This window comes from Ursus arctos, unplaced genomic scaffold, assembly GCF_023065955.2.
Source record: "Ursus arctos isolate Adak ecotype North America unplaced genomic scaffold, UrsArc2.0 scaffold_26, whole genome shotgun sequence".
Lineage (NCBI taxonomy): Eukaryota > Metazoa > Chordata > Mammalia > Carnivora > Ursidae > Ursus > Ursus arctos.
The window spans coordinates 8,288,266-8,576,623 of record NW_026622941.1 but is presented as its reverse complement, the minus strand read 5'-3'; the positions used below and the strand labels follow the sequence as shown (position 1 = coordinate 8,576,623).

General features: G+C 41.8%; 6 protein-coding genes and 2 pseudogenes across 18 annotated transcripts; 5 read left to right on the top strand and 3 right to left on the bottom strand.

Moving 5' to 3' along the window:
• Nucleotides 1–27,157: 27,157 nt before the first annotated feature.
• Nucleotides 27,158–27,869, top strand: LOC113258090 (60S ribosomal protein L10-like; annotated as a pseudogene).
• A 10,740-nt stretch (nucleotides 27,870–38,609) lies between these two features.
• Nucleotides 38,610–45,815, bottom strand: LOC113258091 (UMP-CMP kinase-like; annotated as a pseudogene).
• A 10,075-nt stretch (nucleotides 45,816–55,890) lies between these two features.
• On the top strand, nucleotides 55,891–60,143 carry NANOG (Nanog homeobox). Of its 2 annotated transcripts, none has more exons than XM_026501594.2 (4): nucleotides 55,891–56,041; nucleotides 58,110–58,375; nucleotides 59,476–59,562; nucleotides 59,748–60,143. In XM_026501594.2, the coding sequence occupies exons 1-4, from the start codon at nucleotides 55,891–55,893 to the stop codon at nucleotides 60,141–60,143; spliced, it is 900 nt and encodes a 299-aa protein (XP_026357379.2). The 2 variants fall into 2 exon arrangements, with proteins under 2 accessions (XP_026357379.2, XP_026357378.2); XM_026501593.2 differs by having other exon boundaries at nucleotides 59,700–60,143.
• A 21,939-nt stretch (nucleotides 60,144–82,082) lies between these two features.
• SLC2A3 (solute carrier family 2 member 3) lies at nucleotides 82,083–170,621 on the bottom strand. Of its 2 annotated transcripts, XM_044385247.3 has the most exons (11): nucleotides 170,430–170,621; nucleotides 168,169–168,246; nucleotides 93,918–94,010; nucleotides 93,217–93,377; nucleotides 91,270–91,510; nucleotides 90,574–90,736; nucleotides 90,076–90,263; nucleotides 87,267–87,371; nucleotides 86,770–86,871; nucleotides 86,101–86,304; nucleotides 82,083–84,595 (listed from the first exon to the last, which is right to left on the bottom strand). In XM_044385247.3, exons 2-11 carry the CDS (start codon nucleotides 168,187–168,189, stop codon nucleotides 84,362–84,364), a joined length of 1,512 nt encoding a protein of 503 aa, XP_044241182.1. In that variant the 5' UTR covers nucleotides 168,190–168,246; nucleotides 170,430–170,621; the 3' UTR covers nucleotides 82,083–84,361. The 2 variants fall into 2 exon arrangements, with proteins under 2 accessions (XP_044241182.1, XP_026358298.1); XM_026502513.4 differs by lacking the exons at nucleotides 168,169–168,246; nucleotides 170,430–170,621 and adding an exon at nucleotides 95,620–95,933.
• A 14,085-nt stretch (nucleotides 170,622–184,706) lies between these two features.
• FOXJ2 (forkhead box J2) lies at nucleotides 184,707–204,503 on the top strand. The gene is made up of 11 exons (XM_026502514.4): nucleotides 184,707–185,842; nucleotides 191,620–191,966; nucleotides 193,272–193,346; nucleotides 194,103–194,171; nucleotides 194,345–194,485; nucleotides 194,926–195,124; nucleotides 197,489–197,893; nucleotides 198,299–198,400; nucleotides 198,958–199,167; nucleotides 199,769–199,867; nucleotides 201,002–204,503. The coding sequence occupies exons 2-11, from the start codon at nucleotides 191,634–191,636 to the stop codon at nucleotides 201,088–201,090; spliced, it is 1,722 nt and encodes a 573-aa protein (XP_026358299.1). The 5' UTR covers nucleotides 184,707–185,842; nucleotides 191,620–191,633; the 3' UTR covers nucleotides 201,091–204,503.
• On the bottom strand, nucleotides 204,500–212,870 carry C3AR1 (complement C3a receptor 1). The gene is made up of 2 exons (XM_026502515.4): nucleotides 212,563–212,870; nucleotides 204,500–208,301 (listed from the first exon to the last, which is right to left on the bottom strand). Exon 2 carries the CDS (start codon nucleotides 208,289–208,291, stop codon nucleotides 206,837–206,839), a length of 1,455 nt encoding a protein of 484 aa, XP_026358300.1. The 5' UTR covers nucleotides 208,292–208,301; nucleotides 212,563–212,870; the 3' UTR covers nucleotides 204,500–206,836.
• A 15,337-nt stretch (nucleotides 212,871–228,207) lies between these two features.
• NECAP1 (NECAP endocytosis associated 1) lies at nucleotides 228,208–263,302 on the top strand. Of its 10 annotated transcripts, none has more exons than XR_008955945.1 (10): nucleotides 228,333–228,469; nucleotides 234,229–234,329; nucleotides 234,486–234,590; nucleotides 235,274–235,355; nucleotides 236,168–236,276; nucleotides 236,363–236,531; nucleotides 238,500–238,602; nucleotides 239,960–240,043; nucleotides 242,065–242,203; nucleotides 263,215–263,302. XR_008955945.1 is itself a non-coding variant. In XM_057303324.1 (9 exons), the coding sequence occupies exons 1-8, from the start codon at nucleotides 228,375–228,377 to the stop codon at nucleotides 240,009–240,011; spliced, it is 828 nt and encodes a 275-aa protein (XP_057159307.1). In that variant the 5' UTR covers nucleotides 228,335–228,374; the 3' UTR covers nucleotides 240,012–240,043; nucleotides 242,065–242,204. The 10 variants fall into 10 exon arrangements, 6 of the variants coding, with proteins under 6 accessions (XP_026358301.1, XP_026358302.1, XP_057159309.1 ...); XR_008955943.1 differs by having other exon boundaries at nucleotides 228,335–228,469; nucleotides 236,363–236,543; XR_008955944.1 differs by lacking the exon at nucleotides 263,215–263,302 and adding an exon at nucleotides 242,794–243,520 and having other exon boundaries at nucleotides 228,335–228,469; nucleotides 236,363–236,543.
• On the top strand, nucleotides 243,658–287,736 carry LOC113257933 (C-type lectin domain family 4 member A-like). Of its 2 annotated transcripts, none has more exons than XM_044385250.3 (6): nucleotides 243,658–244,009; nucleotides 263,215–263,331; nucleotides 264,734–264,835; nucleotides 283,517–283,668; nucleotides 284,754–284,869; nucleotides 285,879–287,736. In XM_044385250.3, the coding sequence occupies exons 1-6, from the start codon at nucleotides 243,964–243,966 to the stop codon at nucleotides 286,024–286,026; spliced, it is 681 nt and encodes a 226-aa protein (XP_044241185.1). In that variant the 5' UTR covers nucleotides 243,658–243,963; the 3' UTR covers nucleotides 286,027–287,736. The 2 variants fall into 2 exon arrangements, with proteins under 2 accessions (XP_044241185.1, XP_026358305.1); XM_026502520.4 differs by lacking the exon at nucleotides 243,658–244,009 and adding an exon at nucleotides 245,939–260,851.
• The last annotated feature ends 622 nt before the right edge of the window (nucleotides 287,737–288,358 follow it).

Genomic DNA, 288,358 nt, shown 5'->3' with positions numbered 1-288,358 from the left:
AAAGAAAGAAAGAAAGAAAGAAAGATCTATTCTTGGGGTGCGCCTGGCTGGCTCAGTCAGTAGGCAGATCATGTGACTCTTAATCTCAGGGTTGTGAGTTCAACCCCACATTGGGCATGGAACCTAGTTTTTAAAAAAAATGTTTTTAAAGTCTATTGTTGCAGAAGATCTAGTTATTTTATTTTTTTTAAAAAGCTTAATAATTTCTCATTGGAGACTGCCTATTTTCATACATAGAGTAGAAGAAAATGTCTCAGAGTAATAAAATCAGTAAATCGTAGGGTAAAATAATTTTTGCACTATTGTTTTTATACTCGGTGTAAAGACACATTTGAGAAAAACAAAAGGATTTTAAAGAACACAATAGTTAAAATTTCTTTTTTTTTTTTTTAAGATTTTATTTATTTATACGACAGAGATAGAGACAGACAGCGAGAGAGGGAACACAAGCAGGGGGAGTGGGAGAGGAAGAAGCAGGCTCATAGTGGAAGAGCCTGATGTGGGGCTCGATCCCATAACGCCGGGATCACGCCCTGAGCCGAAGGCAGACGCTTAGCCGCTGTGCCACCCAGGCGCCCCTAAAATTTCTTAATAAACACTAATGTTATTAAGGCCCTAAGGCTTAACTTTCTTTTTTTAATTTTATTTATTTATTCGACAGAGATAGAGACAGCCAGCGAGAGAGGGAACACAAGCAAGGGGAGTGGGAGAGGAAGAAGCAGGCTCATAGCAGAGGAGCCTAATGTGGGGTTCGATCCCATAACGCTGGGATCACGCCCCGAGCTGAAGGCAGATGCTCAACAGCTGTGCCACCCAGGCGCCCCCTAAGGCTTAACTTTTGTACTTGATTTTGAGAGCCACACCAAATTTGAAGCCTGGATTAAGATTTACTTAAAAATTATAGACATGAAAACACTTGCTCCTGCCCCATCATTTTCATCAAATTACAGTATGAGTAACCAGTGATAGTATCTCATGCTCTCAATTCTTTTTTTTTTTTTAAAGATTTTATTTATTTATGTGACAGAGAGACAGCCAGCGAGAGAGGGAACACAGCAGGGGGAGTGGGAGAGGAAGAAGCAGGCTCCCAGCAGAGGAGCCTGATGTGGGGCTCGATCCCATAACGCCGGGATCACGCCCTGAGCCGAAGGCAGACGCCTTAACGACTGCACCACCCAGGCGCCCCTCATGCTCTCAATTCTTATCTGCCATTTTTAACTTTCACAGAACAAGTCCTCCTTTCTGTGGAGACCACACAACTGTGTCCCCAGAGTCAACGTACCAGGAGCAGTCAAGGCCTTCCTATAAATCAGCTGCAGGATCCTCACTGCTTGGGCAAGTATATCATTATAATCCACACTGCCCAAATTACCAGCAATGAGAATCTAGACAACAAAAACACTGCAAAAATGTTCTAGTACCAGGGCACCTGGGTGGCTAAGTCATTTAAGTGTCTGCCTTTGGCTCAGGTCATGATCCCAGGGTCCTGGGATCGAGTCCCACGTTGGGCTCCCTGCTCAGCGAGGAGTCTGCTTCTTCCTCTCCCTTTGCCCTTCCCCCTGCTCATGCTCTCTCTCTCAAATAAATTATAAAATCTTTTGTTTTATTTTATTTATTTGACAGAGATAGAGACAGCCAGCGAGAGAGGGAACACAAGCAGGGGGAGTGGGAGAGGAAGAAGCAGGCTCCCAGTGGAGGAGCCCGATGTGGGGCTCGATCCCAGAATGCCAGGATCACGCCCTGAGTCAAAGGCAGACGCTTAAGGACTGAGCCACCCAGGCGCCCCACAAATAAATTATGAAATCTTAAAAAAAAAAATAAAAAGTTTCTAGTACCGAGGATAACCCAGTGGACCATACCTTCTTGAAGCCTAAAGCAGTCATAACCGTGCAGCCAACATATGCAGCACACCTAGAGGCCTGTGCACACTGGCTCCCCTGGTTGACACGCAGGTGTGTTACTTACACTTGGGCTTCTCTGGTGTTTTAACTTCAGCCCAGGAAACAAGGGTGTGCAATGATGTGAGCTGTGTATGGGTGCTCCTGCTACTGTGTCAGTTTGGACCATGTCTATGAGAACGTGATGGTTAAGCCCAGGAATACTGTTTAAACCATAGGCTACACATCTCACTTGAATTAGTAATTCATAGAGGGGCACCTGACTGACTCAGATGGTGGAGCGTGCCACTCGTGATCTTGAGGTTATGAATTTGAGCCCCACATTGGGTTACAGAGATTACTTAAAAAAAATAAAATCTTTGGAGCACTTGGATTGAGCACATCTGGATTGTTTAGAAAAATTACTAAAAGAGGGGTGTCTGGGTGGCTCAGATGTTTAAGTGTCTGCCTTTGGCTCACGTCATGATCTCCAAGTCCTGGGACCTAGCCCCATGTTGGGCTCCTGGCTCAGCCAGGAGTCGGCTTCTCTCTCTGCCTCGCCGCCCTGCTCATGCTCTCTCTCTCCCTCTGTCTCTCTCTCTCTCTAATGAATAAATAAAGTCTTAAAAAAAAAAAAGAAAAAAGAAAAATTACTAAAAGAAATAACTGCCTGAGAGTTGATACGATCAGGTAGGTTGTAGTTGCAGAGGGGGGTATGTTCAGTTATGGAATTATTTTGGGTAGAGACGAGGTCTAGCTCAGACAAGAGCTCAAAAGAAAAAAAAAAGGAGCAACATATTTCTGGCTAATAAAATAATGAGTGAGTATTAAAGGAAATGGGGTTTGGAAATGGGGAGAACAAAAGGAAAAGACAATTATATAACTACCTTACCCTACCAGTCAGATATAAAAGTGGTAATTTAGAAGTTCCTTTCTTTGACAGCATGAGATACTATCACTGGTTACTTATAGCAAGCAGTTACTATAATCTGATGAAAATCCTGAGGCTGGAGCAAGCGATTTCATGTCTACAATGTTCATTATTTTTACTTATTTATTAAAGTTTTTATGTATGTATGTATGTATGTATGTATTTGACAGAGAGATGCCCAAAATAAAAAAATAAATAAAAATTTTTTATAATGTGCAGCGTGGGGCGCCTGGCTGGCTCAGTCGGTAGAGCATGCAACTCTTGATCTCAGGATTATGAATTCAAGCCCCACATCGGGCATGGAGCCTACTTAAAAAATAAAAATAAATAAAAACAAAAAACCTCCCCCAGCCTCCATTCTTTCTTTTTTTTTTTTTTAAGATTTTATTTGTTTATTTGAGAGAGAGAGGGAGGGAGAGAGTGAGTGCACAAGCCAGGGAGAGAGGCAGAGGGAGAGGAGAGGGAGAAGCAGACTCCCCGATGAGCAGGGAGCCTGACTCAGGGCAATCCCAGGACCCTGGGATCATGACCTGAGCCAAAGGCAGATGCTTAACCGACTGGGCCACCCAAGCACCCCATCCTGTCCTCCATTGTTGACTAAATTGTCAAACTCTTCTATTTCTTGGCCACGGTAAAACCTCAGTATTACCCTTTAACTAATCTTATTCAAATCAGGAGTTTCTTGACTTTATTATTATTATTACTATTATTATCTTATTAATTTTTTTAAAGTAGGCTCTACACCCAACATGGGGCTTGAACTCAAGATCAAGAGTCTCGTGTTCTACTGACTGAGCCAGACAGGCGCCCCGGGAGTTTCTTGACTTTTAACCCAAATCCCTAACTCACCTTTCTAACTTGAATGGTATCTCCTGATTCTAATAATATCTGTACCTGTTTCTCAACCTGGCCTTGATACTCTAACTGAACTGACATGTGTCTTTCTAGAGATGTTTTAACCATTGTTTCTACCTTTATATTTTACTCTTTGCTTATATTTATTGAACAAGTATTGACTGAGAACATGAGATGGAGGATGAAATGTAACCCACTCTTTGAGGAACTTTGCAGGTTACAAGGAGAAGATGGTAGGTGCTTAGAGTGAGATGTATGATTAAGAGAGAATTGTTCTTTTAAGACAAGAGAATTTTGAGCATGTTTAAATACAGCAATAACACAACATTGTTGCAAGTTGCCTAAATTCGGTGTACAGTGAAACAAATTTGATATGTTGCATTTCCTTATTAGTTCCATAGACTAGCACAACCCCAAACCAAACCTACCAGCTACATTAGAACAAACGAGGGGCGCCTGGCTGGCTCAGTTGGTAGAGCATGCAACTCTTGATCTCTGGACGTGAGTTCAAGCCCCACGTTGCACACAGAGTTTATAGGGAAGGGAAGGGAAGGGAAGGGAAGGGAAGGGAAGGGAAGGGAAGGGAAGGGAAGGGAAGGGAAGGGAAGGGAAGGAAAGGAGGAAGGAAGGAAGGAAGGAAGGAAGGAAGGAAGGAAGGAAGGAAAGAGAAAAAGAAAGAAAGAAAGAAAGAAAGAAAGAAAGAAAGAAAGGAAGGAAGGAAGGAAGGAAGGAAGGAAGGAAGGAAGGAAGAAGAAAGAAAGAAAGAAAGAAAGAAAGAAAGAAAGAAAGAAAGAAAGAAAGAAAGAAGGAAAGAAGGAAAGAAAAAGAAAGAAGGAAAGATGGAAGAAGGAAAATTCTCAGAAGTACTTGAGCACTGGAGCAGCTAAAATCAAAACACCAATTTCTTGAAAATAGCACCTCCCAACAAAATTCTTCCCCAGGATCAAGTCTTAAAACAAATCCATCCCTCTGTATTCACACACGATCACAGTGAAGACTTGTGATGCCTATACACAAGAAATAGGAAAAACAGAGAAGAGAGAGAAATGTTTTCATGGCTTCACATTCAAAATGCTGACACTTTTCTAGGGAAAAAAAATCCCACCTATTAGTTTAAGAATTACTTAGAAATTTCTCACCAATATCTAAAGGTTAACTGTGCCCCTATGCTTCTCATTTCCCGGAGAAAATCTTCTAGTCTTGTAAACACCTCCCTTTTCTCGCTACGATGTAAGCTCTCCCAGTTCTATTTCTGGTCTGCTTTGTTCATTCACATAACCCAAAGACCTAGAAGACCACTGAGCACATAACAGGCCTTCCGTAAGGAATCAATGAATGAATTCGTCAATAATGACCTCTGATGCACTCTTGTCTTCTTGCTAAACTTAGAAATTTACAAAAGTGGCACTATCAACCACTAGGTTTTTCCTGGGACTTTCCTTCACTTTTTATTGTCAACATCATGGACATAAAAGCTCTCTTTTTCCTTTTACTTCTCCTTTTCACCCCGGGTTCCCCAAGGCTGAACTGCACTTGGACTAGCAGGTAGACTGCATTGAAAAATCAGCGAGCTTCCCAGAAAGGCCTCCATGTGTGTTGCTCAGAGGCCCAATGCCCCCTCCACACACATGTTCACTCCTCTGCTCAGCTTCCGCTGTCTCTCTCTCCTACTCTGTGATTTCTTAGGATAGTGAACCCTCCCACTCAGAGAGACTCCCCTGCTCCCCATTACCAAATGTACTCAAATAGAAAATCCCCCCACCCCAATTTCAGACTGGTAGCTTGAATTCTTGGTGCTTTCCTGGCCTGCACCTCCAGGGGGGACGGTGAGGACTGATATAGAGTCCTTCAACAGAGGCCCTTTCTCAGCTTTCAAATCCCCAGAACTTCACTCCCCTAATGGCAGCCAATTACTTGCTGATCCCCTACACTTTGTCCTCTCTGATAGCCTGTTTCCCTCAGGAGTTCCCCTACCCCTTTCATTTGTTTCCGTTGAGTTTTTCACACTACAACTTGCTTCCTGCCCATCCCCTCTAGTTAAGATACTGGAAAATACTGTTGTCACCTTGCAAAGACTCCATTACAATAAAAAGGTGAACTAGCAGCAGTAACAACACATGGGAGCTCGTGGGAAATGCAGATTCTTGGGTCCCACCCAACACCTACTGAACTGGCATCTGAATCTTAACAAGATCCCTAGGAGCTACGTGAAAGTTCGAAAAGCACCAAACTAGACCAGTGGCTCTTGATGCCGGAATCACGGAGACACTCTAAGAAATCCAATGTCTAAGAAGTACCACAAACCAATTAAACCAAAATCTCTGAGGAGGGAGTCCAGGGCTCAGTATTTTTAAAGCTTCTTCCAGTGACACCAGTATGTAGTCAAGTTTGAGCCACTGGAGTAAAATTTTTTCTTTCCCTAGGTGGTTGGCTATTGGTGAAATCTCTTTATACAAGAGATGACTGAAGTCATGATAGACCTTCTGCTGGAACGCTGAGATCCTACCAGGCACATGCTTTGGCTAGAAAAGACATAGTCCTTACTTCCAAAGAAGATTTCTGAAGATTGGACCAGGAGGTAGCGGTACAGTGTAACGGTTAGATCAAGGTTCAGCTCTTCCACCAGCTGTGACCCCAGCAAACATAGTTTCCACATCCGTACAACAGTGATCGTAATATGACCCATCACAAGCTTTTTATCTTGAGTGATCATCTGATTCCTTTTTCTCCAGATTAGAACTCAATATCACAAGCCCATCAGATTTTCTTAAATAAAAAGGCTATGAAAATCACAAAGACCAGAGCAGAAATAAACGAAATAGCAGAAAAACAAAAATGATTAACAAAATAAGAGCTTTTTTTTTTTTAAAGATAAATAAAATTGACAGACCTTTAGCTAGACTAAGAAAAAAAGGGAGGGACGCCTGGCTGGTTCAGTCTGTGGAGCGTGTGACTCTTGATCTCTGATCTCGGGGTTGTGGGTTTGAGCCCCACACTGGGTGTAGCGATTACTTAAAAATAAAATCTTAAAAAAAAGTTTGCACTTTTTTGGTGAGTGGATAAAAAGCAGCTTGCAGTCACAGGGTTTATTTTATTTTATTTTTTTATTTTTTTTTTTAAAGATTTTATTTATTTATTCATTCGACAGAGATAGAGATAGCCAGCGAGAGAGGGAACACAAGCAGGGGGAGTGGGAGAGGAAGAAGCAGGCTCATAGCGGAGAAGCCTGATGTGGGGCTCGATCCCATAACGCCAGGATCACACCCTGAGCCGAAGGCAGACGCCTAACCGCTGTGCCACCCAGGCGCCCCTGCAGTCACAGGGTTTAGGATGCAGTAGGCTTCCTTGCGTCCTTCCTTTCTGGGCCCTACTTTTTTTTTTTTTTTTTTAAGATTTTATTTTTAAGTAATCTCTACAACCAATGCTGGGACTTGAACTTACAACCCCAAGATCAAGAGTCTCATGCTCCCATGACAGAGCTGGCCTCGCGCCCCTGGGCCCCATTTGCCCCATTTTCTGATAGACTTCTAGTTCACGTGTACAGAGGAAGTATGCAAGAGTGAGAAGTCCCATCAGGTCAGATTTCTCCATAGTTTTAATCTGTCCTGGAAAATCCCTAACTGGCCTGGGTGGAGGCAGCTCTGCTTTCTCTCCTGGCCAGCTCTTCCTGTCTCAGTTGCCCCATCTGCTACTGGGAATGGGGATTAGCTTGACTACAACTCGCTCTGGATGCAGAAAAACTCAGCAATTACTCAAAAGCACCTGCCCCATTTGGCTGCTGTTTAACCAGAAGCCCCTAGAATTGTATAAATGTTACTTGTGGCCAATAGCCTGCTGTTTGTTTGCCTGTTTGCTGTTGTTCTAATATTTTTCAGGCTATTTTTAGCACTGAAATCTGGATGGTTATGGGTTCAGAGCAATCATGGCAGTAGGGCTCACTGAGACATCAGATGCGGTACACGAACACATTCGTGTATGTGTGTGTGTGTGTGTGTATGGGATGGGACGACTTAACAATCAAGTGAAAGTGATACGGGCTTTTTTACCGCACTGAGATGTGCCAAGGATGTGCCAATGTTTATATTTTGTCCAAATAGCCCTTCCAAATTGCAATAAATATTTTTCAGAATTGGTAGCACTGGGGTGCCTGGGTGGCTCAGTCGTTAAGGGTCTGCCTTTGGCTCAGGGCGTGATCCCGGCGTTCTGGGATCGAGCCCCACATCAGGCTCCTCTGCTGGGAGCCTGCTTCTTCCTCTCCCACTCCCCCTGCTGTGTTCCCTTTCTCACTGGCTGTCTCTCTGTCAAATAAATAAATAAAATCTTAAAAAAAAAAAAAAAGAATTGGTAGCACTAATATCAATCAATAAGTCGTAGCCTTAAAAAAAACAACAACAGGGGCGCCTGGGTGGCGCAGCGGTTAAGCGTCGGCCTTCAGCTCAGGGCGTGATCCTGGCGTTATGGGATCGAGCCCCACATCAGGCTTCTCCTCTATGAGCCTGCTTCTTCTTCTCCCACTCCCCCTGCTTGTGTTCCCTCTCTCGCTGGCTGTTTCTATCTCTGTAAAATAAATAAATAAAATCTTTAAAAAACAACAATAACAACAACAACAGTATTTTCTCTTAACCTTGAAAATATTACATTTTCATCATGGAGAATTTAAATAATACAGAAAGTGAGAAGAAAAAAGAAAATCACCTGCAATTGAATTACTCAGAAAGAACCAGCCTGAACATTTTTGTTGTGTCTCTCCCCAGTCTTATTATCCATACATATACAATGTAATGTTTATATCATCACTTACTTCCTAGAGCTTTCAAGGGAGGCATGCGGTTAGAAATGAGCCTGCCCCAGGCGCATCTGTAGCACTGGAGTCCAGACTGCACAATCCATTTGTACCTGAGACAGAAACAGAAAGTTAGAAGCTTCTCCGCCAGGCGGGTTCCAAGGTGGAAAAGAACATTATGTTTGTCCCTGGAGATTTGAAAAAAACAGTGTATTTGGCATCAGATGATAGTCCAGTGCCTTTCACCTAACAAGAGAGGAGTTTTTCAAGGAACAAGCTGACAACATTCTATCTACCCCAACCCCCTCCCCTCTTTTTTTTTTTTTATCTCAAATATTAAATTATCCTCTATGGCAAAGTTTACATCTGCATTAAAAAACAATATTATAGATCCTTCCCTCACGGCCCTCAGAAAAAAAAACTTTTCCAACTCCCTGATTTTATTCTCCTAGAGTCCAGAACTATGAGTCATTAGTCGTCTACACCGCCCAGTTTGTGACACTTTGTGACAGTGTCCCCAGCAAACTCATACACAAACTAAGTTTGTCTTTATTGAAAACAGGTGAAAAATATGTCTCAGGTCTTAACCTATTGTTTTAATCATACTTTGAAAACAAATAATACTATGGTCCCTCTTGAAAAATAAAAGTCTTTGATACAAAGATATTGTGAGTGCCTCTCTCCAAATGGATCTCAGAATTTATACTTCCTATTTTAAAACTGCCAGCATCTAAAACACCAGGACCGTTTTCAAGCCCAGATAAAAATACATTGTCACTGGTATTTGAAAAACAAAAACAAAAAAACCACAATACTTTGACCAGAATTGGAGTTGCTGACAGAATACTTGAAAAAAATGTCCATCAGAAGCATCAGGCAGACCGCTGAAGTGTTTTGCTCTGATTGCCTTATGGCACAAAGCACCGAGTTTTCCTGGAACTTGTACAGAGTACCGACACAGCAGCTCTTTATGATGCCCTGAGGCAAGCGAATACTGTAGTAAAAACCTGATGCTTTCAGCTGGTTAAAATGTAAATGAGCTCCATTCTCATTCTCTGTGTATTCCCTGTTATGTTTTAGCTGCTATTACTCCAAAAGTTATACTTCTTTGACCCTTATCCTCTGAAGCAAACTCTAGGGAGTTCCTTGTGGTGAGCCGGCCGGTCCGCTCTCCTGCAGGCATTAGCTAGCCAGCACTTGCGATCTAACCCAAGGGTCTGCCCTCGGAATACTCCAGATCAGCATGTGAATGGAGCAAGCCAGAGCGTGATGCCCAAAGTGCGCTCCCCGGTGAGCAGCTCGGCATCACCAGGAGCTTGTCAAACAGACACATTTCTGAGCCTCACCTTTGAGCTACAGAATCAGAAAGTCTGGGGGTGAATCCCAGCAGCCTGTTTTAACAAGGCCTCCTGGGGATTTTTTTTTTTTTAAGATTTTATTTATTTATTTGACAGAGACAGCCAGCGAGAGAGGGAACACAAGCAGAGGGAGTGGGAGAGGAAGAAGCAGGCTCCCAGCGGAGGAGCCTGATGTGGGGTTCGATTCCAGAACGCTGGGATCACGCCCTGAGCTGAAGGCAGACGCTTAACGACTGAGCCACCCAGGCGCCCCCTCCTGGGGATTATTATGCCTGCGAAAGTTTGAGAACCACTGGCTGGGTAGAGGGGGTGGGTGGGGTGAGGGGACTAGGGAATGTTGCCAAAGGGGTTTTGCTAATCTCATGTCCTACATCTGTTCTTTTCCAGTAGAATGGCTATAAGGAGCATTTGTAAGAAGGAAAATATACTAGAAGTCTGGGGGTGAATCCCAGCAGCCTGTTTTAACAAGGCCTCCTGGGGATTTTTTTTTTTTTAAGATTTTATTTATTTATTTATTTGACAGAGACAGCCAGCGAGAGAGGGAACACAAGCAGGGGGAGTGGGAGAGGAAGAAGCAGGCTCCCAGCGGAGGAGCCTGATGTGGGGTTCGATTCCAGAACGCTGGGATCACGCCCTGAGCTGAAGGCAGACGCTTAACGACTGAGCCACCCAGGCGCCCCCTCCTGGGGATTATTATGCCTGCGAAAGTTTGAGAACCACTGGCTGGGTAGAGGGGGTGGGTGGGGTGAGGGGACTAGGGAATGTTGCCAAAGGGGTTTTGCTAATCTCATGTCCTACATCTGTTCTTTTCCAGTAGAATGGCTATAAGGAGCATTTGTAAGAAGGAAAATATACTAGAACTTCTACATAAAACCCCTGCACCGCCCCACCCTTTCACCAGGTTGTTGTTAAGCAGATGCGTCCTTTGGATAAATGTGCCCTACGGAGATTTCAGATTGGCTGCTCTGCACTTTGGCTGGAAAGGTTCGGACACATCTCTTTTTATGACTTACCTGCACTGTTGTTCTTCTCCTGTTTTAAGTACAGATGGTTATTATTTTAAGCAGCTAGGTAGATCAGAACAGAAATACCTCACATCATGAGTCTCAGATCCTCTAGGGAGCATCCCTTTAACTTTCCTGGATAGTAGGCTGACGTTTGTGATTTGGAGTTAGACCTTCTTCCTCTCCAGGCTCCGCCAGTTACTAAACTGTGGTCTAAGACCAGCTACTGACCTGCTCTAAGCCGCAGCTTCCTCATTCATAAAATGAGGATTATAGTAGTTTCCATCTCATAGGGTTAAGTGTTAAATAAAATTATTTAATATTCTTATCTTAATAGCATATTATTAAATAGAAAGCATTCACTAAACAGTTCATATCGTTGTTATTCATGAATCTTCATATCACCCATGGAACCCGCCCCCTTTCTATAAGCAGATACCCTCTCTCCTAACTCACTAACAAAAACTAAGGCCATTAAGAGTGACATTCTTCAATCTCCTCCCTGCCCCCCTAAAACCCTGCCAGCATCTCACAAAGTTACTTGGTATCTGTCACTGTCACTTCTGGGGTCTAAGAATAAAGGCTGAGGGACTCCTCTTTTTATTCCTTCTGTTGAAGGCCAACCACTCACCTGAGCCCTTAACTCTTACCCTTCTGCTTGGTCCAGAGACATTTTCTGCCTTTTCCTCTGTCCTTTAAACTTGGTCTAATAATAGCTTCACCAATCTTTCTCCTCTTTCCATTCAAACTTCTGACAAGGGTTATCCATATTTCCTTGTCCGTTTTCCCCAATGCCACGGAAAACGTTTACACTAAGACTGTCAGTGGGGTACCTGGCTCTCTCAGTCGGAAGAGCATGCGACTCTTGATCTCAGGGTTGTGAGTTCGAGCCCCACTTTGGGCGTAGAGGTGACTTAAATAAAAAAAATAAAGATCATCATACAGCTGATTGATTTTTCCCGTTTAATTTTGTTGTTCCCAAAATATTCATCTTCTGAACAATCAGGTTTTCATAGGGGGTTGGAGGGACAAATTTTGGCCTTAAAAATATAATTCGAAGAAAACAACTGCTTACATAGGGGGAAAAAAAGGAAGTCATTGGCTAGATGACATGGAGATGATGGTGATTCATCACTTTTTTCCACCCTGAAGTAACTTCTGAAAAACCATTTGCCGTTTTAAGCAATCTCTGGATGCGTCTCACCCAAATCAATCATTTCAGTACTGTGCTGATGGCTCCCAAGTTCACTGTCTAACTCTGACTTTCCTGAGGTCTTTAAAGTCATATCTTCAACTGGCAGGGATATGTCTTCGTTTGTGTCTGCAAACTAATAATATCTGAAACTAATTCACACACCCACCTATTTCTCTCCAAAATGTTCTGTTTCCACTGTTGGAACCATCATTCATCAAGCTAGAAAGCAAAGAATTCCATCCTTAACTCCACTGAAGTAGGATAATCCTGCAAAGAATTAACAGATGTGTCCCTCCTGCGCATTCCTTCAGCACCCATTCATTTGCTTGTACTCAGGCACAAAACGAGACAATAAAAGTTGTCTCACAATGTGCAGTCTGGTTTCAGATACAAAAGATTTTACAGAAAAAAAATTAAATGGAACTAGCTTTGCTCCCCTCTCCTTCTTTACTACGTGTAGATCAAAGACCCTTTCACATAGTGGAAGGAGTTTGCAATCTAAGTTATAGAGTATAAGGGAGGAAACAGTTTTCCTTAACTCATTTAGGGTCCCTGGCTGGGTCTGAAAATCAAAGTAACAAAGACAGATTAACAGGAAAAAAAAGGGTACAAATTTATTTAATATAAGTTTGACATAACCCTGGAGACTTCGTAAGAAAATGGAGACCCAAAGAAATGGTTGAAGCGGAGTATTTTTATGCTAGGTACGGTGAAGAGCAGAGGTGGAGAAGAAATACGATATGTCAGAGAGTATGAGGTAATTGTAGGAAACCAGGAGAAACCCAGCCAGGCCTGTTTGTTAGGGTTCTTCTTGGCGTCTCTTTGTCTTCAGAGGTAAGAATGTTTTCTTTTCCTCTGGGTGTAGGGAGGGCACCTTTCACATGAGGGTTTTATGGCCTATTTCTGGGAACAAGGGGAGTGGAGGGAGGTCAGAGGAACATTCCTGCTCCTGCAGTTTTCTCAAACTCCTTCAGCTTCGCATACTCAATGTACCAAAGTGCCCTATGTTGGAGTAGCATCTCCTGAACCCCATCAAGAGTACAATGTGAGTGAAGGAGACCTTGCATCTAGACTCTGCCTTAAACAAAGTCCAAGACTTGGTAATATGAGAGAATACCCCTTTTTAAGAGATCTGAGAGAGGAGACAACCCCATGTCCCACTTTCTAAGTAAGTTCTCCCATACGCCAAACCATGGAGTAGAACCGGGTTTATCCAGTGTCTGTACCTGAAAGGGCTAAGATAGTCCCCAAAACTTCCCTAGAAGATAGTAATAGATATTTTAAATTAAATGCATAATAAAGAGGGACGCATGGGTGACTCGGTCAATTAAGCATCTGCCTTCGGCTCAGGTCATGGTCCCAGGATCCTGTGATCGAGTTCAGCATCAGGCTCCTTGCTCAGCGGGGAGCCTGCTTCTCCCTCTGCCTGCTGCTCCCCCTGCTTGTTTCTCTCTTTCTCTCTGACAAATAAATAAATAAAATCTTTTTTTTTAAAGAATTTGTTTTAAAAAAAAAAAGAAAATATAATTTGAAAAAATAACTGCCTAGGTAGGGGAAAAAAAGAAGCTGCTGCCACCATTGGCTAGTTGAGGTAGAGATGAGGATGATTCATTACTCCCCCCCCCCCCCCGAAGTAACTTGTGAAAATCCAGAATTTCTATTGGCTTTTATAGGTTTGTCAGTACACAATTAAGTTTCAGCTTAATTAACAAAGGGTAAAATATGTGAAGTTAGTTGATTTGTTATCTTACCATGCATCATAGATCATAGATCTTCCAACATCGCAAGCATATGGATAGGATTAGAGACAGAAACAGTGCTGAACATGTTATCCAGTTGTGTCCCCAAGGATTTTGGACCTCAAAGTTTGGACTTTTAAGGAACTGCCATTTAAATCAGTGGCTTAAGATTGTCAAAAGAGTTATCTGTCTAGGATTTAACATGTTCTTTAAATAATAGACTGGTCAGCCATGGTGTGAAACTCCTTTTCTAATCAAAAATAATTTCTTTTTTTTTTTTTTAGATTTTATTTCTTTATTTGAGAGAGAGAACATGAGCAGGGAGAAGGGGCAGAGGGAGAGGGAGAAGCAGACACCCCGTTGAGCAAGGAGCCAGACACAGGGCTCGATCCCAGGACCCCAAGATCATGACCTGAGCAGAAGGCAGACACTTAACTGACTGAGCTGCCCAGGCACCCCCAAAAACAACTTCAAATATATCACTGGAAAGGCTTAAAAAATTATGAGAGAGCTTGCACCTCCCCAGCCTAACAGGGTCTGACTCAGCTAAATGACAGATTAAAGAAAAAGGACAAAGTCCTTTTCACCACATTACACCAGTAATGTGATTGTAACTCTGCAAAGTGTGCCCTCCAGGCAAGGCGGAGATCATGCTTCTGGATTGTATACCCAAGGCTGTACTTCTTACACCTGTCCTGTGGGACTTCCTCCTCAGCCCCAGTCTCCTGGTAGTCAGTGTCCCTTTCAAGAGGACTGCTAGGATAGTTGACCCGGGGAGCCACAGAAAGCAACCCTGTCATGACAGGCTAAATCCAAACCCTGCCAAATGGTTATATGTATGGCTTACCCACTCCTGATCAGCTTGTTAGTGAAGCCAGTACCAGCAAGACCTTCTCACCACCATGGACAGCTCCCAGTTGTGCCTCTCATACCTACACATTCTCAAGCTTAGGTCAGCAGCCAGTCCCTGTGTGTTTCCAAACACAAAAGTCAAGCTCTATGAATGACTCTGTGAGATAATCTCTTTGCTTGACTGGGATCGACAAAGTGGCAACCCTTTCTTCCAGCAGAGTGTGAGACTGGTGTGTGGGATGGGGAAGGCTTGCACAGCCGACCACCCACTCTCTTTAGAGGAATTTGATCACCTTGCTTGATCATTCTCTTTGACCCAGATACACTTCAGTGGGTGATAAACTACTAATAGCAAAATCTGTTTCATAATCTCTTAGCATGCTTTACACAGGGCATCCTGTTCATAGTTTCGGGGGCCTCTAATAAAACTCCAAGGAAAAAGAAAAAGAAAAATCAGATTTGCGTCTGATTACAATGTATTTAGTGTTATACCTTTAAACTTGCCACCTGAAAATGTTCTCACAAAATCTGTCACACATTCCAGACAAGTTTAAATTCCTTTTGATTTCATGTATGCAAATGAGTACATAGAATTAACATTAAACACTAAAAATGCATACATAGAACAATTCTGACACCAGGTCTGATGGGTGGGGTTTTTCCTCACACCAAGCAATTCTCTGAACACCACCTGGTTGTCCTATAATTCAACTCAATTCTGACACCATCTACCCAGATGTAGCATGTGATTCCACAAGTTAAGGACTCAGTCCCATAAGTCTGCCCCTCTTGCTAATGTCAATCACAAATCCAGGTTGTTACTTATGCTTCTGACCAACTGGCTACAAATAAGATAATAATAAATATCTATGTGACGTTGAGCAAGTTTCTCAATTTTTCTTTTTTTAAAATTTAAATTCAATTAATTAACATATAATGTATTATTTGTTTCAGGGGTACAGGTCTGTGATAAGTTACTAAATTTTTCTAAGCCCTAGTTTACTCATGTGTATAATGGGTGTAATGTCAGCCCACTGGGGATAATGTCAGCACAATGGGGTTAATGTCACCAAGGAGTGTATTAAATCCAAACTCTATTAACTATGATGCTGGTGGCTACTAATGACTAAATATGATAATATTATTAATATGATAATTATTTCAAACGTACCTTTGAATTATTTCCCAGAGATCAGAGAGAAAGTTTAGAGTTTCCAAATTTGTCTGAGAGAATTCACAGACAATAAAAGTCATTTAATTCCTACAGTCGTTACAGTGTGAGATTGGGTGGACTTCTGGAGCATTGTTTCTTCAAGCCAATGACCTGTGTGAACTCAGTTCTATCACTATAACCAATTCCTTCTGGATAGTTCCAATTCTTGATGCCTTTTCTTCATAGAATAAACATTTTTTTTCTTTTATCGTATCTTGAGTTTCAGATTTTCTCAGAAATATAGACCTAAAGGTATCTTCCTAATTATTTAAACACAGCGTCTTGTGTCAGATACTTTCTCTTAATGTTTTATGATATGCTCTGTTGTAGGGAGGTTTAAAAATACAGAATTCCAATCCTTACTCCAGATTTACTGAATAAGAATCTCTAAATTCAGACACTCAACACCAGTGTCTTCATCTTTTGACATCAATTCATGTTGTGGAGAAGTCCAGAATTATCATGAATTTAATGACTTTTAAAAATTAATTTAAATTTAATTTATATCTTTTTTCCCATCAAAGATGTATAACTAATTCTGCCCATTTTCTTGAATTTTAAGAATTCACCAGAATAGGGCTGCCTGGCTGGTGCAGTCAGTAGAGCATATGACTCTTGCTCTCAGGGTCATGAGTTTGAGCCCCAGGTTGAGTGTAGAGATTACCTAAAAATTAATTAATTAATTAATCAATCAATTTTAAAAAATAATTCACCAGAATATATATCGGTATAGATTATATACCATTTTTTTAAAAAATGCACTGTAGTAGCAAATAACATAAACAAGAGCAAAAAAGTCTCATGATTTCACATGAATTTTATCATCTCATTGTCCCAAGTATAAAACTTTTGGGGTGCCTGGGTGGCTCAGTTGGTTAAGTGACTGCCTTTGGTTTTGGTTTTTTTTTTTTAATAGATTTTATTTATTAATTTGACAGAAAGAGACAGCGAGAGAGGGAACACAAGCAAGGGGAGTGTGAGAGGGAGAAGCAGGCCTCCCACTGAGTAGGGAGCCCAATGTGGGACTTGATCCCAGAACGCTGGGATCACGACCTGAACTGAAGGCAGACTCCTAACGGCTGAGCCACCCAGGCGCCCCAAGTGACTGCCTTTCGCTCAGGTCATGATCTCGGGGTCCTGAGATTGAGCCCCACATCTGTCTCCCTGCTCTGTGGGAAGTGTGCTTCTCTCTCCCCCTCTGTTATTCTCCGTTTGTGCTCTCTCTCTCTCAAATAAATAAATAAAATCTTTAAAAGAAAAAGTGTAAAACTTTCAAATGTCTTTCCACTGTCAATAATCTACACATCAGACACTCACTATCCTTCCTTGTCTGAAACTTCTTCCATAAGTACTGTAATCCCAACACTATTTTTTTCTTTTCATTTGCTCAAGAAAAGAGAGGATGACATCAATTTCCAACGTTTACTTAACCTGGGCAGAGCATACCAAACAGTTCACACTTACTATTTTTTAAATATATCAAACAGGTATAGATCCTTTACGAGAGCAAGATTTATACCTACCAAGAACTGTGCGATGATATAATCATCATTCTCAACACCTGTCTGTGATTTAATCAAAAGCGGATGGATGAGTGGAAGGCTGTGGTCTCACTCTTGATTGCATATTGGGATCACCTGAGGTACTTTACAATCTACTAACGCCTGAGCCCTGCCCTACCCTGCAGAGGTTCTGATTAAATTGCTCTAAGGTGTAGCCCAGGCTCTCCCAGGTGATTCTCATGTACATCAAGGGTTGAGAACCACTGGTGTAAAGATGGTTTGTTGCTATAGGTAGGGTGTCTAGGGTGGATTTGAAGGAGTGTCTGTTACTTGTGGTTACCTAGAAAGTCACTAGATAATTTGCACTAATGTTCACTGGATAATTTATACAATGGCTGCATCTCCAATCAATACACTTTAATAAGCATCTGAGATAGAGATCAAATCATAAAGACAATTTCCATACCACACAAAACAACTTAATTATATCCTTTGTTTGCTGGGAAACTACTTAGCTAAAGAAAAATCAAATCTTAGATATTATTTTCATTCCTTCCCTTAAAAATTCTCCAAGAATTGGATAAGTGGGTATGCTGGATGGCCTAAATGTGTAGTCTATCTTTTTATTTATTTTTATTATACTAGTGGTCCTGCACATTACAGAAATTTTAATAACTAGAAACAAGGAAAACAATAAAAATTAAAAGAATCACTTCCAGGGGTGCCTGGGTGGCTCAGTCGTTAAGCGTCTGCCTTCGACTCAGGGCGTGATCCCAGCGTTCTGGGATCGAGCCCCACATCGGGCTCCCTGCTCAGGGGGAAGCCTGCTTCTCCCTCTCCCACTCCCCCTGCTTGTGTTCCCTCTCTCGCTGGCTGTCTCTTGCTCTGTCAAATTAATTAATTAATTAATTAGTTAATTAATTATTAAAAATGACTTCCATTCACATCTACCAGGAAAAAAAACCATTTTAACATTTTGGCACATATTCTAGATTGCTCGTACACATATTTGCCATCTACGTAGTTGGTGGTCAATAAACATTTATATTAATATAAATTTTTTATAAAAATTGCATCATACTGCAAATAATATTTTTCATACCTATATACATACATCCCATTATTTAAGATTTAGTTTCTTTGCATCTTGATTACACTGAACATTTTTCATATACCTACTGGAAATGCATTCATTTTTTAACTTGTATATATACTTTACCCACTCTATCACTAGCTGTTCGTTTTGTGGCCCATTGACATCCAAGATACAGATGATGCCTACTTTAATTCTGGTCACCATTATCACTCTAATCTCTACTACCAGGGAATAGTTAGTCTCTAATTGTCCTTAATCCAATCTATTCTTTACTCCGTAATTTATCTCATCACTTACAACCCTTCAATGGTGTTCAGTAGTCTTAAACATTTAGCACAAAATCCTTAGCCTGAGTTGGAAAAGCCTTCAGCCTCCTGACTGGCATGCAGATTAGAACACCTCTAATCAATTTTCCAATTCAAATTTTACCTGATCACAACCCAGATTAAAACTCCCCATAGTTTTCATTTACCCTCAGACCCTAATCCGAAAACCCTAATGTCATCAAATACTGACTCAGATCTCACTTCTGGTCACTGCCTCACCAATAAATGTGCTTGGACACTTGGAGAGTAAACTGAAGGTAAAAGAACAAGTTGTGCTTTTATCCGGAGAAATAACTTTCTAGACAGAGGAAATAGCATAGGCAAAGTCCCTAAACTGGGACTGTGCTTGGCTTTTTTACTGAAAAGCCTGGCAACCAGAGGGAATGGAGTAAAGAGAGTGAAGGGAAGTGTTAGCAAAAATCCAAAAGATAGCAAGAGATCAAATCCTACAGGATTTTGGGGGCACCCAGGTGGCTCAGTTGGTTAAGGGTCTGCCTTCGGATCAGGGTGTGATCCCAGGGTCCTGGGATGGAGTCCCACATCGGGCTCCCTGCTCTGCTGGGAGCCTGCTTCTTCCTCCCCCTGCCTGTGTTCCCTCTCTCACTGGCTGTCTCTCTCTCTGTCAAATAAATAAATAAAATCTTTAAAAAAAAAATCCTACAGGATTTTGAAAGCCATTGTAAAGTCTTTGGCTTTTACTCTGAAAAAAAATAGATATTGTCAACTTTTGAGTAATGGAATTGTATTATCTAATTTAAAAGGGCTACTCTGCTATGTTGGAAGCAGACTATGGGGTGGGAAGGGCAAAGACAAAAGGAGAGAGTTATGAAATATATCTAATTTAGAGATAATGGTGGTTAAGAAGTGGTAGTATTCTGAGAATTTTGAAGGAAGAAAAGCAAGATTTTTCTGACAGATTGAGTTTGGACTATAAGAAAAGGAGAAGAGTCAAAGTTGCTACCAAGGTTTTTAACTCAATCAGCTGGATAAATGAAGTTGGCATTGCTCAGGTGCGGAGCACTGAGAGTGGATCAGGGTTCAGTGAAGGGATTGGGACTGAGTCTGGGAATTTTTTTTTAAGACTTAATTATTTGAGAGAGAGAGAACATGCAGGGGAGAGGGGCAGAGGGAGAGAGAGACCCAAGCAGACTCCACGCTCAGCACAGAACCCGAGCAGGGCTCATCTCATGAGTCTGAGATTACAACCTGAGCCGAAACCAAGAGTCAGATGCTTAACTGATTGCACCACCCAGGTACTCCTGAGTCTGGGAATTTTAAGCTTGACTTAAGTTACCTAGAGGACATCTAGGCAGAGATATTGAATTAGGAATTGGATATATGAGCCTAGAGATAAAAATCTGCAAGTAGTCACCATTTGAGTAGTATTAAATCCTTCAGATTGGATTACTGAGGCTAGGACCATGTATATATAGGAGAGAAGAGATCTAGGGATTTAGCCTTGAGAAACTGGACAGGACCAAGTCTGGGGAAAGGTGGGAGGAAAGAGAAGGAACAAAGAAAACCTTGTTCCTTTTATTTTAAAGTTTATTTATTTATAACCTCTAAACCCAATGCAGAGCTCTAACTCACCATCCTGAGACCAAGAGTCGCATGCTCTACTGAGTGAGCCAGTCAGTCGACCCAAAGAAAACTCCGAAGGAGCAGCCATTGATATAGAAGGAAACTCAGGAAAGGATGGTATCCTGAAACCAGGAGAAGAAAGCTTTTCAAGGTGGAGAAGATTCCTGACATTTCAAAAGCTTCTGATACTTCAAGTAAGATGGGGATTGGTGGGGTGGGGGCGCCAGGGTGACACAGTTGGTTAGGCATCTGACTCTTGGTTTAGGCTCAGGTCGTGGTCTCAGGGTTGTGAGATCAGACCCTGCTTCCAGCTCTGAGCTCAGCAGGAAGTCTGCTTGGCATTCTCTCCCTCTCCCTCTGCGCCTCCCACCTGTGTGCACGCTCTCTCTCCCTCTCTCTCTCTCTCTCTCTCAAATAAATAAATAAATCTTTAAAAAAAAGATGGAGATAGGGAATTGATCATTAACTTGTGACTTTGACAAGAGGAGTATCTGTGGAGGCTGGATGTGAAAGTCTGATTGGATTATTCAAGAGAGAAAGAGGAGGGGAAAATCACCAGCATGCAAACAGTAAATACAGAGAAATCTTTAAAAGAGTTTTGCTATGAAAGAAAATACAGACTTGGGGTAGAAGCAATAGAGGGATGTGTGATTCAAGAGAGATGTGTTTTTGTTTTTCTAACCTGATAATAATTACAGTATGTTTGAGATATAAATTATAAACCATAGAATTCACTCTTTTAAAATGTAAAAATTTTTAAAAATGTAAAATCCAATTTTTTAAAAATACATTCACAATGTGGTACAACCATCGCCACTATTTCATTCCGAACATTTTCCGCGCCTTTAAAAAGAACCCTATTAGGGGACGCGTGAGTGGCTCAGTTGGTTGAGCCTCTGTCCCTCAGTCTCTCTCTCTCTCTCAAATAAATAAATAGATCTTTAAAAAAATAGTTTTCTTTTCTCGAAATATCTGTCTGGTGTTGACATCAGGGTGTGATAGTCAGTCTTATGTGCAACTTGCCTAGGCTAGAGACTCAGTTCCTCAAACACTAATATGGGTATTGAAGATATTTTTAAGGTATCTTTTAGTTGCAAGTAAAATCGTATCAGTTGACTTGAAGTAGGGGGATTATCCTAGAATGCCTCAGTAAGCTTAATTCAATCAATGAAGGCTCCAAGAGTAGAGCTGGGCTTCTCTGAAGAGAACAAATTCTGCCTGTGGAGAGCAGCTTCACCGGGTGCCCAAGAGTACCAGCCTTCCTTTTCTAAGGCTACCCTAAGGATTCGGACTTGCCTGGACAGTTCCCACAACCGCGTAAGCCAATTTCTTGCAATAAATTTCTTAATATATATCTCCTACTGGTTCTATATCTCCAGTTGAACCCTCACTGATAACATGGGGTAATTAATACTGGCCTCAGAGAATCAGTTGGGGCGTATTCCTTTCTCTTCTATTTTTTGGGAATAGTTTGTGAAGTGTGTAGTTATTTAAATGTTGGTAGATTTCCCCCAGCGAAGCCATCTAACTATGTGAACATTTATAAGATATTTTTTTCTGGGGCACCTGGGTGGCACAATCGTTAAGCGTCTGCCTTCGGCTCAGGGCGTGATCCTGGTGCTTGGGATCGAGCCCCACATCAGGCTCCTCCGCTGGGAGCCTGCTTCTTCCTCTCCTACTCTCCCTGCTTGTGTTCCCTCTCTCACTGGCTGTCTCTCTCTGTCAAATAAATAAATAAAATCTTTAAAAAAAAAAAGATTTGTTTTTCTGTCCAAGAAATTTGTTCTACTGTATGTGCTAATTTAAAGTGGTTCTTTTATTTCAAACATATCTGGGACATCCATCTTTCCATGTTAGTATTCATTGATGAACTTAGTATCTTTTATTGCTGTCTTGTATTCCATAGTATAATACATGAAGTGTTGTTTTGTTGCTTTTTTGTTTATTGTTTTTTTAGCTTGGCAGATCTGAGGCTATTTTTTTAAGGATTTTATTTATTTATTTGAGAGAGAGAGAGCAAGCATAAGCGGGGCGGGGGGGGGGGGGGCAGCGGGCAGAGGGAGAGGGAGAAGCAGACTCCCCGCTGAGCAGGGAGCCCAACTCAGGGCTCAATCTTAGGACCCTGGAATCAGGACCTGAACCAAAGGCAGACGCTTAACCGGCTGAGCCATCCAAGCACCCCTGAGTTTAGTTCCTAACTACAAATCCTACTAGCAGTGCAAGTTCAGTCTGCTCCTATCTATCATCTATCTATCTATCTATCTATCTATCTATCTATCTATCTACCTATCTCTCTCTCTCTATGTCTCTATCTACCTACCTGTCCACCTATCCGAGGGCCTAGGATAGAACTGTGGAAAACAGCTGGAATTCCTGTGCTTGTGTTCTTTCAGTGATGCTCCCTGTTCTCCGACATCTGTCTAATCCACATCCCCCTGCATGTTTCACGTCTTCTGTTTTTGTTTTGTTTTCTCTGTTCTGTCTTCTCGTAGATAAACCTTGATTTTAGAATTTTATTGAGGAAAGTAAGTGGGAACAAAACAAAACACAAATCTCCATGATTTTATTCACCTAAACATAGTATTCCCTATTGCAGTCATTTGTAGTCAGGGATCCACAGTGAAAAGTAAGTTTTTTCTAATAGTTATGGACTTTATTTTTTTTTTAACATTTTATTTATTTATTTATTTGACACAGAGAAAGAGAGCACAAGCAGGGAGAGCTGCAGGCAGAGGGAGAGGGAGAAGCAGTCTCCCCACTAAGCAGGGGCTCAATCCCAGGACCCCGGGGTCATGACCTGAGCTGAAGGCAGCCGCTTCACCGACTGAGCCACCCGGGTAATCTCTAACCCCGATATGAGGCTGGAATTCACATCCCTGAGCTCAAGAGCTGCACACTCTATCAAGTGAGCCAGCCAGGTGCCCCAAATCTCTCAGTTTTTTAAAATATTGGCCATACATTCAAAATTGTGTTTAAAAAAGAAACACTTCCCAGGGCACCTGGCTGGTTCAGTCAGTACAGCATGTGACTGTTGATCTTGGGGTTGTAAGTTTGAGCCCCACATTGGATATACAGATTACTTTTTTTAAAAATTATATGTAATATTTGAGATAAGCAAAAACATGTTTGATATATATTTAATTTATAAGCAAATCAGTCACATGAATATGCAAGGACAAATCAACTCAAAAAACAATGTATTTATTTTATAACATATAAAATTATATTAATATATACTATGTATTAAATAACATAGTAATATAACATTACCAATATAAGTATAGGATTACCCATCCATTGCATCTACTTATCTGTATGCCTCCTCTATCCTGTCCTGTTTTTCCAACCATCTTCCTGAATTTTATCATTGACTTAGTTTTATAGTTTTTATCACATATTTATTCACCCTTCAATAATATTATTTGGTTTTTGAGCTTCTAAAGATTTTATTTGGGACATCTGGGTGGCTCAGTTGGTTAGGCATCTGCCTTCGGCTCAGGTCATGATCTCAGGGTCCTGGGATCAAGTCTGGCATTGGGCTTCCTGCTCAGCGGGGAGCCTGCTTCCCCCTCTCCCTCTGCCCCCCCAGCTTGTGCTGTCTCTCTCTCTCTCTGTCACTCTTTATATCTCAAATAAATAAATAAAATCTTTTTAAAAAATAAAGATTTTATTTATTTAGAGAGAAAGTACATAGGGGAAGGGGCAGAGAGGGAGGAAGAAAGAGAGAGACTCTTGAGCATACTCTGTGCTGAGTGAGGAGCCTTACGTGGGGCTCAGTGTCACAACCCTGAGATCATGACCTGAGCCAAAACCAAGAATCAGATGCCTAACTGACTGAGTCACCCGGCTGCGGTATCTTGGTTATTTTTAAATTACCAATTTGATTTCTTTAGTAGTGTAAGTAGAGGGATCATTTGTAGTTTAAACAAGAGTACTTTTTTTTTTTTTAAGATTTTATTTATTTATTTGACAGAGACAGACAGACAGCGAGAGAGGGAACACAAGCAGGGGGAGTGGGAGAGGAAGAAGCAGGCTCCCATCAGAGAAACCTGATGTGGGGCTCGACCCCAGAACGCTGGGATCACGCCCTGAGCCAAAGGCAGACACTTAACGACTGCGCCACCCAGGCACCCCTAAACCAGAGTACTTTAGAGTAAAAAGTAGTTTATTAATAATAATTATGGGGATGCCTGGCTGGCTCAGTCAATAGAACACGCAACTCTTGATCTCGAGGTCATAAGTTCAAGCACCACACTGAGTGTAAAGCTTATTTAAAATAATAATAATGATGATGATGATGATGATGATGATGTCAGTTTATGGGCATATGCCAGGACAATCCTGGGAAAACTGAAACATATGAACAAATTTCTAAAAAGTATGTACCTTACATACAAAACTCTCTCTCGAGGAAATAAAAAGCCTCAATAGTCCTTTAAGTAAGGTCACTTATAACTTAATTTTTCAAGGTAACTTATTTTTTTTTAAGATTTTATTTATTTATTTATTTATTTATTTATTTATTTATTTATAGTACAAGCAGGGGGAGGGGCAAAGAGAGATGGAGGGGGAGAGCCTCAAGCGGACTCTGTGCTGAGCATGGAGCCAAATGTGGTCTCAATATGGGACTTGATCTCACAACCCTGTAATCATGACCTGAGCCAAAATGAAGAGGCGGACACTTAACTGACTGAGCCACCCAGGCACCCCAAGGTAACTTATTTTTGACTGACATCACAAGGAGACATATTAATTTCAATACACAACCCCTTTCCTTACTTAGTCTATATTTAAATCCAAATGTAAATTATTTTTAAACTGACCTTTTGGGGCATCTGGGTGGCTCAGTGTGTTGGGAGTCTGCCTTCAGCTCAGGTCATGATCTTGGGGTCCTGGGATCGAGCCCCATGTTGGACTCCCTGCTCCATGGGGATCCTGCTTCTCCCTCTCACTCTCATTCTTTCTTTCTCTCTCTCTCACTCACCCTCTCAAATAAATAAAATCTTTGATCTTTTTATAAAAATCTTCATTGATTTTGATAACCTTACTTTTTCTTTCCTCTCTCTTTTCCAACAATGTACAACATTGCTCCTTTATGAAAATCAAATATATTCTCACACTGAAGAATGTTGACTATGACCTAAAAGTCAAATGTAGCTGCACTTTTATTTTATTCCGCCAATTTTGCTATACAGAAGGAACCAACTGTGCTTTGTGATCAAAATCCAGAGCGATCAAAGAGGAATCACAGTGAAGACGAAAGAAGGGGAAATAAAAAATGGAAAGAAAGAGGAGGAGAAGGAAAAGAAGTGGAAGGAGAAGAGACACTGGAAGAGGAACAGGAAAAGGAAGAGAAACTTGAAGAACAATGTCCCCAGAATAGTCAGCAAACCCCTCATGGACACTCTCTGGGCAACCTTTAAGTTAAACAAATGCCCCACAAGAGGAGAGAGCCAATTGCTTGCATTTGAATTTAACATGACAGCAAAACAGGTATGAAACATATTTCTTTACCAACAGAGTCACCTGTGTAGTACTATTACCCATATAAACCAATATCCTTATCCCTTGAGTCATCATCTGCCCCACCTCGTTTTTTTTTTTTACAGATAAAGCAATGGTTTCGTAACAGGAGAAAGAAATACAATAAAGATATGTGCAAGCAGAAACATAAGAAAAGACTCAAGAGGTAAGAATGTTTTATATGTAGAACACTAAGTTGTAAGGAATTTAAAAAGGAACGTATAGACTTTTAGAGACAGATTGTGTACCATAGTTCTTGGATATCCCATAAACTTTTCACATTCCACCGTTTCCATTTGGCTCTGGCTGGAGGGTTGAACACAGAGCATCGTGAGAGGTCAGATTGCTGTCAGACATGGCCCGTGGACATGGACATGAACGTGGTTACATTGAACCAGAACTTCCAGATTATAAACACTGCAAGAGAGAAGGAAAACCATTAGAATCTGCCCAGGAGAAGCTGGCTGCACAAGGCCTAAGGGATCCATGGGGCCGCCATGAAGCCTGGAGACACATGGGTGGTTTTGCAAATAGTGTTTCTTTGGTGCATTATTAAAAACAATTCAAATAGGGATTTGCTGCATTTGTGGTAGCTGTAGGGGCTGATAGTAGGATTTTATGAAGTGAGAATACATGTTACAAAAAACAAACAAAAAAAACAAAACAAACACACAACTTTTCCTGTTCTAGCCAGTGACACAAATAACCGGAGACTGCCCTGTTTGATATTCTGCTCAACACACAAACTACATGTGCATACACAGGCATGACGCCATTCCCCATGTGGTCATACTACCAAATACACTACTACAGCCCTTGGATGTCTATTGATTGCAGTATGGAATTAACAATTAGGTCTTCTTTTGTTCCTAAGATGCTGAATATTTATGACGCTTGTCTTTTCTATGTTATCTATTGGCAGAACCTCATGTGACTGGAAAAAATGAAGAACATCAACATTTTTAAATGTAGACTATATATAGAATTTTATATATTATTTATGTATATTTATATATAATTTTTTGTGTATTATCTCACTCGATCAGCACTCCATACCATAAGTGAGGAAACTGAACTGCTGGGAAATAATATGATTTGGGGGTGCCTGGGTGGTTCAGTTGGTTAAGCGGCTGCCTTCAGCTCAGGTCATGATCCCAGGGTCCTGGGATCAGGCCCCAGGTCGGGCTCCCTGCTCAACGGGGAGTCTGCTTCTCCCTCTGCCCCTCACCCTGCTCTCTTGTGCTCTCTCTCACTCTCTCTGTCAAATAAATAAATAAATAAATAAATAAATAAATAAATAAATAAATAAAATCTTTAGAAATATGTTGATTTTATCAGTTGGTATCAGTTCTTCTCTTTTCCTTCCTGCCACTGAAGATCCTGGTGTCTCCCTGGGCCGCTGCCCCACCAGGTATTGTAAGAACACGTCGTATCCAAAGCCTCCCTTCTGCACAGGTGCCCTTGATGCCAAGATCCGCACTTTTGACCCGGGACAGAAGGCGGCGAAAGTGGATGAGTTCCCATCATGCGGCTACACAGTGTCAGATGAGGATGAGGATGAGCAGCCTTCCTCTGAAGCCACAGAAGCGGCCCGAGTTTCTTCACCAGCAAGTACACGGTGAAAAGCTGTGGCAAAGATGCTTTTCATATCCAAGTGTGGCTCCACCCCTTCCCAGCATCCATACCAACAAGATGTTGTCTTGCGCTGGGGCTGACAGGTTCCAGATAGGTATGCAGAGTGCCTTTGGGAAGCCCCAGGGCACAGTGGCCAGGGTCCACATTGGCCAAGTCATCACGCCCATCCGTAGGAAGCTGCAGAACAAGGAGCATGTGATTGAGGCCCTGCACAGGTCCAAGTTCAAGTTCCCTGGCCGCCAGAAGATCCACATTTCCAAGAAGTGGCCCTTTACTAAGTTTAATGAAAATGAATTTGAAGACATCGTGGCTGAAAAACGGCTCATCCTAGATGTCTGTGAGGTCAAATACATCCCTAATCATGGCTCCCTGGACAAATGGCAGGCTCCGTTTTCATGAGAACCTCAGCACCGACCCCTCCTTATTCACGCCAGCCAATAAATCCTACTTCTTGTAAAAAAAATAAAATTAAAATAACAATAATAAGTACCAGTTCCTAAATGTCTAAGCCTCAATTTTTTTAAAGATTTTATTTATTTAAGAGAGAGAGAGAGAGCATGTGTGGAGAAGGGGAAGAGGGAGAGGGAGAGGGAGAAGCAGACTCCCCACTGAGCAAGGAACCTGAGGTGGGGCTCAGTCCCAGGACCCCGAGATCATGATCTGAGCTGCAGGGAGACGCTTAACGGACTAAGCCACTCAGGCCCCCACTAAGCCTCAATTTGTGCTTCCATCTTCAGCTGCAAATGTTGTCTTTTCAGTTATAACCTGGGAAATATTCTAGGTTATATCAATTTGTGTTTTATATATAGTGTTTATATACTCCTAATGCTCTCTATTAAAATTCCAATGTGAGAGTATTTCAAATTTCTTGTACCTTCTCCATCTCCATAACTTTGCCTCTTCACCTCTTTGAAATTTTTAGTGTTTTAGGAAGATCCCCTTGTTCTTCAGTGCAAATTGTTTTCCAGCTTTAACATATTTTGATGTATGTTAAAAACATAGACTGTCTTGTGAAATATTTTGTATGACACCGTTCTTATGTATAAATGGAGTGCTGGAAGGATAAATAAGAAAATACGAACAATTGTTAATTCGGTGGAAAAGAACTGGATAAGGGGAGTGTAAAAGAGTTTCTAAATATTCTATTTTTGCCCTACCATGGATTTGAAGTTTTTATATATAAGGTACATTCATTGATTTTATTTAAGAAAAAACAATGAAGGCGGGCTCCTGAGGGCCTCAGTCAGCTGGGCATCTGCCTTCGGCTCAGGTCATGATCCCGGGGTCCTGGATCGAGTCCTACATTGGGCTCCTTGCTCACCAGGGAGCCTGCTTCTCCTTTTGCGTGCCTCTCCCCCTGCTGTGGTGTCTCTCACTGACAAATAATTTAGTACATCCGCTCTGTTGTACAACCACTACCTCTATTTCGTTCCAGAATCTTTCCATCCCCTCTAAAAGACACCAGGTTCCCATTAGGCAACATTCCCCATTTCCCCTTTCCAGCCCCTGGCAACCCAGTCTTTCTGTCTCCTTGGATTTACTGATTCTGGACATTTTACATAAATATATGACTCTTCGTGTCTGGCTTCTTTAACTTTACATAAAAAAGACATATCGAGGTTATAAATATATTATGCTTCTATCCCTTGTTTTTTTAATCTCATCTTCCCTCCTTTCATGACCTCACCCCCTTCAACTCAGATTTCATCAATCAAAATCCACCAAACCCTTTCCACTCATTCTTTCCTCTTGGGCTATGAACATGTTCAAGTCTCTCTGATCCTGAAAGCAATGGTGACCACATCCTAAGTTGAAGGCGATTGCAAAAGCCCAACGCGATACTATTCCTGAAAGTATCTTGCACTCTGCTGTGCACTCTATTAAATAAGGCATTATTCTTTTTCAGCAGCAGTAAATAAGAGCTCCCGAAAAATACCCCAAGTATGAACTAGGACCTTCTAAATAAATACTTGAAATTCATGAGGGAAAAAAAAAAAAGCAAAAACTCCCTTGCCTTCCACCCTAACTGTTGGTTGTAACCTCATGACTTCCCCCAGTGAAATCTGAAATCGGCCCCCACCCTGAGGGCAATGAAAGAAGAAAGAGGCCAACCACTCCAGATTAGTAGGTGGCAGATTTAATAAGCAAGGGAACTGATTTATGAGCCTTGCTTTGGGCAGCACAAGATGAATGGATCTCGGAATCTGCCTGCCAGGATCTTCAAAGTTATATAGAGGCCTGAAGTGCATTCAGTCACGTATGCCGTCCAGATGGTTTCGACGAAACCTCGCTCTCTCCAGGCTGTGTCCTTGAAAATCGCTCCTGCTGTGCGAGCAGTGGACAGAATATACATTCCAAGGACACGGGAGGGGGTGAGGAGCCTCCAGTTGCCCAGGGCTGGGTCACAGGTCAACCAGAGATCACAGCCTCTTGCATGATTCCCTCCAATACTTTACGTCTTGTGTGACAGGCTCTTAAAACTTTTTTTTTTTTTTAAGATTTTATTTATTTATTTGACAGAGAGAGAGAGAGCACACAAGCAGGGGGAGCTGCAGGCAGAGGGAGAAGCAGACTTCCCCCTGAGCAGGGAGCCTTATGTGGGACTCAGTCCCAGAACCCTGGGATCATGAGCTGAGCTGAAGGCAGACGCTTAACCGACTGAGCCACCCAGGTGCCCCGTCATGTGATTTAACAAAAATAACACATTAGCAGACTTATCGGGTAGACCACACAACATTCTCTTTAGATAATGGCACAGGTGCCACCTTGCAAGGCATAATAATGTCCAAAGTCATCCTGTTTTGGGGGACAGTTCTTCTCATTAGAGACATTTCAGTGTTTAGTGAATACAGGCTTTGTCAGCTGTCATTTAAGAGCTGCTGGGTAAATCTATAAGGACTTCTATGTATGCCACATTTTTCTGCAGGCCCACACAGAGAGACAGAGACGACAGTCTAATACCAGTGAAAACAGAATATGCCCCCGTGACCTTAAGGAGAAGGAGGCCGGCAGCTCTAGGAACCCAACCTGGTCGTTCATACCATACATGCTGGCTGGGCGGAGACAGCACTGTCAAGTGTGAGGAAATGGACTAGGGGTGAGATATGCCAGATGAAGATCCCCCTCCCCCTCCCCTCTTCATCCCCTGCATGTTCCATTCCAGGGAGAGTGCGTCTCCACAGGTGCAGCTTGTAGCAAGACACCAGGATCCCAGTGAGATCGAGAAGTTCCGCCTCGCCCGGGGGTGAAAAGTGACTCACCCACCCTGGTGGGACATCCCATTGCAAATTCTGGTAGATAATTCCTTTTTCAGGCACGATGGGGCTTGGTGTGCTCAGCAGCGTGCACATGGATCCATAGTAAGAGTTGGGGCATCGGCTGTTTCCCATAATTTTTATACTTTTATGACATTGAGTGTCTCAGCAGGAGTCCCCAGTCTGGCACACAGCAATAGGCCCTACTGGTTCATCATTCAAAAGTAGTAAAGGCAGGGGCGCCTGGGTGGCACAGCGGTTAAGCGTCTGCCTTCGGCTCAGGGCGTGATCCCGGCGTTGTGGGATCGAGCCCCACATCAGGCTCCTCCGCTATGAGCCTGCTTCTTCCTCTCCCACTCCCCCCCCCTGTGTTCCCTCTCTCGCTGGTTGTCTCTCTCTGTCAAATAAATAAATAGGATCTTTAAAAAATAATAATAATAATGTAACCTGCTGCTTCACTATTCTGTGTTTCCTTTCTACCAACCCTGCTGCTTGCAGGGTATAGGGGAGAAGAAGCCTCCACCCAATGCCATGTTCTTTTGCCCAGTCTTGCACACCACGACCTTTGAAACGTGACCTCCCAAACACCGTCTATTGAGTGGGAGTACTCAGTACCAGCTTCTCTAATTCCCTAACGGTGGCAGCCTGATTTGCATAGTGACAGGGAAAAGCTTGGGTTCAACCAGAAGCAGCGTCTACACAAACCAGGGAAGATTTAGAACCTTCATTCAAAGGGAGGGGGGCCACTATAATCAATTTGCCAACCACTCACTGGTTGGGAACAGTGGTGGATGGACCCACACTCCTTTGGCAATTGTGTTGGGTGTTGTTCAGAACACACAGAGCATGCTGTCACTGCATTAACCAAGTCAGTGTACTGCAAGAGCAAGCCAGCATCCCTGGCACACTGCTGTCCCCCCCGAGCACCTCAGCGGCCCCTCCTGCATGCACCTGTCTGCTACACCTACTGCAGGGTCAGCTGCCGGGACTTGTACCAGAACTGGGGCATTAGCTTCCTGATTGCCAGGGGGTGTCAGTGCCTCACACGTGGGAAGATGGCAACCACTGCTGCAGGCTCTTAGAATGAACCCAAAAGTCTTTCCACTATCTTCTTTAAATTTTTAAATATTTTTTAAATATTTCATTTATTTATTTGACAGAGAGAGAGGGAACACAAGCAGGGGGAGCAGGAGAGGGAGAAGCAGGCTTCCCGCTGAACAGGGAGCCCGATGCAGGGGGGAGGGGGGGCTCGATCCCAGAACGCTGGGATCATGACCTGAGCCGAAAGCAGACACTTAATGACTGAGCCACCCAGGCGCCCTCATTTTTAAATATTTTAAAAGTAATCTCCACTAAACCCAATATGGGGCTCAAACTCTCCACCCTGAGGACAAGAGTCTCATGTTCCACAACTGAGTCAGCCAGGCACCCCTCTTTCTACATATTCTGACCCTACAAGGGCTTACTGCTAAATATCCACCCCTTGGCTTCTCATTGTCTAAGCCATAGGGTAGATCCCTTTAGAGCAGTCCAGTTGTCAGCACAAGGGGTTAATGGCCAGGATTGTTGAGTAATCACCAACAACACTGCTCTACGTCCAACCCATTGGCTGCTACAGTTCATTCCTGTTCCATCCAGACGGTGTCAGTGTTGGGCTGAAGAGCCACTGCGGTCCCCAAAGGCAGATTGCGGTCCCCACTGCATCCCTCTGTAAACAAAGCATTAGCGGGAATTCCTCCCCTCCCCCTCCCTCTCTACCAGCCACAGGGGCCACCACAAGAATAGGGGTGGGGCATTTGGAGGATTTTCATGGGTTTACAGGGCCTACTTGCACTGCATTTCTAGACAGACCAAATGAGCTAGGGACAGGGTGTTCTGCTACAAATAGGCGTGCCTCTTAAAGCGTACGTCTGAGCCATGGCAAATATCATACTTAATGGTAAAACATTAAAAGCTTTCCCTTTTAGACTGAGAATAATTTGTAGCTGCCCGTGGTTCCCACTTCCGTTTAGTATTGTATTGGAAATCCTAGCAAGTACAAGAACGACACACACACACACAAAATTACAAGGTATATGAATTTGAAAAAGTAAAAAATATCATTATTTGCATGTTCATCATGTACATAAAAAATTTAAGTCTATAGATAAATTATTAGAATTTAAAAATTAGCAAGGTTGCTAGATCAAAAATCAATATATATGGGGCGCCTGGGTGGCTCAGTCATTAAGCATCTGCCTTCGGCTGGGGTCCCGATCTCAGGGTCCTGGGATCGAGCCCCCACATGGAGCTCCCTGCTTGGTGGGGAGTCTGCTTCTCCCTCTCCCTCTGCCTGCTGCTCTCTCTCACTTTCAAATAAATAAATAAAACCTTAAAAAAAAAAAGAATGTGATGAACAATTGCATCAAAAAAATCTCAAGAACCTAGAAGTAGGTGTAACAAAAGATAAGTAACATGTCTACAGGGAAAATATATTTTAATTTAAAAAATTTAAGACAAGAGAGAGGTAGGGGCGCCTGGGTGGCTTAGTCGTTAAGCATCTGCCTTCGGCTCAGGGCGTGATCCTGGCGTTATGGGATCGAGCCCCACATCAGGCTCTTCCGCTGGCAGCCTGCTTCTTCCTCTCCCACTCCCCCTGCTTGTGTTCCCTCTCTCGCTGGCTGTCTCTATCTCTCTGTCACATAAATAAATAAATTCTTTAAAAAAAAAAAAAAGAAGACAAGAGAGAGGTAGATCTTTCCTATATTACAAAATTCAATATTTTAAATGTGTAAATATCCTCCAAATTTCTATGTATTCACTGTAATTACAAACAAATCCTTAAAATATTTTTGAAAAATTTGACAAATTGACTCCATATTTATGTGATGGACTTTGAGGCAATAACATGAGCCAAAAAATAGCCTAGACACTGGTTTAAAAGAATAAAATATGTGAACTTATTCTGTTCGATATTAATATTTATTATAGTTATCACAATTAAGATAGCTAGCCCTGCATACAAGTAGGCAAGTAGACTCGTGAAACTGAATAAACTACATACATATGGAGACCCATTAAAGGTAGCACTGAAGAAAAATGGGAAAATAATCTCATTAGCGGGTACTAGGACATTTGTTTATCCATGGAGTCATCCATATGAAAAATAATAAAGTTAGACTTCTACCTCACACCATACACAAAAATCAATTCCAGGTATTTCCAATTCCAGGTATCTATGGATCTAAATGGGAAAAGCAAAACAATAAAGCTTTTAAAAAGCAATATAGTTGAATGAAGTTGGATGCATACCTAATGCCATATATGAAAATTAACCGAAGATGGATCAATGACCTAACTGTAAGACCTAAAACCATAAAACTCCTAGAAGAAAACATAGGGCAAAGGTTTCGCAATGTTGGAACTGGGTAGCGAGTTCTTGGATATGACACCAAAGTCACAGATAATAGCAACAAAATATAAACAAATTGGACTTCAATTCAAAATTCTAAAATTGAGGGGCGCCTGGGTGGCTCTGTCAGTTAAATGCCTTCAGCTTAGGTCATGATCCCAGGGTCTTGGGATTGAATCCTGCATTAGGCTCCCTGCTCATGGGGAGTCTGTTTCTCCCTCTCCCTCTATCTCTCCCCCTTGCTCATGCTCTCTCTCTCGCTCTCTTTCAAATAAATAAAACCTTTAAAAAATATAAAATTCTAAAATTGTAAAAATTTAAAAATTTGTGCACCAGGGCGCCTGGGTGGCTCAGTCATTGGATGTCTGCCTTTGGCTCAGGGCATGGTCCCGGCATCCTGGGATCAAGCCCCGCATCAGGCTCCTCCGATCAGAGCCTGCTTCTTCCTCTCCCACTCCCCCTGCTTGTGTTCCCTCTCTCGCTGGCTGTCTCTGTCAAATAAATAAATAAAATCTTAAAAAAAAAAAAAAGACAAATATTGTATGAATTCAATTATATGAGACACAATAGTCAAATCAGAGAAAGTAGAATGGTGGTTGCCTGGGGCTGGACAGAGGGCGGAACGCAGAGTGACTGTTCAGTGGGTGTAATGTTTCAGTTTTACAAGATAAGAGTTATGGAGAAGGATGGTGGTGATGGCTGCACAGCATTATGAATGTATTTATTGCCACTGAACTGTATATTGAAAAATTATTAATAGTAAATTTTATGTTATGTGCATTTTACCACAATAAAAAAAAATGGGGGAAAAAACAATATGGAAATATATAATGACCTCAGGACAGAGAAGGATTTCTCAAATAAGACACAAAAAGCATTAAGAAAAAGATCAATAGGAGCGCCTGAGTGGCACAGCGGTTAAGCGTCTGCCTTCAGCTCAGGGCGTGATCCCGGCGTCATGGGATCGAGCCCCACATCAGGCTCCTCCGCTATGAGCCTGCTTCTTCCTCTCCCACTCCCCCTGCTTGTGTTCCCTCTCTCGCTGGCTGTCTCTGTCTCTGTCTAATAAATAAATAAAATCTTAAAAAAAAAAAATCAATAAATTAGACTGCATTAAGAGCTTCTGTTCATTAAAAGATATGAAGAACTCATAAAAATCAATAAGAAGTCAAACAATCCAGTAGAAAAATGGGCAAAAGAGCTAAGTAGACATTTCACAAAAGAAATGCAAATACCCAAATTTATTGACACCAACGAAGAAACGACAGTTGCAAACACTATGAAATATAATTATATACTCACAAGAATAGCTAAAATTTTAAAAATTGATAGTGCTGGGACACCTGGGTGTCTCGGTTGGTTGAGTGTCTGCCTTCAGCTCAGGTCATGATGCCAAGTTCCTGGGATTGAGTCTGGATTGGGCTCATTGCTCAGTGGGGAGGCTGCTTCTCCCTCTGCCTGCTGCTCCCCCTGCTGTGCTCTCTCTCTCTCTCTCTCTGACAAATAAATAAATAAAATCTTTAAATAAACAAATAACTGATAGTGCCAAGTATAGACAAGGATGTAGTAACTACCACATATCGACTGTTAATAGGAATATAAATTGGCAAAAACATTTTGAAACAAAATGTTTTACAGTATCTTTTGAAGCTAAAAATATTCATACCGCATAAATCAGTAATTCCTCTACCCCGTATATGTCCTTAGAAATACTTATATACACCAGGAAAAATATACAAGAATGTTACAACATTGTTAGCAATAGCCCTAAACTGGAAACAATCCTTGTCAGCTCGGCACCCAAATACATCTTAAACCACATTTAATCTCCAAATAAGGCAAATAGCAAAGTCATACTTCTGCCTAACATAATACAACTATTCTGCATACAACCAGAAACATGCTCTCTTCCGATAAGATGATGCAAAGTCTTTGGGTAATGTTCACTCTTCTCCTTGATACCCTGTAACTTAAATACTCTGCTGTAAAGTTAATGATTATTGGGCGCCTGGGTGTCTCAGTCGGTTAAGTGTCTGCCTTTGGTTCAGGTCATGATCTCAGGGTTGTGGGACTCCTTTCTGCTCAGCGGGAAGTCTGGTTCTCCCTCTCACTCTCCCTCTGCACTCTCCCCCCCAAAATAAATAAATAAAATCTTTTTTAAAAAAGTTAACAATTATTAATACATCTTATGTTAGATGATATGGGGATAAGAGAAAGAAGTAAACTGGGGCACCTGGGTGGTTCAGTTGGTTAAGTGTCCAACTCTTGATTTTGACTCAGGTTATGATCTCATGGGTCCTGGGATCAGAGCCCTGTGTCAGGCTCTCCGCTTAGCAGGGGAATCGGCTTGAAGATTCTCACCCCTTGCCCTTCCCCTACTCTCTCTCTCTGTCTCTCAAATAAATAAATAAATCTTAGAAGGAAGTAAATAAAATATTTGCTACACACACACATTTATAACTGTTATGGACTAAGCTATGCCCTCCTCAAATTAATATGCTGAAGCCCTAACTCCCAATGTGACTATATTTGCAGAAAGGACCTTTCAAGAGGTAATTAAGGTTAAATGAGATTACAAGGGTAGGGCCCTAATCCAAAAGGACTGATGTCCTTGTACGAAGAGTAAGACACAGGGGCGTCTGGGTGACTCAGTCGGTTAAGCAACCGACTCTTGATTTCAGTTCAGATCATGATCTCAGGATCATGTGATTGAGCCGCACCTTGGGCTCTGTGCTCAGTGCAGAGTCCACTTGGGATTCTCTCTCTCCCTCCTCCTCTGTCCCTCCCCCTGCTCGTGCTCTAAATAAATAAATAAATAAATAAATAAAAATAAATAAATAAATAAATAAATAAATAAATAAATAAATAAATTCTTTTAAAAAAAAAAAGAGGAGGAGGAGGAGGAAGACACACCAGGAGTACACACACACAGGGGAAAGGCCATGTGAGGACACACCAGTAAGGCCACCATCTGCAATCCCAGAAAAGCATTCTCACCAGAACCCAACTGCAGGCTGCCCCAAAATGTGCCACTTTGGCTATTGATTACTTAGAACAAAAGTTGCTTAAGAGACGGCCTATGCGATAAGGACTCTCAGAGCCTCCTCTGTCCCCCTGCAAGTAGGAAATGACTCTCCCATGTGAAAGGTAGCCTCCCTGTGCCAGGAGCTGAGGAGACATCCTTCACCAGAGACAGGAAATGTAGAGCCCAGAAGGCTGTACAAACAACCCTTGTTTGTACTAATTCACCACCCCAGCCCAAATTCTGCTTAGAATTCCTTACTGATTAAAGCTCCCAGAGTTCAGTTTTCTCTGTCCTGTCACCTCCTCACAGAGTTATTGTCTCTTTGTCTAAACGGTATAAAAACCACCTGTCTCGATTATTTCTTTAGGTCTCAAGCCTATCATTGGGCCTCTGTGTGCACATAATAAAATTTCGGGGTCTTCTATTAATCTGTCTTATGTAAATTTAATTTAGTCCTGCTAGATGAAATGTGGACTAAGGTAACTTCTCCTTCCTTTTCATAACCATACAAGCACCGTAATGTAGGACTTCTAAAAGTGTAAGAAAATGAATTTCTGTTGTTTAAGTGATCAGGTCTTCAGTTATGGCAGCCTGAGTAGACTTACACAGTAACAGGAAGGGCAGAAACACTGATTACAACCACAGTCTTTGTTTCTGCAACTGGTCACTGGTCATAGGTGGTATTTATATCTCCTTTTTTTTTTCTTTTTTAAGATTTTATTTATTTATTTATTTATTTATTTATTTATTTATTTAATTATTTGACACAGAGAGAGACAGCCCACAAGAGAGGGAACACAAGTGGGGGGAGTGGGAGAGAAAAAAGCAGGCTCCCAGCAGAGCAGGGAGCCCGATGTGGGGCTCGATCCCAGGTCCTGGGATCACGCTCTGAGCCAAGGGCAGACGCCTAACTACTGAGCCACCCAAGCGCCCCTTACATCTACTTTCTTTCACTACTCATTCCATATTCCTTTTGAATCCAACGAGTAGCAAATAAGCACTGGAGATCTAATGCTAGTGAATATGGACAACAATATTATAATCACCAAACTTGTTAAGAGACTAGCACACATTCCCTTTGTCCTCACAAAGCACTTCAGCTGATAGTAATTTTTTTCCTGGTAGTGACTTAAACCTATAGTCTTCAGGGGTCCAGGCCATTAGTGGTCCTTCCTAGATTGGGTTATTGTAATTTTCTATTGATCTTGATAATAGAGCATGATCTCTAGACCAGCAGAGCATAACGTCATTGGGACTGGAAGCAAAAATTTTGCTAGTGGATCACTAGAGATAATAGCAGGGATACCCCTCCTATTCTGGCTACGGGAAGACAAAGCCATGTATTGGACGATGACTCAGAGCACGCACAGCCTCCTGGAGGCCACTACGCCAGCCCTGAAAGGTACTGCTACCTAGCTGGTACTGTAACTGAGTCTTGCAAAGTCTGTTCCCTCATTTCATCAACCCAGCTACTTTAGAATGATGGGAAACATTGTGAGACCAGTGCAATCCATAAGCATGAGCTCATTGCAGCACTCCCTTTGCAATGGAGTGAGCTCCTCAATCCGCAGCAGTGCTGTGTGGATAACGCGTTCTGTAGGTCCACAGATGGTAGTTTTGGCAGAAGCATTGCATTCAGGAAAGGCAAATTTGTATACACAGTAAGTGTCGATTTCAGTAAGAACAAAGTGCTCCCTCTTACAAGATGGAAGTGATCCAGTGTAATCCACCTGTCACTAGGTAGACAGCTGATGCCCCATGCTGGGGAATGGTGCCATGTTGGGGATGCAATCTTGGTCTTTCCTGCTGGCAGACGGGGCCCTCAGCAGGGGCCGTAGCCAGGTGAGTCTCAGTGAGTGAAAGTCCCTGTTGCTGAGTCTCTACATAACCTCCATCCCTGTCATCACTTAGTCCCCACCACGCGCTGTTGTCTCCTGGACTCCCTGCCGCACTCCAACCTGAGTGAGATCTGCGAAATATCTCTCCTATTGAAATGTTTATTTCACCCTTATATAACAATTAAGGGGAAAGGGAGTTACTTTTTACAACCATGTCTACCCCTTTTTTTCTTATACCCTGTCTACCTGGTCCCTAAAATGTTTAAGTTTGCAACCTTGTGCTGCCTGAACACTCTGGTTGGCTTTACAGCCTCCGTGACCAGCTGTAGACTGTGAATGCACTGATCTCTGTAAGAGGAGATCTCTCTCGGGAGTTTCATCCCTTATTCCAACAATATCTGGATGCATCTCAGATACATCAGTCTAAAAACCCCTGAACTCTAATTAACTCTATTTCTCTGCTTATAATTTACAACTGAGTGCCTGAAAAAATAAAACAAAATAAAATCAAGTGACTGGCAACTCTGTCTACTGAGACACTCGAGCCAGAAAAAGTGGCCTAGTGATCCCCATTCTTCTTGCCACCAACATCAAATTAGTTGTCAACCCCTATCAATTCTGCCTATGAATGTAGTTTGTATAAATGTAGTTGGAATATATTCACTCCCACTTCTCTCTGCATGGCTCCCACTTTCACAGAGATTCTTTTTTTTTTTTTTTTAAGATTTTATTTATTTAGTTGACAGAGATAGAGACAGCCAGTGAGAGAGGGAACACAAGCAGGGGGAGTGGGAGAGGAAGAAGCAGGCTCATAGCAGAGGAGCCCAATGTGGGGCTCGATCCCATAACGCCGGGATCACACCCTGAGCCGAAGGCAGACGCCTAACCGCTGTGCCACCCAGGCGCCCCCCACTTTCACAGAGATTCTGATCACTTTTGCCCGCATCCAGAGTCGACAAACTTTGTCTGCAGAGGGTCAAGTAGTACATGTTTTAGGATTTGCAGACTGTATGGTCTCTGTGACAACTACTCAGTTCTGCTGTTGTAGCATGAAAGCAGCAACGGACAGTACGTAAATACATGACCGTGGCTGTGTTCCAATACGATTTTATTTAAGGACACTGAAATTTGAATTTCAGATACTGTTCACAGGTCACAAATTATTGTTTGACTTTTCCCCCCCTTTTCCCCCAACCATTTAAAAATGTAGAAAATGGGGTGCCTGGCTGGCTCAGTTGGTAGGGCATATGTGACTTTTGATCTCAGGGTCATGAGTTTGAGTCCCACGTTGTGTGTAGATATTATAAATACATTTTTTAAAATTAATTTAATTAAAATGTAGAAATTATTCTTACGTCCATGGACTAAACAAACAGGTAGCCAACTAGTTCGCCAACCCCTGGTCTAGGTGATCACATCAGTCTCTTAAATAGATCCTGTTCCATCCTCTTCCTCAAATACTCTTTAGATGTTCCTGTAAGACTGATTATATCAATCCCCACTTTATTTTTTTTAATTTAAATTCAATTAATTAACATATACCGTATTATTAGTTTCAGAGGTAGAGGTCAGTGATTCATTAGTCTTATATAATACCCAGTGCTCATTATATCATATGCCCTTCTTAATGTCCATTACCCAGTTACCCCATCCCCTCCCATTCCCTCCAGCAACTCTGTTTGCTTCCTATGATAGAGTCTCTTACGGTTTGTCTCCCTCTCTAGTTTCATCTTGTTTTATTTCTTCCTCTCTTCCCCTGTGATCCTCTGTTTTGTTTCTCAAATTCCACATATCAGCAAGATCATATGATAATTGTCTTTCTCTGATTGACTTATTTCACTTAGCATAATACCCTCTAGTTCCATCCACATCCTTGCAAAGGGCAAGATACCATCTTTTGATGGTTGAGTAACATTCCATTGTATGTGTATATACACCACATCTTCTTTATCCATTCATCTGTCAATGGACATCTGCGCTCTCGCCACAGTTCGGCTATTGTGGACATTGCTGCTATAAACTTCGGGGTGCAGGTGCCCCTTCGGATCACTACATTTGTATCTTTGGAGTAAACACCAGTAGTGCAATTGCTGGGTCCTAGGGTAGCTCTATTTTCAATTTTCTGTGGAACCTCCATACTGTTTTCCAAAGTGGCAGCACCAGCTTGCATTCCCACCCAACAGTGTAGGAGTGTTCCCCTTTCTCTGCTTCATCACCAACATCTGTCATTTCCTCACTTGTTAATTTTAGCCACTCTGACTGGTGTAAGGTGGTATCTCATCGTGGTTTTGATTTGTATTTCCCTGATGCTGCGTTATGTTGAGTATTTTTCATGTGTCTGTTGGCCATTTGTATGTCTTCTTTGGAGAAAAGTCTGTTCATGTCTTCTGCCCATTTCTTGATTAGATTATGGGTGTTAGGGGGCTCCTGGGTGGCACAGCGGTTGGGCTTCTGCCTTTGGCTCAGGGCGTGATCCTGGCATTATGGGATCGAGTCCCACATCAGGCTCCTCCGCTATGAGCCTGCTTCTTCCTCTCCCACTCCCCCTGCTTGTGTTCCCTCTCTCGCTGGCTGTCTCTCTCTGTCAAATAAATAAATAAATTCTTTAAAAAAAAAAAAGATTATGGGTGTTAGGTTTGATAAGTTCTTTATAGATTTTGGATACTAACCCTTTATCTGTTATGTCATTTGCAAATATCTTCTCCCATTCTGTCAGTCGTCTTTTGGTTTTGTCCACCGTTTCCTTTGCTGTGCAAAAGCTTTTTATTTTGATGAAGTCACAATAGTTCATTTTTGCCTTTGTTTCCCTTGCCTTTGGAGACAAGTCTACAAAGAAGTTGCTGAAGCCCAGTTTGAAGGTTGCTGTCTGATATTCCCCACTTTAAAACTCTTCAGTGGCTCCACTGTCTTTAGTATGAAATCCAAACTCTTTAGCATGACAGAGACCTGCATAATCCCCCTCCTACCTACTGGTCGCAGCATTCTCTCTATCCATCCCTGCACCAAACTATGGTTATACACAGTCCCCAGGAGACATCAGGCTTCTTCATGCTTGCTGCCTTTTATTCTTACTGCCTGACCATCTTTCAAAACTGAATTCAAGTACTATATATATATATTTTACTATATATATATGTACTGTATATATATATTTTTAACTATATACTATATATATTTACTATATATATATTTATAGTATAAATTTATATACATACTATTATATAGATATATACTATATATATACTATATATATTTACTATATATTTTAACCATTAGATTTTTTTACTTCATACCAACCCTATATATAGATAGATACTATATATAGAGTAAATAAATATATATATAGTGTATATATGTATACATATACATAGTATGTATATATACATAGTATGTATACATAGTATATATATACACTATATATATATTTTACATATATACATGTGTACATATATATACACACATATACACTATACATATATATATACACTATATATATATTTTAACCATTAGATTTTTTTTACTTCATACCAAACCAAACCTCCATTTAATCTAAAAAACAAACAAACAAAACTGAATGAAGAGTTACTAAAACGCTAACCAGGGGCGCCTGGGTGGCACAGCGGTTAAGCGTCTGCCTTCGGCTCAGGGCGTGATCCCGGCGTTGTGGGATCGAGCCCCACATCAGGCTCCTCTGCTATGAGCCTGCTTCTTCCTCTCCCACTCCTCCTGCTTGTGTTCCCTCTCTCACTGGCTGTCTCTATCTCTGTCGAATAAATAAATAAAATCTTTAAAAAAAAAAAAAAACGCTAACCAAATCATTTTACCACAAACCTAGCACGTGCATTTCAAGGTTCCACTGCTAGGAATTTTGTTAAGATCAGTTTAATCATAGGGGCGCCTGGGTAGCGCAGTCGTTAAAGCGTCTGCCTTCGGCTCAGGGCGTGATCCTGGCGTACCGGGATCGAGTCCCACATCGGGCTCCTCCGCTGTGAGCCTGCTTCTTCCTCTCCCACTCCCCCTGCTGTGTTCCCTCTCTCTCTGGCTGTCTCTCTGTCACATAAGTAAAATCTTAAAAAAAAAAAAAAAAAAGATCAGTTTAATCATAAATAGCACGATTTAATAGGGCACAGGAACACATGTCATTAGATGTAATTCTTGCCCCTTTTCCTCAGATATGTGTCAGGATAAACTGACAATTCCCCCAGGCTCTGAAACCCCAGGGACCCCATCCCAATCCCTGGAAGTAAAGAGGATTCCCTGTCACACAACTTTCTATGAGTTGTAATAAAACGAAGCCTAAGTTTTCTTACCTTTTTATAGGAAATGGTCAGTCATGTGATAAATACTAAAACACTTCTAGGAATTTTTATGAGTTTGTTCATCAAACACATTTTGCAAGAACCGACTACACAGTAAGTTCCTTTGGAATTTGGTCCACAAATTCACGTAACAGGTTGGAAATTTAAAACCTTTAAGTAAACGGGGAAGTAGAGAATCCCTAAACCTAGTACGTTGTAATTACTAAGGGGATATACACACATACCAAAAAGTTTTGCTTACACAAGATACAAGGGTACAAAAGGGATATGCTTTTTGAGTAAAAACAAAGAACTAGCTGATATCCTTTGTTTTGGGAGGACCATAGGTCAGATGAAGCAAGACCCGAATCTGCTGTCTATTCCCGTGACCAAAAAAATTGAAGATAAAAAAACTTCATTTATCTTATTACATATTTTTCCAGCCATTAGTGGAGATGTAATTATGAAAGATCAAAAGTGCCTTAAAAGGGGGTCGAAATGGCAGCTCTCAAAGCAATATTCAGGCATGATTTCAAGAATGCTTTCAGCTTTAGAGTAAGCCTTCCTTGTCAAACAAAAATCTTCACAATTCATCAAAAACTTCATCGATAGGCATGCCTGGCTGGCTCAGTAGGTAGAGCATGCAACTCTTTTTTTTTTTATCATTTAAAAAAAAATTATTTATTTATTTATTTGACAAAGAGAGAGAGAGAGAGCAAAAGCAGGGGGATTGGCAGGCAGAGGGAGAAGCAGGCTCCTGGCTGAGCCCTACTCTGGAGCCCAACTTGGCCCTGGATTCCAGGACCCTGGGATCAGGACCTGAGCCAAAGGCAGACACTTAACCAACTGAGCCACCCAGGCACTTTTTTTTTTTTTTTTAAGATTTTATTTATTTGTCAGAGAGAGAGAGAGAGAGAGTCAAGCAGATGGGGAAGCAGGTTCCCCACTGAGGAAGGAGCCAGATGCTGGACTTGATTCCAGGACCTTGGGATCAGGACCTGAGTTAAAGGCTGATTCTTTTTTTTTTTTTTTTTTTTTTTTTTAAGATTTTTGAGTTTCTTTTTTCTTTTTTTTTTTTTTTTAAGATTTTATTTATTTATTCGACAGAGAGAGAGACAGCCAGAGAGAGAGGGAACACAAGCAGGGGGAATGGGAGAGGAAGAAGCAGGCTCATAGCAGAAGAGCCTGATGTGGGGCTCGATCCCAGATCGCCGGGATCACGCCCTGAGCCGAAGGCAGACGCTTAACCGCTATGCCACCCAGGCGCCCCTAAAGGCTGATTCTTAAGCGACTGAGCCACCCAGGTGTCCCAGAGCATGCAACTCTTGATCTCAGGGTTGTAAGTTCGAGTCCCACCTTGGTTGTAGAGATTACTTAAAAATAAAATCTTTTAAAAAATAGAAAAAGGGGAGGGGGTGCCTGGGTGGCGCAGTCATTAAGCGTCTGCCTTCGGCTCAGGGCGTGATCCCGCGTTCTGGGATCGAGCCCCACATCAGGCTCCTCCACTAGGAGCCTGCTTCTTCCTCTCCCACTCCCCCTGCTTGTGTTCCCTCTCAACTGGCTGTCTCAGTCAAATAAATAAATAAAATCTTTAAAAAAAAATAGAAAAAGGGGGCGCCTGGGTGGTTCAGTTGGTTGAGCATCTGCCTTCGGCTCAGGTCATGATCCCAGAGTCCTGGGATCGAGCCCCACATCCAGCTCCCTGCTCAGCAGGGAGTCAGCTTCTCCCTCTCTCTCTGTTGCTCCCTCTGCTTGTGCTCTTCTCTCTCTGGCTCTCAAATAAATAAAAATCTTAAAAGACAAAGAAGAAAATGGAAAAAAGACACCCCTATGGGGCGCCTGGCTGGCTCAGTGGGAAGATCATGGGATTTGACTGGGAGCTGGAGCCCCACGCTGAGTGCAGAGATTACTTTAATAAATATTAAAACAACAACTTCATCAACAGACTTAGAGGCATCTGTTTCCTTGACTTTCCCCATTTCTTCGTTTAAGCCAATAATTGGCTTTGTTGACTGAATGTGGGTCTGAATTCTCTTTTCCAAGCTCTCTCTTGGTTGTCATCACTTCCACCACTTCTCTTTGTCCTCCCAACACATGGTTCAATACAGATCCCATTATTACAGTCAAACCACAGAAGGAAGGCTACAGTCTGCCCTCCCACCCATGGTCTTGCCCCAACTTTGAAGGTTGTCTTTGATTTCTTGGAAACCCCTCAATCACGAAATCTCTTCTTCTGCGCATGGATCTGATCCCTTTCCTCCTTTAACAAACTGATGGTTATCCCACTGGCACAACCTTTCCATCTTTAATGTACTTTTCAAAGACTTCACCGTCCTGTGAATCTGGCTTCTTCCTTTTCATCACGAAGACGTTCTCCCGCAGAAAGGGGGGGTGTGCAGCCGTATTTCTCGCGCACGAGGGCGCACCGGGTCCCTACGCCGGCGCCGCGACCGCGGAGGACGAACACCGCCAGCGGATTCCCAGGCGGGGAGCGCAGAGGAAGAGGGGCCACCGGTCGGCCACGGGAGGCTAGGGCCATAGCGGTTCAGCGTACACCGCTTGCCGGCCGCTGAGCGCGCTGACAGCGGCGGGGTATGATGATACTTGGTACTCTTAACTGATTTTCCTCCTAGATAGAAGTCCCTCCTTTGTCCTCCCGCTGTATCTTGCGCTCACACCACAGTTCCACAGTATCTTAATGCGCGCATCTGTTCGCGTGGCTTCTTTTCTATACTACACTATAAAATGCTTTGGTAGAGGAAGCACGCATAACTCGTTTCTTTCTCCTGGCACTTGACTTTTCAGACCTGCTTAATAGCTACGTGTGAAGGGAGTGAATTAATGGATTCTCTAAAATAGAACTTGCATAGAGAAAATAAAGCGGCTAACATATATGGAGCATTTCCAATAAGCCATGTCCACATCTGATCAGTTTCTATGTATTATAATCCTCACTTGTTGTTACTCATATGAAGGAAACTGAGGCATAGAAATGTGAAACCACTTGTCACATAGTGAGTGGGTAGAACGGGGATTCAACTTCAGGCTGGCTCAGTCCCTAAAGCACGCAACTCTTGATGTCAGGGCCTGAGTTCAAACCCCATGTTGGGTATGGAGACTACTTAAAAAAAAAAAAAAAAAACATGTTGTCTTACCTCATGTCGGAAACATGAAAGAAATTGACGATCTAAGGGACACTGGATTTTGAGATTCTGAGCATTTAACAAAAATGCAAGCCGACCTGGCTGGGTGCTGAAGTGGCTTCTCTCTTCATTTGATTTCTATACATAAGTAAAAAATTCATCAAGCTTTTCAACTTGAGATTTGTTCATTATATGCAAGTTATTTCTCAGTTTTAATTAAAAAAAAAAAAAAAAAAGCTTAGCCTCACTTTCTCGCCCTAACGCTTAATAGTACATTCAACAGGGGCGCCTGGGTGGCACAGCGGTTAAGCGTCTGCCTTCGGCTCAGGGCGTGATCCCGGCATTGTGGGATCGAGCCCCACATCAGGCTCCTCCGCTATGAGCCTGCTTCTTCCTCTCCCACTCCCCCTGCTTGTGTTCCCTCTCTCGCTGGCTGTCTCTATCTCTGTCGAATAAATAAATAAAATCTTTAAAAAAAAAAATAGTACATTCAACAAATGCTTCCTTAAATTTGAATTCCTAGGGTGCCTGGCTGGCTCAGTCGGAAGGGCATGTGACTCTCAGGGCTGTGAGCTCGAGACCCATGTTGGGTGTAGACGTTACTTAAAAAAAGAAAATCTTACTTAAAAAACAATTTCCTTTTTCGACCTCACACTATTTGCCTTAGCTTTGAACTCTTTTCCACAATTAAATTTATTTACTCCTGGAAGGCAGGACCCTCTTGTTCCCCTTCCTCTATTCCTTTTATAATGTTAGAATACTCTGGTGTCCTGAGATATTATAAGTAAAATATTTAGATGCGGCATTTTGAGAGTTAACAGCTTTATTTCATCCCACTACCAGCTAATTAGAGCAACAACTAAGGTGCTAGATTTTTCCCTTAATCTTCCCCTCAACACCCCCCCAACCACCGCCACTTCCTCAGCCCCTCCCACCACCTCCTTTCCCAAATTCTTTCCCCTGCTCTCACAGCTACTGAGAAACCAAGGAGCCTGTTCTCTTCTGGGCCAATTATATCACATTGTTCCAGGGCAATTTTATACTTCGCTAAATTTTAGTAGACATTCCTAGGTGTTCCTCCCCTCCCTAGGGGCTTGCCCAAATAGGGGTGAAAAAGGAATCCCTTTTTACCGTCAAAGATCCCCTGAGGATAGGGTGGGAAAGAGGGAGTAACGCCTTGATTGCAAGAGTGTTGCTCAGGGTCAGGGCTTTTTGACGATTCAGTTTACCCTTCAGAATTCTCCGCAGGGAGACCTTAGAATTTGCTACACATAATAATTTAGTTCTTAAATAGTAAAAGCCTTTAGTTAAACTTTGACAAATACAAAACAGAATCACAGGGAAGCTGTTCTTTGGGGATTTTTTTCTTTTTGAGAATTCTTGTAATTCCCCAATTTTCTGAATATCAGTGTTTTAAACAAAAGAGCTGATTCATTAATTCAATAAATATGTATTGATGTATTGAGTTTTGTTTTGTCGCGCCCCCCCCCCCCCCCATGGCTAAGCACTGTATTCTCTCTAGAGCAGTGGTTCTCAAACTTTAGGATGCGCAAGGATTGCAGATTCCTGAAAGACGGATTCTGGGGTCCCACTCCCAGAGAATCTGATTCACTAGGTCTGGAGTAACACCGAGCCCACGACTTCGATTTCTAACAAGCTCTCAAGGGATGCTGATGTTGCCAGAAAGGACTATACTTTGAGTAGCATGGCATTAGGTTATAGTAACAAACCAGGCCCTCAAGGAGTTCTTATTCCAGCCAGTTATTATTCCAAACGCAAAAACTTGCAACAAAAATGCAGTGACCACTGCTGTGGGACCATCGAGGCACAGAAGAGAGACACTGAATTCACTGGGAGAGGGAGCTGGGGAAGTGGACACCTGATCCATGTCTCAAAAGGTAACTACGTGGGGAAAAAACTTCAAAAAAGATAACTAAAAAGGAACCAAACAGAGAGGGTGGGAAGTATTCAGGAAAAAAGGGATTGCTTGGGTAGAGCAATTTGCCAAAGCCCAGAATGGACTTGAGAGGCAGGTAGACAGTTGACAGTGCGCTTCCTTAGACAACACTTAAGCAGAGGGATAGTAGGGCTGAATGAAAGCAGATCACTCCAGGGGCGCCCGCGTGGCTCAGTGGGCTGAGTGCCTTCCGCTCAGATCGTGATCCTGGGATCGAACCTCGAGCCGGGATCGAACCTCGAGCCGGGCTCGAGTCAGGCTCGCCATCAGGCTCGCCCGGGCTCCCTGCTGGGGGCGGGCGGGGGGGGGGCGGTCTGCTTCTCCCTCTCCCTCTGCCCCTCCCCCTGCTTGTGTGCTCTTCCGGGCGCTCTAATAAATAAAATCTTAAAAAAAAAAAAAAGATCATTCTGGTACACAGTTGGTTCAGTCTGTGGAAGGATTACTGGAAGTGGAAAGAGATCTGGGCAAGAGATGGTGCCTGAACCAGGATCAAGGGAGTGGTGTTGAACATTTCGATGGCAGCCTGGAAAAGTGTTGGAAAGTAAAATCATGGTGACAGAGCTATTGATGGACTGAATAGCAGTTTGGATGGTGGAAAAGGGGGTCAGTGATGTCTCACATATTTTGTTAGGTGAATTTTTTACTGAACTTCAAAACTTGTGCTCATGGTAAAGTCATCAATGAAACAAGAGTGGCCATGAATAAATTATTTGAATTGGATGACAAATACATTAGGAGAGTTTAGCGTGTTGACCACTATGTAAGTGTGAAGTTTTTTATATAAGTTTCTTTTAGGGGCAGAAAAGCATGGTTTTGCTTTTATAGCTGTAACAGGCAAAGTAGGTGGAGAATATGCTTTTGTAGTTCCATTGTAATCTCCATCGAAGCAGCTTTGATGGTTGTGTGGTTGTCTTGACAACACAGGTAAATTGAGGGTAATCTAGCTCCCAGAGGGGCCAGAAAGATTAAAATGGACTCTTTTAGAAGAGCTCCAGGCTCACTGAATTTAGTTTAGTGGACTTGAGGCAAAGAGCATTGTTGCTTTTTAAAGATTATTTTGTATAGTACATTGAAATGCAATTTAATAATCAAATGTAAGGAAATAGCTCCTACCCTCTATTTGTTTACAAAGTCCTAGGCCTCATTTAAACTGTTCCTTCATCAACAAATAATGATCAAATATCTACTATCTTCCTAGTGTCTTTCTAGACAGTAGTTCTTAAAGGTATGCTAAACAATCACCTAGAGAACTTTTTTCTTTTTTTTAAGATTTTATTTATTTATTTACTTGAGAGGGAGAAACAGGGGGTAGGGAGGGTAGAAGCAGAGGGAGAGGGACAAACAGACTTCACACTCAGTGCGGAGCCAGAACAGACTCAATCCCACTACCCTGAGATCCTGACCTAGAGCCCACATCAAGAGTCGGACACTCAGCCAACTGAGCCACTCAGGTGCCCCACCTGGAGAACTTTTTAAACAGATCCCCAGTCACCTCTAGCGGAGGTTCCTATTCGGTAGATCTGTGGTAAAGGCCACCCATTTGTATCCCAATCAAGCTCACAGGTGATGCTGAGCACGGCAGCCTATGGACCACGCTCTTCTAGGGCTAGGGACACTACACTGAACAAAATTGGCAAAAATTTAAAAAATTGCCTTCACATAGCTTATATATATATATATATATTTTAAGGTTTTTATTTTTTTTAAGTTTTTATTATTTATTTAAGTAATCTCTACACCCAACATGGCGCTTGAACTCACAACCACGAGGTCAAGAATCACATGCTCCAATGACTGAGCCATCACATTGCTTATATTTTAACAATTTTTTTAAGTTTATTTATTTATTTTAGTAATCTCTACACCCAACATGGGGCTTGAATCCACAGCCCTGAGATCAAGAGTCGCACACGCTTCCCTCTGAGCCAGCCAGGCACCCGTTAGCTTATATTTTAGTTGTAGGGAAATAGAGGATGATAGATGATAGAAGATATAGATAGATAGATAGATAGATAGATAGATAGATAGATAAACATATACAAGATGGTGACAAAGTTATGAAGAAAAATCAAGAGGAAAATGATAGGGAGTGGGAGACATTATTAAGAAGGTAGTATTAGAGATGGAAAAGAGGGCGCCTGGGTGGCTCAGTCAGTCAAGCTGCTGCCTTCGGCTCAGGTCATGATCTCAGGGTCCTGGGATCAAGCTCCACATCGGGCTCCTTGCTCAGTGGACAGCCTGATTCTCCCTCTCCCTCTGTCCCTCCCCCGCCATGGGCTCATGCACTCGCGCTCTGTCTCTCTCTCTCTCTCTCTCTCACGCTCTCTTTCTCTATCAAATAAATAAATTAAATCTTAAAAAATAATAATAATAAAGATGGGAAGGAGGTGAGAGATCAGCCTGGATAGATTTCTGGGGAAGGAACAGATCCGCGAGGGACAGGAGTGAGAGCAAAAGCCCTGATTCGGGAGATTTTCTGGCTGGTTCCAGGATTAGCAAGGAGGTTAAGTCCAAGGCCACAAGAGAGTTCAGGTAATCCAGGACTTCACCTTGTTACTCTAGATATGAGAACGCCGAAAGAGGATTTTGAGCAAAGGAATAGCTTGATAGGACGTGTCTTCAGAAAAATTCATGCTGGCCAGTATGTTGAGACTAGACTGTAGGAAGGCTAGGGTGCAAACAGGGAGACCAGCTGGGAGGCTACTGGAATAATCCAAGAGATAGATGGTGGTATGGAGAGAGTGGTAGTCTTGGAGATGTCAGAAAAGGCCCAGTGCAGATTGGGTTGGCACACTTGCCAGAGGTCACCGGTAATTTCAAGCCCCCAGCTCTCCTGTGACGCAGGCAATAACAAAATACATAAATGTTCTTTAAAAGAAATAACCATTTCTTGCTACTCTGTTGGTTCTCCAAGTCCTAGTCCATGGGATCAAAACTCACTCCAAGAACTGAAAAAAGAAACAATGGAGGACACAAAAGATTAAAAGAAAGAAGCAGTTGGGTTCTAGACATATTTTGAAGGCACAGTCAACCAAAATGGTGCTAAAGCTTTGGCCTGAGCAACTAAAAAGATGGAATTGTCATACACGGAGATGGAGAAGACTATAGGAGGCTCCCATCTAATATTTCAACATTAATTTGAAATACTAATCTTGGGCAGCCTTTTAGAAATCCAAATGGGGATGTTAGGTAGGCAGTTGAATATATGAGACTGAGTTTGGGGAATAGGTCTGGGATAAAGACGTAACATTTAAAATTCAAAAGCACATTGTTGGGGGGGCCCCGCCTGGGTGGCTCAGTCAGTTAAGCCTGGGACTTAAGCTCAGGTCATGACCCCAGGATCCTGTGATCCAGCTGGGGTCAAGTCAGGTCATCAGGTCAGGCTCCACCCCCAGCAGGGAGTCTGCTTCTCCCTCTTCCTCTGTCCCATCCCCCTACTTGTGCTCACTCTGCCTCTCAAATCAATAAATAAAACCTTAAAAAAAAGCATATAGATGGTATTGAAAGTTATAAGCGTAAATCACCGATATAGTGAGTATGGATAGAAAAGAGGTTTGAGGGGTGCCTGGGTGGCTCAGTTGGTTAAGCGTCTGCCTTCAGGATCTCAGGGTCCTGGGATCCAACCCTATGTCAGGCTCCCTGCTCAGCAGGGAGTCTGCTTCTCCCTCTCCCTCTGCCCCTCCCTCCACTTGCACACTTTCTAAAATCTTGAAAGAAGACAGAAAGAAAAGGAAGGAAGGAAGGAAGGAAGGAAGGAAGGAAGGAAGGAAGGAAAAGAAAAGAAAGAAAAGAGAAGAGAAAGGAAAGGAAAAGAAAAGAAAAGAAAAGAAAAAAGAAAAGAAAAGAAAAGAGAAAAGAAGAAAAAAGAAAGAGGTTTGAGAACTAAGCTTTGGTACACTCTAACTTTTAGATGTCCGGGATGAGAAGAACCAGCAAGAAGACAGAGAGAGAACCATCGGGTTAGCAGTTAGAACACCTATAGAGTGTAAACTAAGGAAAGGAGATTTAATTCAAGACGGGCAGGGGTTTTTTTTGTTTTTTGTTTTACTATTTGTGGTCACTTCATACCTTTCAAGTCTCTCGACCCTATTTTCCAATGACCCATTATTTTCTCTAAGAAATTGCCACCGCTTTTCCTAAAAGCATTCATTTTCTGGAATTCCCTTCCCTATACTCTCAAACATTTTTTCCCTCTCGGCTCAGTTGAAGAAAATCCTCCGGGAAGGCTTCTCCGAGTCCCCTCCCTGGCCACACCTTCCCTTGTTTGTTCTCCCTTAGCACTAGGGCATACCTCGTTTTCTACTTTTTATGTTCAGTACTCATCACACAACATTATTCCTGTCTTTTTGGTCTACTTTGATCTACTCTACTAAACTGCTGGCTCCTCAAAAGTGGAGATGTTGTTGAATTTCTTTTCTCTCCGGCACATGATAGGCTCTCATGAGCTATTAGTCGAATAAGCAATAAACAAATAAATAGTTCCTGGCCAATAAATGTCAAAAATCACTAAACATATCTAAAAGCACACATATGTTTGTACATATAGGGACAAGAAACAGTTATTTATAGACTGGGTTTATTAGGTAGAGTGAAACAATGTAAAGAGAGAAACAGGAGCAGAAACTTACAGAAGTAAGTGAAAACAGGTGAAGGCCTCCCTGGATACACTCAGGTAAACTCGAATGAACAATAGGCGAAGGGTAAAAACAATGGTAAATCAATAATCAATCCGATGATCCTACCGTGATAAATTAATAATAAATTTGATAATTCCACATTTGAAATGTACACTATGCCTGAAAACTGAGGGGCAGTGACGTCTATATTAATACTCGATGACTGTCGCTTCCTCTGTATCCTGACAGGTTGGCAAAATCCGATGCAAAGTTGGGACACCTGTGATCTGAAAAGATTATGTTGCCTAACGTGCATTTCTTACTTTTAAGTGAGGAATAAATCTTTTCTGAAAAGATATTTTTCATTTTTATTATTTAGCTCTTTTTTTTCTTCTCCCTTCTGGAGGATGCTCCCAGGAAAACAAAATCTAAAATCACTTTTGCATTTGCAGCCCTGGACGCTAAGCACCTTGTAACACACCCCTCCTCCACCCACACAGCCCACCCCAACAAACCCAAGGTCTCGACACCTTCCTAAGCATTCTCAACCTTATTCAAATCGCTTTCCTGGGCAAAGAATGTAGTAAGTTTGCCTTCTAGCGACCAGCCCCCTTCCCTTTGGTCTTTCGCTCCAGAGGCTCTGACCCTAGATGCAATGAGACGCAGGTGGGGGATGGGGGCGAATTCGGCCCAGCTTCCAGGCAAAGACCCCCGTCAGCAAAGAACAACGTTTCTGGTACGTGCAGTTTAGAGAGCTGTGGGCAAACCAAGGCGTTCGGTGGCCTTGACTGCACTCATTTACCAACTGTGCTAATTGAAAGCCAGGAAGTCAAGTTTTCTGCTTTTTTATTTACTTTTCCCCAGTTTTATTGAGACTGCAACCCAATGGACTGATATACGTAGATGTTGCAAAAGGATTACCACAATAAGTTTAGTTCACTCCATCCATCACTCGAGTTCCCCCTTGAAAAGAAATCATACTCTCTCTCTAATGAGACAGAGACTGTCTCTCTGAGCGCAATGTATTTCCACCCACCCCTTCCTTGACACTCCTGTTTCTTTTTCCCTTTCAGAATGATGGTCTGAGAAGACAAAGAAAAGGTTACATAGAATCGATCTCCATGCTTTGGTGCCGGCAATCCTCCTGTGCTCACGAACTGGCATCCTTGAGTTAGGAACAAAAATCTCTTTCCGTGGGGACAGAGCCAGCAGCTCTACGTGGGGACCCAAGGAGCAGAGTACATGTGAGCATTAGTCAGGCTTACATCTCCAAAAAATCTATCATTGGAATTTGCTAAGGCTTTACTTTGAGGAGTGGGAGATTGGAAAAGAGGAGGGAATCTTGGGTTTCTCAAATATTGAATTCGAGAGCAAGGAGGAAAACTGAAAGGTGCAGACTGTTATCTTTGTCTATAAATATGTTCGTGCTGAAACCCAGCCATAAAAACTGGTCCTTTGGAAAACATACTGAAAAAACAACAGAAACAAAAATGAAATTGAGAGTGGGATGCAGTGGGGTTGCAGGACATGACAGAAATGCCAGGCCAGAGAAAGAAAAGTTGATTTAAAAAAGAGCCAGAGGGGGCAAAGAAAGGCCAGAAGAAGATAAGAAGGAAGAAGAGAGAGGAGGGCCCAACACAGATTCTAAAAAGAAACGTCGCAAATGCTTTGGCGAGACCATTTACGGAGTTATCACTGGCCTAGGGGAGGTTCTTCTTGACCTCCCTCTTTTCAACTGGGTTGGTTGGTCAAGATATTTCATTATTTTACATTGAGGAATGTCCCAGATAAAATGAGAAGGGGGTGCTCTCAATCTATCATGGTGTTCACTGGATTAAAATAATAATCACCCCAAAAAGGTAATTTCAAACTTGGAGATTGTGAGCGTGAGATAGAGATAGAATTTCTCTTAACACCCCCGTTTGTAGATCACTCGTGTGTCAACTGTTACGAGGATTTAGCTCTTTATTTTCTTTACTTTTTGCAGCAACGCAGAAAGAGGTACCGATGAGGAAACTGAGCCAAGAGTCTATCCAGCAATGTGTATACAAAAACTACTTACAAATTTCCTATACTGATGGCATGTGCATAATTACCTGCAGGGCACAAAGTCAGCGGGTCCGCAGGCCGCAGCTCCTTTCCTCTGGCTTTTGTTAAAAAGGAGACAACAGTCCTGGGGGAAAGATTGCTCGTCTCCCTGAAAGCTAAAAAACAATAAGAGGGCCTTGAAAACAAATACTATTTTTAATATCAACTGACACCTTAGCAACATACAATATGTGTTTTATTGTGACCTTAGGGGGACTCGAAGAGGAAAACAGAGCTACCTGGTTGAAATTTCTGCCAGTACCAGCTCGATTTTGAGACCCTAAGGTCTTAAATCAAGAAAGTAACTGTTCTAGTGGAAGGTTCGATCACCCGAGGTAGCCTCAGGTGCATCTTTGATTTGAAAAGATGGAAACGTGGTGAACCCAGAAATATTTAATTGTTGGGTTTACTTTTTCTCGAGGTTCTGTGGCCCCCGTTTTCCCGTTCCCCACCCAGTCTGGACTACCCGGCAGCTACCTTTTACATTACAATGGCCTTGGTGAGACTGGCAGACAGGATTAACTGAGAATTCGCAAGGGTGTGTGTGGGCGTGGGGCTGCCAGGAGGGGCGGATCTAAGGATGGTCGAGCCTTCCTTATAAATCTAGAGCCTGCAAAATTTTCACCTTTGGCCTCATTGGGGTGGTTGACTCTTCCTCTTTCCTTGGTGGTCCACTTCATCCTGTCTTTCTCATACACTACGTCTGGACATCTTCCTTTTTCTCTCAACTCTTCCACTTAGATCCATAAGCCTGGGCCTTTCTTACCGTCTCGCTCTTCTTTTTTTTCCCTCTACCGTCAACTCACCAACATGAGTGTGGATCCGGCTCCGCCCCAATGCCCGCCTGGCCCTGAAGCACCCAGTTCTAGGGACTCTAATCCAATGCCTGAGGTTTACGGGCCTGAAGAAAATTACGCGTCCCTGCAAATGTCACCTGCTGAGACACCCCACACGGAGACAGGTACGGGAAAAGTAATCCTCGAAAAGCTGATTTCCTTAAGGGAAGGTGAAAGGAGAGGAGGGTAAGGGTTCTTCGTTTCCTCGTGATCAATTATAGTCTATTAATGTAAGCAGGTGTCCTCAGTTAATCCTCTCGGCACCTGTCTCACTTGTAACTTGGTGGCGGGTGCCCTTTCACCTGTTCCAGGTGTCAGTCAAGAGACGAGGGCCCCAGGACTCCGGCATTTCGACTGTTGACTGGATATTTGAGGGGTTACCTGCATAGGCACAGTGGAAACGCAGATGTGTTGTGATAAATGAGCTGATGTCTAAATCGTAACGCGGTGTGAGCACGCGGTAACGGTGTTACTGCTGAGCTAAAAACCTAGCATCACAGCGGGGGGTGGGGGATACGGCGAGCGTCCCCCTTTTTGATTTGTCTTTCACGGAGTGCCAGAAATGGCATGGCTAATTACGAATCTCACGTCAATGAAATGTTTTGCCCTTCTACAAGAGTCGTAATCGGCTCTTCTCCCACTCCTTGGCTCTGTGGGTGTTAACTGGGGCAGTTCTGAGGTTCTGGGAGCCTGCTATGCCCAAGTCTCCTACCTCCCGGGGGAAATGTTCATCCCATTTTATGGTAGATAATTCCAGAAGGTTTAATCTACTGACAAAGTGGCTAGAGCCCAAATTGGAAACCCAGTTTGGCTTCTAAATGGTTAACCACAGCCGGGGGGGGGGGGGGGGGGGGGTGCCCAGGACACTGTAAAGGCAGTACTTTCTTGTAAATCAACTGGGCAGTAGTTGTTAAAAATGAAAATGTAAACTTTTACCATTTTTTAAGATTTGTGGTAAAAATAACATTTTTTTAAAGATTTATGGTAAAGATAATGACTTAAAAAAAATTACTTACGTGATGATTACCCCTCAAACTAAGCTGTGGGGCAGGAGTAAGCAAGCAACTACTAAGTTGGAATGTTAGATTTTAATGTTACCCTGTTTTCCTAAACTTCATATTGATGTTCTTTCATAATTTCAAACGTTGGAAATACAGCGCTGGGTCGTGAGAAACAGCTTGGGTGGGAGCGGGTAGGAATAAGCAAGTGGGCACGCCCTCCTTAGCAAGCCAAGTGCAGGTTTGTAGAGAGAATTTTTAGGAGATGCCCCACTGTAGTCTTTGGTTCAGCCCTGCTTTCTTTCCTTTAGGTCTACTTAACAAGCATAAGATAGTGAATTTTTGCCCCGTAAAGGCTGTCTCCTTCTTCCCCGACTTAGGAGAGAGCTGAAGTTGAGCACGGGAAATAAACACCTCAGTGCGATTAAGAGTTTTAAGTGGCTACCAAATGTAGGCAATTAATTTTTAGGTGGAAAGCCAGCATACAGCAGGTGCCTGTGCTAGACACCTCTCTCTGTTACTTCGCTTTCATCAGCGAAGGAACTCGGTGAGGGAGAGAAATGAGTTTGGAAATGCGGACCCAGAGCTAGTAAAGAGTGTAGTGACACAGCAGCCTATCACAATTCCCAGTTCCTGCCAGTCCTGGTATTTGGAACTGCGCAGTAGTAAACTGGATTTTAAACAGTCCCCAGAATCTGATGTAGGTGATGATTAATTTTACAAAAGGGGGTCCAGTGATCCTTCCCACCTTTCTGAGCAGCCGCAGTGTGGGCTCTTAAGCACCAATTTGCAGTAAAAAGCTTTTGTCAGAGAGGGTCGAGGGGTGCCTGGCCGGCTCAGTTGGTGGAACATGTGGCTCTTGATCTCAGTTCTTTTAAGTTCGAGCCCCATGTTGGGTCTACGTAAAGATTACTTAAAATAAAATCCTTTAAAAAAAAAAAAAGGTTTGCGTCCTACTCTGCTTCCCAGCAGGTAAGCTATTGGCCATATCCTTTGGATGTGAAATGGTGACACTTAAATGGACTGGCATCATATATAAAGATTAGCAGAATGTTCAGGGTCACCTGAGAGTTTTTACTTACTACCTAATTCTGAGGTGGTGGAGACTTTAAAAATGCTTTGAAAACAGTACGTTTGCAAATATGATTTAGTATTTGCAAAGTTTTAGGGAAAAGTGTTGTTTTATTCCCAACAGTCTCCCCTCCTCCTTCCTCCATGGATCTGCTTGTTCAGGACAGCCCCGATTCCTCCACCAGCCCCCGGGGAAAACTGCCCCCCACTTCCGTAGAAGAGAGAACCATGAGGAAGGAAGACACCGCCCAGGGCAAGAAACAGAAGATCAGGACCGTGTTCTCTCAGACGCAGCTCTATGTCCTCAATGATCGATTTCAGAGGCAGAAATACCTCAGTCTCCAGCAGATGCAAGAACTTTCCAACATTCTGAATCTTAGCTATAAGCAGGTGGGTGTGTTTTGTTGTCCTTGCAGTGAGAAATAAAAGGGCTCATTTGCAGAAGAGCATTAACTAACATCTGTGTGCTCTGTGTGTGTACCCCTACAAATGATTTTAATATGCAAGTGGGATCTTTGTAACATTTCATGACCATCTTTTTTTTTTTTTTTTTAAGATTTTTATTTATTTGACAGGGAGAGGGAGAAGCAGGCTCGATCCCAGGCCCCTGAGATATGACCTGAGCCGAAGGCAGACACTTCACCAGCTGAGCCACCCACGCGCCCCCACATGACCATCTTTAAATGTTCTCTTTAATATGCCATTTATTTAACCCCTTCAAAACTATAAAAATATTCCAGATTTCTCCTTCATAAAGGAGTTCTGTATATTCCCATCTCCCAGGCTATGAGAGTCCTTAACCGGCACTGCTTTTCATTAAGATAAAAAATGGAATCTTTGCTTGTCTGTGTGCATTTGATTAGTAATGAGGTTAATCAGGTTTCATATTCTTGCCTATTACTCAGTTATTTTATGGTTTTCTATCACTGGTGCCCTACTTGGAGAAAGCCCTCCATTTATGGGTGTGTACACCTGTACGTACATACTTCTGGTCCTCCTTAATCTCATTTTCTAATTATAATTTATAAATCGTCTGGAAATTGATGTTTCTTGTGTGCTGTTATATAACTTGATAATTTCTAAATAGTTGTTCTAGTGCTATTACCACCATTATCCTAGTAAATGGAAGTTTGTTTATGGGGGGAGGGTGTTTCCTGCCAAGTACCTTTTTAACTGTGACTAGTGGCATGGCTCAACTATGAAAAGGGGGTGGGTAGACATCTGAATGTGAACTTTCTGGTGAGTAGATAGGTAGTGTGTTTTCTGTAACTGGTTAGCTTTATTAAAGCAGCCAGCTAACTTGGGGCTTTGACATTAGGAAATAGAACATTGTTTCCAGATTGCAGAAAGGACTCCAGAAGTTTCCATCTTGTCCCTGAGCTATAGATAGTTGTACCTGTCAGGGGGAAAAAAACGTTTAATATTCTTTGATCCCTAGTATATCTACATTACTGGTATTTTACGTTTGCCTGTCAACTTTTTTCTTGTAGGTTAAGACGTGGTTCCAGAACCAGAGAATGAAATGTAAGAGGTGGCAGAAAAACCATTGGCCAAAGGAGAGCAAGAGTGTGACTCAGGTGATGGGAAGCTTTTATTCTTCCGCTTTCTTTTCACTGATGTCTTAGTTTTTGTCATGGCTAAACCATACAACCCTAACCATGGACAATTCCGATCTTCCTCTGAGCTTTTCCGTTAATCTGCCATTCCCTTTCAGAACAGCACAGCAACCGCGGAATACCCAGGCTTCTATTCCTACCACCAGGGGTACCTGATGAACACTTCCGGAAACCTTCCAATATGGAGCAACCAGACCTGGAACAGCCAATCTTGGAGCAACCATTCCTGGAACGGCCAGGCTTGGAGCAACCATTCCTGGAACGGCCAGGCTTGGAGCAACCATTCCTGGACCAGTCAGACCTGGTGCCCCCAAGCCTGGAATAGCCAACCCTGTAACAGCCAGCTCCACAGCTGTGGGGAGGAATCCCTGCAGCCCCAGATCCAGTTCCAGCAGAATTCTGTCAGCGATTTGGAGTCCATCTTAGAAACTTCTGGGGAAAGCCATAGTGTAATACAGCAATCCGCTAAGTATTTTAGTACCCAGCAAATAATGGATTTATTCCCAAATTACTCTGTGAACATACAGCCTGAAGATGTGTAACGATGAGTATGTTATCGATCTCGGTTTGGGCGGTGGCTATGACTTCTCATAGGCTTCGTCTTTTAGGGTTCTGTGACTCTGCCTCGATATTGTTTCCCATTATTCTTACTGTATCCATTGAGGGGGTAGAAGGGGGTATGATTGGAGTCAGAGAGGTTTCAGTAGCATTGGCTGCTATGGACAACATGATAAAAGGCGTTTCTGGCTATAGATAACTAGATACAATACTAATTTGGGTATCTTCAGGCTCTAGAACCTAACCTCAAGAATAGGAAGTAAAGATACAAAGATGTGTGATGAAGGAGAATTTGTATTTTCTGAGATTGTGAGGCTTTGCTTGTGAATAACCTCAATTGTTAACGGTGAAGGGTTAAGCTATAACATGCTTCATTGATTTCCTCTGTCCCATGTGATGTTTTCCTAGAACTGTTAATTTGTTCATTATTCTAGTATTTGTGGAAAGATGTTTTGTATTTTAATGTGTCATACTAGTACCAGTTTGGCTGGTTGGTTTATAGGTTTAAGTACAAATAAATACCCACTTTACCCTTTGTTGTCTCGATCCTGATTTCACCAGTAGTTCAGCGGATCCGTGATTAGAAACTGGACTCCACATGGGTCTTCATAGCCTTCTGATGTGTATGGGGGGAGACAATAAGCTGAAACTTCTTCAGGCATTGGGGAGGCTGCTATCTTAGAAATGAGTAAAGGAAAGGTAACCAAGTATACAATGCTAGGTGACTGATCAAATAAACCTGAACGAATTTATTTCTCTTATGTGTAATAGTATTGAAACAGTAAAATTGGCGGTTACTGGCAGTTAAAGGAGAATTGGATAAACAGACCTCTTTAAGTTTGTGAAAGAGTCTTGAAAGTAGGGCAGCCAGGGAAGAGGCAACTAAGGGAAGGCAGAGGGAGGTACAGGAGCAGGGAAAGGGTCAGCTAATACAGCTCACACAGGGAAGGTTATGCATCCACGCTTCTGTACAATTACCCTCTGCCAGAAAGAGCTATGTTGAAATAAGCTTATTTTAAGATGTTTTTTATTTTTAAGGCCTTTTGTAAATGCCAGCTTTTACTTAAAAAAAGGACCTGGTTAAATTTACAGACCAACTACAAAGCACAATTTAATGTGTTCTAAAGTATAAATCTATTAATATATTAATGTTAACACAAACTGGGTCAGAAACAAAATATGTAAGTTCTGAGGCAAGTTTGAAATAGGCTTTTTTGTTCAGGTAAATGATATTCTCACCTTAGAATGGGCTAGGCAGGCATCTGGGAATGATTCTAATACTTTTTTTTTTACTGTCTTTTTCCCATCCTGGCCCGCCCCTAGATGGGTCTGGTTGAGGCACTTCCGGTCAGTGCTGCCTGCCTCCTCCCCAGGGGCCTCCGTTTTCCGAAGCTGCAGAGAGTAACCAGCCAGGCAGTTGTCCTGGTGTTTTCCCTCATGGTTCCCCAATTTTCCAATGTTGCGAAACCTTACCCAATCAAATTATCTAGACGTCTGACAGAAGTCAGGGATAATTTCTGCCCAGACCTAAGGACAACACAAAATCCTTTTCTATATTTTGAGTTTTGTGCCAGGCACTATATTAAAAACAGAATAGGGGGCGCCTGGGTGGCACAGCGGTTGAGCGTCTGCCTTCGGCTCAGGGCGTGATCCCGGCGTTATGGGATCGAGCCCCACATCAGGCTCCTCCGCTGGGAGCCTGCTTCTTCCTCTCCCACTCCCCCTGCTTGTGTTCCCTCTCTCGCTGGCTGTCTCTATCTCTGTCGAATAAATAAATAAAATCTTTAAAAAAAAAAAAAAAAACAGAATAGATGATCAAGCATTGATCCAACAATGAAACGACTTCTAAATCCCCATGTTTTAATTTTATAATTCAACCAGATTTGAGTATGACATTTTAAAAATGTCGCACGTCACTGTTCTGCCACCTGGCTTTTTCGTTATGTTTTAAATGTATTGAGTGGCAGCAAAATTCTTTTAAGAGATTAGAGGGTTTTTTTTTTTTTAAATCCTATGTCGCGGGGGTGCCTGGCTAGCTCAGTCGGTGGAGCCCTGACCCTTGACTCAAAGAGTCGTGAGTTCACAGCCCACATTGGGCTTAGTGCTTGCTTTTAAGAAATTTTTAAAAAGTATGTCATTTTCACAAAATTCTTTGCACGTAATGAATTGCCAACACATCTGAGGAAATATAAACGATGACCCTGGGCCTAGAAACGGGAAAATAGCTATTATAAAGTGTTAATCTTAGGGAAACTTCAAAGTTAGCTCTCCAATACTGAACCTTCCTGGTAACGGATGTTTTTACACCCTTGATTGCTGCTTGTTTCTGTTCTGGATTAAGTTCAGCTGTAAAGCATTGGGAATAAGGAAATGGCTAAGAATTAAAGATTTAGAGCGGCAAAAAAAAACCACCTATTTTTTTTTAAAGAGTGTTATTTCTTTGAGAGGCAGCAAGAGAGCACAAGCTGGGGGAGGGGCGGAGGGAGACGGAGAAGCAGACTCCCCGTTGAGCAGCGAGCCCAACTCGGGGGCTCCATCCTGGGACTCCGGGATCATAACCGGAGCCAAAGGCAGAGGCTTAACCAACTAAGCCACCCAGGCGCCCCAACACCTATTTCAAAACATGCTCGATACTGGAAAGGAAAAGAAGGGAAAAATAAAGATTGAAAGATAAGAAGATAAAGGAAAGATGATTTCTGGTGGTCTGCCTTCTCTTTCAGAGATAAGCCATTCTGGAATTGTCATTTACGGCCTCTTCTTCCCCACAGGTGAATGTTGGGTAAAGACAAAACCCCAAAGGCAGAGGGCAGTGAAACCCACGATCATCAGGGAACCAGAGAGAGTCTGGATTTATCTTTCCTAAAAGATAGGACCTCCTAGGGCACCTGTGTGCCTCAGTGGGTTAAACGTCTGTCTTCCACTCAGGTCAGGATCTCAGGGTCATGAGATCAAGCTCCAGTATCAGGCTCCCTGCCCAGCGGAGAGCCTGCTTCCCCGTCTGCCTGCCGCTCTACAGCTCCCCCCCCCCCCCGCCCGCGTGCGCACTCTCTCATAAATAAATAAAAAATTATAAATAAATAAATAAATAGGGGTGCCTAGGGGGTTCAGTTGGTTAAGCATCTGCCTTCGGTTCAGGTCAGGATCTCAGGGTCCTGGGTTGGAGCCCCCATTGGGCTCCCTGCTCAGCGGGGAGCCCGCTACTCCTCCTCCCTCTGCCTCTCCCCTCCCCCCAACTTGTGCTCTCTAACAAATAAAATCTTCTAAAAATATTAAAAAAGATTGGACCTCTTTTTTTTTCCCTCTGAACCCTCCCCACGCACCGTGCAAAAAAGTGTTTTTATGAAATCATGGGGACAGCCCCCAGGCAGATGCCTGGGCTTCTTTGATTGCAAAATTAAAACTTGCAATTGAGAACAAATTTAAGCAATAGAGAAATGAATCATAAAGTCAATCTAGTAAGCACAGTTTATTTAATATCTACAGATATAGTATATATAATATGGGTGGTTTCATGTGAATTTTTATGAATATTGTAATAGGATTATACCATACATTCTCTACTAAAAGTTTATGTGTTTTTTCCACTTAGCATTGTATCTTCGACGCCTTTGTAAGTCAGAATTTAGAGGTGTATATCTATTTGAAGAATCTTAAAAATTGATAATTACTTTTTTTAGGTTTATTTATTTATTTATGTACATAATCTCTACACCCAATGTGAGGCCAGAACTCACAACCCCAAAATCAAGAGTCACATGCTCTTCTGATTAAGCCAAGCAGGCACCGTGATAATTATGTTTTTTAAAAAGATTTCTTATTTTTCTAAGTGTACAGCCAAGGTTGAGACAGTTTCTTTCTAGAATATTCTCTATAAAACAGTTCTGATATGAAGAACATAAAGGTGAAGTTGAGGTAGTTGAACTAAGGGAAAGATTAGGTTTTGGGACTCTTCCTACGATCTCAGTGTGACTTTGTCATTCCCTTAAAAAAAAAAACAACTACTTGTACAATATTAAAACAAGATTATTACATAAAGTTAACTTTTTTTTGAAGATTTTATTTATTTATTTATTTATTTATTTATTTGAGAGAGAGATGGAGACAGCAAGAGAGCACAAGTCGGGGAGGAGAGGGAGAAGCAGGTTCCCTGCTGAGCAAGAGAGCCAGACGTGGGGGCTCGGTCCTGGGTCATGACCTGAGCCACCCAGGTGCCCCTAAAGTTAACTTTTTTAACATCACTGTTAATTTTGAAATTATCTTCCCAGACATTTCCACGTGTACACACGACACACGACAGAATTTTAACACATTTTTCCTCTCGAAATATGGAATTCCATCATGGATTTTGTTCTGCAACCTGCTTTTCTACTAAAGAATATATCAGAAAAAAAAATACCTATATGTCATGGGGGGGGGTGCCCAGCTGGCTCAGTCAGAAGAGCATGTGACTCTCGATTTCCGGGGTTGTGAGTTCGAGCCCCATGCTGGGCGCAGAGCTTACTTAAAAATAAATAAGGTCAAGTGGACGCTGCGCATGAACACAGAAACATGAGTGGGTTTTGTTTTTTGTTGTTGTTTTTTGTTTTTTGGGTTGGTTTGTTTTTTGGGTTTTTTTGTGTTTTTTTTAGTAATCTCTACACCCAACGTGGGGCTCAAACCCATTGACCCAGAGATCAAGAATAGCAAGCTCTTCCTACTGAGCCAGCCAGGTGACCCAAAAAATGAGTGTTGTTTTTTTTTAAATAATATATCATAGAGATCTTTCCACATCAATAAATTAAGATCTGACTCAACTGTTGTATAATATTAGATATTACAGATGCACTACAATTTATTTTAAATTGCTTCTGTTTTGGTTATTTGCCACTATAAATTATGTTGCTATTAACATTTATACATATATACACATATATATGTGTATATATATAAAACAAACAATATATATAACAATATAAACATTTAAATATATAGAATACATATATAAACAAAAATATATATTAAAAATATATATGTATATGTAATACCTAGGTAGGTATAAGATTGCCGTTTGAGAATAAAGTTAATAAAAGCAAATTCCTATCTTCATAAGTAAGCCATATAAAAGCTTGAAAAAGTTGCCAGGAAGAATTAGGAGAGGTACGAACTCAGTTTAAAGCTGTTCACTTATCCTTTTGGTCACAGACTCACCAAGAATCTATACTAGTAAAACAGAGATAAGGCAGAGAGGGAATTAATTATAAATTCACCTGCCAAGCCCTCCATCTTTTCACATCCCCCTCTTTTGAAAATCTTGCTCTCTCCATCTTCCAAAGGGAGGTAGTTGTTGCTTCCGGTACCCTATTTTAGTTACTTTATCATATTTTAGTTTTTAAAACTCACGTTTTCTTCATGTTCGGCTTGCATTTCCCTCTCAGTGTGTACCTGAAAGGAAGATTTGCCTGGCTTTTCTGAATTTCACAGTCTGGATTCAAAGCTCTCAAGTGGGAGGATTAGAAGCCTTGCTTACTGAATTTCAAGCACCCGGTTCGCGGAGTAAAGGACACGTCTCATTCTGTCCTGAATAATCCTACTATTCAGAAAACTTGGTGTCTCTAGGGGAAAAACAGGCCACGACTGCAAACCTCCAGCTAAGGGCAGACAACCGCCAGACAGGGGCAGGAAAGTGGGGGAGGAACTTCAGTAAATATTGCAGCCTCCTGGGGCCAAGTGAGCTTTGCCTCAAGCGGGAGATAAAGGGCATTTGTTAAATAAAGAAGCCAGTTGGGCCAGACAAAAGCTTAAGGCACAGGAAGTTGGTGCGACTAAGGCTGCTGAAAGGTAGGCATTTGAATAGGTTCCTCTGTGTGAGGTTGCAGTGAAACCCGACTGAAAAGACGAAGCAGCTGGTGGCCAGTCTCTCCTTAAAGGATTCCTGGCTGCTGGATGGTTGGTGGACGACTCTGTGGCCGTAGAAGAAAGTGTTCTTGAGGAATTTAAAAGGTTAGGCTAAGAAAGGTCTTGAATGCACCGGTAGCTCTGCCTCCACGTGCACTACCAAGCAAGCTCTCAGAAAAGCTCGCGGATCGAATTAAGATGCTAGAATCGTATTACACGCATCTCCCCAAACTCTCATGGGGAATGAGATGGGTCACGCCCTCGTACTTAGCGCAGGGTGCAAGGGAAGTTCCTATGGTGTGTCTCTGGTGCATGATGCGGTTGCAAGGATGGAGGACGCGAACTGGGGATGGAAGGGCCAGAGTTCTGCAGAAGGAAGGTACCTGGACACAATCCCACAGGCTTGCTCTTGGCAGACACTGCGGCAAGTACTCGGGCCGCAAAAGCAGCTCCTTAGCTTGATGAGCAGCTGTGGAATTTATTTTCACTACCTGAGCGGAATGCGGGTGGGGTTGGAATGGGTGTCAATGATGGCGGCCATGTTAAGTTCAGAGTTCCAGACTGAGTGCCTCAGCGATGTAAGGATATCTAGTGTTAGGCTAAAGAAGAGTATTACGTGCCTCTCGCCCTTTCCATTCCTTTCTGTGCTCTCTGCACGTGTACCCTGCCTATCTAAATCTAATATGTCTTACTGGTTACTAATTTCTAATTTGTTTTAAAGATTTTTTAAAGTCATCTCCACACCCAATGCGGGGATCGAACTCACAACCACGAGATCAAGGGTCACGTGCTCCACTGACTGAGCCAGGGAGGCCCCCGTGACTTACTTATAATTAATGTGCCTTCTGTGTTACATAAATTCCAATTGTTTTCCACAGCTGAAGTGAATATTCTCAGACAATATCATAAGTGCACATTAAACTGGATTAGCCACACGGTTCCTGTCCTTTTTGCAACCCTAGATCTTCCCCGATTCTCGGCCTCCCCTGGATCCCAGATCTCGTTTCTTAAATCTCAAATCCTTCCTCAGCTACTTAATCCTACGATCATACTTAACATTCCCGAAACTGTGTAGGCTCTGCAGGTCCCGTGGGTGCTGCCCGATGAACCATTCAGCACGAATATTGCTAATTTCCACTGGTTTCCTGATCAATTCTTATTCATTAGGTCAAGAAAAGGGGCTCTTTTTATCTATTGAGACTCTGCACTCTGCAGTCTTCATCAGGATGAGAAATATGATCATTATTCTTGACTCCATCAATGGCTCTTAACTGTGTCTTTCCTTATGCCACTTGCATTTTCCAAAAGAACGGTGAAAGATAAGCCAGTTGTGGGCACCTAGGTGGCTCAGTCAGTTAAGCATCTACCTTCAGCTCAGGTCATGATCACGGGGTCCTGGTATCCAGCCCCCACATCAGGGCTCCCTGCTATGCAGGGAGCCTGCTTCTCCCCTTCCCTCTGCCACTCCCCCTGCTTGTGCTCTGTCTTTCAAGTAAATAAATAAAATCTTAAAAAAGAGAAAGAAGCCAGTTTCAACTTGGAGGAAAATAACTATGAGTACATTTATATAGCACTCCTTCTTGCATGGGAAAATATTTATAGATTTTTATTTCACATGATCCTTAAGCTGCCCTCTGAGGTTAACTATCATTTATATGTAAAGAAACTAAAATTCTGGAAATTTAAATTACCCATCCAAAGGTGTATCGCCTTCTCTTCACAGTTTGAGTTGATTATAACCTCTCTCTCTCCACTGAGAAACTGCCCTATCCCTCTTCGATCCATTATAATTAGGGGCACCTGGGTGGCTCAGTGGGTTAAGCCATACATTTATTTCCATTTCAGAATGCTGGTATCTGGGAGCAAGAATTCTGCCCCCTTCAAGGGTCCTTCTAGCTGGACTAAGAATCAAATTGACATAAGACAGATTAACAGGAGAAAACCAAATTTAATAGCATTTATATGGGGAATCCACCCCAACATGGAAACTCCAGAGGCACTCAAGCAAAATGAGGTTTATATGTCAAACTGAACCAAGGAGCTGGTGATAGGGGACTTTGAAGCTGAGGAATGCAATTCATAGGGCAATAACAAGAGCAGACGTTTAATAATTAGCTGTTTGCCCTGCTATATGGATAGGGCAATAAAAATAAAATTTATCTCTGCTAATAACCCTTATTCTGGGAAAGACCTCCAGTTTAGATTCCTCTGTGTAGCTAAGGGATGGGCAAAATTTTCTCTTGAGCCCATAGGGTCTTCACTGCCTTCTGCTCAGAATAATCTTCGTGCGGAAATGACCCACCTTGGGACAACCTGCCCTCAGGGCCTCCATTGACAACACCTCTTTTAGTACAGATTCATTTCTTTTTTTTTAAGGTTTTTTTTTTTTTTTAAGATTTTATTTATTTATTTGACAGAGAGACAGCCAGCGAGAGAGGGAACACAAGCAGGGGGAGTGGCTTCCCGCTGAGTAGGGAGCCAGATGCGGGGCTCTATCCTGGGACTCTGGGATCACGCCCTGAGCCGAAGGCAGACGCTTAACGACTGAGCCACCCAGGCGCCCCAGTACAGATTAATTTCCGATGGCACTACACCTTTAAAAAAACAACAACACACAATTCTCTATTCTTCAGGCATGTGAATGCCTCTACCACCCACTGTTGCCTTGCAGACTTATTATGGGCTGCTCCTCCTGTCCTCACTAAGATACTCCACAGGTTCTGCCACCAGACCTGTTCTATTCTCAGTCCTCATGCCGTAGCCCCGTCCTTTTCACTGCACCTCAGCGCCTCGAGGCTGCCTGTGCTCACATCTGGATCTTCAGTTTAAGAGTCCGCAGTATCCAGACCTCAGTATCTGCCCAGCTCGTATCGCCATTGAGAAGAACGTAATTCGGACAGTCCGTTTCCTCCTCTGTAAAATAAATAAATTGAAGTCATCATTTTCTTACTTTGTGGGGAGGATTGGTGCTCACGTGTGCAAAACCTCCCAGAGAGGCACTCAGTAATCACACGTCTCAGGGAAATTTTACAAATCTAACATGTCCAAAATCAAATCCATGATCTTCTTCCCACACGCCTCTTTCGGGATTTTCTGGGCTGGTTCATGGCAATATAATCCACCCTGTCAGAGCCAGAAGCCTGGCGGTTATCCCAGGATATTTACTTTCCTACACCTACCGTATCCGAATAGTTACGAGTCAAGTCCACCTTTTTACTACACTCCAAACCAACCAACAGGTGCCCTTATTAGCTACTAGTCATGAGCAACAAGTGCATAGTAAGCTTTTTAAATACTCTGTTGAATATTCATTTAAAGGAGATCTTGTTATTATAACCATTTTTGTTTTATTTTAATAATAATTTTTAATTAATTAATTTTCAAAGATTTTATTTTTAACTGATCTCTACATCCAACATGGGGCTCAAACTCACAGCCCTGAGATCACAAAGTTGTGTGCTCTGCCTCAGGACTGAGCCAGCCAGGCGCCCCATGACTATTTGTGTATAAGGAAAGAGAAGTCACAGACTTAAACAATGTCGAGCGATACTGACTGTATGCAGAAAAATCTCTATTCAACCCCTTAATTGCCTGACCCCAAAGCCCCAGATATTCTGCTGTTTTCCAGTGGATTCTGATCTAGGCCCATATTGGTAGATCTAATCATTAAAATCTCTATTTCTGGTCTTGCCCACTTCCAGTTCCTTCCCCGTAATACAGGGAGAATAATCTAAAATGCAAAACTGTTACTCCTCAAAATCTTTTAATGGCTCACACTTGGCTATTCTCTTGTGTTTTTTTAGTATACCATCCTAATTGAAAGGATCTTTGGAGTTTTTTTAAAAATTCAGGTTCTGGGAAATCACCACAAAAGTACAGAATCAGAATCTATGGGTTCAGGACCCCAAAATATGCATTTTTATTTTTTGTTATTTTTTAAAAGATTTTATTTGCTTATTTGTCAGAGAGAGAGCACAAGTGGGGGGAGTGACAGGCAGAGGGAGAAGCAGGCTCCCCACTGAGCAGGAAGCCTGACATGGGGCTCCATCCTAGGACCCTGGGATCATGACCCGAGTGGAAGGCAGACGCTTAACTGCCTGAGCCACCGAGGCGCCCCCCCCAATAGTATTTCTTAAAAGGCCATTTCTTTGGGGCACCTGGTTGGCTCCGTGGGCGGAGCATGCAAGGCCTGATCTGGGAGTTGTGAGTTCGAGCCCCACACTGGGAGCTGCGATTATTTAAATAAATAAATAAATAAATAAATAAATAAATAAATAAATGGTCATCTCTTCATCACTGCTATCCGCCATCCCTCTCTAACCTTCAGCCACAAGTCACTTTAGAATTTATATGTATTGTATTCACAGATCTCTCTTCAGAAATGCATAAGTATTTGTGTGTGTGTGTGTGTGTGTGTGTGAGCACACGTTTGTTAGTAATTCTGTCTCAATTGTTGAAGCATTGATTTTATTATTCAAATTATGAAACCATTCTGCAAAGAAAAAGAAAATTTGTAACATCAACTTTTATTGTACTATGTGAAAAAGTAACTATCAACTTGCATATCCTGGGTGAGCAAGCCTGATTCCCAAAGACGGACAGAGCAACTTGCACGGACAGCAAATATTTGCTATCAAGACTTCTACAAGTCTTCAGATTATATTCTCCATACACCGCCTTTCTTTATCATAAAGTGATTTCTTTGTAAATAGCGCTGAGATATTTGGATTTAGGGCACCCCTAACTCCTGATAAACTACATGTGAAACCAAAATAAATTTAAAATGCATTAATAACATAAATATTAAAAAATTAATCATCAGGGGCACCTGGGTGGCACAGCGGTTAAGCGTCTGCCTTCGGCTCAGGGTGTGATCCCAGCGTTGTGGGATTGAGCCCCACATCAGGCTCCTCCGCTATGAGCCTGCTTCTTCCTCTCCCACTCCCCCTGCTGGCTGTTCCCTCTCTCGTTGGCTGTCTCTATCTCTGTCAAATAAATAAATAAAATCTTTAAAAAAAAAATTAATCATCAAGAAATTAGAAGAATATAATGAACCATTAGTTCAAATTTGGATGTTCTGTGCATCCAGGAAACCTGTAATACAGAAGGCATATATTCTCAGTCTGAAAATAATAGCAAGGATTGAAAAATGTTTAGTACTGGGGGCATGTGGGTGGCTCTGTGGGTTGAGTGTCGGATTCTTGATTCTGGCTCAGGTCATGATCTCTGGGTCCTGAGATCAAGCCCCATATCAGGCTCCTTGCTCAGTTGGAAGTCTGCTTGAGATTCTCTCCCTCTCCCTCTGCCCTTCCCCCTCCCTGTTTGCGCGTGTGTGTACGCATGTGTTAAAATAAATAAATAAATAAATAAATAAATAAATAAATAAATAAATATTAAAAATTTACGTGATTAAAAAAAGAAGGGGGGACATTAAAAAAAGAGAGAGAGACTGAAGAGAGAATAATTTGGTATGGCCTTCTGAAATGCAGTCAGATAAAAGGGCCCAAAGCAGTTTCTCTGAGTTAGAAAACACCCAAATTAAAATCCCAGCCCTACCATTTGTGACCTTGGACAAGTTACTTTGTAATCTTTTGCGTTCCAATTTTCTTGTATGTAATGCTTGAAGCTATTTCAAAAGGTTCCTGTGAGGATTTAATGAGATTTATTTAGCTCCTAGAATATATGCAATAAATAATGTCAGTTATAGACATGGAAATATAAAATACGAATACCCTTTGATCCACTACTAGGAATTTATGCTAAGTCATTATTCAGCCAACTACACAAAGATACTCATTGCGGTATTATTGGGAATAGCCAAAAAACAAAAAACAAAAAAAAAGGCTAAATGTCCATCAATAGAACTTTGCTTAAATATGCCCTGATACATCCATATGTTGCAGTATTGATGCAGCCATGGAAAGCAAAGAGAGGCACCTGGCTGGTTCAGTCGGAAGAGCATGCAACTCCTGATCTCAGGGCCTTGAGTTCAAGCCCCATGTTGGGTGTAGAGACTACTTAAATAAATAAAGCTTAAAAAAATATTCTGATATTGGTAAATTATATTTTCTCCCTTTGCTTCTTGGTCTCCCTTTGTTATTGATTTATCAATTATATTAATCTTCAAGGAACTAATTTTTGACTCGATTAATTTCTTTCTCTAGCCTTTCTATTACACTGATTTCCACTGTTTTCAGTATTATTTTCTTTCTTCTACTAACTTTGGGTTTCTTTTTTTAGCTTTATAAGGAGGAAATGATATTTTGATTTAAAATATTTTTTAATATAACCATTTATAGGGGCGCCTGGGTGGCTCAGTCGTTAAGCGTCTGCCTTCGGCTCAGGGCGTGATCCCGGCGTTCTGAGATCGAGCCCCACATCAGGCTCCTCCGCTGGGAGCCTGCTTCTTCCTCTCCCACTCCCACTGCTTGTGTTCCCTTTCTCGCTGGCTGTCTCTCTCTCTGTCAAATAAATAAATAAAATCTTTAAAAATATATATATAGCCATTTACAGCTATAAATTTCTCTCGAAGCACTGATTTAGCTGCATCCCACATTTTTCTTTTTTTTAATTTGAGAAAGTGAGAGCAGGGAGGAGGGAGGGGGAGAGGGAAAAACCTGACATGGGGCTTGATCCCAGGACCTTGGGATCATGACCTGAGCTGAAGGCAGAGGCTTAACTGACTGAGCCACCCACGTGTCCCCCACAAATTTTGATATATTGCACTTTATAATTTATTGACAAATATTTTCCAATTATCCTTGTGATTTATTTTTTGACTTATGGATTACTTACTTACAAGTTTGCTCTTAATTTCCAAGTATTTTGTGATTTTGTGGTTTTCTAGTCATAATGTTATTGATTTATTTTGTTTTTCTTTAAGATTTTATTTATTTCACAGAGAGAGAGAGCACAAGCAGGGGAGCAACAGAGGGAGAGTGAGAAGCAGGCTCCCCACTGAGCAGGGAACCCGATGTGGGGCTTGATTCCAGGACCCTGGGATCATGACCTGAGCTGAAGGCAGATGCCCAACTGACTGAGCCACCCAGGAGCACCCCCTCTTTTTTTTTTTTTTAAGATTTTATTTATGTATTTGAGAGAGAGTGCAAGAGTGAGAGAGAGAGAGAGCAGGAGCAGGGTGAAGGGTAGAGGGAGAAGCAGACTCCTCGCTGAGTGGGGAACCCAATGTGGGGCTCTATTTTTTTAAATTAGGCTCCACACCCAACATGGGGCTCGAATTCACAACCCTGAGATCAAGAGTCACATACTCCACTGACTGAGCCAGCCAAGTGCCCCTCCAATATTTTTTGTGTACTTCTGTCTTTAGTTCTGTCCATTTTTACTTCATGTGTTCTTAAATAATTTTCGATCCAAGTACATTTGATCCAAGACTAAGGTATTAGGCCTTTCTAATATGTTGATTTATTTTGTTTCTTAAAAATCACTTTATCATCCTATTATTCTTTTTTTTTAAAGATTTTATTTATTTATTTGAGAGAGAGAGAGAATGAGAAGTGGGGAGAGCAGAGGGAGAGTGAGAGAAAAGCCCACTCTCTGCTGAGCAGGATGCCCGACATAGGACTTGATCACCAAGACCCAGAGATCATGACCTGAGCCAAAGGCAGCCAGCCGCTCAACCGACTGAGCCACCAAGGCGCCCCTCTATTATTCTCTTTTAATACTCCCTTTTCTTGAAGTATATTTCATCTAAAATCCTTCCATTCTATTTTGAACCCACGACAATAAAATTTTCAACACCATCACTCCACCAAAATTGTTCCTCTCAAGATCATCAATGATCTCCATATTGCCAAACACAATGGCAATTCTCAGTCCTTGTCTTAGTAAGACTATAAGGAGGAAATCAGCCTTTCCATAATAAAAAATAACTCTAAGTCACGTATTAAGATAAGCATTCAATTAACAGAAAAGATGGCTAATGCTTAACTCCTTTGGACAAATATTTATAGATATTAAATATACTTTTTGTTATTCTAAATAGTGTTATCCTTTTGTTTTCAAATATGTGTTCTCAGTACCTCTTTCACATGTATGTTATCAGTGTACCTTTCCAGCAACCTTTTTGGAGATTGCTGATTTAAGGTAAGGTCCACCTTTTCCTTACCTGCTAAGCGTCAAAAGTCTAATCTTCCGGGGCGCCTGGGTGGCGCAGTCATTAAGTGTCTGCCTTCGGCTCAGGGCGTGATCCCGGCGTTCTGGGATCGAGCCCCACATCAGGCTCCTTGGCTGGGAGCCTGCTTCTTCCTCTCCCACTCCCCCTGCTGTGTTCCCTCTCTCGCTGGCTGTCTCTCTGTGTCAAATAAATAAATAAAATCTTAAAAAAAAAAAAAGTCTAATCTTCCATACCAGTGTCATGAAGCCCTTCCTTCTCTACTTACCCCCAGGCAAATCTGGTATATTAACATATACAAAGGAGACCCTATAATCCTAATTTTAAAGCCTGGGGTGCTGGTACCTTGGTCCTGTCTAATAAGCATTTTGCTTACTTTCTACACTATCATTCTCATAAATTACAATGTCTTATTTCTAATTCGTTTCTGTGCTCTTTTTCTACAAAAAAACTGGCATATTACTGGAACGATCTGGATTGTAAGAATAGTATATGAGACTACTATTGTTCCTTCAAAATTGCGGGATGAATAAACCTGCTTTATTTGTCCCAGTTTGGAGAAATTCAAGAAACTTGACCTCCAATTACCTGGGGTGATGTTCTTGCAATTAGTCAAAAAAGAAATGTTGAGAGGGCCTAGGTTCTTTGGCCTGACCCCAGTTGGGAACCAAAAGCCATGTGCACATGAGTAGGTAAAATAGTCATTGGGTGGAGAAGTGACATTTCTAGGACCCTTGACATGGCAGCCCCATGCACTGTGGTTCCAAAATGTCTTGGTGAAGTCCTAATGGGGGCTACAGTTTGGTTGGGAGGATATAAGAATTCAAGGGATGAAAATTTGGACAGAAATTGGTACGTTTGAAGAGGCTTTATGTAAAACGGTTGTGTCTCCTTTACCTGAAAATATTTATAGGAATGGCTAATGTGTCTGACTGGGAAATGCTTCCCTACTTAGCATGTAAAACAGAAGGCATAAAAATCCACCCTTCCACCCACATTGATTGGATACACCAGTGGACTAAAATAGTACTTTTATTTCATTTTATTTTTTTAAAGATTTTACTTATTTATTTGACAGAGAGAGGCAGTGAGAGAGGGAACACAAGCAAGGGGAGTGGGTGAGGGAGAAGCAGGCTTCCTGCTGAGCAGGGAGTCTAATGTGGGGCTCGATCCAAGGACCCTGGGATCACACCCTGAGCCGAAGGCAGATGTTTAATGATTGAGCCACCCAGGCGCCCCTAAAATAGTACTTTTTAAATAAAGATTTATTAATTAATTTATTTTTGAGAGAGAGAGAGGGCATGAGCTGAAGGGACAGAGGAGAGAGGGAGAGAGAGAGAGAGACTCTCAAGCAGACTCTGTGCTGAGCGTGGAGCCCATTTCAGGACTTGATCTCATGACCCTGAGATCAGGACCCGGGCACAAACCAAGAGTCCGATGCTCAACTGACGGTTACCCAGGTGCTCCTAAAATAGTGTTTTATTTTTTTAAATTTATTTATTTAATTTTTTTTGAGAGAGAATGAGAGCACAGAGGGAGAGTGAGGGAGAGAAGCAGACTCCCCACTAAGCAGGGAGCCCGATGCGGGGCTCGATCCCAGGACCCTGAGATCATGACCTGAGCCAAAAGCAGACACTTTACTGACTGAGCCACCCAGGTGCCCCTAAAATAGTATTTTAAAGAGTTCTTACATAAAACATTGCTGAGATACTCTTGCAGTGACGGAAATTATTCCAGTGTTTTATTTTCCAGATTCTATTAAACCTATTTTTCAATACTAAAGATGCCATTTGCAATAAGCACCAATAAAATAAAATGATACAAAATATCTCCTAAGTATTTTATTTGAGAAGGTCTATGAATAAAACTGTAAAACTCTTCTGAGGGGGCGCCTGGGTGGCTCAGTCAGTTAAGCGGCCAGCTCCTGATTTCAGCTCAGATCATCATCTCAGGGTCCTGGGATCGAGCCCCAAGTCGGGCTCCGCACTCCTTGCTCCATGTAGAGTCGGCTTCAGAGTCTCTCCCTCTCCCTCTGCCCCTCCCCTTGCTCGCACTATCTCTCTCAAATAAATAAGTAAAATCTTAAAAAAAAACCCCAAACCCAAAACTCTTCTGAGGAATATACAGATAGGAAAACTTAATATTGTAAAAATGTCAGTGCTCCTCAAATGAATTTATATTCAATGTTATCCCAATTAAAATACTAGAAGGATGGGTTTCTTTCTGGAAGCTGAAAAAATTAACCTGGAAAATTCCACAAAAGGAAAACGGGGAGGGAGTAGCCCAGCAGATATTTTTGAAATATGTGAGCAATTTGGTGTTGCAGAAAAAATAGATCAGTGGGACAAAGATGGCCCAAAATAGCCCTAAGTACATATGAAAATTTAATATACAGTAAAGTCGGTATTTCAAATCAAAGAAGAAAAGATGGATTGTTGGGTAAATGATATTGAGGAAAAAACTAGGTATTGAGGAAAAAAACACAAAGATGAATCCTTATTTCACAGCATACCCACAAATAAATCTCATAGAAATCAAAGATTTGAACATAAGTGAAAGCTATAAAATTACTAGAAGAAACATTGATAAATATTTTTAATATTTAATACGTATGGGAATAAAAAGTCTTTTTTAAAGAAGGAATTAATACACAAAGTTTATAAAGGAAAAGATTGTTAAATTTGATTAATAATTTTTTAATTCCATAGGGTGGGGGAAGAAATCTACATTTGCAAAATATATGACAAACAAAATGTTAATTTCTTCCTTGTACAAAGAAGGAGAGTCCATGATAAAGAATTTGAGTATGCAGGTTTCTTACTCTGCTTAACCTATGGTTAATTGAAATTGACATGTTGAATTCTCCAATTGTTATGGTTGATTTGCTAATTTTATCAGTTTTGCTTTATTATATGTGTGTGTGTGTATAAATTTTAAAGAGTTTATTTATTTGTCAGAGAGAGAGCACGAGCACAGGCCAGGGAGAGGGGCAGAGGGAGAAGCAGGCTCCCCGCTGAGCAAGGAACCGGATGCGGGACTTGATCCCAGGACCCTGGGATCATGACCTGAGCTGAAGGCAGATGTTTAACTGACTGAGCCACCCAGGTGTCCCGGCTTTATATATTTTGATATCATTTTATTTGGTCTACACATATTTAAAACTTATATGTTCATGGTGAATTGGGTCTTTTGTCTTAATGAAGTGATCTTCCTCTAATCTTCATTATGATTTTGGTCTTATGGTCTATTTTGGTTATCAAGATAGGTTAAATAGGGGCGCCTGGGTGACTCAGTCGTTAAGCGTCTGCCTTTGGCTCAGGGCGTGATCCTGGCGTTCTGGGATCGAGCCCCGCATCAGCCTCCTCTGATGAGAGCCTGCTTCTTCCTCTCCCACTCCCCCTGCTTGTGTTCCCTCTCTCGCTGGCTGTCTCTATCTCTGTCAAATAAATAAATAAAATCTTAAAAAAAAAAAAGTATAGGATCCCTTTCTCACTTCAGATTAATAAAGATTAAATACTTGTTGGGGTGCCTGAGTGGCTAAGTTGATCAAGGGTCTGCCTTCAGCCCAGGTCATGATCTCAGTATCCTAGGGTGGTGCAGCCTTGGGCGCCCCCCCCCCCCAAGCAGAACCCTGCTTGTCCTTCTCCCTCTGCCCCTCCCCCTGCCCATGCTCTCTCTCTCATAAATAAAACCTTAGAAAAAAAGATTAAACACTTTTTTTTTTTTTAAAGATTTTTATTTATTTATTTTGACAGAGACAGATAGCCAGTGAGAGAGAACACAAGCAGGGGGAGTGGGAGAGGAAGAAGCAGGCTCATAGCAGAGGAGCCCGATGTGGGGCTCGATCCCGGAACTCCAGGATCACGCCCTGAGCCGAAGGCAGACGCTTAACGACTGCGCCACCCAGGCGCCCCAGGATTAAACACTTTTTAATAAAATATTTTGGTAAATATATGTAGAAACTGGCACCCTTACACCTTATTGGCTAACTTTATTCCAGTCCTTGAGCATTTAGTCAGGAGACAGAGGTACCATGCCAGCTCCAGTTTTGCCAATTCATTCATTGGTCTCAATTTCCTCATTAAAAAAAAAATGAAGTTTGGATTTTCTTTCTGAAATCTATCTAATCTAACTCACATGATTCAGGCTTATCAATCAAGTCACTAAGCCTAGAGCAATCCAGGAAGGGTAGTTAAATTCACTTCAAAATAAGACAGGTGAGAAACACGTACATTGTAAGGTTTGCTGGGTTATGACCTGGACTAGAACCAGAAAATCGTTTTAAGGATTTTTTTTAAAGATTTTATTCATTTATTTATTTTTAAGATTTTTTAAATTTATTTATTCGACAGAGAGAGAGACAGCCAGCGAGAGAGGGAACACAAGCAGGGGGAGTGGGAGAGGAAGAAGCAGGCTCCCAGCAGAGGAGCCTGATGTGGGGCTCGATCCCACAACGCCAGGATCACGCCCTGAGCCGAAGGCAGACGCTTAACCGCTGTGCCACCCTGGCGCCCCCCGTTTTTAAGTATCTCGAACCAAACGGAATACGGGTGACGGATTTGCGGCTGTCTACGCCTGCGCAGTCAGGGCGCGGCCGAAGCCCCGCCTCCCGCAGGGTCTGCGGTTTCCCGGCGCCAGGCAGGCCTCCCGCCACGCCGCGGGGGAGGGCGGGGGGAAGGGCGGAGGAAGTGGGCGGGGGCGGCCGCAGGGCCACACCTGGGGCTGGGGAGGCTCAGCCGGAAACCTGCGCGCTGCAAGCTCACTGCGGGCAGCGGGCAGCGGTCACGGAGGGAGTGGGGCAGCGGCTCAAAAGAGGAAGGTGGGTGCCTGGCGCGACCCTGTGCCGCCGCAACCAGGGCCCGGATCCAGGACACATATGTGACACTAGGGGTGATTCGTTGGGCTCACTTTGGGAGTCGACACCCAAGGAGTTCTCCATGGTGATAGGATGGCGGAGGGAAGCCCCGGAACGTAGAGCCAGAGCTGGAGGACTGGGGCTCACCTGCGGCCTGGTCCCCAGCATCTCGCAGCGCCAGGCTCCAGGCCCAGGGGCTCTCCTTCTTCCTCTCCCCTCCAACCTTTCCCAACCCTGGGTGGGGGCCACCAGCCCAACTTCAGCTGCAGCCATCCTGTTGGAACCGTGGCCAAAGGTTCTGCAACAAACACTTAAGGCTCAAAAAAAAAAAAAAAAAAAAAAAAAGTGGTACGTTTCAACTTGGATTTTATCAAAAGCACAAGTGGGCTTTGGGAGGTGTGGAAAGAGTAAATTCTCTCGACCCAGGACCACTCCAGCCAGCCAGCCATCTAACATTTATTGTGCCAGTTACTGATTTTTTGCCTCTCGGCTCCAAATTCATCCTTCAGTACCTTTTGGTAATGGATGGGATTCCTTTAAGTCATTTCTTCTTAAGAAATGAAGCACAATTAAGTATTTTCGGTAGATGGTGCTGTTAGGATACTGTAGGAAGAAGGGGGCTTTTCCTGCCGTGTCCAGTGGCCACACCATATATAACAACATTTGGTAGCACCCTGCCCGTCATGCAGCCAGAATGCAAGCTCCATCAGTCACCTCACAGCCCCAACCCTTGTCTGGCATTCACTTCCCCCAAGGGCCCCAAGTACCCCCCCCCCCCAATATTGGTGCCCTAACTCACATGGCTGGCCACCAGCTGTGGTTCACCTACCATTGTCCCCAGCTTCCCAGGCCACACCAGCTCTGGCCAGTGCAATCCAGCAATTTCTCTGCTATCCTATAGACAGCAACTTCGCCTTTTCCAGTAAAATCTGAGCCTTAGGGGCGCCTGGGTGGCTCAGTCAGTAAAGCCTCTGCCTTTGGCTGGGGTCATGATCCCAGGGTCCCAGGGTCAAGCCCTGTGTTGGGCTCCCTGCTCAGGGAGAGCCTGCTTCTTCCTCCCCTTCTGTTGCTCCCCCCAACTTGCTCTCTTACTATTTCTCCCTCTCTCAAATAAATAAAATCTTGAAAAAAAAAATTTTTTTTCAAAGTAGGCTTCATGCCAATGTAGGGCTAGAAGTCACAACCCCAAGATCAAGAGTCACTTGTTCCACTGACTGAGACAGCCAGCTGCCCCCCTATTAAGTTTTTATTTACTCTTATTATAGCTTTTTTTTTTTTTTTTAAGTAATCTCTACATCCAACGTGGGGCTCAAACTCACAACCCCGGGATCAAGAATCACAAGCTCTTCTGAGCCAGCCAGGCGCCCCAGCTTTACATTCTTTATATTCCACTTTCTCTGTTTAAACCATTGTGTAGTTTCTGTCTTCTGATAGGAGCCAGCCAGATTGATAACACTTAATCCGCTGTACATCTAGCAGTGTTCGAGGCAGACAAGGAACTTGCTTCGGAGCTTGTATTCTAGGGGTTGTTAACTAAGACCTAACTCACGAGATGGACTGAGCCATACAAGATTTTGAGGCAAAATAGTTTAAGCACACGGGGACAAATGCACAGAACCTATTGATAATGAACCTGATGTATTTGAGAACTAGGAGGCCCAATGGGGCCGTACTTCTGTGAGCAAGAGTAACAAGGCAAAGTTGAAGAAGCAAACCTTTTAAGTAGAGTAACTGTATTTTTAGAAGGGCTGTTTTTTTTAAAGATTTTATTTATTTATTTGACAGAGAGAGAAAGGGAACACAGGTGGGGGGGGGGTGGGAGAGGAAGACACAGGCTCCCAGCAGAGGAGCCTGATGTGGGTGGGGCTCGATCCCATAACGCCCCAAGCCGAAGGCAGACGCTTAACGACTGCACCACCCAGGCGCCCCTTTAGAAGGGTTTTGGTTTTGATAACGAAGACAGTATATTCCAAGTTACACCAGGTAGACAGAAGCAAGCGGAGATTTATGGTCACTGAATTTACAGGCCACAGTAAAGGAGTCTGGTCGCTATTTTAAGTGCGACAAGATGTAATTGGAAGGTTTTAAAGCAGAGTGACATGATCTATTTTGACTGCTCTGGTTATCGGAGAATGGATTAAAAGCAAAGATGGACAAAGGGATCTAAGATCCCCACAAGTATGGAGAATATGGTGCAGTCACCAAGCTTTCAGGACATTCAGGGTTCCATTCTCATTCCTTCTGACATACAGAGTGGCAGTGTGAGGATTATGTTTGTCGGTAAGGAAGGCTTTATGGAGCTCATGCCTGGGCTAAATGCAAATAAAAAGCAGCCATTCTAATAGCTTTGGTAAGGATAGGGAAACGTAGGGGAAGGAACTCAGAAGTCCATAAACGAAGGCATGAAGGTGTTAATGAGTGATTACGTGGGTGTGTTTTCTTGTATAAATGGGAGCTAAGAAATGATAAGCTAAAAAGGTAGCAGGGACCTTGTCCTGCGGTGGGTGTGTCTGTGTGTCTGTGATCCGTAGGGGGCTTACGTTTTATTTTCTGTAGTTGACTAGAAGCTGCCGAAGGATCTTAAGTAGGATGGTGATATAACATATGGGAGCATCTGGCTGGCTGAGTTGGTGGGATATGCAACTCTTGATCTTGGGGTTGTAGGTTCCAGCTCCATGTTGGGTGTAGAGATTACTCAAAATAAAATCTTAAATAATGTAGTATGGATATCCTGACATCAGCATAGAATGGATTTCAAGATAGCAAAGACTAGAGGGGAAAGGAAGTAAGAAAACAGAAGAGAGAAAAGAAATCTCACTGGGGAAAGAAAGCAACAATAATTTATTTAAGTGTGCAAAGCAACGCTCCAAGGCTCATTTCATCTGCATCATAAAACAAGTACCGCTATGTTCCTATGTATTAAACTCTTAGACAGTTACTCAAGGTTAACAGGTACTGAGTGGCCAAACCAGGATTTAAAGCTGATTTTGCCATTACAGGAAGGACAAAAAAAAAAAAAAAGAAAACAAAGCAAAACAAACAAACAAAACCAAGCCTGTGATGTCATATGTACATTCAGAATTTTTATTTCAAAACAAAGAACCACAGTAACATTAATAATAGAAAATCCATTTGGAAATATTCACAATCTGGTCACTGAGAAATGGGAAAACTTCCACACGGCGTTACTGCCAACCCACCGTTTGTGAGGAGCAGACGCACAGGTGCAGTTCGAGGAAGCGACCTGTTCACCCAAGCCCCGTCCACATGAATCTCTGAGTTTTTTTTCCACAGGTTCAATGACCAGGGGGAACAGTAAGAACTGGTGACTAAAATACCGTCACAGGCAAGGGTTTGGCCAAAGGGTCTGAAGTATGTAAGCACCAAGGAGAGAGAGGGTGATCAAGCAACATATGAAAGAGGGAAGACATAGTAGGGGTCATGGGGCCCAATCTCCATTCATAAAAATACCCGGAAACTAGATGATTTGTGGAGGGGCCCATAAGCCGGGGCTGGCATACACGCCTCCACCTCATCTGACTTTCTAAAATGCTCCAGAGTTAGAAGTCTTCGGTTTGATTCTTATCACCTGAAAACAAAGGCTCCCTCCCCCTACGACTCCCCTCCAAGAGGCCACATGTTCTGATCTCACACTTTCCTTTCCTACTGCCATTGTCTGGGTCTAGAGGGAGGTGGAGTCCTCCACCCTCAATCTGAAGATTTGAGGAGTTCTCCCCCAACTGTCCAACAAGGAAAGGCAGCCGGATGAGCCTGAACTCTAAAGTCTGGAAGAAAACCGTAGATGCAAATCCCACCCAGCAGTGGCAGTGTCACTTATATACGCAGAGATGAGTCTGAACACATTCTATTCAAAGAGGGGCTCTAGGAACACAGAGGAGACAAGTTACCAGCCATCTACTTCCACCCGGAGCAAAGTGACAGTGCACATACATTCATACTCTCTCAAGTGTGGGCTACACTGCACATTTACTCATACTACCCCAAATGTATGGTCCACTAAGGGCACTTGACGTCATACTATGCAAATATGGTAACAGAACAAGCATGCGATGACCCTTAACAACATACTTCAACTAGGCGATAATCGTTCAGGAAAAATCCTCTCCCAGAGCTGAGGTTACAAATTCCAAGTTAGTTTATGAACATTCTCCTCTGAATTCTTTTAAAGCTATGGCTTAAAACCAAATAATAACTAACAACTAAAATCTCCTAAAGAACAAAATGGAGAAATACAGAACCTCTACCAAGAACCACTATTTGGGGTTGCTCATTTGGAAGGTTCTCCCACCAGGCGGGTGTTAGGAATACTTTAAAAACACCCTCCCACCCCCCAAAATGAGCCCACTACAAGGGGAAGAAGTTGTTTCATCCAGTGAGGGGAGAAAGGATTTCTAAAAATAACCTTCCCTTCTCTGGACTCCAACCAAAATTAGAACCCGTCAACCACCATTAACTATAATGCCCATCTTAATAATAACCCTAGATTTCAAGTAATACTACATATAATTTTAAACAAAGAAAAAAGTTCCAAAGGTAACCAGTAGCTTCTTAATACAGGCACATGACTTTTCTGAGAAATTAAACTTGAGAGTTTCCACCTGAAGGTTAAGAGGCGACATGCAAACTTCACACACGTCATCACGTACCCTCTGAGAACACGTCACCCTTCTCCCTGAATCTTCCCTCATTGCACCTCAACCTCTCCAGTATCCAATTTTCTACCCTATAACCTCTCTTCAAGCGCCTCCCTCAATTTCCTTATGTTTTGCATTATTTGGTAAAATTATTTTACACTTAAAAAAATAAATATTTATGCAATAAAACCAGAAGATAAAATAAATAAAACTCAAGTTAATTTGCTCTGCAGAGCTGTATGGAAGCGAGGAAGGTGCTCTTATTTAATCCCTCTCTTCCCTCCACACTCGTGTACATCTGCTTCCTGGGAAGTCTGGGCTCACGAAACCGCACCTCACTCTTACTCCCCTATCAGCCCTCGTGAGGCCCTATGAGAACCCAAGGGAAGAAGAGCTGGCAATGCTGTCATATGGCAAGTGGCCAGTTCCTCCTGAAATGAAGGCAGGTTCGCTTGTCTCTCCTCAACAGAAGAGAATGTCCACGAACTGAAATGTTTCGAAAGCTATCGAAGATACAATAACTCCAGCACTGGGTTCCTCTGAGGGCTCATGGAGTGTGTGGGAAGAGAAAGGAATCAAGTAGCAGCATTCAGAAACAGTCCTGGGTTACAACCTGGTGAGGTCTCTCCCTCATCCGGGGAGAGGTTGCTTTTCCATGTTGGGAGGGAGGCGGGATGGAGGCATGGCTTAGACGGTGGCGGTGGCAGTGGCAGTGGCGGTCTCCTTCACGGGCTGGATGCTGTTCATTTTCATGGCGGGGCCTTTCTCAGCTCTGTTAGCCTCCTGAGCCTGCCCTTCGAAGGCTCGTGTGATTTCCTCAAAAGTCCTACCACGGGTCTCAGGGACTTTGAAAAAGGTGAAGACCAGGAAAACAATGAGGAAGCCAGTGAAGATGATAAAAACATAGGCGCCTAAATAGAACTAGTGAAAAGATACAGAAAAAGGAGTGTCAGTGTAAATCGTGGTCATTGCCAACCCCCCTTCCTTCCCACCCAGCTCTAGGAGGCTTCGGGACACAACCCTTCCACATTTAACGAGAACATGAAGCCTTCCTCGGGTGTTTATGATGCCACTGCTCTCTTACTGCATCTCTGCAATTCTGGGTCATTCCTTCTCCTATTCGTTAAAGATCCCTGCTTCCAAATACCTACTGAGATTTTAGCACTATTTTTTAAAAAAGATTTTATTTATTTGTCAGAGAGACAGAGCACAAGCAAGGGCAGTGAGAGAGGGAGCAGCAGGCTTCCCCCTGAGCAGGGAGCCCAACATGGGGCTTTGATCCCAGGACCCTGGGATCATAACCCAAGCCGAAGGCAGATGCTTAACCGACTGAGCCACCCAGGCACCCCTAGGACTTTTGATGATGATTTTTAAAATCCAGGTTTCTGAAAGACTCACAGAACTAGGAAATGCATTCTAGAAGTCCACTGCAAGTGCCTTTATTTAAGGAACCAGCTTCCATGTCATTTTGTAATAGGACCTACCTCATTCATTCACTAACATCCTGTGACTCAGTGAGTCTTCAAGGTCATGAAGTCATTAATGCCAGCTAATTCAAACTGTGGATTTTAAGTGTTGGTCTGGAATCCTTTGAAACTTATCACAATCATTTTGTCTAGGCAGAACTATGCCTATAATCACCTCAGACCAGTGGTCTTTTAAAAGTTTCCAGTTTTGGGGCACCCAGCTGGTTCAGTCAGTAGAACATGTGACTCTTGATCTCCAGGTCTTGAGTTTGAGCCCCACGTTGGGGGTGGAGTTTACTTTAAAAAAATAAAGGTTCCCACTTTTGCCCTCCTGCTTCAATTTTTTTCCACTACCATTCCTTCTTCTATGTGCCATTGAAAATGAGAAAGAAAATCCGGTTTAAAACACTTGGTATCTGGGGCGCCTGGGTGGCTTAGGTGGTTTGGTGTCTGACTCTCGGTTTCGGCTCAGGTCCCAGTCTCAGGATCGGGAGATCAAGCCCTGGGTCAGGCTCTGTGCTTAATGCAGTGTCTGCTGGAGATTCTCTCCCCTCTTCCTCTACTCCTCCCCCTCCCACATTCAATCTTATTCTCTCTAAAATAAATAAACTCTTACAAAACAAAACAAAAGACGAAACACTTGATATCTAATCCTCTGTGGTGTCAGTTACCAGATTTCTTTTTTTTTTTTTAAAGATTTTATGTATTTATCTGACAGAGAGAGACAGCCAGCGAGAGAGGGAACACAAGCAGGGGGAGTGGGAGAGGAAGAAGCAGACTCCTAGCGGAGAAGCCTGATGCGGGGCTCGATCCCAGAACACTGGGATCACACCCTGAGCTGAAGGCAGACGCTTAACGACTGCGCCACCCGGGCGCCCCCAGTTACCAGATTTTAAACCTGTCGGCTTAAGTGAGCGGGTTCCGAGATGGGCTCGGTGAGTTTTGTTTTAATTTACTTACTGCAGCTGAAGGGAAGAGCAGCCCAACCAGAAAGTTGGAGGTCCAGTTGGAACACCCAGCGACTGCCATGGCAGCTGGGCGAGGTCCTTGGCTGAAGAGTTCGGCCACAATAAACCAGGGAATGGGGCCCGGGCCAATTTCAAAGAAGGCCACAAAGACCAAGATAGCCCCGATACAAACAAAGCTCATCCAGTTATAGTCATCCTAAATGAGGAAGGAACAAAGGAAAGTTAGTAGTGAAGACAGCTCGACCTGGATAGGATCTAGCCTCCCAGAGATGAGGACTGACTGAGAATGAAAAGCTCCCTCTGTCTTGGGGTACAATGGAGTTATTTAACTTAAGAGTCAAAAGCCCTGGGTTTTTGAATCCTAGCCTTGTGCTCACACGTGTCATTTTGCACTAAGATCATTTCATCACCCATAAAATAGGAATAATTACCCCAAGATTACTTGAAGAATTACATTACATAAGGTATTATCCAATCTGTATGTTACACAGATACAGGACTCATTACAGTTTAATTACCTATCTTTGATGATTCACTTTTCTTAAAACTCTGGGCATGTGACTTTATGATCTCCAACCTCACAGAGCTTCCGTGTCACAGAGTCACCTGTAACCTCTCCTCTTCCCCTCCCCTCCCTTTCTTTCACGCAAAGAGCACTCACCTTTAATAACAACGAGATGGTCATAAAGATGGAACAAAGAGCCATCCCTCCAAGGCCAATCATATGGAGAGTCCTCCTCCCTGCCCTTTCCACAAGAAACAGCTGAAAGAAGAAAAATATAACATAAAGTTTCTGCTTTCCCTTTCAGGAAAGCACTGTATGAACTACCTGAATCTGCCTTACCTGTAGCAGGATACTTGTCATGGTCACACTTCCCCTTTTAGTTCTGAGTTTAAAGCATCCTACAGAACAGAATCCCTTTTATACGTCCCTCTTTCTCACCCAGCTCATACTTGCTTGGAGAGAGTGAAGACTACTTATACCCATCAATCAATAGCTCTTCCTCCCCAAAGAAGAACGAAACAATGCAAAGGTTTAAATGTCGGGAGGGAGGGAGGGAGGGAGGGAGGGAGGTGAAAGGACACGAAACACTGCCTTGAGCACCTGCAGTAAGACTGCCCCCCCCGCCCCCCCAACGATCACACCATCCAACTTACAGAGACGACAGTGAAGATGGTATTAACCACACCCGCGCCAATGGTGGCATAGATCGGCTCCTGAACACCTGCATCTTTGAAGATGCCTGTTGAATAATAGAACACCTGATAGGAAACAAAAAGAGGATGCAACTCTGAAACAGCAGCTGTGCACAGCAGTTCAAGAGAACCCGCAGAAAAATACACTGCAAATCCCAGGAGGTTAAGGAGTCCTTTCCGGCATTTTTGGTTCAATCAGTGTCTTTTCTGCAACGAAATCATCCTCTGTATCTTACCTCTATTCTCTTCTTAATTCTCAATTCTAGCTACACGTTTCCATTTTTTCTTCAATGCTTATTCCTTCTGTTCATTGAAGTCTCCTCCTTACGTCTACTTTATTAATTTAGATATAAAGGTTAAGCTTTTTTGGTTTGTTTTAAAGCTTGTTTTTAAGTTTTATTTATTTATTTTTTTTGAGTAATCTCTACACACCCAATATGGGGCTCGAACTTACAACCCTGAGATTGAGTCACCTGCTCTTCCAACAAAGCCAACCAGCAGCAAGTTCCTCAATTAGGCTTCTTCAACGGGACAACTCCTCTAACCCTTAAAACAGTGGTAGGCACACACTGATATCCTCATTTGACAGTGAAGCAATTGAGGAGTAACCTCAGCCTGCTCATGTAATTAGAAACAGAACTTGGGCTGGAATACCTAGCCCCAGGTCCTTTCCAACTGTTTTTTAGGAAATGACACCGGCTATCATTTTAATTTGACATATATTATTAAATAAGCTACTGTTTGCTATATACTATTTTTTATTACATGCTGGTCAGTGTGCTGAAATGTAGGGTTGCTACAGCTACCTCAGTTAAAGAGATGTCAAAATACTGAACTCAGACCACAAGGTAACAAGGGAACAGGGTCTAGGTCAGCCAGGCTCAGTTGCTCAGGTTTGGGTCAGGAGTTTATTATTTCGTCCAGCCTGTCTGCCTCTATAGCCATATTCATCACACTTTTTGAGGAATATATGCGTCAACACTGGGATTTACCTTCTCAAGAAACAACTCTTCAAATACCTACAACCTCGGATAGAAACTATGTATATTTCTATTACTAATAAGGCTGTGTTGGTTTTTTTTTTCCCTCTTAAGATTCTTTATTCTTGGGGCGCCTGGGTGGCTCAGTTGGTTAAGCATCTGCCTTTGGCTCAGATCATGATCCCAGGGTCCTGGGATTAAGCCCCACGTCGGGCTCCCTGCTCAATGAGGAGTCTGCTTCTCCCTCTCCCTCTGCTGCTCCCCCTCCACCGCTCCTGCTCTGTCTCAAATGAATAATAATAATAAAAAAAAACACTTCAGTTTTTTATTTTTAAGTGATCCCTACACCCAATGCGGGGCTCAAACTCTCACCCCAAGATCAAGAGTCGCACGCTCTGTGGAATGAGCCAGCCAGGCACCCCCCACAGTGATTTTTAAAATGACAAAATCTGAAACTGGGATCAAAATCACCTCAGAGGCTTTTTTAAAACTATTTTCCCCCCAATTTCTGATACAACAGCCTCTAACCCTTCATGAAAAGCTCTGCTGTTTCAAACACAACTAAACTTCTTGTGTATTAGGGAGAAAAGGCCAAGGACCAACTTACTATTTTGAGCATCAAGTAATTGTGTTTTGCCAAATACTCTGCTACAGAATGATCTAAACAGATCGATCAAAGATGGATGAGAAACCCTTTGGGCATGAATCAGAACAAGGGTGTGCTTCATATCCAAAAATCGGATCTGCAAATGGATAGAAGGTATAGGACTATCCTCTTACCACCACTAGGACCCAAAAGCCGGAAGGCAGTATCCGCACAGATACAAGCTACCTGCCCAATGCTGGCTTCCATCTTGCTCTCCACTTTAAACTATCAGAGTGACTATTCTAGTTGTGAACAGAAAGACAGAATAGTAAGGCCAGCTCAATCTGAAATTCCCAGTGTGCCCCCAGACCTCTTGAATTCATTTCCTACTTATTCCCCAGGGCTTTACAATGAATTTTTTTTAAAGATTTTATTTATTTATTTGAGAGAGTGGGAGAGCACAAGCAGGGGAACAGTAGAGGGAGGGGGAGAAGCAGGCTCCCCGCCAAGCAGGGAGCCCCTTGCGGGGCTCAATCCCAGGACCCTGAGATCATGACCTGAGCCGAAGGCAGATGCTTAACCATCTGAGCCACCCAGGCACCCCAACAATGATTTTTTTTAGACTGTAAGGTCCTGGAAAAAAGCCATGGCATATACATTCTTGGATCTACTTTAGTTGTATGGCCTGCCTTATTGATGACATCAGGTAAGACTGATCAGAGAAAAAGACAACTGGAAATTAAATGAGTGGTCAGAAAGAGGATTTGTGAAAAGCAGATAAATGTGTAATGTCCTATATACTGGAAAAAGTTTGAAAGAGGACAGTGTTAACCACAAGTTCTAAGACTAAAGGTGATGAATTTTTCGTTTTATATTTTCCTATTTTCCCACATGGAAAACATGTACTGTAGATAGAATTTTAAAGAAATAAAAACAGGGGCGCAGGGCTGGCTCAGTTGGAAGAGCAGGCCTCTCTTGAGCTTGGGGCTGTGAGTTCCAGCCCCAGGTTGGGGATATTATGTAAATGAACTTAAAAAAAAACAAAAAACACCCCAAGTCAAAACCAGGATATATCAATGTTTTTGGTGCGGCTGCGGTGTGGCGAGCATCATGGGGGCTCTGTAGGTCTAAGGAGGTAAGCAGCGCCCTCGCTCCGCCCCTCGGGCCGGTGTGGGACCAGCTGGGACACAGCGTAGCTACTCACAGCATTGATTCCGGACAGCTGCTGGGACAGCTGCAGCATGATGGAAATGAGAATGGGCTGCCGGTAGCTGCGCGACCTGAAGAGCTCCAGCACCGTGGCCTGCTTCTCCTGTGCCATCCTCACGCTCTCATCCTTCATCTCCTGGATGTCCTGGCTCACGTCCTGGGTGCCCCACAATCGCTGGAGGACTGGTCAAACAAACAAAGGTAAAGATAAGGCGCTGTCCCAACTTCATTTTCCCTGTAACACAGCTGGGAAGAAGCCACAATGAGATGAGCCCCGGATATGGCGAATGAACTAGCATCTGTGCCTTAACCTGCTTCTCACTTCACTCTTCAGGGGTCGAAAGTTTCTGACTCCACATCCATCAGGAAAGTCTCCACTTGGGTCCGGAGGGGCGAGGAAAGGAGTGGACAAAACACAGATCCAAATGCCCTCATCCTGAAACCAACCACGACCCCAAAACTCCTACAGCGAAGGTGTGGGAAGGATACTCACTCTCCTTAGCATTCTCCTCTTCCTTTTTGTTGATGAGCAAAAATCTAGGACTCTCAGGGCAAAACGGAAGAGCAGCGCTTTGCAGGGCAGCTGGAATGATGGTGAAGCCCAAAAGCAGGGGCCAAAGCTCTTCAGTCCCCATGATGACTTTGAGACCAAAGATCTAGAAACCAAATAAAGACGATAGTTTATAAAGCTCATACTTTATATAAGCCACAAGTCAATTAAAAAAAAAAGTTCAGGGCGCCTGGGTGGCTCCGTCCATTACTCATCTGCCAGTGGCTCAGGTCATGATCCCAGGGTCCTGGGATTGAGTCCCGCACACTGGGCTCTCTGCTCAGTAGGGAGTTTGCTTCTCCCTCCTCCCCTAGCCCTCCTCCCCTGCTTGTGCTCGCATGCTGACGGGCGCGCACTCTCTCTCACAAAAATAAATAAAATCTTTAAAAAAATAATTTTAAAAAATTTCAGAAAAAAATTTCAGAAAATCATCCATTCTTTTACTACAGGAAAAGATAAATTGTTTCTTCTCCTTTCTCTATCCTATCTGCTTCTTTAGCTGTCTGTGGGCTATAGTAATAATACCTGGAACTTACATTTAGGTGAATCTATATGCCAGTTTTCCTAAGAGCTTTATCTATGTTAACTCATTTACTGAGCCAAGAAGCTCACACACAGTAAGTTTGAGTTCTAGAGTACCTGAGCCACCAGGATCCCAATGACGATGCCCAGCTGGTTGAGAGTGCCGAAGGCCCCCCGTAGGGCAGTGGGGGAGACCTCTCCAATGTACATGGGCACAAAACCTGTGCAGAGGCCGCAGAAGAGGCCAATAATCAACCTTCCCACGATCAGCATTTCAACAGACTTGGCTATTTTGCAGAATCCCATAAGGCAGCCACCAACGACAGCCAAGAGGTTGACAATAAGCATTGAATTGCGCCTGAAAGGTTAAAGGAAGAAAGAGAAGTTAGCAGAATCCACCAGGCCAGATCTTTCTTTCCTTATCTCTCCACCCTTCTGCTGGTTCGCATTATCTACTCTGACCGTTTAAGTTTTCCTCTTTCTGTTATCAGAACATTTCTAGCTGGGATAAGATCAATGGTTCTTACACCTCTGTACGTGTGAACTCACCTAGAGGACTCACTGAAGATTCTTTTAATACCCAGCGGTAGCCAGGACTGTATACAGCAAGTACTAAGGCCAGTAGTTCTCAAAGTTGTCCACAAACTAACAGCATCAGCTAGAAGTCTACAAGATACTAAACTTGTCCTGCCCCACCCCAATTTACTAAATCGTTAGGTCTGACTCTGGGATGGAGCCCAGCAATCTGTTCCCAAAAGCCGTCCCATCTGGGTGATAGGATTCTAGCTAAGGTCTGAGAACCACAGCTCCCGGCAATTCTGATACAGCCGGTCCACGTACACCCTCAAGAGAAAGTTCGGGACCAGTGCTGATCTTTTTATGCTTCTTACTGCATTTTGTTATCATATAGTTGCTTAGATGCCACCAACATACTAATGAAGGCAGATTTCAGACAAGTTTTTCTATGCGCAAAAAAGTAGCCAGCTTCAGCTCTCTTGGCTCTCAGCTAGCCTGTGGTGAGGCCATTTACAGTAAGTACTGATAGCCAGTATAAAATAATAAATCACTGCATCTATGTGTTATACGTGGGAGGCAAAGCCACAGAACAACTAGAAGACGACGGAAGAAAGATATTAACACTGAAAAATTACTGCAGATGTCTGGAAGAAACTTCAGGGACTCTGCCCTTGGGTGGCCTGCTGGAATTACCCACTGTGAAATGCTGGTACTTTTAAAAGCTCCCTGGGAGATCCTAAATGTGCAGCCGAAGGAGAGAACCTGCTGTTAAGAGAAAAATTTCATCCCTCATTCTCACTTTCACCTTTCTCTGCATTCCTTTCCTGGTTTCCCTACTTCCTCTATTAGGTTCTTTTGCTAATCAAATGAAGACAGCAACAAAGTCACCGAGTTATTGGACTTGGACGGCCACATTAAAATTTCAGTGACTTTAGTAGACACACGGTGGCCTCAAAAATGCAGACTCAAATAAAGTGGGTTGCTTTAATTTTTTTTAGAAGTTGAATTCCATTTGTGTTTCCAGAACGTTTATTTAGCAAATGAAATGGTTTCTTCACCAGTCATTACTGAAAGTATTCTGCTAAGACATTTTATTAAGTCAGCATAGAAATGAGAAGATTCAATTTTCTTTTGCGGTGGGGGGGGGGGGATGTCAGTTATTTGGCCATTATCCACATTTGCCACGGGCCAAGGATTATAAAATGTTTCCTTCCAATCCTGCTTTGTAAACACCTGCATGAAACCCCAAATTTTTTAAGAAAAGCAAACACCTTCTGACCTCGTAAGTCAAGTAGGTTTCTGGGAAATTCCACAGTGCACTTTATTAGAGAGTACTGAATTAGCTTCAGCTGGACTGCAAAGGCTCACATCTTGATGGGCAGCAGAGCTCCAAGCAGTCCTATTCAGTGCCAGTTGGCCTAAATTTGCCTCGATGGGAATTTGGGATGCTCTCATTCAATGCATCATCACCTCCCCATCCTAATTCTCAATACCTGTTCTCAATGCAACCAGTACAGCCCCCTCCCTCACCCAGTTTCCGGTCAATACCTGCCGAAGCGGTTGACAAAGAGTCCAACGGAGAAGGAGCCAATCATACCGCCAACAGAGAAGATGGCCACAGACAAGGACCAGAGGGAAGTGAGTAACACCTCAGTGGGAGGGTCTTTCAACCTCTCCTCCAAGGTGTAATTGATAAAGTCCTTTATGATCTGCCAATTAAAATGATTGGTGGGCAGACTGTTAGAGTTGAATGAGAAGAGGCGAACATTGGGGGTCTTCCCCTCCCTGAGAAAACAGCATTACAATTACTGATAGAGAATCAGGGAAATGAATGGATGGGGATGGAAGAGAGACAGAACATACTGGAGGTTCACGGTGGCTCTGAAAACAGCTTTGATTTGTCCTGGAAATCCCAGTAGGTAGTAGCCCTGATGCTCAGTGACTACTCCAGTCCTCCCCTAAGACCCTCCCAGGCTCCTTGTAACTAACCCCTGAGGGATAATAAAAAAAATGTATCCCAATAGGGTGAGAGAAAGAATGGATACAGTCCAGTCAGGAGTATGGGGAACAACTGAACTTTTTGCTTTGAATATAATAATTCAGTTAGACTTCCCCACCAATATCACTCTGCCTCTTCAGCCTTCACCAAGCTGTGTATCAAGTCTTTCTGAAATTCTTCATTCTTGAAACCCTACTTAGAGGAATAATTTCCCTATTCCAAATTCTAACTCTGGTCACCTGGCACTCACCATTTCAGGAGCATTGATGACTCCAGTGTTGTAGCCGAACTGGAAAGAGCCTATTGTAGCAATGGAGATGGCAAAGATCAGAGGCGCTGTGACCTGGGGTGGGGGGGAGGGGAGAAAGGAAGAAACAGTCCTTAAAGCTCTCAACTGATAATGGTCTCTTATTAAGGAGATATATTAGGACCACTTGGCCTATGAGTGGTGTGAAAAGAACAAAACCTTAACGAAATTTAGGTAACAAATGGGGGAACATAAAAGAACAGGTTATACTGAAGAACTTCTCCGGAGATAAACAGACCACCACACAAACTTGGAAAAAGTGGCAAGAAAATTCGGGAAGAAAATTTAAGAGGACTGGGTTAATTGGTTTCAAACTATTAAAGAAAAATTGCCCCATATAAAAAGCAAGCACAGAACTGCAGGAAGAGAGCCTTAGGGAGTCCTAAAAATGGATTCTTTTGGAAACATATCAATCTGTGCGGTCTCCTCCTGTACCCAGATCCCACTGAAGCCCAGACTGGTGGTGGTGGTATCTTCACCACTGGGCTGTTCTTATTGCTCTGGATAATGTAATCTACAAAATCTACCCACGGTATCCTGGTCCCATTTGAAATTGTTCCTGTTTACTTCGTTTTGGGCCACTACCCCCACCCAGCAGGGGGAGAGCATAAGCTCACTCCCAACCTAACAGACCGGAGATGTGGTGGGAAGGAGGGAGTCATCTCTCACCTTGCTAGGACTAACTCGAGTGTGTATGTTTATCTTAGATTTCCAGCTCAAGGTAAGCTCAATTTTCATGGCTGAGGACATCATCTGCGGCGTATCCCCTAATCCTTCCTTACCCTAAACTCCCTCCCCCCTTTAGGTCAGACAGAGTGGCCAGCCACAAGTTTCAGTTCTCCAAGTTGACCCTGCACCCCAGACAACCAGGCATTAAGTACCCGAGGTGCCCCCACCCGGACACAGCTCTTTCTGTTTAATCCTTTTCTCATCAGTAATGACCTCCTCCTTTCTGCCTTGCCTCATCATTTACTATCCTTCCGGGCCTTTTCCTCTTCCTCCCTGTTTTTTCATCTCTTATCTTTTCTTTTACCTTGGTGACAATGATTTTCTCCTGGCAAAAATACTGCATATGTAACACACAATAACGCATTAATGTATCATGCACTCATAATCACAACCACAACAAGGACAACTGGGATTCTCTCTCTTTAGTAGGCAAGGACTCCTAGAGGTTATAGAAGAGATGGCTGGACACTGACCCATGCCTTCGAACAAATCCCAGGTCCTTTCTAGGTTCAATGCTTCCAGAGAAATCGTCCTGCTGGCTCAAGAGACCCACACTCGTAATCAACACAGCCAAGCTGCCTCCAACACTCAACCATCTCATCCCCGCATCCTCAGTAACACGTGATTATGTTAAAAAACAAACAAACAAAAAACCACCCTGAGAAACACACACAACTTCTCCAGGTGACTTTCCCTGTGACAGGAAGGTGAATGGACTGGGGTAAGCCCTTTAGACGCTGTGACGTCCAAAGAGAACTGGCGGAACTACCGCATCACAGGATGGAGAAGAAATGAAAAGGCCTGCGGACGGCTAGATGACTGAGAATGAAACAGAGCACAGCAATCTCCGTTAAGGCCGGCCTTTCTGAGTGTACCCCAGATAAGCAAAAATAACTGACAATTGTATTAGTCTTACCTTCTGTGTCCCCATGGCCCTGATTTAATTCTTTTCCAATATTCAACAAAGATCTAGGAGTGGGATCCCAGAGACAGCTCTTCCAGTCAACAAAACCTCCAAAATGTCCTTCTCGGCCGCAGCAAGTTTTCTTCCTGATGCCCAGCACCGATGCACAACTCACCCTCACTCACCGTTAGAGCGCGCCAGGCACGTATTTATAATCTCTGCAAAGGGTGGAGCCAGCAAGGGAGACAAGCCCCCCCAGCCCCACCCCACTCCCGGCTCAAAGGATCCCGTGACCTCTCGGAATTTTGTGACCTCAAACTCTGCCCCCGCCCTAGGCAACGAACTCCGTCGTCCCCCCCCCACCCCGCCCCGCTCTAAAACCACATCCTATACCCTCCCCACTCCGGGTTTTTTCTTTTTTTTTTTAAAGCTTGCCCTCCTTCCCTCTTCTAATAGCCCCGATAGCCTCTTAGTTTCACAGACAAAATGCAACCAGAAAAGCTTCGAGGGAGGGCAAATTCACTTCAATTTTTGCTCTCGCATCTGCTGGGAATTAAGTCAATCTATAAAGAGATGAGACTAAATGTTATTTATATAAGGTAAAGTCGACTGGATGCTACTATCTGAGAGTTACGGTTGTTTGAAGGAGTATAAGCAGAAAGATTCACAATGCTATGAATTTATCAGCTGCTTTTTGATTATAGGCTGGGTCTACAATCTTGAAGGGGAAGGAAGGGCAGTTTGGAGAAGAAAAGCTAGCAAGGGACGAATTGGGCCAGTTTTTGGCTCTCCTTGTCCTCTGATTAGCACAATCTCTCCTGGGAGGAAGAAAACCTGAGTATCTGGGAGCCAGACCAACTCTCCTGGGCTGCAGGAAGGAGAGAATCAACTGCTTATGGGATACAATTAAAACTCCTTAATATGGCATTCACCATTTGACCTATTCTGAATCCTACGCATTCTGCAATGTTTTGCCTCTCGTCTCAGGTTCATCGCACCTAGAGATGGAGCAATGACCAAATTCAGTTAAACAGGTGTTGGCTGCGTGCACACAACGTCCGGTACTCTCCAAGAAGTTGGGGATTCATCAGTATATAGGACAAAACATGTCCTGGCTTTTAAGGAATTTGTAGCATCTCCCTTCTTATTCTGTTAGGAGTTAGTTGGACAGTTAGGTAGTCAGGGTCAGGGTCCCCAACAAGAAAATATGGAGTCAGGACAGCTAGAATACAACAGCACTGACATCCTGTTCTGCCACTTAGACAGGACCGCACTAGCATTCTGCCTTGCAGCCTTTGCAGAAATGACTTCTGCAAAACATCCCAAAGTAAGACAATTAACCAGGAGTGGATAGGGACAAAAGTATTTGTCCCTGTGACGGCCAAGGGATAGTTAAGACATAAGCCCCCAGACATCAGCAAACAAGACCTAAAGCACAGAGACATTAACCTATTAGGTAGACAGATACTTGACCAAAGCCCGGATTGGAACGACTCAGCACACCCCGATTGCTTAATAAAGTTCTGAAAAAGAGCTCATAAAAACCCCTAAACTTAGAAACTCCAGGGGCAACCCACTCAGGCCCCCCTCCCTCTCCAGCATCTTTATACTCTCGCTCAATAAACTTTGCTTTGCTGTGCACTAGTCTTCCTGGTCTTCCAAGCGGCTTGACCAAGGACCGCAGGCACTAAGGGGACAAAAGTCCTTCCACGTACGAAATAAAAAAGGGACAAGCCCAGCTGATTCTTACACAACTGGAGAGAATGATCAATAGCCTATTAATTACGGACTGTGAATTTCTTGAAAGAAGTGTGAGATAAGTATTTAATTACTCAGCCATACAAGAAAATTGAGCAAGATGAGTAGGAAAAACAGATAAGAAAAATGTGAACAGAGGAAGATGAAGGATAACGAAAGGAGAGAGAGAGGAGGCCCCAGGGTGAGAGTAAACGAAGAAAACAATTTAGTTCTGATTAAAGATTTGGGTAAGTGAGAGATAGTATCAAGGCTTTGCAGGCAGGGGAGGGAGGGTAGGGAATATCAATGGTCAATTTCCTAATACCCATTAATTTGTAGCCTAGCAACTCCTTCACTGTGGGGGAAGAGGGTTAGCAATAACAGAGCACAGTAATTGGACCCAATTTTCCTAGTTGGTAAACTGGTGGAAGTGCATCTTTCTTTTGGGTTTTGGTTGACCGCCTAGAATTCTAACTGAGCTACTGGACCTGAAATAAACCATATTCCGTTATCTCTCTTTTTTTTTAAATGAGGATATTTTCTAAATCTGATTGTTAGCTGAGAGAACCAAGTATGAGTGAAATGTGACATCCAAGAAAACCTTCCCTGAGGTCACACCTCCCCTCCCCCACCTCATTCCTGTCCTTCCAGGAAACACTGAGCCTAGAGGCCCCTTTAGTTACCACAGCAACTGAATTTAGCAGCCAAAGGACAAAGAATATCCTGTATGGCAGGGAGGTCCAATAGAAACATAATCCAAGCTATTTATGTCATATAAAATTTGCCGGTAGCCACACTAAAAATTTTAAAAGAAACAGGAGCGATTAATTTAAATAATTATTTTATTTGGCCCACTATAGCCCAAAGAATATCATTTCAGTATGACATCAATATAACAATTATTACTAAGGTAGTTTACCTTTTCTCCCCCCTACTGAATCTTTGAAATTAAGAGTCTATTTCACACTTATAACACATCTCCATTTTAGACTCTAAGTTTTCTACAGTTAAATATGGCGTCTATCAAAACAACAAAGTTGTGTTTGGTGGGAAAATATTTTAAACTGCTCCGATTTTTAAATTAATAAAAATCAACAATTCAGTTTCTCAGTTGTACTAGCCACATGTAAGTCTCAACACCACGTGAGGCTTGTGGCTGGACCTTGCAGCTTAGAGTAAGAAGACCATGATGCTCTGTTTTCCTCCGGTCTTTTCTACATTATTTCATATCTTTGCTTTTATTTATTAGTTGTCTCACAGTGTCATTCTTGGCTCTAAATCACTTTTCCTTCCTCCCTCTTCCTAGGCTTAGTATAATTAATGTTTAATGTTTTGCAAGAGCAAATTGCACGAGTAAAAGTACAAAGTAGGTCTGTACTTACCCCCTTCATTTACTCAGCGCAGGCTCCAATGTAATTCCAGAAAACAGTATTTGCCCCAGTAATTATTTGCCCAATGGTTAATGAAAGAAGAAATGTAATTGTGAAGGGGCAGAATTTACGTGTCCCAAATTAATTTGTGTAAAACAGCTATGGAGAAAGACAACACTGAAGGTTATGTTTTAGACGTGAGTTCTGTAGAGTATCTTCTTCTTGGTGAAAAAGGAGGGAGGGTGAAAGTGAGACAGATCTGAAATATGTTTTGTCTGGCTAACTCGGTCTGAGAAAATTACCTTAAAAAAGTTAATAGGGACAGAGAGCATTTTACTTCTAGCAATATATGTACTTTTAAAGGTTACAACTGGAATTCAACTAAATCTCAAGAATCTAAACGCGTGTGCTGAACGTATTGAGATAAATGCTTCTTGAGTAAGAGAGATCTAATAAACTGCTGACCAGAAACCAGTCAGTGCTGGGCTGATCCCCAGAGTAAGAGACGCCCAAGTTAAGCAATCCTCACCCTGGGCAATAGATAACAGTTGCTCAATACAACTGTGTGTTGATGTTTTGGGGAGATCGGTTGGTTGATTGGGGTCTTTGATGCACTTTGAGAGTAGGTCCCACAGAAACCCAGCTCCAGTCAGTCCGGAGATACAGCTCTGGTGATTGATCTGGTGATTACACTAGGATAAGGCCAGTAAGGTAAATGTCCTAAAACATGTATCCTGTATCATTTGATTCCTTTGAGGTGTTCTTCCATCCTTACTTATAGAAAACAAAAGAAGAAACGTGGTGGATCCATTTAAAAATGGACTAGATTGGGAAGAAATGTTATGAAATTCCCACGTAATAGTTTAATGTAGGTCTGCTAAGAAGAAAAGTAATCAATGAAGAATGGTCAGAAATCTCTTAGGTCCAAACACAGCTAGCTTCTTGCTGCTCTGTAGGAGGATGTTTGCTATTGTTATAACTGAGTAGGGAAACAAACAAACCAAAAAATCCTGAAATCAAGGAATACAGGACTTTAAACACGAGAGTTAAAGACAGAGAAAAGTGCCTCTTTCATAGAACAGTATCATGGCATTTCAAAGTACACAAAAAGAGCTAATGCCTACTCTAAAGATGGCCTGATTGAATTCTACTCTTTGATTGCATTGTAATTTTTCTCATAAAGAACAACTTTTGTTGCATGTTATTTACTAATTTTCCTCTACTAGGTTAGGTGTAGTCAAAATTCACTTTGACTGCGAAAACACCAGGGTAAAGAAAGAAAAAATTTGAGAAATGTTGATTCTCCTGTTTAAACTGGGTTTCAACCATTCATCACTCCAGTTGATCTTTAAGCATGGAATCCCAGCTCTAAGACCATTATCACTTTCTAAGGGGATCTCCCCTCCTCCAATGTCCTTCAAAAATCAACCTATCATGTACCAGTGCTATAGACGAATTACACTAAATCAAAACCGTTATCATATCTTCAATGATGATTGAACACAGTCTAGACCAGTGCTGTCCGACAGAAACATAATGTAAGCCACAGAAGAAATTTAAAAATTTCCAGTAGTCACATTTAAAAAGAGTGAAAAGGAATGAGTTCATTTCAATGTTACATTTTATTTAACCTAATATATACCAAATATTGTGATTTCAATCTATAAATAATATAAAAGTTATTAATGAGATATTTCTCTCTCTCTCTCTCTCTTCTTTTTTTGGTACTAGATCTTAAAAATCCAATCTGTATTTTATACTTACAGCACATCTTAATTGGGACACTAAATTTTCAACAATTAAGATGAAATGTAGTCTGGCTAAAATAATGAAGTTGTGTTTAACAAAAACACTTTACAGTACTTCTAATATTTTACACGGCCTCACTTGTTTTAATTGCTTCTGTCATTTTCTTTCCTTCTCCCTCCCTCCCTCCCTTCCTTCCTTTTCTTTCTTTCTTTCCTTTCCTCCTTCCCCGCTTCTTTCCTTCCTTCCTTCCTTCCTTCCTTCCTTCCTTCCTTCCTTCCTCTCTCCCTCTCTCTTCCTTCCTTCCTTCCTTTCATTCTTTTGTTCTCTCTTTCTTCGTTTTTATGTAATCTCAATGTCCAACATGGGACTCCAATTTCCAAGATCAAGAATTGCATGCCCTAGTGATTAAGTCAGCCAGGTGCCCCAACACTGCTTCAATTTTTAAATACAAGCTAAATGAATTAAAATGGGATGAAATCAATAATTAAACTCCTCAGTCACACTAGTCACATTTTAGGTAAATCTCTCCTTTGCCCAAGCCAAACTGAACCAATTGTCAGTGTTCAAACGCAGTGCTCGAGCAGCCCTATGTACCTCTTCACCTGTACCCTTTACTATATCATTTATAATAAACTCATAAATGTGAGTAAATGTCTCTTTGAGTTCTATCAGCTGCTCCAGCAAATTAATCAAACCCCAGGAGCGAGTTGTTGGAACCTCTAATCTCCAGCAGTTGATAACCTGGGCTTGCCACTGGCATCTCAAGTGGAGGGAGAGGCAGGCAGTCTTACCGGGCTGGGCGCTATCTCAGAGTAGATAGAATTGAGTTGAATTGGGAAGGTATTCCGTTATCATCAGCTGAGAATTGAGGAATTGCTTGGTGGTGTGAAAAAACACACATTGAAGGCTGCCATAACAATACACCACAGACTGGATGGCTTAAACAACAGGAATTCATTTTCTTAACAATTCTGGAGTCTGGGCATCCCAAGGTCAAGGTGTTGGCAGGTTTGGTTTCTCCTAAGGATTTTCTCCTTGACTTGTAGATGGTCTTCTCTGTGTGCATGCATCCCCGCTGTCTTTTGAATGTTTACGTTTCCTGTTCTTATAAGGACCTCAATAGGATTGAATCAGGGCCCACCTAAAGGCCTCATTTTAACTTAATCACTTCTTTAAAGGCCCGGTTCTCCTAATACAATCACATTCGGAGGAATTGGGTGGGGATTATGCCTTCCATACGAATTTTGGGGGAACACAAGTCAGCCCATAATACCATGTTATTAAAGACTCACTCAATCTTGAATATCCTTCCCAACTGACTAACTCCTAGTCATACATACAATAACCAGTATCTCTTCCCCTTTGTGAAACATTCCCAGACAAACCTAAGAAGCTATGGTTTACTTTGGGCCACAATCTATTCCAAACATACCTATATTATAGTACTTACTAAATCCCATAGTAATTATTCGTAAACATATTTGCTTACTTTCCAAAATATTGAGTACGCTGAAGGCAAACAGTTTCTTGTATCCACAGTGCCCAACAAATAGGTGAACAAAAAATGTTTGTTAAATTAGCTGAAAAAAACATGTCCAAAGCATATCCTCAGGGCCACTGAATATCTAAACAATCTATAACCTAATTAGTAATTTTTAAAAATTTTCTTGTTTTTTTAAAGTAATCTCTACATCCACCATGGGGCTCAAACTGACAACCCTGAGATCAAGAATTGCATGTTCTAACTGAGGGCTACAGAGGGGAGGGGGGTGGGGGAATGGGATAGACCGGTGATGGGTAGTAAGGAGGGCACATATTGCATGGTGCACTGGGTGTTATACACAACTAATGAATCATCGACCCTTACATCGGAAACCGGGGATATACTGTATGGTGACTAACATAATATAATAAAAAATCATTATTAATAAAAAAAAAAAAAAAAAAAAGAATTGCATGTTCTGGGGCGCCTGGGTGGCGCAGTCCTTAAGCGTCTGCCTTCGGCTCAGGGCATGATCTCGGCGTTCTGGGATCCGCCCCACATCAGGCTCCTCTGCTGGGAGCCTGCTTCTTCCTCTCCCACTCCCCCTGCTTGTCTCTCTCTCACTGGCTGTCTCTCTCACTGGCTGTCTCTGTGTCAAATAAATAAATAAAAGCTTTAAAAAAAAAAAAAAAGAATTGCATGTTCTACCGACTGAGTCAGCCAGGCGCCTTCCTAATTAGTAAATTTTATAACATGATTATAGAAATGATTTGTTAATAAAGGTAGTGATTCATAGATGTCTGAAAAAAGGTCCCTTAGAAAATAAACTTCTTTTAGGGATATACATGGATGCAACTTGATAACTTGATGAAGGTGATACAGTTTCCTTTATTTCCCAAGAATCATTCCTTAATGTATTCGAAGATTACAAGTATACTAGCATTCGTGAAGCTTTCTTTTTCATTTGTAAACCATAAAACCAATTTAAAGAAATGTACCATCAGTCTTGTGTTTGTTTTATTGGCACTACCCATCTCTGAAGCTCTGTCTAATCAGTCAGCTAAGCCCTCTGTATGACAATAAAACAAAGCAAAACAAAAAAACTTCTAGTAATAGTCTAGGCTATTATCAGTTAATTTGTAAGCACATACTGTTGAAGACTTGTTATCCGTACTCTTTAATGCTACAAGCTATACTCCTAATCTAAATAGGTATCTTGAAATGGTCAATATCTTACCTGTTAGAACATCTAATTTTATGTTTAGGTCTGTTGCCAGTTTCAAAGTGGATACTTTCTAAATGTACTTAGCATAGACGAATCTATTATCGTGCCATATTATTGTGTATATTACTTAAGAAATGCTTTGCTATTACTAGTTTACAAATTTATTCCCCCAAACACACAGTGAGCTTCCTGAAAACAGTGTCCACACCTTATTTGCCTAAATATTCTGAATATCTGATACACTGTAAGTTATAAATAAATGTTTGTTGAGAAAACTGAAGAAATGAATGGTGATCAAAGAGTAATTTCTCAGGATTCAAATAGAACTGAACATAGTCTTCTTTTCTTTAAAGACATTATTTTTAAGTAATCTCTACATCGAACATGGGGCTCAAACTCACAACCTGGAGATGAAGAGTCACATGCTCTACTGACTGAGCCAGCCAGGTGCCCCTGAACGTAATTTTAATTGTATTTATATCCTGGCTGTCTCTAAAAAGAATTTTTTTATGGGGGGTGGGGTCCCGTGGGAGAGGGAGAGAGAGAATCTGAAGCAGGCTTTCTGCCCAGTGTGGAGCTCGATGCTCAGAATCCTGAGATCGTGACCTGAGCTGAAATCAAGAGTCTGACCCTTAACCTACTGAGCCACCCAGGCACCACTCTAAAATGAATGTGTTAGTAAACAAAAGAATAGTGACCTGTATTCCATTCCTTTCCTTTTTTTTTTTTAAGTAGGCTGCCCAATGGAGCCCAATGTGGGGCTTGAACTCACAACCCTGAGGTAAGACCTGAGCTGATATCAAAAGTCAGAGCTAATATCAAAAGTCAGAGTTAATATCAAGAGCTTAATTGACTGAGCCACTCATGTGCCCCACTGGTCTGTATTTCTTTTTTTTTTTTTTCTCCTTCTTTTAAAATTTTTAAAAAATTTATTCATCTATCCTAGAGGGAGAGAGAGAGAGTGCACGAGCATGGGAAGGGGGAAGGGGGAGGGGGAAGAGGGCAGGGAGAGGGACAAGCAGACTCCACACTGAGTGTGGAGCCCAACAGGGGGCTCAACCTCAGGACTCTGAGATCACTACCCAAGCGGAAACCAAGAGTCAGATGCTCAACTGACCGAGCCACCCAGGTGCCCCAGTGGTCTGTATTTCTTAAACAGAAATACTCGTTTGATGGTTAAAATTTGATACTGTCCACCATAGGATGACTAATTCCCTCTTAACTCACTCTGTAAGTACAATATTACCCTAATATCAAAACCAGACAAAGATATTACAAGACAACTATAGACCAAAATCTCTCATGCACATTGATACAAAAGTCCTTAAGAACATATTAGCAAATATAATACAACAATGAATAAAAAGAATTATTATACATCATGACCAATTGGGATTTACTGCAGATATGTAAGGCCTGTTCAATATTTGAAAATCAATTCATGTAATCCATCATATTAGCAGGTTAAAAAGAAAACTCATATAGTCGTGTTAATAAACGCAGAAAAGTTGACTAAATCCAACACTTTTTCATGATTAAAAACTCTCAGTAAACTAGGAACATAGGGAAACTTCCTTGACAAAGAAAAAAATCTACAACTAAAAACATTGAAATGGTGAAAAATAAAAAGTTTTCCCACTAAGATCAGGCACAAGGAAGAGGGCACCTGGGTGGTTCAGTTGGTTAAGTGTCTGCCTTCGGCACGGGTCATAATCCCAGTGTCCTGGGATCGAGTCCCATAGCCCATATGAGCAGGGAGCCTGCTTCTCTCTCTCCCTCTGCCTGCTGCTTCCCCTGATTGTGCTCTATGTCAAATAAATAAATTGTCTTTTTAAAAAAAGGAACAAGGTAGAAATGTTCCCTCTCACTACTCCTTTTCAACATTAGCTAGAAATACTAGCTTATGTAATAAGACAAGAAAAGGAAATAAAAGGCATACAGATTAGGAAAGAAGAAATAAAACTGTTTGAACATGACAGGATTGTCTATAAGAATAAAATCCAAAAGAATTGACAAAAAATTCCTATAACTAATAAATTATTATAACAAGGTTGTAAGATACAAGGTTAATATATAAAAGTCAATCACAGTTCTATAGACCAGCAGAAAAAAAACAACATTGAACTTGAAATTAAAAACACAATACCACTTATATTGGCATCCAAAAAGGGAAATGTTTAGATATAAATCTAACAAAATATGTACAAGAGCTACATGAGGAAAACTACAAAATTCTGATGAATGAAATCAGAAGAACTAAATAAATGGAGAGGTAGTCCATGTTTACGGATAGGAAGACTCAATATTGTTGTTAGTGTTCCCAACTTGAACTATAGATTCAAAGCAATCCCAATCAATGTTCCAGTAAGTTACTTTGTGGATATCAAAAAACTGATTTTAAAGTTTATATGAAGTAGCATAAGACCCAGAATAGCCAACGTAATATTGAAGGAGAACAACATAGTTGTAGAACTGATATTACCTACCTGACTTTGAGACTTACTATAAAGTCTCAGTAATTAAGACATTGTGATATTGGTGAAAACAATAAACAAATAGATCAATGGAACAGAATAGAAAGCCTAGAAAGACCTACATGAATACAGCTGTTTTTTTTGTTTTTGTTTTTGTTTTTGTTTTTTTTACAAAGAAACAAAGGCAACACAGTGGAGCAGGTAGTCTCCTTCTCAACAAATGGTGCTGGAACAACAAGATGTCTGCATGCAGGAAAACAAAAAACAAAACAAAACAGAAAAGAAGAAAAGAAAAGAGAAAGAATACAGTAACAGATCTTACACCTTTCACAAAAATTAACTCGAAATGGATCACAGATCTAAATGTAAGACACAAAGCTAATAAATTTCCTAAAAGATAACATCGAAGAAAAACTAGATGACCTTGGGTATGGCAGTGACTTTTTCGATAGAACACCAAAGGCACCATCCATGAAAACAATATATGGTAAGTTTATTAAAATTAAAACTTCTGCTCTGCAAAAGACACTTTCAAGAGAATAAGAGGACAAGCCACAGACTGGAAGAAAATAATTTGCAAAAGGACATATCTGATAAAGGACCATTATCCAAAATACACAAAGAACAGTTAAAATTCAATAACAAAAAACCAACCTGATTAAAAAGTAGGCCAAGGACCACAGAAGAACACTGTCCCAAACAAGATATACAGATGGCAAATAAGCATACGAAAAGGTGCTCCACATCATATGTCATAAGAGACATGTGAGTTAAAATAACAATGAGGGACACCTGGGTGGCTCAGTCAGTTAAGCGTCTGCCTTCAGCTCAGGTCATGATCCCAGGGTCCTGGAATTGAGCCCCAAATCGGGCTCCCTGCTCAGCTGGGAGTCTGCTTCTCCCTCTCCCTCTGCCCCTCACCCCACTTGTGCTCTCTCTCAGAATCTTTTTTTTTCTTTTTTAAAGATTTTATTTATTTATTTATTTATTTATTTATTTATTTATTTATTTGACAGACACACAGAGAGAGAGGGAACACAAGCAGGGGGAGTGGGAGAGGGAGAAGCAGGCTCCCAGCAGGGACCCTGATATGGGGCTCGATTCCAGGACCCTGGGATCACGCCCTGAGCCACCCAGGCACCCCTCTCTCTGAGAATCTTAACAAACAAACAAACAAACAAAAAACAAGATACCAGTTCACACCTATTAGAATGGCCAAAATCTGGAACACTGACAATACCAAATGATGTTTTGTTTTTTTTTTAAAGATTTTATTTATTTATTTGACAGAGAGAGAGACAGGCAGCCAGCAAGAGAGGGAACACAAGCAGGGGGAGTGGGAGAGGAAGAAGCAGGCTCCCAGCAGAGGAGCCCGATGCGGGGCTCAGTCCCAGAATGCCAGGATCAGGCCCTGGGCAGAAGGCAGACGCTTAACGACTGAGCCACCCAGGCGCCCCGACAAAACCAAATGTTGATGAGGATGTGGTGCAACAAGAAATCTCATACGTTGCTAAGTGGGATTGCAAAATGGTACAGCTACTTAGGAAGGCAGTTTGGTGGTTTTCTTACAAAACTAAACAAACACCTACCATACAATCCAGCAATCCTGCTCTTTGGTATTTAATTAAAGGAGTTGAAAATTTATGTCCACACAAAAACTTGCATACAGATGTTTACATGTTTATTCATAATTGCCAAAACTTGGAAGTAACCAAGAATACTTGAATAAGGGAATGTATAAATGAACCGTGGTACAAACAATGGAATATTATTCCGTGCTAAAAAGAAATGAGCTACTGAGCTACGAAAAGACATGGAGGACTCTTACATGCATATTATGAAGTGACAGAAGCCAATCTGAAAAGACTACATACTGTATGGTTCCAACTATGTGACATTCTGCAAAAGGCAAAACTATGGAGAAAGTACAAAGATCACTGGTTGCCAGGGACTTGGGGTGGGGGAGCGAGGAGAGATACACAGGTAGAGCACACAGGATTATTAGGGCAATGAAACTATTCCATATGATGCTAAATGATGGGGATACATGTCCTTATGACATGTGTCCAAATTCACAGAATGTACAAAGCCAAGAATGAATCCTAATGCAAAAGTATGGACTTTGGGTGATTATGATGTGTCAATGTACCTTCATCAATTGTAATAAGTGTGCCCCTCTGGTGAGAGATGTTTATAATGGAGAATGCTATGCAGGTGTGGGGGCAACAGGTATATGGAAAATCTCTGTACCTTCCTCTTAATTTTGCTGTGAACCAAAACTGTTCTAAAAAAAATAAAATCTAAAAAAAAAAAAGAAAAAGGAAAGATGTCCAATTTCCTATACAATCTTATCCAATCTTAAAAGTAGAGGCTGTGCTTATTTCATTTCTGTGTCTCTTCCTCCAACATCATTTCCATCACCTTCTCAATACTTGGTACAGTAGACATTTGATAAGTATTTGGGGGGAATTAAATAGTTTCATTTTGGAGGCAGACGGTTCTCTATGGGAGAGAATATATTGACCGGACGTAAACTCTTCACTCTTACTGGAGACCAGAATGCCAATTAAAATTTTATAATCTGGGGCACCTGGGTGGCGCAGTCGTTAAGTGTCTGCCTTCGGCTCAGGGCGTGATCCCGGTGTTTCGGGATCGAGTCCCACGTTGGGCTCCTCCACTGGGAGGCTGCTTCTTCCTCTCCCACTCCCCTGCTGTGTTCCCTCTCTCTCTGGCTATCTCTCTGTTACATAAATAAACAAAATCTTAAAAAAATTTTTTTTAATAATCTCTTTTCAGTTTCACTAGCACAACTTGCCTTTAAGCCCTGCCTAATCAGTCAGCTAGGCTTGTTCCTTGTTACCTCTGTAATGAAATCAAATGATTAATTTCTTTTTTTTCAAGATTAAAAAAATTTTTTTTAATTTATTTACTTTAGAGAGAGCACACGGTGGGGGTGGGCGGAGGGAGAGAGAGTCTTAATCAGCCTGCATGCTGAGCATGGAGCCTGACTCGGGGCTCGATCTCACCACCCTGAGATCATGACATGAAGTGAAACCAAGAGGCAGAGGCTCAACGGACCGGCCACCCAAGGCCACTCAGGCGCCCCTCAAATGATTAATTTCTGTTGAACAATTAATCGGTTTGTAAGAATGTCCCATGAAAAGAACAGTGAATGGCGTACCTCTAAACTTCTTTGAATATGTGCTTTTATTTGGTACTCATTTCCTTACAAACGTCACTTCATGCTTTTAAGTCTGCTTGCCAATACCAAATAATTATTTTTTTGAATCAAGTATTTTTTAATACTTGGCAGAGATTAAATTGATTTTGCCGTGCCCAAACATCATGTATATGATACTTATTGTTAATAATCAATAATAATATTGACTTAATATGCTCAAAACATTATCTAGATAGATAAGTAGGTCACTATAGTTGACAAAGGAAGATCTGAAGAAAAAGGAAGAACCAGGCTACTAAGAAAAGGAAGTATCTATGTCACAATTCAAACTAAAAAATACCACTACCTTATACAATAGCTGCCCACAAGTAGCCCCATACTCTCCCCTCCCCCCATGCCAACCTAATTCTGAAAGATAAGCAACACAGAAAAAAATATCTGGGTTTATATTTATAGACAGTTTCTAGTGTTTACTTAACTGGTCTTTCAGGATTAGAGAAGCAAGTGACACTCTTTCCTTGCAGAGCATCTAGTGCTTCCCTGAAATGATCATCTCCCACTAAAGCTGAAGCTCCCTTTCCCACACCTCCCCTTACTGATTACAGCTGCCTTGGGTGGGGCACACATACCATCCTTACTCATCATATATGCTTCTTAACACCCAGCAGAGGTTGGCCGTTATTACATTATCTACTTCCTCTTATTATCAACACCAGGAAGAACAGGTAGGAGAGAGAGAATTACAGTTTAGTGTAATTGACTAACCAGAGGATGGGAAGTCAAAAGAACAGAATCTGAGTCCCAGCTCTGGAACATGAACTAGAATTTAGGCATATGAACAGGTCACTTAACTTTCCTATGTCTCAACTTCAGGATTTTAGTTGGCGGCCGTAATATGCAGTTCATGGAATTATTGGGAGAAATGAGAAAAAAAAAAAGAAAAAAGAAAAAAACTGATAAACTCTAAAGGCCTGGCAATTATATACATTTGTTCATTTAGCCAGTCAATTTGTTACCCACTATACGCTAAGTAATACAAATATCACTGAAACAAGTGATGCTCATAGTCCATTCCCTAACCTTAAATTTTAATATGGAAGGCATATGTGATGGTTATTTTTTTTAAAGATTTTGGTTTTAAGTAATCTCTATACCCAACATGGGGCTCAAACTCACAACCCTGAGATCAAGAGTTGCATGGTCTACTGAATGAGCCAGCCAGGTCCCTCTGTGATGGTTAATTTTATATGTCAACTTGGCTGGGCCACAGTGCCTAGATAGTTGGTCAGATATTATTCTAGATGTTTCTGTGGGGGTGTGTTCAAGTGAGATTTACATTTAAATTGAGGGAATTTGAATAAAGCAGATTGCCCTCCATAATGTTGGTGGACCGTGTTCAATCAGTTGAAGGCCTGAATAGAACTAACACTAACCTCCACTGCCCTGCCTCCAAGCAAGAAAGAATTCTGCAGAGATGGCCTTTAGAGAGTTTCTAGCCTGCTGGCCCACCTGTGTGGACCTGCCAGCCTCCATAATTATGTGAGCAAATTCTTTAAAACAAAAATCTTTCTCCATATACACACATCCTATTGGGTCTGTTTCTCTGGAGAACCCTGATAAATTTTGGTACCAAGAAGTAGGTGCTGCTATAACAGATACCTAAAAATGTGGAAGTGCCTTTGGAACTGAGTAATGGATAGAGGCTGGAAGAATTTTGAGGTACATGCTAGAAAAAGCCTATATTGCCTTGAAAATTGTTGTTAGGAATATGAATGTGAAAGGTGATTCTGGGGGCATCTGGGTGGTTCAACTGGTTAAGCATCTGCCTTCGGCTCAGGTCATGATCCTAGGGTTCTGGGATCGAGCCCCACATCAGGCTCTTTGCTTGGCGAGGAATCTGCTTCTCCCTCTCCCTCTGCCCCCTCCCTGCTTGTGCTCTCTCCCTCTCTCAAATAAATAAATAAAAATGAAAAAAAAAAAAAAAAAAAAGAAAGGTGATTCTGGTGAAATCTCAATTAGAAACTGGAGGAAAGCTGATCCTTCTTATAAAGTGATAAAGAACTTGGTGGAATTGTGTTCTAGTGTTTTGTGGAAATTAGAACTTGTTTATAATGAAATAGAATGTTTAGCTGAGGAGATTTCTAAGCACAGTGTTAGAGGTATGACTTGGTTTCTCCTTGCTGCTTATAGTAACACCTGAGAGGAGTGAAATAAATTGAAAGAGGAATTGTCAAGCAAAAAGGAACCAGAAGGGGAAGATTTGGAAAATTCTTCACCTATCCGTATTACAAAAACAAGAATGCTTTCTCTGAAGACACCAAGGGTGTGACTGGAAAATCATTTGATAAAGAGATCATGAACACAACTCATGGGTTTCATCAGACATCTCAGCAGAATCTAGGAATGGAGATGGTGTTATGCCAGCAGACACACTGCCAGCTAGGACTAAGGGCACAGAGAGAAGACAAGATGAAGGAAGGCTAAGTCTGCTAGGATTCCGCAGAATGGGACAATAGAGCTATCAAAATTTCCTATCTTTCAATAAGAGGTAAGAATGTCACTGAAGTTGATTCTGAGATCAGCAGAGTTGCTACCCCCACCACAGGCCCAGAGCACAAGGGCCCTCAAGACAAGGCCATCTACTCTTCAGTTTCAGTGGGCTGGACTGGCCCCCACGACTGAAGGGACAACAGTCACCTCAGTGGGACCTGAGGGCAGAGCAGTGAGCCTCTGAGGGTTATCTTGAGACTTAACTCTAATGAAACATAGATTTCTTGGATTTGACACCAAAAGCACAGGCAACAAAAGCAAAAATAGACAAATGAGACTACATTAACCTTACAAACTTTTGTTTATCAAAGGATACAATCAACAAGGTGAAAAGGCAACCTCTGAAATGGAAGAAAATTTTGCAAATCATGTATCTGATAAGGGCCTATATCCAGAATATGTAAAGAGCTCAACAACACAGTAACTCAAATAACCTGATTAAAAATGGGCGAAGGGGGGTCCTGGGTGGCTCAGTCATTAAGCGTCTGCCTTCGGCTCAGGGCGTGATCCCAGGGTCCTGGGATCGAGCCCCACATCAGGCTCCTCCGCTGGGAGCCTGCTTCTTCCTCTCCCACTCCCCCTGCATGTGTTCCCTCTCTCACTGGCTGTCTCTCTGTCTGTCAAATAAATAAATAAAATCTTTTAAAAAATAAAATAAAAATAAAAATGGGCAAGGGATTTGAACAGACGTTTCTCCAAATATGATACACAAATGTCCAACAGCATATGAGCATATGAAAAGATGCTCAACATCATTGATCATTAAGAAATTCAAATCAAAACTACAATGAGAAATCTCTTCACACTTCTTCTAATGGTCAATATGAAAAACAACAACAGAAAATAACAAGTGTTGGTGAGGATGTGGAGAAACTGAAACTCTTGTATACTGTTGGTAGGATTGTAAGTAGTGCAGCTGCCATGGAGAACAGTATGGTAGTTCCTCAAAAAATTAAAACTAGAACCACCCTGTGATCCAGCAATCTCCCTTCTAGGTGTAGATCCAAAAGAACTGAAAACAAGGTCTTTTTTTTTTTTTTAATTAAAGATTTTATTTATTCATTTGAGAGAGTGAGAAAGAGCACAAGTGGGGGGAGGGGCAGAGGGAGAAGCAGACTCCCTGCTGAGCAAGGAGCCCGATGTGGGACTTGATCCAGGACTCTGGGATCATGACCTGAGCTGAAGGCAGATGCTTAACGACCGGGCCACCCAGCCGCCCTGAAAGCAAGGTCTTAAACAGAAATATCTGCCCGCTCATGAAGCACACCTAGTACTCTTCACAATAGCCAAAGGTGGATGCAATCGAGGTGGCCATAAAGAGATGAATAGATAAATATCCAAGGGAATATTATTCAGCCTTAAAAAAGGAAGGAAATCCTGTCACATCTTACAACATGGATTGACCTTGGGGCCATTATGCTAAGTGAAATAAGCAAGTTATAAAGAGATAAATACTGTATGATTCCACTTACAGGAGGTATCTAAAGTAGCCACATTCATAGAAACAAACACTAGATTAGTAACCTGGAAGGAAGAAAAGGGGAGTTGCTCTTTAATGGGTATACAGTTTCAGTTTTGCAAGACGAAAAAGTTCTGGATATCTGTTTCATAACAATATGAATATACCTAACATTACTGAACTATTCATGTAAAAATAGTTAAGATGGGGCACTTGGGTGGCTCAGTCTGTTAAGCAACTGCCTTCAGCTCAGGTCATGTCCCAGAGTCCCAGGATCGAGTCCCACATCAGGCTCCTTGCTCTGGGGGCAGTCTGCTTCTTCCTCTGACCCTCCACCCTCTTGTGCTCTCTCTCTCTCAGATGAATAAATAAAATATTCTAAAAAATGGTTAAGATGGTAAATTTTATGTTATGTGCTTTATTTTTTTTTTTTTAAGATTTTATTTATTTATTTGACAGAGAGAGACAGCCAGCGAGAGAGGGAACACAAGCAGGGGGAGTGGGAGAGGGAGAAGCAGGCTCATAGCAGAGGAGCCTGACGTGGGGCTCGATCCCAGAACGCCGGGATCACGCCCTGAGCCGAAGGCAGACGCTTAACGACTGAGCCACCCAGGCATCCCTAAAGTCTGAGATATTGTTAACAATATCTAACAATAGGGGTGCCTGGGTGGCTCAGTCGGTTAAGTGTCTGCCTTTGGCTCAGGGCGTGATCCCAGGGTCCTGGGATCAAGCCCCACATAGGGCTCCCTGCTCGGCTGGGAGCCTGCTTGCCTGCTTCTTCCTCTCCCACTCCCCCTGCTTGTGTTCCCTCTCTCGCTGGTTGTCTCTCACTCTGTCAAATAAATAAATAAAATCTAAAAAAAAACAAAACCAAAAACAAACCAATATCTAACAATAGGCCTAACAATAGGGCACTCTTCTCTCATCCTAAAATTCTGGGATTATAAAGAAACAAAAAATACGGTTTCTCTCTTTAAGGTCCCATGGAAGGGGATGGAGAAACATATAAACCAGTGTTTTGTGTTTTGATTATTAATGTTATTATTAATAGACTTTATTTTAGGGAGAGCAATTTTAAATTTACAGATAAACAGTGAAGAAAGTACATACAGGGGCACCTGGTGGCTCAGCTGGTTAAGTGTCTGCCTTCAGCTCAGGTCATGATCCCAGGGTTCTGGGATCGAGCCCTGTATCAGGCTCCCTGCTCAGCGAGGAGCCTGCTTCTCCTTCTCCCTCTGTCCCTCCCCCCTGCTCATGCTCTCTGTCTTTGTCTTTCTCTCTCAAATAAATAACTAAATTAAATTTTTGAGGAGGGAAAAAAAAGTACATAGAGTTTCCATATACCATCTCAGCTTTTCTATTATTAACATTTTGCTTGAGTGTAGTACATTTGTACAACAGAGTCACCCAAAGTCCACACTTTACATCAGGGTTCGCTCGTGGCACTGTAAATTTTATGGGATTGGACAAATGTATAATGACATGTCTCCATCATCACGGTATCATAATGAATAATTTCACTGTCCTAAAAAACCTCTGTGCTCTGCCTATTCATCCATCCTCCACTCGACACCCCAACCCCTAGCAACCAGTGCTTTTATTGTTTCCATAGTTTTGCCTCTTGCAGAATGCCATATATAGGCATACCCCGGTGATACTGCAGGTTTGGTTCCAGACCACTGCAATAAAGCAAATATCATAACAAATCAACTCAAACGAATTTTTTTGGTACACATAAAGTTATGTGTACACTATACTGTAGTCTATTAAATGTTCAATAGGGGCACCTGGGTGGCTTGGTCCGTTAAGCATTGGACTCTTTTTTTTTTTAAATATTTTATTTATTTATTTGACAGAGAGAGAGACAGCCAGTGAGAGAGGGAACACAAGCAGGGGGAGTGGGAGAGAAAGAAGCAGGCTTCCAGCAGAGGAGCCTGATGTGGGGCTCGATCCCAGAATGCCGAGATCACGCCCTGAGCCAGAGGCAGACGCTTAAGGACTGAGCCACCCAGGCGCCCCTAAGCATTGGACTCTTGATTTTGGCTCCGGTCCTGATTTCAGCGTCCTGGGATCAAGTCCCCTGTCCGGCTCCAGGCTCCGCACAGAGTCTACTTGCAATTCTCCCCCTCTCCCTCTTTCTCCCTCACTGCCCCTCCTCCTGCTCACAGTCTCTCTCTAAAATAAATAAATAAATAAATCTTAAAATGTGCAATAACACTATGTCTAAAAAACAATGTACATCCCACAATTTAAAAAATATTGCTTAGAAATGCAAACCATTATTTGAGCTTTCAGTGAGTGGTAATCTTTTTGCTGGGGGAGGGTCTTGCCTTGATGTTGATAGCTGATGACTGATTAGGGTGGTGGCTGCTAAAGACTGGGGTTATTGTGACAATTTCCCTTTCTTTCTTTTTCTTTCTTTCTTTCTTTCTTTCTTTCTTTCTTTCTTTCTTTCTTTCTTTCTTTCTTTCTTTCTTTCTTTCTTTTGTAAGCTCTAGGCCCAATGTGGGGCTTGAACCCAAGACCCCAGATCTAGAGTCGCATGCCCTACCAACCGTGCCAGCCAGGCACCCCATGGCAATTTCTTAAAAACAAGAAAACAGTGAAGTCCTCCCCACCCCTTGATTGACTCTTCCTTTCACAAATGATTGTAATGTGAGATGCTATTTGCTAGCATTTCACTCATAGAACTTCTTTCAAAATGGGAGTCAATCCTCTCAAACCCTGATGCTGCCTTATTGGCTAAGATTATGTAATATTCTCAATCCTTTGTTTTCATTCCAACAATCTTCATAGCATCTTCAACAGGAGTATATTCCATCTCAAGAAACCACTTTCTTTGCTCTTCCATAAGAAGCAAGTCCTCATCTGCTCAAGTTTGATCATGTGATTGGAGCAAATCAGTCCCATCTTCAGGCTCCACTTCTGACTGTAGTTCTCTTGCTGTTTCCACCCCATCAGCAGTTCCTTCTCCACTGAGATTGTGAACTTCTCAAAGTCATCAATAAGAGCTGGAATTACCTTCTTCGAAACTCCTGTTCATGTTGAAACTGTGACCTCTTCCCATGAACCACAAATGTTCTTAATGGCATCTAAAATGGTGAATCCCAGGGTGCCTGGGTGGCGCAGTCGTTAAGCGTCTGCCTTCGGCTCAGGGCGTGATCCCGGTGTTCCGGGATCGAGCCCCACATCAGGCTCTTCCACTGGGAGCCTGCTTCTTCCTCTCCCACTCCCCCTGCTTGTGTTCCCTCTCTCGCTAGCTGTCTCTCTCTAATAAATAAACAAATCTTTAAATAAATAAATAAATAAATAAATAAATAAATAAATAAAATGGTGAATCCCTTCCAGAAGGTTCTTGATTTACTTTGCCAAGATCCCTCAGAGAAATCACTATCTATGTTAGCTATAGCCTCACAAAATGTATTTCTTAAATAATAAAACTTGAAGTAGACTTATTCTTTGATCTGTGGGCTATGGAATGGATGTTATATTAGCAGGCATGAAAACAGCGTGAATCTCATTGGACATCTCCATCAGAGGCTTGGGTGACCAGGTGTATCACCAATGAGCAGTCATATTTGGAAAGGAATCTTCTCTTCTGGGCAGTAGGTCTCAAAATACTTAGTAAACCATGTTGTAAACAGGTATGTTGTCATCCAGGCTTTGCTGTTCCGTTTAGAGTAGACTTGGCATAATTCTTGAGGGCCTTGGATTTTCAGATGGTGAATGAGCATTGGCTTCAGCTTACTCACCAGCTGCATCAGCCCTTACAAGAAGGTCAGCCTATCCTCTGAAAGTTTGAAGCCAGGCACTGACTACTTTCTAACTATGAAAGTCCTAGATGACACCTTCTTTCAGCAGAAGGCTGTCTGTCTCCATTGAACATCTGTTGTTTAGTGTGGCCGCCTTCATGAATGACTTGAGCTTGATCTTCCAGAGAACTTGCTGCAGCTTCTCCAACAGCACTTGCTGCTTCACCTTGCACTTTTATGTTATAAAGATGGCTTCTTTCCTTGAACCCCACAAATCAACATCCACTAGCTTCAAGCTTTTCTTCTGCAGCCTTCTTGCCTCTCAGCCTCCATAGAATTAAGGAGAGTTATGTTCTTGTTCTGGATGAGGCTTTGGCTCAAGGGAATGTAGTAGCTGGTCTGATCTTCTATCCAGATCACTAAAACTTTTTCCATATCAGTAATAAGGCTGTTTCACTTTCTTTCTTTCTTCTTTTCTTCTTTTCTTTTCTTCTTTTCTTCTTTTCTTCTTTTCTTCTTTTCTTCTTTTCTTCTTTTCTTCTTTTCTTCTTTTCTTCTTTTCTTCTTTTCTTCTTTTCTTCTTCTTCTTCTTCTTCTTCTTCTTCTTCTTCTTCTTCTTCTTCTTCTTTTTTTAAGGTTTTATTTATTCGTTTGGAAGAGGAGAGAGCTAGAGCACAAGCAGGGTGAGCAGCTGAGGGAGAGGGAGAAGCAGAGCAGGAAGCCCAACATGGGACTCGATCCCAGAACCCCAGAATCATGACCTGAGCCAAAGGCAGACACTTAACCAACTGAACCAACCAGGTGCCCCGTTTCACTTTCTTATCATTTCCGTGTTCACTAGAATAACACATTTCCTTCAAAAACTTTTCCTTTGTACTCATAATTTGGCTGTTTGGTGCAAGAGACTGGGCTTTCAGACTAGCTTGGTTTTCAATATGCCTTCCTCACTAAACACATTCATTTCTAGCTTTCAATTTAAAGTGAGGGATATATGACTCTTTCACTTGAACACTGAGAGGCCCTCGTAGTGTTATTAAGTGGCCTAATTTCAATATTGTTGGTCTCCTGGAAAAGGGAGGTCGGAGGAGAGGGCAAGTGGAATGAATGGCCAGCTGGTAGAGCAATCAGAACACACAAAACATGTATCGAGTTTGCCATCCGGTATAGGTGTGGTTTGCGGCACCTGAAAACAATTACAATAGTAATATTAGGGGCGGGCAGCTGGGTGCCTCAGCTGGTTAAGCGTCCAACTCTTCATTTCGTCTCAGGTCATGATCTCAGCACCATGAGATCAAGCCCCACATCAGGCTCTGTGCTGGGCGTGGAGGTGTGGAGCCTGCTTAAGATTCTCACTCCCTCTCTCTGTGCCCCTCCCCACCCCACTTGTGCTCTCTCTAAAATAATAATGATAATAATAAAAAGAAAAAAATAGTAACAGCAAAGATCACTGATCATGGATCACCATAACAAATGTACCATCAATGAGTAAGTTTGAAATACTGTGCAAATTACCAAAAAGTGACACAGAGACACCAAATCAGCAAATGGCTGCCAATAGACTTGACTGATCCAAGATTGCTACAATTTGTAAAAAAAAAATGTAGTATCTGTGGAGAACAATGAAGGGAAGCTCAAGAAAATGAAGTATGGGGTGCCTGGGTGGCTCAGTTGGTTAAGTGTTTGCCTTTGGCTCAGGTCAGGGTCCCGGGATCCTGGGATAGAGACCCACATGGGGCTCCCTGCTCAGCAGGGAGTCTGCTTCTCCCTCTTGCTCTCCTCTGTGCGCGCGCGCTCTCTCTCTCTCAAATAAATAAATAAAATCTTTAAAAAAAAAAAGAAAAGAAAAGAAAATGAAGTATACCTGCAGTTGGAATCAGAGAGTCCGCAGTCTTTTTAGATTGGCTTCTTTCACTTACTAATATGTATTGAAAGTTCCTCCCGTGTCTTTCTGTGGCTTGATAAGCTCCTTTCTTTTTCTTTTCTTTTTAATAGCTCATTTCTTTTTAGCACTATATAATATTTCATTGGACATACCACATCTTGTTACCTATTTACCTACTGAAGGACATCTTGGTTGCTTCCAAGTTTGGGCAATTATGAATAAAGCTATAAACATTTATGCACAGGTGCGCCTGTGGATATTGACTTTCAATTCATTTGGGTAAATAACAAGGAGTGTGACTGCTGGATCATAAACAGGTATTATTAAGTGTCAACTTTTAATCAGTTGTTGGTAGAGAACATAGATGCTTGCAAGAAGCAAAGAGCTTTCTTTAGGTTCCTTAAGTTGACTCTGGCAGTGCTCTAAAACCATAAATGTCCTGCGTTCCCTTTGTGGCTATTAGTCTGACACTATCACCAGGATACCCCTGCCTGGCTCATTTACAGGAAGACAGCTACTGAATACTGATAACCGAACTGACTCATATCCACCCTTTCAGAAAACCATAAGCAAGTGCCAATCTGTGGATGACGTCGGGAGCAATGCCTCTACTGTTCAATACAATGTTTCATAATTAGAGTTTTGCGTTCTTTTATTAGGGCACTTCCCCAGCTTTGGTGACCCTCCTGGCCCAGTACAAGCCAAGTCCTCAGAAAAAAAATCTATCAAGCTCTCTAGGAAAAGGCTGTTGAAGCCCTAGGGTGTTTATTAATGTGGGGTTTTACTAAGATGGACTGGACAGTACAAAAATGCCCTGAAAGTGACTGCAAATGTTGGATTTCAGCGTACTACTCTGAGGGGGCAGGGGGAGCACAAGCTCTTATCACAGGCTCAGAAAGGAGCACAATACCCAGAAAACAGCCAAAGTTGCTGCCAAACCTTGGGTGTGGTAAGAAGGGGGAGGAAAAGAATCTGACCTCTCCTGGGTCATCAGTGGAATTACAGGATGGAAACTGCAGGCATTGTCTGCTTTCAAGTTAGTTCTCCACCCACTCAGAGCTGGTCTGAGCTGCAGGTGGCCCCACAAAGAACCTGCCCTTTTCAAGTCAGAGGCTCTAATTCCCTCCCAGCAGGGGGGAGGTTAAGAGCAAGCAGTCACAGGGCCACTGATTATTAGGGGACTTTAGTGAGAAGTACAGCCGAACCTCATCACGGGTCAGAGTTGGAGGAGACTAAAAATCTTCACCTTAACTCATCCAAACGGCCACTTTGATATTTTAGCTTTTGCCTTTAGCAACTCAAAAAGGAAGAGATGTGAAGCAGCGGAGGTAAAGTTCTCTGGAGCTAAACAGAACCGTGTCTTCTTCTTACTAAAACTGTCCATACTATGTGCGCTCAGCAAATTTTATCCAGTGTCTGTTATGTGCTAAACAGTCTTCTAGCCACTGTACTTATAATCATTTTATGTCTCCTATACATGCTTCATTTACAAGTGCCATGTTATCTTTCTGTGAAAAACCAGCTTCCCTAATTTACACATCTTTTTTTTTTTTTACAAATAGTCGAGGCCATTGGCCTTCTTGTTTTCAGCCTCCACTTGAATCAGGAAGTCCCTGGAGTATTTGGATGAGGCGGGCCCAGAAACCCAAGAATCTCCTCTCCTCTGTGCTACCCCGTAGGTTAAGCCCCGCCTGCCTGCGTTTTTTTAGGAGGCTACATCATCGAGTGCAGACGTGCTTTGTAGAGCGTCTGCCAAATCTCCTAAGTGACTAGTTCCATCACTCAGGGCTGACCAAAGGTTCCCGTCTCTTTTGTACTCTTCTGCTTCTCCCCTCCTGCCGCGGAATTTATTTTTACGCTGATGCTACCCAGGGACGCAGGCAATATCTGTATGTCCCTTACTGTCCTGTTTTTTCCTCATCCTCTTTGGTTCTTCTCTATTTGACATGAATCTGTACAATCTCATGGGTGTGTAAAACCCTGAGTTGTTCTTGCATGGCTGGGTGCAGATTTACTGAATGAATATGTACCTAATAGAAAAAATGTGTGGAAGGAATGTTGACTTTGATAGTCTGTCCCTATAATCCTGTAACTATTCAAATGTATTACTCTGATTAAAATCACAATCTAAATTTTTTAAATATTCGGTTCCAGGGGGACTTTTTAACCCAATTTAATTCCAGTTACGTGTAGATGGCTATTTTAAGATAACTAGAAATAAGTTTACACACGTTTTTACAAAATTAAAGGAAAACAGGTCGTCCATTAAATCTTACACTCTTGACTTGTGGCCCTTTCAGGGCTTTGGGCCTTAACTTGATATTCACTGGCTTTCTCCCTCCTAATACTGTTAAGAAGCAACAGCAGATAAACACACTGACAGCAATAGTGAAGAAGAAAGACAAAGGGCCTGGAAAATCTACAATGGGATATGGGTCTGGATTAATTCATTGATTCATTCATACAGATCTATGTTGCTAGGCCCAGTTTTAGATACCAGGGATACGGTGGTGAAGGTGGTAGAACTCCATTTGCTGCTTGAATGGAGTTTAAATTCAAGTGTATTGGGGTTATGTACATATTTTTACTTTTTATTTCTATGCTTTAAAATATTATTTTCTGGGGCACCTGGGTGGCTCAGTAGTTAAATATCTGCCTTTGGCTCAGGTCATGATCGCAGGGTCCTGGGATCGAGCCCCGCATCGGGCTCCCTGCTCAGTGGGAAGCCCGCTTCTCCCTCTCCCACTCCCCCTGCTTGTGTTCCTTCTCTCTCTGTGTCTCTAGCTATCGAATAAATAAAATCTTTAAAAAAATAAAGAAAATAAAATATTATTTTCTTTCTTTTTTTAGTATTTTATTCTTAAGTAATCTCTACACCCAACGTGGGGCTCCAACCCACAACCCCAAGATCAAGAGTCACATGCTCCACCGACTGAGCCAGCAGGCTGTCCCTCAAAAATTACTTTAAAGCAAGTGTAGCTAAGACCATGGATTCTGGAGCCAGACATCCCGGGTTTGAGTCCTAGCTCTGCTTGCTACCTACACCGTGTGATCTTGGGAAGGTCATTTAACTCCACTGTGCTTCTATTTCCTCATATGTAAAATGAAGGTAATAATAGAGTCTACTTCATCAGATTTGTAAGGAGGATTAAATTAAATCAATTAATATGTGTAAAGCACTTAGAACAGTCCCCCATACTTAACATCATATAAGTGTTTGTCTAAAAAGAAAAGAAAAAAGAAACAGACATATCTACCGAATTTCACAGATGAATATGTATGCTCAGAGATAAATTACTGTAGGTCTTGGGTTAAAGTCTAGATCCATGGGGTGCCTGGGTGGCTGAATGGGTTAAGCATCTGCCTTCAGCTAAGGTTAGGATTTCAGGGTCCTGCACTGAGCTGGCCCAGCTCCCCACTCAGCAGGGAGTCTGCTTTTCCCCCTGCTGCTTCCAGCCAGCTGCGTTTGCACGCACTCTCTCTCTCTCAAATAAATAAATAAAATCTTTTTTTTAAAAAAAAAGTCTAGATCCTCATTCTTCTTAAGAACCTAAAGACTTTCCAAAGATTCTCCAATTGCTTGTGAGAAACTCAAATATTCTTCTCTGTAGTAAATGAAGCTGTTAAATTTGTTAAGTGCCAGGTGCTTAGCATGTTACCTCATTTACAATTCACAACAGTACTTTAAATTTAGTATTACCATTCTGATTTCCCAAAAGAAATCTACAAGTCATTTGCTTATGACCACAGTTTGGGGCAGAACTAGTTCGAATGTACTTCTACGCTATATTGCTGTATATTCCAAGAAAGATACTGTCAAATGTGGGTTTAGAAAAAAGTATCTGGGATAGCCAGTGTTTCCCCATCCCCACCCCCCATCTCGTTCCTCCTAGAAGTGGAGCCCGTGTTTGCTCCCTTCTTAGTTAAGCCACTGGTCATAAACAGGAAGCATGGTTGGGGTGCAGTAAATCTGGAGGCTGATGATATGTGGCTGTTCAAGAGTTGTGGGAAAGGGAGCCAACCTCCCCGACTGCTGTAGTAAAGATCCTTATTTTCAGGCTATGGCGAGATCCTCATAGGTGGAGAGAGATGAGGAGAGCAGGGAAGGAGGCTACGTGAGGGAAAGAAAGCTCTTGCTCCTTATCAGTGCTGTCTCTGACAAGAGAATATACCAAAGGGGAAAAAGGCCACACTTACTTCAGGAATAATGGATCTGGAGAGCCTGTTTTTGTGCCACCCAAAAAGTAAGAATAGTTTTTACATTTTTAAATGGTTGAAAACAAATTTAAAAGAATAGCATTTGTGGGGCACCTGGGTGGCTCAGTCGTTAAGGGTCTGCCTTCGGCTCAGGGCGTGATCCCGGTGTCCTGGGATCGAGCCCCACCTCAGGCTCCTCTGCAGGGAGCCTGCTTCTCCCTCGCCCACTCCCCCTGCTTGTGTTCCCTCTCTCACTGGCTGTCTCCCTCTCTGTCAAATAAATAAATAATCTTAAAAAAAGAATAGTATTTTGTGACTTGTAAAAATTCTATGAAATTCTGGGCTGCCTGACTGGCCCGGTCAGTGGAGCATGTGACTCTTGATCTCGGTCGGGGTCTTGAGTTTGAGCCCCATGTTGGGCACAGACATTACTGCAAAAAAATTATATGAAATTCAAATTCCAGTATCCATAAGTAAAATTTTGCTGGTACACAGCCACGCTCATTTATTTATATATTGTCAATGGCTGCTTTTGCCCTATAATGTCAGAGTTGAACAGTTGTGACAAGAGACTATAGGGCCGTACCAAGCCTTAAGTATTTAGTATCTGACCTTTTGTTCAGTTTTAAAGATTTTATTTATTTGACACAGAGAGAGAGCACAAGCAGGGGGAGCGGCAGGCAGGCTCCCCGCTGAGCAGGGAGCAGGAAGCTGGATGCGGGGGCTCGAGCCCAGGACCCTGGGACACTTGACCAACTGAGCCACCCAGGCGCCCACAGTCTTTGACCTTTTAAGGAAAATTTGCCAACTCCTGAGTTAGACAATAGATGAATCAAATGAAACAGTTTCATAAAGTTGTGAGAATCCTGGGGGTTATCCAGGTCCAAGTCAGGGGAAGGAAGGCAACGGGCAGTGCAGCTGGGTTACAGAGTAAGGGGAGAATGGAATACACGGCAGGAGGGCGGGTACAGACATCTTGAGTAGTAACAATCTCTGAGGAATTCATGTTAGGGAATGCAAAAAAAAAGTGGGCCTACCAAGGAGGTGTAAAAAGCAGAGACTAGGACAGGATTTTATTCTCCAAATTTCTCTCCTTTTTTTTTTTTTTTTTAAGATTTTTATTTATTTATTTGACAGAGACAGAGACAGCCAGCGAGAGAGGGAACACAAGCAGGGGGAGTGGGAGAGGAAGAAGCAGGCTCCTTGCGGAGGAGCCTGATGTGGGGCTCGATCCCAGAACGCCAGGATCACGCCCTGAGCCGAAGGCAGACGCTTAACCGCTGTGCCACCCAGGCGCCCCAAATTTCTCTCCTTTCTTGTAACAGGGAATGGGAGGAACACTTACTAGTGCTGAGAGTGCCCTCTCAAACTGGTTCCCTAGGTTTACTGGGGGCTGAGAGGTTCACCTGGTTCTTTTTACTTATCTAGAAACACAGTGTGTATAATAACGCCTAAATCCCAGGTGGCCATTTTGAACATAGTGACCTCCAAACATAGTGAACATCTGACCTCCAAATTATTAGGGAGAGGAAAACTAAGACCTGGATTAGAGAAGTGGTTAATAAAAGACGGATTGATGGCTAATGCTCAAGTCCAATCTCCCTGTCTTTCTTAGCTCCATGGTCATTTTTTGTGACCCCAAAAGGTAGCAGACACATTGCATTTCATATAGCCGCCGAAGATGGTACAGGCAAGAGGGTCGTGGGGATGGCCGAAGCGTACAGCAACGCGCTGAGAGATGTAATGCCCTGTTGCCAGGGAACTCCCATTTTTCCAGTGAAGTGCAAGTTGTAAAAGCTGGAGCCAAAATGTTACCACTCGTTGCCCATTTACCTAATGAAGTGATGGGTGAGAAATGGGGTTCTGTGGAGAACAGCAGAGGAATAAGGACCTTAGTGGAATTAGGTCTCTGAATAAATCATTATAAATAGAATACATTATTAAATACAGATCATTAATTTGTTGATCCTGCACTTACTGGGTTCTGTCACTGCTAGATGCTGAGTCATATTTTTATTTTTTTATTTTTAAAAAAGATTTATTTGAGAGAGTGAGCAAGAGAGAGCGCAAGCGGGGGAGCGGTGAGTAGCAGAGGGAAAGGGAGAAGCAGACTCCCTACTGCACAGGAAGCCTGATGCAGGACTCAATCCTGGGACCCTGGGATCATGACCTGAGCCAAGGCAAACGCCTAACCAACTGAGCCACCCAGGGGCCCTGCTGAATCATATTTTTAAATATACTATGAAAGCGTGTTATAAAAAGCAAAAGTAAAACTAATAATTTTTAAAGCCCTGCATAATTCTGTAATATAAATGACTCTTCTAATTCATTTCTCTACAAATTCAGATTTTAATGTGGCACAGTCGGTGTGTTTAAAGTAGAACATAATTGAATTTTCTAATGATTGACTTTCTGCAATATGACAAATACTGCTTTGAAGACACATATATGCTGAATATATCTACCCAAAGTCATAGAAATTTACATTAACTGGCACGAAGGGATACTACCAAGTGCATAACTAAAATATAATATACAAATAGAATGTCATGATATGTAAGTCATCTTGTTTTTAAAACATGGTGCTTGTTTTTCTCCATAGTACAAGAAGGGAAAGAAAGATAAACACCAACAGAGGAATTTACACCTGAATGGTAAGGGAACTGAGGCAGGAAAAGGGGAGTTCTTGATTTACACTTTTCCCCCTTTCCTGGTTTCTACTTGTTCTCCTTTCAGGCACCCCTTCTGCCATGGCAAGGGGTGTGCAAACCCATTTGCTTGTGAATGGTAGGAAAGATTCTTCCTGTATCCTTCAAAGTCTTCCACCTGTACTAAGAATTAAATTTACATGAGACAGGGGCACCTGGTTGGCTCAGTTGGGTTAGGGCCTGCCTTCTGCTGAGGTCATGATCCCGGGATCCTGGGATCCAGTCCCCCATGGGGGGGGTGGTCCCTGCTCAGCAGGGAACCTTCTTCTCCCTCTGCCTGCTGCTGCTCCCCCTGCTTGTGCTTTCCCTCTTTGACAAAAAAAATAGATAAAATCTTTTTTAAAAATTTACATGAGACAGATTAACAGGAGAAACCAAACCCCAAAGTTTTATTATGTGCACAGAGAGGCCCAATAATGAAATTGAGACTTAAAGAAATAACCAAGGTAGGTAGTTTTTACACTGTTTAGACAGAGACAATAAATCCGAGGAATTGACAATACAGAGAAAATTTAACTTTGGGAGCTTCAATCAGTAAGGAATTCTAAGCAGAATTTGGGCTGGGATGGTAAATTAGTACAAAGTAACAAAGGTTGTTTGGACAGCCTTCTGGGCTCTACATTTCCTATGTCTAGTGATAAGGATGTCTCCTCAGCTCTTGGTACAGGGACGCTACCTTTCACACGGGAGATTTATTTTCTGCTTGCAGGGGACAGAGGGATGTCTGAATGTCTTTATTGCATAGGCTGTCTCTTAAATAACTTTTTAAAAAAAGATTTATTTATCAGAGAGAAAGAGAGCGCGCCCGCACCTACATACACGAGCGGGGGGAGGGGCAGAGGGAGAGGGTGAGAGGCAGAAAAGGAGCAAGCCAGGGAGCCCAGTGCTGGAGAGGAGGAATCCATCCCAGGATCCTGCGATCACGACCTGAGCCAAAACCCAGTTGTAGAGGCTTAACCGACTACGTCACCCAGGTGCCCCTCTTAACTAACTTTTATTTAGGGACGCCTGGGTGGCTCAGACAGTTAAGCAACTGCCTTTGGCTCGGGTCATAATCCTGGGGTTCTAGCATCCAGCCCCACATGGGGCTCCCGGCTCAGCAGGGAGTGTGCTTCTCCCTCTCCCTCTGCCTCTCCCCTGCTCAGGCTCTCTCTGTATCTCTGTCTCAAATGAATAAATAAAATCTTAAAAAAAAAAAAACCCCAACACCTAACTTTTATTTAAATTAATGAATATCCCAAAGGGGCACATTTGGGGGGAGCCTGCCCTTGGGCCCTACATCTGCAACGTGCTTTTTCTCCATTTCCCTCTACAAGTTTATTCTCTTCTTCGAGGCCTCCATCCTCACTGCTCTTCCACTCCCAACCTTGCCACACGTTTCTCGGCATCTTGATTAATTCAAAATCATTGCTTTTCTGTCTCTTCTACTAGCTCAGTCCACCTCTTCCCCTAACTGCGCTTTCTCCCTCCTCCTCACACACATTCTGCTACCCGGTTTCCATGTCCCCTCTTTCCCCAGCCTTGCACTCTGCTCGGTCTTTTTCTCCTAAGCTCCCCGTGCCCCTTTCCACTTTCATTCTTTTCACTGCATATCCTCCTTGGCCAAAACTGGTCCGGAGGAAAAGACCGCGTGCAGGTGACTCTATGGGGTGCAGCCCCTCACAGGGATTCCCAGCTTGGGGGGAGGGGGACAGGATGCCTGCGCGCCGCGGGCACCGTGCCACGCGGCACGTCCCAGGCAGTGACGAGAAGGTGACGCTGAGCTCCGAGCCCGCCACCCGGCCACCCGCCGCGCCCGCCCTTCCGCTCAGCCGCCGAGAGGGCTTGGAGGAACCGCCACCCCATTGGCCAGAGAGAGTTACAATTTCCAGGAATCCGAGGCATCTCTAGAGAGATGCAAAAGGTTATACAAAGGTTTTTGCCTCAAGGGCACATGTTTTTGTTCTGCACAACTAATCCCCAAACATCCCTTTTGGCATCACTCATCGGTATCGGTCAGTCTGCAAGCCCCCTACTCCTCCATTTTGCCCCCCAACCATGCCTGTTTAGCCCCGTGTCCGGTCTGGTCTTTTCTTTTTTTCTTCTCTTATTTTCTCACCTCTTATTCCCTCCCTCTCTCCTATGTACGGTCCACATTTCACATGTCATCGGGCCTCGGATCTTTACAAATCTTCTTTATGCCCTTGTAGCACCTTGATTCTGTTTTTTAAAGTCAATTTCATGTATAAAATAGATACAATTCATACATTTTAGGTGCAGGGTCATGACTTCTGACAGATATAAACACGCACGCAAACACTGTAACCCTGCAGATTTGCATCTCGGAAAGTTCCTCTAACCCCCTGATCCTTGCTGCAGTTACTCTGTCGTTCTTCAGTGGCACCTTACATATATTCTCATGCATTACACTTAAGTGCCTTCTATGAAACAAACACTGATGTTGCAGAAATAAGTAAGAAACTAGAGCAGCACAGTTTAAAAGGGGGAAGCACATGCAATGGCATTCATGCTTTCTGCTCTCCCTCCACTTAGTATGTATTTTTGATAATCTCTCCTTTTTAGACCCCTGACAACTTGGTCACCTGACTAAACCTTCCTGAGAAATAAATTATTTCTTTTTTCCTCAGTTTTCTTTTTTACCTAAGGCAGGCTGAGGGTGAATACAACATACCAGACACAGAATTCTGCTGAGTACAAAGTGAGATGAGAAGGGTACATCAGGAAGAATTCCCCAGGGGGCTGGTACTGGGCATATCCCAGGCACTGTTTCGAAAACAAGTCAAGTCTAGGAACACAGGCGTAAAGGCTACTGGAAGTCTCCTTGGCAGGGGAACAGGAAGTGAATCCCCAGAATGGACTCATAAAAGAAAACTCACTGAGTTTAATGAGATGTATTAGAAAATATGGGAAAGTACGCTACTGACGAGACGTAAAGAAAATGTGAAGGCCAACCCCCACTCCCCTCCACCAAAGGGTATGATGTATCCGGAAGGGTGAAAAATCAATCTAAGAAAAGCAGGTTTAGGGGCACCAAGATAAAAAAAAAAAAAAAAAGAAAAGAGGCAATAAAAACAAAGACTTGTTGCAATGTTGATGTAAACCTGGCCCTCTTCCTCACCAGTGACACAGGGTTTCCACTTCCCTTTACTGTCACATATTACTCAAGTCTAGAAACCAAGACAGCTGCTGAACGAGGGGATGACCTCTAGATCACAAAGTAGATGTTCGAGTCACAAAAGCAAGCCTCTTTGAAGGTTGTTAGAAACAGTTCAACAAAAAGAATGTGTCTTCTAGTGGGCTCAGATTTGAGACTGAGTTCTTTCTCTATGCCTTCTTTTTCTTTTTAATATATAATAAAGCAGGTAAAAATGCACGAAGGTGAAGATTTACATCTGTATTCATCTGTATAACCACTACCCAGATCAAGATCTAGAACCCAGAACACTTCCAGCTCCCCAGAAGGTTTCCTCATGTCTGTTCCAGTATATAGCCTCCCTTCCCAGAGGTAACCACTGTACTTACTTACTTCTTTTTTTTTTTTTTTTAATTTATTTATTTGACAGAGATAGAGACAGCCAGCGAGAGAGGGAACACAAGCAGGGGGAGTGGGAGAGGAAGAAGCAGGCTCATAGCGGAGGAGCCTGATATGGGGCTCGATCCCATAACGCCGGGATCACGCCCTGAGCCGAAGGCAGACGCTTAACCGCTGTGCCACCCAGGCGCCCCACTATACTTACTTCTATCATCATTGATGAATTACGTTGTTCTTGATCTGTATATACATGGAGTCATATTATATAGTATGTACTCTTTTGAGCTAGGATTTTTTTTTTTTCACTCAACATAGTATCTGTATTATACAGTGTGTATCACGAGTTCATTCCTTGCTACTGCTGAGTAGTATTCCATTTGTGGATATGCCAAAATTTATCTATCCATTCTCCTTTTGACAAGCACATTACTGTTTCTAGTTTTGAGCTATCATAAACATTCTTGGCATTTGCCATATGTATGAATTCCTTTCTCTTGGTTATATACTTAGGAACAGAATTGCTGGGTTGCTATTTTTTGTCAGTAAGTAATCAATTCTAAATAAAAACAAGTGAGCTACATCTGTGTCTTAATATACGTATGGGGTTTTAATAAAAAAATTTTATACACATTGTTTCAATTGATCTTTAAAACATTTCTGTGAAGTAAGTGGAATAGATAATACTATCTCCATTTTACTGGTGTAGAAAGTGAAACAAAGACAATTTAAATGTCCCATTTAAAGTCATAAAATTAACACATTATGAATTAGAACTAGAAACCACATTTTCTTTTTTTTTGTTTTTTAAGATTTTTTTTTTTTAATTTATTTGACAGAGAGAGAGACAGCCAGCGAGAGAGGGAACACAAGCAGGGGAGTGGGAGAGGAAGAAGCAGGCTACCAGCGAGGAGCCTGATGCGGGGCTCGAACCCAGAACACTGGGATCACGCCCTGAGCCGAAGGCAGACGCTTAAGGACTGAGCCACCCAGGCGCCCCTAGAAACCACGTTTTCTGATTTCTAGTCAAATTTGTTTTAAAAAAATATATTCCTCTTATTTCACTGGCCTCGTGTGAATGGAGAAGTCACCCAAATGTACCCTGTGCCCTGGACTGTCCCAGTTTAAGCCCTGAAAAAGGGCCTGGGCAAATGGGGATGGTTGGTCATGCTACAGAACAAAAAAAGTTGTCAAATGGATATCACAGTTTGCAAAGGAAAAAACAAAACCTGTATGAGTTAGCTCATTTGTCCTCTTCCACTCCCAAAGAAAAGATATTTTAACCCAAGAGGAATGCAATATCCAGTATCCACGCATTCACGTACCACGTACGTCAACTGTATTCCGTGACGTCGGAAATCATCTAGACTAGCGCTACTCAAATGTGTCCATGGATCAGCCCCATCATCTCCAGGGAGCCTGTTAGAAATACAGATTCATACCCCTTCCACCACCCCTCCCCCAGCCCCAGGAGGATGCTATCCCAATCTCGAAGGTTAGGGCTCAGGAATGTGTGTTTAACAAGCTCTCCAGGTTAAGGTCAAGGGAAGCTGTGGGAAAACAGAGCTTAAAAGGCGATTGCTGATCTAGCCAATTTCCTTTAAAGATATAAGGATACCTATTTGGTTTTAAAGATCTCTGGGCACGGGGCGCCTGGGTGGCTCAGTCACTGAGCGTCTGCCTTCGGCTCAGGGCGTGATCCCGGGGTCCTGGGATCAAGCCCCACATCAGGCTCATCTGCTGGGGGCCTGCTTCTTCCTCTCCCACTCCCCCTGCTTGTGTTCCCTCTCTCTCTGTCAAATAAATAAATAAATAAATCTTTAAAAAAAAAAAAATCTCTGGGCAGAATGATTCCACTACCTCACATTCCTTAGTAAAACAAATACCATTGTTTGCAAAACCTTCTTTAAAGTTTTGTTTTTTGTTTTTTGTTTGTTTGTTTGTTTTGGTAAAATCCATTTATTTACTTGAGAGAGAGAGAGTGGGGAGGGTCAGAGGGAGATGGAGAGAGAAAGAAACTCAAGCAGACTCCACACTGAGTGTGGAGCTGGACATGTAGCTCGATCCCAGGACCCCAAGACCTGAGCCGAAATCAAGAGTAGGATGCTTAACCAACCGAGCCACGCAGACGCCCCTGTAAAACCTTTTCCCGCTTATTGAATCTCATATCTAACATTCTGGTCCTACATGTGAGTGCACAATATCATTAAAATTTTTTTAAAAATATTTTATTTATTTGACACAGAGGGAGAGAGGGAGAGAGCAAGCACAAGCAGGGGAGCGACAGGCAGAGGGAAAAGCACGCTCCCCACCGAGTAAGGAGCCTGATGTGGACTCAATCCCAGGACCATGGGGTCATGACCTGAGCAGAAGAAGGCTCTTAACCAACTGAGCCACCCAGGTGCCCCTTTTTTGTCCTTTTTAAAAATAGATTTTATTTATTTATTTGAGAAAGAGAATGCGTGTGCATGAGAGCAGTGGGGAGGGGGAGAGGGAGAAATAGACTTCTTTCTGAGCAGGGAGCCTGACGGCAGACTCAATCCCAGGACCTTGGGATCATGACCTGAGCCGAGGGCAGACGCTTACTGACTGAGCCACCCAGGCACCCCGTTTTTTTTTTTTTTTTTTTTTTTGTCCTTTTCTAAGGCCATTCCAAGAGTTCTTCATGATCACTTAATGATCGCTTAATGTCCAGAATGAATTCTAGGGAAAAACTATAGCACATCTAAAGAAAGACCTTGTGGGCACCTGGGGGCTTAGTCGGTTAAGCATCTGCCTTCAGCTCAGGTCATGATCCCAAGGTCCTGGGATGGAGCCCTGCATCGGCATCGGCATTGGCATTGGCATCAGGCTCCCTGCTCAGTGGGAAGTCTGCTTCTCTCTCTACCCCTCCCCCCTGCTCCTGATCTCTCTGTCTCTCAGATAAATAAAATCCTTATTTTATTTTTTATTTTTATTTTTACTTTTTTAAAAGATTTTATTTATTTATTTGAGAGAGACAAGAGATAGTGACAGAGAGCACGAGCAGGGAGGAGAGGGAAAAGCAGGCTCTCTGCTGAGCAGGAACCTGATGTGGGGCTCGATCCCTTGACCCTGAGATCATGACCTGAGCCTGAGAAGAAGGAAGATGCTTAACCCACTGAACCACCCAGGCGCTCCTAAATAAAATCTTAAAAAAATAAAAAATAAAGGCCTTGTGGTTCCAATGTGAATATTCATGAATCTTAAAGAAAATCACTTTTCAAGTTTAACATTATCAGAAACTATACATGTATAAGAACTATGAAGCCTAGAAACAGAGAAAGAAAGACTAGTTAATTTGGATCCCGGGGGAGGGATAAACAGATGACAGCTTGGCATAAATAGAAGGAATTTGCTGATGAGTATGCTAGCAGGGGCTGGGGTCGGCCTCCAATTTGTGTTCCCTTAGGCTTTCGTGTGACTTCACTGGAACCCACCCACATAGTTTGTTTCTACTCTGTTCCCGGACAGAAGGTTGTCCTCAACTCCAATCCTGTTTCTCATTGTCCATCTATTCTAGGCTCTCTCTTCCTTCCTTTTCCCCTCATTCTTCCCCAGGGAGGGGTTGCTATGGAGATGAAATCATAGTAAGCCAGCTGGTTAGAAAAACTGTGACAGAAGCAGAATGGGAGAGAGGGCAGAGAGAAAAATACAAGATTAAGACAAAACAGAAAGACACAGACACAGATGAGATTTGATACAGTCAAATCTGCATAAGTAATAAGGTGCCATCAACACCTTACAGAAATGGATGGGGGCATGCTGCCCACAGTTTGAGGCACACATTAGAGGTTGTTCTAAGGCAACAGACATAAGCAAACCCAGGACCTGAAATATGTGTAGAGACACAGGAGGGGAGACACACAGTCAGGGGTTGAACCAGATCATACAGGATTCTGGTGAAAACAGCTTCACACACAACCTCACTGAGAACAGCGGCAGTTCCAAGGAAGTGTTTTTTTTATCCTCATATGCCTTCCTGAGTCATTCTTATTTCCAAGGAAGGGACCGGTGGGAGGTTATACAGCGGATAACCTTACTTCTGTGTTGGTTTTCACTTCCCTTTCTTGCTTGTGGTGTTCTGAAAGGAACCTCCCAAAGACGACAAAGGCTAAGATCTTTCCCTTAGACCTAACGTTTTTGGTCTCTTGACTATTCCTCCTTCCATCTTTTCAATATTTGTATCTCAAAATTTCTACAATTCTTTCTCTTTCTTCTTTTTTTCTTTCCATTTCTCCCAGGCTACAAGCCACCATCTTAATATTCCTTTTGTCTATCCCATTCTCTTTTCCAATATCTCTCTTTTCCAAAAGTCAGGCTTGTCCCCACACGCTAGCCAGAAACTTGGGCTTCTTTCAATTCCATTCTTCATTTTCACCTATTAGCTGCGTGCTTACCTGGACCTCTCCATCTTTGGATAAGATAATATCTGATAAAAACAATAAGAAGCAATGGTTTTCTGAATACAGAAACAAATTTTAAAAAATATTTTATTTATTTATTTGACACAGAGAGAGAGAGCATAAGCAGGGGGAAAGGCAGAGGGAGAGGGAGAAGCAGGCTCCCCGCTGAGCAGAGAGCCTGACTCGGGGCTCGATCCCAGGACCCTGGGATCATGACCTGAGCCGAAGGCAGACAACCAACAAACTGAGCCACTCAGGAGTCCCATGAATACAGAAAAATTTTAATGAATTTTTAAAAAGGCAACATTGAGAAAAATGAAGATATATACATAAATACGTATCCAGAGAGCCTAGAAAATGCACAACACTCTACTGAATAATGCAGAAGACCAAAGTCCCTCCCCCTCAAGTTGGTTACAATCTGGCCATGGAGGGGACAAGATAAAAAAGTTCTGAAGGAAGCCAATGTGTTAAGAGATTCTCTTCATGTGGGAAGAATCCAGAGAGGCTTCATGAAGTTAGAATTTGGACTTGGTCTTGAAAGATGAGTGAGAGAAGAGAGAGGCAGAGATTATAGAAGGGTATTTCAGGAAAATGGAAGGGCCCTGGCAAAGACATGGTGGCAGGAAGTTTGGGCAGAGGGTCGGGAAATAGGGCTCTGACCAATTTAGCTGAAGAGCAGGGTGCCTACAGGAGGCCAGTGAGAGATAATGCTGGAAAAGCAAGTTCAGGCTATGCTGCTGCAGTCTTTGAATACCAGACATGCTACTTTGACTCTATGCCCTTAGGTGGGGAATGAAGTAAAATCTTACTGCATTTTTTCCTTTTTTTACAGGACTATTTGTCGTCCAGAGATACGAGACGTGTCACTTTTATCTTACACGCCTTGTCCCAACTAAAATATGTTCCCTTCATTCTGAGCTTTTTCTGACCTCCTCTTTCCATTGCTTCCCTCAACCCTACCCCTGAACCCCAAACTCTGTTGTTTCAGTTCACTATCCTGTCCACTGTTTCAGGTCAGAAGGCTTTCTGGATAGAAACCAACCTGGTGCCGTGGTGGTGGAAAGCACTTTCTGCAAACTATCTTCTCTCACTTCTATTTTTAGAACAAAGACAAGGTTGAAAATTAGAAAACCCAGGTAGCAGCTCAGCTATGGTCCTGACCTGCTGTGCTACACACTAGCTAGTGATTCGTTAAGTCATTCGACCTGTGTCTCGGTCCCCTCATTCTAAAATGTGGTCTTTTTTTTTTTTTTTAATATTTTATTTATTTACTTGTCAGAGAGAGAGAGAACGAGACCCAGGACCTGGGATCATGAATTGAGCCAAAGGCAGACAATTAACCAACTGAACCACCCAGGCATCCCTAAAATGTGGTCATAAGGTTGAAGGAGAAGGACATAGCTGTTTTATTCTCTGTGATCTCAAGAGTTCCACAAGTATACCGCCTATACAAATGCTTAGTGATTCGTTACCCCCAGGAAGAAAGGTGATAAATTAGAGAAGTATTTTGACTATTAATTAGGTACTCACTTATCATTCCTATTTCAAATATACACTTGAAATTTCCAAGTTTTTAGAAGCTTCCCTGGTTCATTTATGTGCCTGGTATATATAGACACATTCAATACATATCTGAATGAAAGAATGAATGAATGAATGAATGAATTTCCAGCTCTAAACATAAGAGGATAGGGGAAGGATTATTTTTACCACCAGATTCTGGGTGGTAACACAATTGTAATTTGAAAAATTAGAAGCATCTGAAAAGAGCTACCTGGTTGTTCTTTTTGGGTATGGCTGAGGAAAGAACTTATTTCTTCCCTATTACTTTTTAGTTTCTGTCCGCCCTCACTCCTTTCAGGTACGTGGAGAATGAAGCTATTTACTCCTGTCTCATTATTTCCTCTTTGATCTTGACACCTGCAGTCAATACCAAGAAATGAAACAGCCCCAGGAAAAGACTGGCACGTTCCCACCGTGGAGGACGTGCAGTGAACAGCATTCTTTTGTCTCCCACACCTCTACCTCTAAGTACAAACAGTGACAGGACGGTGACTTCTGCCCCTGCCTGTCTCACTAGTAACAAACTAGGGAGCTTTCTGAGTATAGCCACATCCCAAAATAGCTGCGCGCCTCATTGGAGCACCTGAAAGATAAGGAGAACAAAGCTTCCAGTTTCAGTTGTATTGTATTTATCTAATATTAAGAGACGACAGAAGAAAAGCAGGATTTTTCCTCTTCTCAAGAAACATGACCTTTCTACTGGAAAAAATGAACGAAGTATGGGGAAGAAAAACGAATGGCCAGGAATGGCAATGAGAAAAATGAGAGTGTAATTTTCCTTTAAATAAAAAGGATATAAAAATACTCAAATTGGATCACTGAACACTAATTAATATTCTTTTTTTTTTTTTACACTTGTTACTATTCTAAAAATTATGGAGACTGGGAGACGTGACAAAAGATTGTAGGGGTGCCTGGCTGGCTCACTTGGAAGAGCATGCGACTCTTGGTCTTGGGGTCATGAGTTTGAGCTCCACGTTGGGTACAGAGATTACTAAAAAGACAATAAACAAACTTAAAAAGCAAAACAACAACAACAACAACAAACTGGAAGCTATGAAAATTTTTTGAAGTGAGAAAAAGTAGTGCTTTATTATTTTCCCACTAAATTCTAGAAAGATTACTAACATGATTGACATGCAATAAAAGGAAAGAGGAGTGATTAATTGGATGCAGAATTAACTCATTAAGTTACATCATATCAATTTTTCACCTAAGGTTTTACTAACCTTTTTTCCAATAAGGTTAGCCAAAAGAAAGAAAGAAAGAAAGAAAGAAAGAAAGAAAGAAAGAAAGAGCAAAGAAATACCACAGAACAGGGTTTTAAAACCTAGGTACTATTCTGAGCCAGGTAATTCTTTGTTACTGGGGCTAGTCCTGTGCCTTGTAAGATGATTAGCAGCATCCCTGGTCTCCACCCACTAGATGCCAGTAGCATTCTCTTTGCTATGATCTCAGCAACCAAATATGTCTGCAGAAAAATGCCAAATGTCCCTGGGGAGCAAAATCACTGCTGAGTGAGAACCATTCCCTTAGGAAATCTCTAATGAGATCCTTGGGTAAAAGACTGCAATACCTAACCCATCTGGAACTCAACTATTTGGAAAACTAACTTCTTCTGGGTTTGTTTTGTTTTTGTTTTTAAAGCTTATATTTATTTATTTATTTATTTAGTTAGTTAGTTAGTTAGTTAGTTAGTTATCAGAGAGACAGAGAGAGAGCACGCGCCCAAGCACTTGCACACACAAGCAGGGGGAGGGGCAGGAAGAGGGAGAAGCAGGCTCCCCGAAGAGCAAGGAGCCTGATGATGATGATGATGATGATGATGATGATGATGATGATGGGGGACTCGATGTGGGACTGGATCCCAGGCCCCTGGGATCATGACCTGAGCCGAAGGCAGACACCTAACCATCTGAGCCACCCAGGGGTCCCAAACTAACTTATTTTGAATATAGAAAAACAAAGGAAAAAAGATTTTTTCACTAGATTGTAAAGTCTTCTTCATAGGAGGGCTCTGTTGGCCCTTCTCAGAAACCATACTCTTTCTCTCTTTCTAAATTACTATAAAATATTCCCAACATACAATACAAAATGTTAATATCTGATGCAGAGCATAAGTTTGTTATCTGATTTCCAAATCAGCAACACTATATTAGAAGAAAATTAGAAGAATGTCTTATGCCACCGGCAGGGGCCTAACACACTAATGACAGCAGGAAAGGAAACTGACAAATTATAAAAAGTGAACAAACATAGGGGCACCTGGGTGGCTCAGTCAGTTAAGCGTCTGCCTTAGGCTCAGATCATGATCTCAGGGTCCTGGGATTGAGCCCCACATCAGGTTCTGCATTCAGTGTGGATTCTGCTTGAGATTACCTCTCCCTCTCCCTCTCCCTCTGCCCCTCCCCCCTACTCCTGCTTTCTCTCTCTCTCTCTCAAATAAATAACATCTTTTTTTAAAAAGTGAACAAACATATTTTTGAAAGAATAACAAATCAGAGGGATATTAGTCTTATGTTTGGGATGTGTTATCCAGATCACTTTAGTCCTTGGGGGTCCTACTTTACAAAAGATATGACTAGGATGATGAAGTATCTTGAAAGAAGGTAATGAAGAACAGCTGAGGGAACTAGGATTATTTAGCTTAGAGAATAAGAGGATGGGAGACAACATGATAACTTTCTTCAAATATTTGTCATGCTTCCCAAAATAGGTATTTTTCAGTAATCCCAAATGGAAGTAGGTATCACAATTATATTTCATTTTTGATAATTTCAATGTCATAGAGGGAAGTTTCTAGTAATTAAAGCCATCCAAAAACGGGCCGCCTTGTAAGGTGATAAGTTTCTCACTGCTGACCTGATTTCCAGAGTCATACATCTATTGCCTGTCTGCTCTCTCTACTTCAGTGGCTAAAAGGCATCTCAGACTAAGCATAGACAAAAGAGAAGTACTGATTCCTCTCCCAAATCTTCAGATCGTTTCCTTCCTTCCTTAGTCTTCTCCATCTTAGTAAACATTATCACTATTCATCCTTTTACAAAAGCCAAAATGCTAGGACTACTGGGCTAGGAGTTCTTCAGGATTTCTCTTTCCCATACCTTCCACATTTAACACAACAGCAGGTATTGTCAGCTTTACCTCCAAAATATACCCAGACTTCTTCCACTCTCTACTGCCCCACCCTTGTCAAAACCATCATAATTTGTCACTTCATCTATTGCAGTACGTCTTTTTTTTTTTTTTAAAGATTTTATTTATTTATTTGACAGAGAGAGATAGCCAGTGAGAGAGGAAACACAAGCACGGGTAGTGGGAGAGGAAGAAGCAGGCTACTAGCCAAGGAGCCTGATGCGGGGCTCGAACCCATAACGCTGGGATCATGCCCTGAGCCAAAGGCAAGACGCTTAACAACTGCGCCACCCAGGCGCCCAAAGGCTCTCTCTTTTTAAAGATTTTATTTATTTTTTAAAAGTGATCTCTCCACCCAACATGGGGCTTGAACTCACAACCCTGAGATCAAAAGCCACATGCTTTATTGACTGAGCAAGCCCGGCACCCCAGCAATACGTCTTTTAATCAGTCTTACTGATTCATTCTTATCCTATAATTCATTCTTCACAGAGGTATCAAAACTAGATCTGGCCCCTACTTCTCTCTCTTTCCTGCCTTATTTCTACCACTATTCCCCTGATTCACTAAGCTCCAGCCATATTAGGTCATTTTTCTGTCCCTCTATTATATGAATTCCATTTCTACTGCAGGGCCTGCCTGGAGATGTCTTCAAATGCCAGATTCCTTTAGGTCTTATCATTATCTGAAATTATTTCTTTGGTCATTGTCTGTCCCTATCTCAACAGGGACCTTGTCTATCAACATTACTTGACCCATATTCTTAATATCTAAAAGGAACTTGATACATACTAGATGCTCATTAATATTTGTTGAATAAATGGATAATCAAATAATAATATAGATGAACTGAATTAACTTCTTACATTTGGTAGGAAATTGGATAATTACAGATTGCTGAGCATTATGAATGACTCAGTGAGATTGATGACTGTGAATTTATTTTTTAATTTTATTATTATTTTATTTTTTAAAAAAGATTTTATTTATTTGAGAGAGAGGGTGAGAGAGAGAGAGCAAGAGAGCATGAGTGGGGTGAGGGGCAGGAAGAGGAGCAGGCTCCCCACTGAGCAGGGAGCCTGATGCAGGGCTCAGTCCTGGGACTCCGGGACCATGGCCCAAGCCAAAGGTAGATGGCCAACTGACTGAGCCACCTAGGTGCCCCTTTTTAAATTTAAAAAAAAATTATTTATTTATTTATTTGAGAGAGAGAGAGAACACAAGTGATAGGGGAGCGAGAGGGAACAAGAAAATCTCAAGCAGACTCTGTGCAGAGCACGGAGTCTGACGTGGGGCTCGATCTCACAACCTGAGCAGAAATCAAGATTGGTCACTTAACCAACTGAGCCGCCTGGGTAACCCAATGACTGTGCATTTATAACAGTATCTATCCTCTTTCTAGTTTGTTCACTTTTTTCAGCATGCAGGGTGTAGTGTCAAAGAAGCCTAAACCAATCCTGGGGGTTTTTAGGGCGGTGAGGACTACTGGGCAAGAGTCTCAGGAATCTGGTATTTGAAGACAACTCCAGGCAGGCCCTGTGGCAGAAATGAAATTAATATAATAGAAGGACAGAAAAAAGATTCCGACAACCAAGCAGTTATATGCAGAGGGTTTAAGTACAGGAAATGACATCTCTCTACAGGAGTATTGCGCAAGATTCTAAGGTACGGAGAAAATACTTCATCCAGAGAAACAGACCTTTGCCAGCCTTTTCAAACTCCAGTCTCACCCCTGTCTTCCGCATTTACCCAGATGACCAGAACCCATGCTTTTTAAGAAAACGGATTTGGTTAGTTTTCATACCTTACCCTCACCTCACCCTTAATCCAATTTATTCTAAAATCCTGCCTATTTTAGAAATTTTTATCTTCCATATCTTATCCCATCTCTGATCCAGGACACTGTTCCATCTATTATTTCCATTTCTGTCTTAATTTTCTCACTTTCTGCTTGTCCTCTCTTGCTGCCAACGAAATTCTAAAGTACTTCCATCCTGAAATTCTTCCTATACCTCAACTTCTCTAAAGTACTCTGTCAAGGTACTCCTTACTATTGAATTCCTCCAAAAGAGTGATTTATACTTCCTGTTTCTATTTCTTACCCTCCCACTTAGCATCAACATATTTCAGAATAGCTAGTGGTCTGCATAGAAGTTCAGAACTTTATATGAAATTACATACCTGCCACCAGCAATATCTTTGGTAAGACTAGAATTTTATTTATTTTATGAAATAAGGCTATGGCCTCTGCCTATGGCTACATGCTTGTGAGAAGATATGGTTTCCCCTCAAGCAGACATTCTTTCATCTGGAGAAAAGAGGAAGGTCCATAAAAAGGAAACCAGAACTCTCACATGTATGTATGAGGAAACTAGACCTCGTTCCCTTAGACTTTGAGTTTGATGTTTGAGGACCCGCCAAGAAGTACAAGGTTGGCCTCTGATACATGCAACTAGGCCAAGGGCTTCTCAGCAAGATAGGTCTTCCCTGAACCACTTCACTGAAAGAGAAGTATCTATTAATCATAACTTTTGTAATGTTCTATTTCTCTTCTTTTATCTCCTAGTCTTTGGAAAGTCTTGCTACAACATTCCAGGCTTATCTCAGTTATATTAAATATTGGAGTGTAGAGACAGAATTAGAGGAAAAGAAAAGCACTCTGCCGTCCTTGTGCCCCTTCCTTGAGGCTACCAAGATGATAGGTACTGTCTTTAGCAATAATTTCCAAAGAAAAAATGTTTTTGCTTGAAGGTTCAAGCATTCTTCCCCACATTCCACTGCAACCTCTCTGCTGAAGCTTCAGTTGCAAAAGACATGAATAACCTAATTGTAAAACCAGTGATCTTCTTAGCTATTGTCCAATGGAAACTCTTTTCATCATTTAAACTGTTATGAGCCCCCCAATCTCTTTCAGTTTCCACACCATTTTCTAGGTAGTCTTCAACTTTTCTAATTCTTAGTTCTACTTTTTTCCCCTTGGTTCTTCTTCCTCAATGACTCTTAAACATCAGGTTCATCTTCGAACAGCTTCTTGTGCTCTCAACCTCTCTCACAGAAGAAGGGACTTCAAAATTTGGTTTTCACTCAAAATATTCTTTTTTTTTTTAAGATTTTATTTATTTACTTATTTATTTGAGAGAGAGAGAGAGCACGAGACCAGGGAGGGTCAGAGGGAGAAGCAGACTTCCCTCTGTGCAGGGAGCCCGATGCAGGGCTCGGTCCTGGGACTCTGGGATCATGACCTGAGCCGAAGGCAGATGACTGAGCCACTCAGGCACCCCAAACAAACTTTTCAATTCCAGACCAAATGTGTAATTGCCTGTTATGAATCTCCGCCTGGATATCCTATACATACCTCAAGCTCAACATGCTCAAAACTGATCTTCCAAATCTGCTTGTGCTTTTCCTCCCCGAACTGATTTCCCCACTTGGGTTAATGGCATTACTAATTATCTAGCTCCTAAACGAAAACTTCTGATGCTTCGATTTCCTTCACTTTCAATCTGCCAAGTACTTTCAAATCTGCTTTCAAAAAATGTCCCTCAATACTGGACTAGTTATTGACAAGATCAAATTTTACTTTGAAAATGGTGCTGTTTACAACTGCATATCCATGAACATAAGAATGAAGTTGGACTCCTTCCTCACACTATACATAAAAATTAACTCAGAATGGTTCACAGATCTAAATGTAAACCTTTTTGACCCAAGGAAGAAGCTTTTTGTGATATAATATCAAAAGTACAAGTAAGGAAAGAAAAATGAGATAAATTGGACTTTATCAACATAAAACTTTAGTGTTTGAAAGAATACCACCAAGAAAGTAAAAGAACAACCTATATAGTGTGAGAAAATAGAATTCATATATCTGATAAAGAATATATCTAGAATATATAAGAATTTACAACTTGGGGGGTACCTGGGTAGCTCAGTCGGTTGAGTGTCTGACTCCTGACCTCAGCTCAGGTCTTGACTCAAGGTTCTGAGTTCAAGCCCCATCTTGAACCAAAAAACAAAAAAACCAGTATTTACAACTTGGGGCACCTGGTTGGCTCAGTCAGTAGAGCATGTGATTTGTGATCTTGGGGTTGTGAATTTGAGTCCCACATTGGGCGTAGAGCTCACAAAAAAAAAAAAAAAAAAAAAGCATCTACAACTTAACAAAAAGATAATCCAATTAAAAATGGGCAAAGGACTTGAATAAACATGTCTCCAAAGAAGATACACAAATGGCCAATAAGCAAAAAACATCTTTAGTCTTTGAGGAAATGCAAATTGAACTCATATTGAGATGCCAATTTACACGCACTAGAATAGCTATAATAAAAAAGACAAAATAACGACTGTTCCAAGGATATGGAGAAATAAGAATCTTCACAATTACTGCGGAGTATGTAAAATGGTGTGGTGCTTTGGAAAATAGTTAAATACAGAGTTACTATATGACCTAGCAATTTCACTCCAACGTATGTATTCAAGGGAACTGAAAACCTCTGTTCACATAAAAACATGCACAAAAATGTTCATAACAGCATTATTCACTATAGTCAAAAATGGAAGAAACCCAAATGTTCATTTAGTGATCAATGGATAAATAAATGCAGTATAATCATCATATAATTAAATATTATTTATTCATAAAAAGGAATGAAGTACAGGTTACAACCTGGATGAATCTTGAACAACATCATGCTAAGTAAAAGAGGCCAGTCACAAAAGATCATGTATTTTATGATTCCCTTCATGAAATGTCCAGAACACGCAAATCCATAGGGACAGAAAGTAGCTTACGGTTGCCAAGGGCTGGGAAAGATTAAGGAGGAATGCAGAAAGACTGCTAATGATTATGGGGCTTCTTCTGGGTGATAAAATGTTCTAAAATTGATTAATGGTTGCAAATCTCTGTGAATATACTAAAAACCCATGAATTGTAACACTTTAAGTAGGTGAGTTCTATTCCCCATACTCATAGTCACTGCCTTTATTTGCAGTGAATACTAACTAGTCTCATTTTCTTCAATTTTCCCAGGTATAATCATAAAACTCACAACACTATAGTTGCCTTTTTTAAAAGATTTTATTTATGTATTTGAGAGAGAGAGAGCTTGGGGGAGGGGTGAGGAGCAGAGGGAAAGGGACAAGCAGACTGAGCTGAGCAGGGAGCCCAACTCAGGGCTTGATCCATGATCCTGAGATCATGACCTGAGCCGAAATCAAGAGTCAGACACTTAACCCATTGAGCCACCCAGGCACCCCTATAGTTGCTTTTTAAAAAATTTAAAAATTTAAAATCTGGTCTAAGCAAAACACGTAACGTGCAAATTATAAAGGAGAAACCTTATAAATATGACCACATAAGGTTAAAACTTTCTTTTGTGATAAAACACCATCAAATTAAAAAAAAATTGCCAAAGAAGTGTGCAATTCATAGGACAAAGGCTTAATTTTCATAATATACAAAGAAATCTTTCAGAGCAATAAAAAAAAAAGCAAACAATAAAAGACAATAATAGGCCAAACACAGGAACAAGCATTCGTACAGGAAGAATTAGTAATGGCCAAAACAAAAAGACACCCAAATTTGAGTAACAAAACAAATGAAAATAAAAAGGGTTTTGTTTTTTTGTTTTTTGTTTTGTTTTGTTTTGTTTTGTTTCTCCTATAGGGATTGGTAAAAATTATGACGACTGACAATACCGAGGCCTGGCTCAAGTTTTAGAAGATAGACACTTGGAATAAATGTAAAATTTATAAACCTTTTTAAACAGCAGCTTGACAATATCTACTAAAACTTGAATATTTATACTTTTTGACCCATGATTTCTACTGTGCAGTGATCCTACAAAATACTGCCGCAGTATAATAGAATAAAGTACAAAGATGACCACTGTAGCATTGAATTGGAGGAAAAGTCTGGAAACAAGACAAATGTCTAAGGAAATTTGTTTTTTAAAAAATGTTGCCTATAATCTCATCTTGCACTATTACTCTCCTTTACTTACCAGTTATGACACTGATATTTTTTTTCAATTTCCCAAAAAATACCAAGCTCTGTTGCACCTTAGGGGCCTAGAAATATGTTCCCTCTGCCAAGAATGCTCTTTTCTTCCAAAGCTAGCATATTCTTTCAGGTCCCAACTTCAATGTCTAAGAAAGGCCTTCCCTGCTCACTCTTCCTAAAGAAGATCCTTCTCTGTTAATTTCTGTTTTAAGTGCTTGTTGCTTCCTTCAATGCCCAGCTTGGTCTCTTTGCTGTAGAGTGGGCTCTTAATAACTGTAGAATGAATAAATGGTATAGCTATCAATAAAATACTATGTCATTATTAAAAAGAATAAAATATAACTACATATACTGATTGAAAACATGTCTAGGTATATGTTTCTTCACTGTCTTTTTTATTCTTTTTTTTTTTTTCAAGTGCACGCTATGCCCAATATGGGGCTCGAACTCACAACCCCGAGATCAAGAGCCTCATGCTCCACTGACTGAGCCAGCCAGGTGCCCCTCTTCACTGTATAGTTTTAAAATAATATATATTCATTGTTTAAAAAGGTAAAAAGTACACAAATATAAAAAGTAAAAAGTTAAAGACAGGCACTGCATTCCTATTCAATTTCAAGATTAGCTGGTTGAACTTTGGGGGTGTATATACACAATACGTGAGCACACATACATATACACACATTATAGGTGAATACGTACACACGCTCTCTGTATTATGTATAATTTAAAAAATGGTGCTATATAAATACATATATCATTTTACCATTCTGATATTTTTTTCACTCAACAATGTATCACGAGCATTCTTTCGTATCAGTACACTTCCATATTCTACACAGTGGCCCATAATATGGTAGCAGACACCATAATTTTTTGTCCATTTAGGATGCATTGCTATTGCAAATAATGCTGCAGTAAACATCTTTGTGCATTTATCCTTGTGAACTTTTTTTTTTTAAGATTTTATTTATTTATTTATTTGACAGAGAGAAAGCCAGTGAGAGAGGGAACACAAGCGGGGGGAGTGGGAGAGGGAGAAGCAGGCTACCCGCTGAGCAGGGAGCCCGATGCGGGGCTCGATCCCAGAATGCTGGGATCACACCCTGAGCAGAAGGCAGACGCTTAACGACTGAGCCACTCAGGCGCCCCTATCCTTGTGAACTTCTGAGAGAGTTTTGTAGGAAAAATTTATAGATATGAAATTACTACTTCAAAGGTAGACATATTTTAAATTTTGAAAAAAACTGGTAGATTTCCCTTTAAGGTACGAATTTTTATTCCTACGAAGTGTGTAGTGTTTCTTATATCTCCACCAAAACTAAATATTGATCACTCTTTTTTTTTTTTTCTGAGAGAGAGCTAGTACACATGGGGGGGAGGGGCAGAGGGAGAGAGAGAATCCTAAGCAGGCTCCCCACAGAGCCTGATGCAACACGAGGCTCAATCTCATGACCCTGCGATCACGACCTGAGCCAAAATCGGGGGTCAGACGCAACTGACTGAGCCACTCAGATGTCCCTTAATCATTCTTTTAAATTTGCCCAGTCTCATGGGTAAAAATAGGATATCATGTTTATGCTGATTATTATTAGTGGAGTATATTTACATATGCTCCTGTTTTTGTTGTAGTTGATAATGTGTATGTGATCTGCCTCCTCATGGAAGATACTCACTACGGGGCGCCTGAGTGGCTCAGTCGGTTAAGCATCTGCCTTCGCCTCAGGTCAAGATCTCAGGGCTCTGGGATCGAGCCCCACGTGGAGCCCCACAGCCAACCCTGGGTCTGGCTCCTTGCTCAGCAGGGAGTCTGCTTCTCCCTGCCCCCCCCCAACCCCCACTTGTGGTCTCTCTCTCTCTCTTTTAAATAAAATCTTAAAAAAAAAAAGATACTATTACTTCAAAAAAGGCGAAATATGGTTAGAATGATCTCATTCTTGTGAATTAATGAGTTATATATAAACGCATTACACACATGTACATGTGCACAGGAAATAATATGGAACAGTGCACCAAATGGTTAATTCCAGTGAGTGAGATTATAAAGACCTTTCAGCACTTTATCTGACATATATTTTTCTGGAATAAATGGAGGAAAAAAAAAAGAATTAAGCATGTTTTGTTTTGTGGTAATAAGTAATAGAGAAAAATATTTTTAAACACTGATCTAATTACATCACTGTTGTGCTCAAGATTCTTCAATGATTGCTGCCTGTAGTATAAAATTCATATTGATTAATGAGGTACTCAAAAATCTCACACAACTGACCTTTATTTCCATCCTCCTCATTCACTCCTACTTTATCTGGTCACACAGATTATCTCTGTACTCTTTTTAAAAAAAAAAATATTTATTATTTATTATTATTTTTTTTTTGAGAGAGAGAGGGAGCAGGGGGAGGGGAGAGGGAGAGGGAGACAAGCAGACTCCCTGCCAAGCGGGGAGCCTCATGCGGGTCTCGATCCCAGAACCCCAAGATCATGACCTGAGCCAAAACCAAGAGTCAGACGCTTAGCTGACTGAGCTGCCCGTGAGCCCCACCTCTGTCCTCTTTGTGTTATATTTTCTCTCTCTGAAATATGGTTACATACTGCTTCTGCCAGTTGCCATACCTTGAAGGCCCAGCTCAGAAGTCCCTCCACTTGTGCTCTTTTCAGTGCCCAGAAACAATTAATTATGCTCCCCTGAGTACTTACACTGTACCTTTTTTTTTATAGTTCTATTATAAGACTAGCCATAACCTTGTTATGTATTAAACTTGAATGCACACATTAATTTCTTTAGTTTCCCTTCGTCTTCTCCCAGCACTCAGTACAGGGCCTAGAATTATAAAGTAGGGCAGAATGGCAATAGGCCATGTCACTACAGAATTACCAGCCTTACGAGAGAGAGAAGCATAGGACACCCATGAGACTCATAAACTCCCATGGTGACACCACAGAAGACTGCAGATTGTGTCTGCACAGCCCAGATTACCACACGCATCGGAGTTTACGTGATGCTTCCCCCACACCCCAGCAGTGCATGACTTCCCATCACGCATGGGGGACTTGGGGGACAGATACAAAATTCAGGCAGAAGAAAGGGTGTGACAGTGTCCGGGAAGGCTTCCTCTTTGAGAAGATAAGTTGAGAAAGACCTGAAGGCTTGCAACTAGTTGCCCTGACAATATAGGAGGGAGGGGGATAGCAGAAAATAGTGTTCTAGGTTGAGGATACAGTGTGAGAAAGAGCTTGAAGGATAGAGTATGGTATGTTTGTGATCCTGCAAAAATTTCTGCATCGAAGTGTAGAGGACCAAGGGATGAGAAGAGGCTGGGAAGCAAGAAGGGATCATATCACGCATGGCCTAATACGCTAGGTTAAGGAGTTTGGACTTTATTCTGAGTACCACAGAGATCTAGCAGGTTTAGCACACTAATAACATGAGCATGAATTTTAGAAAGATTACTGACTAAGATTACTAAAACTCTTTGGGGGCTTTTATATGAATAGATGACAATGACTTGAACTGAGGTACTGGCAGGTGGGCTCAGAATACCAGGTATCGAAAGGACTTAAAACATAAACCTCATGCCAACCTCTGTTTTCAAGTAAATTTCCTTGAGAGGCAGATCCTATGATTTCTTGTTTGATTTGGTTTTCCCTAGACTTCTTTTTTTTTTTTTAAAGATTTTATTTATTTATTTGACAGAGATAGAGACAGCCAGCGAGAGAGGGAACACAAGCAGAGGGAGTGGGAGAGGAAGAAGCAGGCTCCTAGCGGAGGAGCCTGATGTGGGGCTCGATCCCATAACACCAGGATCACGCCCTGAGCCGAAGGCAGGCGCTTAACCGCTGTGCCACCCAGGCGTCCCGGTTTTTCCTAGACTTCTGATGGCAAAAATAAGATATAAAAATAGTTGTGACAAAGCAGGAAAAATAATACAGAACCTGACCTGGGGGTCTTCATTCAATAAACATTTACTGATCAACTATTATAAATTGAGTCTTTGGCACAATTCTCTGTATACCCGTAGACAGACATTCTTATGACTGAAAGCCTCTGGTAAGCTCGAAGATATGAGCTAGCTGATCATGGAGAAGAGACCTCTGAGAGCTGGCGGCCCTCCTTGTAAAGTCTTTTAGAAAATATTTCAGCTAATCTCAGTTTGTTTCTCCAGAACATAGGCAAGGTTATATATTCATTAGAAGATCAGGTGCTGACTAACTCCCCTTTAGCATTCATGACCTTGAATTCTATTGGCTTGGGAAGAATAACCTCTCATTTATCCACTACAAGGAGCCTGTGCGGATTGACCTCTCCCCAGCCCCCCCCCCCCCCATGTTGGAAAGAGCTATTCTTCCTCAGGCACGCCACACTTTCACCATGGGGATTTCCCCATGTCTGGGGCATGTTTATTTTCATCTCTAATTGTTCCATATCACTTTCTTTGTCCTGCTTGGCTTTTATCACCGTCACTTTGGAGGCATAGATAACACTTTATAACTTAAGAACAAAAACTATTTGGAATGTTGGGTACTCAGACAGGGAGAGGTGTCTGGGAGGGAGCCTAGGCAAGAAAAGGGAAAAGGTGAGGTACACTGACACCCCCTGGCAGTAGGTAGGGGAATGTCCATCTGCAAAGTCCTGGAGGACAATGGTTCTTGCTTAAGAGTCAGAGTCAGCTTCTAGAAACAAAAAATTAGACAGTCTCTAAGGTCTTCCAATTTAAAAATTTTACAATTTGCACTGAAAGATTTCACCAACATATCTATTCGTAAGGTAGACAGGTAAAGAGAAATCATTCTTCATTGAAATTAGGATTGAGGACTTGAGACTCAGAAAAATCTTGGAATAACAGAAGTTAAATTTCTGGGATTCCCTACAGTTCCTTCAGTAGCTTCCTATACAAGTTACCCAAAACATTAACAACGTTTTGCCTCTAACTTTTGGCTCCTCGTATAATCCAATCGCCAGGGAGACAAAATTACAGGCATACCTTGTTTTACTGCACTTTGCTTTACTGTGCTTTGCAGATACTGCATTTTTTATAAATTTAAGGTTTGAGGCAACTCTGGATTGAGCAAGTCTGTCAGCACCACTTTTCCAACAGCATTTGCTCACTTGGTATCTCTGTCATATTTGGTAATTCTCACAATATTTCAAAATTTTTCATTATTACTATATTTGTTATGGTGACCTATGATCAGTGATCTTTGATGCTACTATTGTAATTGTTTTGGGGTGCCCCCAGTTGTGCCCATATAAGATGATGAACTTAACAGAGAAATGTGTGAATCCTGACTGCTCCACTCATTGGCCATTCCCCTGACTCTCTCCCTCCCCTCGGGCCTCCCTATTCCCTGAGACAGAGCAATATTGAAATGACATCACTTAATAACCCTATGATGGTCTCTAAGCGTTCAAGTGAAAGGAAGAGTTGTAACTCTCTTACTTGAAATCAAAGCTAAAAATGATTACGCTTAGTGTGGAAGGCACGTTGAAAGCTGAGATAGGCCTCTTGCACCAAACAGTTAACCAAGTTGTAAATACAAAGGAAAAGTTCTTGAAGGAAGTGAAAAGTGTTATTCCAGTGAACACGGAAATGATTAGGAAATGCAACAGTCTCGTTGCTGATATGGAAAAGTTTTAGTGATCTGGATAGAAGATCAACATTCCCTTGAGCCAAAGCCTAATCTAGAGCAACGCCCTAAGTCTCTTCAATTCTAGGAAGGCTGAGCAAGATGAGGAAGTTGCAGAAGGAAAGTTTGAAGCTAGCAAAGGCTGGTTCACGGGGTTCAAGGAAAGAAGCCATCTCTATAACATAAAAGTGCAAGGTGAAGCAGCAAGTGCTGTTGGAGAAGCTGCAGCAAGTTCTCCGGAAAATCGAGCTCAAGTCATTCATGAAGGCGGCCACACTAAACAACAGATGTTCAATGGAGACAGACAGCCTTCTACAGAAAGAGGGGGTTGGGAAGCCTGGGTGGCTCAGTCAGTTAAGCATCTGCATTTGGCTCAGGTCATGATCCCAGGGTTCTGGGATCGAGTCCACATTGGGCTCCCTGCTCAGCGGGGAGCCTGCTTCTCTCTCTGCCTGAGGCTCCCCCTGCTCATGCTCTCTCTCTCTCTGTCAAATAAATAAATGAATAAAATCTGAAAGAAAGAAAGAAAGAAAGAAAGAAAGAAAGAAAGAAAGAAAGAAAAGAACGAAAGAAAGAAAGAGAAAGAAAAGAAAAGTAAGTGTCATTTAGGACTTTCATAGCTAGAAAGGAGAAGTCAGCGCCTGGCTTCAAACTTTCAGAGGACAGGCTGACCTTCTTGTAAGGGCTAACGCAGCTGGTGAGTAAGCTGAAGCCAATGCTCATTCACCATCTGAAAATCCTAGGGTCCTCAAGAATTATGCTAAGTCTACTCTGCCTGTGCTCTCTAAATGGAATAGCAAAGCCTGGATGACAACATATCTGTTTACAACATGGTTTACTGAGTATCTTAAGCCCACTGTTGAGACCTACTGCCCAGAAGAAGAGAGTCCTTTCCAAATATGACTGCTCATTGATGATACACCTGGTCACCCAAGAGCTCTGATGGAGATGTCCAATGAGATTCACGCTGTTTTCATGCCTGCTAATACAACATCTATTCCGTAGCCTGTGAATCAAAGAATAAATCTACTTCAAGTCCTATTATTATTATTTTTTAATTTTTTATTTATTATTTAAATATTTTATTTATCTGTCAGATACAGAGAGAGAGCCCAAGCTGGGGGAGTGGCAGGCAGAGGGAGAGGGAGGCTCCCTGCTGAGCAAGGAGCCTGATGCGGGGCTCTATCCCAGGACTCGGGGATCACGACCTGAGCTGAAGACAGCCACTTAACTGACTGAACCACCGAGGTGTCCTTATTATTATTTTTTAAATATTTATTTATTTATTTGTTTGTTTGTTTATTTATTTATTTATTTGAGAAAGAGAGAGAATGTACAGGGCTCCGGAGGGGCAGAGGGAGAGCCAAAGAGAATCTCAAGCAGACTCCCTGCTGAGCACAGAGCCTGATGCAGGGCTTAATCCCAGGGCCCCGATATCACGACCTAAACCAAAAAAAAGAGTTGGATGTTTAACCAACTGAGCCACCCATGCACTCCTCAAGTCTTATTTAAGAAATACATTTTGTGAGGCTAACATAGCTATAGCTAACATAGAGAGTGATTCCTCTGATGGATCCGGGCAAAGCAAACCAAAAACCTTCTGGAAGGGATTTACCATTTTAAGATTTATTTATTTATTTTGATGGGGGGGAAGAGAGAGACTGTAAGTGTGAGGAGGGGGATGGGCAGAGGAAGAGGGAGAGAATCCTTACGCAGCCTCTCTACCGAGTGCAGAGCCCAATGGGGGGCTTGATCCCAGGACCCTGAGATCATGACCTGAGCTAAAATCAAGAGCTGGATGCTTGGGGCGCCTGGGTGGCACAGCGGTTGGGCGTCTGCCTTCGGCTCAGGGCGTGATCCCGGCGTTATGGGATTGAGCCCCACATCAGACTCCTCTGGGAGCCTGCTTCTTCCTCTCCCACTCCCCTGCTGTGTTCCCTCTCTTGCTGGCTGTCTCTATCTCTGTCAAATAAATAAATAAAATCTTTAAAAAAAATGTAAAAAAAAAAAAAAGAGCTGGATGCTTAACCAACTGAGGCATGCAGGCACCCCAGGGATTCACCATTTTATTTATTTATTTATTTATTTATTTATTTATTTCATTCACTCATTTGGATGCACCAGTTTAGATGCCATTAAGAACATTTGTGATTTGGGGCACCTGGGTGTCTCAGTTGGTTAAGCGTCTGTCTTCTACCTCTGCCTGCCTCTTCACCTGCTTGTGCTCTCTCTCTCTGTGTCAAACAAATAAAATCTTAAAAAAAAAAAAAACTTCGTGATTCATGGGAAGAGTTCACAATATCAACATGAACAGGAGTTTGGAAGAAGGTAATTCCAACTCTCATTGATGACTTTGAGAAGTCATGAACTCAGTGGAGAAGGAACTGCAGATGGGGTGGAAACAGCAAGAGAACTACAGTCAGAAGTGGAGCCTGAAGATGGGACTGATTTGCTCCAATCACATGATCAAACTTGAGCAGATGAGGACTTGTTTCTTATGGAAGAGCAAAGAAAGTGGTTTCTTTCTTTCTTTCTTTCTTTTTTTTTTTAAGATTTTATTTATTTACTTGAGAGACAGAGAGATAGCCAGCGGGAGAGGGAACACCGGCAGGGGGAGTGGGAGAGGAAGCAGCAGGTTCAGCTGGATGCAGGGCTCGATCCCAGGACCCTAGGATCATTACCTGAGCCGAAGGCAGACGCTTAATGACTGAGCCACCCAGGCGCCCCAAGAAAGTGGTTTCTTGAGATGGAATCTATTCCTGTTGAAGATGCTGTGAAGATTGTTGGAATGAAAACAAAGGATTGAGAATATTACATAATCTTAGCCGGTAAGGCAGCAGCAGGGTTTGAGAGGATTGACTCTCATTTTGAAAGAAGTTCTATGAGTGAAATGCTAACGAACAGCATCGCACACTACAGAGAAAACATTTGTGAAAGGAAGAGTCAATCAATGGGGGCAGACTTCACTGTTTTCTATTTTAAGAAATTGCCATGGGGCACCTGGCTGGCACAGTTGGTAGAGCATGTGACTCTTGATCTGGGGTCTTGGGTTCAAGCCCCATGTCGGGCCTAGAGCTTACTTAAAAAAAAGAAAGAAAGAAATTGTCACAACCACCCCAGTCTTTAGCAACCACCACCCTGATGAGTCATCAGTCCATTAACCTCAAGGCAAGACCCTCCACCAGCAAAAAGACTGCCACTCGTTGAAAGCTCAGATGAGGGTTAGTATTTTCAAGGAATAAAGTATTTTTAAATTAAGATATGTATATTGTGGACAACTGGGTGGCTCAGTCAGTTAAGCACCTGCCTTCGGCTCAAGTCATGATCCCAGGGTCCTGGGATCGAGTCCTGCATCAGGCTCCTTGCTGAGCAGGGAGCCTGCTTCTCCCTCTGCCTGCCACTACCCCTGCTTGTGCTCTCTCTCTCTCTGACAGATAAATAAAATCTTACTTATAAGAAAAGATATGTACATTGTTCTGTTAGCATGATGCTAGTACACACTGAATGAACTATGGTATAGTGAACACATAAATTTTGTATGCACTGGGAAACCATAAAATTCATTTGACTTGCTTTATTGTGATATGTTTTGTTGTGCTGGTCCGGAACTGAACCTGCAACATCTCTGAGATACGTCTGTATAACTAGGCAGTTTGTTTAAGTAGTGCAATGTGTCTTGAAGAAAAGTAATTCATTCTTACCATGAAGGATCAAAGAAACAAGGAGAGTTGCCAGATTTAGCAAAAAACAAACAGAATGCCATTAAAATTGAATTTCCTTTTTTCTTTCTCTTTCTTTCTTTCTTTTCTTTCTTTCTTTCTTTCTTTCTTTTTCCCTTCCTTCCTTCCTTCCTTCCTTTGATTTTATTTATTCATTTGACACATAGAAAGAGAGTGAGAGAGAGAACAGAAGCAGGGGGAGCTGCAGGCAGAGGCAGAAGCAGGCTCGCCACTGAGCAGGGAGCCCGATGCGGGGCTCGATCTCAAGACTCTGGGATCATGACCCGAGCTGCAAGCAGACGCTTAACCAACTGAGCCACCCAGGTGCCCAAAGCTGAATTTCAAATGAATAATAAATACTTTTTATACTATAAATACGTCCATGCAATGTCTGAGACATACTGATGCCAAAAGACTATTTTATCTGGCAACCCTAACCAGGCTGCTAAAGTTCCATCTCATAGGTTGTCAGGAGGATTAAATCAGATAAAACGGCAAAGTACCTAATACAATAACAATAAATAAAAGTTCTTCTTGCCTCTCCTTAGGCTGAGGAATATGATACAAATAATTTTCAATTATTCATGTGTAGATTGTCTCAGTCACCCAGCATACTTCTGGTTCATTTCTGCCTCACCCCCACCATCCATCTAGCTCAGCTACAGAAATGAAACATAAGAAAAATACTTAGTATTGAGTGAAACATGAGTATAAAAGGAAATTGGAGGGGCGTCTTGGTGGTCCAGTCAGTTAAGCATCTGCTCGCGGCTCAGGTTCTGGGATCATGCCCAGCATTGGGCTCCCTGCTCAGCAGAGAGTCTGCTTTTCCCTCTCCCACTTCCTCTCCCCCCCACCCACCACCCCCACTTGTGCTCTCTTTCTCTCCCTCTCTCTCTTTCTCAAATAAATAAAATCTTTAAAAATAAATAAATAAAAGGAAATCTGCTAATGGATAGTGGTCATAAATATTGTGGTTTAAGCGTACAATAGCTTCCATTAGCACAATCAGTTTTATCTTACACAGCTTCAGACGTTAGAATTTATTATGTAAGTGTAAAGGCTTATTACAAGCTGTATGCCTTGGCTGAGTTCTGCTTTAAGGTTTAGATCCATAGAATCAGTGCTAGGCATTGAATTATGGGAGGACTGAATAACACGTATTAAAGTTCTTTGGAAATTGTAAAGCTCTGCGCTGTTGGCAGAGTCCCACAAAGCACCAGAAGTGAGGATTCCTTGAACCAGAGGTCAGGAGATGGCTTCATCACACAGGGGTCATTCTTCAGAGGCATTTCTCTTCATATGTAGCTTCGGAAATCAGAGTGCTGTTTGCACAGCAAAATGACTTCATCTTTTCCCTGGGTAACTCCTTAACTCCCACTCTGGACATTAGGCAACCCGTCTTTACCTCCTAAGAGAGTTATGTCAATTGCAGTTCATGCCAATTGCAGTTCCTATTTTCTGATGACAGGGCTTTTGGGTTTTGTTGTTTAAAGATCCATTGTCAACATCCCTCACCAGAATGTTACATTTGTTACAGCTGATGAACCGACACTGACATATCATTACTCAACATCCATAGTTTACATTAGGGTGTTGCACATTCTATGTGTCTGGACAAACGTATAATGACTTGTATCTCCCATTACAGTAACATGCGGTGTAGTTTCAGTGCCTTAAAAATCCTCTATGCTCCACCTACTCATCCCTTCCTTCCCTTCCAACCCACTTTTAATGAAATAATTTTCTACATCTTCAACTTTCATGTGTTTCCTTTCATAAAACAGCTTTTCTTACGAATGTGCCTGATTTGCTCTTTTTTCTTTCCCACTTGTCACTGCTTTCTCCTCCTTTGTAAAAGAAAAACATATCTCTAACCCATCTTAAATTTTTGCTGTGGTGCGATAGGCAAAATCCGCGCGCGCACAGCTCCTGAGGGACAGAGCTGTGGCAGTCATTATGGCACTGATGGGAAATATTAAAGCAGGCAATCCCTGCCTTCATCCAGCATTACTCAAAGTGTGATCATCCACGGATGGACACCATCAGCATCTCCTGGGGGTTCAGAAGACCAGCACATTTCCAGCTCCACCCTAGACCTGCAGAGTCAGAACGCCTGCAGGGTGAGGCCGAGAAATCTGTATTAACAAACCTTCCAAGTGACTCTTAAGTGTGCAAAAGTTTTATTTATTTATAACACAATTTATTTTTTTTTGAAGATTTTATTTATTTGAGAGAGAGAGAGAGCATGAGCGGGGTGGAGAAGTAGAGGGAGAGGAGAAGCAGACTCCCTGCTGAGCAGGGAGCTCCATCCCAGGACCCTGGGCTCACGACCTGAGCCGAAGGCAGACACTTGTGCTAAAGTTCTAGAAGCGTCAACTGGGAAAGAAACGCTATGCAGATTTCCATAGCTTTTGTCTCGCTTAGAATTAAGAAGGAAGATGGCTGACACAGGGATATAAATTAACATTTTTACTTCAAATAAAAAACCTCAGACTTTTTGGACAGAAAGTGTGAATGGGCTTACTGGTTTGCCATTTAGTTCGTATTTCTCCCAACTCAATGAGCTATGTCTTTATCTAAAGGTTTCCAGACACAAAATTTTACAAGGCCTATGTGTACGGCTGTGCCGTTGAGGGGGGGAAGTGGAGGCTGAAACACGATTGTGCAGCTTTCTAGGGAGGCTGAAATATAGTCTGCAGTCCACTGGCCAGGCCCTGCTCTTCCGCCGAAAGGAGGGACATCTTTTTCTTTGCACAAGGGCATCATTCCTAGAAAACCTGTTCATTCAGCTTTTTCCCAGAGGGACAACTTTTCCAAATTTGCACAAAGGCACTGTAAAGTCTAGCAATGGCCCTCAAAGCACATAGTTAACATACTAGACTGCAAAAAATTAATCCCTGGAAGCTATTTAAACATTAAATTTTTTTATTTTAGATGTTAGTTTAAAAATGTGTGAGGAGGATATATACTTTTTCAAAATTATTCAAAATTGTGAGTAAATAAGAAAAAAAAAGAAGAAGAAGAAGGAGAAGAAGATGATCACTGCTTCTGTCTTTCTTTCAGTATTGCTCTGGTGTCCACTTCCCACTGTAATACCGCAGGTCTGCAAGTCTCTTCCTTTCTCTGTGGTTCCGTCTTTTGGCCTTTACTTCTTCTTCTTAAGTATACTTGACACACAACGTAAAAATAGTTTCAGGTGTACAACATAGCGAATCCACAAGTCTGTATGGCACGCTACACTCACAGTAAGTGTGGTTACCATCTGCACCGCCTTTCATTCCCATGACTTATTCATTCCATAGCTGGAAGCCTGTATCTCCCACGCCCCTTCTCCCATTTTGCCCAACCTCATAACTCTTACCTCCCTCTGGCAACCAAGAGTGTGTTCTCTGTATTTATGGGTCCGTTTCTGCCTTTTTGTTGTTGTTGTTCATGTGTTTGTTCATTTGTGTATTAGATTCCACATATAAGTGAAATCATATGGTATTTGCCTTTCTCTGTCTGACTTATTTCACTTAGTATAATAACCTCTAGTTCCATCCATGTTGTCACAAATGGCAAGATTTTATTCTTTTTTTATGGCTAATATTTCATTATATATACACACACTGCATCTCCATTTGCAAATATCTTTTCCCATTCAGTAGGCAGCCTTCTAGTTTCATTGATGACATTCTTCTCTGTGCGAATCTTCTTACTTTGGTGTAGTCCCAATAGATTATTTTTCCTTTTGTTTCCTGGCCTAGGAGAATGTGGCTAAGGCTGATGTCAAAGAGATTATTGCCTATGTTGTCCTCCAGGAGTTTTATGGCTGCAAGTCTCACATTTAGGTCTTTAAAGTTTATTGAGTTTATTGTTGTGTGGGGTGTAAGAAAACACGGCCTTTACTTCTTCTTTTTTTTTTTTTTTAAGATTTTATTTTTATTTATTTGACAGAGATAGAGACAGCCAGCGAGAGAGGGAACACAAGCAGGGGGAGTGGGAGAGGAAGAAGCAGGCTCATAGTGGAGGAGCCTGACGTGGGGCTCGATCCCGTAATGCCGGGATCACACCCTGAGCCGAAGGCAGACGCTTTAACCGCTGTGCCACCCAGGCGCCCCCCAGCCTTTACTTCTTACACATCATATCCCTATGTTGAGACAGCTTCCTTTCATTTTCTTCCTGATTCCTTGCCTACATGTTCTCAGGTTTATTCTCTTCTCTTGAGGGCCTTGCCACTTCCATTACTAGGTCCATGACAACATTTCAAGCCTTAGTAAATACACCAATCCACACGTCCCTTGCCTCGCTTCAGCTATACTGCGCTAGATTTCCATTTCTGGGCCTCCCAAACCCACAGTACTAGGCAGGGTGCCGCAAGGATCTACACTGCCACCTGGTGGCCAACTATTAAAGACAGGGGGCGACGCCAGGGCGCTATTAACAACCTAGCAACGGAGCTGAAGGCGGATGCGCAGAAGCGCGAGTCGTGGGCGGAACAGACAGAGAGAACTCCGTCTTCTTTGCTAATAATATTTTCTCTGCCTGGAAAGATCTTTCCAAAAATTTCTCTCAAAATTCTCTCACCTTTCAAAGTCCGGCGTAAGTGCCACTCTTTCCATGATCCCCTTTCTGAACTTCCAAGTTAGAGTATCTCACTCCTGTTAAAGTACTAGTGACTGATTCGGCATCTCCCTTGTAATTCTTACGGAGCTCCACATTGCCTATTCCAAACGATATTCTCAAAACCTCTGATCCTTTGAGGTACATGCCATCAGGATACTGTAATCATCTGCTGATATCCTGGGTTACTTCCCCGCTTTCCGTGGAAATTTTAAGACCTGATTCATTCCTTTGGTTACACCACTCCTACCATCATCATTCCTAGAGACTTTGTCATCCATGGAAACAGTGTGCTGGCCTCTGGACTCCCTGTCCACTCATTTCCAGTCATCTCGTTTTCCAGCCTACCTCCGTCACTTACTCCCGTGGTGACCCCCCAGTCCGGGTCATTAATAATAAATGCATTCCTTCCAAAACCTCTCTTTCTGGCATCCCACGCTGACCATTAATCACCCCCTCTGCAACAGCTTCTTAGTAGACGCAGGATCTCTAAGCCATCAGCTCTATTACGCTTTCATTGCTGATCACACTTCTTCTATTTTTACTTCCCACATCACCCAGCTTAAATTATTTCACTCATCACGGTACACACTCCTCTGCACAAACGTGCAATTCCCTGGCACTTCTTCCCTTCCTGTTGTATTTCTTGGTGAAATCCCCACCCTTGGTTAATTCCAGCCCTACTTACTCTGCTTGCTTCCACTCACTAACTAAGCAAACACAGGTGGGGAAATCCACAACCGTGCTAACTGGTCTCATATTAAATTTAGATGAAAATCTCAAGTGGGCTCTCAGCACTGCTCTGCAAAGCTTTATTTTTCAAAATCAATTAACTATTCTCCAAGAAAACAATTTCACACCTTTTCCTCGCTGTTGAAATGTCTAAGATCTCGTCTTCCTTTTTCACTCTCAATTGATAATCTCATTTCTAATTTCATTGGAAACCTAGAGAAGAGAAATTCTTCATTTTTGTACTTTGCTATCAAATCTACTAGTTTGCCTGTGTCAGTATCCACACATGCAGCTTCCCTGCTGTTAAAATGGATGACGTGTCTCTTGCTCCCATCTGTTACGGCCAGCCCCTCCACTAGAGAACTGGAGCCCTTTCCTTGTCTTACTCAAGGATTCTTTTTTTTTTAAGATTTTTATTTATTCATTTGAGAGAGAGAGCATACGAGCGAGAATACGAACAGGGGGAAGGGTCAGAGGCAAAGGGAGAAGCAGACTCCCCACTAGGCAGGGAGCCCAATGATGTGGGGCTAGATTCCAGGACACCGGGATCATGACCTGAGCTGAAGGCAGATGCTTAACGGACTGAGCCACCCGGGCATCTCCATACCAAGACTTTCCCTTAGATAAAGACAAAATTCAGAAAGGTGCAGACTTCAGGCAGGGTGAGAAGCTAGAGAGTCTTACACTACCTACAAGATTCTATTTCTTTCTTTTTTTTTTAAATTATGTTATGTTAGTCACCATACAGTACATCATTAGTTTTTGACGTAGTGGTCCATGATTCATTGTTTGCGTATAACACCCAGTGCTCCATGCAATACGGGCCCTCCTTAATACCCATCACCAGGCTAACCCATCCCCCCACCCCCCTACAAGATTCTGTTTCTTAAGCAGGGAGGTGGGTGTAAGATGTTCATTAAAAAAAATCTTGCCTTTTTTACCAAGATGATGCTGAAAGTGAAGAAGGAAACCCCTCACCCTCCCAAAGCTGAAGCCAAAAGCAAAGGTTTTAAAGGCCAAAAAAGCAGTGCTAAGAGGTGTCCACACACTACGGCTCCAAAGGCAGCCCAAACGTTTCAGAAGAGCACCCCAGGGGAAACAAGCTTGACCACTATGCCATCATCAGTCTCCCTCGACCACTGACTCAGCCATGAAGAAGAAAGAAGACCACAACTTTCTTGGTTTCAGCTGTGGATGTCAAAGCCAACAAGTGCCAGACCAAAAGGGGCTGTGAGGAAGCTGTGTGACACTGACATAGCCAAAGCCAACGCCCTGATCGGGCCTGATGGAGAGAAGGAACGTGTTCAATGGCTCCTGACTGATGCTTTGGATGTTGCCAATGAAACTGGGGCATGTGAACTGAGTCTAGCCGGCTAATTCTAAATATGTTTATATATTTTTACCATAAAAATTCCGAAAACACATATATTCCTTGATAAAGAGGAAATGATTCTTCTCTCTACAGGAAGGAAATAAAGTCACTCTCAGGATGAACACCCCATATCTGGGCTCCAATGGCCAGTTCTCTATCTTTCCTACCCAACCTCTCAAAAACCTCTGACAAAACTAATCAAATAAGTTTCTTCCCTTGGCTTTTGATATATCAGTCTGCCCTGGTTTCTAGTTACTGCCTTTTCTTCCCATTTCTAAATGCTGGGACTGTCCCCAGTGTTCCAGTCCTTAAAACCCTTCTCTACATACACTCACGCGCTGGCTTGTCACCTCCAGACCCATGGCTTTAAGTACCATTTATATAAAAGCTCAGTCTCCAGTTTGGACCCGGTCTCTAAGCTACAGAATTGGATGTCTCCACAAGGAGGGCTAATGGGAATCTCAAACCCAGGACTGCTCTAGGCTCCTGCTCACTCCTCCACTAATCTGTGTTTCCTCCAGTTTTCCTACCTCAACCACTTAAGCTAAAAACAAAGGAACTAGTATTGAGTTCTGTATTACATTCACACCCTCTGCCTGATGCATTAGCAAGTCCTGCCTGCTGAACTGACTGCTTTCACTACCTGTTACTACCACCTTTACTCAAGTCAACATGAGCTCTACCAGTATGCCAATAACTGACCTGTCTGCTTTTGTATTTGCCCCCATACAGTTTATTCTCTAACCAACATGTTTAGTGACCTCTTAAAAAAGAGATTTTTTTAAAAGATTTTATTTATTTGAGGGGCGCCTGGGTGGCACAGCGGTTAAGCGTCTGCCTTCGGCTCAGGGCGTGATCCCGGCGTTCCGGGATCGAGCCCCACGTCAGGCTCCTCCGCTATGAGCCTGCTTCTTCCTCTCCCACTCCCCCTGCTTGTGTTCCCTCTCTCGCTGGCTGTCTCTATCTCTGTCAAATAAATAATAAAATAAATCTTTAAAAAAAAAAAAAGATTTTATTTATTTGAGGGAGAGGGGGAAGCAGACTCCCTGCTGAGAAGAGAGCCTGACTTGGGACTCAATCCCAGGACCCTGGGATCATGACCCTAGCCAGAGGCAGACACTTAATTGACTGAGCCACCCAGGCGTCCTTAGTGACCTCTTAAAAACATAAATCTGCTCTTATTTCTCCCCTAGCCAAAACCTTTCCAGTGGCCTTATATCATATTAAAAAAAAAAAAATCAAACATCTCACCATGGTCTGCTAGACTGTAGGTGATCCGGCCCTGGGCTGTCTCCCCATCTCATTTCCTAGTCTTCTCCTTGACGTACTGCACTCCTTCCTTGCTGTTCTTACAATGGTCTGAGGGCCAAATGCAGCCTACCACCTGTTTTCTGTTGTGTCTGTAGTTTGTTTTCTTAACTTTTTGAAGTAATTATAGATTCATATCTAGTTGTACAAAATAATACCCAGATCTCATATACTCTTTACCCAGTTTCCTATAAAGGCAACGTCTTGCATAACATAGTGCAGTATCACAACCAGGGGATTGCTATTGGTAAATCTACTCACCGTATAGCCAGTTATTTCTCTACTGATCCCAACCACTACTGGTTGATCCCAACCATTAGTCTGTCCTCCATCTCTATATTTTTGTCATTAAAAAAATGTTATATAAATGGGACCTATTTTAGTTTGGGCTGTTATAATAGAGTACTGTAGACTGGGTACTGTAAACAACTTATTTCTCAGTTCTGAATGCTGGAAGTCCAAGATTAGGGTGCCAGCATGGCTAGGTTCTGGTGAAGGTCTTCTTCCTGGTTTACAGATAGCCACTTTCTCATTGTATCCTCACATGGCAGACAGAGAGCACACAAAGGACCTCTCTGGCCTCTTCTTATAAAGGCACTAATCCCATTCATGAGGGCTCCACCCTTATAACCTAATAGCCTCTCACAGGCCCCACCTCCAAGTACCCTCACACTGGGGATGAGATTTCAACATAATGAATTTGGTGGTGGTGGGGGGGGAGACACAAACATTCAGTCCATAACAAGATCATATAATATGTAACCTTTTGAAATTGCCTCTTTTCACTCAGTATAATTCCCTTGAGATCCATCTAAGTTGTTGTATGTACCCATAGTTTATTCCTTTTTTTTTTTTAAAGTAATCTCTACACACCCAACGTGGGGCTCGAACTCACAACCCCAACATCAAGAGTGGTATGCTCTATCAACTGAGCCAGCCAGGTTCCCCTTTTTGTGCATTCTTTTAAAAACTGTTAAGGTTTTTTAAATAACAGTTTTATTGAGATAAAACTCACACACTATACAATTCACTATCAAAGCGTACAATTCAGTGGTTTCTAGTATACTCACAGAGTTGTGCAACCACCACCACAATCAATTTTGGAACATTTTCATCACCCAAAAAGAAACTCCATACCTATCTGCAGCTGCTCTCGTTTTCCCCAAATTCCAAGCCCTACGCAACCACTAATCTACTTTTTGCCTTCACAGATTTGCCTATTCTAGACATTTCATATAAATGGAATTATATAATACGCGGACTTTTGCCCTTGGCTTCATAAACTCAGTACAATGTTTTCAAGGTTCAACCATATCGTAGCATGTATCAGCAGCACCCTGTTTCCTTTTATTGTTGAATAATATTCCATTGTATGGATATACCACATTTTATTTATCCAATCACCAGTTGATGGACATTTGAGTTGTTTCCACTATCATGAATAATGCTACTATGAGCACTCAAGTATAAGTTTTTTGTGTAAACATGTTTTCATTTCCCTTGGGTATATATCTAGGAGCAGCATTGCTGGGTCCTATGGTAATTCTATGTTTAATGTTTTGAGGAACTGCTAGCCTATTTTCCAAAGCAGCTGTACCATTTTATATTCCTACCAGCAATGTATAAAGGGTTTTCAATTTTTTTATATCCTTGCCAACACTTTTCAGTGTCTGTATTTCAATTATAGACAACTGGTGAGTGTTAAATAGTATCTCACTGTGGTTGTGCTTTGCATTTCCCTAAGGGCTAATGATATTGAGCATGTTTTCATGTGCTTATTAGTCATGTGTTAATCTTCCGAGCTATGTCCAAAGAGATCATTGGCTATTTTCTAATTGGTTTTATTATTGACTTGTAATTAGTCTTTATATATTCTAGATACAAGTCCCTTATCATATACATGATTTGCAAATATTATCTCCCATTCTGTGGATTGTCTTTTCACTCTCTCTCTCTTTTTTAAGATTTTATTTATCTATTTGACACAGAGAGAGCGCACAAGCAGGCAGAACTGCAGGCAGAGGGGAAGAGAGAAGCAGGCTCTCTGCACAGCAGGGAGCCCGATGTGGGGCTCAATCCCAGGACCCTGTGATCATGACCTGAGCCAAAGGTGGATGCTTAACCGACTGAGCCAACCAGGCGCCCCATCTTTTCACACTCTTGATGGTGTCCTTTGAAGCACAAGTGTTTAACCTTGATTATATCCAATATATCTATTTTTTTAATTTGTTATTCATGATTTTGGTATGTTATCTAAGAAACCATTGCCTGATGCAAGATCACAAAGGTTTACATACATGTTTTCTTCTAAAAACTTTATGGTTTTAGGGGCACCTGGGTGTTTCATTGATTGGGCAACTCTTGATTTTGGCTCAGGTCCAGGTGTCACTCTTTTTTTTTTTTTTTTTTTTTTTTTAAAGATTTTATTTATTTATTTGACAGAGATAGAGACAGCCAGCGAGAGAGGGAACACAAGCAGGGAGAGTGGGAGAGGAAGAGCAGGCTCCCAGCAGAGGAGCCTGATGTGGGGCTCGATCCCATAACGCCGGGATCACGCCCTGAGCCGAAGGCAGGCGCTTAACCGCTGTGCCACCCAGGCGCCCCCCAGGTGTCACTCTTGATCTCAGGGTCCTGGGATCTGCGCTCATTGGGGAATCTGCTTGAGGATTTCCCTCTCCCTCTGCTCCTCCCTCACCTTTCTCTCTCTCTCTCTCTCTCTCTCAAATAAATCTTAAAAAAAGGTTTTATGGTTTCAGGTCTTACATTTAGGTCTGTGATTCATTTTGAGTTAATTTTTGTAAATGGTGTGAGGTAAGGATCTAACTTCACTCTTTTGCATGTGGCTATCCAGTTGTCCCTGCACCATTTGTTGAAAAGCTATTCTTTCCTCACTGAATGGTCCTGGCATCCTTGTTGAAAGTTGAATACAGGTATATGGGAGTTTATTTCAGGACTCTCAATTCTATTTTATTGATCTATGTCTAATGCTATGCTAATACCACACTGTTTTGACTACAGTTACTGTTGAGTTTTGAGAGGGCTTTTTGTCAATATGTGGTTTGCAAATATTTTCTCTGTAGCCTGTCTCTTTACCATCTTCACTGAGTCTTTTGCAGAGCAAAAGCTTTTAATTTTGGTGAGGCCCAATTTATCTTTCTTTTTTTTTTTTATGGTTTATGCTTTTGATGTCAAGCCTCTTCCTGTGCTTATAAATAAAGTTTCATTATAACACACCCATGCCCATTTGTTTACATAATGTCTGTGGCTGCTTTAACATATGACAGCAGAGTTGAATAGCCTAAAATACTGTCTGGCTCCTTACAGAAAACTTTGTGGACTCCCTGCCCTAATCTGCTAATAAGCCTTTCTACTCCAGCACCTTTACATCTACTCTTCCCTTCATCTGAAACACTTCTTTCAGATCTTCTCATGGCCGGCTGCTTATTGTCACTCAGCTTCCTGCTCAAATTCATGTTGGACAGGCCTTCTCTGACCACATTATTTATGCAACCTATCTTCCCATCCCAGCATCTAGGCCTTTCCCTGGCTTTATTTTTCTTCATGGAATGTATCACTTCCTTTGCCAGAATATAAGGTACATGAGGGTAGTTCTTGGTACCAACAGTACCTACCAGAGGTACTATTTGAAATATTTGAATGAATAAATGAATCATAGAGAACCATCACAGTTTTGCGAAAAGCAATCTTACTCCATAAATTATTTTATTAGGGGAACAATACTTGAATAAAAGAACTATGTATCTGATTCCCATCATAATTTGTATAAGTGATGTTTATGTGTCATTTTACGTCTGTGGTATTCCTTAACATAGTAAGCCGAGGAGTTACAGAGGGCTAGAAGGCAAGGATGTTTGAATGTCTTTAGATTTAGTTTTCTTTTTTAAGATTTTAGTTATTTATCTGTCAGAGAGAGAGAGAGGGCATAGAGCAGGGGGAGCAGCAGACAGAGGGAGAAGCAGGCTCCCCGCTGGGCAGAGAGCCCAACGTGGGCCTCAATCCCAGGACCCTGAGATCATGACCTGAGCCTCAGGCAGACACTCGACCGACGGAGCCACCCAGGTGCCCCTAGATTTAGTTTTCTAACTCTGTAGTCCTTCCTGATCTCCTCTTGAACCTAAACTAAAATCCAATGGGTGAATAATACTGTAAGTTATATTTTTCACGCTGTGATTGATTTCTCCTGATTGTCTTTGGATTCTAAACCTCTTGATCTGTCTATTCGAACAATGTAAAACAAAAGAAAAGAAAGAGGACTTTGGTATAAAGACACTGATCACAGGCCAGCTCTAGCATGCTCTAGTTAAGTGACCTTGAAAATTTATCTCAAGATCTTAAACCTTGAATTCAGATAATAACATCTGCCTCACAAATCAATGTATGTAAATAATCGGAAGTTTAATATTTTCTATATGCCTATCTTCTGGCACAGAGCTCCTAAAACCCTTGTGATTTCCTAAGCGATAAGAATACTAGGAGCATCTCTTGTTCTAATATTTGTCTTTAACCCTGTCCCTGACACAGAGATCCTAAGACCCTTGTAAATTCCTAAGTGATGAGAGCACTAGAAGCATCTTTTGTTCTAATGAAGTGACTCATTACATTAATGAGAGGACTCCTGGATGGGGGCTGGTCACCAGAAAGACCAAACCATGGTCAGAAGCTTGGAATTTTCAGCCCTACCCCCCTCATCCTCCAGAGCAGGGAGAGGGGCTAGAAACGGAGTTAATAATTAATCATACCTACGTGAGGAAGCGCCATAAAATCCCAGTAGTAGGGGTTTCAGAGAGCTTTCAGGCTGGTGAACAAACGCATACTGGGAGAGTGACTCACCCCAAGTCCGGGAGGATAGAAGCTCCTGCACTCGGGAACCCCCAGACTTGCCCTATGTATCTCTCCATCTGCCTGTTCATCTGTGTCCTTTATCATCTTCTTTAATAAACTGGTAAACATACGTAAGTGTTCCTGAGTTCTGTGAGCCGCTCCAGCAAATTAGTCAAACCCAAAGAGGGGGTTGCTGGAACCTCTGATCTACCGCCAGTTGGTCAGAAGTACGGGTATAACCAGGGCTTGCAACTGGTGTCTGAAGTGTGTGAGTGTGTTGGGGGGAGGGTCAGTCTCGTAGGACTGGGCCCCTAACCTGTGGAATCTGATACTGTCTCCGGGTACGATAGCGTCCGAATTGAATTAAATTGTAGGACAACTAAGTGGTGTCACAGAAAATTGCTTGGTGTGAGGAAAACCCTCCACACATTTGGTGACCAGAACTGACGTGTTTTGTGTGAGTAGTAAACAAGATCCAAAGGAAAGAATCACAGCAGAGGAGAACCGGATTTTTCCCTACAGAGCTAAATACCTTGCCAAGTACTTAGAATATATGTTCTAGTTTAATTGTTACAATAACTGGCAAAGAGAGATGTCATGCAAAGAGCTAATTATGGTGTAGCTAATAGATATGAAATAGGACAAACTTGCACAGCCATTTGTATCTGGCTATGTCAAAATGACCTTCTTAAAAGTAAAGTCACTGTTTTTAATGCCAGTAACAACAGCAACAACCATCTTAAACCTTTACTTACCCTTAATTACCATCAAGATTCAGGAGACTTTGGGATGTTTAATTTCTGAATTATTGGGATGTTTCATAGATATGTAATTCTTTTAGAATAACACAACAACAATATATGATATCTTAATAATGATAAGGCTGGCATAATTAGAAGCCCACAAATAACAGATGTAGACAATTCTGTGATTTTTGAAATGGAAATCAAAGTAAAGGGTCTAATCTAATTATTAAATAAATATGCAGTGGGGGGACTAGATAGGGGTCTGGGATGGCAGGGGCACGGTGGCTTTCCTCTTAATTGGTCGAGAAGTGAACACATTGTAAAAAATAACCACTCTAATTTCCGTGTTTCATATCTTGCTCTTGTAGCGCTTCCTCTAACGTCTCTCCAAAGTAGTCTCAACAACTGTCATGTAAATGTATCGTCTTTTAAAATGTGTTGACTTTTATACTTTTCCAAAATGTACATCTTTTGGAAAATAGGCTAAGGGAAAGCGATTGCTCCCCCTCTTTTCTTCCCTTAGTATGACTACTAAAAAGTTCAGGGAAAAAGAATCAGGTAGTCTGAGATGCCAGCCATTCAAGATACCAATGAATTCCCAGAAACAACCTTATTTAAAGTCTTTCTAGACGTGATCACAAGTGCCTGACTTCAGGCAATATGTGATTTTAGCCACCTGATGATGTCTACCCTATCCCATCTCATTCCAAAGCATGAATACCTTTTTGGGGATGCTTATCACAATGCTTCGCAAGTAAGAGGACTCAGTTTCCCTCTAGAGCCTGTTCTATAAGAGTTCTTACCATCGTGCGTTCATATATTACTCTGTATTACTCTTCACACCTCCACAGCCACACTTCTTTTCAAAGACATTCCCCCAAGACCAGTTATGTATAATTTTACCAAGGCCTGTTTGCAATTACAATGCTGAACATGGATATTCTATCATTCTTATTACTCTTGATAATATTAAAGCATAAAACACCACCAGTGGCAAATACTAATTAATTGTGAAAAGAGAGAATGTGGGAATGTACCAAGTCTACTGGCTGCAATAGTCTCTCCCACCACCACTTACGTATGTCATACACGATCAAGACAACAAAAGTTTAGGAAGATGATAGGTATTATGATTATTAACACAACCATGACAAAACAGTTTGATACCAATCTGACAAATTCTTAATACTCACATCCTGTTTGTTGCTCTCCATCTCTCTGCTATACTAAGAATTGATTCTCCCTCCAATTCCTCTTCAGGGTACTGCTTCCTGTAAATTGTAATTGGCTAGTTATTTATTCGCTCTATCTACTTTAACTCCTTGAGAGCTTAAGTATGACTTAGCCCACCATTGGGCACACCAATAAATACTTGGGGAAGAATGTGAAACCTTGACAGAATTCTAATGATGTCTTAGATTAACTCAATTCTGGGGTCTTCAACAAAGTTCTTTCCTCTTGTTCAGTAGCCGGTGGGAAGAATTTTATCAAGTTAAGGGTTCTGGGGAGAGAAAAGGGACAGAGCTGGATATGGTGAAAATGGAACCTCTACATTTTGAGTCATTGCTTTGTCATCAACTAGTGGTTTCCCCATTAGCAAAATAAGCAGGGGTTACGTAATCTTGCTGTTACAAAATTCTGGGACTTAATGTGGCTTATTTTGTCATATAAAATTTAAAATATTGGAAATAAGCCACTTTTGGCTTGGAAATGGCCTAAAGTGCTTCAGTGAGCTGCAGTGCCGTCAGAAATCATGATTCTGGGGGGCCAGGGTGGGTCAGTCGTTAAGCGTCTGCCTTCGGCTCAGGGCGTGATCCCGGCGTTCGGGAATCAAGCCCCACATCCTCTGTCGGGAGCCTGCTTCTTCCTCTCCCACTCCCCTTGCTTGTGTTCCCTCTCTTCACTGGCTGTCTTTCTGTCAAATAAATAAAATCTTAAAAAAAAAAAAAATCATGATTCTGCTTAACCAGTTACGAAGTCGTGAGTCTGTTCCCTCCTCTCCTGAAGTGGATGCATAGCTGTGGGGATCAGCTGGGATGACACATGTTGAAGCACCAGTGTTATTTCCTGAGTTTATCAGGAGGAGGCAGAGAATTAGGACAGACCATTCCTTGGACTATTCCATACCCTCCCTGTTACTTCTCCTTTCCCTTTCTCTCTTCAAACTTCTCACCCCAGTCTCATCTCTCTCCTTTCCTCTGTCTGCTACTTCTTATCTTCTAGGTCATCCTCATTTGGGGTGGGGGGTGGGGGGAGGGGACAAAACCAGAAACAAAGAAACAAAAAACGGCCCATAACTCTTTAAACTTGAGTAAATATAGTTTTCTTAAAAAGGGAGATGCTACTTGGTTATTCATGAAATTCAGATGAATTCTTCTTGAAAACAAATGGAAATTCTAAATTTAGTCTATGTATTAAACTGGGACAAAATTAATAAGAGCATTTTGCCAAGGGCACCTGGCCTTACTCCCCTTCTCTTACAGTTCAGGAATAAAGCACTAAAGGAATGGATGATCCATAATTTTCTAAGAAAATTCCACTTTTCATCTTGCAAAAACCTACAAAATTAATCTCATCTGCACAGAAGTTAAACTCCTGGTAGACATCTTTCAAGTTCCCTCTGCCTGGACCATTCTTCGTGGCTCCTTCACTTCCTTCAGGTCTCTGGTCAAAAGATACTTCTTTGGAAAGGACTTCTCAGACCCACCGCATTCCCTTCCCCGGATTTAATATATACCATCCCTTCTCCCTCGCCCGGGTTAATACAACAGTCCCCTCCCCATCTCTTATTGTGTATTTTCTTCATAAGATTTATCACCGTGTTTTCTTGTCTGTCTCTTCGCTAGAATATAAGCTCCAGGAGGGCAGGGCCATTGTCTACCTGGTACACAGTGGGATCCCCAGTATTTAGAACAGGGACTGAGACACAATAGGTCCTCGGGAAATAACCAATATTCTCTCCAATACTCAGAGGCGACTTGCTGGTTTCTCCAGAGCCGCAGGACCCCTTTTCCCTCAGCCCAGCCCAAGTCTGGGTCACCACCCCCCTTTACCCGATCCCAGCTCGCGGGCTGGTCCTCCCACCTGCCGGCCACTGGGACAGCGCAGCGCGCCCACCACCCGGACCCGGCAACTGCAGTTGGGCCCTGCGGCTCCGCTCAACCGCCCATCTCCGGGGCCCCCCAGGCTTTTCCGCTGGTCCCAGGCCGCCGCGCCCGGGAGTGGCAGTGACGGGGCCACTGCGCTTCCGCCGGGCTCGCTGAGCAGCCGTTAGGACCCCCGCTCTGCTGCCAACTGCCAAGGATTCTTTTCTGATGGATCCGTTGATGCCGTAGTAAAACGTGACTCGTTTATCCGGCTCCCTCCGGAAAGAAGACGCGCGCTCCCACCCGCGGGCTGCGCCGGGGTCCCGCTCTCGAGTCCCGGCCACCGCGGCCCCAGCCCTACTTCTCACCTTCGCACCAAACTGACCAGCCCTGGAGGCCGCCGCCAGACCCATCCGGCGTCTTCGGACGAAGGCGGCTGGGAACCCTTTACGGGGAAACAGTGCTGGGCCCCACCACCCTTAAAGTCGCCGTTAGGAGGGTGTTAACATTTCTGCTTTAAGAGATACCCGTCCCCCTCACCGCCCCCTCGCCCCCGAGATGGTGCCCCCAGATATCCCCGCGGGGCGGGCCGCAGTGGGCGCCGAGAGGGCGGAGGGGGGCGCGCGCGGGGGGGGGGGGGGCAATTCCTGGTAGTTCTTTTGGCCCCAGTGGCTGTTTTCTGATGAAAAGCCCAACTGTCTTTCTTTCCACCTCCCAGAAAGGACTCTTCCGAGTTTCCAATAAAAGTCGTGCCCTGCTGCCCTGCTGCCCTGCTGGTGCTCTCCAGCGGAGGGGAGGGCCCGAGAGAACACAAAAGGGTTTTGGAGAGATTGTTCTTCCCCGAACCTAACTTGGAATTATTTGGAGCCTCACGGTGATGGCTTGGCCTTTAGTAACGAGGCCAGGCAAGAGTGACGGTTTGTTGTTGTTGTTGTTTGTTCGTTTGTTTAAAAAGATCTACACTGAGCTTCACAAAAGAGATTGTCCCAGTGAACAATAAACACATGGAAAGGTATGCAATTGAATTGGTCATCAGGGAACTCCAAATTAAAACTACATGAGATTCCACTGCACACCCACCAGAATGGTTAAAATGAGGGAGGAGGAAAAGGAAAGAAAGAAGGAATGCCAAACGTGGGAGGGGATATGAGGCATCCAGAACTCCCATACACTGTTAATTGGTGGTATACATTAATAAATTGGTGCGATGACTTGGGGAAACTAGCAATATTTATTAAAACAGAACATAGGCCTACCCTGTGACCCAACAATTTCATTCCAAGGTATTTCAATAGACATGCATATACATACTCACCAAAACATAGGTACTAGAATGTTCATCTCAGCTGTATTCATAATAGCTCCCAAACTGGAGATAATCCAAATGCCCATTGAGAGAAGAATGGATAAATACATGGTGGTATTCACTCAACGAAGTAGGATACAGCAATGAGAGCAAATGTATTATGGTGACATGCAAAGATATATGGACGAATCTCACAAAGTTTAGTGAAAGAAACCAGGGTGCAAAAGAGAACGTACTGAAAGATTCTATTTAAATATAAAGGTCAAAAACAGCAAAACTAATCTATAGTGTCATAAAACCAGATTCTGGTTACCCTTTGGAGGGTTGTGACTGGAAGGGACAGCAGGGCTCCTGGGGTCTATTCTGTCACTTGGTCTGGATGCTGTTAACTCTATAAAAACAATCATACAATGAAACATTTTTCCTGATGTTTTACCTTAAAAAGTTGTCAATTAAGAACAAAAAGGCCTGACATATGAATTTGTCCAACTTCTCTGTTCAATGCAACCTACATTTCTTTTACAATCATTATAAGGCTCTAGTAGGCATTGTGGAGTCCTGGAAAGAAGTAGCTGCCTTCCAGGATTCTATAATCTAGGCGGTGGTACAAACATAAAAGACCTTGATGGGGAATAGTCTTTGATACTATGCTAATTGTTAGGGAAATCCAAAATAATTACTCTTGAAGAAGGCTGGGGAAAAAATATGCATCTAGGCAGAGTTTCTGAGTTAAAACAGATATTAAGATCCTTATAACTTCTTGTGAACAGGAACTAGGGTGATCAACTGTCTCAGTTTTCCCAGGACTAAGGGAAACCCCCAGGATAGTCCTGGGCAACCTGGGATGGGTAGTCACTCTAATAGGGGCTGAGAGTGATTCATCTTTGTTTTTTTTGTTTGTTTGTTTTGCTTTGTTTTGTTTCTTGAGAAGGGGAGAGGAGCAGAGGGAGAGAGAGAATCCTTAAGCAAACTCCCCACTGAGCTTGGAGCCCCGCACAGGGCTCGATTTCACAACGCTGAGATCATGACCCGAGCCAAAGTCAAGAATTGGATGCTTAGCTGACTGAACCACCCAGGCGCCCCCTGATTGATCTTTGAACCTGAAGTTTCTAACACAGAGTCTGGCACATAGAAGATGCTCAATAAACTCAATGAATATTTGTTGAAATAAAATGGGGGGTAATTAGGTAACAAATAAAGGCACCCGTTCAGGTGATACCAGTTGTTTTTTGAAGGGCAGGGAATTGCGGATCAGGTAAGGATTAGAATCAGTTTGAGGAGGGCCTTGAATGCCAAGCCGAATAGTTTGGATTATATTTTATTGACAGTTGGTAGCCACGGAATGCTTTTGAACAAGAAGAGTGACATGAAAAAAAATCTGTGCTTTATTACATCCGGGCCTCTGAAGGGGATGAATGGAAGTAAGTAGACTCTACAAGCTGAAATCCAGGTCGAGGGTTATTAGGAGTCCAGAAAAAAAGTTGAATAATAGACTTTTAGAACTGTAAGAGAACTAAGAGTTCCACTAGCCTAATGCCTTTTTAAATTTTTAAATAACAGGTTTTTTTCTAGCCTATGTTCCTTTTAGAAACTGTTTCTTCCGGGGCGCCTGGGTGGCACAGCGGTTAAGTGTCTGCCTTCGGCTCAGGGCGTGATCCCGGCGTTGTGGGATCAAGCCCCACATCAGGCTCCTCTGCTATGAGCCTGCTTCTTCCTCTCCCACTCCCCCTGCTTGTGTTCCCTCTCTCGCTGGCTGTCTCTATCTCTGTCGAATAAATAAATAAAATCTTTTAAAAAAAAAAGAAACTGTTTCTTCCACACCTTCTTTTCTCCTTCCTTAAATGTTAATATTTGTTTGCAGTACTACTTTAGTTAGCAGCAAATGAAGGTCCAGTGGTAAAGTGACCTGTTCAGGACTATTTGGCAAGTCTGAAATGGACTAGACAAGAAGCTGAGTTTCTTCCCTGCTACAGCTGTGACCTTACTACTTCAGTGGTTTCATAGCAATGCCACACTGGAACAAAGTATTTCCTCTGAAAGGAAAGAACAAGGTAGCATTTTTTTTTTAAGTGAAATGTATCCAGTTCTTAAATTCTGAAAGTATAACCTTCCCATCTTTTTGGTATTAAAAATGTTAATTCTCCAAATGAGATGATGGTCATGGTAGATGGTAGCTGGTAATGTCTTTATATGACTATATAAAAAGTTCTCTGCTCCCCATTATATCTCTCTTGGTTTATAAAAAGAAAAGTGTAAAACAGACTTTTGCTTCATTCTTGTGTTGCTTCTGGCTCAGAATCCTTTCATTCTACTTATTACCAAGGACATTTTATTTTATTTATTTTTTATTATTATTTTTAAGATTTTTTTTTTTAAAGATTTTATTTATTTAGTTGACAGAGATAGAGACAGCCAGCGAGAGAGGGAACACAAGCAGGGGGAGTGGGAGAGGAAGAAGCAGGCTCATAGCAGAGGAGCCTGATGTGGGGCCCGATCCCACAACGCCAGGATCACGCCCTGAGCCGAAGGCAGACGCTTAACCACCGTGCCACCCAGGCGCCCCTATTTTTAAGATTTTTAATTTATTTGAGACAGAGAGAGAGTGCACACGCATAAGTGGGGAGACGGGCAGAGGGACAAGCAGACTGCCTCATGAGTGTGGAGCCCGACACAGGACTTGATCCCAGGACCCCAAGATCATGACCTGAACTGAAGTCAGATGCTTAACCGATTGAGCCACCCAGATGCCCCTTTTTATTATTATTGTTAAAAATTTTATTTTGGGGGCACCCAGGTGGCTCAGCCGGTTATGCATCTGCCTTCCACTCAGGTCGTAGTCCAGGGTCCTGGAATGGAGCTCCCAGTCAGGCTCCCTGCCCAGTGGGGGGGTCTGCTTCTTCTCCCTCTCCGTCTGCCTTTCCTCCCACTCATGCTCTCTCTCTCTCAAATAAATAAAACCTTTTTTTTTTTTTAAAGATTTTATTTATTTGACAGAGAGAGACACAGCGAGAGAGGGAACACAAGCAGGGGGAGTGGGAGAGGAAGAAGCAGGCTCCCAGCGGAGCAGGGAGCCAGATGCGGGGTTCGATCCCAGGACGCTGGGATCATGACCCGAGCCAAAGGCAGACGCTAAACGACTGAGCCACCCAGGCATTCCAATCAATAAAATCTTAAAAAAAAAAAAAAAAAAAAAAAAAAGATTTTATTTATTTATTTTTTTTTTTAAGTGATTTTTTATTATATTATGTTAGTCACCATACAGTACATCCCCGGTTTCCGATGTAAGGCTCGATGATTCATTAGTTGTGTATAACACCCAGTGCACCATGCAATAAGTGCCCTCCTTACTACCCATCACCGGTCTATCCTATTCCCCCACCCCCCTCCCCTCTGAGGCCCTCAGTTTGTTTCTCATAGTCCATAGTCTCTCATGTTTCATTCCCCCTTCTGATTACCCCCCCTTTCTTTATCCCTTTCTTCTCCTACCGATCTTCCTAGTTTTTATGTTCCATAGATGAGAGAAATCATATGATAGTTGTCTTTCTCTGCTTGACTTATTTCACTTAGCATTATCTCCTCCAGTGCCGTCCATGTTGTAGCAAATGTTGAGAACTCGTTCTTTCTGATAGCTGAGTAATATTCCATTGTATATATGGACCACAACTTCTTAATCCAGTCATCTGTTGAAGGGCATCTCGGCTCCTTCCACGATTTAGCTATTGTGGACATTGCTGCTATGAACATTGGGGTGCATATGGCCCTTCTCTTTACTACGTCTGTATCTTTGGGGTAAACACCCAGTAATGCAATGGCTGGATCATAGGGTAGCTCAATTTTTAACTTTTTAAGGGACCTCCACACTGTTTTCCAGAGTGGCTGTACCAACTTGCATTCCCACCAACAATGTAGGAGGGATCCCCTTTCTCCACATCCTCTCCAACAATTGTTGTTTCTTGCCTTGTCTATTTTTGCCATTCTAACTGGCGTAAGGTGGTATCTTAGTGCAGTTTTGATTTGAATTTCCTTGATGGCTAATGATTTTGAACATTTTTTCATGTGTCTATTAGCCATTTGTATGTCTTCATTGGAAAAGTGTCTGTTCATATCTTCTGCCCATTTTTTGATTTGTTTATTTGTTTCTCGTGTATTGAGTTTGAGAAGTTCTTTGTAGATCTTGGATACCAGTCCTTTATCTGTAGTGTCATTTGCAAATATCTTCTCCCATTCCGTGGGCTGCCTCTTAGTTTTTCTGACTGTTTCCTTGGCTGTGCAGAAACTTTTAATCTTGATGAAGTCCCATAAATTCATTTTATCTTTTGTTTCTCTTGCCTTTGGGGATGTGTCATGAAAAAGGTTGCTTTGGCCGATGTCGTAGAGGTTGCTGCCTATGTTCTCCTCTAGGATTTTGATGGATTCCTGTCTCACATCGAGGTCTTTCATCCATTTGGAGTTTATTTTTGTGTATGGTGTGAGAGAGTGGTCAAGTTTCATTCTTTTGCATGTAGCTGTCCAATTTTCCCAGCACCATTTATTGAAGAGACTGTCTTTTTCCCACCGGATGTTTTTTCCTGCTTTATCAAATATTAGTTGCCCAAAGAGCCGAGGGTCCATTTCTGGGCTCTCTATTCTGTTCCATTGGTCTATGTGTCTGTTTTTGTGCCAGTATGATGCTGTCTTTGTGATCACAGCTTTGTAGTACAGCTCAAAATCCGGCATTGTGATGCCCCCAGCTTTGTTTTTCCTTTTCAACAGTTCCTTGGAGATTCGGGGCCTTTTCTGGTTCCATACAAATTTAAGGACTATTTGTTCCAGTTCTTTGAAAAATGTCCTCGGTCTTTTGATCGGGATAGCATTGAAAGTGTAGATTGCTCTGGGTAGCATTGACATTTTAACTATGTTAATTCTTCCGATCCATGAGCATGGAATATCTTTCCAAAAAGATTTTATTTTTAAGTAATCTCCACACTCAGTGTGGGGCCTTAACTCACAACTCTGTGATCAAGAGCCACTGCTCCACTGGCTGAGCCTTGGGGGTGGGGGCGGGGGCGGCAGCAGAGCGTAAGGTGGGGGAAGGGCAGAGGGAGAGGGAGAAGGAGGCTCTTTTCTGAGCAGGGAGCCTGACACAGGGCTTGATTCCAGGACCCCAGGGTCATGACCAGAGCCAAAGGCAGCCACTTAACCAACTGAGCCACCCAGGTGCCCCTTCCTCCTTATTATATACTTTCCTCTACTTACAGAGGCTGGAAAACCAAAACCTTAATTTCCTAGATTTTCTTGTGGCTAGAATTCTAGTTTTAAGTTTCGATCTATCAATAATTTGCACATCCAAGAGACTTGAAAAGTGGGAGTGAGGCAGGGGCCATCTCGTGGCTGCTTTGGTAGCTGCTGCTGGCCAGCATGGTCATGGGAAGTCAGGGTTTTCGGCAAAAGTGTTCCAGCAACCATTTACAAGCTTCATGGCCACTGAAGGCTGCTGAGGCAGTGTTAGCCACAGTAGCTTCCTGATGCCTGGATCTTAAGGAAGGCACTATGTTCTTGAACTCAACAGTTTAAGCAACAGTCTTGATTCCTCCCCTTTCTGCAGCTTCCCCCAGTGGGTGAGTTTAGTAGTCTTGTTTTTGAAGCCATATCTGGTGCTATAGCAGAGGCCCTGCTCCCCCTAAGTCCTTCCAACAAGTTTGTAACACCCACGTCCCCGTATTAAGGCCTTTTCTGCTTAAAATAAAGTGGTTTCTGTTTACTGTACACAACCCTGACGGAATACCTCACTGAGCAATAGTGCTTTGTCCCTTCTACACCTCTACAGCCCCTCCTATACCCCTGCCTTCCCTTTTCGTCTTCTTTCCATAAATTCCAAGTGCACCATAACCTGGTGCTTTCACCCTTGAGGCCTTGTAGCTGTTGTTGGGCCTCCAGAGGAAAGAAAGATTACTGTGTTTCTCAAGGCAGGGGGTTGGGGAGGTGGGGCAGCGGTTAGGCTCCAGGAGGTTGAAGATTGTGCTAGGGCCTAAGATTCTATCTGACTCAGTGTCTTATGTTCTCACCAGTCAAGATGCCACTGGTTTATCTTTACGTGCTAGAGGGCTTGGATCTTTGATTAGGAACAATGCCAGTTTTTTTCTTCCTTAGACTTAGTGTTAGGCTCTATTTCCCCTCGGAGACAATTTCTGCTTTGATTTATTGGACATCATCAAAAGGAAAGTGACAGTGCTCTAACTGTATGAATTATTAAACCCAAAATAATTTTGTATGTTTCCACATAATTCATACAATATTACCAGGAAAAAAAAATGCACATTAATCTGATAAATACAATTCTTGAAAATTTTCTTAACATCTCCCCTACCTCCTTTCGTATAAGCAATGCATACCTTATTATCCTAGAATTATTTGTACCTTAGGAATAATTTTCCTATGGTGCTTTTATTATTGCAAATATAGCTCCCCCCTGCTCCTCCCCTTATTTCAAACTATTGTAATTATACTGAAGACCCAGTATGATATACTCTCTCATAAACTATCTGTCCTAGAAGATTCTAGCAAATTACAAAGAGGGAATCGTTCTGGATAAATAGAAGGTACTTGAATCTTGACGAACAGCCCGTGCAGTGTCCTGCAGTGGGAATGGTTATAACACTTTTGGGAAGTTTTTGCACTGTTTCCTCAATTTCTGAGCAGTTTTTAGACTGTGTTAAAGCACTGGTGAAATCTTGCTATAATCTTGCTGGAAAGCAAGCGATTCCATAATTTCTAGTATGGATGGTTATCTCTCAATGTTCTCAAATAGTAAGTTTTTCCTACCCTTGACTCTCAGATTGTAGGTTAAACAATTTATTTACCATTCATTGGATGTAGAAGCCATCTTTTTACTAATTCCATCTATCTTTTCAATTTTTCTAGGAATGTGGGTTAAGGGGAAATCTGCTCGCAAATTTTAAAGGCCTCAGGGTGTTAAGGGGAAAATGGTAGGTCTGGGAAGCAGATCTACCTCTCATTTTGTGGCTGGATTAACCCAGGTGGTAAAGAAGTGTGAAACATTTTTCCAGGATCATAAAATTGACATACTTTATTTTTAAAATTTTTATTTTATTTAGATATATATACTTTTTATTTTTTTTTTAAAAGATTTTTATTTATTTGAGAGAGAAAGAGAGAGAGCAAGAGAGCCCACAGCAGGGGGGAGGGGCAGAGAGAGAAGCAGACTCCATCTTAGCAGGGAGCCGGATGGGGCACTGGCATTGCCAGGACCCCGGAATCTGACCCCAGCCTAAGGCAGATGCGCAACCAACTGAGCCACCCAGGTGCCCTAGATACTTTATTTTTTAAAAAATATTTTATTTATTTATTTGCAAGAGAGCATAAGGGGGTAGGGGTGGGGGCAGAGAGGGAGAAGCAGGCTCCGGGCTAAGCAGGGAGCCCCGCCATGGCGCTCCATTCGAGGACTCCGGATCATGACCTGAGGCAAACGCAGACTCAACAGACTGAGCCACCCAGATACCCTATTTTGATCTAGATACTTAAAAATATATATATATAATATATATTATATATATTATATGTGACACTACCAGGCATCAGAGATACATCGATGAACAAAATATATTCCCTACCCAAAGTTTTTGTATGTGATTAATGCTCTTCCTTCAGACAAATCGTTTCCGTTCTCTACAACTCCGCCCACTCTCTTCAATTATTTTATGAATGATTTCTTTATGAACCCACCTGCTTGGATACTGTAATCCAGGGTCCATCCTTAGCTTTTTCTATTAGAGCCTCAGTTTCCCTATTCTTCCTTAGAGGCAACGTTAAATCCCATGTTTTTCCTTTCCTCTGTCTCATTCTTTTAGGTAATGTAAGTAAATGGGACTAAAAGCTCATACGAATTTAATTATCATGTGTATTCCAGAAAGCCAGGGTACACGCTGACTTCGTTGAGTAAACAGGAAATTATCGATCCTATGCAGGAAATGACCTTGTTTGAGGGCAACGAAGGTGCCGCGGATTTCCCGCTTTCCTTCGGTTCCCTTCTAAACACATTTCCGGGTTTTAATCAATTTGGTCCTTCAGTACAATAACAGAGCCCAGCTGGCTCTTCCCAGTTCCACCCCAGACGTCGTCCCTGAGAGAACCGCCAATAGGCCCTTCCCTTTAGTGGACATTTTTATGCCTTGTTTTACCTCACTGCAAACCTCAACCAATCAGTAGTTGCGGTAGGAGGTACCAAAATAATCTTCACTTCCTCCCCCAAATAGCCACTCCCTCGCTTGCGTCATCCTGATGGATTACGGACGTAGCCAATCAACAAGCAACCTTGGGCCCAGCCTACCTTAAACCCAATCAATTAAAACGAAGACGGGGAATTGGGGGCGGAGAATGGAAAACTTGCCCCCTCTTTTGGAAATGGTTTGAAGAGGTGCGTCTGGATTTCGTGAACTTACAATTTTCGACCAACAATCACTGCCTACTGTATAGCTCAAATGCCCCAGTTCTGTTCTCTTCGACCCCACCCCAAGATGAGCCCCACCCCTCACATATCTCACCCCCACCCCCGCCCTCCAATTTCAGACGGGCACGCCCCCATCCTGAATCCTCCGGGAAGGAACCAAACCCAATAGCCGGTGCTTTACACGTTCCTCTCGTGCGGGTAGAGTAGGGGCAGGGCAGACCCTGCGGCCTCGGGCGCCAATCTTTCCATTCGGTGCGTCTCTCCTCCCTTCCCCACGTTCCCGGGTCGGAGCTGACACGGGAGTGGGAGGAGCTGAGTGTCTGCCCCGCTAGGGGAGAGGCTAAAGCTTCTTAAGGTGGAACGGAGCTGTTGGGAGGCTGGGCCTCAAAACAACTGGGATGTGACGTCCTCCCGCCTTCCAACCTCGTTTCTCAGTTTTTCATCTCTAGTCCCCTAACCTTAGTTCTATGCTTAGTTTTAGGGAGAACAAACAGGTTAGGTAGAGGATATAAAATTAGAGTAGAAAACTTAATAAAGGTATGGAAAGGAAGTACGTACCGTGGAATTTTTCCTTTATGATTTAATCTCTGCTGTGTTCTATTCTGTTATTCCTAGATTACCCTTTAAAGTAGCAGCTGGAATTTCTTCTGGTGGGCAAACATGAGCTCAAATCTTGTCTAATAAATATTTCCAAATGAATCATTTGTATGTTCATTTATTCCCTACCCACTAGATCTGACTGCAGCCATGAAAGGAAGCAAAAATCCTGTGCTCAGTGGCTGTGGGTTACTTCCTACACCTTTTACCAGTAAGTCCTCTGGAAAACTGGAAGAGTGGAGGTGGTATGTTGCACAGCCTTGCAGTCTTGGCTCTAGTTAAATCTTCTCATTTGTAAAATGGGGTAATAATACCTACTTCCTAGGTTTAGTGTCAGTACTAAAAGACATAGCGTTAATGAAAATACTGTAATCTGAAAAGTGTAAGCAAACAGAGATAATACAGTATTATAAGTACAAAGTATATAATAATAGTGAATACTTATATAATCCTTACTATCTTCTAGTATTTTTTTAAACAGTATTTAAAAAAAAATTTTTTTTTTTAAGTAAACTCTATCCCTAACATGGGGCTTTAACTCAGGACCCCAAGATCAAGAGTCGCATGCTCTACTGACTGAGTCAGGCGCCCCTTAAAAAACTACTTTGTAAAATTTCAAACAAATACAAATGTAAAGAGAATAGTATTTTATTATTTATTTTTAAAAGATTTTACTTTTAAGCACCTCTACACCCAAGTGGGGCTTGAACTCACCACCCAGAAATCAAGAGTCATATGCTTCAGGCTCAGCCACACGCCCTGAGAATAGTATTTTAAAAAAAAAAAAAGTCGTAATAAGCAACACTTGGTCAATCTTTTATCACCTGTACCTCTTTCTCCCGTCACTTGATATTTTGAAGGAAATTTCGGGCATTTCATAATTAAATACTGCAGTATGCATTTTTAAAAGATAAAGATCCTTAAATAACACACAGTACCATTAACACATCTAATATAACAATAATTCTTTGATATCACCAGAGTCAAGATTGAAATTTTAGTGACTGCTTCATAATACCTTTTCCAGTTGCTTTGTTCACATCAGGATCCCCCCCCCCCAAATGTCCACATACTGTATTTGATGGATATGTCTCTTGGTCCATATACATTGCATTTGCTTGGTATGATTTTTAAGCCTCTTTAGGCTTCAGGTTTTTCTTCTCTGTGTACTTATTTAAATGCATTACGTGCACGAAGTCACATAGTCTCTCCACAACACTGTGAAGCAGATCCTATTATTATCCCCATTTTACCGATGAGGAAATAGAACAGTTAAGTGATTTAAATTCTCACAGTTATTGAGCATCAAAGCTGGGATTTGGATACACAAATCGTATTCATTGTGTCATATAATACATAAGTCTTTAATAAATGTTTCTAAAATGGTATTGTGACATATTAGTCACCAATAGTATGAGGAAGCATTTTGCTCAAGGTAGACGAACACTCGTGAATTATGTAATATGTTCTATTTCAGGAAAGGGTGAATCCTTACATTTTGGTTTCTTGCATGTTTCAGTGTAGTGACTCTCTCTCTCTCTCTAGATATATATGTTTCTGAGCTCTACACCCAACGTGGGACTCAAACTCATGACCTCAAGATCAAGAGTGGCATGTTTTACTACTGAGCCACTCAGGTGCCTCTCGGTGACTGTATTTTTATTCTGCTCCATATCACCCTTCTTAATGCAAAGTATACAGAGAATGAATGCAAGTGCTTCCCCCTGTCTTAAGGCAAAAACAAAACAAATGGAGGCTTATTTATCAGTTTTTTTTCTTTTAATTTAAAAGTTACATAAGCAAAACCCATATGAACACTAATTATAGATATAGTAGAAAATGAGGTAAATTAAATTACCTTCAAGCTCACATCTTTGGTGCATATCCACGTGTGTGTGTGTGTGTGTGTGTATACTCAAATACGTAAATACACATAAGTTTATATTTTTAAAAAGCAATTACATGATTATATTATACAAACTTTTAAAATATGATTTTCTCACTAGAATATATTCAGATATATGAAAAAAATTGGTCCTTTTAAAATAATGCATGCCTATTGCAAAATATCTAAATGGTAAAGAAGGAGAAAATCTGGAATGCCTGGCTGGCTCAGTCCGTTAAGCATCTGCCTTTGGCTCAGGTCATGACCCCAGGTCCTGGGATGGAGTCCCACATTGGCCTCCCTGCTCAGTGGGGAGCCTGCTTCTCCCTCTGCCTGCCGCTCCCTCTACTTGTGCACACAATCTCTCTCTCACAAATAAATAAATAAAATCTTAAAAAAAATCAGCTATTATATAGACATACCATTATTTATTTAACAGTTACCCTATTATGGTTATTTAAGCAAATTTTCTCATTTTCTACAGTTACAAATAATGCAGCAAATATCTTGTATATATAAAATAATTTATTGAGCTTTTAATTTTTCTAAATTTCCAGGAAAAGAGTCTAATCCTTCCCTAGCTTTCCCATTTTTAATACTACCTCTCTACCCCTGCCCCTCCAAATTCCACATACATAGAAAAATGTAGAAAATGATTGACAAATGAAACATAGCAAAACATCTAACACATAGCAAGAAGCATTTGATACCAAATTACCTATGTGTGGGAGAACAAGTTAATATTTCAAAGAGGGGGAAAATACAGCTTTAAATCTGTATAGTGGAAAAGGCTCAATTGGGCTTCACTTTAAGTTTAAGGATTTTTTTCATATTTATATCACAAACAACCAATTGACCTTTCTGCCTTCTATTTATGTAGAGGAAATGCCATCTATTTTCTTTTTTATTTGAATAGAGTGGACACACAATGTTACATTAGTTTCAGGTGTACAACTGCAGTGATTGCACAAGTTTATCCATTATGCTGTGTTCATCACAAATGTTGCTACCATTTGTCCCCATACATCCCTATTACAATAAGATTAAGGATGGTTTTTAATTCTGACAGTTCAAGACAATGGAATAGAAGTTAAGCGTTGGGTCTTTGGAGTTATTTGGATTTGTGGGTTTAAGTCCTGACTTCGCTACTTACTAATCATGTGACCTTAGACACAGTCATAATTTCTAAGTCAGTTTTCTCATCTGTAAAATAGGTCTTGTAATAGTAGTACCTTCTGGGATTGCGAGAAGAATTAAATGTGATAACACATGCAGAGTTCTTAGCTCAAGCCTGGCACACTGTAAATATAATGTAATTTTATCTATGCATAACTTAAAGTATCATACATTTAGCCAGAAGATAAAAGACTTCACTATCTAAATGTGAAATGTAGTCATCAAGCTGTAATCTTGAATACACAGTCTTTTTTTTAAACAATTCAAATATTTCATGGATGATACTTTTTGCTTTCATATTATTTTATATGATAGAAAGTAGAATAGTTTGAGAAAATTTTAACAGGTCAGAGGATGAAATATATAAGAATTTCCAGAGGAATAATGTGACTGGAGGAGGGAAAGGAGAGGTGAGCTCCCTGGTGGCATTTTTCTGTCTCTGGAGGGGGGTTATTCCGGATGGGGCAGAGAATAACATTCTTTACCGTGTGACACTCAGGACAAGATATGTTACAAGATCGTCAAGTGAACTGAACGAGAAGTCGTGTTTTGCATCCTTTGTATACTGTACAGTTTAAAAAGTATTTTCACATAAATTATCTCATGTGGTCCTTGCAACCGCCCTAGTGGGTAGTCAGGGCGAGTATCAAGGTCCCTTCCTCGCTAAGACTCGATAGAAAAGGGGCCGTGCACAAGTTTATAGAGTTTAGTCTGGAGTTTTCTCCGTTACGTGCTCTTTTATCTCTTTACACATCCACTCCTTCAACAAGCATTTACTAAACTCCAGGGTGATGTCAGGATAACAGATAACTCCGTCCCAACGCCATAAGCCTTTATACACTATCTCCGGGGAACGGGAAACCCATCAAAGACGTGCCGGAGAAAACACCTCGGGTCTGTCGTGTATAGAACACCCCAGAACGCGCGTGTGAAATTGCCGCTGACAGTGTCGGGCGTGAACCGGGGACCGTCCCGAGAGACGGCAGGGGGCTGCCGTCCCGCGCCGCCGGCGAGGTGCTCGCGGCCCAGCGGCCCGGCGGCTGGAGGTGAGCGAGCGGCGGCGCGTCCCCCGGCTGCGGGCGGCGCGGCTCTCCCGGCGCAGCGCACCCCGGCGGCGCGGCCCGCGGCTCGGCGCCGCCCGCTCCTCCTTAACCCGCGCCGAGAGGCGGCGGCGGCGGCGGCCGGGCGGGCGGGGGAGGGGGAGGGGCGCGGAGCGCGGCGCGGAGGCCGGGGAGGAGCCGGGGCCTGCAGCGGAGCCGAGCCGAGCCCGAGCCCGAGCCGAGCCCTGACACTGTCCGTCCGCCTTCTGGCTCCCCGGGAGCCCGGACTGGCCGGAGCCCGAGAGGTGGCAGCGCCGGGGGCCTCACGCGCCGAAGGGAGCGGACCGGACGGGACGGGACTAGAGGAGGCGCTGCCGCCACAGTAGCCAGGGACGGGAGTCGGGAGCCGCGGCCTCCCGGACCCTGCTGCCCAGGCCAGCTCAGGGAGAGCGGGGAGTAGGAAAACCCCACCCTCGGGGGCACCCCCGGAGCGGAGGCGGGAGCGGGGACGGGAGCAGCCTCTCTCCCCGCTGGAGAGGAGACCCTTACCACTCGGGAGACGGGAAGGAGAGACCCCTCTAGGGGAGAGTGTCTCCTAGAGGCGAGGAAAACCCCCCATCCTGGCCCGGGAATAGACCTCCAGAAGTCGAAAGGGGTGATCTTACTAAAGGAAGCAGGCAGAGCGAGACCGCCCCAGCGTGCCTCCACCCCTCCAAACGCACACTCTCAGCAGTTCAGGACTTCTGAGGCTAAGAGAAAGGGGGAAATGCCTGTGGAGTAGGCGCCCTCCATCCTATCCAGTACTCACAAGGGGAGAGGAGTCCTTACATTCAGAAGCAGAGGACACTCCAGGGAAAGAAGAGGAGTCGGCTTTCAGCCTTTCAGGAGAGGGGAAGAACTCTCCTCTCAACTTCCTTGTACCTAGACAGTGGAACAGGGCAGAGCCCCTCCGCTCAGATCTCCAGCAGACAGAAAGAGCCCTCCACTCCCGAAAGATCCAGTTTGGGGGGGAGGGGGACTCCCCCAAGGGGGAGGAGACAACTCCTGGTTGGGAGAGGCTCCTCCCCTCCTCCCCAGGGTTACAGGCAGGGTGTGGGGGGTGTGCCACCTTCCCCAGGTAGGACCTCCTTCTCCTCCCCCACCTCCTCCTCCCTCCGCTCCTCATCCTCAGGGGACCCAGTTCCCCACCCCAGCTTGGGATGCTCAGCCAAGTACAGGAAGAGCCACTGAGGATGAGACTCTTCATCTGCCTTTGAAGAGGGGAGTCCCTCCAACCCCAAACTCCAGTACCAGGTGGTTCCCTCCCTTTGCTGGGGGAACCTTGGAGACAGGTTAGTGCTTTCTTTCACCTTCTCTGTCCTCTTTAGGTACTAGTGGGTGTAGGGGCTGAGATGGTGGCTCTTGGGTTTCATCCCTGGGAAAGGTAGAGTAATAACTCAGAGAATCCTCTGGGGAATGTGTTCTGAGGAAGCTCCTGGATTCAAACTTACCTCTTGCTGCAGAGGCTCTGAGAAATGGGTTTCTTAGTGTTTGGGGACTGGATGGCTGGGATTCATCTGAGGTCCCTAGGGACATGTATGTTTTCATGCTGAGGGCAAAGGAGTATCAGCAAACACCTGCATTTTCAGAACTCCATCCATACTGTGTAATGATGAGGGACACATCCCAACCAGACTCCCATAGCTCTCTCCATTCTTGGGCTTTTTTACCTCACTAAAGTCATCGTGGCAGTTCATGGCCTAGACTTGTCTAGGGCTTCCACTGATACTACCTTTTCTTACCTCGTAAGCCTACGTCAGCTTAATATCCCCCAGAGCTGTTCTCTCCAACCCACTGTGATGACTGTCACTCACCCTTCCTCAGACACCAGGAGGCCTCCTCTCGTGGCACACCCACTCCTGGATGGAAGCATGCCTCTATCAATAAAATCCAAAGGGAAGATAGAAATCCCACCTGTCCCAAGGCAAGGAGAAAGGCTGTGGGGGAACGCTAACTCCTGCGTTGAAGTGCTTCCCTAAGGCTGGCCCTGTACCACTGCCCTCGTGCCCTACACAGCTCCTGTCCACAGCGCCTGTCCTCCACTGACAGTTCCTCGGGGAAAAAGCAGATCCTGGGTAGGAAGAGAGGGGTGTTGTTGCTCAGCCTCCTTCCAGTCTTCTGTTGAAACGAGTTGACACCCTGGGAGATTTGAGCTATGATGAATTTTCTTTCAGAAAAGCACCTAATAGTGTCATCTTTTCCCTTCCTGTGTCTTGTTCTGTGTCTCTGGAATCTTGTATTTAAGTTTTCTTTCATGAGATACGGAGCAGGAATCATCAGGATCGTCAGAAAAGGCAGGAAAAAGGTGCCAGGAAATCCTTCTAGCGGAGGCCGGGCTGTATGTGTTTAGTAGTGTGTCTTTCCACCTGGGATCACTAGCTGGTGCTGGCTTTCCTGCCTTGCCGTTAGTACATTCCTCATCTGTGTGCACCTCACAGCAAAACCAAGTGGGAGGCTTCAGCTTACGTGGGTTTTTAGGTTTCCTTCTTCTTTCTCTGTCTGGGCCATGGTGGGCTGCCTGAGTCCCTACGTACATCTGCTTGGTCCTGGAAATTACCTGTTAGTGGTAGTATTTGAGGCCGGGTTGTAACCCAGGTCTGCACAGCTGTGCTAGAGAGCGGTGTCCATATGTTTCTTAATTCAGGTGAATGTGGCTCTGTCTCTGTTTTGAGTGGGTATGTATGTAGAGACAGTTACATCCGTGCTTTTCAGACCAAGCCTCCAATTACCCAGAATCTGGTTAGGCCTCTGGAAGCAGGTGCCCCTGCGCGAGGACTTGGACAGGGTGCTGGTGAGGCTGCCCTGCTGGGAGGAAGGGTTTGGCCTGACCTGGCCAGTGGGAACCCTCAGGAATGGCTACACGAAAGTCATTTCTTGTGGCAGGGCAGCTCAGTGTCAGGCTGGGGCCACTTCTAGAACTAGTAAGAGAGTTTCATTTCTGGTATCTCTGGTCTCAAAAGCATGAGGATCCTTGGCTCTTACCTCTAGAACTCCCTCTTTGTGAAAAGAGCCGACTCTGGTGTAATAGCAATGCATTTCTCCCAAAGTGCTTTCCCAGATGCCGGAATGCAACTTGTTCGAGTGGCTCAGAGTGATCTGTACCACGACAGCTCCAGGTGGACCCTTACCACACGTCCCCTGCTGGGATGGAGTTTCCCTAATTCTCCTTGCCTCTGTGGAATCCGCTAGAAGCAGATGGCTGTTGGGTTGGATTAACTATGCTTTAAAGAGTGCTGTTTTCCAGATTGTGTCTTATGACTAGATCTGGCCCTGGTTAAAAATTAGAGATGATATCCCCTCGTTCCTTCATCTTTGGCATCTGCTTGGTCCTGGCATTGGTCAGTAGCGGGGTGACACTATCCCCAAAGTTAAAGTTGGAGATTCTGACATCCCGAGAGCTATTGCAAACTCAGTGCGGGTCTTGTAATGTAAACCATTGCAGGCTCGCTATTTCCAGTCTTACCTCAATGGTCTGCTTTCTCATTTCTAACACTCGCTGTTTTTTCCCCATTCAAAAATAATAATAGCTACACTTACCTAACACTTCCTAAACACCTTAAAAATATTCACTCGAGGCAATCCTCACAACAACCCCGTGCAGGTACAGTTATCATCTCTATTTTATAGAGGAAGAAACTACAACACAGAGAGGTTAAGTAACTTGCCTGAGCTTGCACAGCCAGTAAGTAGTGGAGCCAGGATTGAAACCCGGGCAGCCTGACTGGTAATTGGTAATGTGGTCAACTTAACCACTACTCTAGTAGTGTTGGCATTCTGTCCAGAGCAGGAAGTTATCACTCCTTCGTACCTGACCTTGGCACCATCCAGAGAGCGATTCCTGGCCTTTCGGATAAAGTGGGAAGAAAACTGTGCCTGTTGTTTTGACTTACACGTCTCATCCAGGATCAGTCTTCCACTCCAGCAGAATATCCTTCTGTTTTTCTCTGCCTTTCTCCCAGTTCTGTAGTCTTCATTAGACGTCCTGTGGATGTGACGGAGCCTGCCCTTTGGCTGCCTTTCCCAGTTTCTGTGGGTATTTCCTTTCAGTCTTCCAGCACGCAGAGAAGAATGTGGCCTGACTCAGGTTCTGCCCAAGCCCAGTGGCACGAGGCCCACCTGGAGAGAGAGGTCTGGGTAACTAGGTTGGTTGGACTGAGAAATGGAAGTACCTCTTGTTTGCCTTTCTAATAATAGCCCTGAACATTAGCCTCGTGCCATTATTTTGGGGAGCATGGAATGTGTGGCAGCCACGAGCTCATTAAGCTTCATTCACTTCCCTCCAGGGATGAAGCTTTGGCAGTGTTTATGACTTCATCCCTTTTATTGAAGGGGGAAACTGAGGCATCAAGACTTCAGGGAGCAGGGGGTGGTTAGGGACATTTAGTGAGTCAGTGTCAAGGTTGGGAATAGAACTGAGGGACTTCATCGCTGAGGTTCTATGCACTGGACTGCCCTTCAAGAATGGGGAAGTGATGGGGGTGAGGAAGTGGGATGGGTAAAGGGAGAATTGTGCCGAAAGATCAGGAGGACCTTCTGCTGCAAGCGTCTTGTAGCTGGTAAGATTAGGATATATTTTCAGTGCTGGGCGGTATCTGGAGGGCTGACCGGGAGGGTGCTGGAGAAAGGTTAAATTTAACCTCTCCTAACCTGGTGCTGGGGTAAGGATAGGGAAGAGCATAGAACAACTAGCAAAGGCTGAGAGTGCTTCCCTTTCCGGAATTCACAGAGATTGGCATGTGCCAGAGGGGTTCTGTATACCACTTGAAATCTACTCTTATGTCCCTGTCCAGTGTTGGGAGACTTTCAAATGAAGTGTCCACGGAAGGCTTCTGTGTTCTCAAGATGAGGTTTCCTAGGGATCTTTAGCAGGAGGTAATAAGGAATTCTTTATAGACCTCCCCTTCTGGGGAGGACCCAGGAGAACCCTGGTCACTGAGAACCTGCTTATTGTCATGTTACTGTTCAGCGGGGATAACCCAGCTATAGGACCAATTATTGCCCAGAGCGCACTGCTTTACCCCAGATGCTGTGGCATTTTTATTTAGTGATGCGCTAGGAGGTCTGAGGCTTCCCGGAATGATTAAATGTCCCTATTAGCTTCCAAGTTTCCATGATTTTAAGGCAAGGTGGTGGTGGTGGGCTGTAAAGGAGGGTGGTGGGGAGAGAAGCTAAGGATAAAGGGGGAAACCCCTTCATGATGCTATTTATAAACATAACTTTTCCCCCCCTTTCTCCTGTCAAGCAATTCTTGGGTTTCAGTTGGGTCCCATGCTGCTCAGGCCCCTGAGGCACTAAGGTGTTTCCTTCAGCCTTGGAGAGTGGGTGTGTTGCTGGTGAGGAGCACGGTGCAGGGTACATGTGTGTACATGCAAAGATTGTGTGGGTGGGGACTTCGGGGGAGAGGCACATGAGTGAGAACGCTGACCCTCAGGAGAAAGGGTAAATCTCAAGGGGAGGAGGGTCCCCGCTACCGGTGACAGGGTGAGCTGACAGCCTGCAAGATGTGTTGGAGTCAGGAGAGAGGGGTAGGCAGTCATATCTGGGATTGCGCTTTTAACTGCAAAGTATGTGGATTTGTGTCTAGTTGAATCCATAATGCTTGTGCATATTATCCGGGTGCGGATTTAGAAATCACATACGCCATGTGTTTCCGTCCAGGATTCTGAATTCTGAGGCATGCGGGCCCTGGCTCCTCCCGAGAAATGCCCTGGTGGGACCGCCAGCAGGGATAGGAGAAGGAATACTGGCTGGACGCCCCCGGCTGTGCAGGCACAAACCTGCCAGGCGGCAAGTGCTTAGGGGGTTGCTGGCATGGGCTCTCAGCGAGCGCCAAATGGCTACCAAGCGCTTCCTGCCAGCCTTTCTAGACCCTGCGATAACAGACAGCAGCCGGCGTTCTTCACCTTCCCCCACCAAGACGTCACTCTGGCTGCATCTCTCTGCCAGCAAGAGCGCCCAGGCTGTGTGGGTGGCAGCAGGGTGTGCAAACATCAGGCGTGGGCGGTTTGGCAGCGCCAGGAGTTTGCATGGAGGGGCAGCAAGCGTGTGTGCCCGGCTGGGAAGGGAGGAGAGAGGAGGAGGGCGGGAGAAGGGGAGCCAGCTCTTAGCCCCAGAGTGGCTATTTTTAGCCAGGCTATCTGATTGTTACCGGTGTGCACACAGCTGGGTGTCTCCCCTGAGCTCAGTGAAACCTCAGCAGGCTGAGAGGTGGGAGGTCCTTGCCGATGGCTTCTTCCTGGTGTTGGTGGCTGTGGGCGGGAGCTTGCCAGGAGTAGCTTTAAAGGTGCGAGGGCAGCTGTACTCAGGATCTGTTACCTCTGTGTGTGACTTTGTGCCCTGCTGGTAAGGTACATCGTATATCTCATCGTGATCTCTGGGTCCGGGGGCCACTGTTAATGTGTGTGTGCATCTGTCCTTTGCTGGTTGTCCTATGTAATTTATGCTTGGGATGAATCTAATATGCCTCGCGCGCACATATATGGGATAAAAAGGGTGAGTGCTCAAATACATCTAGTATGAAACATCTGTAAAGTGTTGGTGTGTGCTTTTGTTGGTGTATATTTGTGTTTACTCAGACTTTTTCTTTCCATGTTCACTTGTGCTATCTGTGGATATTGTGTGTACATAAAACAAGCATCACATAATTGGAGAGTAGACTTTGGCTGATTTTACGTGGTATAGTAAGTTTTAAAAAAAACTATATAGTTTAAAATATTATGTTATAGGGCTTTAAGTCAGGAGGATTGAGGGAATAGCTCAGTTGGGTGGGGGGTTTGACTTCTCTTTTAGTCCTGAGTGAAGGGAGAGTCCCGTTGGCTATGTTCTACATTAAGATGTAGGACTGGTAAGTACTAGTCTGTCATCTGGTAGGTGATTGGCGATACATTGTTTGGGCGCTTTGGGAACCCTTGGTTGAGGGCTATCCTGTGACAGTCTCCCATGGGAGTTATAATGGGAAGAAACTCTACTTCCTTTAAAGCACTAAGATTTGAATATTATTTGCCACTAGTAACCAGCTATAACACGCATCTATTCTATTTTCCTCTCCCCTTTGTTCTCTTCTCTCCAGAACCCAGAAGTACCATGGCTTCCGACCTAGAAAGTAGCCTCACCTCCATAGACTGGCTCCCCCAGCTGACCCTTCGAGCCACCATTGAAAAGCTTGGGAGTGCCTCTCAGGCTGGGCCTCCTGGTGGCAGCCGCAAGTGTCCCCCAGGCTCACCCACAGATCCAAATGCCACCCTGAGCAAAGACGAGGCAGCAGTGCACCAGGATGGCAAGCCACGATACAGCTATGCCACCCTTATCACCTATGCCATCAACTCCTCTCCGGCCAAGAAGATGACCCTCAGTGAGATTTACCGCTGGATCTGTGATAACTTCCCCTATTACAAGAACGCTGGCATTGGTTGGAAGGTGGGATGGCTTCTGTAACCTGCAATCATTTTTAGCCTTTGACAGCCTTTATCCCTACTTTTGTTTCTTCCTATAACCCGGTCCAGTTCACTCTGACCTGTTTTAGAGATGTGTGAACTTAAAATCTTATATCTCCCATCCCCTACTCTTTTTCAGAGTTGAACAACTTTCATAAGGTATATCAGGGAAACTCCAGTGATATCGAGCCACTAAGTGTAGTTATGAGGATGGCAGGATGCTGTTGCTCATCATACCCTCTTACCTTCTGAGTCCTCAAAAAGGAGATTCATTCATTTCACAAATACTTATTGCCACTCCACTATGTTCAAGTCCTGTGCAAGGCATGGCATTGCTTCTTCCTACCTAGAGGTAGGAGTCTTACCAGATTTCCAAAGCTTCTGGCACATAGTCCTCATCTTTTGAAAAACTGTATACCAATAATAATAATAACAACAACAACAACAACAATAATAAGGTCCTTCACCAACAGCTCATCCACCAAGCAAGTAGTAAGAGGATAAGTTGTTTGGCAATAAAGGAAGAAGGAAACTCCTCTTCCAAGCAGAGAAGGAAGACTGATGTTCTCCATCTTTCGGAGCAACAGCTCATTGGCCAGTTGTTGAGTAGGAGTGGGGATTTAATGTAGTTCTTTTGCTCTGTAAATCACCAGTTGACATACAAACCAGATGATGAGCTGGAGGCTACTGGAAGCATTCAGCTTTTCCTTCATGAACGTGTCCCTGCTAACTACGGCCATCCCCACCCTCATCCAGCACACATGTGCAACATTATTTCCTTCATCCAAATGTAGCATTCCAGTGGGCTGTTGAGAAAACAAAGGTGAACTTGTGCCATTGTTTTGCTCCTAATTTATATTTTGTTTTTCTTTATATAAACAATCTTAAAGTATTATTCTTTTATGGGAGATTAGAATGAATTAAGAAGCTGGGCAGATGTGATTTTGAGTTATTTATATGCCTGTTGTCAGTTGGGTGGAAAGATTGAAAAACTATATAACCAGAAAGATTATATAGGTATATATACATATATATATACCAGAAACACCTGGTAGTCAAATTTATAGGCATTACCTCCCACCGATTTAATTTCTGCGTTTTCTGATCTCAGTGCTCTTACTAGCTGCTAGGTAAGTTCCTCTATCAGTACAGTTAAGAGGTGCTAAGTTTGCCTGATACTTGAACTTTATTGTATGTTACGTCCTTTTGTGTCCCTCTGTGCCCTATTAGAAATTTTGCTGCTTTACAAAAAGTTGCTGAAAGCTAACTTGCTTCTCTGCTTCCCTAGAATTCAATTCGGCACAACCTTTCTCTCAACAAGTGTTTCCGAAAGGTGCCCAGACCTCGGGATGACCCTGGGAAGGTGAGACACTCCTATAAGCACTGAAAGGAGGGGCAGGAAGGAGAGAGGAGTAGTTGACAGCCTAGAGTCCTGTGGCAGTTTTAATTACGCAGAAGAGGAAATCATGTTAATTAGAGAAGCAGCTTTATTTTTCCTCAAAGGAAGAGCTTGGCCATCTCGCTTGGGGGCCCCCACTAGCATGAGTGACTAAGAAAGATTGTGAAATCTTTTTTTTAAATAGAATTATTTATGGTAAAGTTGACTTCCATGCCCCCTTTCTTATGTGTGGTACTCTTTCTAGATGTGAAAGACAGGCTAAATAAGCTTTGCGGGAACTTTTCTATACAAAAACCCCATGACTTTTGTCTTCGAAAGGGAAAAGAGATAAATCAATTTCTTCATTCGATAGACGTGGATGCTGGAGTTCAGGAGAGCCTTGCCTCAGATCACACGGAAGGGGAGGGTTGTGTCTGGGCATTTCCAGCTCTTTGAACTAGATACCAGAACAGTCGAGGCCTGTATTTGGACCGCAGGTCATACCTCTGACATACTCATTGAACTTTTAGGACAAATTTACTCCTCAAAAATAGCCAGTACCCTCAGGATTCTGTGTGATTCTCCAATTATCTTTCTTAATGTAACTTTTTTTTTTCTTTTTCTTTTTTCTTTCTTTTTTCTTTTTTTTTGTGAAAATCCTCCCAGATACCTACTTTTCCAAAGGTGGGAATTTCCATATATAATGATTTTGTTTTCTATGGGGATGGGTTCTCCTTCCAGGGCTCTTATTGGACAATCGACACGTGCCCTGACATCTCCCGAAAGAGAAGACACCCTCCAGATGACGATGTAAGCCCCCCCCTCATGGGGATGTGCTGTTTCTGAGCTGGCCTCTCGGTCCACATCCTGGCCTGTAGTTTTGGTCCGTTCCTGTGTTTGGGGCAAAGGATGAGGTGAAACCATGGGTCTTGGGAGGATGTTTAGTTTCTGCTTCTAGATTTCTGTTCTTTTACAACCCTCAGCTATCCCAAGACTCACCAGAACAGGAGGCAAGCAAGAGCCCACGGGGAGGCGTTCCGGGGAGTGGGGAAGCCTCACTGCCTTCCGAGGGGAATCCTCAGATGTCCCTTCAGAGCCCCACATCTATCACCAGCTACGGCCAGGTAAGAAGTAGAGGGGTCAGGGTGCACAGGGATGGACGGACGGGTGGTGTTTGAACAGGTTCATAGGTCTGCCAGTTCAAAATTCTGTATTGAGTATCTGTGATGTAGTAGGTGGACAAATTGGGAAAGAAGGGGAAAGCAAAGGAGGGCAGCTGAGAGAGAGAGAGAGATGTAACAGAACTTTGAAGAGGATCGGGGGGAAGGAAAGTGGTGAGAAGAGAAGAAGGGGAGCCAAAAAGGTTATGAGAATGGAAGATGGGCAGAGCCTGGGAAAAAGGCTTGCAGTACATCACGATAGGAATAAACGAAATTGGGGAGATGATGTTCATTCACTGAAAAGTTAGGAGAGGATGAAGGCAAGCCAGAGAGCTTGGTGACCATGAAAGGGCTGTTTTCCTGATTGAGCGCACGGATTGAATTTCTCTTACTCCTTTTTGTAGGGCACGGGATCTGTGGATGGTGGAGCAGTGGCAGCAGGGGCTCCAGGCCGAGAAAGTGCTGAGGGTCCTCCTCCCCTATATAACACCAACCATGACTTCAAGTTCTCCTACTCAGAGATCAATTTTCAGGATCTAAGCTGGTCCTTTCGCAACCTCTACAAATCCATGCTGGAGAAATCCTCTTCCTCCTCTCAGCATGGTAAGCCTGCAGCTGGGATGAGGGCTTGCAGGTCCTTACACTCCTGAATGGGTGATAACATTCTCTTCTGTCCCTTCTGTCTTATTTTTCACACAAAGAGGGGCTGATCACTGGTCAGGGGAAGCATGTCAGAAACCAAAATTGTTTCGAGTCAAGCTCTTTTGGCTTAGTCCTAAAGGACAGCTGTTTCAAGAGGCAGGCTGGGTTATTAGCTTCAGAAAGTGAGTTGGAGGGATCCCCCTTCTAGAACTAAGGGCAGTGACTTGTTGGCTGCAGGCAGGTCATTTAGAGGATGGCCACTAGGGGACAGCAGTGGTTTCCTTTCCCTAAGAATCCGTTTCATTGTGAGATAATTTAATTTTTTAATGTATTTATATTTATGTTGATTTTTTAAAAAAAGATTTATCTATTTATTTGAGAGAGCGAGTGAGTGGGAGGGGGCAGAGAGGGAGGGGCAGAGGGAGAGAATCTTTAAAAAGACTCCCCACCAAGCGCAGAGCCCACCTCGAGGCTCAGTCTCACCACCCTGAGATCGTGAGATCATGACCTGAGCTGAAATCAAGAATTACATACTCAACCAACTAAGCCACCCAGGCGCCCCATGTTGATTTTTATTAGGAAAAAATCTCAAACAGATGCAAAAATAGAGAAAATAGTATAATAAGCCCTCAGGTTTCCAACTTTTAAGATGGCCCAATTTTAACAGGTACCAACATTCTGTTCAGCTCATTTCGTTTACCACCCAGCTTTTTTTTTTTTTAATTGGAGTAACTTAATGCAATTCCCAGACATGTCGTCCCACCTGTAGATAACTACTTCAGTGTGCAGTCGTAATGATAAAGACTTGGTTATCCACTGCCATTATTAGTCTTAACACAATTAGTAACACTTCCTTAACATCAGTTTATATTTTGTCCATACTCAAATTTCCTGAATTACCATGTGAGAGTAATTTAAAGTTCTTGTTGGAAGGCTCCTTGAGAGATCATTTGGTCCAGCCCTCTGTGACTCCTCTTTGTTTCTGTTTTTAAAGAAATTAGAGGTGGGGGGGCGCCTGGGTGGCACAGCGGTTAAGCGTCTGCCTTCGGCTCAGGGCGTGATCCCAGTGTTCTGGGATCGAGCCCCACATCAGGCTCTTCCGCTATGAGTCTGCTTCTTCCTCTCCCACTCCCCCTGCTTGTGTTCCCTCTCTCGCTGGCTGGCTCTATCTCTGTCAAATAAATAAATAAAATAAAATAAATCTTTAAAAAAAAAAAAAAGAAATTAGAGGTGGGGTCGACTTTGGGTGGGGCGTCAGACCCTCTTGTCCTGTGCAGTCGCCTCGTACAGGCCGCAGGGGTTGAAGGGGTTGCTGAAAAATGATTAGAAGCCACCTTTTGGAAAATTTATATTAATTGCCATGGGTTTCTTCTTTTATATCTTGGGGGATTTAGATCTGGAGTTCTGCTCTGAGATTGTAGCCTTTGCTTGAGGAATGAGTCCACGTCAGATGATTGGTTGATCAGAAGTGGGGAGCAGGGAGGGGCTCTCAGAGACAAAGTGAAAAATTAGATTGAGTGAGGATTCAAGTGTTCACTCAAGTTTAATGGTGGCTGAAAGCCCCTGCCTAGGCTCAGTCTTTAGTTCTTCCCTGCCCAGCATGAGTGAGAAATTCATCCATCCTTACTCGATACCACACCCAACTCATGGTAGTGAATCCAGGAAGATGGTAACAGCAGAAGAGTGTAGACACAGTAAGCAAGAAGAGAGAGTAGGTGCCCAGTGGCTTTATTTTATTTGTAATTTACTTTTTAAACTTCCCCTGATATCTGACTGCTTTTGACACTGTGATTCCAGGCCTACCCCCAAATCCCTGAGGAATAGCATGAAAAGGGACATGCTGACATTTTTGCTAAACTTTTAGCAGCTGCCACACTGTCAGGGCCCTCCATCTGTCTGTTGTATCTACAGAGGTGGGGGAGCTGTAGGGCGCAGAGGGAGCTGAGAGGATCCTTGCCTTCCCAGAACACCCTTACCCTTTGAAGTCTGGGGTTTCTGCCTGAGGCCTCCCGTCTCCACCCTGTGGAACTCCTAGTTAGTGAAAAATGCATTGGGGCGTCTGGGTGGCCCAGTCGGTTGAGCGTCTGACTCTTGGTTTCTGCTCAGGTTGTGATCTCAGAGTCATGGGATTGAGCCCCGCGTTGGGCTCCATGCTCGTTGGGGAGTCAGCTTGAGGATTGTCTCTGCCCCTCCCCCTGCTTGCAATGCGCGCGCTCTCTCTTTCTCAAATAAATAAATAATATTAAAAAAAAAAAGAAGAAGAAGAAGAAGAAGAAAGAAAAATGCATTGCCCAATTCACTTGGCTGCTTCCTCCCACCCTGCAGGCTTCTCGTCTCTCCTGGGGGACATGCCGCCCTCTAACAACTACTACATGTACCAGCAGCCGCCGCCGCCGCCGCAGCAGCCGCCGCCGCCGCAGCCGCCACCCCAGCAGTCACAGCCGCAGCCGCAGCCGCCACCCGCCCAGGGCCCCCCCGCTGTAGGGGCTGCTCCTCCACTGCACACCCCGAGCCCGGATGGTTGTACCCCGCCGGGGGGGAAGCAGGCTGGGGCCGAAGGCTATGGGCCTGCCTCCGTGATGGCCATGCACCCACCCCCGCTGCAGCACGGAGGCTACCACCCACATCAGCACCATCCCCACCCCCACCCTGCCCAGCAGCCGCCGCCGCCGCCGCCGCAGCCCCAGCAACAGGCGCAAGGCCAGGCTCCTATCAACAGTACTGGCTTTGGTGAGTAAGAAGGGCGCAGGGAGCTCCGAGAGGAGGGCGCGCTCTCCCTTGTTTCCGACTGTGGCCTAGAGCCTGGAGGTGCCGTTGGTTAGGAAGTTAACAGTGCGGCTCTAGCGTGGGCCCCCCAGCACAGCTCCTCTGAGCGAGGGGAAGTTGCTACTTAGAGCTCTGTGTTAGGAATTCTTGGACCACCTGCGATTGCTTTACGTATTCTCCTGCCGAGGAGCTAGGCTGTCTCTCCCTAAAGCATTGGGAGCTTTACCAGCCCTCAGTCTCCAGGGAGGGAGATTTTAAGATGATCCTGGTAATGTAACTGATACCGGTGCACATAGTCAGTCGGCTTTCAGTTGGCTGCTGGCTTACACTGAGCTCTTTTTATTATTCACTCTCCCCACCTCTTTGTAGCCTTTCCTCCTGACTGGTGCTCCAATATCGACTCCTTAAAGGAAAGCTTTAAGATGGTCAATCGGCTCAACTGGTCCAGCATTGAGCAGTCACAGTTCTCGGGTGAGTGATGAGAGGAGGGTGGCCAGAGGGAAGAGGAGGACATTGTGAGTGGGAAGCCCAATAGAAACTAGCACCAGAAGGGGATGGTTAAGTGAAGTTTGAAGATGGAGGATTCCACTGTTTTCCCTCCATATTTCACAAGGTGGATGATGCCAATGTTACTTTCAAATTAATTTTAATTAACTTTGCCTTAACTCACTCAAAATATGACTGTGTTTTATCCTACCCTGTTCTGTCCCTGGAGTGGGAAGGGTCTCAGGAATTCAAAAACCTGGACCACTGTTTGGTAGTTTTATCACCATTTACTGGCTAATTCACTTACTCCCTTTGAAATTTTGTTTTTTTTTTACCAGCAAGATGGAAATTGTAATAAGAATTTAATAAGGAACCAACAGAAGAAGAGTTTAAAAATGTAGAGCTCTAAGTGCTGTCCATTATTATTGGCAATGCAGCTAGTCAGTGGTGTTGATTTATGAAGTGGTGGGAGATGGGGGTGGATACCGTAGGGGCTTCAGGACCTCTGCAAAGGGTAGCATTTCTTTCTTCTCTGTTTGTAGAACTGATGGAGAGTCTGCGGCAGGCAGAGCAGAAGAACTGGAGCCTCGACCAGCATCACATTGCCAATCTGTGTGACTCTCTCAACCACTTCCTTACTCAGACTGGCCATGTGCCCCCCCAAGGGGGCTCCCACCGGCCACCAGCCTCTGCCCGTATTGCTGACTCCTGTGCCCTTACCAGTGGCAAACAAGAGCCAGCCATGAACCAAGGTAGTGAACCAAGCAAGTTACCAAGGAGATTGGAGGCTCTGATGAAAAGGGGGGGGGGGAGGGCAGAAGACAATTGAGAAAAATCATCTGATGAGCAGTGACCCAGACTGAGCAGCGGGACTAGTTTGTCTGCTACGCTGACCGAACATCTAGTGTGTCAGTAAAGTCCTATACTGAAAAGCCGTAGGATTCCCTTTTCTACCTTAATTTGGGAGATCAGAATTACTTATGAAAAGGGAGGAGAAAGTGCCCACTCCCAATGTGCGTCTCAGATGGGCTTGTGATTCTCTATACTTCCATGATCTTCAAACCAGTGAAATGAAGGAGATTCAATGATCATGTTTCTATATTCGTCATCCTTCGAATAGCCATGAGGGTTCACAATTCTAGCGACACAATTCTACCTGTGGCTTTTTGCCCTAAGTGGTAAGGACTGATAGCTCCTGCAGAAAGCCTTTATGCCTGCTGAAGCTACAGCACAGAGCAAGGAAGGGAGGAGCCATTAAGGGGAGAAAGAGTACTTCTTTCCCCCTCTATATTGGGCCCCACTTCATTGAGTATAATAAAGTACACTCAAGAAACTCTTATCTTGCTTTGGCAGTGAACTCTTATGTGCACCCACAAGCCCCGCACCTCTACCCTGGCCCATCACCAATGTACCCAATCCCCACCCAGGACTCAGCAGGATACAATCGCCCAGGTAAGAGCCAGGAAGCTTGTTTCTCCAACAACCCAACACTCTCTACCTTGACAAGTTGTTTTGCTTTCCTCTGGCTCCGAGCCTGCATTCTCTTCCCTTTTGCTTGCCCCTGCTGGGAGTGCGTGAGCCTTCATGATTCCTAAGGCTGGAGGGTGGACCCCTTGCTAGGGAGGTTTATGTCATGGGAGACTAAAGAAGACTGCTTTACTTCGAGCATAACTTGTGCCTGCAGTAAGAAAAGGAAGTAAAAGCAGGAGCGCCTGGGTGGCTTAGTCGGTTGAATGACTGACTTTGGCTCAGGTCATGATCTTGGGATCCTGGGGTCAAGCCCCACATTGGGCTCTGCGCTCAGCGGGGAGTCTGCTTCTCCCTCTCCCTCTGCCTCTTCCCCTGCTCGTGCTCTCTCTCTCTCCCCTCTGTCTCGAATGGATAAAATCTTTAAAAAAAAAAAATGAGTAAAAACATGCAAATAGTCCAAAGATGTAGAACATTTATGCCCAGCTTTGAAATCTAGATGGAAGATATGCTCAGGCAGATACAATGAACATGTTATACAGAGATACCTGCTTTGTGCCCATGTCTGCTTTCCTGTTAACCTGACTCCTATATCGGGGTCTGGAATTGAACTACGTCTGATGGGGGAGGGGGAGTTGGAGGAAGACCCTAACTTGCCATAAATAGTATAAAATGAACAGGTCATTTGCTTTTAAATACATTTTAGAAAAATCGCTGTTATTATCCTGCCTAACCACAAGTGTTTTGAATTTTTTGGGTGAAATCAGACCCTTTATCCATGTATTCCTTATCCATGTAATATATCTACAAATTTCTGTACTGTGATTTCATATAATAGTCCGTTGTGTATGTTTTTTTCATTATTACGTGGTCTTCATAAGTATAATTCTTAGCGGCTGCATAGTGTGAAATTGCCACGTGACCTCTGTTTACTCTGGTTTTTTTCCGGAGACCCCGCTGAAGTGGCAGCTGGCAATGAAAACAACTGTGGGCTGATAAGGACCATAGTTTCACCAGCCCTTCCTCACAGTAGTATTTGGGGCGGAGCACTGCCGATCTAGATTGAGAGAATAACTTTCCATCCACTCTCCTTTTACTTTCTTTCTCTCTTCCTGACAGCACACCATATGGTCCCTCGGCCACCGGTTCCACCTCCTGGCACCAACGAAGAGATCCCTGATGACTTTGACTGGGACTTGATCACTTAGGGCATCGTGGAGCGTGGCCGTGAGCCCAAGGCTGGGCGGCGAAGTCTGGCAGTGGGGCCAGAGCAGCCCCAGCCCATCCCTTCCTCCTTGCTGTATATACTTAGATATCCTCTTTTGTTCTTGCTCTGTCAGAGAAGCCACCGCAAGATGCTGCCGAAGATAACCCCCTCTTTCCTGCCTCCTTCTTCCTCTTCCTTCTTGTTTTTTTCCGAATTCTTTTATTATTATTCTTATTATGGTATTATTATTATTATTATTGTTATTATTATTATTGGTTATATGCTGTCTCCAGTCTACTGTCCCTCCTCCACGGACCGTGTCCAGCCCTTGCTAATTTAAAATCATCTGGCCGGAAGGTGAGGCCTTGACAGCTACAGAGAATAGTTTCAAACTTTGATTTACCTTTCTCTTCGAGAAACTCTATGCTAATCTCACCTTTCGGCCCGCAGTTGTTTTCTGTTCCTGTCAGTTCAGTCCAGTACGAGAGAAGCCACATTCTCAAGTAAAAGGGATCTAAAACACTGCTTGGCAGCCATGAATTTGCAGGTTTTACTCAATGGTGCTAATTTTGTCCTCTGAGCTCTTCCTTGTCCCTTTATATCTTCAACCCTTACTTCTGCCGATCCTCACTCCCCATCTAGGGTGAGAGTGATGGTGGTGGTGCAGGAGGGTGACCATTAAATCCTAGTGGCATAAGAGGTCTGGGTTGGGTGGAGCCAAGTACTGTAGAGGGGCGATGGAATATAAAACAGTCAGTTTCTATAAGCTACTAGAAACTTCTACTGGCTTATTCCTAGCCCTTAGTCTATTGGAGATAGAGTTGGTCTTAGCCAGAACTCTGCTTCTGTGGTAGGGATGAGGACACCTATTCAGCATAGGTTCAGCTTTTAGGAGATGGTTTCAATTTAACCCTTTTGAATTTTTAAACATAATTTTCTCTGGAAATTAACTGTGGCTCATATTTGCATTTACAAATTATCCTTCAGTCCCCTTTTCCCATTCGGCAAATATTATTTCGTCCCCCTTCATTTGTTGGCTCAACTCTTCCTCCCCTTTCATCTTCTCCCCCCATTTTCTGGAATGCTCAAGAAAGAAAAGTAAGCCATTATCACTCTTTTAGTTTCATCATGTCCTAGGACAAGATGGGAACCTCTTTCCCACTGATCATAGCAGAACCAAACCTATAGCATTGGTGGTAGGAGGGTGGGGAAAGGGAAAAGAAGCTGGCATACATGTGGGTAGGGAATATTTCAGTTATTCAATTATGTAGGCAAATGCTTCTCTCGGAATCCAGATCACAGGGGCTGAAGCTTTTGTCACTCAGCTTTCGAGGGGTGAAGGAAATTGGTAGAGGGGAGTAAATAATCAAGAGAGGAGAGTTCATGAGGGCCAAGGGAGACCCCCCAGAAAAAGGTACAGGGACAACAACTCTCCTTTAATGAGGAGTGGCCATGAGTTACTGCTGCAAAGTGCTTGGTGTATGTTTAATGTTAATTGTTGAATATTAGTTACGAGAGGGAAGAACAATTTTACTTCTGTTTTTATTTCACTGAATGTTCACTTTCTGAAAGCTACAGGACAAAATGTAAGGAATGGACAAGGCCGCTGTCTCCGTGATTTCTGCTTTTTGTTCATAGTCTTTTATTTACCCATGACTTCCAGGAGATCTAGCTTTCTGCTCTTTCAACTTTTTCCCTCATCCACCCCTTCCTTTCTTTGTAAGGGGGTTATATATGAGAGTTTTTTGAAGAAGGCTGAAGCAAAGGGGCAAGAAAGGGCGGTTAACTAAAGAGCACTTTATTTCTGTGAAGTTCTTTGTAAGAAATGGGGGTATGAGTGGCTTGAATCCCCCGTTGTTGGGCGGTCAGTGGGGTTGAAGTATGACATAATATTTCCCGTTGGGGAAAGGAGAATGTCTCTTAGAGGGTGGCAAAATGCCTTTGCCCTGTGTCCCTGTTCTAGGCATCTCTTCCTGATTCCTGTCAGTCAAGGTGCCTCCTATACACAACTTCCCATCTGTTCTCCCCAGGATTCCCCCTTTACAAATGATCACTTCTTTTTCTAAACCCCTTTTCTACTCAGATCCACACAGGATTTGCGAGGGTAGACTAAATTGTACGTGTAAATTGTTCATAATTCTTCTGTGTCTTCTGAAAACTAGCCTCACGAAGACTCTGGTGGGCAGCCGGAGTAACTGAAGTTTGGGGCTGGGGTTGGAGATGGGCCGTCAGGCCTCCTGGGATTTTAGCGCCCTTCCATTAAACTCAGCCTTGCTAAATGGCACAGGACAAAGCTGACCCTCTTTGGGCCTCAGTTTCCCCTCCCCTCCATGAAATGGAAAGAATACTGCTTTTTCTTGTTGGTCCAGCACTGCTGGGCTCAAAGTATAGTCGTTGTCATATTGGGTGATGTGTGCAAAACTACAGGAGCTTGCTGCCTACAAGAGGAAATGAGGGAGAAATGGGAGGAGAGGGACAGATGGAGCAGTTTCGTGGTATAGATCCACTCATCCTTGCTTTCCTCTCTTCGACCCCCAGGTTTCTGGTTTGGTGAGTCCTTCGTACCAACCATAATGCTTTGCATTGGTGCAGGCTGGCAAGGGGGTGTATGATCTCACAAGTTGTTGTTGATGTTGTGTTTTGCATGCTTTCTTAATAAAAAAAAAAAAAGGAAGAAGAATGTTTATGGTTTTATCTTACTGGTGCTGGTCTCACATTTCTTTTTGCCAGGGTAGGGAGGCAGAAAAGGGGAAGCATTTGTCTTCCACTGGTCTTGTACCCCTTCCCTGCCTCCCACCCCTGGGTCCCATTAGTTGATCTTAAAATTGTTTTATAAGATTGCTGGGAAAGCAGAATTAAAAAACATGCGTTTTACATTGCCTTTTTCCCCAATGCTATTAAATATAGTGAAATGTTGGGAGAGGCAGTCACCCCTTGAAGCTTGGTGTGTGGACTAGGCCACCTTGCCTGTGTTCTGGCATATTTCAAAGACTGGAGATACTATAGTTTCGGGAGGAGCTGGATCTCCATCTGGGACTTCCTGTAAATACAGGTACTTACCAGAATTTTCCATAAGAAATGAGGGAATTCCAATTGTAGAATTTTTTTCATAATACATTTCCCGGGGATGGAACTCTCAAAGAGAATCCAGAAATAACAACTATCGAGTCTTTCAAACTATGCCATTCACCCTAATATCCTGTACACTAAATGCAGGAGTTTGGGGCTTACACCCAGGGTCTTGTGAGATATGTTGGGACTTCCAGGAGCCTAGCTAATTGCCATTTTAGCATTTTAGCAAGCCTCCCGCCGCCCACTATGAGATTAACTTGCTGTGTGTGTAGAGATTATGATGTATTCTGAGTGTCAAACAATTAAGAGGATCCATGAATTTCAGTCTTGCAAGGAACCACAAGAAAGAAAGCGTTTATTCATATCAAATATATAAGCAGATGACATTGGAAGGTGGCACTGTAAATCTTACATCACGTCAGACATTGTTACCTCACAATTGAAAGACTTCCCTTGATTTGCAATTTTTCTGCATTAGTACCTTATAACTTATTTGTAGTCTTGAGCCTAACCTCAATCACTGAACAAATAATAGTGCCTTGCACATCTAAAACATCTCATCTTCTCTTTTTTAAAGATTAAATAATTACATTCCGCTTAGGTGAGGCTATATTGTAGTACAAACCCGAGATTTCAGAAGTTCGACACAATAAAGTTTATATATACAGACAAATGAGACGGTGATAGAGTTAATAATTTTTTAAAAGATTTTTTAATTTATTTATTCGACAGAGATAGAGGCAGCCAGCGAGAGAGGGAACAGAAGCAGGGGGAGTGGGAGAGGAAGAAGCAGGCTCATAGCGGAGGAGCCTGATGTGGGGCTCGGTCCCAGAACGCCGGGATCACGCCCTGAGCCGAAGGCAGACGCTCAACCGCTGTGCCACCCAGGCGCCCCAATAATTTTTTTTTTTTTTAATGAAAGAAGGATGGAAGGAAAGCTATATGTATGGTTGGAATCCACAGAATAGAAGAAAGTGTGTGGTTATGAGCAAATTGAAGTATGATGATTAATGAATATTAGGATGATGGATAAGCAAAAAAATATGAATGGATAAAATTCATCTTTCAAGACAAGAAGTGATTTTATCATGTATATGAGAACTAGCTGCATAAGCACACGACTTGTCATGGTAAACATCAGAAGAAATGTCTAAAATTGTTGCAAGTGTTATTTCTGGGAGAGGGGAGTGGGAGGAGGGATTGGTTGGGCAGAGAAGGGCAGGAAACTTCTTATGTCTCATTATAAGCCTTGGGTTCTCTTTAAACTATGTGCATGTATTACTCTGGGAAAGATAAATAAATAGGTTTAAATAAATTATAATACAGATGTTGACCAGATAATGTAGCTGAATCCATAGGGAGTGCCTCTCCAGAATTTTAAAAACCCAGAGAGAAACCTGGTGAATGATACACACGTGCCACCATGCTTTACAAAGTTTGATGGTATTCCTCGAGGGTACTCGGTCATTACGCAGTGGATTCAAAGATTTCTGCTCCATCCTCCACCCTCTTTCTCTTCTCATTGGAAATGAGTTTCTTAGGGAATATTAGTTTCAAGCAAGAGGAGGGGAGCAATTTGAATCTTATGAAATTAGAGGTTATTAGGTGCACAAAGTGTAATATGGAAGACGAGTTAGAGGCAGGGGAGGAATAAGGGAATAAAGGAGCTTAAGAAAGGGAATTGAAGAGAGATGGTTCTATCAATAGGCAGACTGAGTAAACAAATAGAAAACTCCCCAAACCGCAGCTTACATGCCATTTTATGAGTGAGTTTTCAGATGCCTTAGCAGCCTGGCTTTGCACAGTGGATGCCTATTTAGTTGTAATGATGGAAACCTGGAATTCCCATGTCCTGTATCCAGGAGTATCGCACGTAGCAAGCATCTGATGTTGTCCTCTGTTCCAGACTCAGTCTCATAACTGCTTGTTTTCATAGACTTTTTCTTTTTGCACCTTCTTTTCATTGAAAAACATCATCACCACCACCACAGCAAAGCCATAAAGAAATGATCATGTTTCACTCAGGTAAGACTAGATGAAGTGGTTTTAAATTGAATCTGGGAGGGGATTTGGACAAAACTAAAGAAAAAATTTCGTGATGGAAAAATCATTTTAAAACAGACTAGGTTCTCAATGATCTCATTGGCTTAGTTTGGGATAGAAATAGACTAATTTTTACAATGATTCTCTAATTTAGCATTCATTAGAAACGAGAGTTTGTTAAAATACTTGCTGGGCCCCAACCCCAGAGATTCTGATTCAGCAAGTTTCTAGGTGATTCTAACAAGTTACCAGGTGATGCTGATGCCCCTAGTCTGAGGACCATACTCTGAGAACCTATGGATTGATTCTCTGATGGTTTCTTTTTTTTTTTTTTTTTAAAGATTTATTTATTTATTTATGTGACAGAGAGACAGCCAGCGAGAGAGGGAACACAGCAGGGGAGTGGGAGAGGAAGAAGCAGGCTCATAGCAGAGGAGCCCGATGTGGGACTCGATCCTGGAACGCCAGGATCACGCCCTGAGCCGAAGGCAGACGCTTAACAACTGCACTACCCAGGCGCCCCTCTGATGGTTTCTGAAATCCCCTGCTCACAATACCCCTCGTTGTTTTAGAAACCTGTTGCACTGGGTGAATACCCAAGAATCTCTGCTTGGCTCGTCTGCTCCATATCTTCACACGGTCGTACTGATGCTGTTTCTTTCCAAAAAGACTTTGCTTTGGGGACAGCTGGTAGACTGTGTGAGGTCCTCACTGAAAGCTGCCTCCAGAATGCCCTTCACGGACTGCTTTGCTTTCTTCCTGAAATCTTTTCCTAGGAGGGCATAGAGGAAGGGATTAAAGCAACTATTGGCAGATGCTAGAGCGATGGACACATGGTCCCAAGACAGCAGAGCTTCTCCAAAGGGAGTTTCTGGGTCATAAAACAATGACAGGACTCCAACAATGTGGTATGGAGCCCAGCAGACACAGAAGACAACCACCACAGCCATAGCCACTCGCAAGGTTTTGATCCGAGTCTTGGTGAAGCGGCCCCGTCGCATCCGGAAGATAATGAGGCCATAACAGGTCACCATGACAATAAAGGGCAGAAGGAAACCCACCACTAGTCTAGTGATGGTTATTGCCATCAGGGGTGTTAGTACTTGATTGTCATATGAAAACTGGCCTAAATCATCATCCTGGAAATCTTGGGATAGCTCATATGCGTATAAGGAATTGCTGGAAATACCAGAGTAAAGCTCTAAATCAGTAGAGAGAAAAGTCTCAGAGTTATCTGGTGGGTCAGTTCTGTGATCTTCAGTGGGAAACCCATTGGAGATTAGAGATGAGACCTCATCAGCAGGTTTAAATAAATTATAATACAGATGTTGACCAGATAATGTAGCTGAATCCATAGGGAGTGCCTCTCCAGAAGGTCTTTGAAATGTTTGAGAATAGAGGATAGTGGTGGCTGTCCAAGGAAGATCATTTGTTTGTAAAGAGAAAGACTCTAATCTATCATCTATTTCTCCAGGCAGCTGCACCATGGAGTTGTCAAGAGACCCATTTTCCAGTAGATCCATGGTGAAGTCTGAATAATCTAATGAGCTGTAGAGACCAAAATTGTAGCCACACATGTTATGGTTGTCTACCGCGAATGTCTCCCGGTACATGAACACAGGTATACACATTACAAAAGCCACCACCCATATACATCCACAGATAGCGAAGGCTGTCCCCACATTGCGGTGGTTCTGGCACCAGATTGGCTTGAGGACCAAAAGGCAACGATCCAGGCTAATGGCAGTCAGCAGGAAGACGCTGGCAAACATGTTGAGGACGATGATGGAGGGGATGAGCTTGCATAAGAGCCAGCCATAGGGCCAGTGTCCTTGGAGAGCCAAGTGGGCCAGCGAGAAGGGCAAGGAGAGGCAGCAGAGGAAGTCCGCCAGCGTGAGATGGAGAAACCAAACCGTGTTCACCGTCCGCTGCATCTTTAGGCCAGCCACCCACAGCACTAGCCCGTTGCCCGGCAAGCCCAATAAGAAGGTGAGGCTGAGAATGACCATGGAGAGAATGACTTGGGGTTCATACCAGGGCTGTGAGGGTAGGTCCGTTGAATTGTTATCTGCAGAGAAAGGCTCCATTGCTAAGCTTCTATAAAAATATAAACAAAAATATTAAAAGTATCTTTTTTTTTTTAAAAGCATATCCTTAGAATTATAACCCTCCCGCATAATGCTGTGGAACTATAAAGGCTCTCGCTCTGTTTTAGTTTTTATTCCTTGACTTTACACTGGACCGCACAAAACATTGTGTGATCATTAAAATCTACCGTATCAACTTAAATGTGTATAGAAATCATAATTTCATTTGGAAGTCCCTATCAGCGCACATTTCTCCTCTTTCTTGCACTCCAATTTCTCATTCTGGCCTGGTTCCTTTCCTCACCTGGTGTTCCCTATTAAAAACAAATAAGCTATATGGACAAACAATAACTTCTAGACCAGAGGTTCCCAGCTTTAGATCCACGAAAGGGCTTTATGAGCTCCAGCACCACCTCAAACAGTCTGTAAGATTTGAAGTTTACATATTCTCATTTCTATGAGGGCAGAAGATCCAGCCCCTCCCCCCCCCCAGATTTTCAGATGACTCACTACCACAAAAAAAGGTGCTGTAGACTCAGTTATGCCTTTATTTTTTTGAAAAAAGATTTTATTTATTTATTTGAAAGAGACAGAGATAGCAAGAGAGAGCATGAGTGAGGAGGAGAGGGCGAAGCAGGGAGCAGGGAGCCCGATGCAGGACTCCATCCCAGGACCCCAGGATCATGACCTGAGGCAAAGGCAGACACTTAACCGACTGAGCCATCCAAGCACCCCTCAGTTATGTCTTAAATTTTTTTATTTTTAAGACTTTTAATTTATTCATTTGAGAAAGAGAGCAAGAGAGAGAACAGGAGTAGGAGCGGGGAGGAGGAAGGGGCAGAAGGAGAAGAAGACTCGCCGCTGAGCAGGGAGACCCCATGTGGGGCTCGATCCCAGGATCCAGAGATCATGACATGAGTCGAAGACAGACACTTAACCAACTGAGCCACCCAGACGGCCCCAGTTATATCTTTAGATACAACCTCATCTTTTCCTTTTGCTTTCAAATTTCTCAAGAGTTGTTTCTCTCTCTGCGTTGATTCCCTCACCACCCATCATTTCTTTCTTGTTTGTTTTTTTAATGTTATTCATGAATATATACACATATATTCATATATATACATGTGTGTATATATATATACATATTTTTCTTAATCAAAATTTAACAGAATTCCATTATTCTGTGCCTATTTAAAATTCTTTAATTATGGTAAAATACACATAACACAAAATTTACTGTTCTAAAAATTTTTTAGGTATAAAGTTCAGCAGTGTTAAGTAAATTCACATTATTGTACAATTCCCCACAACTTTTTCATCTTGTAAAACTGAAACTCTAATGCTATTAGACAACAGCTCCCCGCTTCCCTCTTCCCCCAGCCCCTGGCAAACCATCATGCTACTTTCTGTTACTATGTATTTGATTACTCTGGACATCTCATATAAATGGAATCATACAGCATCTGTCTTCTGGTGTCTGGCTTATTTCATTCAGCTTAATGTTCTCAAGGCTCATCCATGTGGTAGCATATGTCAGAATTTCTTTCCTTTTTAAGGCTACATAATATTCCATTGTATGTAAGCACTGCATTTTGTTTATCCACTTATCTCTTGATGGACATCTGAATTGTTTTCATCTTTTAGCTCTTGTGAATAATGCTGCTATGAACTGGCGTGCAGATGCCAGTTCAAAGCCACTGCTTTCCTTTCTCATCTAGTCTCCACATTATGCGGTAAGATTTTACCTTAAGGAATACTCAGTCTTCATCTAGTTTTTTCCCAACCGTCCCCAAAACATCTTCTATAGCGGATTTATCCACAGTGATAGCCAATCTAGGATCACACTCTGCATCGGGATGTTATGTTCCTTACGTCTCTTTTTTAAGCATAGTTTCTCTTTTTCAAAGGTGCTAGCTTGTTTTAGAGTCTGTTCTCACCACTCACTTTTTACCCTTTGTAATTTGCAATTTTTTAACCCCTTGAAATTTGTCTTCTACCCCATCACTGGGCTAAAATTACCTCTAACTAACAATTCCAAACATCTTTTTCTCTGTCTTCGACTACCACTCCATTCTCTTGGCCTTTGTGCCATTACCCTCACCTAATTCTGAAGACTCCTGGAAATGCACCCTAGCTTATAGCTTTCTTGAACAACTCACTATTCAGGCTAATGCTGTTTACTTCTGTCTGCAATTACGTCCTTCACCTTAACCTCCATTGTCCTGCATCCTTAATCTCTACCTATTGAAATCCTAGCCATTCTTCAAAACAAGCTCAAATATTATTCTTCCTTGAAACCTCTTATAGTCTAATAACTAATCAGAAATGAGTTCTTCAGCCTCTTAATTTTGTGTGTGTGTGTATACTTTGATTCTCCTTTCATATTCTCTATGCAGTGATGCATTTTGTCTTGTATTATAATTATTATCATGGCTGTCTTATCTATTATTCTGGTCTTCAAATTCATGACGGTAAAAATGAGTCTTGTTCTTAAGTGCTTATTCTACTGAAGTTAGCACAATGCTTTATACGACATAAAGATCAAAGATTACTTCAGTGGATGAATGTTCATTTTGGGGGTTTACTTTTTCTTTTTCAACTAGATTTAAAATTCTTATTCTTATCCATAACCCACTAAAGATGCTGTCTCTTCCAACTTCCTTTTTGTTTTTCAGTTTCCAGTTCTTACTGGTTATAATAGCATTTTGTTTTTCCTTTCATAGAGTCCCAAAATATTTTCGTGACTTGGAATTAGTTCTGCTGAGCTAACCAAATGCTGTCATAGGGTCGTACATGATTAGCAGAAGTTAAAATAACTGAATCAACAAAATAATAAAAAAGAAGAAGTGGTTCTCATTCTCCCTCTCTGTAGCCTTATTCACTCAAATATTCAAGTCGTATCAGGATCCCTTCTTTTCTTATTGTGCACGGCAGCTACCCTGATCCACTGTCCTGCTCCAATACGCGTATTCATGCGGAGATCCATAAAATATTGAGAGAAGGATAGAATCAGGGAGGGTAGGACCGAAAGGAAACATAGCAATTATTTTTCCTTGTCTCTAGTTTTATTTTTCAGTTTTTGACATGGAAACTCAGCAAATCAGGGGACTGTCACATATTCACAACTAGGAGGGTTCTAAGACCTTAAGCCCAATGTCCGTCATGCCAATACTCTTTCTATTACAAAGAACCACAGAACTAAAAAGGCTTTGGTATTGTTGATAAAGGGAAAGGTACCGAGAGCTGCACAAACTGAAGTAATAAGGATTGAAAAGAGGGGTTCCTGGGTGGCTCAGTCTGTTAAGCCACTGACTCTTGATTTTGGCTCAGGTCATGGTTTTAGGGTGGTGATTCGAGCCCCGCATTGGGCTCTGTGCTCAGCACAGAGTCTGCTGGAGATTCTCTCCCTGTGCCCCTGCCCACCCCTCTTGTGCTCTCTCCCCCTCTGTCTCTAAAATAAATAGATAAATCTTAAAAAAAAAAGATTGAAAAGAGCAAAATTCCAATATAAATAGAGTCATCGGTGTGAGCTATACTTTAAATATCACATATCATCTGTCTTAAAATGAAAGTATGTATGAATCAGTCTTAAAAGTCTTTCAGAATGAACAAGATCACTTTTTACATTTCTCCAAGTGTTTTGGCTGAAAGGCGTTTCTACATTTAAGATTGGTAGAACTCTTTCTCCTTCCCTCTCTCCTCCTTTCTTTCTTTCTTTCTTTCTTTCTTTCTTTCTTTCTTTCTTTCTTTCTTTCTTTCTTTCTTAGTTTTCAATACTAAATTGACCAAAAGTAGTTAAAAGGATAAAGAAAATCCTGAAACTAAAATTCAATTATAACAGGAAAAGAAAGTACATTCCAGAATCAAATACTAATGATAAGGTGACAGAGTCAATAACAATAAGGAATAAGCAAAAGAATAAAAGAAAAAAGAGGAAAATTGAATGAGAAAAAAAAATATATAAAAGGCAACTGATTTGAAAAACAAAACTGTTATGAAAAGCTGGACTTAAAGTTCAGAAAGAGAAACATAGCCAATCTAAGAGAGAAAAAAAATGGCATGAAAATTCACTATTAATTCTAGAACAAAAAGAAGAAGAATGAAGATAAATAGAATGTGGGATATTTAGAAAAAGAAAAGTGGATGTGGGGAAAAACAAAAGAAATAAAAGTTGGGGAAGGAATGGGGGGAAGAGAAAATGATGACCTCAAACCATTGTTGGTAATTAGCAGAGGAAACACGAGTCATCAGGTGAATGTAGATTTTCTTACCAAAAACCTGAGACAGTAGCTGAAGGCCTCAGCACCGGTCTGGAGGTCCCCACAAATCCTGTGTGGTTCCCACACTTACGCACAATCAAGTTATGAAGTATGTTTAGGAAAATTTTCCTCTTCCCTCTCTCCGTTTCTGATGATGACAGATGAAACTCCACACTTTTGACTACTATCTGACTTCACAGGATGAGTTTTGAAATCAGTCACTCCTCAATGTCTCAGATAAGAAAAGTAAGAAAAGCAGAAGTGGGAGGGCATAATTCTCGGATGTTTTCTGCAGGACACAGAATACAGCTAAAGAGAGAGTACTTCTGTACCCAAGCTTCTCACTTTATAGGCTTTTGCTTGCGTTTTAGAAATGCACACGAATGACCCTGCGCTCTGTGAGGGCGGAGGTGCGGAGTGGTTGGGACGCACGACCCGCAGGATCCCACGTAAGAATCTCAAGTCGCATCTCTCGAGTGCTGACTACGTGTAAAGAAACATGCCACACCACAATCAGGTTAATTAAGCTATGTTCTAATATCGAGAGATTCACAATCTAGTAGGAGTATGCACCCATACACACACACACACAACCCCTATAATACAACCCAGACTATAATGGCAGAAGTACCAATAGAAGTAAATAGTAGAACGTAACAGGGAAGGCTACATGTAGCCGGGGGCAAACTAGGAAAGTCTTAAGGTAAAAGTAAGATCTGGGCAGGTCCTTAAAGACTTTTTTTTAAGACTTTAAAATTTTTAAAATATTTTTATTTATTTATTTATTTACTTATTTTAATTATTTTTTAAAAAAGATTTTATTTATTTATTTGCCAGAAAGAGAGAATGTGAGAGAGCACAGGCAGGGGAAGCAGCAGGCACAGGGAGAGGGAGACACAGGACTCAATCCCCGCACACTGGGATCATGACAGGAGCCGAAGACAGATGTTTAACGACTGAGTCACCCAGGCGCCCCTTTTAAAAAAGATTTTATTTATTTATTTTATTGGAGACAGAGAGAGAGAGAGAGAGAGCTTGAGCAGGGGGAGGGGCAGAGGGAGAGAGAGAATCCCAAGCAGACTCCATGCTCAGTGCAGAGTCTGACAGGGGTCTCAATCTCATGACCCTGAGATCTTGACCTGAGCCAAAACCAAGAGTTGGATGCTTAAACAACTGAGCCACCCAGACACCCCTTGGGCAGGACCTTAAAGACTTCTAGAGACAGGAGAAGCTGACATGCTGTTTAGAGTGTTTAAGTGGAACAAAATGAGGGCCAGGTGGGTGGGAGAGAGAATGCGTCAGGTATTGGGGGTGGGAAGAACAGTCAATCAGATTGTTCCATCAGGAAGCAATGTAGAAGATTGAAGCAATGTTTGCTGCTTAAACTACACATCTTAACAAATTCTCACAGTATTCTTTTACACATATGTATATGAAATAAAATTCACTTCGGTAAAATGTATTTGAACACTGTTGCCTGGGGTAAACGCTTCAGTCCGTATTAATCAACTTATTGTCCAAACAATATCTGCTCCTCCTCTTGTTTGCAGAGAAATCACTGTGAAACATTTCTTTCTTTTTTTTTCTTTTTAAAGATTTTATTTATTTATTCGACAGAGACAGCCAGTGAGAGAGGGAACACAAGCAGGGGGAGTGGGAGAGGAAGGAGCAGGCTGATAGCGGAGGAGCCTGATGTAGGGCTCGATCCCATAACGCCGGGATCACGCCCTGAGCTGAAGGCAGACGCTTAACCGCTGTGCCACCCAGGCGCACCTGGCTCCTGTCTTTTTAAAGATTATAAAGCAAATAAAACCAGTTAGAGAACTTCCAGTTGTGATCCTTAGATTTCAGATCAGGAAGAAAATTACTGAAAACATCTTGTAAACAGTGCTCCTGCTTCTGGATGACTTCTGTCCCTTCTTATAAAGTACTAGCTGTTTTGTGGTGTAATGTTGAAAATTTGGGGAGATTTATGTGGTTATCTTCTGCTTTGTTCTTCTTTTTCTTTAACATTTTGTTCATTTGAGAGATTGAGAGAGAGAGCACAAGTAGGAGAAGGGACAGGGGGTGAGGGACAAGCAGACTCCCCGCTGAGCGCGGAGCCCAACACAGGGCTGGACACGGGGCTTGATTTCAGGACCCTGAGATCATGACCTGAGCTGGAATAAAGACTCGGATGCTTAACAGACTGAACCACCCAGGTGCCCCATGTTTTGTTCCTTTTGAATATCTAATTATAAATGTCAAAGCAGAGATTAGATGCTCCAGAAAGAATGAAATTTTGAATATATATTACAAAGGCAGTCATACTAAAACCTTTTATGAGCTACTGAATAATTCTACATTTTCAGTGATGGCAATTTGTATTCACCTGGCCAAATTAAAAACTTTGGAACCAGAATCTCTAGCCTGTTTTGTCTGAGAGAATTAAAAATAAATATACAACAAAGTTTCTGCCCTTAAGAACTTTGAGGAAAGCTGAATTTAAATCCCAGCTCTGCCACTTCATTGTGTGACTGTACAGAAATTATTTAAATTCTGTGTTTTCATATCCTCACCTACAAAATGGAGATTGTGTCAGATTTTATCTATTGAACTTCAGCCCATTCCCATCCTTCCTTATTATCTCTCAATCAGAAGCCTGGGCAGCACATTTCCTAGACCTTCTCTCCAGTGGAATTCTAAGTAGGCTCTACCAGACGGGCATGCTCATGTGCTATTGGACGGTGGAAAGTAGGGGGAACTATTGCATTTGATTCTGGAACTTAGTTTGTTCACAATGATTGCAAATCTATTTTATTTTTTTATTTAATTTATGTATTAAAAAATTGCTAAACCCAGTGTGGGGCTTGAACTCACAACCAGGAGATCAAGGGCTGCATGCTCCACTGACTGAGGCAGCCAGGTACCCAGGATTGCAAATCTGTTTTACTTTATTTTATTTATTTATTTATTTTTAAATTTTATTTATTTATTTGACAGAGAGAGAGACAGCCAGCGAGAGAGGGAACAGAAGCAGGGGGAGTGGGAGAGGAACAAGCAGGCTCCCAGTGGAGAAGCCCGATGCGGGGCTCGATCCCAGAATGCCGGGATCACGCCCTGAGCCAAAGGCAGACGCTTAATGACTGAGCCACCCATGCGCCCCTATTTATTTATTTATTTTTGAGAGAGAGCGAGTGTGTGTACACGTGTAAGTGGGGGTTGGGGGGCAGGGGGAGAGGGAGAGAGAATCTTAAGCAGACTCCACACCCAGCACAGAGTCTGTCATGGATTTGATCTCACGCACTGAGATCATGACCTGAGCTGAAATCAAGTCAGCCACTTAACCGACTGAGCCACCAGGTGCCCCGTAAATCTATTTTAAAGTAAAAAGAACAAAAACTGTAAAATAAACTAAACATTAAAATTATATATATATATATATATATATATATATATATAACTATATTATACACAGACACACAGACACACAGACACACACACACACACAGAAAGAGATTGATTGAAAGGGGAATCCTTTAGCTTCTGGCTCCTGTAGCAGAAGACAACTGTGGTGACTCCTGCGAAAGAGATGGGATGTGTGGCCGAGGCAGCTGCTGGCCCCTGTGGGCTCTAGCAGGATTACTGGTTCTAGCAGCAGCCGCAAGCCTGTGAATTCCTAGGTGCCTGCGAGGCAGCAGCAAGAGCCCTCAGCCTCAAAGACAAGTGCACACTTGCCCATTCTAGATGACACGCTTCTCCAATTCTAGGCAAGCAGTCTCCTGCAGTTATATTGTGTCCTCCCCTTTTATTCCTCTAGCCCTTCCAACACTTTTGCAACCAAGTGCTTATATTAAATACCCTGCTTGATGTACCTACAGTGGTTTCTATTTTTCGGGCTGGGCAATGACTGATTTAGGGGAATATTCACAGTGCCCTGTAGGATTGTTAGGAGTTAATGAATACATGCCAAGAGTGTTGGCACATAAGGACTCAATAAACGTTAGCAATTATTATGCCAAAGAATTACGTGGCTTCCAGTTTTGCCTATTATATCACAGCCATTCTCCCATCTTGAACATTGAACGAATAACTTACAGAATGTTCTTTTCCCATTGTTAAGTCATGTCCTTTCTGTCAAATCCAATCCTAACCTGTGGCCCTCAAGGAATATAGATTAGATGTACTCCCTCCTTCCTCTAGCATAACTGCCTAATTATGCACATAGTAACAGTAGAACCAGGAAGGAATACAAACTGAAGAACAAAGTCACCCAGGAAGGAAAGCAATTCAGTTGAACAGTAAGTAAATCAAAGCAAAAAACTGCTAATCCCATCAAAATGGCAAATATCTGATGCACGTACGCCCGGATCTTGAAAGAAGTCAGTCAGATTTGCCATGATGAATCATTCAGATCTGAGCGGTTTAAAGAAAATTAGATGTTTCTTCTATTGATTTATTGGTTATTATTTTTCTATTATAGTACATACATAGGATAGGCAAGGGAGGGGGATTGAAGGGGAAGGAAACTGAGTCCACGCACATTTTTTATGAACACGCTTTGGGGCTTTCATTCCGTGAAACTGAAAGCAAACAAGATGACAAGGCTTCAGTTTGTGCTTATCTAATCTGACGAGAAGCCACGGGAACGTTTTTTTGGTGGGGCTGGATTCCGAACTATTGAGGAACAGATAGCTCTCGCAAGTGTAAGTCTACATAATTTCTGAGTAAATTTTGGTGGATTTTGTAGGTTAACCATTCTATTTGTGCGTTATTTAGAAAATGGTGATGGGCATTAAGGAGGGCACGTGATGTGATGAGCGCTGGGTGTTATACACAACTAATGAATCATGGAACACTACGTCAAAAACTAATGATGTACTGTATGTTGGCTAATTGAACATAATAATTAAAAAAAAAAAAAGGAAATGTCTTCTCCATGTCTTTTCTTCTTACTCTTTCCTTCCCCATTTCATTTTCACTGTAAGGCAACAGAAGGTGGTACTACTGTGTTGGGAAACCACCCAGTGTTCCCCTCCGGTAGGGAAAAAAACCAAACCAAACCACTTCTCCCTCTTCTGTATATCTCCTTCATACAGCTGAGAGTTCACTTCCGACACTCCTGGTCATCACACCTGTCGGTTGTTGTTGTTTTTTTTTTCTTCCCGCATCAAACAATTCTGTGAGACTAGCTGGTGTCAATTTAACTCGATTCCACACTATCTCCATGGAGATAGTGTTTCATCCCACAGATTAAGGGCCAAGTCCCAGAGGATTGTTCTTCACTTCAGGTGCTATTGGCAAGTGGTTGGTCCCCAGGTTACTCACAACTTCTGTGCCTCATGGCTACGAGCTCTTCGAGTCTCATACTTTTGGGATTTTTATGGCGTTTTCCACACAAAGGTGTGATCCATTATTAACTCCTTTTCCCATTCTTCTAGCTTCTCAAGAGAATGGGGGATGGGGCTGAAAATTTCAAGCTTCGAAGCGTGACTTTGTCTTTCCAGAACCCTCATCCAGGAGCCAGCTGGGAGCCTCCCCAGAGCTGCTCATAAGACAAAATTCACTCCTGTCTCCGAGGAGATTGCAAGAGTTTCAGGACCGCTGTGTCAGGAATCCAGTTCAAGGACCAAATATATAGAACAAATGCTCCTAATACTCTTATCACCTAGGAATTTACGAGGGTTTTAGGAGCTCTGTGTAAAGAACTGGGACATAGGTCAAGATACATACTTCTTATCATAAGTCACAATATCGTACATGGCCCTTTCAGATGAAACGTTCCTTATATATTTGCCCCATTTGCCAGCCATTGAGGGAAAAATGGTGTTAGAATGGTAACTCCATTTTAGTTACTATGTTCTCTGTTGTGTAGCTCCTGAAATACTGAAAATAAATGTGTCAATGCTTATCTTTATCTAAAAGAACATAATTCTTATTTCAAATGTAAATTAGTATCAATAATAGTAATAATTTATACACTGAGAACTTATCTACCAGACACCACGCTAAGCACTTCATTGGTTGTGTGTTATTTAGCACTCCCAACTCCCCAGTGACAAGATAGGTACTAATATTAGTATCTCATTGTCAAAAAGGACACTGAGTTGCAAAGGGGCTAATGAGTTATCCACGTTCACACCACTACGTAAATGGCAGAATTAGAACCAGACAGCTGGCCTCCGGAGCCTATCCTCTTAGACAACTTGTTCCCGCACGAAGGCTCTATTCTCTCGGTATTCGTCGTAGTTTGTGCTGCATAAAGTCACCAGGAACACTGAATTGGCAGGTACTGAACCATTGCTGCTAGGGGAGCCACAGATTTAGGTTCTGCCATTTGGTCATAGCATTTTGGTTAACTGATCACTCTACAGTTGACTCTTGAACCACATGGGAGTGAGGAGTGCCGACCCTCCACACAGTCGCAAATTCACATACAACATTCGGTTCCCCCTGACCTTAACGCTGAACGGTCTACCGGTGACCAGAAGCCTTACCAATAATAGTTGATTAACACACATTTTGTATGTTATATGTATTATATGCTGTATTCTTACAATAAAGTGAGCTAGAGAAAAGTAAATGTTATTAAGAAAACCTAAGGATGGGGCGGCGCCTGGGTGGCTCAGTCGTTAAGCGTCTGCCTTCGGCTCAGGTCATGATCCCAGGGTCCTGGGATGGAGCCCTGCGTTGGCCTCCCTGCTCAGTGGGAAGCCTGCTTCTCTCTCTCCCACTCCCCCTGCTGGTGTTCCCTCTCTCTGTGTCTCTCTCTGTCCAATAAATAAATAAAATCTTAAAAAAAAAGAAAAAAGAAAAAGAGAACCCAAGGATTGGGTGCATGGATGGCTCGGTTGGTTAAGTGTCTGCCTTTGGCTCAGGTCATGATGCTGGAATCCCAGGATTGAGCCCCACGTCGGGCTCCCTGCTCAGTGGGGAGCCTGCTTCTCCCTCTCCCTCTGCTGCTCCCCCTGCTCCTTCTCTCTCTCTCTCTCTCGCTCACTCTCTCTTTCTCAAATAAATAAAATCTTGAAAAAAAAGAAAATCATAAGGATGAGAAAATAAATTTATAGTACTGTACTGTATTTATTAAAAAAACCCAAAGCCACTATAAGTTGACCTGAGCAGTTCAAACCCATGTTGTTCAAGGGTCAACTGTATAAACTTGTTTTATATGTATTTCTGTTTAAAGATACCTTATTTAATGTACATTGTTGATTAATTAACACTGAGTTCTCTGCCAGCAGCACTATAACTGATGCCTGAATGAAATTTATCTAACACACGTATTTTCTTTATAAGGCACATCACAGACTTCTTATACTTAGGAACATAACACAGCACTTCTGCACTATGCTTCGGGGCCATTTTATTTTATTTTAATTTTTTTAAAAGATTTTATTTATTTATTTTTGGGAGAGAGAGAGATCTCATGAGGAGGGGCAGAGGGAGAAGAAGACTCCCCACTGAGCAGGGAGCCCAATGCAGGACTCGATCCCAGAACCCTGGGATCAAGACCTGAGCTGAAGGCAGACATTTAACCAACTGAGCCACCCAGGCGCCCTGCTTGGGAGCCATTTTAAACAAAATCAGCAAGAAAAAGCATAAAAATACAAAATCTTGGCACTGCATAGACTGCAAAGGGCAGTTGTTTAAAATATGAGAGGTGAGGGGCGCCTGGGTGGCTCAGTCAGTTAAGTGTCTGCCTTCGGCTCAGGTTATGATCTCAGGGTCGTGGGATTGAGCCCCACACTGGGCCCCCGGCTGGGAGCCTGCTTCTCCCTCCACTTCTGCCCGCTCCCCCCGCCCCCCCCCCCCCGCCCCGTGCTTGCTCTCTCACACTATCTCTCAAATAAGAATAAAATCTTAAAAAAATAAAATACGAGAGGCGAAACAAGAAGGTACAACACTACCTTGTCCAATCTCAGCTATATATGTGCGTTTCCAGTGAGTCAAATTTTCTGCCACTCCGTGTGTCCAAGAATGACTGTGGAAAGTTTGGGGAATATTGATCTTGACATTACAAATAAATTTAAGCAAATCGGCAAATTCACAAATACAGAATTTACGAATAACGAGGATCTACTAGAATTGCTAAAAGTCTTGCATATTCTGCGCATTAACTGGATGGAGATGTTGGAGGGAGAGGAAAAATTACTGAGGCAGGGGCGCCGGGGTAGCTCAGTTGGTTAAGCATCTGACTCTTGATTTCAGCTCAGGTCGTGATCTCAGGGTTGTGAGATCAAGCTCTGCGTCCGGCTCACGCTGAGCATGGAGCCTGCTTAAGATTCTCTTTCTCCCTCTCCCTCTGCCCCTCCCTCCCCCGTCTCTCTCCTTTAAAAAAAAAAAAAAAAAAGAAAGAAAGAATTATGGTGGCAGAGTTGCATGCTGGTGAAGGACCTGATCTTGGAGACGTTTAGATCCATGTTTGCCAGTCGTTAACAGTAGAGAAGTTAGTTAATCACACTGTGTCAGTTTCCTCACCTGTAAAACAAGCACGATAATAACAGTGCCTATCTGTTGTGAGGATTAATGATACAATGCACGTAAGCATGTAGAATAGTAGTCAGTATTCAATAATTGTTAGTCATTACTATAATTCAGCCATACACACAGTATTATTAAGAATACATGCAAACATTTAAATATAAATTATAGGCAGCTATTGTGTTGGTATCAGAAATGTAAGGTGTTCTTTTCCTGACATTTAAATATTAAATGAGCAAATCAATAGATTTTCCCATATCTCAGCATATTTTTGATGAAAGTGGGGATAATACTGCTAACCAGCCAACACTGTTGTGAGAAATAAATGAGATAGTGCATGTGAAAGCATTTTGTAATTAAAAAAAAATTATTTATTTTAGAAAGAGAGAGAGCATGTGAGCAGGGGGAGTGGTAGAGGGAGAGGAAGAGAATCCTTAAGTAGACTCCGAAATGAGAGAGGAGCCCAATGCAGGGCTCCATCCCACGACCTTGAGATCATGACAGGCGCTGAAATAAAGATTTGTATGCTTAATCAACTGGCCCACCCAGGTACCCTGCATTTTGTAATTTTAAAGGTGCTATATATCATTTAATACCACTATTGCTGTTATACGGAACGTTTATTGTTGAAATCAGTAACTAACAACTTAGCTGCTTCACATATCACCTTTTAAATGTGTTGTGAGGTATATAATACATTTGGAAGAGTCTGTAATGAATATGTACATTTTAAATAATAACATAATGACTACCTTGAGTTTATCATTCAATTTTTTTCATCCAGTTTTAAAAGTAGAATGCCACCAGTATTACTCTGTGCCCACCCTAATCTTCCTCCTCTCCCCTCACCCCCAATATCCACAACTGGGCATTTTGTGTTTATCATTTCCCTTCATTTTGAAAATGGCTTTGCCCCCTAAATGCATTTCCCAAAATCATACAATTTCAGATTTGTTCATTTTTGAATATTGCCCAAATGGACGATCTTGTTACTTCTTTTGTTAACTTACTTTTCCCCCCAATCAACATTCTGTTTTTGTGATCTATCCCTTTTGCTGCCCATAGCGAGTAGTTCATTCATGTTCACTGATTACAGTATCCTCTTATACGAATATACCCCAGTTGATTTGTTCTAACGATGGACACTTATTTCCAATGTCTTGCTGTCATAAATGGTAAACGATGTTGCGATAATGTTCTTGTGCATTTTTCCTAATAACGTCCAGCCCCTGGTTGTATGTTTGCACCCAGTGAACATATGCAGGAGTTGTTCACTCCAGTGGAGAACTCCTGGTACGACCACATTCAACTTTACTAGAAACAGCCAAATTCCCACCAGTTCCATTGCCCCACATCCTGGCCAACATTGGATATGGACCAATTTTTAAAATTTTTGACTATCTGTGTCATGAGAAATGTCTTCCAAAACCCTTCACTACTTAAGGAGATTAGCCTGGAAATCAACTATTTCCTTAGAAAATCATCTACAGACTCTAGTAACTATAGTAGGGATTAGAAATGGCTTCTGTTGGATTTACATTTGGTGGTGCAATATGAGATGACAGAGTTGGGAGGAAAATCAGACATATTTAGCTGCCACGTCTGATCCTTTTCCTAATTACATCCCACACCTGCCACATGCCTCATGGCCTTGAGATGAAGTGGAGGTTCTCAAAGGATGAGTTATTGCTGCAGAATTCCCTGGGACCAAATCATTATCCATGTTCTGTAGCTGTTAAGGCTTGAACACCTAGGGAGAAACAGATATTTTTCTTAAGTCAGAAAATAGGATCCTAAGTCAGGAGTTCTCATTTGGAACTTCAAGTGAGCATCTTCAAGTGAGACGTATCCTTTGTTTTTCAGGGTTGTAGGACCCAGTAGAGTTTTCTCCACAAATGCTAAGGTGGCTTTGATCTTAAATTCTGTAAATAATTGCTTGGTTTCCCCCCCCCCCCGTAGGCCTCTAGATCACCATCATTTTAACTGTAGATATTGATTGAACACACCCTGTGTCAGGCATGATATAGAGTAAATCAATTCGACAAAGTTAGAATTCATGACCTCTCAGATTTAGATTGTCAAATTCACAAATCGGGCCAGTTTAACCTGACCCCATAGCTGCAGGACCACACTGGGAAGCAAGGAGGAGGAAGAGGTAGATTTAGGTCAATGACTGACTTTATTTACTATTTAACTAAAATGTCATGAAATCATTGTAAAACCAGTACGGTGTTTCTAACTTTAAAAAATGTTCATTTTTGAATTATACAACTAATATGTGCTCATTGCAAAGATCAAATACAGACATTAAAAAAATTTTTTTAATTCAATTAATTAAATGCAGACATGCTTAAAGCAAAAGCGAAAATTCTTTTTCTACTTCTCCTTTTCCCAAGTGCATTTCCCAAGAGGTGATTGCTATTAAATGTATCCTTTCCAAAATTTTTCTATGTATATGTAAGTATATGTGGAGTATGCATGTGTGTGTGTGAGCATTGCGATACTCACTTTATTTTTTTTCAATGTTTTTTATTATATTATGTTACTCACTTTAAATTATGTATATATAACTCTGCAGCTCGCTTACATAACTCGGTAATTTACCAAGTCATTTTTTCATTACTTACTCTAAAATTTTTACCTCTTGTGCTCCCATTCTTTATTTTATTGTGATGACATATTTAAAACAGGCAAGTAAGTGTATATAAAATAGAATTAGCATCAGCTTTATCAAGTTGTGACTAATCAGTTTTGTTAAGGTTTTAATATTATGCTATATTTACTTCAGATACTTTTAAAAGATATATACTCCTTCTCCAAATCTTTTATCTCTCTCTCTCTTTCACCAGAGATAACCACGTTCCCCCCTAATTGCTTTTATACTTTTATTACATATGTATGACTTCAAAAGCAATACGTAGTTTTATTTTCATGTATTGAAATTTTATATGCATTTACTGTTACAAGTTAATTATTACAAGAGTAGCATAAAGAAGGGTATAAAATGAAAAAGAGTTTCCCTTTCTTTACCCTTTCCACTTACCAGAAATAACAGTCCCTGTTAAGTATCTTGGCTATAGTTCCATAATTATTTTATGCCTATGAAGTCTAGATTTTATTTATTTATTTATTTATTTATTTATTTATTTTAAAGTAAGTTCTAGATCCAACATGGAGCTTGAACCCATGATCTCAAGATCAAGAGTTGCATGCTCTACTGACTGAAATAGCCAGGCACCCTCATATTTATTTTTTTATGGAAATGACCTAATATTATATTTTTTTTGTACCTTGCAGTTTTTCACTCATTAATGTAACTTTTCATATCTGAGCATATAGAGCAATCTCAATGTTTAATAGGTACATAGTACTTCATTGATAGCTGTACCATAGTTTATTTATTTATAGAATGGATCAATTCCAGATTGATGGACATTTAGATTATTTCCATTTTCTAATTACAAAAATTCTGCAGTAAATATCCCAATATTTTTTGCACTTGTGAAGTTATTTTTATGGTTTATATTATGTGAAAAAAATTGATGTGTGTTCAAAACTACACAAGCATACTATTTCTGTACCAGTATCTTGGGTGCTTCTTTATTAAATAGTGTGGTGTGGTGAAGAGAATGTTAATTTGTAAATCATGAGACATGAGCTTCCAATCCTGACTTCACCAATTGTGTCTTTGGACAAACGATTTAATAAGTCTGGGATTCAAATCTGTCATATGTAAATTGCAAGATTTCAACCACAAGGTCACTAGGTCCATTCTAAGTAAGGAAGATTAATAAACTATGATTGAAATACAATTTTTATCATTGCATTTGTAGCAACCCTAGGACTTAGAACAATTATACTTTAACAAGTACGATTTCATGATAGATAACAGTACCCTGAGCAAAGGTAAATCAGAATTGAAAACCCTGTGATAAACAGCTTTTTGTATGTGCACAAAGAATAAAGAACTAAAAAATATGTTACTGGCAGAAAAAAAATCAAGAAAACTTGACTTTTATTTTCATTTTAAAAATATATCTAAAAGTAGTTAAAATATGAGATGCATGAGGGACCCGTCATTTCTAACAGAAGTGATTGTGTTGAACTCTGTCAAATCACATACACTTGGAAAATCACACATAGGAGAAAATTAGCTTGATTTCTGGGACAGTTAATCTAGTCTTTGGTCCAGAACTTTTGAATTGTGTAGCTGCTACCCCCTACTGGTGCACAGAGGTGAATTCCAGCCAAGACATTTAGCATTTTTTTGACTGGGAAAGAACAAATTATCCCAGTACAGATGGACAGAAACGATCATTCATTTAACAGAATAAAAGAGTATGGTGTTCTTACTACATTCTAAAAACTGTAATGGATACTGGGTAAACACAAACATGTTTCTTGCCTTTGTACCTATTAACAGTTGAACGCAATGTGATAAGAATTAAAACCTAATTATAAATAATGCTGTGAGAGCATAGAGCGGGGTTTAGGGAAGTTGAGAAAAACTTCCCAGATAAATTGATATTTAACTTACATCTGAAGGCATTTTACCAAGGAATGAATGGGAAGGACATTTCAGTCTGTGCAAATATGTTCAACACGAACAAAGATGGTGTGTTTGGAAAATTACAGCGATGTGATTAAGTTAGAGAAAACGTTGGGAGTGAGAGAAAGATGGCGTGAGAAAAGTGGCTTTACGTGACCCTGAAAAGAAAGGTTGGGGCAAGATTATGAAGAATCATCTAGCTAAGAAAATTAAAATTTATTGTACAGACAGTGGAGAGTTTGTAAGATGACTCTTTCAAAATTCAGAGTACAATGTACATAATAATCTTAGTATATGAAATTCTTACTCTTTCTTCATTCTTTATAGTTCAGAATCTGTTTCTGGGTTTGCCTCTCTCTCTCTTTTCCCTTTGTTCATTTGTTTTGTTTCTTAAATTCCACATATGAGTGAAATTTACCCACGGTAAAAACACATTTTTTATTTGAACCCAATGCACATATATATATACTTGAAACAAAGTTTTCCCAAAATGATAACCCTATTAAATTTGATGGCAGTTTGTCATTTTTATTGTATTCTGTTCTGTTCTATTTTATTTTATTTTATTTATTTATTTTTAAAGATTTTATTTATTTATTTGACAGAGAGAGAGACAGACAGCGAGAGAGGGAACACAAGCAGGGGAAGTGGGAGACGAAGAAGCAGGCTCCCAGTGGAGGAGCCTGATGTGGGGCTCGATCCCAGGACTCTGGGATCACGCCCTGAACCGAAGGCAGACACTTAACGACTGAGCCACCCAGGCGCCCCTGTTCTGTTCTATTTTATGTTATTGTTCTCAATCCACAAAACTGATTTCAGCACCTAGTAGAACATCTTGACCCACTGGTCACTATTTTACAGGTTAAAGAAAAAGTAATGAAGACTATGAAGAACACGGACAATTCTGGAATCAGAAGTAGTTGAGGACTACTGAAATTTTAAGTGAAAGTTTATTGGCTTTCTTTTTGGTTTTTATCATGGATCTTTTCCTATGGCCTTAATAACAAGGTATATTTTAAAATACTTCTTATGTTATATATACATTTTTAAAGATTTTATGTATTTATTTATTTGAGAGAGAAAGTGTGAGGTGGGGGAGGAAGCACAAGCAGGGGGGAGGGGTACAGGGAGAAGCAGACTCCCTGCTGAGCAGGGTGCCCAATGCAGGACTGGATCCCAGGATCCTAGGATCATGACCTCAGCCGAAAGACACTTAAGCAACTGAGCCACCCAGGCATTCCACGTTATAGATACTCGGTTGGTTAAGAGTCTGACTCTTGACTTCTGCTCAGGTCATGATTTCAGGTGGTGAGCTGGAGCCAGGTGTCTGGCTCCCTTCTCAGGGTGGAGTTTGCTTGAGGTTCTCTCTCCCTCTGCCCCTCCCCTTGTGTGCTCAGGCTCACTCTCTTCCCCCTTACTCTCTCAAAATAAGTAAAATCTTAAAAAAAAAATAATGTCTCTAAAATACCTGTTAGTGGTTTTACTAAATTAAAAGTTATATACAACATTTTGATCAATTCTGAGAAATTTCCCTTCAAAATGTTATATCAATGTACATTCTGAGTACCAGTGTATGAGAGTAGCCAATTTCCCACATCCTTGCCAGGGATATATATCGTTAAGTCTTTTTGAATTTTAAGAATATCACTTTGCCAGGTAGACTATTATTAAAGAGGTTTTCAACCTGTCAGTATAATGAAGGGGCGCAGACCACTGCTATTGTATTCCGACAGACTTCAGTTCCTAACTTGGTTTTGACATCTATCCCTGCTAATTAAATTGGTTCAAAGTGATAGTGTTATGGCAAGTTTACATGTGAAGTGTACAAACATATTTATGGAAAGAGTTCAGTAGGATTTATCATTACAATAGGATTTGGAGCAAACAGTGGGCATTAAATAATGCTCATTAGTCTTTGCGAAATTTATCAGTAATCGAGTTGGTCCCATTTAAGAGTTTAAAATGTTCACATTTTCCAAAAAGATAACCAGAATGCACACTGAAAGTGCGGCAAACTTTCAACAGGTGCTGTTCTGTAAAATCCGAGATTAAAAGGTGCTATTAGGCAACTAGTCAGGCTGGCATTTTTAACATTTAGACGCTGGAGGATTAAAATCCACCGTGCCTACGACTGGATCGTATATTTACTGTAGGTACTTGGTTCGAGATTACCAACAGGCAGATACTCCTTTTCTGCTGGGAAACTATGGTTAAAAAGTGGTTTTTATGAGAGACTATGAACTATGAGAAACAAACTGAGGGCCTCAGAGGGGAGGGGGGTGGGGGAATGGGATAGACCGGTGATGGGTAGTAAGGAGGGCACGTATTGCATGGTGCACTGGGTGTTATACGCAACTAATGAATCATCGAGCCTTACATCGGAAACCGGGGATGTACTGTATGGTGACTAACATAATATAATAAAAAATCATTTAAAAAAAAGTGTTTTTTGTCAGAAAAAAATTCTCCAGGTTTCAAGTCGGTTTTCCTCTCTAAGCGCTGCGGGTACCTGCCAGCAGCAAGATGGCGCTTTCCCCAATCACCTTTCGGGAATGGAGATTTCCATAACGCGGGTCACTCTCTGGAAAGGCCGTTTTGCCATTACCCAAGATGGCGAACTGCGCAGCTTCACGGTTTCCAGGTTTCAATATGGCTTCCCCAACCCGAATCTCCGGAGGTTAACCTCAGAAACCAAACTAAAATCGCGCGGAAGAAGCGTAAACGGAAGTTGTGCTCAGCCCAACTTCCCACCCCCGCGCGTTCGCGCCGGTCCCTACGTCCCGCCCCCGGTGGCGCGGAGTGCAGAGCCAAGATGGCGGCGGAGTTGGAGTACGAGTCTGTTCTGTGTGTGAAGCCAGACGTTAGCGTCTACCGGATTCCTCCCCGGGCCTCTAACCGCGGTTACAGGTACTAACCCCGAGGCACTGCAGTGCACGCATACCGGGTCGGGGATGACAGTTTCCTCCTCGGGTAGCACGCTGCGAGTCCCTTGCCACTGCCACCTCTGGGTTGTCACCTTGCTAGCCTCCCCACCTGCGTTGTTAACCGCCCTGCCCTCCTGTTCTTTCCTCAATGTGGAATGCCATCCTGGTTATCCGCCGCTTAAAAAAAAAAAAAAAAAACCCACCAAAAAACCCACTACCGTCTGCGTCCTCCCACCCCTCCTCCCTTGGGCCCCTCTGGGTTACCCATCTGCTCCCCATCATCCACATCCAGTTGTGCCTGCTCCGTTGCCAGTCACCTTTAGTTCGTTTTTTTCCTGCGTCCTTCAGTTTGTGAACCTTGTCGAAATCCCCTCCCGTCCACCCTCTCATACACATTTCCAGTACCCCCGTGCGCTTTTGTGGGTGGTCGTTGTATTGGCCATTCTGTAGGTGATACAGTTTATCTTCTGTGCTGTTGTCAGTCTTGCTACCAAATATCATCCACCATTTGGCTTTCTTTTCAGTTCTTTTGCTAATGGGTAAAGCTTATGATTATAGGTTTTCCAGTGGTTGTCCATTGTTTCTTTTTAGTACATTTTCTTGATAATTACATAGTATTTTCAATCCCCCCCTTAACCTCTCCCATAGCTTTTTCTCTCCAGAGTTAATGCAGCATTTTCTCTGTAGGGCTAACTAATCACCTTGTAATCCAATAAGGGTGAGGTTCTGAGGATGCTGTAAGAAGTCATGAAGTCAGGTAGTGGAAAGGGTTAACATGTTAACTGGGTTACATGTTAAGAAAATATGAGTATTACCCCTGACAACAGCTATATGATTTGGGACCAATCTCTTAACCTTTCCAAGTCTTAGTTTTCTCATCTGTGAAATAGGAAAAAAGAAGTTAATGATAGTAAAACCTGCTCTAGTTATGTACCTCACAGAAGTTTTTGCAGGATTAAATGAAATAATATAATAAATGTGAAAGAATTTAGGAAACAGTAAAGCAGCATGTAAATATGTAAGATCCTGTTCTTAGTGTTGTTCTCTGACCCACATCACCATCAAGATTTTCCTCTTGGCACTTATTATTACTTTGGCTGTTGTCCTCCTTCTGTGTCCATTATTTTGCCTCCTTACTGGAGGTTCATTCATCATGAATCAGTATCTTTATGCTTGCTGACCTGTGTATTAGACCCTGTAGGTTGTACTTTTTGGCAAAGAGGTAGTCCTAACTCCAGTCTTTCAGTCAGACTCCAAGTTGACTGTGAATACGAATACACATGCCTTTTGATGGTAGTTACAGGTAAGTAAGATGTGTGACTCAGCTGAGACATCACCTTCCTTGCAAAGCCCCCCTTGACCCTTCCAGAACGGCTTTGGTATGTTCTGTGTGTGTTTCCATAACACCTATGCTTATCTCAATCATAGTGAGTGAGTGCTCTGCCTTCTGTATTGTTATTGATTGCTTGATCTGTTTCTCTAGACTAGTTATGAACAACTTGCGGTCTTTTCTAATTTTATAGTACCAGGGTCTAGTACAGTGTCTGGCATATAGTGGGCACTCTGTAAGCATGGAAGAAATTAGTAGATTACACTTAATCACATAAGTTAGCATTGCTTGAACTATTAAATAAGGTGAAATAGCGCATGATTTCCAGCTTTAGTAGTTAAGACTTCCTAAAGGATATGATACACCATAAAGTGGGGTTCTCTTCTTTTTCTTCTGCTTTAAGGTTTTTTTAAAAGACCTTCCTTCGCTCACCCATCTGCATTCTCTGCCGTCTCTTCCTAGTTTATCTATAGCCTTTTATCCTTATGTCTGTTAACAGCACTGAGCCATCAAAAGTTTCCCAGTTTTCCTCTTTTTCTTATCTATGTTTTCCATGCTTATTGACGTTTCTTATCCCCCAAAAGGCATTTTATCATTAGCCACTCTTACTATAGTGAATGAAGAGAGCTACACTAAGTTTGCATCGAGATTCCCATTTATTTGCTTTTGGCAAGACACTTAACTCTTTTTTTTTTTCTTTAAAGATTTTATTTATTTGAGAGAATGAGAGAGCACACAAGCAGGGGAAGCAGCAGAGGGAGAAGGAGAAGCAGACTCCCCACTGAGCGGGGAGCCCGACTCAGGGCTAGATCCCAGGACCCTGGGATCATGACCCGAGCCAAAGGCAGACACTTAACCAACTGGGCCAACCCAGGCACCCTGACACTTAACTCTTTTGAACTGTGGTTTCCTCATTTGTAAAAATGGATATAATACTACTTACCTTGCAATATCCTCTCACTTAGTTTTCATAAGAATGGGTATAATGCTTGTCATGTAATAGATGCTTGATAAATATTACTTTTATGTCTTTTTGTCTGCCTGATCTTCTTATTTACAGAATCCATTTTACATTATGAACGTGACTACTTCTTTAGGCTGCCATTTAAAGAAAAACTGGGCTTTTTAGGAAGCAGGGGGAATACTAGGTTTGAGTGACTAATAAGATTAGAGAGAATGAATGACTTTGATTCACCTAGTGTGAGCTGTTGCTTCTCAGGCTTTCACTGACAATTTAGGTCGATAAGAAAGTTATAAATGATTAAGACATACTTTTCCAACCTATAAAACTGTTTTTATATTCATCACTGCCCTCCTCCTCAGCTAAATCAATAGTAAACTTAATAGTCTGTTTTAATGTAGTTAGAAGAATGCTGGACTTTGAAATTAGGCATTATTACTTACTGTGTTACTGTTCTTCACTTAGAGATGATAGGCTTTTCGTGCCTATTCCATATGGTGGCTGTAAGGATTTCTTACTGAGGTAAATGAAGATTTGTGAAGTCAGTTCGGAAGACCAGCAAAACCAGGAGTTCCTCAGGCCAGGTTTGGGAGTGGGAAAGGAACTAAGGCTCAGGGCTGAGGGAAACTGCTGCTGGGAATGTCCATTCACTTACTGAGAATGTGTTAAATATTGGCCACTAGACACGCAAGGAACGTGTCCCAGGAAACACATCTAGTAAGTTTGTCCCTATTATATTCAGTACACTATGTTTAGCTCATGGGGGCATGATAGAAGTAATGACTCATTTAAAACAAATTAAAATACAGGGCCCTTTTAGAGCGTTGTAGTCTGTATCAGATTCAAGTACTTGAGCGTCTTGAGGCAGGGTATCAAGAGAGGAGGACATGACAAAGATTTGTCTTAGAAATCCTGTTCAAAACCTGTGCTAATTTTCGTTTTCTCCTTTCCACCTTTTGCTTACCATTTTGTTAAACTTATTTTTATTTAGATATACCTTATTGTTACCTTTCTAACTTGCAAGTATTCGTCTTCAGGTTTCTAAGGGATGGAGTTTTGTTTTGTTTTTACAATTTTATTTTATTTTATTTATTTTACTTTATTATTTTTTTAAGGCTTTATTTATTTATTTGACAGAGAGACAGCCAGCGAGAGAAGGAACACAAGTAGGGGGAGTGGGAGAGGAGGAGGCAGGCCCGATGCGGGCTCGATCCCAGATCCCAGGACTCTGGGATCACGCCCTGAGCCAAAGGCAGACGCTTAACGACTGAGCCACCCAGGCGCCCCATACAATTTTATTTTTAAGTAATCTCTGCACCCAAGGTGGGCCTTGAACTCACAACCCTGAAATCGAGAGTCACATGCTCTACTGAATGAGCCAGCCAGGTGTCCCAGGATGAGTTATTAATAACTTTTACTTTGCCCTCTCTTTTCCACACGCTGACAAAACAAAATCACAAATGCATTGCTTTGTAAAATTGGTCATATTTAAATAATGTCTTAGATTTCATTCAAATTCATTTATCATACAGATTGTAGGTATTCAGTATTTTGTAATGTTTCCATGGACGTTGGTATTTCTAGCCCACATGTCTTTCCTAAACTCCAGACTCATATTCAAATGCCTTCTCTGTATCTTTGCGTGAAAATCTGTTTGACATCTCAAACTCTGCATATTCAAAACTGAATTCCTGATCTTTCTTCCCAGACATGCTCTACCTCTAGCCTTTCTAGCTCAGTTATTGGCAGCTCCTTTGCTCAGGCTAAAATCTTCAGTCATCCTTGACTTCTCTCTTTCCTTCTACCTCATATTAAATCCATTAGAAAGTCCTGCTTGTTTACTTTAAATATATCCAGAATCTAGCCACTTCATCAGCTGCTCTCTCTTCCTAGTCACCATCATGACTCCTAGATTACTGTGCTAGTCTCTTAACTAATTCCCATGCTTCAGCACTTACATCCCTACCTTGCTTCTGCACACAACAGACAGTAATCCTTTTACAATAAAAAGAAGATTGGGCTACCGGGAGGCTCAGTAGGTTAAGCATCCAGCTCTTGATTTTGGCTCAGGTCGTGATCATCTCAGGGTCGTGGGATCAAGCCCTGTGTCTGGCTCCACACTCAGCAGGGGGTCTCTGCTTGAGATTCTCTCCCTCCCTCTCTTTCTCTCTCAAATAAATAAATAAGTCTTTAAGAAAATAACTACTCTCTTAAAACAAAATAAAAGGAAGATCATGTTTCACCTCTGCTTAAAACCTGTAATGGCTTCTCCTTCACTCAGAGTCAAAGCCAAAGTTGTTACAAGGCCTATAAAATTTGGCCCTCTGTTATCTCTCCCACTTCATCTCTAAATTTATTTTATTCTCACTGCAGTGGCTTCCTTTTTTTGAGGGCAAACGTTCCAGACGGACTCCCACCTCAGCACCTTTGCACTAATTGTTCTAATCCTGGAATAGCCCCCTTCTTCCAATATCTGCATGAATAACTTTCTTGCTTCCTTTACATTTTTGCTCACATTTCACCAAGTTAATAAGGTCTCCGCAGCCATCTTCTTGAACGCTGCAACCTGTTTACTCTCCCACTACCCTTCCAATTTCCCTTTTCTGCCTCTGCATTTTCTTTTTACTTTAGCACTTATCTTCTGAGATACTAATTATTTTGCTTATTTTTTATGTTTATTTTTATTATCTGTTTTCTATTATAATGTAAACCTCATAAGGGTAGGAGTCTTTGTTTTGTTCATTCACTGCTGTATCCCAAGCACTAGAACAGTGCCTGTGACTTAATACACGCTCTGTAAATATTGGTTGAATTCAATGAAAGATGATGAGAATTTAGGGATTTGGGAAGGCTTCTCTTACCCAGTATAATTCATTTAGTAGAGTTGTTACCTGATCAGTAAAATACTATTATATAAATTATTATCTACGGTATGGAAATAGTATCATGGTAATTTTTAAAAATTGCCTATATTGTTACTTCACATGTTTTTATTGATGTTTATTATATAATCCTTACATAGTAAGGATTTGTTTGCTTTGGGCTATATGTAATAATGAGGCATCTATGTAGAGGGGATCATGAGTTATTCTTATTGATTATTTAATTAGGTAGAAAGAATAAGCAACCCATGGGGCACCTGGGTGGCTTAGTCATTAAGTGTGTGCCTTCAGCTCAGGGCGTGATCCTGGGGTCCTGGGATCGAGCCCCGCATCAGGCTCCTCTGCCTGGAGCCTGCTTCTTCCTCTTCCACTCCCCCTGCTGTGTTCCCTCTCTTGCTGGCTGTCTCTCTGTCAAATAAATAAATTAATTAAATATTTGAAAAAAAGAAAAAGAAAGAAAAGAAAGAATAAGCAACCCAGGACAGCGAAACAGAAATACGGCAAGTGATTCTGTGTAGTTTTTAGTAATTAAAGACATGGACCTGAGACTTCCTATTTTCCTATCCTAGGGCATCTGACTGGAAATTAGACCAGCCCGATTGGACTGGTCGCCTCCGAATCACTTCAAAAGGGAAGATCGCTTATATCAAACTTGAGGATAAAGTTTCAGGTAGTCTGTTCTGGTGACTCTCTAACATATTACTAGTATAAGTTTCATGCATTTTTTAAGTACATTTAAGTTGGGGACTGGAGTGGAAATACTTGTTAACTGGAGTTTTAGATTTTTGCTTTCTTTGCTCAAAGAAGTCTTTTTCTTACCTGTCAGGGGAGCTCTTTGCTCAGGCACCAGTAGAACAATATCCTGGTATTGCTGTGGAGACAGTAACAGATTCCAGCCGCTACTTTGTAATCCGGATCCAGGATGGTACTGGTAAGGAATCTGGGATTTTGAATGGGATGAGATTAGGAAAATAGGTAATGCACTTCAATGAAACTGTGTCCTCATTGCATTTATCTTACTCCAGTTTACTAAATTTTTCCTGTCCTTTCTCCGTAGTTAACTATAGTTGCTAAAGGACAAGGATTAACATGTTATTTGTAATAGACGTGAACACAAGTTCAAGACATCATGATTAATAGGTAGACATAAATAAAATGTCTAGCTAACCAAAGAATTAACACATATTGCCCATTCATTCATTGTTTGTGGTAGGTTTTGGTGGGACTGTCTTAAATCATCTGTGTCTAGGGCAGTCATTCTCCATCTTTTCTCCATAGTCTGTATCAGAGTTGTTAAACTTTTTCTGTTCGGAGATAGTAAATATTTTAGATTTTTGTTCTCTATTGTAGCTACTTAATTCTGCTGATGTAGTATGAAAGCAGCCATAGATAAGATGTAAACAAATTGGTGTATCTGTGTTACAGTAAAATGTTACTTACAAAGACAAGGGATGGTAGCATTTGGCCCTTGGGTTCTGTGTGTAGACCCCTGGACTGTGAGAAAATGTTTCACATTCACAGCCTTGATCTAGTTAAGGTAACTGTTAGTTTTCACTGGGTGGAATTGTCCCTAAGGGACACTTCTTATTCTGAGTATTCCTGTCTCTTTCGCAGGGCGTAGTGCTTTCATTGGCATTGGCTTCACAGATCGGGGTGATGCCTTTGACTTTAATGTCTCCTTGCAAGATCACTTCAAGTGAGTGAAACTGTGTTAAACGGTTTTGGAAGTGCTCCTTTTCAGTTGAATGGGCACAATCTCTTTTACATCCTGGTTTCTGTATTTGATAAACTAGTTCATTATGAATTTGAATCTTCCCATTTGCTGTTTCCTTACCTTATCTTTGTATCCGCTCTGTCCTTTCCTTATAGCTTGGAATATGTTTTTGGCGCCTTGTACAGTATTTTGAGATGTTTTTGCTTATGTCTGTGGGGAATTGGCACTTGCTTTTAAGTGGCTGAGGGAGGCATACAATAATAGCAGGACTGTATGGGAGATAAGTGGGGAGTTGTGTGCCCGTTTTGTTACTTTGTGTAGCTGACCTATTTTATGCCTGTTTCAACATTTCTTCGGCCCACCTGCCTGGTTTTGGCACAGCTGTGGTGCACAGCACCGTGCGTACTGTCAGCGTCCTACTTCAAGGCAGGCATAGGCATAACTCTGCTTTTCTGCCTCACTCCGAAATTGTGGAAGTCCACTCAGTTGGCACACGTATGCAGCCTGGAAGGACTGAGGAATTAACATCCCTCAGGGGCAGCCCTCAACCATGGAGGATGGGAATTGGCAGCTAAATGGCCTCCTTTGGAGGGACAAGTTAAATACGTATTCCTCAGTGCTGTTGAACCCTGTTACCCTCTTTTGTGGCTTTTCTTCCTTTCCTTCCTCATTCTTCATGTTCCTCACTCTACTTTCTGGAATCTGTTCCACATAAGTTAGTTACATTCATGTTTGTGTGTCAGACTCTGCTTTCAGTTAATCCCAGATTAAGATAATTTACTCTTTTACCGAAGGTGGGTAAAGCAGGAATCTGAGATTTCCAAAGAATCTCAAGACATGAACAATCGTCCCAAGTTGGATCTGGGCTTCAAGGAAGGACAGACCATCAAGTTGAGTATTGGGGTAAGTATGGTTTCTTTCTCCCACTCCCTATATTTCTATAATAAGCTTGTGACTTTTTCTTTATCTTCTCTGTTTTCTCTTTGTAGAACATTACAACTAAGAAAGGAGGTGCTTCTAAGCCCAAGACTACAGGGACTGGGGGCCTAAGCTTGCTCCCACCCCCACCTGGAGGCAAAGTCACTATTCCCCCACCGTCCTCCGTTGCCATCAGCAATCATGTCACTCCACCACCCATTCCAAAATCTAACCATGGAGGTAGTGATGCTGGTAAATCTATTACTTTTAACTTTGAGAAATCATCATATTTTAGGTTTTAATTGGGTAGCACCTGCTTGCCAAGGAGTGTGTTGATGTTTTTGCTATTAAATGGCACTTGGTACTGACAAGGGGATGCTGGCAGCCTCTAGTAAGGAATTAAAGCTTTTCTAGTGAACTGAGAGTCATGGTATTTGGTAGGTTCTTTGTCAGAAAATGAGTAGATATTAAAAACTGTTTTCTTCATTGTACCTTGGTTAGATGCTAGTAGGTCTGACAGTCAGATGGAATAAGATTTTGGTCAAAGCTCTGCTATTTTATATATGAATATATTTGGTAACATTACTTACAGTTTTTTGGCTCAATAGCCTTTTTTTTTTTTTTTTTTAAGATTTTATTTAAGGGGTGCCTGGGTGGCTCAGTTAGTTAAGCGTCTGCTTTTGGCTCAGGTCATGATCCCGGGGTCCTGGGATTGAGCCCCACATTGAGGTCTCTGCTCGGTGGGGAGTCTGCTTCTCCCTCTCCCTCTGCCTCCCACTCCCTCTACTTGGTGCTCGCTCGCTCGCTTTCTGTCAAATAAATAAATAAAATCTTAAAAAAAAAAAAGATTTCATTTAAAAGAGAGAGCAAGCAGGCATGGGGGGAGGGGCAGAGGGAGAGAGAGAAGCAGACTCTCTGCTGAGCAGGGAGCCTGATGTGGAGCTCAATCCCAGGACCCTGGGATCATGACCTGAGCTGAAGGCAGGCGCTTAACCAACTAAGCCACTCAGGCACCCCTGTCTCAATATCTTATCTGTAAAACGGAGACTTAAAATTACCCCAAGATTGTAAAGGAGAAATGATGTGACACCACCTAGCACAGTCCCTGGAACATTGTAGCCATTCAGTAAATGTTATTTTTTAATCTTTTTTGTTTCTTCACAAAGGCAGTTGGGAGAAAATTAGACAGCATCTGGGTTTGTGAATACATTTTCACTCTTCTGTACTATCTGGTGGGAAAAAGAATAGATAGAGTTATTTCCATTTCAAGAATGAGAACATTAGAACTTGGAAAGGAGTTTTCCGAAGATTAGGGAAGCAGGTATTAGAATCTCTAGTTTAACTTGCTGTATTATGGGGATGCAGAGCATTCATATCATTGATTGCTAAGAGTAAACTTTCTCTTTCTGGAATTTTGAGGTAAAAGGTTATAACCTACTTTTTTTTTCATAAGTGTCTCCAGAAGGCACTGGGGATAATGTCTAAGATTTACGTTAATTTTTTTGAATTGAGTTTTTTAAGGTAATTGTAGATTCACATGTAGTTGTAAAAAATAACACAACGAAATCCTGTGTACCCTTTACTCAGTTCCCCTAAATGGTAACATTTGCAAAATCAAAGTCAAATATCACCGGGAAATTGACATCCATACCTTCTACTGATCTTATTTAGATTTCCCCAGATTTATGTGTTCTCATTTGTGTGAATGTTTTTAGTTCTTTGCACTTTTATCACGTGTAGGTTCCTGGATCCATCACCATGGTCAGGATACAGAACAGCTCCATCAGTACAAGGATCGCGTATAACCACACCTACCTCCTGCATCCTGCCCCATACCCCCCCCCCCCCCCGCACTAACCCTAGGCAATCACTAATCTCCATCTCTATTTTGTCGCTTCATGAATGTTATGTAAATGGAATCATAGAGTACGTAACTTTTAAGGATTGGCTTTTTCCACTCAGCATACTTCCCTTGAGATTCATCCAAGTTGTGTGTATCGGTAGTTTTTCTTTATTGCTGGGTGTGGATGTACCACAGTGTGTTTAACCGTCACCCCTGGAAAGACGTCTGGGGTCGTTTCCAGTTTTTGGCTGTTACAAATAAAGCTGGAGTGAACATTTGTGTATAGATTTTTGTGGGAGCATAAGTTTTTATTTCTGAGATTTTTGTTATGTTTCCCTTTTCTGTTCTCTTTACTGTGCATTCAGATATCCTTTTAGATTTGGATTCTCCTGCTCCCGTCACGACACCAGCACCCGCTCCGGTTTCTGCAAGCAATGACTTGTGGGGAGACTTCAGTACTGCATCCAGGTATGAGCCTAGTGAGACCACCATACTCTCAGTCAAGGTACAGAGGATATCTTACAGTCAAATGAAATCTTGACCTGGGAGAGCAGAGCATTTGCAGGTCATAGAGAGTCTTAGGCAGGAATTCTAGGTAAGGAAGTAGAGGAGTGCTGGGGATGGTGGGGTAAGAAAGCTGTAGGATGAAGTTTGAGTGGGATATTTCAGGCCTTGATAAGCAGAATTTCCGTGAGGTACAGTTTTAGAAATTCTGGGCAGTAATTTCTTGGAAGCTATTATGTGAAGAATGGAGTAGCTATCCTAATTCCTTTGGCTTTCTCTCTGTTCTCCTGTCTTGCAGCTCTGTTCCAAACCAGGCACCACAGCCATCCAACTGGGTCCAGTTCTGAATAGCACTGGCAGGACATTAAGGACAGACTTGAAGAAAAAATGACCTTGAGGGCACCAATCTGTGAGGGAAGCTAGGAACCCCTTCTCTCCCCAGAACCAAAATTACTGGACAATCTTTTTCATAGCTTCTCCATTGCATTCAAGCTGGTTTATGTCACTCCCCTATGTTGTTACTTGCTGTACAGCCAAGAAAGTATCTCTTATCTCCTGTTCATTATTAAAGCAGGGGAATAATGGCTCTACCATACTTGTGGCTGACTATGCAGGGCTCAGGAGGCCAGGTCTCTTTGCAGGGGAAATGAACTCTACCATCTGTAAAATTTTTCTCCGTCTTTTCAACTCTTGAACTTATTTCTGAATCATCTCATGACCCTGTGTGCCCTATTTAGCAATTTCAGGGGAAACAGAAACCTTGAAATTTCCTTTTCCATTAACCTAAGACCCTAAAAATGGACTGACTGACCTCAGTGTTTACAAATTCAGAGTTTTGAGACGGATAGGTATGAAGAAAGACCTGTTTCCGGGGTCTGTGTTACATATCCTCCTTCAGGCTTATCCTGTCCAGTGAACATGCAGTGCCAGGTGTAGCTCCGTCACCCTCTCATGTGTTTACATGTTTCTTCCTGTGCTCAGAGGGTTTTGTTGGTGGCACTTTCCCTGTTCTTTTGTTTGCTGAATGGTACAACATCTTTGACCAGTGGGTGTCTCTTGGATGAAGGAGGTTCAAGGGGCCGTGTTTCCCAAGTTATGTTGTAGAGAAGCGTTTACTTTCTTGCAGCTCCATCTAGTTGCTGCATTTGAAGTGTGGCATTACTTTGTATTTGCCCCATTATTTGACCTGAAGTTGAAGGGTTTAGAGTTTTTAACCGGATATGTAGAGCAGAGGGGTTGAAAGCATGTAACTCTCTTTCAGTACCCGTATTGCCTTGCTGCCTGGGTATCTGGCCCCTTTCCATAAACATTTATTTTTCAGTCCATCTAGCTCTTCAGTACAAAGCTGCTATTACCTACATCGTCATCTGTGAAGGAAGTCGGAGAGTCCACGGCGCTAGCTGGGGTAGGTTTGCCCGAGTGATGGCCTTGATAAACCGTCACCCGGTGTATCTCAGAAGCAAGTTGCTCTCCCACCACTTTCCCTTCCCTCTACCCCACCATTCCTTTTACGATGCTGTGAAGAGAGTTCCCTTTCTTAGATGAACGGGCACTATCTATTTTGTGTGTTAATGGGCAGTTTTGAGGATGAAATGGGAGGATATCATTTCTTCCCTTAGCACTTCTTTGGACGTGTACACTCTGGCTGAAGGGAGTCTTATATTTAGTTTCAAAATATATTCTCTCTCCTGCATTTCCTTCCTGACTCTTTTTTAACTTTGGGTCCATTTTTTTTTCATTGCCTCCTGTTCCAGGCAGCTCTTTTCTTACAGAGCCATGGCAGGACCTTTTAAAATTCCAATAGAAAACACTAAATGGAAAGTTCTGTAGAATCACTAGTGACTAACTACTGGGAACCTATTTTCTCAATCTTCCTCCATGTTGTGTTCTTTGTATTCTCAAGATGATAATATATTATGTATTTGAATTGCTGAAAAATTGAAATTTAAAATATATGTATATAAAGCATATGCTGTATTGGTGCAATAATGGTAATTAAAAATGTGGAAAAAGGTAGTGTGTCCTTTATCTTTTAATTTGCCTATTTCAGTGCCTTTTTAATTTAACTGACCCAATATAAATGGGCCAGTAGGTAATAAACAGACATTTTACATCTACTACTCTTTGTAATAGAAAGAAATAGGGCCTTTAAGTTCAGGTTAGACTTCTGCCCTCATGGTTCTAAACCCACAGAGCAATCCTTACAGAGATCAGATATGAATTATTTATTTGCTGGTATAGTCCATTTCATTTGCTTCAGATTGTCTTCATGACCTAGGCCACCTCTCACATCCCAGAACTATAAGCAGCATAAGTGGGGGGAATCGGTTTAAGAGATGGAACAAAAGTCAGAGCCATAGACTGTGGAAGCCAGAAGGATCTTGGAGTTCTCATTCAGTGATGTTCACAGAAGGTGAATCAGAAAGATACATGTGCTTGCTGTGTGTGTGTGTGTGTGTGTGTGTGTGTGTGTGTGAATAAAGTAATAACACACTGCTCCTTCCAGAGGTTCTGATGCACCTCCTCCATTTGCTTTCCTAGAGTAGGGCCTAGACGGCTTTCCCAACCATGGCCTTTATTACCGACCGAGGTGGTGAGTCACTGTCATTGATAGAAGTGTATCATAAACCTCAGGTTTTATTTGGGGAAGAATATGGACAATTTTTTTTTTTTTTTTTTAGCTCAGTCCCCTCAGTTAATGCTTTTGTATCTACCTTCACAGTTGTAGTGTGAACTTGTATTACTCTACTTCCTCCGTTCTGATAACCTTCTAGGCAGTTGGCCTCCCTCTAGCTTTCTTTTCCTCCAGCTCCAATTCAGCTTACCTGTTGCCACCAGAATCATCTTCCTACACCGAGCCCTGCTCACGCCCTTTCTTCCCCATCTCATTGTCTTTAATGATTTTCCTTTGCTTATAGAATAAAGTCCATAGTACCATTTCATCCCCAACTCTGTTTTCCCTTCCACTCATAGTATGCTTCTGGAATTAGGGTACTAGTCATTCTTCAGATGCCATTAGTGCCATGAGCACTGAATGCTTGCTAAAATTCCCTCTGCCTAGAAAGCTTCCTGCCTGTTGAAATCCTTTCCATTTCATAAAGCTCATGTAAATACTACTTCATGAAATGTCACCTATCCTCCCAATCTGAAAAATGATCTCGTTTGGATTGGGTTGCTTTTGAAATTCTCCTTCTTATTAGTTTGTAAACTCTCTGAATATAAAGACCATGTCTTCATTTTTAATCTACTCACCGTACTTCCTGTATACCTTTCTATATAGTTGGTGCTCATTAAATACTTGTTCAATTAACAGTGATTTCAGTGAAAAAGGACTAGAAATCAGAAAATTGGGTGTGTTCCTTTTACTCATTCTCAGGGTTGTTCCTCTCTACATGAAATAAGTATTCTTTATATGTTTTGTCATAGTTGCAGAAAATCTCATTTATGTGCTCCAGAGTCTGTCAAGTGTTCAGGATCACAAAAGCAGTGACGAAGAAAAATTTTACTCTGGTACTTTCCCTATGACCTGGGAAAAGAAAGACAACATTGTAAAGCACAGCTGTCGGTGGGTTTGGTAGCTTACTGTCTTATTTTGATTATTATAACTGTCTAACATTACATTGCACTTTGGTTATATTTTAGTTATTTTCCAGCTTCTAAAAAATCCATTTCTGTTATTACCTCTTAACTGTACATGAAGAGAATACGTATGGTTTGTGACTAGAGGACTCCTACTCAGGAGCTCCCCATCAATCATAAACTCTCTTGAGAAAGAAAGGAAAAACGGAGAGTTTCCTTTACTTCCAGGTCCCTTAGGTCTGGAGGATGTATATAGCCCTGTGATTGTTTTCACAGAAATTTTATGGTTTGGCATTTATTTCAGATTTTGCAGTAGGCATTTTCAGTCCCCTTTTGAAAGATAACAAGATACAGGGGTAGTATGTTTTTTAAAAAGCTCTGCTATACTTGAATTGCCTGTATTGGAGCCAGGTGTAAAATAATTGTCTGCAGTGAGCTCATGTTCTGCCTTATCAGTCTGAGGATAGTGTCCTCCCCTCAATTAAATACAATAATACATTAAGACCCATTGTGGATTACTCGCTTTTTAATATTTTCTTTTTTCTTACGTGTGCTTTGCCATTGAACCTGTAATAGGAAAGAAGGCATCGAAGCACTTTCCGTGAGTGCTTAATCTGGCTGCATGTCAGCATGGGACCACTAGAGGGCGAGCTCCCTCTAGCAACTCTTGCACAACTGTAGGAAATACCGCCCAGATATCCTGGTGACAGGGAAGGTGTTTAAAAAGAAAGACATAAAAGAAAGACTCCAGGGACATATCTATGTAGTCTAAACATGCATTTGATGCAAAGTTTGTTGGGAATGTAGAAAAATTGCTGTTTAGGTAGGCAGAAAATGAAGTAGAGTAAGACTTTCTTTAAATACTTAACTAAATATTTGGGGAATATACTTACCAATTTTAATGACCCCCCCCCATCAAAATAGATGATTAATAGGTAGGAAAGTGTAGTAGTGGTTATGAGCATGGATTCGGGAGGAAACAGATTGCCTTGGTACAAACTTTTGCTTTGTCTCTTACTGGCTTTTTAACTTTGGACAAATTAGTTGACCTTTGTTTGCTTTAGTTTCCTCATGTGCAATATGAGGATAATAGTTCCTACCTATTGGGTTATTGTGACAATAAAATCAAAATTCTAAAGTGCTCAGGACAGGGCCTGGCACATGGTACTACTACTACTGCTGCTTGGTGGCTATTCTAATTCTCAGTATCAGAATGTGCAATGAAATGGTAAGTGTAAGGGCAAAATGAGGTGAGTATCTTTCTTTTTTTTTTTTAAAAGAAAATGTTATTGAGATATAATTGACATATGTAACATTATATTTGGGTATACAAGATTGATTTGATACATTTATATATTGCAATATGATTACCACTGTTGTGGTTCTAACACCTTTTTTTTTTTTTAAAGATTTTATTTATTTATTTTAGAAAGAGAAAGCTCATGGCCGGCAGGTGAGGGGTGAGTCAGGGGCAGGGGGGCAAGGAATCTTGAGCAGACTCCGTGCTGAGTGTGGAGCTCGGTGCAGGGCTTGATCTCAACGACCCTGAGATCATGACTTGAGCTGAAACCAAGAGTTAGTTGCTTAACAAACTGAGCCACCTAGGTGCCCCTGTTAGCTAACACTTATAGCTAACATCACAAATTTATCAAATTTATTTGATATTTCTTTTTTTCTGGTGAGAACAATGAAGAGCTAGTCTCTAACGTCTTTGAAGTTTATAATGCAGTATTGTCCATAATCACCATGCTGTGTGTTAGATCTCCAGGACTGACTTATCTACTGGTTTCAGGTTTGTACCCTTAAACCTCGTCTCCCCAACCACCCCTCCACCCCCACCCCCTAGCCTCTGGTAATCACCAATCTACTCTTTGTTTCTATGAGTTTAGCTTTTTTCAATTTCATATATAAGTAATAACATATAGTATTTGTCTTTCTCTGATTTATCTCATTTAGCATTGCCCTTCAAGGTCCATCTACATTGTTGCATATATGCATAAATAAACCATGTCTTTTTTATCATAAATGGACACAGGTTTTTATATTGGCCTTTGTGAATAATGCTGCAATAAACATGGGAGTGCTTAAATGTCTTTGATATCCTATTTTCATGACTTTTGGACATATACCTAGAAGTGGAATTGCTGAATCATATGGTAGTTTTACTTTTTGTGTTTTGAGTGACCTCCGTACTGTTTTCAACAGTGCCGTACTAATTTGTCTTTCCATCAACAGCGTAGAAGGGTTCCCTTTTCTCCACATCCTTGCCAACACTTGTTATCTCTTGTCATCTTGACGACAGCCATTCTAAAAGGTGTGAATCGATATTTCATTGTGGTTTTGATTTGCATTTCCCTGATGATGAGTGATGTTAAATATCTTTTCGTGTGAATGGGCCTCAAGCATCACTCCTGCCAGTCTGGGCCCCACCCTAGGGCTTGGAATGGAGTAAAGTAGAAATGGTATCTTTGTGGTCTTGAGTGACACTGAGACAGTCGACTGCTTGTGACTATAAATAAACATAATTTACCTCTGTAAATAAAAGAAAAAAAGAGCTGCTGGCCGTTTTATGTCTTAGGAAAAATGTATGTAGTTTCTCTGCCCATTTTTTATTTGATTTTTTTTTGTTGTTGTTGTTACCGAGTTGTAGGAGTTCTTTATTTTGGGTATTAACTCCTTCTCAAATATAGTTCGTAAATATTTTTTCCTATTCTATAGGTTGTCTTCATTTTTTAAAAAAGGATTTATTGAGAGAGAGAGAGAGAGAGAGAGAAGGACTTGGAGGGGGGGAGGGTCTGAGGGAGAATGAAAAGCAGACTTCCCGCTAAACAGGGAGCCTGACATGGGGCTTGATCCCAGGACCCTGAGATCATGACCTGACCCAAAGGCAGATGTGTGACTGAATGAGCCATCCAGGTGCCCCATCTTCATATTTTAAAATGTTTCTCTTGTGCAGTAGCTTTTTAGTTTGATAAAATTCCACTTAATGATTTTTATCGTTGTGGCTTCTGCTCTTGAGGTTGTATCTAAAAAAAAATCATTGCCAAGACCAGTGTCAGGGAGCTTCCCCTCTGTGTTTTCTTAGAAGAGTTTTACTGTATCAGGTCTTACATTTAAGTCTTTAACCTATTTTGAGTTAATTTTCCAGAGTGCTGTAAGATAGGGGTCCAATTTCATTTTTCTGTATGTGGTAATCCAGTTTTCTGAACACTATTTGTTGAAGTTACTGTCCTCTTCTCATTGAGTGTTCTCGGCACTGTGGTCGTATAAATTCATGGGTTTATTTCTGGGCTCTCTATTATGTTCCATTGGTGTATATGTCTATTTTTATGCCATACAAATTTTAGAGTTGTTTTTTCTATTTCTGTGAAAGATGCTATTGGAATTTTGATAGAGATTGCATTGAATCCATAGATAGCTTTGGTAATATGGACATTTTAACAATATTTATTCTTTCAGTTGATGAACACAGGATATCTTTCCATTTTTTTGTTTTCAGTTTCTTTTGTCAAAGTTGGAGCGTTTGATATATAGAAATTTCGCCTTCTTGGTTGAATTTATTCCTAAAGTATTTTGTTGTTTTTGATGCTATTGTGAATGGGATCATTTTATTACTTTTTCAGTTGTTTCATTGTTAGTATATAGTACAACTGATTTTTGTATGTTTATTTTGTAACCTGCAACTTTATTGAATTGGTTTATTAGTTCTAACAGGTTTTTTTTTTTTTTTTGGTGGAGTCTTTAGGATTTTTTATATATAAGATCAGATCATCAGAGACAATTTTACTTTTTCCTTTTTGATTTGGATGACATTTATTTCTTTTTCTTGCCTGATTGCTTTAGCTTGGACTTCCAGGACTATGTTTAATAGGAATGGTGAGTGGGATTCCTTTTCTTGTTCCTGATCTTAGAGGAAAAGCTTTCAACTTTGCACTATAGTGATACGTTATCTGTGGGCTTGTCATATATGGCCTTTATCATGCTGAGGTATATTTCTTCTGTAACCAATTTGTTGAGAGTTTTTATAATGAAAGGATGTTGTATTTTGTCAAATGCTTTTTCTGTATCTATTGAGATGATCATGTAATTTTTTTTGTCTTTCATTTTATTAAGATGGTATATCACAGTTCATGATTTACATACATTGAACTATTTTTGCATCCCAGGGATGAATCCCACCTGATCATGGTGTAAGATGCTTTTAATGTGCTGTTGAATTTGGTTTGGTAATATTCTGTTGAGAATTTTTATATCTGTATTCATCAGGAATATTGGCCTGTAGTTTTCTTTGCTTGTTGTATCCTTACCTGGCTTTGGTATCAAGGTAATGTTAGCCTTGTAAAATGAGTTTGGGAGTATTTCCTCCTCTTGAATTTTTTGAAAGAGTTTGAGAAGGATTGGTGTTAATTTTTTTTTTTTTACATGTTTGGTAGAATTCTCCATAAAATCATCTGGCTCTGGGCTTTTCCTGGTTGGCATGTTTTGGATTTCTGATTAAAAATCTGTACTAGTTCTTGAGCTGTTCAGATTTTCTATTACTTACTGATTCAGTCTTCATAGGCTGTATGTTCCTAGGAATGTTTTCATTTTTCTAGGTCATCCAACTTATTGGCATATAATTGTTCATTGTAGTCTCTTACTATCCTTTGTATTTCTGTAGTACCAGATGTAATGTCTCCTCTTTCATTTTTGATTTTACTTATTTGAGTCTTCTCTCTTTTTCTTAGTCTTATTAAAGGCTTGTTAATTTTATCTTTTCAAAACACCAGCTGTTAGTTTTGTTGATCTTTTCTATTGTTTTTCTGGTCTCTGTTTTATTTTCACTCTGATCTTTGTTATTTCATGCCTTGCACTAACTTTGGGCTTTGTTTTTCTTTTTCCAGTTCCTTGAGGTGTAAAGTGAGGTTATTAATTTGAGATCTTTCTTAATGTATGGATATATCACTATAAACTTACCTTTTAGAATTACTTTTGTAGCCTTGCATAGGTTTTGGTATGTTGTGTTTTTATTTTTGTTTGTTTTAAATTTTTTCCCCTTTGATTTCTTTGACATATTGGTTGTTCAGGAATGTGTTAATCTTCATATATTTGTGAATTTTCTAGCTTTCCTTCTATTACTGATTTCTAGTTTCATACTATTGCGGTTGGAGAAGATACTTGGTATGATTTCAGTCTTAAATTTCCTATGATTTGGTTTTTGATCTAACATATGATCTATTCTGGAAAATGTTATGTTTGCACTTGAGAAGAATGTGTATTCTGCTTTTGTTGGAGGGAATGTTCTGTGACTTACTTGTTTTGTAACTGGAAGTTTGTACCTTTTTTATTTTTTGTTTTTTATTTTTATTTTTTAGAGAGCATGAGGTGGGTAGGGACAGAGAGAATGGGGGAGAGAGAGAATCTTTTTTTTTTTTTTTAAAGATTTTATTTATTTATTCGACAGAGATACAGACAGCCAGCAAGAGAGGGAACACAAGCAGGGGGAGTGGGAGAGAAAGAAGCAGGCTCATAGCGGAAGAGCCTGATGTGGGGCTCGATCCCATAATGCCGGGATCACACCCTGAGCCGAAGGCAGACTCTTAACCGCTGTGCCACCCAGGCGCCCCTGAGAGAGAGAGAGAGAGAGAGAGAGAGAGAATCTTAAGCAGGCTCCATACTCAGCATGGAGCCCGATGGAAGGCTTGATCCCATGACCCCAAGATCGTGACCTGAGCTGAAATCAAGAGTTGGATGCTTAACTTACTGAGCCACCCAGGTACCCTGAAGTTTGTACCTTTTAATCCCCTTTATCTATTTCACTCATCCTCCCACCCACCTCCCCTCTGGCAACCACCAGTTTGTTCTCTGTATTTAAGAGTCTGTTTTTTTGTCTCTTGTTTTCTTTCTTAAATTCCACATGTGAATGAAATCATATGGTATTTGTCTTTCTCTGTCTGACTTATTTCACTTAGCATTATACCCTCTAGGACCATCCATGTTGCAGATGGCAAGGTCTCATTCTTTTTATGGCTGTGTAATATCCCATTGTATATATGCACCACATCTTTTTTATCCATTTATCTATTGATGGACATTTGGGTTGCTTCCATTTCTTGGCTGTTGTAAATAATGCTGCGATAAACATAAGGGGTGCCTATATCTTTTTGAATTAGTGTTCTTGTTTTCTTTAGGTAACTATCCAATGGTGGAATTACTGGATCATATTTCTATTTTTAATTTTTTGTGGAATCTCCATACTGTTTTCCATAGTAGGTGCACCAATTTGCATCCCAGTTACTGGGTCATATGATATTCCTATTTTTAATTTTTTGAGAAACCTCCATACTGTTTTCCATAGTAGCTGCACCAATTTGCATCCCCACCAATGGTGCATGAGAGTTCCTTTTTCTCCATATCCTTGCCAACACTTGTTATTTCTTGTTTTTTTGATTTTAACCATTTTGACAAGTGTGAGGCGATCTCTCATTGTGGTTTTGATTTGCATTTCCCTGATGATTAATGATCTTGAGCATTTTTTCACGTGTCTTTTGGCCATCTGTATGTTGTTAGAAAATGTTCGGGTCCTCTGCCCATTTTTAGTAGGATTATTTGGTTTTTTTGGGTGTTGAGTTGTATAAGTTCTTTATATAGTTTGGATATATATATATATTTTAAAGATTTTATTTATTTGACACAGAGGGAGAAACAGCCAGCGAGAGAGGGAACACAAGCAAGGGGAGTGGGAGAGGAAGAAGCAGGCTCCCAGTGGAAGAGCCTGATGTAGGGCTTGATCCCAGGACTCTGGGATCACGCCCTGAGCCGAAGGCAGACGCTTAACGATCGCGCCACCCAGGCGCCCCTATATATTTTGGATATTAACCCCTTATTGGATATGTCACATGCAGATATACTCTCCTGTTTAGTAGGTTGCATTTTCGTTTTGCTGATTGTTTCTTTCACTGTGCAAAAGTTTCTCATTTTGGTGTAGTCCCAATAATTTATTTCTGCTTTTGTTTTCCTTGCCTGAGGAGATGCCTGTGTTCTTTTTCTGGGAATTTTATGGTTTTAGGTCTCACAATTAAGTCTTTAATCCATTTTGAGTTTATTTTTGTGTATGGTGTAAGAAACTGGTGTAGTTCCATTCTTTTGTATGTAGTTGTCCAGTTTTCTCAATACCACTTGTTGAAGAGATGGTCTTTTTCCCATTGTATTCTTCCTTCCTTTGTTGTAAGTTAATTGACTGTATAAGTGTGAGTTTATTTCTGGGTTCTCTTTTCTGTTTCATCGGTCTATGTGTCTTTTTTTGTGCTAGTACTGTACTGTTTGATAACTACAGTTTTGTAGCAAGTCTTGAAATCTAGAATTGTGATACCTCCAGCTTTGTTCTTCTTTGGAGAAGATCGTTTTGGATTGAGATTTTTGTGGTATTCTCTTCCAGCATGAATTTGACTGTCCAAATCTCTTTCCAGGTTTGGAGTATTTTTAGCCATCATTTCTTTAAATAGCTTTCTGTCCCCTTTTCCCTCTTTTATCCTTCTGGGACTCTAATGATGTGTGGATTGTTTGTCTTAATGGTTTTTCATAAGTCTTACAGACTTTTGTCTTCTTTTTCATTCTTTTTTTTTTTCCTTTTGCTCTCTAACGGTAATTTCCGTCCGTCTGTCTTAGATCACTGGTTCTTCTTGGTTCAGTCTGTGTTGAAGATTCCTGTTGAATTCTTCAGTCATTGTGCTCTTCAGCTATAAAATGTCTGTTTGTTTTCTTTTCTTTTTTTTTTTAAAGATTTTTATTTGAGAGAGAGAGCATGAGCAGGGTGAGAGGCAGAGAGAGAGGCAGGCTCCCCACTGAGTAGGGAGCCCAGTTGTTTATATTTCTTATGCTGTCTGTTGAACTTCTCATATTTTCTTGTATTGTTTATCCCTATCATTAAATTGTTTCTCTCTGTTTTCTTACAGCTCTCTGAGCATCTTTAGAACAATTATTTTGAGTTCTTTGTCAGGTATTTCCTGGATCTCCCATTTCTTTGGGGTTAGTTTCTAGAAGTTTACTGTATTTCTCTGCATGTTTCCCCGATTCTTCATTATTCCTGTAGCCTAGTATGGTTTTCTGAATATTTGAAGAAACAGTCCCTCTTTTGGCCTAATTTACATAAGGGAAGGCTTTTACCTGTGGGTGGGCCCATGCTGGAGCATGCTGTGACCCCAGTTCTAGTGGTGCAGGTTGCTAACTGCTGGGATATATAGTTGCACCATATATGGGGTGGGGCATGATGGGCCTTTGGCTCAGACCGTTGGGGTCTACAGCACTGACAGTTGTTTTTGGCAAGCACTGCAGGGGGTCTACAGAGGCTGCAGGGGCTCTTGGAGTCCTCAGTGGTGCCTCCAGGTCCAGCAGCTAGGGACCAGGGGAGGCAGTGGTGGTGGCTGGAGCTCGTGGTGTGCACACACTTGGCTGTGGGGACCAGCTGCAAGTGTCTGTTTAGTGTTGGGTGCCGGCTGCAGACACATGGTAGTAGTTGGTGCCAGAGGAGGCAGCAAGGGCTGGAGCCAGCTTTAGGCTCACTGGCAGCTACAGGGGCTCTGGGCGTTGGTGTATTCTCTAGTTGTATGGTCTTCTTCTCCAGGTGTGTGTACCATAGTGGTGGTCAGTGATGGGCATCAGATTGGTGGTGTGCAAGTACATAGCTGGAGAAGCTAGACTTATGTGTACACATGATATTTAGGGTAATCTTCTGGGGTCTATGCTAGCATCTTGTATTGAACAGCTGCAGAGGCCTTGGTTGGTTGCTGGTGTGGTTCACGGGCTCTGGCAAGGGTGGCAGGGTGCGTGTATGCAGAGGTGTTAGAGGGAGTGGGGAGGGACTCGGGGGGCTGATGTTAGCAAATGTGAATACCTGTGAGGCAAAAGCTGGTGAAATTGGCAGGGAGTCTGCTGCGGTCCCTAGTTTCTGCAGTGGCAAAATCTGCTGGGTTTGTCTGCAGAGCGTGTCACTGAACTATGACATGTGACGTGACCTGTGACTCGTGTAGCTGCTTTTGGTTGCCTCTGCTGTTTTTCCTTGTTCCTAGCTGTCTCTGTGCATCTCAACTCTGCCAGTCTGGGTGGGATGAAACTGAAGTGAGACCTTGAAGTGCTCTGAAAGGCTAGGGAAGCTGATCACTCACCCCATTTTTCCTTTTCTGGTAAGGGGAACTCTTTCTAGCTGGGAAGAACCCTCTTGGTGCTGAGCAGTGTTGCCTTGGGTGAAGGGGTGGGGTGTGGTGGGAAAATACAGGCAAAATACAGCTCGTTCTTCTCTTCCTGTGTGCTTATTCTCTGGTTTTTTCTTCTCCTGTATTGGTAAAGTTTCTGAAATAGACTCAGAGCTCTCCAGAGCCGTTTTTGTTCATGGATAGCTGTCTAATTATTGATCTTTGAGGGGAGACCGAGACTAGGATCTCGTATGTCACCATTTTGGCGATGTTGAAAAATAATTATCTGATTCCTTTATATCTGATGGAACAAGATTTTCCAGATTCACCTTGTACTTTCCTAGTGGTTTTTCTTTTTAATCTAAAGCCCAGGGAGAGGTATTACTGATGGGTGGTCTGTGCTTTGCTATACCAAAGCTTTTTAGTGTGATATAGCCCCACTTGTTTATTTTTGCTTTTGTCGCCTTTGCTTATGTGTCAAATAACAATACCGTATTATATACTTAAACCTTGTTGAGAGTGTAGATTAGTCATGTGAAGGGATGGATGTGTTAACTAACCCTACTGTAGTGCTCACTTTGCAGTATATATGTGTATCAAATCATCACTTTGTACACCTCACACTTACATATTTTATATGTCGCTATCTCAGTAAACCTGGAAAAAATGACAGATACTGTATGATCTCAATTATATGTGGAATCTGAAGAAGCTGAATTCATAGAGTGGGATCGTGGTTGCTGAGGACTGGGAGCCAAGGGAAATAGGGAAATGTTGGTCAAAGGGTGCACACTTCCAGCTCTAAGATTAACAAGTTCTGAAGATCTAATGTACAGCCTTGTGAGTATAATCTAGTATTGTTAAATACCGTATTATATAATTGAAATTTGCTAAGAGAGTAGATTATAAGTGTTCTCACTAAAAGAAAGAAATGGTAATTATATGAGGTCATGAAAGTATTTCCTAACTCTATTGTAGTAATTCCACAGTATATTCATATATCAAATTATCACACTGTACACCTTAAACTGACACAATGTTATATGTCAATTTTATCTCAAAGCTTGAAAAAAAGAGTACAGATAAAGGTGACTTATTAATCTATGCTCGGAAGCTTAGACATAACTTCGTGAACTTAATCAGATTTTTATTTTGTCAGCATTTGCTAAGGAAATACGATGTCTAAAAAAAATATATTGTTTGGACAGGTCTTTAAAAGCCTTTAAATTTAGGGGCGGTTGGGTGGCGTGGTTGGTTAAGCACCCGACTCATGGTTTCAGCTCAGGTCATGATCTCAGGGTCGTGGGATTGAGCCGTGTGTCAGGCTCCATGCTCAGTTTGGAGTCAGCTTGAGATTCTCTCTCCCTCTGCCCCTTCCACTCATGCACTTTCTCTCTCTAAAATAAATAAATAAATAAATCTTAAAAAAAAAGGTCTTTAAATTTAGTAAGAAACAAGTATGCGATGGTAAATTCAGTCTACAGTATGGAAGTTACTGCCAAGTTAGCTGCTTTTTGCCAAGAGTATGCTTCACACTTGGTGGTTTAAGGTCAGCCTGGAATTATTCAGTAGGGGAAACTCTAAAGGGCTGATTCTGAGGTATCTTTTTGACAGGAGAAGTGTCTGAACCATTGATAGGTTGCCACAACTTATATTTAGTTGCCATGGAACTTTTGTAAAAATAACATTCAGCAATAGGTGGACTGGAGGCTGCTTTTCTTTTTTTCTTTTCTTTTCTTTTTTCTTTTCTTCTTCCTTTAAAGATAGGTTTATTTATTTATTTGACAGAGAGAGAGAGCACAAGCAGGGGGAGTGCCAGGCAGAGGGAAAAGGAGAAGCAGGCTCTCTGTCATGACCCTGGGATCATGACCTGAGCCGAAGGCAGATGCTTTACTGTGTAAGCCACCCAGGTGCCCCCGGAGACACATTTCTTTTAAAAAATTTTTTAATTTTAATTTTTAAATTAATTTATTATTATTATTATTATTATTTTTAGTTTCAGAGGTAGAGTTTAGTGATTCATCAGTTGCATGTAACACCCAGTAGTCATTATGGAGACACAGGTTTTTTTCTACTTCTCACCAGCCACCACATAAAACTCCCTCTTTTTTTAATCGAAATCCTTAATTCTTACAGGTTCCAAGAAATCAGAATCTTAGATTCAAAAGAGATTTAATGATGGTTTTGCAGAAAACATCCAGAACATCTCTTTGAATGATAGTTATCTAGTATCTGCTTGGGTAGATCACTCTTTAACAGATAACCTTTTAGAATACAAACACATTTAGGAACTCGGCAGGTTGGATTGAAGTTAAAAGTCTAATTTTATTGGCTCTGTGGCCTTGGCCAATTAACTTCTCAAATTCTCAGTTTTCTCATTGGTCAAATGGGGAGTAACAATACATACTTTTCAGGATTATTTTGAATATTGAGGTGATGAAAGCAATATATTCGTCACAGTGCATAGTAAACTCAAATGTGTTAACCATTGTTGTAATCCTTTCGCACTACTGATGACTAATAGCAGGGCTGGTTGCTTTTAAGGGGAGGAAACCCAGGTTGAGTCATAGCAGTAAGTAAATAAACAGTAACATTACCAGGAAGGGCAAGGGCGAAGATGGTCTTTATAGAGTGATTGGTACTAAGAAATTCATAGACTGGTACCAGTCCAAGGATTGCTGTTATATGGCTATGGTATCCTACGAATTATGTTTAGAAGCCTTAGGAGTCTTGATTACTATTCTTTGTGTAGATTTGATGGAAGCCTCGTAAACCTGCAATAGGAAACCAACAATTTTATTTTTCCAAAAACTGATATTAACTTATCCTATTTTTTAAAGGTGGGATCAGAAGAAGAAAAATATGTCAGTTCAGGTTTTCTTAGTTCTTTTCAGTGAACACCAGTGCTTTCTCCAATAATCGATTATCTAGGCTAGCCAATTTCAGGGCCTATCAGTTGCTGGTCGTACGTAGAGCTGTTGATGCTTTGTTGTTTGCCTGCCGTACTTTGTGGGCTTCCATTTTTTCAAAAGTGGTGGTAAATGAATTGTGTGCCTTTTGTGTGCTCTGTCTTTGCCCCAGCTCCAGGTTATGATGGCTCCTCAGACAGGGCCCTCTAGTCTCCATGCACTGATTGCATCTCACCCCTTTTTGGTGTATTTCTTCGCATTTAACTGAGGTGTCTCACAGACCAGCCCACTGACACCTCTTTTTGACCATCTCAGTGTCCTTAGTACCATGTATCAAGGGGTATTTCTGAGTCTCTTTCTTTGCTGTCCTGCAGCAAAGGATGGTATGGGTCTCAGGCCCTATCACCATCCCTGTCTCAGCTAGAGCACTACGTGAGCATCAAAGCAGGAGGAATCCCGACGAGAATGGGTCCTCCATCTTGTGATCCAGATTTATTCAGCCCTCTGAGAGAGACTGACTGTAGCAATAACCCTAATTTGTCCACACCTTCTCGTAGTATTTGTCTTGTAGCATGTGCACTGACTCTGGGCTTGACCATGAAATGCTTTGGTCAATGAAAGACTACATAATGTGATGCAAGCAGGGGTTTGAAACATATGTGTGCATTGGACTTGCTCTCTTGCTGCTCTTGGAACCCTGCTTAGTCTACTGGATGATGAGAGACCACATGGAGCAGATATACACTGTCTCATTTGGGGCCATCTTAGATAAGTCCCTGTCAATCTGGTATCTGACCATAGATACATGAACAGGCTGAGCTGAGATCAGCTGGACCTGACTCAAACCAGACCTATCCAGTTGAGTCCAGCCCAATTTGCCAAACTCAGGAATTTGAGCTAAATTAATGGTTGTACTGTTATGCTACTAAGAGTTAAGATGGTTGGTCACACAGATAACTGATATTCTCACAAATAAGTCTATTATATATATTATAATAAAAAGGATGTGATAAAGGCAAAGTAAATAACATTTTAAGACAATTTTAAATTTAATGTTACTTACTAGGAGAACAGAGTATCTGATTAGTTAACGTTTGGTTTACTTCAGTTCTTGCTTTTAATAGCTATCAGTTGTACAACATACCTCATAATGACATAGGGCTAAAATGGGAAGAGTATCATTAGCTGTACTTAACAAGTATGATTCTCACTTTTCAATTCTCTCTATAAATCTTTTTTGTTAAAACCACCTAGTAAATATCTTCTTTCATGATACTAATCTAGTTGTTCTTACAAATTTATGAGTGTTATATTTTAAACTCCTTAATAAATGAGTTCAAAACCCACTAAAACCATCCATTTTGAAGAATTCAAAAAGGAAGATGGATAAGCCATGTCCTTATATAATTTTTGGCAAAAGGAAAATCACAACATGATGGAAGTATTTTTTTCTGATCATCAGTTTTCCAACTGCTCTTTCCATAACAGTTTCTTTTATAGTTGTCTTCTCACTTACTGTTAAAAATCACCTTTACCTTGAAAGCACAGGTTAATTGTGTGTGTATGCACACACTCATGTGCCTTAACATCTGCTAAAGCGTAGCACTGGAAGCTTTTCATAGCACTGAAAAAGTGAGCAAAATTAGAACACTTGTCTTTTTTTCGTTTTTTAAGCATAGCAATAATTAAGTAAGTTTCCCTATTCTTCTAAGTAATTTGCCAAAGTGAACAAGATGGTCACTTCCCATCTTGTTAAAAAATCACAGATATTTAATATCTTATGAAACTAACCATTTTGAGCTATTGTAATGATTTATGATACCAAGTGCCTGGAGTTAGGCCAGACTTCACAGATTAAGGTCACGGTCCTCAACAAGACTGCCCTCATTTCAGATATCAGCCACAAGTTTGGGGGTTTTCAGGGCTTCTCTTCTTTTCTTTTTTTTTTTTTTTAAAGATTTTATTTATTTATTTGACAGAGAGAGACAGCCAGTGAGAGAGGGAGCACAAGCAAGGGGAGTGGGAGAGGAAGAAGCAGGCTCCAAGCGGAGGAGCCCGATGTGGGGCTTGATCCCATAACGCCGGGATCACGCCCTGAGCTGAAGGCAGACGCTTAACGACTGAGCACCCAGGTGCCCCAAGGGCTTCTCTTACTTCTGATCAACTTCCTACAAATTTGGGGGTTCCCATGACTCCCTCAGGTTTGATAATTTGCTAGAACAACTCACTGGACTCAAAAAAGTGCCAGCCATACTTTTAGTTTCGTTACAGCAAAAGGATACAAAATCAGAGCTATCCAAAGGGAGAGATTCATAGGGCGAGATCCGAGAGGGTCCCAGACAGGAAGCTTTCGTTGCCCCTGTGGACGGCACATTAATGTATGACAATACGCATAGATTTCCAGCCAGAGGAGCTCACCTGAGCTTTGGCGCTCAGAGTTTTTATTGGAGTTTGTTACATAGGCATGCTTGATTGAGTCATTTGCCACAAGGCTGAACTCAGTCTCCATCCCTCCCCTGTCTGGGCTGGTATCTCATGGCTCAAAGCCCCAGCCCTCTAATCCCATGGTTGGTCTTTCTGGCTTGGTCAGTCCCTATCTTGAATTATCTTGTTAGCACAAACGAGGGGCTCACTAAGAGTGACTTCATTAGCATAAACTGTCAGGGCCCACATTCATATTACTCAGGAAATTCTAAGGATTTAGAGGATACCTCCCAGGAACTGGGTACAAAGGCCAGCCACATTCTTAATTACACAGATATTTAAACTACAATACAATGCAACATACAGAGAGTGAATGAACAAGTGAAGGTACACCATCAGCTTAAGAGTTGTGGAACCTCCACTCTCCTCATGATAGATCTGTACCGCACATGACATGCAATCAACACTGAGCCCATTTGATAGTAATAAAGCTTATTTTACTCAACATTTTAAATACCTATTAATAGATGTTCTAGTATTTTATTTCTGTGCCCTGGGGTATTGTGCCTCATTTTAGAGATCACTGCTCTAGGGATCCCTTGGTTAAATTATTTAAAGAGTGCTATAGACTGAATGTGTCTCCTGAAAATTCGTATGTTGAAATCCTAATCCCTGATGTGATGGTATTAGGAGCTGGGGCCTTTTGGAGGTGATAGGTCATGAGGGTAGAACTCTCATGAGTGGGATTAGTGTCCTTATAAAAGGGACCCCAGGGAGCTCCCTCACCACTTCTGCCATGTGAGGATGTAGTGAGAAGATAGCCATCTATGAATTAGGAGGGGGTTTCTCACCAGATATTAAATCTGCTGGCACCTTGGTCTTAGACTTCCCAGCTGCTAGAACTGAAAAATAGATTGTTATTTAAGCAACATTGTCTGTGGTATTTTGCTGCCCTTGACATGTCTCCCTGTAGATAGAGTGTACTTCCCTGCCCTATTCATGTCAAGTCCAGGTGACGTCCATTGGCCAATGGGATCACAGTGGATGTAATATACACCTTATCTGAATAGAAGATTGGAATGTTTCTACATGTTTCAGCTTATGAGGAGCTGCTCTAGGAACCTAGATTCCAGAATGAGAAAATACTAAGAGAAGAGCCAAGCAGAGTTACAATCAAACTTATATAGACCATAAGCTCACATGCAATGTGAGTGAGACATAAATATTTGTTGTTGTAAGCCACTCAGATTTTGGGGTTGTTTGTGATATAGTGTAATCCAGTTATAATATAATTTATTCCAGGGAAAGAGAGATAACTTTAGGAACATATTTTGTCTTTTCTTTACAAAGTTAGATTGTTAAGGCTCTGATAATCAATGATTATTCTTGGGAGGAGGGTGTATGCGTGCACACATGCAAGTGTGCAAGTACTTGTTAGGTCTAGTAGTTATTTGCTAGAAAATTTGCAAGAATCAGCACTTCCCCCTCTTACCTTTTTTCATACTCCTTTTCTTTTCCTTACCAAACAGTTCAGTCCTAAATGAAATCTTAGGTAGAGCAGAACAAGGTAGGTGTCTGTTGTAGGGTGGGATGGGAGAGCAACAGTAGTCTGGTGCAGGTTGTTAGAACTCAGGCAGGGTGAGAAGGGTGATATTCAGGAGGTTGGCTCGGGAGTGGTGTTGGAGTCCAAAAGAGTCAGGAGAACATCTCTGCAGGCGTGGGAAAGTATTTCCGGCATGGGGAGCCAGACTGTGCATACTGGGGAGAGAGTCCCCACATGGCAATAGCCTGGTGTAGGGAGGGTATCAGAAGCAGCCTGGTCTGCGGTGCTAGTGTCTGCAAGGTGAAGAGGACATCTATGTGGTGGGGTAGCCAGGTGCAGGGAGCTTAAGCAGGATGATCCTTGCTGGGCGGTGGGGGACCTGGCGTGGGGTTTCATGGTCCAGGCAGAGTGAGGAAAGTGTCCATCAGAGGGTAGACCTGGTGTGGGTTTTAGAGCCTGAAGAGGGTAAGGAAGCTGTCCACGTGGGAGAGTAGCCCAGGGTGGGTCTCCAAGCCCAGGAAGGGTAAGGAGAGCGTCCACGCATCAGGGAGATCTTGTGTAGGGTTTTAGAAGTGGGATAAGGATGGATTCCAGGTGAGGCTTAGGGAGCCAGCATCAGCAATCAGAGTCGAGGCAGAGTAAGGAGGGGTTTTCAGCGGAGGGTGGCCTAGCATAGGGTGTCACACCTGAGCAAGATAATGTCCATGGGGTTTGGCTGGCTCTGTGCAAGAACACCCAAGCAGGATAAAGTCTCCAACAATAATGGTGGCCTGGCTTGGGAAGTGAGAGCCCAATCAGGGAGAGAAGAGCATCTTCGTCAGGGAATAACAAAGATAGAAGATTGACTAAATTCAGGGGATTACTAAAAAAAAAAGTTAAAGACAACAGAAGCAAGTTTCTTACTGTAACAGAAGGAAGTTAGAAATGTGGAAGGGAGGGGTGCCTGGGTGACTCAGTCGTTAAGTGTCTGCCTTCGGCTCAGGGTCTGATCCCAGGTTTACTGGGATTGAGCCCTGCATCGGGCTCCCTCCTCTGCTGGGGGCCTGCTTCTTTCTCTCCCACTCGCCCTGCTTGTGTACCCTCTCTCGCTGGCTGTCTCTCTCTGTTAAGTAAATAAAATCTTAAAAAAAAAAAAAAAAAGAAATGTGGAAGGGAGAAAACTAGAATGAACTCTTTGGTGTTGGATTGGAATTGGAGGTTATTAGTATAAACACATGTTTTTTTTTTTTTTTAAAGATTTTATTTACTTATTTGACAGAGACAGCCAGTGAGAGAGGGAACACAAGCAGGGGGAGTGGGAGAGGAAGAAGCAGGCTCCTAGCGGAGGAGCCTGATGTGGGGCTCGATCCCAGAATGCTGGGATCACGCCCTGAGCCAAAGGCAGACGCTTAACGACTGCGCCACCCAGGCGCCCCAAAACACATGGTTTTCAGTGTACCTTGATATAGAAATAAATGAGGTAAGCGTGTGTGTGTTATGCAGGCGATGGAGGAATTTGGTGGAGGAGATTAAAAGAAGGAGGATCATTTTGGGAGAGCTGAATCTAGGGTGTGAGCTAAGAGCATTGTCTGGGAAGATTCTGTATGAAAGATTAAATTTTTGGAGTGTTTTCCTCTTGTCCTTTAGAAAAAGTCAAATATTTGTCACTGAGTTATCTCATAATTTGTGATCCTATTAAATTATCCGAACTTGGTAAAAAATAGTCACATTGACCTGTCTTGTCTTGCTGCGTTGTTACGGGGATTGAAGGGATAGAGACGGGTGGTATAAAGGCTGGCCCGCTCCATTAACATCCAGCAGAGAGAGCTGCTTTCAGGAGCTGCTGGAAGTGACTGTAGCAATATGAATGGAGATCCATGAGGGAGTTAGTTAAGAACAGGGAAAAACAGCACTGGGGAGCGGCTTCAGAAGACATATGATCTAAGCTCTGACTTCCCGACTCCTTTAGAAGATACTGACTCTTGAAAGTGGAGAGGCTAACGTGGGAGTTCTTTGACAATGACCCTCTCAGAACGTGGTCCCAAATAGTTGCCTGATCAGCTACAAATGGTGAGGACAATACAGTATGAATGAGTATATGCCCAGGCTGGTGTAGAAATAATTATGTTTACGTAAATATAGATGTACACTAATACTTGAATTTCGTTCTTGCTGGTGAGTTCAGATAATACAAGTCTCAGAAAAGATTTCTCAAATTGCTTAGTTTCTGTTTTTTTACACCCCCCCCTTTTTTTTTAAATCTACCCTTTGAGTTCCTAAGTTCCTTCTTTTAGTACATTTGCTGACATATGTTTAAATGCTATGTTTCTTACTGTGTTGGTCCTGGGGATTGGGCCTCTCTCTGAGGTTTTTCATTTTCATGAGATTCCTCTTAGGGTTGTTTGCCTATCTGGGGCTACTGTTCGTGATAGGAAGTATGACAAGTTGCAACCATGTTCGGGTTTCATTTTAAGATGTTTTAAGGAAGAAGTGAAAAGGATTTTTTGAACAGAGCAGATTTCTTAATATGACTTCAGAGACCACTTACGCTGAATTGAGTTTCAAAGATGAATCCAAGTCCTCAGGCACCAAGTCATGGCCTCCTGCAGGTAAGAAGCATTTTTCTGGTGGTCAGAGTTTGTGATGAGATGAAGGATGAAGAGAGAATACTATAAATGAAGCCTAGGTAATGTTAGTTGCTGATTCTCTGGCCACAGTTGGGACACATCAGATTCTCCGTAGATTAAGTTGCCTGAAGGTACACATTAAGTACAGTTATACTCTAACAAAATTGAGGTGTGACAAATCCACTACAGTCCTGAGCTAAGGAGAGTGCTAATTATGCTGAGAAGTTGTTCTCCTGTGATCTCTAAGGCTGAGTGAGATGCACCATCAGCCCACATGCAGGGGCTGTTGAATTAGCAGGCTCGGTTAGAGGGGAAGAGTTTGAGTGGAGAGTGTTGTGGGTGTATTTGTTAGTACTGAACTAACGTGGAAACAAAGACCATTGCGGATGAAAGACAGAGGGTCTCTCACATTACAAGGGAAATTGCCCTGCATTCAGAAAATCTATTGCATACCCCACTTGTCAATACCTCGTAACTTTGAGAAAACAATTCGTTTTATTTTTTTATGGAGGCATGATCGACAAATAACATTATATAGTAAGTCCCCCTTATCTGTGAGAAATATGGTCCAAGATCCCCAGTGAATGCCCGAATAGTGGATAGTACTAAACCCATATACTGTGTTTTTTTCCTGTACATAGATACCTTTGATAAAAGTTTAATTTAAATTAGGCACAGTAAGAGATTAACAGCAATAACTAATAATAAAACAGAACAATTATAACGATATACTATAATAAAAGTTATGTGAATATGGTCTCTCGAAATATTGAGCTATATTCACCTTTCTTTTGTTTGTGATAATGTGAGGCAATAAAATTATTATGTGATGAGATGGTGTGAGGTGAATGACATAGGCATTGTGACCTACCTAGTGTTAGGATCATCTGCCTCCAGACCACAGTTGACCACAGGTAACTGAAATCGTGTAAAGGGAAACTGTGGGTAAGGGAGGGGACTACTGTGTTAGTTTCAGGTGTACAGTGTAATGATTTGATTTTTGCATATATTTGTGAAATGATCACCACAGTAAGTCTAGTTAACACTCATCACCATAAATAGTGACACAATTTTTTTCTTGTGATGAGACCTTTTAAGGTTTAATCTCTTAGCAACTTTCAAGTATGTAATAATATTTAATAGTTGATACTACTGTAATAATCTATAGCATTAACTATAGTTAACATGCTATACATAACAACCACAACTTCTTTATTTTATAGCTGGAAGTTTGTACCTCTTAATCCCCTTCACCCCCACCTCTGGCAACGACCAATCTGTTGTTCTCTGTATCTGTGAGTTTTGCTTTGTTTAGTTTTTTGGATTCCACAGATCAGTGAAATCAGATGGTATTTGTTTTCTCTGACTTACTTCACTTAGCATAATGTCCTCAAGGCTCATCGTGTTATCACAAGTGGCAAGAGTTTCTTCTTTATTTATGGTGGAATAATATTCTATTGTATATAAATATCACATTTTCTTTATCCATGCATGGATGGATGGACACTTAGGTTACTTCCTATCTTAGCTACTATAAATAATGCTGCAGTGAACAAAGGGGTGCATATATCTTTTTGACCTAGTGTCTTTGTTTTCTTTGGATAAATATCCAGTAGTGAAGTTAATAGATCATATGATATTTCTATTTTTAATTTTTTGAGGAACCTCTGTACTGGTTTCCACAGCAGCTGCACCAGTTTACATTCCCAGTAACGGTGCATGAGGGTTCCCTTTTCTTCAAGTCCTTACCAACACTTATTTCTTGTCTTTTTGATACTAGCCATCGAGAAAATAATTCTTTACCATGAAATAGTGACTAAAAAGGTCTGACCGTATTTTAAGAATGTGATGAGGGAATGACTATAATAAAGATTTATGTGCTATGGCATTATTTAAAGTAGTTAAAGTTGGGAACAATCTGGAAGATTATTTACATATATAATGAAATACTGTGCCACCACAGTAGTGTTAAAGAAGAAAATATGGTTGTATGGAAAATGTTCGTGGTATAGTGTATGATAGTGGGTCAGAAACCAGTATATATGGTATGTCGATCATGTGGGAAAATGTGTATGTATGTATGTATGTATATACACTTTAAAAATTATTGGAAGGATATATACCAAAACATTAACAACAGTTGTCCTCAATGAATACTGTGCTTTTATATATTTTCTGAAGTTCCTATAAGGAACATTAGTATTTTTTTCCTATTTTCCTATTATTTAAGATGTCATATGGTTGGCAATACTGTGTCATCCAAGAAAAGGGAAAGAGGAAGAGAAGGAGAAAGGAAGTAAAAGTCAGAATTTATTACTGATGAACTCATTTGATTTCTCCTTCAGCTCCCAAAAAGAAGACCAACCCACACAAAAGTAACCCCAGTTTTCCCAAGTTACTTCTTTCCTTATTCCTGGTACTTCTGCTGCTATTGACAATCTCATTTTTTACCGCTTTTATCAGTAAGTATCCATTTGAATCTATGAGGAATGTCTGCCTTATATAAAGAGATGACATCCATTAGATACTGACATTTAATAATGGGTATATCCAGAAATCTGGAAAAGAAGGCTTCTTTGGGGATGGAGGGGGGACACAATTAATGGGAATCTGTTAGGAATTTTGTTATTTATTTGAACTCAGTTTATAAAAATAATGGAATCCACTCTAGAGACACTGAAAAATATATGTGTGTACATGTGTAGAGGGACATCTGTTGGGCACCATTTGTACCCTAGACAGTTGTGTGAGGACAAAGCTATATTTGCCTATTGGTGTTTATAAGGCCGAGGGGTTTTGCACAGACACATGTTTTGAGATGAGCAGGTAGACAAAAGGAGATGGGAAGAAACATTCTAGGAAGAGTTACCCATTGAAATTTCACCTTACTTATGTCTGTCCTGCCCAAGACTGTAAGATCTAAAAGCCAATTTGGCAAGTGAGTGGATTTCCTCATATCTTTGGCTTTAAGAATTTATCAGATTTTTAAAAGGCATAAGAACAGGGGGACACAAACCTTGAGAGACTACGGACTCCAGGAAACAAACAGGGTTTTAGAGGGGAGGGGGATGAGGGGATGGGCTAGCCCGGTGATGGGTATTAAGGAGGTCTTGTGTTGCATGGATCACTGGGTGTTATACGCAAACAATGAACCATGGAACCCTGTATCAAGAACTAATGATGTACTGTATAGTGACTAACATAATAAAAAAAAAAAAGGCATACGAAATAGTGAAACGTGGTGGGTCAAGGACCAAATGGGAGATAAGGAGGAAAGAAAGAGAAAATTCATCTTCTAGAGGGAGAGGTAAGTTATTTTTAAGTTGTGAGATACTTGAGTATATTGGTGTGCTGAGGAATAAGAGCCAGTTGAGAGTAGATAAAGGAAAGAAGATGAAGAAAATAATGCCCACTCCTCCTGATTAATGCTGGATTAAAAAAAATTCTTACTCTCTTGGTAACCCAGAACTCCTCAGAATTAGCTCATTTCCGCCACAAAGACCTATGCTGTGTACATCCTCAGATAGAAGTGTTTGTTTTCCCTCTCCTCCCACCTCCAAGGCTTAGCCTTTGCATTTGGTATGGAAGGAAAATATGGATAAACCCCTTTGCAGTCATTCTAATGGAACCATCATGTCCTCTTTCAACTACTGATCTTTCAGCTGGAGAAATCTATGGTTTCAGAATCAGTAGAATAAGGATTACATTGAATGTGGGGTGATGAGAAATCTTTTCTGTGGTCAGGATCGTTGTCAAACAATTGGGTGTTTGTAGATTTTGTTGCTATAAAATAGAATCTAAGAAAGTAACAATAAAAAGTCAAACACTACCAGGAAAATGAATGGCCTTTTTTTTTTCCCCCAGTTTTTTTTCAAAAATATTCTCAGCTTCTTAAAGAAAAAAAGACTATAAAAGAACTCACTCACACAGAATTGGAATGTATGAAAGAAAATTTGACTATGGAAGGTAAGAATTAATGTGCCTATAATTCAGTGGTTGACTATATTGTATAAAGATACCAAGTCAGTATTTCCAAAAAGATTCACAGGTAGATCATACTAGGAAGTTGAGTCTCATGGTCATTTAAGCTTTAAGTGTAGCAGTACATAAGACCTAAAATTCTTACATGCATATCTTTGTCTGTACAAAGAAATAGTCTTTATTGTGGAACTGGCTGTTTAAATCCCTGGGTAATCTCTTTATGGAATGATTGTCCAGCCACATCCTTGCTCTTCTCTCCAAAATACACTTTCTCTGTTTTTATAGTATGTATAGGCTGAGAATTTTCCAGATCTTCAAATTCTGGTTCCTTTTTGTTTAACACTTTCTTCAATTTATCTCTTTCCTCCTGCATTTTACTATCAGCAGTAAAGAGAAATCAGGCCACAGCTCTAACACTTGGCTTAGAAATCTTCTCTGCTAAATATCCAAGGCTGTCACTTACAGTTCTATCTTTCACCCAACATTAAAACACAATTCACCAAATTCTTTGCTATTTTGTAACAAGAATTGCCTTTCCTCCAGTTTCCAATAACATACTTCTCGTTTCCATCTGAGACCTTACCAGAAGCATCTTTAATGTTCATATTTCTACCAACATTCTGTTTATTATAGGATATGTATGGTCTTTGAGATGATAGGAGCTTTCTCTACAGCTCTCTTTTCTTTCTGAGTCCTCACCAGAATTACCTTTAACATCCATATTTCTACCAGCAGCCCTTTCAAGGCAACCTAGGCTTTTACTAGCACGCACCTTAAAACTCTTTTAGCCTCTACCCATCTTCTGGTTTGAAGCCACTTTCACATTTTTAAGAATTTGTTACACCCCACTTTGGTACCAAATTAGTCTGGTACCAAATATGGTACCATATTAGCCTACTTGGCTGCCTTAGCAAAATATCACAGACTGGGTAGTCTAAACAACAACTTATTTTCTCATAGTAATGGAGGCCAGAAGTCCCAGATGACACAAGAGTTGGTTTCTGGTGAGGCCTTTCTTCTTGGCTTGTAGACGGCCACCTTTTTGCTGTGTCCTCACATAGCCAATTCTGTGTGTGAATGGGGAGGGAGAGAGAGCTTTCTGGTGTCTCTTCCTCTTCTTATAAGAACACAAATCTTGGGGTGCCTGGGTGGCTCAGTTGGTTAAGCATCTGCCTTCAGGTCAGGTTATGATCCTGGGGTCCTGGGATCAAGCCCTGCATCGGGCTGCCTGCTCTGTAGGGAGTCTGCTTCTCCCTGTCCCTCCACTTGCTGCTTCCTCTGCTTGTGCTCTCTCTCTCTCTCCCTGTCAAATAAATAAATAAAATCTTAAAAAAAAAGAACCCAAGTCCTATTGGATTAAGGCCCTACTTTTTTTTTTATAACCTCATTTAACGTTTATTACTTCCTTAAAGTCTACAACTGTAGTCACATTGAGGATTATAACCTCAACACATAATTTTTGGGGAACACACTTCAGTTCAAAACAAGTTTCTATGTAATTTTTTGGAAATTCTTGTGTATGTGATATTTGTTTCTCCTATCCTAGTTATTAATTTATTTAATTGTCTATATCAGTAGGTACTCATGGATATTTATCTTATACTTCGGGTTGCAGTCCAATACTATATTTATTTTGTTGCTCAAATTGTTCTACCTTTGCCACTGGGAGTTCTTTCAGTTGGTTCCTGTGGTCCTTTGACTTGCTCCCATCAATGTGTTGCTATGCTTTGTTTTTGAGCACTTCCTTACTTTCTGGAACTGTAATATTCTCTGGGCTTATATTGTATATTTCCTGTCTCAGTCTTAGAATCCCCTATTTCTCTGTGGAGCCATGGCTGCTGTTATTAAAGAATGGTATTAGAAACCAAGATTTGGATACTAGGTATGCTCATTGCTGCTGAGGTGTTATTTCTTTTAGGCCCTCTCAGTTCACAGGACAAGGGAATGTGTATGTGCATACTAACCTATGTTTGTACATATATTGATAAATATTTGTATATGTAATTATGTATATCTATAATAAGGTACACATCAGTTTTTACTGATGTCTAAAACTTTCATCGATTACATTGCATCATTCTAGCCCCTTGATATCTTTAATGACCACTCCAGCAGAGAGAAATCTGGTTGCCATCATCTGCTCAGTACATTTACATAATTATTCAATTCCAGTTAACACATGTAGCAGTATCAGAGTTGTAAACTCAAACCTCCATGGGAAACAACTTCATCAACTAGAATACAGTGCTTATGTGCAGTTTCTTTTGACTTTACTCTTATCGATTCCATTGCCAAAGTTATTGAGGTCATCCTACCCACCCCTAGTGTGGTTGTTTCCAACACTTGTAATACAGTTAGATTCTCTTGTCACAGTCTTCATTCTTTCATGGACCCCCTGACCTCCTAAATTTTTAAAATTTGCGTGGGTGGCTCAGTTGGTTAAGCATCTGCTTTTGGCTCAGGTCATGATCCGAGGGTCCTGGGATCGAGTCCCATATCAGGCTCCCTACTTTGTGGGTAGCCTACTTCTCCCTCTGCCTCTGCCTCTGCCTCTCTCTTTCTGTCTCTCGTGAATAAATAAATAAAATTAAAAAAAATCAAAATAAAAAAATAAAATTAAATAAAATTTGCATTCAATAAATATGTAAAGTTATGTGGATTTTGACAAATGCATAAAGTTATGTATTTTTACATAAAAATCTCCTGTGCTCCACTCTCCTTTTCAGACTCTTGGTAACCACTGAAATTTTTACTGCCTATATAGTTTGGCCTTTTCCAGATGTCTTATCATTGGAATTACAGTTGGTAGTCTTTTTACTCTAGATTATTTGATTTTATCATATAATTTTTTTATTGAAGTATATAATTAACATACAATAGTATATTAGTTTCAGGTGTACAACGTATTGATTTGACAATTCTGTATGTTAATGTTCACTTTGGTGATTATAGTCACTATCACCATACACTGTTATTAATATTATTATTATTATTATTATTATTATTTTTATTTTTAAAGATTCAGAGACAGTGAGAGAGGGAACACAAGTGAGGGGAGTGTGAAAGGGAGAAGCAGGCTTCCTGTTGAGCAAGGAGCTCTATGCGGGGCTCGATCCCAGGACTCTGGGATCATGACCTGAGCCGAAGGCAGACACTTAATGGCTGAGCCACCCAGGCGCCCCTGTTATTAATACTATTGACTATATTCACTGTGCTGTACTTTTCATCTCCATGACTTATGACTTATCTATTTTATAAGTGGAAGTTTGGGGGCACCTGGGTGGCTCAGTTGGTTAAGTGTCCAACTTTGGATTTCCACTCAGGTTGTGATTTCAGGGTTGTGAGATTGAGCCTTGCGTTGGGCTCAGTGCTGGGTGTGGAGCCTGCTGAAGATTCTCTCTCTCCCCGTTCCTCTGCCCCTCCCCCTCTCCAAAAAAGAAAAAAAGATAATAAGGGGAAGTTTGTACTTCTTAATCCCCTTCATTTATTTCACCCATCCCCCCCACCAACTTCCCATCTGGCAACCATCAGCTTATTCTCTGTATTTAAGAGTCTGTTTATTTTTTGGTTTTTGGTTTGTTCATTTGTTTTGTTTTTTTAGATTCCACAAAGTGAAATTATATGGTATTTGTCTTTCTCTGTATGACTTATTTCACTTAGCATAATACTCTGTAAGTCCATCCATGTTGTCACAAATAGTAGGATTTCCCTCTTTCTCATGACTGAATAATATTCCGTGGTATATAAATACCATATCTTTTTTATCCATTCATCTATCAGTGGGACACTGAGGTTGCTTCTATATCTTGGCTACTGTAAGCAATGCTGCAATAAACACAGAGGTGCATTTATTTTTTTGATTTAGTGTTTTTGTTTTGTGGGGAGTGTCAATATTCAGTAGTGTAATTACTGGATCATATGATATTTTTATTTTTAATATTCTGAGGAACCTCCATACTGTTTTCCATAGTGGTTATACCAACTGACATTCTACCGAATGCATGAGGTTTCCCTTTTTCCCACTTCCTAGCCAATACTCGTTATTTCTTGTCTTTTTGATATGAGCCCATCTGGCTCGTGTGAGGTAATATCTGACTGTAGTTTTGATTTGCATTTCCGTGATGACTAATGATGTTGAACCTCTTTTGATGTGTCTGTTAGTCATTGTATGTCTTTGGAGAAGTGTCTGTTCAGGTCGTCTGCCCATTTTTAGTAGGATTATTTGTTTTTTTGTGTTGAGTTGTATAAGTTCTTTATATATTTTGGGTGTCAACCCCATTTGCAAATATCCTTTCCCATTCACTAGGTTGCCTTTTTGTTTTGTTGATGGTTTCCTTTGCTGTGAAAAGCTTTTTTATTTTGGTATAGTCCCAATTGTTCATTTTTGTTTTTGTTTCCATTGCCAGAGGAGATATATCCATAAATATGTTGCCAAGGGATTACCATCCCTATTTTTTCTTTTAGGAGTTTTAGTTCTCACATTTAGGTCTTTATCCATTTATTTTCATGTATGGTGTAAGAAAGTGGTCTAGTTTTCTTTTGCATGTAGCTGTCCAGTATTCCCAACACCATTTATTGAAAAGATTGTATTTTTCCCACTGTATATTTTTGCCTCCTTTGTCATAGATTAATTGACCATATAACTGTGGGTTTATTTCTGGGCTTTCTGTTCTGTTCCCTTGACCTATGTGTCTATTTTTGTGCCAGTACCATACTGTTCTTATTACAATAGTTTTTTTTTTTTAATGATTTTTTTATTATTATTATTATTATATTATGTTAGTCACCATACAGTACATCCCCGGTTTCCGATGTAAGGCTCGATGATTCATTAGTTGTGTATAATACCCAGTGCACCATGCAATACATGCCCTCCTTACTACCCATCACCGGTCTATCCCATTCCCCCACCCCCCCTCCCCTCTGAAGTCCTCAGTTTGTTTCTCATAGTCCATAGTCTCTCATGTTTCATTCCCCCTTCTGATTACCCCCCCTTTCTTTATCCCTCTCTTCCCCTACCGATCATCCTAGTTCTTATGTTCCATAGATGAGAGAAATCATATGATAGTTGTCTTTCTCTGCTTGACTTATTTCACTTAGCATTATCTCCTCCAGTGCCGTCCATGTTGTAGCAAATGTTGAGAACTCGTTCTTTCTGATAGCTGAGTAATATTCCATCGTATATATGGACCACAACTTCTTAATCCAGTCATCTGTTGAAGGGCATCTCGGCTCCTTCCACAATTTAGCTATTGTGGACATTGCTGCTATGAACATTGGGGTGCATATGGCCCTTCTCTTCACTACGTCTGTCTCTTTGGGGTAAATACCCAGTAGTGCAATGGCTGGGTCATAGGGTAGCTCAATTTTTAACTTTTTAAGGGACCTCCACACTGTTTTCCAGAGTGGCTGTACCAACTTGCATTCCCACCAACAATATAGGAGGGATCCCCTTTCTCTACATCCTCTCCAACAATTGTTGTTTCTTGCCTTGTCTATTTTTGCCATTCTAACTGGCGTAAGGTGGTATCTCAGTGTGGTTTTGATTTGAATTTCTTTGATGGCTAATGATTTTGAACATTTTTTCATGTGTCTGTTAGCCATTTGTATGTCTTCATTGGAAAAGTGTCTGTTCATATCTTCTGCCCATTTTTTGATTTGTTTATTTGTTTCTCGTGTATTGAGTTTGAGAAGTTCTTTGTAGATCTTGGATACCAGTCCTTTATCTGTAGTGTCATTTGCAAATATATTCTCCCATTCCGTGGGCTGCCTCTTAGTTTTTCTGACTGTTTCCTTGGCTGTGCAGAAACTTTTAATCTTGATGAAGTCCCATAAGTTCATCTTATCTTTTGTTTCTCTTGCCTTTGGGGATGCGTCATGAAAAAGGTTGCTTTGGCCGATGTCGTAGAGGTTGTTGCCTATGTTCTCCTCTAGAATTTTGATGGATTCCTGTCTCACATCGAGGTCTTTCATCCATTTGGAGTTTATTTTTGTGTATGGTGTGAGATAGTGGTCAAGTTTCATTCTCTTGCATGTAGCTGTCCAATTTTCCCAGCACCACTTATTGAAGAGCCTGTCTTTTTCCCACCGGATGTTTTTTCCTGCTTTATCAAATATTAGTTGCCCAAAGAGCCGAGGGTCCATTTCTGGGCTCTCTATTCTGTTCCATTGGTCTATGTGTCTGTTTTTGTGCCAGTACCATGCTGTCTTTGTGATCACAGCTTTGTAGTACAGCTCGAAATCCGGCATTGTGATGCCCCCAGCTTTGTTTTTCCTTTTCAACAGTTCCTTGGAGATTCGGGGCCTTTTCTGTTTCCATACAAATTTAAGGACTGTTTGTTCCAGTTCTTTGAAAAACGTCCTTGGTATTTTGATCGGGATAGCATTGAAAGTGTAGATTGCTCTGGGTAGCATGGACATTTTAACTATGTTAATTCTTCCGATCCATGAGCATGGAATATCTTTCCATCTTTTTATGTCTTCCTCAATGTCTTTCAAGAGTGATTTATAGTTTCTAGAATATAGGTCCTTTACGTCTCTGGTTAAGTTAATTCCAAGGTAACGTATGGTTTTTGGTGCTATTGTAAATGGGATGGATTCCCTAATTTCTCTTTCTTCGGTCTCGTTATTCGTGTATAGAAATGCAACTGATTTCTGAGCATTTATTTTGTATCCTGCCACGTTACTGAATTGCTCTATAACTTCTAATAGTTTGGGAGTGGCTTCTTTTGGGTTTTCCATATAGAGTATCATGTCATCTGCAAAGAGAGACATTTTGACTTCTTCTTTGCCAATTTGAATACCTTTGATCCCTTTTTGTCGTCTGATTGCTGTTGCAAGGACTTCTAGTACTATGTTGAATAATAGTGGCGAGAGTGGGCATCCTTGTCGAGTTCCTGATCTTAAGGGAAAGGCTTCCAGCTTTTCCCCATTGAGAATAATATTTGCAGTAGGCTTTTCATAGATGGCTTTTATGAGATTGAGAAATGTACCTTCTATTCCTACACTCTGAAGGGTTTTAATCAGGAAAGGATGCTGTATTTTGTCAAATGCTTTTTCGGCATCGATTGAGAGGATCATATGGTTCCTGAGTCTTTTCTTGTTGATATGATGTATCACGCTGATTGATTTGCGAATATTAAACCACGCTTGCATCCCAGGTATGAATCCCACTTGATCGTGATGGATAATCCTTTTAATGTACTGTTGGATTCTATTAGCAAGTATCTTGTTGAGGATTTTGGCGTCCATATTCATTAGGGAAATCGGTCTGTAATTCTCCTTTTTGATGGGGTCTTTGCCTGGTTTGGGGATCAAGGTAATATTGGCCTCATAGAATGAGTTTGGTAGCTTTCCTTCTGTTTCTATTTTTTGAAATAGCTTTAGGAGAATAGGTATTATTTCTTCTTTGAATGTTTGGTAGAATTCCCCAGGAAAACCGTCCGGGCCTGGAGTTTTGTTATTTGGAAGGTTGTTTATCACTGACTCAATCTCTTCATAATTAATTGGTCTGTTTAAGGAATCAATTTCTTCCGGTTTCAATCTTGGTAGTTTATAGGTTTCCAGGAAGGATTCCATCTCTTCCAGATTGCTTAGTTTATTGGCATATAGCTGTTGATAAAAATTTCTAATAATCCTTCCAATTTCAATGGTGCTCGTCGTGACCTCTCCTTTTTCATTCATAATTTTAATAATCTGGGTCCTTTCTCTTTTCTTTTGGATAAGTCTTGCCAGTGGTCTGTCAATTTTATTGATTCTCTCAAAGAACCAGCTTCTAGTCCTGTTGATCTGCTCTACTGTACTTCTGGTTTCTGCTTGATTGATTTCAGCTCTAATTTTGGTCAACTGCTTCCTCGTGCGTGGATTAGGCCTGTCCCTCTGTTGCTGTTCCAGCTTCTTGAGGTGAGAATATAAAAACTGCATTTTAGATTTTTCTATTCTTTTGAGTGAGGCTTGGATGGCTATGTATTTCCCCCTTAGGACTGCCTTTGCAGTATCCCCTAGGTTTTGGACTGTTGTATTTTCATTCTCATTGGTCTCCATAAATTGTTTAATTTGATTTTTGATTTCCTGGTTTATTGAGTCATTCCTGAGCAGGATGGTTCTTAGTCTCCAAGTGTTTGAGTTTCTTCCAAATTTTTCCTTGTGGTTGAGTTCCAATTTCAGAGCGTTGTGGTCTGAGAATATGCAGGGGATAATTTCAATCTTTTGGTATCGGCTGAGACCTGTTTTGTGTCCCAGAACATGGTCTATTCTTGAGAATGTTCCATGGGCATTAGAATAGAATGAGTATTCTTTGGTTCTGGGGTGTAGTGTTCTATATATATCTATGAGGTCCAACTCGTTGAGTATGGCATTCAAAGCCTTTGATTCTTTGCTTAGTTTTTGCCAGGGTGTTCTGTCTATTTCTGATAGTGTAGTGTTGAGGTCCCCTACTATTAATGTATTTTTATTTATATGTCTCTTTATTCTGGTTAAGAGTTGGCTTGTGTATCTTGCTGCTCCCCTGTTGGGGGCATATATATTTATAATTGTCATATCCACTTGTTGAATACTTCCCTTAAGAATAATATAGTGCCCTTCTGCGTCTCTAACTATAGTCTGTAGTTTAAAATCCAATTTATCTGATATGAGAATTGCTACCCCAGCTTTCTTTTGAGGTCCATTTGCGTGAAAGATGGTACTCCATCCCCTTACTCTCAGTCTGAATGCATCTTTGGGTTTGAAATGAGTCTCTTGTAGACAGCAAATGGATGGGTCATTTCTTTTTATCCAATCTGCAACCCTGTGGCGTTTTATGGGATGGTTCAAACCATTTACATTAAGACTGAGTACTGAGAGATATGATTTTAATGTTGCCATGTTGCCAGTAAAGTCTTTGTTTGTATTGGCTGTGACTTTCTGTTCTGTATCACTCTTGGGGCCTTTTTACTTTTATAGAAGCCCCCGTAATATCTCCTGTAGGGCTGGTTTCGTGGTTACAAAATTGGTTAGTGACTGGCAATTCTGAAATGTCTTTATTTCTCCATCAATTCTGAATGACTGCCTTGCTGGATAAAGGATCCTTGGCTGCATGTTTTTCTCTGAAAGAGCTTTAAATATGCTCCCCCAACCCTTTCTCTCATTCCAGGTCTGTGTAGACAGGTCTGACGTAATTCTGATGCCTTTGCCTTGGTACGTGAGAAATTTCTTTGCCCTGGCCGCTTTCAATACTGTATCCTTGCATCTAATATTTGCGAATTGCACTATGACGTGACGTGGCGTAGGTTTGTCATGGTTGAGCTTGGGAGGGGTCCTCTCTGCCTCTTGGACACGAATGTTTGTTTCCCTTGCTAGATTAGGGAAGTTTTCAACTACAATTTGTTCAAATATCTCTTCTAGACCTCTGTTTTTCTCCACCCCCTCGGGGATGCCGATGATTCTAACATTGGATCGTTTCATTGAGTCAGTAATCTCCCGTAACCTACATTCGTGGGCGTGGATTTTTTTAAGACCATCTTCTATTTTCATTTTTTCCTCTATTAACCCATCCTCCAATTCACTAACCCGTTCCTCTGCTTCTGCGACCCTGGCCATCAGAGCCTCTAGTTTTGCCTGCATTTGGCTCATAGAATTTTTAATTTCTGTCAGATTTGCTCTCATTTCTGTCCTTAGGGATTCTATATTCTCAGTAACCTTTTCGTTAATAGTTTTTTCAATTCTACTCATCATTTTGACCATCGTTACTCTGAATTCCATTTCTGATAATTTGGTTACATCCATATCCATTATTTCTGTGGCAGAGGCCATAGACTCACTGTCTTTTCTTTGCTGGGGGGGGCTTCTCCTTCTTGTCATTCTGATGAGGAGAAGTTGCGGGGTTGTCCAGAGCCCAAATTATTGACTGGGTCCCAGGCCGTGCCCCTTGTTTTATAGGGATCTTAGGGATGTGGGCTTCTTCTTTAAAGATTTTATTTATTTATTTATTTATTTATTTATTTATTTATTTATGTGGCAGCCAACCAGCGAGAGAGGGAACAGAAGCAGGGGAGTGGGAGAGGAAGAAGCAGGCTCCCAGCGGAGGAGCCCGATGAGGGACTCCTTTCCAGAACGCCGGGATCACGCCCTAAGCCGAAGGCAGGCGCTCAATGACTGCACCACCCAGGAGCCTCGGGTTGTGGGCTTCTTGATTTTTCAGCCTGCCTTCTGGGGGAGGGGCCTGCCGTGCCGATACTCAGGCAGCCCTGTTTGGGTAGAGTCTCCGCATCCCCTGCGAGGGGGGATGGGGATGGGCACTCCCTGAGCCGGTATTTCCAGGCTTTTTTTCTCTGGCGGCTTTCCCTGGCGGTTTGCTGTGCCTCTTCTGAGAGTCAGAGCAGCAGCGGCCAAATTTCAGCCTCTGTCACAGAACAGAGGGATTGCGGCCCGTTCTCTGCTATTGTTCTGGCCACTTTAACTCTGTTACTGTTGGTGCTGCTCAACCCTGCAGCGTCCCGGGATGTGCGCCCCACACCCGGCATCCCAGCCCTCACTTCCAGGGCCGGCGCGTCTCTGTCCTTTGTGTTTCTAACGCCGCCAGCCGCCCCGCGCGCGCTCCCGGATCTCCCGGTCTCAGTCTGGATCCAGTGAGCGCACCGGGATTCCGGGGTTCCGCGAGATGCCTGGTGGCGCGCGCACCCGGCTCACGGTCTCAGTCTGCTGTTTTGCGGGTGCCGTCCGCGAGCCCCGCCCGCTCTCCCGTGCAAGTGGCTACCGCTTCCCGGCGCCCGAACACGGCGGCTCCCTCCCCCTTCCGTTTATCTTCCGATATCTGTGCACAGTTTCATGGCTCCCCGCTTCGTACCTCAATACTCAGCGCTGGAGATATTCATTTGTAGAGATCCAGATGTATCTTCCTGTGTCTCAGGCTGGTTCCGTGGTTGTTTAGGCTGGTCTGGTACCGATCCAGCTCGACTCGGAGGACCGGCTGAAAACGGTGTCTCCTACTCCTCCGCCATCTTAACTCCCTTTCTATTACAATAGTTTTGTAGTATATCTGGAAATGTGAAACTGTAATACCTCCAGCTTTGTTGTTGTTGTTGTTTTTTAAAGATTTTATTTATTTATTTATTTATTTATTTGAGCGAGAGCAAGAGAGCACAAGCAGGGGGATCAGCAGAGAGAGAGGGAGAAACAGGCTCTCCACTGAGCAGGGAGCCCGATACAGGACTCGATCCCAGGACCCTGGGATCATGACCTGAGCTGAAAGCAGTTGCTTAACCAACTGAGCCTCCTAGGCACCCCCAGCTTTGTTGTTCTTTCTCAAGATTGCTTTGGTTATTCCAGATATTTTGTGGTTCCATGCAATTTTAGGATTATTTGTTCTAGTTTTGTGGAAAATGCTGTTGTTATTTTGGTAGGGATTACATTGAATCTGTAGAGTGCTTTGGGTAGTATGGACATTTTAACGATATTAATTCTTCTGAATCATGAGCATAGTATATCTTTGCATTTGTGTCATCTTCATTTTCTTTCATCAGTGTCGTATAGTTTTCAGAGTGTAGGTCTTCTACCTATTTAGTTAAATTTATTCCTAGGTAATTTATTCTTTTTGGTGCAAATGTAAATGGAATTGTTTTCTTAATTTTTCTTTCTGATATTTTGTTATTAGTGTGTAGAAATGCAACAGATATATAATACAATATATTAATTTTGTATCCTACAACTTTAATGAAATTATTTATTGGTTCTAATAGTTTTTTGGTGGTCCTTAGGATTTTTTTACATGTAGTATCGTGTCAGTTGCAAATAGTGAGTTTTACTTCTTCCTTACTAACCTGGATGCCTTTCACTTCTTCTTCCTGTCTGATTGCTGCAGCTAGGACTTCCAGTACTATGTTGAATAAAAGTGGTGAGAGTGGACATCCTCATCTTGTTCCTGATCTTATAGGAAAATTTTTCAGTTTTTCATCATTGATTAATATTGTTCGCTGTGGGTTTGTAATATTTGGCCTTTATTATGTTGAGGTACATTCCCTGTAAACCCACTTTGTTGAGAGTTTTGTCATGAACAGATGTTGTATTTTGTCAAATACTTTTTCTGCATCTAAGATGATCATATGGCTTTTATCCTTCCTCTTTGTTAACATCATGTATCACCCTTGGTTCCCTGGAATAAATCCCACTTGACTGAGATGAATGATCCTTTTAATTTATTATTGAAATCAGTTTGCTAATATTCTTTGAGGAATTTTGCATCTGTGTTCATCAGAGAGATTGGCCTATAGTATTTTGTTTTGTTTTGTTTTGTTTTTTAGTGTCTGGTTTTGGTATCAGGGCCTTGTAGGGTGAATTTGGAAGTTTTCCTTCCTCTTCTATTTTTTAGAATAGTTTGGAAGAATAGATATTAATTTTTCTTTAAATGTTTGGTGGAGGGATGCCTGGGTGGCTCAGTCGGTTAAGCATCTGCCTTTGGCTCAGGTCATGATCCGAGGGTCCTGGGATCAAGTCCTGTACCGGGCTCCCTGCTAAGTGGGGAGCCTGCTTCTCCCTCTGCCTGCTGCTCCCCCTGCTTGTGCTCTCTCTCTCTCTGATAAATAAATAAAAATCTTAAAAAAAGGGGCGCCTGGGTAGCGCAGTCGTTAAGCGTCTGCCTTCGGCTCAGGGCGTGATCCCGGCGTTCTGGGATCGAGTCCCACATCGGGCTCTTCTGCTGGGAGCCTGCTTCTTCCTCTTCCACTCCCTTGCTGTGTTCCCTCTCTCACTGGCTGTCTCTGTCACATAAATAAATAAAATCTTTAAAAAAAAATCTTAAAAAAAAATATTGGTGGAGTTCACCTGTAAAGCCATCTGGTCCTGGACTTTTTTTCCTTGGGAGTTTTTTGGTTACCAATTCAATTTTGTTATTAATAATTGGTCTGTTCAAATTTTCTATTTCTTTCTGGTTCAGTTTTGGAAAATTGTATGTTTCTAGGAATCTATCTATTTCTTCTAGATTGTCCAGTTTGTTGGTCTACAGTTTTTCATAACATTCACTTATAATTCTTTGTATTTCTCTTATGTCAGTTATTTCTCCTCCTTTATTTCTGATTTTACTTGAGTCCTCTCTCTTTTTCTTGGTAAGTCTGGCTAAAGGTTTATCAATTTTGTTTATCTTTTCAAAGAACCAGCTCTTGGTTTTATTTATCTTTTTAATTTTTTTTGTTTCTGTTCCCTTCCTTCTATTAGCTTTGAGCTTTATTTGTTCTTCTTTTTCTAGTTCCTTTAGGTCTAAGTTTAGGTTGTTTACTTTAGATTTTTCTTGTTTCTTGAGGCAGTCCCATATCGTTATATACTTCCCTCTTAGACCTGCTTTTGCTGCATCCCAAAGATTTGGGACTGTTGTGTTTTCATTTTCATTTGACTTCTTGCATTTTTTAATTTCCTCTTTGATTTCTTGGTTGGTCCCTTCATTGTTTAGCAGTATGTGGTTTAGCTTTCTCGTGTTTGTTTTTTCCAGTTTTTTCTTGTAATTGATCTTTAGTATTATACTGTTGTGGTTGGAAAAGGTGCTTGATATGATTTCAGTCTTCTGAAATTTAGAGTCTTGTTCTGTGGCCATGTGATCTATCCTGGAGAATGCTTCATGTGCACTTGAAAAGAATGTGTATTCTGCTGTTTTTGGATGGAACGTTCTGTATATATCTGTTAGATCCATCTGGTCTAATGTCATTTAAGACTACTGTTTCCTTGTTGATTTTCTAACCGGATGACCTACCCATTGATGTGAGTGGGGTGTTGAAGACCCCTACTATTATTGTATTACTGTCAGTTTCTACCTTTATGTCTGTTAATATTTTCTTTATGTATTTAGGTGCTCCTATGTTGGGTGCATAAATATTTACAACCATTATGTTTTCCTGTTGGATTTGTCCGTTTATCATTATGTAACGGTAGAAGTATGCCCTTCTTTATCTTCTGCTACTTGTTTTTTTTTCTTTCTTTCTTCTTTTTCATTTGCATGGAATACCTTTTTCCATCCCTTTACTTTCAGTCTGTATGTTTCTTTAGGTCTGAAGTGGGTCTCTTATAGGCAGCCTATGGATGGATCTTGTTTTTAATCCAATCAGTTACTCCATGTCTTTTGATTGGAGCATTTAGTCCATTTGTACATTTAAAGTAATTATTGGGGCACCTGGGTGGCTCCATCAGTTAAGCATCTGCCTTTGGCTCTGGTTCTGATCCCAGGGTCCTGGGATTGAACCCTGCATTGGCCTTCCTGCTTAGTGGGGATCCTGCTTCTCCCTTGCCCTCTGCCCCTCCCCCCCACTTGTGCACACACTCGCTCTTTCTCTCTCACTCTCTCTCTCAAATAAAATCTTTAAAAAAAAAAAAAAACCCCAAACCCCAAATTAATTATTGATAGGTATGTACTTATTACTATTTTGTTAATCGTTTTCTGGTTGTTTTTGTAGTTCTCTGTTCCTTTCTTCTTCTCTTGCTCTCTTCCCTTGTGGTTTGATGACTTTCTTTAGTGTCACGCTTGGGTTTCTTTCTCTTCATTTTTTGTGTATCCATTATAGGTTTTTGGCTTGGTTTGTAGTTTCGGTTCATATATAGCATCCTATGTGTATAGCAGTCTATATTAAGTTGATGGTTGCTTAAGTTCAAAGACATTCTGAAAGTACTAAATTTTACTCCCTCCTTTACATTTTATGTATATGAGGTTACATCTTGCATTTTTAAATTTTGTATATCCCTTGATTGATTTTCATAAATATAATTGATTTTTACTGCTTTTTGTTTTAGCCTCCATACTGGCTTTATATGTGATTAATTAAATCTTTGCTATATGTTTGCTTTTACCAGTGAGATTTTTTCCTTTCATAATTTTCTTACTTGTAATTGTGGCCTTTTCTTTCCACTTAAAGTAGTCCCTTTAACATTTCTAGTAAGGCTGGTTTAGTGGTGATGCATTCCTTTAACTCAGTCTGTCATGGACACTATCTCTCTCTCAATTCTGAATGATTGAGTATTCTTGGGTAGAGTATTCTTCGTCATAGATGTTTTTCTTTTTAGCGCTGGTAGCCTTATGGGATTTTTCCCTTGTATGTCAGTTTTCTTTTCTCTTTCTGCTTTTAATATTCTCTCTATTTTATTACATTTTGCCGTTTTAATTATTATGTGGACGTTTTTTTAAAGATTGTATTTATTTGAGAGAGAGAGAGAGGGGAGAGCATGAGTGGGCGGGAGGGGCAGAGGGAGAAGCAGACTCCCTACTGAGCAGGGGGCCAGATGCGGGACTTGATCCCAGGACCCTGGGATCATGACCTGAGCTGAAGGCAGACGGTTAACCATCTGATCCACCCAGGCGTCACTCCTCCTGAAGTTTTAATGTGGATTTCTTGTACACAACATATAGTTGAGCCTGGTATTTTGATCCATTCTGACAATGTTTTAATTGATGCATTTAGACCACTGACATCCGAGGTGATTATTGATATGGTTTTTATCAATATCTATCATATTTGTTATTGTTTTCTATATCTTGCCCTTGTTCTTTGTTCCTTTTTTGTCTTTCATTCACTCTTATTCCCTCTTTTGTGGTTTTGAGAATTTAATATGATTCCATTTTCATTGCATTCTTAACATATCAGTTATACTTCTTTTTTATTGGCTGCCCTAAACTTTGCAATATACTTATACAACTAATCCAAGTCCACTTTCGGATAACTCTGTACCGCTTTGTGTACAGTGAGAGTATCTTAAAATAACAAAAGAATCTTAATTCCTCCCTCCTGTCTCTTGTATTATTGCTCCCATTTATTTCACTTACACATCAGCATGCATAATCTAATACATGGTTGCCAATTATTATTTTGAATGAACAAAAAATCAGTTAAGAACATAGATCAATTAAGAATATAAAATGTTTTTATTTTACCTTCCTTCACTTATTCCTTTTTTTGATACTCTTACTTTCTTTGTATAGATCCATGTTTCTGACCTGTATTATTTTCTTCTTTCTAAGTTCTTCTTTTAACATTGCTTATAAGTCAGTTTCTACTGGCATCAAATTCCCTCAATTTTTGTTTGTCCAGAAAAATCCCTATTTCATCTTCACCTTTGATGGTTAATTTTGCAGGGTACAGAGTTAGGATGATGGTTTTTTTTCTCTCAACACTTTATAAATATTTCATTCCATTCTCTTCTTGTTTCTGTGGTTTTGGAGAAGTCTGATGTAATTCTTATCTTTGCTTTTCTTAGGAGGTGTTCCCCCCTGGCTTTTTATTTTTTATTTTTTTTTATTTTTTATTTTTTAAATTTAAAGTGTTTAATTTACATTCCAGTTAACATACAGTGTAATAGTAGTTTCAGGTGTACAATATAGTGATTCAACACTTCCATAGGATTTTTCTTTACCTTTGATATTCTGTAGTTTGAATATGATATGTCTAGACGTAGTTTTCTTTGGCATTAATCCTGCGTGGTGTTCTATGAGCTTTTTGAATCTGTGGTTTGGTATCTGTCATTAATTTGGGGGAAATTCTCAAATGTTATTGTCTCAATACTTCTTCTGTTCTTTTCTCTTTTTATTCTTCTGCTATTCCCATTATACATATGTTAAACCTTTTGTAGCTGCTCCACATTTCTTGGATATTCTGTTTGTTCCCCCTCCTTCCCTATCCCCCAAGTTCTTTTCCTCTTTTTAGTTTTGGAGGCTTCTATTGAGATACCGTCACACTCAGATTTTTTACTCAGCTGTGTTCAGTCTAATAATGAACTCACTAAAGACATTCTTCATTTCTGTTACAGCATTTTTGATCTCTCATGTTTCTTTTTGGTTCTTAGAATTTCTATATCTCTGCTTACATAGCTCATCTCTTCTTGCATGCTGTCTACTTTGTTCATTAAAGCCCTTAACATATTAATCGTTTTAAATTTCTGGTCTGCGAGCTCCAACATCCCTGCTACATCTGAGTCTGGTTCTAATGCCTGATTTATCTCTTCAAACTGGGGGGTGGGGTGAGATGCTGTTTGTTTTTTAGTATGCTTGGTAACTTTTTCTTGTTGGCTAGATGTGATGTACTGAGTAAAAGGAACCGCTGTAAATAGACCTTTAGTAATGTGGTGGCATGGCGTGGTGAAGGGGAAGCATTCTCTAGTCCTATAATTTCATCTGATTGTTTTTAGTGGGCGTTTGCCTCTAGACTTTGAACTTAAAGTGGTTCTCAGCTCTTCTTATTACTTCCCTTAAAGTGGAACAGGATGGCTAGAGTGGGCATTTTCCGTTTCCCTAATCAGGCTCTGATAAAACCACAGCAGGTTAGGCTCTGGTTACATAGTTTTTCCTGAGGGTAGACCTTGTTAAAAAGAACAGAATGCTTTGGTATGTTTCAAAATTGCACCTGTGCCCCTTCCCTTGCCAGAACCACAAGGAGAATTTTCTCAGATAAACCTGGTAGAGCTCCAGAAGGTAAAACTCAGAAGTTTTTCCCTCCTTCCCCACCATTGAGTGGGTTACCCTGGAGTTTTTATCTCTCAGATTTTCCACGCTGAGCTTCCAGCAATTCAATAATTACAGTTTCAATTTCCCTTCCCTGGGATTGGTTCCCACAGAAGTTTTGGCTCCTGGGTTTCTGCTTCAGTAAGTTGTGATCCTTTGTATTTGTCTGTCTGCATAATTTTGAGAGCAGTGTCTTAGCCTGTGAAGAGTTGTTGATTTGCAGTTTGTTCAGCTTTTTACTTATTGTTAGGATGGAAAGGCAACTTCCAACCTTCCTGAATGCCAGACTGGAAACTGGAAGTCTATTTATTGATTTTTTTACTCTGTTTTGTCTCTGTTGTTTGAGTAATTTCTATTATTCTTTCAATTCACTGATTTTTCTGTCCTCTCCACTCTGCTGTTGAGCCCATCACTGAGCTTTTTATTTTGGCTATTATATTTTTCAGTTATAAAATTCCATTTGGTTCCTATTTATATCTTTAATTTGTTGGCTGAGATTTTCTATTTCTTTTCTGAGGCATTCTTTTTTTTTTCATTTGGTTCAAACATGCGTGTGCTTTCTTGTTGAAGCATCTTTGTCATGGTTTCTTTAAAATTTTTGTCAGAGGGGCGCCTGGGGGCCTCAGTCAGTTAAGCGGCTTCCTTTGGCTCAGGTCATGATCTCAGGGTCCTGAGATTGAGCCTTGCGTCGGCGGGTTCCCTGCTCAGCAGGAAGTCTGCTTTTCCCTCTCCTCCCTGCTCGTGTTCTCTTTCATTATCTCTGTCACTCTCTCTGTCTCTCTCAAATAAATAAATAAAATCTTAAAAAAGTAAAATCTTTGTCAGATGATTCTAATATTTCTCTTATCTTGATATTGGCATGTATTTATTTTCTTTTTTAAAAATTAATTTTGAGAACTCGTAATTCATGGTATGATGGGTGATTTTCCATTGAAACCTGACATTTTTGTGTAGTATCTAAGAGTCTGGATCTTCTTTAAGGCCTCTGTTTTAGCTGGCTCTTCCTGACACCACTCTGGCAAGGGAGAGGGGACCCTGCCTTGTTACTGCCTGATATGGGTAGACTTGATCTCCTTGACATCTGATAGGTGGGCTCCTGTCACTTCTAGGTGAAGATGCAAGTTCCAGTTTTCATGAGGTCTTCCTTGGTCCTGAATTTTCATAATATACACCCTTGAAATTTTTCTTTTATATTGGACACCTGTGGCCTTCTGTCAATACAGAGGAAGATTGGAGCTGCTGCCCAAAGGCGTGGAAGTCATTTAGTTCCAACTGCTACTTTATTTCTACTACAAGAAGAAATTGGACTGAGAGTGAGAGGAACTGCTTGGAAATGAAGGCTCACCTGCTGGTGATCCACACCAAGGACGAGCAGGTACTTTCTAATAGATGATGGAGTCAGGAGTCCCGCCTGGCTGTTGTATACCTCTCTTGTCTAAGGAGGTTTGCACTGTTTTGGAATATTGGTGGTGTGGCAGAAAGCTTTTAGTAAAACGGTTAGGAAAGGCTGCCTAAGCCTTCACATGCTACACCTTTTTCCTGTCTCCATAAAACTAATTTCTCCTAAAATAAATTAGGGTATTTAAAGTACGATATGTGGGGTTTGAGTAGAAGAATGAAAATGTTTTAGGTTGAAATATCAGTTTATTATTTCAACCTGTAAATATTTTATAAATTATTAACTATTTCACTGAGAAGGGGTATTATATCAAATAGAGAAACAAAGTTCAGTCATGAAGAGTCACAATCAACAATCAGGAATGAAGTTAAAGAAGTTATGAAAAGAAAATGATTTAATCTGCAAAAATTTTCTAATGCATGACTTTGAAGAATACTACCTTTTAGTGAAAGGGCTGGAAGTGAATCTGAGATGAGAATTCGTTTTGATCCTGGATAGAAATTGCTGCCATTTGTGTGCAACATTGCTATATTGTGTATGTTTATGTCTCCCCCAAACTTCATATGGTGAAATCCTAACCCCCAAAGATGGTGGTATTGGAGGTATGGTCTTTGAGAAGATTAGGTACTGAGGATAGAACCTGATGACTGGGATTCGTGTTCTTATAAAAGAGACCCTACACAGCTACCTTGCCCCTTCTACCATGTGAAGACACAGTGAGAAAAAGCTGGCCATGAACCAGGAGGAGGGCCTTCATCTGACCATGCTAGTACCCCGATCTGGAATTTCCAACCTCCAGAACTGTGAGAAAGAAACTTGTTTATAAGCTTCCCAGTCTGTGGTGTTTTGTTATGGCGGCCTGAGCAGACTGAGCCAAGCGTAATGCTTCCAAGTGATTTCGTTGGTCCTGCACTGTTCAGCCAGAGAAGACTTAGGCTCCTGGGTAGGGCCCCCATGTGGCTCTTCCTGGATCCTTTCCTTCTCTTCTCCCTAAGGCTGTAAAGAACTCAGTTCTATCTGAATACTCTAAAGGCCTTAACTCCTTTCTTTTCTTCCTTTAGGATTTTATCTTCCAGAACCTGGATATAAATTCTGCTTATTACATAGGGCTGTCAGACCCAAAGGGAACAAGAGATTGGCAATGGGTTGATCAAACACCCTACAGTGAAAGTGTCACGTGAGTACAGAATTAGATAAAGGAATCCTGAGCCCTTGATCATGCAGGGATTTTAGAGTGTTCCAACTATCAGCTATGAAAATAAAATAGCTTACTCTTCTTTGAACTCTTGGGTTAAATAATTTTATTTATTATCTCATTTAATCATCAAAGGAACTCTGTGAAGCACACATTATTATTTTTTCCACTGTAGAGATGAGGAAATTGAGTTTAGAGAGTTTAGATAACTCAGCAAAGGTTATCCAGCATTGGCAACATATGATCCTCAAATCCGCTCTATTTGACACCGAAGTCTGTACTTTTAATCACTCCATTATATCTCTAAATATAACAAAAATTTATGTCAGTTAAGATCATGGCCAACTATTGATTTAATATTTCTCATAATGCAAATGAGCTAACTTCTGATAGTTATAATATCCCATATTTACATAGGTCTTTTAAAACTCTTAAATACTTCAGTGTGTTTTAGTACAATACCACCTTTGGTCCTCATATCACTGTGTGAAACATACAGGAATTTGACTGTAGTCTCTACTTTTTAGATATGGAAATCAGGGAAATTAAATTACATGTCCAAGGTAACAGGGATCTTAGCAGATTTAGGGGTTTTAACTAGTTCTTTGGACTCCAATAGCAATATATATATATATATAAAAGGAAACAAACTATAATGATACTTGGAATGAGGATGAAAGCTTTTTTTTTTTCATCATTTAAGGGTGCTTATGGACTGGCAGTCTGCTGGGAACAGGACATAATGATGGACAAATAGAAGGGCTATGTGTTAGGAGAATGTTTAATGCAATAAGATGACACAATACTGGGTGATGTAAGTTTTGAGAGAAATGCCAGAGCTTCAGGTAGAGGAGAAACAGCATGAGAATTGGAGAAGGAATGTTTTGGGCATATCCGTCCCTGACTTCCATACAGTTCAGCCCCAGCCCCCTCCCTTGCCGTTTCCAAAGCACTGTTTGAAGAAACAACCCCTCCATTTTTTCCCTTTCAGATTTTGGCACTCGGGGGAGCCCAATAATCCTGATGAGGGTTGTGTTATGCTAAATTTTCGTTATATATCAAGAAAATGGGGCTGGAACGATGTTGCTTGTAATGGACGTCACAAGTCGCTTTGCAAGATGATGAAGATCCACTTATGAATGGGAACATTCTGCATGAACATGAGGTTGAATTGGTATCCACCGTTACAGAGATAGCTAATTTGTTCTTTTTATTCACGTGTGAATCTTGTGTAAGGAATCTCCGTAGCGTTTTTCCGTAGGCTGTCACCTGATCCATTTATGATAGAACTGGTGTACACATCCTCCACGTGTAGAGACCACACCGGAGAGCCTATTGCAGGCACATGGAGGGAGCATGAGCATCCTTTCCAAATTTTTGTCTGATTGCCAAGGAGTTAGATCTTGATATAATTATATGATAGGGTTCCTCCTTCTGTCTGGATTTTTTTTGTGTGAGGTTGGTCAAAAGCGAAATAATCCTAACTATTATTTTCCATTTCTCTCAGATATATTTATTACCTTTAACTGAAGCATATTATGTGACAGTTGGAAGATGGTACACATCAATGGAAGTTAAGTTCCAGCTTTGTCCCAGTAGACTATTGGGGTTTTTTAACATTCTCTGTTCAGTCTTAGACTGTCTTTTAACATCAGGGTACAGTCTAAGGGAAATCAGAAATTGAACATTAGAGATTTAGCATTAGAAGGTATTACTAGTGAGTTGACATAGATTTATAATCCTTAGGTGTTCTGATAGTTTTTTTCTTTGCTTAAGTTTTATAGTTTCTATGTGTAGATTGCCACCCAGGATGGCTCCTGGTTTATTCTTGTTCCCCTTTTCACTGAAGTTCTTACTGATCATTTTATTTCTACTACAGTCATATTTACAATAAAGCCTGTTATTCATTGCTTTCATTTGCTAATTATAATTGATCATAGTCAAGCTGATTCTAGCGTGGCTATCCCAATGTGACCTCTTGAGATTATGCCCTGATTGTCTTGATGCAACGGAGTAATTACATTTGCCACTCATTTCCTGACTGTATCTAAAAATGAGTTATTTTTATACAGATCTGATCTCATGAATTGTATGTAGAATTTACCAGTTTATTCCTCGGAGAGCAACTTACTTACAATTCTGGAAGAATTCTAGGGAAGCCTTACTTACAAAGAGCTTTTCCCGCCATTATTTCAATAATATGGGGTTGGAATGAAGGGCAAAAAGAACCACTTTACTAAATGCTTTTGCTTGTCAGAATAGAGGGTTTGTTTGAACTGAAGTGCAAGGGAGAATTGGTGACATTAGTCACTACTGGACCTTTTCTTTAACCTCCACCTTACATTTTATGAATGTGATTCAGATCCTGTTTTCTTTAATTTTCCACAAAGCACCACTAAATCGATTGTGGGTAACAGACTTTGTGTAAGATTTGTGTTCAAGGAGTGGTAGTAAAACGAAGAGGCATCTAGCTGACTTCAAATCAGTGGACACAATTATGAAAAATAAGATTGTTGCTTAGCAATGCATACCTGAAACACCTTTGAATTATACTAGTTTTTTTTAATGATTTTTTATTATATTATGTTAGTCACCATACAGTATGAATTATACTAGTTTTGAATCAGATTCTGCAAAATAATGAAACATATTCAGTCACATTGCTGTCTCAAAAGATTGACAGTTATAAAGTGAGAGTAGATTAATTTTATCATTAGTAAATAAAATGTAAAATTGAACTGTTTATTTTTTATGCAATTTAATTCTTATTCTTGTGTAGTAGGCATATTATATTCCATTAAAGGTGTGTGGTTCTTAAATAAATAAATGTTTGATATGAAGTGTGAATATACAATTTTTCCAAAGACTTTATTTATTTATTTATTTAAGAGCATGATCATGGGGAGGGGCAGAGGGGGAGGAAGAGGGAATCTCAAGCAGACTCCATGATAAGTGCACGGAGCCCAAGGTGGGGCTTGATCTCATGACCCTGAGATCATGACCTGAGCTGAAATCAAGATTCAGATGCTTAACCAGCTGAACACCCCTTTTGTTCAAATATTAAGTATGACCAAACAAAAACTGTTTTCAGATCACTGTTCTAGAAAGTGGATTTTAAAATGCTTGATTAAAGTTTAGGTAATTGTTCTCTTTGAGGTAAAAGAAAAATACAGGCTATAGACAAAATGTTTGTGTTGGTTTATTAAGCCTATGAGTGAAATATACTTAGAATTTTAGTCCCTGTATTCATCTTACGGTTGCAGTGAAAAACAAACATTTAAACAAATAAATCTACCAACACCTAAAGCCCTTTTAGTCAACTTTAGTTGACTTCCACTTAGTAAATGGAAGAGGAGGCAGAAACTGGAATCTTCAGTACCGGGGAAAATAATTCTACCTATTGGAGTTAAAATGATCAGCCTGGATGATTTCTCTGAAGGTGGAAATCTGCCGACACATGACAACCCTTCA

Bases quoted from the DNA above. Each gene is read 5' to 3' on its own strand.
- NANOG (XM_026501593.2), top strand. From the start codon at position 55,891: ATGAGTGTGGATCCGGCTCCGCCCCAATGCCCGCCTGGCCCTGAAGCA. The intron at 58,376-59,475 runs GTGGGTGTGTTT...TTTTTCTTGTAG, and splicing joins TGAATCTTAGCTATAAGCAG to GTTAAGACGTGGTTCCAGAA. The intron at 59,563-59,699 runs GTGATGGGAAGC...ATTCCCTTTCAG, and splicing joins AGAGCAAGAGTGTGACTCAG to AACAGCACAGCAACCGCGGA.
- SLC2A3 (XM_044385247.3), bottom strand. From the start codon at position 168,189: ATGGAGAGCAACAAACAGGAT. The intron at 93,378-93,917 runs GTGAGTGCCAGG...TTTAATTGGCAG, and splicing joins TCATCAATGCTCCTGAAATG to ATCATAAAGGACTTTATCAA. The intron at 90,737-91,269 runs GTACTCTAGAAC...TTTGGTTTCTAG, and splicing joins TTGGGATCCTGGTGGCTCAG to ATCTTTGGTCTCAAAGTCAT.
- FOXJ2 (XM_026502514.4), top strand. From the start codon at position 191,634: ATGGCTTCCGACCTAGAAAGTAGCCTCACCTCCATAGACTGGCTCCCC. The intron at 194,172-194,344 runs GTAAGCCCCCCC...TACAACCCTCAG, and splicing joins GACACCCTCCAGATGACGAT to CTATCCCAAGACTCACCAGA. The intron at 197,894-198,298 runs GTGAGTAAGAAG...ACCTCTTTGTAG, and splicing joins TATCAACAGTACTGGCTTTG to CCTTTCCTCCTGACTGGTGC.
- C3AR1 (XM_026502515.4), bottom strand. From the start codon at position 208,291: ATGGAGCCTTTCTCTGCAGATAACAATTCAACGGACCTACCCTCACAG.
- NECAP1 (XM_057303322.1), top strand. From the start codon at position 228,375: ATGGCGGCGGAGTTGGAGTACGAGTCTGTTCTGTGTGTGAAGCCAGAC. The intron at 235,356-236,167 runs GTGAGTGAAACT...CTTTTACCGAAG, and splicing joins TCCTTGCAAGATCACTTCAA to GTGGGTAAAGCAGGAATCTG. The intron at 236,277-236,362 runs GTAAGTATGGTT...TTCTCTTTGTAG, and splicing joins CCATCAAGTTGAGTATTGGG to AACATTACAACTAAGAAAGG.
- LOC113257933 (XM_026502520.4), top strand. From the start codon at position 260,770: ATGACTTCAGAGACCACTTACGCTGAATTGAGTTTCAAAGATGAATCC. The intron at 260,852-263,214 runs GTAAGAAGCATT...TTTCTCCTTCAG, and splicing joins CAAGTCATGGCCTCCTGCAG to CTCCCAAAAAGAAGACCAAC. The intron at 283,669-284,753 runs GTACTTTCTAAT...TTCTTCCTTTAG, and splicing joins TCCACACCAAGGACGAGCAG to GATTTTATCTTCCAGAACCT.